This window comes from Conger conger, chromosome 5 (assembly GCF_963514075.1).
Source record: "Conger conger chromosome 5, fConCon1.1, whole genome shotgun sequence".
NCBI classification, from domain to species: Eukaryota; Metazoa; Chordata; class Actinopteri; order Anguilliformes; family Congridae; genus Conger; species Conger conger.
In genome coordinates this window covers 20,016,935-20,305,292 of record NC_083764.1, presented here as the reverse complement: position 1 = coordinate 20,305,292, position 288,358 = coordinate 20,016,935, and the positions used below count along the sequence as shown (strand labels likewise).

Sequence of the window (288,358 nt, the reverse complement as noted above, 5' to 3'; positions counted from 1 at the left end):
CTTTCCAAAGAAGAAATCGTGTGGGGAATTGTTACTTTATCTTTTCAATGCTGAGTTTGCACGTACATTAAAGGCCCATCTGGCTTATTTCTTAACTTAGCTCTCTGCCATAACAAATAAAAAATCCATGCAGCAGTACTCCCATCTCAACCAGCTCTGTAGTGGCTCACTTTGGTCAGACCATGTATACGTAATCATCATTCAGATCCAGCCAAGCTTTGCCAGGTTCGTATCTGTTAAGAAGAGTGATACATGTATTGTATCAGAAGGTAGAAACAGTCTGCTTTCATTTATGACCAGCAATGCTTTGGGTGGCTTTTCATTGCTTCCATCTGAACATGTGAAGCTCATATTACATTACATTACATTACATTATTGGCATTTGGCAGACGCTCTTATCCAGAGCGACGTACAGTTGATTAGACTAAGCAGGAGACAATCCTCCCCTGGAGAAATGCAGGGTTAAGGGCCTTGCTCAAGGGCCCAACAGCTGTGCTTTGGAATTGTGGCTACCCCAGGATTAGAACCACCGACCTTGCGTGTCCCAGTCATTTACCTTAACCACTACGCTACTGGCCGCCCCCACATATAAAAATTTAAGCATGTGTTAAATGGCTCAATTGGGTGATTGGAATAGTTGTAGCAGAAATCAATCCACTCACATTGAATTCATATCACACATGATCTGCAGCATTTCCTCTCCATAGCCAGGACATGGCTGCGGCTTCTTCTTGCTCTGAAGGGGGGTCAGGTGTTAAATTCTTGATGTGGAACATTCTTTGAAATCCCCTATCCCTCTCACCTTTGAGATGACCAAGCTAAGACTTGTTTTGCTGAGATGTGAAGGGATATATATTTTTCTTTAAAGGGGAAAAGCAAAATAAATGTCATATGTACATACATTTCCCAAAATGCACTCTTCTAGTGTGAATGCGGTTTACATTTGTAAACCTGTTGTCTCTGGTCTCATTTCCCTGTGAACTAAAATGAACTTTCTCTATTCCCATGCTGGTCAGTTAGCCCATCATTCCTCCTGCATACAAATGTGCACACACCTCAGACACCCAGGGGCTCATTATTTAGTATTCCCAGCTTTCCAGCAATAAAAATGCCAGTCAGCTGCAGTCAGATTAATTCAGTCTTTCCAATTTGACTTCATCTTTCATTGACTCTCTCTCTCTCTCTCTCTCTCTCTCTCTCTCTCTCTCTCTCTCTCTCTCTCTCTCTCTCTCGCTCGCTCTCTCGCTCTCTATCTCTGTCTGCTGTGACATTTCTGGGGCACTGAATTCTACATTGAGCTAGCACTGATGTGTCATGGAATGACGGGCTGTGAATGAAAAGTGCAGCTGAATGTAAACTGGTTTTTCAAACCTAATTAGAATTATGCAAATGCTTCCCAAGACACTCTAAAAACATGGACTGTATGTCACTGTTTTCTTTTAAATGGCTCCGTAGTTAAATGCAATCTGCAAACAGTTATATTGACAGGTGTGAAAACAAACAATCAGGCAATGAAAGAACAGTAAATATTAAAAAGAAAATACTGCAGCTACTCTGCTGGCTGAAGGTACCTGTATACCTTCGTCCCGGTGCTATTGTGAAGAATGCGCATTAAAACTGTCCATTTGACAGAGTTAGGACTTCGCAGTGGGGAACAACAAGTGACATTACAGCAATGGGTTAGAAACAGGAAGTAAACATGAGAGTCTTTCCCATGCAGCATCCCCAACATGAGGCAGTCTGTGGTACAGACATCTCCAATTGTTATACTACACACCACCTCAGTTGCAGGGGCCGTGTAAGGGTGGGGAATTGGGGGGTAGATAGGGTCAATTCCAAGGGCACCAAGCAGACAGACATTGAAATGTGTTATTGGTTAAGTAATACTTTAAAGAGTACTTTTATAATAATAAAAGCAATTCATCTTGTATTCTGTCAACCCTCCAGTGTACCCCCTACAAGAAAGTATTCAGTGGTTCAGCCCCTTCATGTTCTGTCATGCCTGCTGTCTGAGTTGACGGAAGTGAATTTACAACTGAAACATTCTTGTCTCAGAGCAAAACCACTGATTTTGACTTGATCTATTTTCCATTGACAGGTCATGATCTTAAGAAAAATATTTTTCAGTGATTATTTATATAATGCAGTAAGACAGATATTATTGTACAGATTGTATTTTTATAGGTCACAGAGATTAAAGCAGCATATAATTAGTCAATATTGTCTATACAGCATTAAACTTGTGTATAGCAGCCACATACACTGTAAGGTTGGTCTGTAACATCTGTGAAGTATCTTTTAGTATCTATAATGAAAACAACAGACAGAACTTGGTGATTCACAGCATCTGTCTCACAAAAATCTGATTTCTTTTTCTCCAGCTACAGTATGTGTTGATTAGAAGTACCAGTGTTTTTTAGTACCTTAACTCAGTATACAAGACTCCTCCAGCTCCTTCTCTGCTCTGACTTCCTGTAAGCGACCCATGCTGGCTATGGACCTTTTTCTGCCTGATCGCCATTGCCCTGTCTGCCGGCCTTTGACCATCGCCTGTCCTATCGTTATGAACTGTCTTGTCCTTGTTACTACTGTTTTCTGGTTATTGACCCTGAACTGTACGAGTCTGTCAATAAAGCTACCTGTTCTGGCACAGATTCAAATATAAATAGCGATACTGTAGCGTACAGAATTGAACAGGGTTCTTTACTTAAATTCCTCCAGAGAACAGATATCTGTGTCATAGCACCATTAACAACGGAAATGTCTTGGACTACAGTATCATGAATGAACAAATACTCTGAATAATGTTTATGGATGTATGTGTATCCCTTCAAAACCCCCAAAAGCCATAGCATCAGCATTTTAGATGATAAGCAAAAGGCAGAATATTATACTCATATTTCAATGCTGGCTCTGCTCCTTTCATGCTACTTTAATTCTTAATTCAGCTTAAAAACTTTGGAATGAGTTTATTAAGTCTATCAGTATCAATGGCACTGGCATAAAATTAGCTTGTGAACTGCAGATATCTCTGTCCTTTCATGTGGAGTCTGGTATGCAATAGCATGCATGAGTCTGAATGTGATCTAAATTAGTTTTATTTTATTTCATTTAACACATTTATTAATTAATTTGTTGGTAGCTTGACCCCTCAGACTATATATAATTGAAATACTTTGACTTGCAAATCAGTCCATCATGGCTTATGGAAGCTAGAGACCAGGCTTCTATAATAAATCCCATCCCCTTTCACATTGCCTTCTGTCATAACTTCCCTCGTTAATGACAGCATGTTACACAGTTAATCTTGTCTTCACTGGAATGAGTACTAGAGATTTACATATATTAAAAAACACATTTGACGAAATTACAGTATTAGGCCCATGAAGCCTTTTGAGTGACAGTGACATTCTTGGCTAGCCAGCAAATAATTGAATTAGACTTACTCTGATTGAATCCAGATTAAAGAAGACATTGTCCTCTGATGTCACTGATTATTCACTTGCACCTTTGTCAGCCAGTGTTCACTGTCTGCTGCCTGAACAACAACAATTGCTTCCATTGCCAACATCAAATAAAATAAACACATGACAATATACAGAATGTAAGTATTTGCCAATGGTTTATGTCAAGATGATGGATTATGTACAGGTAGTGGAGAAAAAGGTAAAAACTTCTAAGTGAAAGTGCTTCACACGACTGTAAACAATAGAACAATGAACTAGTCGTTTTATAACAGTAAAACAATGATAAAAGAAAAAAGAAAAAAAGAAATATTTTTAATGTGAGAATCAAAGAAGAAGAACAACTAGGTAAAAGCCATAGTAAAAAGGAATGTCTTAAGATGAGATTTAAAATGACTCAAGGACAGACAGTCTCATGTACTGTGGTAAGGAGTGCTATCATTTTGGTGCATAAAAACTGAAAGCAGCCTCCCCTCTTCATTTGAGATTAACAGTAGGAGTAAATAACTGGGTATTGTTCGCAGAGTGCTCACTGTGGCTGATGCATTACATTACATTATTGGCATTTGGCAGACACTCTTATCCAGAGCGACGCACAGTTGATTAGACTAAGCAGGAGACAACCCCCCCTGGAGCAACGTAGGGCTAAGGGCCTTGCTCAAGGGCCCAACGGCTGTGCGGATCTTATGGTGACTACACCGGGGATTGAACAGGCAACCTTGCGGGTCCCAGTCACGGACCTTAACCACTACACTAAGGGCCCCCCGCCTGTAGCGTAGTGATGCACAGTCAAACTGTCACTGTTTATATTCAAGTGCAAAACCATGAAGTGATTTAAATACTAATAAATGCACCATAAAATCAATTCTAAAAGACACAGGTAGCCAATGCAGAAAGTTGGAACAGCAGTCATATGAGTATGTTCCTTGATACCTTTAAATAGGTGAGCAGCAAAGTTCTTAATCAGTTAATGCTGCTCAAAGCAGTACATACACAATACAGAGATACAATAATACCGTAGCGGTGTTATCGTCTCCCTCCTCACCATCCTTTCCCCCCTTTACCCATTCTTTCACCCTCCCCGGATACCCCTCCCTACACACTGAGCCTGTCATCGGTTACATATTGTAGATACAAATAAATAACAATTTCAATCAGTTCATTAACATGGGAGAAACAGACAAACAAGATTATTATGCAAATCAGCCATGAGAGTAGACTTAAGTACAGATGAAATTATTCTACAAAATCTGAGTCAGTGCATGTTTTTTTAACCTTATCTATTGCCCTTGTGAGTACAGGGGCGGCCTGTAGTGTAATGGTTAAGGTACGTCACTGGGACCCGCAAGGTTGGCAGTTCGATCCCCGGTGTAGCCACAAAAAGATCTGCAGAGCCGTTGGGCCCTTGAGTAGGGCCCTTAACCCTGCATTGCTCCAGGGGGGATTGTCTCCTGCTTAGTTTAATCAACTGTACATTGCTCTGGATAAGAGTGTCTGCCAAATGGCATTAATGTAATGTACATCAATTGTGGTTTTCTTGGTGCCATTTATCCGAGCTAAGGAATGAATGGGAGCATAGTGTACATATGTGGGCGGTGGCTAGAAGTATTTGACATTGTTTCCTTGGAGTCATATGGAACCTAAGAAAGAGTTTGTAGGGTATCAATTGAACATATAGGTTCCTTGAGGATATTGGGATATTGTCCCACACCCTTTTCCAGTTTATGTGAACTTTGTGCTGTTTTTGATCTATGTTTCAAACTGTGACTATACCCATTGGTTTGTGGATGGACATTTTTATACACCTTAGATTTGAAACCTTTAACTTTTCGGTCATTCAATAATTTCATAAAGGTTTTCCATATGTTTTCATAGCGATACAAAGTTGTAAATGTAACAATAAGAAGAACCATATGTATTCCTTAAATCTTGAAAAGACCTGAGCCCCTCATTATCTGTAATGTCAGAGAAAATATAGATTCCATTATCTGACTATTGTGGAAAGGTAATTGGTTTCCCCCCAAACATAGGGAACTATTCTTAAAAGTTGGTGTGTGGATTTGCCATAATACATTCCAATCACACATTTTTTCGATCTGTTGCCAACATAGAATAGAATGAGCAATGATTGGCCCAAATTGAGAATAGAGAACTAAATATTTTCTAATTTAAATGGAGACACCAACTTTACTTCTACTTTACTTTTACTTCTGGAAGCTTTTTTTCTCACTAAAATATTTTCTGGTTTGACTGTATACAAATTGTGGTAACTGTAGCTGGTGCACTTAGAAACACAATGGAGCCAAGTCACAGCACTGGATAAATCCCCTTTCAAATGTGAGGGCAATATCACCAAAAATGAGCATTCTGCACTGTTCTTTCTCATCTCATCTCATCATGAAAAATAAGTACAATAATCACAATAATACCATCTTGTATACTAATATCGTTAGTTTTTGTAAAATACCCAACCCCCATCCACAAGTCAAACACATTCCGTGTTCCGTCACTGAAAATGCCCCCTATTGTGTTGTCAAAGGTGTTACACTGTCTTCCTCATTACATTACATTATTGGCATTTGGCAGACGCTCTTATCCAGAGCGACATACAGTTGATAAGAGCAGGAGACAATCCCCTGGAGCAATGCAGGGTTAAGGGCCTTGCTCAAGGGCCCAATGGCTGTGCGGATCTTATTGTGGCTACACTGGGATTAGAACCACCGACCATGCGTGTCCCTTAACCACTACACTACAGGCCGCCCTAATGTCCTCAGAGACATTAATTGACAGTGAGATTCTTTGTAAGGAAAGGAAGTCCTCTATGTAGATGTAAGCATCGCAAAATACATTTTTGTGGTAAAGCGTCAACCTTTCATGGCATAAAATGTCAAGAACAGTTTTTTTTCTGAAGCACAACAATGATTTTACAAGGATGAATGCACAATTAGGACTCAGCATTCAAACTGTGGGATACATCAACAATTTAATAACAAATAGATACATAAACAAGATCAAATGCATTGATCAAGCATAATATTAAAACCAGCAATGCTTATGGTAAAGTTAATTAAATCACAATATGTTACAAGCACCAAAGGATCACACAGCTGACAAGCCAATACAGATTTGAGTATAATTTAATAAACTTAATGGCCTTAAAATCTAATTATTTTTTAACAGAGCCATTTTTTCTCTGGTTAACAATGAAGTTTGATGAAATGTTCTCTTTTTTATTATTTGTGTGAGACAATCAATAAAAAAAGCACAAATTGCTTTAGAAACATTGATTGAAGTGTAATGCATAGTGAGTGTTCTCAATATGGGCTCAGACACCAGTCACACAGAAAGTCTGGGAGATACGTGAGGCCCTATGCAAAGTTTGTGTCAGTTGCTGTGACATAGCCTGTCCTATGCTGCACTGCTGACAGAATATAGACAAAAACACAACATTGTTCTCAAGCAGTTTTCATTCATATATTTGATTAAGAAGTGTATCAATGATCTGACTGGCAGGTAAACCTTATGTGTTAGGGAGGAAAATCTGTTTAATTTGCTAAGCACACGTAATGGGGAAAATCACTCCGCTTGCGTCAGCTTTCATCACAATCTGGAATAAAAGTTAAAATCCAAAGCTGGAATCTGAAGCCCTATTCGGATGGGACTAGTTTCTCCAGTAATTTTGTGTACCACAGATGTACCCTCTCCAAATCCACAATGTCCATGTTTTTCATGCAGCAAATTACCAACTTTGTACTCAGGGGTTTGAAACCTGTGAGTTGCATACATTTCTTTTTGTACATATGTTTTGACTGGTTTATCATTATCATCCTAAAGTGCGGTGATACAAACTGGTTTGACAGTTTGAGAGATGGAAGTTTTCCTAAATATTTCACTGACTTCACATGCATGAGTAGCATAAATAAAGCTACCAGTTATAATGCCATCTGGAATCCCAAATTAAATCAATGAAGAGACACTTACAACATCACTTAAGTGTCCCCTAACCTTAGCTACATGCTTCAAACCTAGATTATTTGTAAGTTGTCTTGTTTGTCTTAAGCGAGACAAGCTTGCTTGTGGGTTCGTTCAACTTAACCAAGAATAACTATTCTACATTTTGAGCATCATAGGTGTTGTTTCAACTATGACTGTGAAAAATAGTCCACAGTCGGAAATTCTAAGTATTATTACCTGTTATCAACAGATGTGTGTCAGTAAGGCAATGTTAATGCATAACAAGTGGGCAATTGTTGTTTGTTTACAAAGTCAAGTAGCGCCTGATACTGCAGCTGAGCGATCACCAGAGTGATTACACGTGATGGTAAAACTGCAACGAAATAAAAATTATAAACACCACCGTCCAAAAGGGCACTCGTTGAATGAGGGGGTAAACGGGCAGGGGCTCAAGCCCCCCTTGAGGTCTATTTGTGCAGGTGCCAACTGGGAACACTGGCAGGCAAACAAAGTGCAATCAGCTTGGTCTATTGAAAAGGGAGTTATTTTTATGGCTGCTTTCTATTCATGGGAAACAATAACTGCCAAAAAAATAATTTGCAAGGTTATTATTGTTGGTGATATAGTGAAAGTTTTCTTTTTTATTTAGGAAATTATTAGATGAATAAATCTGTTGATGTTTTCATTCTGCAACATGCCAATAAATGGAATTATGTATGATAAAGATTTTAGTTTTTTTCATATAAAATGCAGAAAACCCGCTAGATGCACAGTAGATACAGTAAAGTGAGATGTTTATTTTGGTCCTCTAAAATTGAGGGGACTGTGTATAAAAAAGGGCTGTAATTGTATATGGTTCACTCAATATGAATATAAAACCCTCAAATTAAAGCTGAAAGTTTTCACTTTAACCACATGATGATTGTCAACAATACAGGGCAAAAACAGCCAAAAATGTGTTACAAATACTTACGGACTGCACTTTGAAAACTATTCTGAGATTCTGACAAAAAGAAGCCCCTCCACTGGTGAGAAACAACTGATAACAGCCACATTTTTCACCCAGCTTTCTTCCCTGTGATTTTTGTTCGTTTTCTTTTCTCCTTGGGATAATAAGACTATATAATGCTGAGATGTCAATTGCTGATGTGCCTGTTGAGGATACACCCCACTGGAGACTAAAACTGGAAAACCACAGAAGAGAATAAATGCTGCTGTGTGAAAGTGAGATTATTTTCTTCCTGTTAAATGGGGGCCTGGAGAGTGCTTAAGAGGATAAATTATGTAACATTTCGCAAAAGTAGCAAGCAAGCAGGGGTGGAAGTTTCATCAGCGAACAGCTTAACTTTAAGACTTGGTGGAACTTTAAGTTTATTTGACAAGCAGGAGAGGATTTGTGCATCTGTCCCTTTATTAAATTGTAATTTTGCCTGCTGTGACAATGTCAATGCTGTGCCTGAACCTGTGTTCTGAACCAGTCAAACCTGCACTTTTCTCTGAACTAGAGACATTATTTCCTTTGTTTGATTTATCAAATACAGAATTATTTACTCTCCTTTTTTGTGCAGGATCATAAGACCATACTGAATTACAACAGCTCCACAACTGAGTGCTTTAATCAAATTCTTTTCCGGCTGTGTTTTCTTACCCAGGTAGTGATAGTGACTGGAGCATTAGACAGGATGTATCCCATAAATATGGTTTCCACCCAAGAAATAAATAAATAAATAATTGTCATTATCATACGCAGTGCAAGAGACTTTAACCAGAAGGCCTACCAAGATTTTTGTTTAATTCTAGTTCAATGCTTTTCTTCCTCATTTTTAACGTGTGTATCAATGTACCTTCAGAGATAGTTTCCATTCTATTCCTGCTTGTGCTTGGTATTCACAGGAGGCGAAGAGCTTGAAAGGGGTCCAGCTTGGCAGGGGAAGAGAGTGGCTGTCTTGTGGAGGCACACAGAGATTGTCAAACCCACTGGGCCAAAGAGCCTGATGAAAATGAAAGCAGGGTTCACTTTCTTTGAAAACGTACAGTGGTTTTGTATTTCATTTGAAAAATTTGAAAAAGAGATTAATTTTTTTTCAACAGACATTTTTTTTAAATACAGACAGGGGTATAAGCAGGAAGGGGAATCAGTGTACATGCGAGTGTATGAGTAGACGTGCATCATTTTGTATGATACTGCTTTAAAATACAAACACCATTTGCTTTGTTAATAATTGCTGTTAGAGTATTACTTACTTGAATAATGGTGTCTGTAGAGTGCATATTTTTAAATGATGCATGATGGCTGATTCTTTCCTCAAATTCGAGAGATGAACTGGCCAGATCCCCAGAAGGGTCTCATTCATATCTCTGATAATGACGGTGGTTCCGTAAAATGTCAGCACTTTCAGTATGACTGTGGCTCAGGGACCCAGTCCCACACCAAGCTGGTTGATCATTTCTCATCCTGGGACAGCTTAAATAAGGCAACAGTGTGGCTACTCCAGTTCAGAAAGATCCTCCTGCAGCTAAGTATGAAAAAAATGAGACAGAAGCTGTAGTCTGCACCCAGGATCATGCCCACCAGAGGCAAAGCTAACAGTGGACAGATGAAAAATGTTCAAGCTCAAAATCAGGGCTCTAATCCTCTTAGTGGATGATCTTGCATACAGTGTGGAAATACTAGTATGCTATGAAATAGGATGAAATAGCTGCATTAAAAACGAGAAAGATACTGTGAAAAGAGGCAGCAGCGTCTGTAATATTATATCCAGTATGAGCTGATGGAGTCAAGAGAGTTGGAGGGAGACTTTGTAAAACAGCAATGCTAGTGGAGTTAAAGAATCCAGCCATCCTACTTAAAAACAGGCACCTATCCAAGTTACTTGCTTACTGTTGGAGAAGAAATACTTTCCAAGCTCCAGCAGGAATACCGGACAATTTGCGCAAACTCTACTGCCGGAAAGGTAGTCAGTGACTGTCTCCTGTTATCTCTTTTGGAGAACAGAAAATGGCCAATTACCCAGGAGTGACATCTCTCCTGATTGGCCATCATTCACAAATGGACTGTAGTAAGAAGGTATGGATTGCTGTTTACAGGCCTAGTAAGCCCAGCTGTACACCTAGAACTGGTGTACTCTGGCTGTTGATACTAACTCTTCCATTGCAGCACTATGGCAGTTTATATGCAGAAGGGGCTGAGTTAAAGATGTTTTACCTGATAATGACACAAACATTGTGTCAGCTGAGAGTCTCTTTCCAAGCTGAAAGAAAGCTCGATCCAGCTTACAATGCTAAACAAAAGGATCAAGTGGACTTTATCCCTCCCTTAGATCCACACCTTGAGGGTCATTCGGAGAGATTCATTCAATTCATCAATAAAGTATTTTACTCAGTAATGAGACAGCATACCCTGGATGATAAGGGTTTAGACAATTAGGATGCCATTTGTAAAATGCTTTAAATTCTGTAATCCTGCTCAATGTGTAGCACATTTAGCATTGCCAAACAATTACAACAGCCACTATGGTTTTCAAATGTAACTTTTTTTTTATTTTTTACTTTTAGATATTGACATTGCTTTTACACGATTTTAAAGTTTGTATGATTTTATATGTGGTTGCTCTTATCCCAGCTGTGAACCCTCTTTTAATTACATTGGTTAAATTTGAGGCAGCTGATGCAAATGGTGTTTATGTGTTTTGTTGAGACCACCCTCGTCCACTGAAAATTAGAAAACATTTTCTATATATTTAGTTTTCAATTCCTTCATTTAAATTTAACAGTTACATTAATTTTTACTATTTTTATTTTTGGGAAAGCTTACCCTAGAGTAAACTTTCCCAGGGAGGCTGAGGAGTGTGATACCCCGGTAATTGGAGCACACCCTCCGGTCCCCCTTCTTGAAAATGGGGACCACCACCCCGGTCTGCCACTCTACAGGTACTGTCCCCGACCTCCACGCGACACTGAAGAGGCATGTCAGCCAAGACAGCCCAACAATGTCCAGAGCCTTCAGCATCTCAGGGCGAATCTCATCTACACCCGGCGACTTGCCACTGAGGAGCTTTTTGACTACCTCTGCAACTTCCGCCAGGGATATAGGTGCAGATTCCCCCGAGTCTTCAGGCTCTGTCTCTTCCACAGAGGACGTGTTGTTCGGGTTCAGGAGCTCCTCGAAGTGCTTTTTCCACCGCCCGACAATATCCCCAGTCCGGGTCAGCAGTTCTCCTCCCCTGCTGAAAACAGCCTGAGACAAGCCCTGCTTTCCCTTTCTGAGTCGTCGGATGGTTTGCCAGAACTTCCTCGAGGCCAACCGAAAGTCCTTCTCCATAGCCTCCCCGAACTCCTCCCATACCCGGGTTTTTGCTTCAGCGACTGCCGAAGCCACAGCCCTTCTGGCCACCCGGTACCTGTCTGCTGCTTCAGGGGACCCCCGGGCCAGCCAAGCCCGAAAGGCCTCCTTCTTCAGCTTGACGGCTTCCCTCACCGCTGGTGTCTACCAGCGGGTTCTTGGGTTGCCGCCCCTACAGGCACCGATGACCTTCTGGCCACAGCTCCTGCTTGCTGCCTCTGCAATGGAGAACATGGCCCACTCGGACTCCATGTCCCCAGCTTCCCCCGGGATGCATGAGAAGTTCTTCCGGAGGTGGGAGTTGAAGACCTCGCGAACAGGGGCCTCCGCCAGACGTTCCCAGTTCACCCTCACTACACGTTTGGGTTTACCGGGTCTGTCCGGCAGCCTCCCCGGCCACTTGATCCAACTCACCACCAGGTGGTGATCAGTTGACAGCTCTGCTCCTCTCTTCACCCGAGTGTCCAAGACATACGGCCGCAGGTCTGATGATACGACCACAAAGTCGATCATCGATCTTTGGCCTAAGGTGCTCTGGTACCAAGTACACTTATGAGCTACCCTATGCTCGAACATGATGTTTGTTATCGACAATCCATGACCAGCACAGAAGTCCAATAACAAAACACCGCTTGGGTTCAGATCAGGCAGGCCGTTCCTCCCAATCACCCCCCTCCAGGTTTCTCCGTCATTGCCCACGTGAGTGTTGAAGTCGCCCAGCAGAACTATGGAGTCTCCGGGTGGCACCCTTTCCAGGATGCCGCCCAGTGACTCCAAGAAGGCCGGATACTCTGAACTGCCATTTGGTGCATAAGCACAAATGACAGTCAGAGCCTTCCCCCCAGCGACACGTAGTCGCAGAGAGGCGACCCTCTTGTTCCCCGGGTGGAACTCCAACACAGTGGCGCTCAGCCGGTGGCTTGTGAGTATCCCCACACCCGGCCGGCACCTCTCACCTTGAGCAACTCCAGAAAAGAACAGAGTCCAGCCCCTCTCCAGGAGTTTGGTTCCGGAACCAGTACTGTGCGTGGAGGTGAGCCCAACTATATCTAGTTGGTACCGCTCCGCCTCCCGCTGGAAAGGAGGCTCCGACCGACGGTCGAACCTCGGATTCAGGAGGAGCAATGTGGCTTCCGTCCTGGCTGTGGAACAGTGGACCAGCTCTTTACCTTGGCAGGGTTGCTGGCGGGGTCATGGGAGTTTGCCCATCCAGTCCACATGTGCTTTGTGGACTTGGAGAAGGCTTTCGACCGTGTCCCCCGGGGAACCCTGTGGGGTGTACTGCGGGAGTATGGGGTACTGGGGCCGTTGTTACGAGCCATCAGGTCCCTGTATAACCAAAGTGAGAGCTGTGTCCGCATTTTCGACACAAAGTCAAGCACGTTTCCGGTGGGTGTTGGACTCCGCCAAGGTTGCCCCTTGTCACCGGTCCTGTTTGTGGTATTCATGGACAGGATCTCAAGGCGCAGCCGAGGTGAGGAGAGTGTCCGGTTTGGTGACCTCAGAATCGCATCTCTGCTTTTTGCGGATGATGTGGTTCTGCTGGCTTCATCGGACCGTGACCTTCAGCACGCACTGGAGCGGTTTGCAGCCGAGTGTGAAGCGGCCGGGATGAGAGTCAGCACCTCCAAGTCCGAGGCCATGGTTCCCTGCCGGAAAACGGTGGATTGCTCCCTCCGGGTTGGGAACGAGTCTTTGCCCCAAGTGAAGGAGTTCAAGTATCTCAGGGTCTTGTTCACGAGTGAGGGTAGAAGGGAGCGTGAGATCGACATGCGGATCGGTGCAGCGTCAGCAGTAATGCGGGCGTTGCACCGGACCGTTGTGGTGAAGAAGGAGCTGAGCCGGAAGGCGAAGCTCTCGATTTACTGGTCGATCTACGTCCCAACCCTCACCTATGGTCACAAGCTTTGGGTAGTGACCGAAAGAACGAGATCGCGTATACAAGCGGCCGAAATGAGCTTCCTCCGTAGGGTGGCCGGGCTCAGCCTTAGAGATAGGGTGAGGAGCTCGGACATCCGGAGGGAGCTCGGAGTAGAGCCGCTGCTCCTTCGCGTCGAAAGGAGCCAATTGAGGTGGTTCGGGCATCTGATCAGGATGCCTCCCGGGCGCCTCCCTTTGGAGGTTTTCCGGGCTCGCCCAACTGGGCGGAGACTCCGAGGGAGACCCAGAGCCCGCTGGAGAGATTATATATCTCTCCTGGCCAGGGAACGCCTCAGGATCCCCCAGGAGGGAGGGAGGGAGACCCAGAGCCCGCTGGAGAGATTATATATCTCTCCTGGCCAGGGAACGCCTCGGGATCCCCCAGGAGGGCGGCCTGTAGCGTAGTGGTTAAGGTAAATGACTGGGACACGCAAGGTCGGTGGTTTGATTCCCGGTGTAGCCACAATAACATCCGCACAGCCGTTGGGCCCTTGAGCAAGGCCCTTAACCCTGCATTGCTCCAGGGGAGGATTGTCTCCTGCTTAGTCTAATCAACTGTATGTCGCTCTGGGTAAGAGCGTCTGCCAAATGCCAATAATGTAATGTAATGTAATGTAATGTAGAATGCATTGCTGGGGAGAGGGACGCCTGGAATACCCGGCTTTGCCTACTGCCCCCGCGACCCGACTCCGGATAAGCGGGTGATGATGGATGGATGGATGGATTTATATGTAACATTTACAATTTATTTAACATTCACCTATATTTAACATAAACATTTACAATTTACATTTATATGTGCTCCATGAAAGATTAAACTGGATATTGTGAATGTATTCTACAACATAGAAAAAGTATGTACTGCAGCCTTGCAATCAGGAGCTGATTGCAAAATTTCTCTCCAGACAATAAAGTTAAAGGTAATGAATCGCCAGCCTCCTTATTTTTACAAATATTTTTAATGGTCTTATTAAGAATCAGTACAAGGTTAACTAGAAACCACTGTATTATTATGTGGTATTACATTTTTTTTGGTATCATGAATTGCTCGGGAACTTGCTGTCACAAGGAAAAGGATGGTTAAGAACTGAATGCTTCTGTTCAGATGAAAACAGGCTGTGCTTTTATATTACAAGAGATGGCTTCATGTTCTATATCAGCCTTCACTGAATGCCTTATTTCCGAGCTTGAGCACCTTTGGTTATGGTGGAAATGCTCTCTTCTCAGATGTAATTGGACAGCAGCTGTGTGTGGGAAACGGGCTGGGGATAATGTGGGGGTTCAGAGATTAATGCAGACCAAGGAAAGTGCCTGATTTCTATTTCGGTAATGCTGTATTCCATTCAAGCCGGAGTGTGAGTATTCATACTCTTGACAAGCAATCTCAATGAAATTCTCATACTGTTATCTGCTGAACTTCAGCTTAGACCGGCTTTCCAGAATCATCTACAGTGCACTGAAAACGAAACTGGGAAAGGACTACATTATTTAATGGCTTTATTGCTTAAAATTTAGCATGGATTGTTTTAATTGTATTAAAAGTGAAATTTCAAGCCCTGTACCTTATCCCGGTTTCATGGATTTTTCAGTCTTAAAGTGCTTTGATGTTTCGATTGGATTGAATCCAAAACTTAATTCTGGTTTAATTGAATGTGCATGTGCCCTTAAATGTGCTAAGTGTGTTCAATTGAAGGACTAAATTTCGGAATCTAACTAATCATGTCACAAATTAAATGTAATTCTTACTGTAGATCATCCAACAAGCTTTGCTCACCAACTTCAGATTGGAGCAGTCAACAGATTCTCACACATTTTTGTATGCAAATAGATAAAGGAAGCATTAGCTATAACAGAAAGCATGCACAGCATCATAGAAGGTATACCTGCAATGACAGTTGGAATCAGACTATCTAATGATTCCAGTTAATATATAATATATAAATATATAAAATCTTGGAAATCCGCTTGCACATTTACATGGCATGTAGTTTAGGGATGATTATTATTACTGTCGGCTTCAGCTAAGAATGTATACCAAAAATGAAACACAGCATGAAATTATAAGAACTATCACCAAAGTTTGGAAGTGGAAATGCTGCTTTGAAAAGGGAGATACATTTAGTTTAGACTATTTCATTAAAACGGCAAAATCCATTTGAAATACTGTAGGTTGACATTGATTTCGGTGAGCTGCAATTGACTTCTCAAAACGTACCAGAAATACTTCAGCATTGTCATACATTGTGCTTGGTTAAGAGATGTGCAGGTCTGTCTGCAGCCAGCCTTGTCTTGCCTATCCCTACCTGCCTCAAACTAAGAGACTAGGACAGGCGTAATGCTGCAGTGTTATATTTGTAGTTATTTGAAATGCATTTGCCTATTTAATATTACTAACATTGGCCTGACCTCCTCTCCCGGAGCACTTGAAGAGGATTGAATTTGAAAGTTTGATAGGGTGTGTGTGATTGAAATTCCCAGACACCCTGTCTGATATGGAAATGTCTGGGCCACATGTCATTTTACAATTTCCTATTTAAAATAGGCAATACTCTAATCTCCTCAGTGTGAGCGACCAGTTATTTTTTTCTTCTCATGCATGGACTGCATTGTTATGCTCCGGGCCTAGATAACAAAGAAACCATGTTCTTACAGCATTTTTAGTGTAATTAAAATTGATTAAGATTGGTAGTGACTATTTTGGTAAGAGATATAATTCAAGTAAAATCAACACTTAACATTGTGAGGAAACCACTGAAATATTATTATGACGGACCCATAGATTGTTAATTCACACAACAATGGGCACTAAAATGAAAACCCCAATGAAGTTGATTAGTCCATTTGAAAATATTGACATCAAACTGCACTGGTTACGCTTTCAAACAAAAGCATCATGATTAGTTCATAAGGTACAAAGCCTGTAATGCCGGCTCACTGCCACAAGCAGTTATACTCTTGTAGATGTTTTACACTCAGAATGACAGGATCAATTTGTTGGCACATCAGTCCATTCTTCTTGTGCTTTTCCGAGCTGCTTAGATGGTGCAGACAATGGTTTAGACAAAGATGAAAGAAAAAGATCAGATGTGCCAGATTTGATTACGATCCAAATGTACTTGACCTTGTGATCCAGGTATGTTAACTCTTAGAATTCACATTTTGAAGCAATGTCCTGGAGAGCCAAGGTGTGGACAGGCTGTGTGGTTTATTCAGTACAACTTGAAGATAAATACAATCTCAAGTTGTTCTGTCATTGATTTGAACAATTTTTTTACTTTTATTTAGTGTGACGGATGCATAAATGCTAATTGACCAAATAGGGGATCAATTGCAGGTGTTGTGGTGGAATAGGTAGTTGTTCAAGTCTGGGGAGGGGTCTGAGAGAGGCTTCCTGTTCACACTAATCCAATCAGCTCAGAAGATGATCGATGTGATTCTCGCTCTTTTCTGGCCTGCTACCTGATCTCCTTGGTTCCTGATCCGAAACAATTCATAGGCACCACTTGACCATAGGCCAACTAAATCCTGGCTTCAGTCTTGTGATAAGACATGCATATGATTTGGGGCAATTGACATTTTCCTTAATGATGCCTTAAAATTAAATGCAAGTGCACATTTTTTTCCTAATAAACATTGTTTGGAAAGCAAGTGGCAGAATTAATCTAAACTGTGTTTGTGACAAAAATAAAGAGCATTATTCTGAATACTTTTTAAGTTAAATGTTACGTCCTGGGGGTGTGCTATCAACTGGGATAATGGGGTTAATTACCTAATTTATCCTTTAACTCTGGGTCTTTGTGTTCTGGAAGGGAGGTAGCACATAGCACAACATAGCACACGTATGTAACATTTAAACAGAAGGAATTGCTTTTTTGTTTTGTTTCTCAACCTGTAAATAAAGGTTATTTTTGTTTTTCAATAAGATGGATGTGTGTGGTAACTCATATTCCTCTTGAAGTGACCTTGGACAAGATCACTACAGATGCTATATTTTCATCTAGAAGCTTCGCTATACTATATTCCTATTCAGCACCTTTTCTGTATGCTGCTGTAGCTTGTGCTATCTCTTCCACTGGCAAAAGACACACCGTTTTCTCATTGTCTTCTTTGGATAACTGCGGAGGCAGATAAATCTGTAGTACACAATAATTTCACCCAGACAGAGACAGAATGATCCCCCAGGTTTGACAGAGGTGCACCTTCATTATATCTGATTGGCAGTCTATTAAAAGTATTTTGTAGCAGGGGTAGAATAGCAGAACTGCTATGGCAGCTTAAAGACAGCAAAAAGCTTTGCCAAACAGGCTGATCAATTCTGCAATTTCCGCCAAGTTGACTTTGTAAGCAAATTTATTAATAATTAATAATATTTCAGATGCTATGAAATATATCAGCAGCACATTTGCATACATTTGTGTTGAAGGGGGCTTGAGATGTTGTTTGTGAAAATGGTGCAAACTATAGTTTCAATGATAAGATGATTCAGCCAGCTGAGAGCCATTTAAATGACACATCATGAATAATTAAATAATAAACTTTACATATTTTCATACATCATGTTGCTTTCCAGGTGCAAGGGCACATCTCACCTGGTTAAATTTGGGATTTTTGGCAACTTTTTGTTATGGCATTCAGCGGAGGTAAAGAAGGCAGTGAAGTGGTTAAAACCTGTACGATTCTGGTAGAACTGTCTGTCCAGTTGGAGGAAGACAGAAATGTGATAATGTGGTTTATCTATGGGCTACCAGCTGTGAAAATCCATATTTATTACATCTGAACTCGGCAGAATTCTTCTACCCTTTTTGTTCACAGGCATAAAATACATAAATCAATACAACAGTGAGAGAGAATTCTGGAAATGACAACCTAAAAAGGTAATGAGTACATTAGTACATTTTCATTACCAACTTGGCCAAAATAGCTACTAAAGTACAGTGATTAATTTATAATCCAGGTGATGCCCAATCTGAATGATAATGGAAGTGGGTGGGGTACTGTTATCATTACCTCAAGATCAATCCAGATGACCAGAGATGTTCATTTATTTTTCACCACAGGTGTAGGAGACTGATGCACTTGGCTATTAGGTCAACCAAGATGTTGTGTGATGCATTTTATAGGCATAAACGACCAAGTACCACTGGTTAGGTTAATAGAAAAAGGGCATGGTAAAAACATATACAGTCTGTCCTGTCATGTATTCAAACACATAAAAAGACAAAAATAGCTTCTTTAAATGGCATCATGAACTATGTATGAAAGTGGGTTTTATAAAAGTTCATATCAGAGAATATACATATGTTGCTCATATCTTATATTGACCATTTAAGACAAATAACAAATAAATAAATTACAAGGAAAATGTACCTTGAAGATTCTATTGGCTCTCTTATCTTTGTCTTCTCTGAACATTTGTTCAGAATTGTGCAAACACTTTGTTTTCAGGATTTAGAAAAAGGTATTTTAGTAAGCAAAATACAGTATTTTACACACCATAATAATTTAGTTTCCATGTGTCCTTTTGGAGTCTCCAAATTTCCTTTTTGGAAAAATACCTAGACATAGCCTAGAAACCATTGTCCAGTGTTTTGTGTTTCTAAGCTCCTAGACACCACCAAAATAAACTCAATCTACTCAAAAACAGAAAATCTTTTCAGTGTGAAAAAAATCCTCCACTTCCATTGTGATTGAGCTTCAGTAACTTTATTTTAGGAAAACTATATTAATTATCTTGGATACTCTTGGAAGGCAAACTCCAAAGGGTTACCTTTCAGAAGACAGCAGGATTATGCCTGTTGTGAAAAGGGTTCAAGAGTAGTAATCGTTTAATTTTGGGCATGTCATTTTCAAACTTGTGTTACTTAAGGGGTTAACTGACTGACCTGGCTATCCCTGGAAGACTGAAGACTGTGATTTCCTCTGGGGGAAAGGGAGTGGGCAGAGGACCACAGGAATAATAAAGCCCATCTATCATATTGACAACAAAAGCCCTGACCACGTGAATTATTTTCGGTTTATTTCAGGCTTTACTGTCTTTGCTTTCTATCAACCCACAAAAGCAGAGTGAAAAAATGGAGATAGAGGGAGAGAAAGAGGGAGGGAGAAAGGCAAAAAAAGATGAAGAACTGCTTTTCAGTGAGGGAGAGATACAGAGACAGACAGGATAATGAATATCACATACATTTTTGTGAAGAGAAATATTTTTTCAAAGGCATGAAGTGAAGGGGAGTTCTACAGGTCTACAACTGTCAAATCTTGAATTCCTTTTGGGTTTAGGTCGACGGCTATTCAGCTGTGTGCAAGGGAGCTTTAGGGATTCACCCCCATGGACATACAGACCACAGGAGAGAATGAAAGAAACAATGATATTGTGTAGATGCAAGTCCCCCGTATGACACAATGTGGCATCAGTAATTACAGTAAGTGGTTTAGGTATTTGATCTTATCTCTTGTTCAAACTCTCCCCACTCTTGGGCAAGAATTCCATTCAGTTACATTATACATGTGAGGTTCTCCAGAAAATTGTTCAGAAACATACAATATCTTATTCCAGAAAAAAACTAAACTGTTTTAACACTTTGCATTTAAGAGTTTGCATTTAGAGAAGCCAAGATGCCAATGCATGATCTAGTGTATGTCATGACAGTCCCTTCCAAATGTTTTTGATTGTACTGTGGTTATCTTGACTCGCTCATTTGTGAGTCCAGCCAGCGTTGTCTGTAAAACAGCAGATGTTGCTAGGAAACAACTGGAGACTGTCTGTTTACTGGAATGATGTAAGGTTGAGGAGAACAACTGTCAAAATTCTGAGAAATTGTTGAAAATCCATGGAAGTGAACTGGCAAATGGATTTTGAATGACTAAAAATACATTTCAATGTAAAGTACTTGAAGTTTCACGAAAAGGAAGTAGCCACTCACACTATAAGTAATCTGCTCATGTTTTATCGAATACATTTCCGTAAACCTTTCCAAAAACATATACAAAAAAGGTATCAATTGCTCAGTAGCCTAAAAATAAGAAAAAAGGAGAAAACTGCTGTGTGCACAGTCCATTTCTCCCAGGGAGAGCTGAGAAAATATACCCACTGCTTTCAATTATTCAACTTCACCCAAACTGTGAAGTGTGTCTGTGACATCACTGGACAGAGCTGGTCAGTAGAAATCAAGGCACTGACATTAAAACAACAAGAAGACCGAGGGGCTAAATATCATCTGCTGCTCGGAGGAAGGAGAGTAACAGATCAAATTAGAGTGGTGCAAAACACAAGATGAGACTGAACGTTGCTCTCACTGGGAAAACAGAGCAGGGTGCCACCAACACCACAGTTACACATTTCAAACAGGCTACCCAATAAGATATAAAATAAAAAATAAAGAAAGCCAATTTCTATTTTCTGTCGCTGCTATAGATTTAGCAGTCAAAATCGGACTGCTCAGCTACATTTGACCTCAGTATTCAACAGAGCGTTCCCTCAAATGTACATTTACCCAAGATTGTGAATGCCACACATTTAAAAACAATTAGTATGTAGCTAGGTGGCTTTGATATTAGATTAGTTTTTTTGCCTGCATCTTTCCTATCATAAACATCTCACTTATACATGTATGAATCAGAGATGAGGAGTGCCATTTTGATGATGGGAATGAGTTATTTTCCCCCAGTAACTCCTATCTTGGAACTGACAGTGGACATCCATATCCCTAGAGCTATTCACTCAGAGACAAATTTGTATCATCCGTGGTGCCTGTCGACCTGACATTGGGGGATTAGGTGTGACAGGTGCTATAAAGGATAAACTCTTGCTTGACTCTCAGCTGCCACAGAGACTCACTTCAGTGAGCTGGTGATGATGGACTGCTGAATCTCCAATCCGCACCCACGAAGAAAGAATTGAAGTTCCACTTCCAATTGGTCTGCCCCTTTAAGATGTGGAACCATGTACCTAGTAATGTTAAATATGGGAAATGGTTGGCCTTTCTATAGGGCCTTTATCCAAAGCGCTGGGGACACTTGAGGACATCAGGGTGCAGTTTTGGGAAAACTTGAGAATTTGAATGCCTGTCGACATCTTTGCCATATTGTTCTAAAGTTAGTTCTGGGTTGGTCCTTGACTTTGAAATTGGATTCCAGTGCTAAACTATAAAAAAAGGCCTTTTTTGTTATTTATTTGTATTTTAGTGTATTTTCTGTGTACACTGCATGTACATGGTCTGACCTAATTTAGTTCTGTCTCATTTCTGAATGGTACAAGCCTCTTCTTTCTTGTGTGTGCTTCAAATTGTTTTTAAGATATTGACACTTTTATAGTACATAATAGTACATAATAGATGGAATTGCCCTTTTGGGGGGAAGTGGAAAGGGTTCAACGCTTGTCTAAAAACTGTGTTTATCAGCAGGGGTGGTGCTAAGAGGGGTCCTAGAAATTACAATAGCAGCATGTAGCGCCACAAAGAAATTACCTGAAGTCTGACATACAAAATATTGGCAGCCGTCCTGTCTGTATTGTTTTGAATTTTACTTATTTTTCTCCCATTCTCCAGTTGATTCGGTCCAAGGGTCCCCCCAATCACCCCAAATTGCCACTCTATCAGCACACACAATAAAGCTGTTATCTATGCACTGATCTAAGATCAGATCCACCCTACATTTCTTCTTATTGTATTCAATTGTCAACATTGCACTGTTAATGGCCACAGATCAGTAGAACAGGCTAGTGATGGCATGAGCGAGATTGCGTTACTCACGTGAGATTGATTTATTTTAGTAGGCTATATATCAAGAACTATTTGAGGAATAGCAGAGGTGATGTTCGGAACAGCAACTTGGCCCTGTTAGCCATAAACAGCCGGAGGACCAAGGCTCTTGACATCCAGCACATCATTGATGCTTTCGCCTCGAGCCACAACAACAGACGGATTGTGCTTTTCTGAAAATGTCAATGGTGAGGGCTGACAGTGCTTGCTTGGTGCGTGCCGGGTGGTGATATGTGTTGGATTGTTGCTTGGATGCTTGGTTGGTTTGTTTATATTTATATTGCTCTGATGTGTAGCCTGTTGACGCCTGCTCAGTGTCCACGTCCATATTAGATTTATCGATTGTGTGCGGTAGCCTACATGTGAATCAACAGAAGTGTTTGCAGTAGGCATAACACTTGAAACTAAATACTGCAATTCCGCACCTAGCCTTGAGTATGCATGTATTTACTACAAATTCTGGAGCACTACTACTGAATAATTAAGCCCCCCCGTAGCACCGGCAAGAAAAGATCTCTGGCACCACCCCTGTTTTTCATACTATCCTTAATGAGTGTTACATTGCTGCAGTGGATGGAAATGTCACCTTGTCCCAGGTTTGTAACCGACTAAAGCCTATCTGTGTGTTCACCCTGTGTCCACGTGGGTTTCCTCCCACATCCAAGACATGCTCTCAAACTCTAGTATAATTAAAGGTTAGGATTGTTCCTTGTTGCTGCTGGATCTGTTCTGCGTGTGCCCATCTAGGGGTGGGGGTTGAGCTGCCCTCCCTGCCTTATCCACGCATGCTTGTATGGATGGCAGGGAAGCCTTCCAGGATAGATCCATTCTGCCAAACATACTGCAACTGTATTGTCTTTTAAGATTGTTAATAAAGATTTTAACTTTGATGACAGTGGTCCTGACTGAACTTGGACAGCACTTGAGTTGACACCAAACATACTGCTGAAGCAACCAAGGATTTTCTCAGGCCCAAAAGGTGGAATGTCTTTAACTGATCAAATCAATCACTTATCTTGAATCCAACTGAAAATGCATTTCACTAGCTGAAGACAAGACAGAACACCCCAGAAACAATTGCAGCACTGCCCTGGCAGAGCATCACGAGGGAAGAAGTCAGTGTCTGGGTATGTAGTATATGTACTAAATATGACAATTTCATTTCAGATTATGTTAATTTGTCCATTTACCTTTTCTTCCCTAAAATGGGAGGACTATGTAAGAATAAAAAGCATCCTCCTCAGTTCAGCCAAATGTAAATACCCTGAAATTAAAGCTGCACTATGGATGCTTTTTATACGATGTTTTGGTACAAAGTGTCGGGCCGTCAACTGTATATTTTGAAACCCAAATTTAAGGACTGTAAACATGGGCAGAGGGTGAGTCAACATGTCAGTGATCCGTTTAACACAAAAATCTTACCTATTGTACCTTCAACTTCATTTTCACTGTTTAATTTCAAATCCAATGTGCGGGAGTACAGAGGCAAACATATTAAGAAATTGTGTCACTGTCGCATTACCTTGCATTTAACATTTCACCACCATGGACAGAAATACCCGAGGTTCTGTATTTTCAATCTCCCTGCAGAAAGCTCCCCCAGGAGCTAAATGAGAGGTGAAACTTTTGTGTCTGCTTGATTCCTGGTTTTTCAGATCAGTGACGCTGTCAGTCATAGTGAAGGGCTCCATGCCGCAGCAAATGTCAAGATTAACCCGGGGGATAGAGCACTCCCACTACTTAGAGTTCTGGATCTGAGTCACTGACTCGATGGAAATCTTTCTGCCATGACCCAATGATTAAAATGGTTTTAACACCTGCCAGTTACTGCACATAAAGCTGACACGAGAGTTAAGGCTGGGCAAGTAAAACAAAGTAAATATAACCTGGTTATTTTTGGTCCTTAGTAGAGGGCGTTTTTGGGTGCCCATGCATACAAATTAAATGTGAAACAAAATTCATATGCAGCAATACCAAATTTTGTGTGATAGACTTTTTTTATAGGTTAGATGAGCTTCAGAATTTCACTAACTATGTGCCTCTTTTGTCAGGGTTTTCCTACTCATTTTCCAGGCAGTATCATTTTTTGGGCTCATGCATGAAGATTGCTGCCTTGGTTAATTGGTTTCCAGGTTCAGTATAATTACTGACCAATTATCTCTTATTGGTAGGCGGGCTCTACCGTATTTAAGACTCATTGTCCCTCTGCTCTGTGCTTGAGTGTTACGTTGTGTTTCGGATACTGAGCCAGGTAGAGGTAGCCTTCAAGGCTGGTATTTCATTAGAGACATAAAGGCGTGTTACCCCATATTCGGGTGAACGTATCAGGCATTCTTTATTATTATAATTTTTTGTTCAATTAAGTGAAAACAGACTTGTATACCAGGTTTTTGGTACTATTTTAGTTGCCATTTCGCCGGGGAGTTTCTGTCCTGTTTTCCATTTTCCCCTTTCTCCACTAGTGGTTCCCCTAGATCAGGGGTCGGCAACCCTGGTCCTGGAGAGCCGCAGGGTGTGCTGGCTTTCGTTGTTACTTGGCATTAATTGATCAATGAAAGCCGTTGATCACACAGTTAACTCACCTGGTTTCTTGGGTCTGAATCGGTTGCTTATTTTAAGGTGGAGACGAAAGCCAGCACACCCTGCGGCTCTCCAGGACCAGGGTTGCCGACCCCTGCCCTAGTTTATATTGGGGAGAACCCTAGATTATTTTAGTGGTTATCACACGTTCTGTGGGTAACTTGAAGATTCCCTATTCGGTCGCATCTGGTCCTCCGTCCCTGCTCCCTTACATCTTTTGAGGGAAGAGCAGAGCAGCCAGAGTACACTGACTGCACACTGCATTTTCTGGTCTCCCCAAACTGCTTATTATGTAAAAGTATGACATGGATAAAAATGGATCACAATTTTACACAATATACACTCACTGAGCACTTTATTAGGAACATTTTTTCTTTATTACATTCATACGATTATCTAATCAGCAAATTGTGTGGCAGCAGTGCATACAATCATGTAGATACGGGTCTGGAGCTTCAGTTAATGTTCACATCAACCATCAGAATGGGGAAGAGAAAACATGATCTCAGTGACCGTGTTTGATTGGCAAACAGGGTGGTTTGAGTATCTCGGATCTGCTGATCTCCTGGGATTTACATGCACACTAGTCTTTAGAGTTTGCAAATAATGGTGCAAAAAAACCAGTGAGCAGAAGTTCTGCAGACAGAATCTCCTTGTTAATGAGAGACTTTAGAGGAGAATGGCCAGACTGGTCAAAGCTGACAGGAAGGTGACAGTAACGCAAATACCACACATTACAACAGTGGTATGCAGAAGAGCATCTCTGAACACACAAAACATCATAACTCTGAATATGTGGATAGGCTACAGCAGTGGAATTCTAAAAAATAAGTCTAATAAATACCTAATAAAGTGCTTGTATATATACAGTATCCTAGCCAAAATTGCGATGGAGCAGTGGCGGTATGAAATAACCAAGTCTTACCCATCTCTTGGTTATAAACAACTGCCAATGCTAGCGCTGCTACCTTACCATGCATTGTTATTGTGTAAACTGTTCCTGCAAACAACATTTTCACACGGATGCTAAAAAATCTTCTAATTGGATATTAAATGAATATAAACATTACATTGAAATGAGGGGTATGCAACACATTTGAAGACCCAATGTGTTTATCTTTGTATTTTGGAATTGATTGTTTTACCAGTGTTAACAGGATTTATCATATTTGTGATGTCCTTGTAAATGGACAAAGCAACTGATAATGCCATGGAACCAAATTTGTACTTTGCTGATTTTTTGGAAACTCTGAGAAAGGGATAGCTTAAATATTTATGACAGTAATTACATAGGCAATTCTCCAATGACTCATAAGCTTGTAACTGATTCACAGTTGTTCATTTCAGAGAGTGATTACTCCAGCACATAAATATTAGCTAACTAGAAAAAAAATTGAAAAAAGATTTGTACCATTATTTTTCTTGAAACTTAAATTGTGGAAACTATTATGCCATAATTTCTTTGAGAGCTGGAAACACACTTTGTTGAAAAATGCCTTTCTTATTGTCCTATCTCGGTTAGGTTTTGAAACTGAATTTTATCCTAAAAAAATAACATACATGTCCAAAACGATGAGACTCTCTTGAATCTCAAATGAAAGTTCTGTTTAAAAGCAGGCCCCTCTGCCTTTCCTCTTCCAGAAATGACCAGTCAACCAACCCGTTAATTGTTCCTGACAAAAATAAAGTGCTCACTGAGTGTATGTTTACATTTATGTAGGTTTTTGCAAATACAGTAGAACCATATTTATCTAAACCAACTGGAATGACAGTCATTCACAAAGCTAAAATGTAGTGAAACAATAATGAATATACATGACAAGCAGTTCCTAAATCAATCCAAGCCATTTATTTAAACTTCTTCACAAAGAATCATATGAATATGTAAGGAATAATCCACAACGAGGTGGTCATTACACGGTTTTAACGCACAATGCAGGGGCAAAAAACCTCCTCGGAGTGCGTTAAAACCATGTAATGCCCACCTTGTAGTGGATTATTCCACTTATACCATGGTCTTTTACCAAAGATAAAAATATAAGGAAATACAGTACTGTGTATATATATATATATATAATAAAGTCTAGGGTGCCGAAGACTTCTGCACAGTACTGTATGTTTTTCCAATTCACCCTCAAAATAAAACTTTTTGCTGGCTCTAACTACTTCAAGCTGTTAATGTGGCTACTGTTTCAGCATGTTGCTGTGGTTAAATATGTTAGTTACGTTCTGCTAAAAATAGAGAGACTAACCAGATGGCTAAGTCTGGTTTTGATTATTGTTTACGGTTATTAGCGACATAACATTGCTGTACTTGTAGGGCGGCCTGTAGTGTAGTGGTTAAGGTAAAGGACTGGGACACACAAGGTTGGTGGTTCTAATCCCGGAGTAGCCACAATATGACACGGCTGTTGGCCCCTTGAGCAAGGTCCTTAACCCTGCATTGCTCCAGGGGAGGATTGTCTCCTGCTTAGTCTGATCAACTGTAAGTCGCTCTGGATAAGAGCGTCTGCCAAATGCCAATAATGTAATGTAATGTAATGGCAAAACCATTCACAGTTACAGCAGATGACTAATGTCTACCTACATTTAATTTACGGTAATCAGTTTCACAAAACTTTTAAGTTGACCAGACTAATTTGGTTTTACAGTATTGTTAAATATATGAAGAGTGAAAAAAATTGTCTTTTCAAATCAGGGCATACATCTTTCATGCAGTTTCTTTTCCCCATAAGCCTGCTAAATGATTTACACACTGCACAGGTCATTGTAATGAAATGAGAAAGGGCTATGTGCAGCCTCACCCCAGAGGCTGCTGCACTCACAAACCCTGGAGCGACAAACCTGATCTCCATGCTGTCAGGACAGAACCACACCTTGCAATGCCTTTCATTTTTTTGACAAAATGCAGGTTGTGTTTCAGTATATATAACTCAGCATTTTAGCTTCAAATGGAACCAGCTTTCTGGCTTAGCACATTGGAAGAAGGACGCTTATGTTTAAGAATGTCATACCTACAGTGAAATATGATTGAGTTGTTTTACTGTAAATCTACTCTCTGGCTTTTGTTGGAATCATGAAATTAAGCAAGGAAAACATACACTACGTATTATATTCTAGATTACTGTATATAAAACAAATTGTATTAATTGGTGTATTGTACCAATTGTATAAAAAAGGGGTGTGGACCTTTTCCGGAAGTGTCTTTATTGAAGACAATGAATGAATGAATGAATGAATTAGTTGAACACAGTGCTGGCTAAAACATTTTTTTAAATAAATAAATAAATAAATAACCTTTTTGGATAAGATTAGACACTCCCATTTTCCCATTTTTGGAGTATGCAATATAGTCAATTACCCTTGTGTTTAATTTATATAGCCTTTATTTAGTTTTCTTTGGGTGGCAATAATTCTCGACCTGTGTCAGGCACTTCTGGAGGGATGAGACAAAATGGATCTGTGAGGGCACAAGCCCCTCTGGTGAGCTGCAGGCTGACTGTTGAATTAAACATGGTCTCTGCATTTACAGTACCATTTACCCATGCAATATCCACAGCATACATTATCAGGCATACAGCCCCTTAAAAAGTTCTTTATGCATGTTGCACTTGAAGCTGATGCAATATAACGACAAGAAGTTTTCCTCTTTAATGAAAAAAGTTTGTTCTTTTTTAGTGATTGAATACAGTAAATGAGACTGTTTGATTTAAAGGGATGTTAATTATCTGAATAATCAATTGCCAAGTAATCCCAAAGCTTTCTCTGAAGGTGTTCTGCACAAATCAGCAGCTTTCAGCACAACTGGCAATGAAAGCTAGCAAGAAAACTTCAGTTCGATTTAAGTTTTGGTGCACTAAATCCCTGATCTGTACAGATCAGATTAATATCCCTTAAAATCTGGACTAGTGTGCATTTTCATGCATTTAGCTAACCTGTACTGATAGCAAAATTATATACAATTTTGTTTAAATGTAATTGACCTACCAATGGCTCTGTGGTACAGTAGTTTTGTGTTACATTCGGTGCTTCTGGCTCGGGATATCTGCTGGGTGGTGGCAAATTAGCATAATTTTTTGGTTCTTCCACAGTAACTACTTGTTTTTTTGCACAACCACCACCAGGTGGCATATGTGAGCACTCTCATCCATAGTGGTCTAATTTACTTGCGGATTTCGATAGCTTACACTCACATATAAACAACAACAAAACATATTATGCTTGTTAAAAGGTTGTGTGTTAAAAATACAGTGTTAATGCACAATCTAGTCCTTGTAGGTACCAAATTAATATTTATTTTATTTACAAACTATTGCATTTAATACATTTTACTTGTGATGAATATTGATCATTTGTTCTAGTCTTGCTGTTAAAAATGTGGACTATTTACTAGGGCTGAATGAGAACTGCATTATTCGTATCCTTTTCCGTATCTGTTAAAGCAATGAAATTATCCATATCTATAGGCTACTCGTACTCAGAAGTGGGCGTGACGTAACCCGAAAGTGGTGTTGTTTAAACAGTCCCTGTACTACACTGCGATGTGCAGTACACTGAAACCAAGATTTTGTATTCCTGTATTCCAAACTTTTGAACGTTAGCGTATGTGTAATTACTGCATTAGGGAACTATTTCATAGATATGTACAATGAATTGGGCTGCAAAATGTAGTTTTATAATACTTAACAAGTTTGTTTCATGGTACTTACTGAATTTGTTTCATAGTACCTTCCTCTGAAATCAGCAGTCACCTAATAATAAGTAGCTGATATTTACCCAGTAAATACAAAGTAATTAAAGGCCAAGTAAAATAAATCGCCAAATATTCTTAACTTATCACCATGTAACAATCACTAATGACAATTGAAAGCTCTTGAAGAGAGAGTGTTCTAGAACAAAATAACACATTCTAATATTATTTTGCATGTAGTACCTCATTCTGGTGGATCAAAGATACCATACCATATCATTAAATACATTCAGGGATTCAAAACCTAAATATAATATACATTATCATTTTCTGAGCAATGGCAAAGCCATTCAGAATCAATTTGCACATGGAATTTTCAAATAATTTCCGCTTGAGGGCAGAGGAAAACTAATGACACCATTAAAATGAAATATGTCTGTAATCACAGGTAATGTTAAATACATAAGCATGAAGATATCTATAGGGTGTGTTTTTGAAGAGGTACTTTATTATATTGCTGCAAAGCACTGTAGAAACATCTCTTTTGGACCCATCCAGCTTTTCATAATTTTTCTTTGTGCTTCAAAGTAATCTCTGAATGGACTGAACTGGGCCTTACTTATGAAATTGCTTATTTTTTATATGCTCAACACTTGGTGAAAAGAGCACTATATAAAAATAAACATTATTGACTGAATCCATAATGTTTATACAGTAGGTTAAACGTCAATTGTTATGGGAGTCTCATTCTGGACATTGGACAAAGCTATCCAGTCGAGCAATACACTAGGAACTGCTAAAGGTGAGCAAAACAAAAAGAATCCCTTAGAAATTCATAAAACCTATTCAGAATCTCTGAGGAACATTCATCTTTGGATGAGTGCAGAAGCTGTTACGGTTTGCACAGACAACAAGAGGTTAGAACTCAAAATATCTTAAAGCTAGCTTTGCAACTTCCCCCTGTTCTCCCACTTTCTCATTAATGAGGTTTTTTTTCATTCAGTCTGCCTCACTCCTCTTTCTAACAACTTTCCATAGGACATGGAATAAAATCTACATAAACTGTGTGTGTGTTTGTGTGTGTGTGTGTGTGTGTGTGTGTGTGTGTGTGCGTGCGTTTGCATGTTTTGGAGACAGATTATAAAAGCGAAATGTATTACTTTGCGGCTTTGCCAACTGTTATTTTATCTGTCACTCAGGCCACTGTCTACATAAGTGCATGAGTAAGCATAATCTGTATTCATTAGACAAAAATTTTTCCAAGTCTTTCAACTTATATTGCTACTGATTATCATGGATCACTGTGATTAATTGCATTTCTGTGCATAAAATATTTAATGGAACAAAGAAGACAAATGTAACTCTTTTGCCCTCTAGACTATACTACAGTACATTATACTACCGCTTAGCCCAGGCTTTTGAGAAAGGTAATATTTCTATAATAACAGTGACATCCCTGGGTGGTGGATTTTTAAGATGATTCTAATACAATGATTCTCTTCTGCATGTCCTGGAGTATCTTCTGTGTTTTGTTCATTTCACAACTATTGCTTCTATTCTCATTAATTTAGACAGAATGTAAACAGAATCAGAATCCATCCATTATCTTAACCTGCTTATCCTGAACAGGGTCGCAGGGGGGCTGGAGCCTATCCCAGCATACATTGGGCGAAAGGCAGGAATACACCCTGGACAGGTCGCTAGTCCATCGCAGGGCACACACACTATTCACTCACACACTCATACCTATGGGCAATTTAGACTCTCCAATCAGCCTAACCTGCATGTCTTTGGACTGTGGGAGGAAACCGGAGTACCCGGAGGAAACCCACGCAGACACGGGGATTCGAACACAGGACCTCCTTGCTGTGAGGCGGCAGTGCTACCCACTGCACCATCCGTGCCACCAGAGTAAACCATTAAATACATTTTTATTTTGACATAAACAGATCATCAGTTTAACTTTTTGTATTACTTAACCACATACTTTATTGTTATTCGTTTGTATTTTTTATCTTGATTAATTAACTAATTAACTAATTAACAATCTAATCATCAGTTCATCTTAAAAAAATATTATGAACCATTGAAGACAAATTGTATTAACATTAACATTACCATTATGGACTCTACTGCCACTTAGTGGTTCATATTCATAGCATAATGTTAGCTTTAGGCTCAACTGAGCTGCTGTGCTAAACTAGTCATACCAGTAGGTAGCTAACTAGTTAACTAGCAAGGGATCTTGCTTTCAGTTAGCTAGCTTGCTGGTTAGCTAGCAACGGGGCTTGCTTTCAGTTTGAAAATAAAAATGAAAATAGCCATGATATTTAGCTCATGTTAATTTAGCAAGCCAAAAATGCTGTCAAGAAATTCACTTACCATGCTAAATGTTTCTGTTAGGGTCGCCTGGTGCTAAAAAGCAGTATATCCTTCTGCAATGTTTATAATCTACGCAACGTGCATAATCTGCACATAGGAGGGGTGTGGGTGTTCTCATGGCCTGAGTGAAGCATGACAGATCCATCAGTTGTCACTTAACATCCAGAGCTACTCTGGTTAACACCAGATCAAGAGTATGGTTGCAGCAATGGGTTGGTTGATCTACAAATCGAGAGAATCTAATTGAGTCAATAATAGACAGAAATGCTGACCTGAGAGAATTGTTTATATTCTCCATATGAATGTTAAAATCACCTTCTATCAGAAACTTTTCTGTGTTGACAACCAGGTTAGCTAAGAAATCCAGATAAGACAGATAAGAGGCCCAGGTGGCCTATAAAAGATTACAAGGGTAAACAATTGGCTGTATTTTCAGGATGTGCAAAGCTAAGTACTAGCAATTCATATTAATTAAAGTTAAAGCCAGGTTTGAGGGTAGCTTGCAGTTTAGAGCTGTGTATGGCAGCAGCACCACTACCTCTACCAGTAGATTGATCTGACTATTACAGTAGTAGGGTTGCATTGTTTAAAGGAATACATATATTGTTTTGTTTAAGCCAAGTCTCGGTCAAACATCGGATGTCGGATTGGTGATCAGTGAATATTCTGAATATCTATGGCATTCATAAAATGACACATAGTGGTGACATTTGCCATTTTATGGGGAAAAATTGAATTGTCGAGGACCCGGCCCTAGGCCCCCCTGATGAGAGATTGACGGGGGATGGGTTAGGAAGGAATGCATTGTTAACCCCTCGCACACGCCATCGAGGTGGTAGCAAGAACGCCCGTAAGAGGAAAAATATGTGGTTCAGAGATAAAGAGCAGCCATACTTGTCAGGAGAGGAGTCTGAAGTCGGGGGACTTAGATTTAGGGTTTTAAGGAGCAAGGTTAAAGTTCTGACTGAGAATACCCCAACCGTACAGGGGAGGGGCACAATGCCTGGCTAAAGCAAAAAAAATAAGGAAAACGGAAGGGATGTCAATACCGAAAGAAGATTACGAGGCTTCAAGGGCCTTCCTGATTATAGCACAAATAATTTATCGGATAGATTCAAAGGACTAACAGTGGAGGAGTTAAATGATGAATTACACTCAGCTATTAGCTGGATGTCCTTTGTAGGTCCCTTAAGGCGCCACTGAGAGGGGCACCTGAAGAGTGTGTTGAGATGGTGGAGGGCACTAACTTCTGGCTTGTATGAAGTCAAAGTTTGGAGAGAGTCCAAGGAGAGATTATGACAGGGAGACAAATACCAGTGATGAATAGGTTCATTGAAAAATTACATAAGAGCTAGTGTTTTTCCACTCATATATTGAGATGGTGGAAACTCCCAACCGGAGGGGCACATGAGATAAAGTATTGGGAAAATTTCTTTTGAGGTATGAGAAAATGACAGTGAGACAAACAGAAGTAATGAATATGGTCATTATAAAAGTTGCATAAGAGATAAATGTCTTCCCGCTTGATATATTGGGGACATTTCTTATCAAAAAGGTACACTCTTTTACGCAAAAAGGATATATAAGGAATAAGCTTTTAGACCTTAGGATAGCATCTTAGAATTTTGCCTCACAAAATATCTACGAGCTGTTGAAGAGAGAGCAACGCAAGACAGCTGTAGTCAAGCTGGAGTGGCATGCTCCCCCTGCGCGCCACTCCAGGATATGGATATGGAGAGAGGAGTGACGTACGCGGTGCGGACTCAGCCCAAGAGTTGTGACAGCAGGACTGATGTTGAAGAGGTGTTCATGCGCATCCCTCATCATACAGAAAAGCTGGTGAAAGAGTTAAAGGGCTTTTACGACATGCTTGGAGCCGTGAACTGCACCTGGAGGCCAACAGACGGGACGCGGGGTTCCTCCACGCTACAGAACACCTTCCTGCTGGACCCACGCAAGAACCTGAAGCCTCCCCCCCTAACCTCAGTGTCAGTGAGGAGAGGCATATGCTGCGGCTGCACTGCAAAAACCGCCAACGTGTTCGAAGACATACCAGTGCACATCCCAGACAACAGGCAGGAGAAGTACGAAGTGCAAAGTCACGTCTTTCGAAAGTCTGGGTCCTGATCCTGCCCCAGATTCCCAAACCAATGCAGCTGTTCAAAGAGCTCATCAACAGCAAGGCGGAGGGATCAAATCCCGCAGAAAACGAGATGGCTATATTTAGGGCATGGGTGGTAATTATAATCTATATTACTTGTAAAAGTAGGAAAAGTAGTACATAGAAGCTCAACGTTATAAGTTTCCTTTCATTTTTATGTCTTTTCGTTTTCAGTAAGATGCTATAGAAGGTAGCATTATTAGGTGATTTAAAAGTTATAAGTTTCCTTTCATTTTTATGTCTTATTTTTTAGTAAGATACTATATACGATATAAATAATTAGTAGACTTTAGGGGTGTTCATACCCATTGTATTAATGGAAGTTCAGTAGCTTTTATCTCCGTGAAGGGGGAGCCATAAGATAAGGTAAAGGCCAAAGAGGATGATGGGTATTTGAGGGGTGTACCTTGACTTTTAAACATCATGGTGGAAAGGTAAATTAGAAAGAGCTAAAGGGGTATATGTAACTTGCATGTGATCAGCAAACTGAAAGATGATATTTACACTGTAATCTGTATAACTCTATTCTTTTGATTGATTATAATAAAGTATATCTTACTATAATCATATGTGATAAAGATTCTTTAGAGGAATACATTGAATACAGGACATCGAATACCAGATTTGCATCACACCCTTCACTTCGAGACTGGGCTGGAAGTTCAGTAGAACTTACCAGGGCTCCAGAACGTTCGGAGTACTTGAGTTCGTCCCCGAGACACCTCATGGTGAGGTACTGCTCGTGGGAACGTGAGGTCTGAGCTCGGCAAGGGGTCTGTGGCTCACGACAATGGTAATATAGCTGTCAGAAGAAAAGGTCTGGAAGAGTAGATTAGTCGGGGCAGGGTCTGGAATTTTGGCAGGAACCATACCTCCAGTGAGTTAGGCTAAAAGAGAGGGAATACAAATAGTGGGGCATTGAGTCTGGGAGATGAGAGGATGAGTAACAAATATCTGGATGGGGAAAGTAAGTAGAAAGTACTTCTGAAACACTCCTATCTCAGTTTCCGTGATCTTGTAAACATTTTACAAAAATAGTTTTTCCACATGGTTTTCGTGTATTGTAGATGTTTTGTTCAACAGGGTCACAGCTCCAACTTTCCTTTGGTCACAAAACATAGCCAGAATGCTATTAGTCATTGGTGAGACACTGTAGCTTTGCTTTTGAGCAAGATGCTCAAGCTTCAGCAGATATTTAACTATATTATTGCAATTTAAGTAACGCCTTTAATGAAATTCCCAGTTGACTTCTATTCTTTTTTTTTGCCCGGTAACAGGCTGAGCAGCATTTGTAGCTAAATTACCCATAATCCTTATAGTTGTTTTTGGCACAACCACCACCAGGTGGCAAATGTGAGCACTCTACTCCAGAGCAGTTGTGTGCCCACTCCCCTCAGTGCCAGTGCTAGAAGAAAGTCAACATGACAGAGGGGGTTGAAAAAAACACATTATTTTCCACCATCTGGTGGCAAGCTGAAAAGTCGGCAGTAACTAGCAGCGTGCACCAAGTACTTGCCTATATCTGAAAGCAGCTACGGATTTCCATGTTTAAATATATTTTTTATAGTGAATATTAAATTTGTATTATCACCAAGGCACTCTTTTGGATAGGGTAGTTATTTTAAATGACATCGTAAATTTGTGGGTAAAAATGCAGTCCTATCAATATTTTTTACAATAGCCTATTCATATTAATACATTTTGGCCAACCATTTAATTGTCCCGACCATTAAGTTTTAATAATAGCTGGATTGTGTGTGAAACCATTTTATCGGCTCCCAAAGGCACCATAAGGAGGAGACTTCCACTGGATAAAGTGTTTGCCTCAAACATGTTCAGCTGTTTGCTGAATTTGAACACACATCTGGTCAAATTAGCTAACCTCATGTATAGTGGGTGATATAACTAGAATGACCCAGAGCAGTGACAATTAAAGGCAATTTAACCTACACCTTCCTACATTGTAAAACATGTCTGTTGGTCCAGAATACTGTGCTGGTTCATAACATTCCGATATTCCCATTATTTTCTGGAGTAAGATTTTTCCAGGGAAAAAAGTCCCATAGGAATGAATGGCAGGTCATGGTGGTGACAGTTGGAATTTTAAAACATTTTTGTCACATTGAAATGTTCAGCGTTCATACTGATTCTCACACTTTTAGCTTTTTGGTAGTACTTTTTGAATTATAAGCATTTGTTTGAGAACAGCTTGCTTCTCACTCTAGTCTCACTCTAACAGTATGCAGTTCAGCCAATCCACATTATATATGCAAATGCTCATGGTGATGTCACAATCTCTGCCCACCAACAGCCTCTGCCCTCCAACATTTAAACACCATAGTATTAGCAGTCGTAGCAATATTCCACCGATTTCTGGCAATCACTCACTGCATTTTCTTTAGGAAAAGCACATCTCGTTATTATTGGGTCTCTTTTTTAGTTTAAAGCCACTATCAGGCTCAGAACAGTCACTCACTACTCATGAGTACCATGATACATCAAGATAATGACACTCCTGGCTGTTCTCAGCCGAGTCACTCACCCTGGCCTAGGTGTCTTGAAACACAGCCAAAGTGCATGGAGCTTCACTCTGGATGAAATAAAGATGAAAGGGAATACAAAGATGAAAGGAGGTTTCTCATTAGACTGTATTCGGCAAGAGATAGAGAGGGCTTCACTGGGTGAACTGGAGTGCATTGCAACCTTAACCCAGGGATGGCAGGCACAGAATTCACCTAATTCGATTCACACCTTCTGACTAAAGAGACTGCACTGTCTATGCTCCTGTCAATGATGTTCAGCCACGAAGAAGAGAGCAACAGTGGTATCCAAGAAGAATATGTTCCTGAAGACAGTCACAGTTTTTTTTCTGTGAAAGCAAGTGGAGGCTCACAGTGTGGGTCACTGTATTTGTGAATGTTGATGATTGGTTTGTAGAAGGTAAGGAAATAAATTGGTTGAATGGCACTTGCCAACTGTTCTGTCAGCAGCCATCATTGCTGAAAGCTACATTAAAATATTGGGGGATGACATTTACAATGCCAGTCTTATATCCTCGATGTAAGCATTCCTTTGTTTATGTGGCCATTTTTATTACACAAACTGCATTAGCTGACATTGCGGCTGGCCAGTTATTATGCAGTTTTATCCACTCATGTCTGCTACACACAGCTTAGCTATTAGTGTTATTTTATATTTAGCTATATTTAACTGAATGAAGTAGTCAGATATCCAATGCTGGGGAAATTGAAGATAAAGCTACGCATAGAAATTTCACTTCACTACTGTGTTGGGCTCTGGAAACTGAATAAAGTTTTTACAATATGTTGGCGCTTTACGGATACATTAGAAGGTGCTTACTCCATTATCTGAAAACCCTAAGAAAACGGTTGCTCGGAGCTGTCAACCCTTACCAAAAAGAGGTTTAGAAAAATATGCTGAAAGTACTAAAACCCAGAGAGCAGAGGCTATTTTTTCATAAGACTGAAAATTCTTGCAAATCGCTTTCGGGAATCCAGCCCCAGGTCCACAAGTTAAGCATCACCCAGCCACTGGAAGCAAGGACAAAGGGAAGGGATCTGATGTGGTTTGGTTAAACTTAAGTAATCCAAATCTGTAGCACAAGAACCCTCATTAGCTTTGGAACTATCTGGGGTCTCACTCTGGTCCCCCATCTCAGGCTTCTCTCTTTGCTTCGTGTGAGCACACAACTGAATTACTGAATTTAATTATTCAAAAGCCTTCCCTCTTGTGGTGTTCAGCTTCTTTCCTTTCTTTGCAAGTGTTCTCAGGCTCAGAAGCATATGTCAGCCATTTTGAAAGACATTTGTGAACTCCTGAATTCTTAATTTATAGATTTCTAAGTTATAATCAATGCTTTTGTAGTTACTGTGATTGCATGGAGAATGTTTTGCAGGCTAGCCCCCATACTATATGAAAACTCTGGAAGTGAAGTCAATACAAGTGCTGAAGAAGTACCTTGCTTGAATATCTGGTTAATGTTTTCAAAGATTAGTATATTTACAGTATGTATTTAAGAGCAGTCGTCTGGCAGTCGGAGGGTTGTCGGTTCGATTCCTGCCCTGGGTGAGTCGAAGTGTCCCTGTGCAAGACACCTAACCCCCAAATGCCCCTTGCATGGCAGCCAATCGCCGTTTGTGTGTGAATGCATGTATGAATGGGTGAATGAGAAGCATCAATTGTACAGCGCTTTGCATAAAGGCGTTATCTAAATGCCAACCATTTACCATTTAGTTAATCTAGTATCTTCCTCTCCCTCCCTAAAATATGTAAACATATCTCAAAAAATATCTGTCTCTATTTGACCTGAAGCTTAATCAAACTATTTCTTATGAATGGACCCAGTTGGTTTGTGAAAAGATTTTTCTGTTGCACAATATCCCATCAAAACTCACCCTTACTTGTCATACTAGCAATTGGATTCCATACCATTTGACCATATTAAAAGATTAAGATCAAAAGTTTGAGACCAGATTTTCTCAATAAAATGGAATACTCCATTTCAGGAATGTGTTGGCTTATGTCAAAATTGCTTATCTCCAGAAGGAGGAAGAGATGCTGCATTGATTTCTGGTATATGTTTACAGTGAAAAAAACTGAATGTTTGCTTAAGCAGGGTCATCAGCAAACATTCAGTTCACTGTGAAAAAACTGACCGTTTGCTTAGGCAGGGTCATCTAAACAGATTAGATCACCATGTTTTACATGTTATTTTGCATGCACCTTACATTATATGTTAATGTATGTGCATGCATTGTGAACAGGGTTTTTTAAGTCAGTGATACTCTATGTTGCCATATGTAGCTATACCTCATCCTGAAAAAAGTCAATAGCTGTGAAATATTAAGCAAGGCTAATTTGTACAGGCCATTGTGTAGTTTATCAGAAGTGAATGTTTCTCCCGGGGGACAGAGTAATGGATCTGATTTCATCTTTTGACCTTCATTTCTACATCATTCCTCTCAGCTTCTCAGCAGAGGACTTGCTTTTAGACAGCATGGCAGAGGCACACACAGTGACGAAACTGCTATAATCAATATCTCTTATTTTTATGGTAAATGCACTGGAAGAAGCTGGAATTTCAGTCCTGTCGAACTGTCGAAAATTGAAAAACTTAAACCAGTGCAGTCATCCTCAATCTTCTGAAAAATATAATAATATTATACACTCAGTGAGCACCTTATTAGGTATTTTTTATAAAAGGCTTATTGATTTTCTGCTGCTGTAGCCTATCAACTTAGAGCTTTGACGAGTTGTGTGTTCAGAGATGCTCTTCTGCATTCCACTGTTGTAATTTGAGGTTACTTGCATTATTGTCACCTTCCTGTCAGCTTTGACGAGTCTGGCCCTTGTCCTCTAACAAAATGTTTTTGCCGACAGAACTGCTGCTTGCTGGTTGTTTTTTGTTTTTCGCACCATTTTCTGCAAACTGTAGAGACTGTTGTGAGTGAAAATCCCAGCAGTTACCGCCCTGTCTGCATGCTTTTATGCATTTAGTTGCTGCCACATGATTGAATATTTGACAGAATGTATTAGGCTGTTCTGTGTTTTCTCACTCACTGCATGTGCACGCATATGGAGAGAAAACACAATTCGATGAAAGTAAAGTAGTTTATTTTGGATTGATAGATTTTTATAAACTGTAACTGAGAAGTGTAAGTGGTTAGTCAGATCATCGCATACTACAGAACCCCGGGCGGGGCCGGGACGATGCGGCTTGGAGAAGGATCCATCCGGGTCTCCAAGGCATGGGGTGTAGGCAGTGTATCTCTAGCTAAAACACAGGCAATTTGAACAGATAGGGTACAATTGGCTACCAAATTGGGGGCAAACAGGAAAAAATCTTAAACAAATTTGAAAAAAGAAGCAAGGAATGTGTAATATCTTTTTCAGACTGAATGCTTATATCATTCAGCAACCTTTAACAAAAACCAATTAAATGTAATAAAAATGTAGACTGTAGGCAACTTGCTCAAACATTTTGGAAATCATAACACCTGTTGGTCCTGCCCACAGAGAAGGAGACACACCTCCCACAACCCCCTGCTTATCCACAGGCCACATGGACCAGGGAAGCCTGTAGCCTAGTGCCTAAGGTGCATGACTGGGACCTGGAATGTTGGTGGTTCACCAGTGTAGCCACAATATGATCGGCACAGCTGTTGGGCACTTGAATAAAGCCCTTAACCCCATATTGCTCCAGGGGGGATTGTTCCCTGCTTAGTCTAATCAACTGTAAGGTCTTTGGAATTTGTTATTTGGTATTTGGTCTGATACCAAAGGTGCTATGTTCTAAGTAGTTTAACACATCTAGATGTAAATACCAGGAAAGCTGAAATTCTGAACTCTTCATCTTTTTATCTCAACACATTACATTACATTACATTATTGGCATTTGGCAGACGCTCTTATCCAGAGCGACGTACAACAAAGTGCATACCCATAACCAGGGATAAGTTCGCTGAAAGACCCTAGAGGTAAGTACAATTTCAACTGCTACCTGTACAACAAAGATAAGGACAAGGGCCATTTTTTTTTTTTTTTTTTTTTTTTTTTTTTGAACAAACAAACAAAGAGCAAAAGTCACCAAAGTTAACTATCCGAACACTGCTTACCTAGCCAACTAAAATACTGATACACAAGTCACAGAGACAACAATTAAGGTTCACAGGGAGGTAGGGAGGGATGGGGAGAGGTGCTGTTTGAAGAGGTGTGTCTTCAGCTTGCGCTTGAAGGTGGGGAGGGATTCTATAGTTCTGACCTCAACGGGGAGTTCGTTCCACCACCGTGGAGCCAGAACAGACAGTAGTCGTGAGCGTGAGGTGGAGGTTCTGAGAGGGGGAGGTGCCAAGCGGCCTGTGGAGGCTGAACGAAGAGGTCTGGCAGGGGTGTAGGGTCTGATGATTTTTTGCAGATAAGCTGGGGAAGACCCTTTAACTGCTTGGAAGGCTAGCACCAATGTTTTGAATTTGATGCGAGCCATGACAGGCAGCCAGTGGAGGGAAGTAAGCAGGGGGGTGACGTGTGAGTATTTGGGAAGGTTGAAGACCAGACGAGCTGCTGCATTCTGGATGAGTTGGAGGGGTCTGATGGCAGACGCTGGGAGGCCAGCCAAGAGGGAATTGCAGTAGTCCAGGCGGGACAGAACCATCGCTTGGACCAGGAGCTGGGTCGAGTAGGGGGTGAGAAAGGGGCGGATTCTCCGTATGTTGTATAGGAAGAACCTGCAAGACCGGGTCACCGCCGCAATGTTCTCGGAAAGGGACAGTCTGCTGTCCATCACCACGCCGAGGTTCCTTGCACTGGGTGACGGCGTGAGTGTGGTATCCCCGAGGGAAATGGAGAGATCCAGATGGGGAGAGGTATTAGCAGGGATGAATATCATTTCAGTTTTACCTGGGTTGAGCTTTAGATGGTGGTTGTCCATCCAGCTCTGGATGTCCCTCAGGCAAGCAGAGATACGGGCTGAAACCTGCGTATCAGACGGCGGGAACGAGACGAAGAGTTGGGTATCGTCCGCATAGCAGTGGTAGGATAGCCCATGTGCAGTGATCACAGGGCCAAGGGAGCGAGTGTAGAGAGAAAAAAGAAGCGGGCCAAGGACTGAGCCCTGGGGAACTCCTGTGGCGAGGGGCCGAGGTGTCGATACCGAACCAGCCCAGGCAACCTGGAAGGAGCGACCAGAGAGGTAGGACTCAATCCAGTCCAGGGCTGTGCCACAGATGCCCGTTGCTGACAGGGCAGACAGGAGGATGGAGTGATCCACAGTGTCGAAGGCAGCAGAGAGATCTAGAAGAATGAGGACAGAGGAGAGGGAGGCTGCTCGTGCGGCATGAAGTGACTCACTGACGGAGAGGAGCGCAGTCTCTGTCGAGTGGCCCGATCTGAAGCCAGACTGATGGGGGTCTAGCAGGTTGTTGTTAGAAAAGAAGGAAGAAAGTTGAGTAGAAGCGGCTCGTTCTATAGTTTTAGAAAGGAAAGGAAGAAGAGATACCGGGCGGTAGTTCTGGATGATGGAGGGATCCAGGGTAGGCTTTTTTAGCAGCGGAGTGATGTGGGCCCTCTTGGAGGATGCCGGAAAACAGCCGGAAGACAGGGAGGAGTTGACAAGGGAGGTGACAAATGGGAGAATGTCAGGTGTGATAGTTTGGAGAAGAGAAGAGGGGATAGGGTCAAGGGCACAGGTTGTAGGGCGGTGGGAGAGCAGGAGTTGAGAAACATCAGAGTCTGTAAGGGGGGAGAAAGTGGAAAAGGAAGGGATGGGCCTAGAGGGGGGGAAGGGCACAGTGAGGGGGGCGGCGGTTGTAAAGGATCTGCGGATGACTGCGACCTTCTCATCGAAGAAATCAGCAAAGTCATCAGCAGCGACGGAGGACTGAGGAGGAGGAGGCGGTGCGTTGAGGAGAGAGGAGAAAATGGAGAAAAGTTTCCGGGGGTTAGAAGCAGAGTTCTGAATTTGCACCAAATGTATTCAGTGTATCGCAAAAACAAAAAGGAATTGGCCTTGCTGTTCCAATACTTTTGGAGAGACGTATATCTCCTCAGTACAATGCTGCCCAGTGTCATACTTTCACTGTGTACAATGTTTCACATTGCCCAGAACATAAAAAAAAGAAAATAAATCTATTTTGTTCCCCTTCCTTTCCAGTTTCTCCCCAATTTGGAATAGTCAGATATGCCTCCTGAGTAATCACTGTGCTGCCTGCACCTACGCAAGTACTGCAGTGGAAGCAGGCTGTAATGTACTTACCTGTGAGTCAGCCCCAATTTTACAGTATACAGACAGTGCACAGTATTACAGGAGCAGCAGATAAGTGGAGTACTGAAATTCTAACTGATGAGGACTGGCACCCTGCAGGCACCTGATAGCTTTGAGAGGAGCTAAAGTAGGGGTAGCTGCGAAACCCAAGATTTTACTTCCCACATAAAGGTGCTGGTAAATTAGAAATGAACAATATTGTGGTTAGACTGAACCAGACCTTGTGAAAGATGATAGGATCACTAAAAACTAACACTTCACATCTTGTCCATGGTTTGTAATAAATGAGAGTTTTCCGACCATTAGAAATGGGCACTATAAATGTTCCTATTAAATTGGTTTCTCAAAGTTCAAATGTTTATCTCCATATGTTCAGACTATCATATTTATTCTTCCATGTATCGTTGATTGTTTTAATTTATATTTGAGTCTATATCTTTTGTCATAACTCAACAAGGTCCTGCATTTTCTTGTTAACAGAATCATATTAGCTGATCCCACATTGTATAATTAACAACGTGTATAATTAATACAGTTTTCTTGAGTCAGCACATTCACACTGTATGCACAAAGGGGGGAGACATTATGATCCATGCTGGGGCCTATTGGTTTGGTGTGCTGAGATAAAAATAAGACAAAGCTTTAGGTGGTAATACAAAATTGCAACATAAAAGCATTAACACCTCTAAAGAGATGTCTAGATATTTGGTCCACCATATCTGCAGTGAGCTCCATAATGTTTGGGACAAATGCTTTTTTTTTGGCTCTGTACTCCACAATTTTATATTTGTAATTAAGCAATTCATGTGTGGCTAAAGTGCACATTCTCAGGTTTTATATAATGGTATTTATACACTTTTGTTTCACCGTGTTGAATTTCAGAACTTTTTAAAACATAAACAAACTGAAGAGCTCACAACATCTCATGATTATGAAGGTTCATACAATCCTCACAATTCCATTTGGTTTTTCATGGTTTGTTTGTGTACCTTTATCCTTGTTCCCTGCTGTTCTCTTTTGATAGTTTTGCTGAGAGTGATGACTGTCATGCTAACTACAAATATGCTTTTAAAATTTGTCTGTATGTAATACGAGATGGAGTCACAAGGGAGTTAATTTCTGTAGAGGACTAGAAGATTGGAGTATTGTGCTCCACCAGTGGGACTGTGGGAAAGTTAATTTATTTACAATGTACACAGCCTCTAAGTCTGTCCTGAACAGTCAATTCAGTTATTTCTTCAGGGAACTTATCATCTTAAAAGAAAAAACACACCCATTGAGCATTCACGCACCCACCTCCTCCTGCCACAAATGTCCAGATGCGGAGAAAACAAAGATCTTTCTAGATAGATATGAACTGAGAGGGACCTGGTAATTTTTCTGTAGCTCCAGTGGCATTTTTCCCCCTCTGGTGACAGACCAATTCTAGTATTCAGTTGATATTCACTGTCTAATGGATAATCAGTGAAAGATAACTCTGAATGAGAAACCCAGCTCACATCAGATACGAGTGCAGAAAAAATTGTAAGTATTAAAGTAACAAACAATCTACTGAAAAAAGATCATTGCTGCTTGACTGATCGTAAGAGAGAGGGAGTGATACGATCATGATTGAAGAGGGAGTATCAAAGATTACATGTCATCTTGTCTGATGACATGTTTCTTATGTCTGTGGACCTGCGCTTCAGTTGCAGCTGATGGGTTATATTGGGCACATTGAGAAAGTGCAGTCAACCTCAATCACCAATAGCTTTTAATTCCGAGACACTCTCAGCATGTACAATGTGCTAAATCAGATAAAACAATCTGCCGCCCTTAATGATGGTTCTTTAGACTCCCCAGGGAATCAAACTATTCACCTGTTACCAAATAGATTTCTTCTGGTATTTCTTTTGGTCTTCAGCGGATGTGTTCTCAGGAGGACATAATTGTGCCCGATATATGAATTGGCTGAAAATAATTGACTTTTTTATCAGTTCTTTCTTTCCTCCTAAAATAAACATGATGTGTTATAGCTGTCACATGCTGGGTAAACCAGTTTCCCCATTCCTTCAGGCATTTCTCTAATGAATTTGTGCAAGAATGTATTTTCTACTGTTTTACATCTCATTTGCTAAGTGCATTAGATGCAGAATTATAATGTATTAATCTTCTAATTAGCACACAGATACATGAATAAGCTTGACAGGATTGTAGTTCATGCAATGAGTACACATTGTCCTATCCTAAAACACTGTGTGAATACAAATGGGATTCTGGAATATTCTCAAGATAAAACCTCCAGTTGAGATACTGAACAACCCTTTATGTTACTGTGGCCTTAAGTTCAACTATTGACAATAAACGGGTCATCGGTCCAGAAAGGGCATTTCAGTTGTACATGGACTGTGACATGATACCGTTCTATCTCCGAACTCACAGAAACATGCTTAGAACGCAATTTATTATTTCACTTGCTTCCTAAGAAGTGCTTTGGAATTGAACCACAGTCTGCAATCCACGCTCAGAACTCATAAGCCTGTTCGTGCCTCCCTTTCACTTACAAGTCATTCATCACTAATGGCCAGAGCCTTGTAATGCAGTGGTGTTTCTTCTCCACTTTAATTTCAAGGTGCATTAATTCAAACCTGAGTGTCCAGCTGATGCTGCAGCCAGATGGAGTTCAGCAAAAGGTTAGTGTACGTATTTGTTAAGTGTAACATGTCGTGCTATGTTGGCAAACTCCCCAGAAGATTTCTTTTTTAAAAAGGACCCCCTACCATTAACCATGAAGTCTTTCCACGTCACACCCGCATGTTCAGAAAAACACCGTAGGCGGCTGTTCCATAGCAATCAAAAGAATGACCTCTGGCAGACCAGTTTTGTAAACAAGTTCATTGAAATGGATCAATTAATAAAAACAATGCAACCTGCCTCAAGCCAAGTATATGGAAATACATTAAAGAAAATATGGCCGATTCAATTTCACCTCCATCAGCTGGGAGTGCACTGCTTACCTTCAGCTCCCTCTTAAAAGTAATTAAATGGTAATTGTATTTATATTATTAATCATTTTGTTAGTAATGGAATTTACTGCCAGGCTTAGGTCAGGGAAGGCTCAGGACAGGGGAGAGCAGGGCAGTCTCAGCGCACACTGAAGGTAGGATGTAGAAAACTGCAAGCAGGTCATGGGGGCTCAAAGCACATGTATGACTCTGGTTGTTGTTGCATGTATGCCATTGACCCCATTCCTTTACAGCTTGTTGCTATTCAGAAGACATATTTGAATAGAATGTTTACCTAGCCACACTTTATTGGTGGAGGACAGGGCTGGTAGTGCAGAAACATGTTCCCCGTTGTGACATATAGCTGAAATGTTTCTGTGGTGTTAATGTATGTAATCATCTGCTGGGAATGCACCATTTAGGGGGTGTTACTGGTTGGATCAGATGAAGTAGGTTACACAAAGGTCTTTATCAGAGAAGAGATGATAGAGTAGTTACTCATGAAATGTGTTTGCCGCAGCCATACCACCCTGTAAACTACTCAAGTCAAACTGCTGAAGCTGAAGCTGAGCTGGTTTTGCTATGAGTACCGATTAGATGGGAGACATTGGAAAGCTGGATTTGTTTTAGTAGGCTCAAAAGAAGCTCTTCCCACTGGGCCATATAAGGCCTTAATGCAGCAGTGATGGAGTACTGACGGCAGTCTGAGGTCCTGATTTATAGTGGTCAATAAGCACTTTTCAAAAGCAGGTGTGGTAACCCTGGTGTCCTGATAAAATTCTCATGACTCTCTGTTTGTCTGGCCAAAATAAGTCTCGTCTACTAAACATATAAATTCAGCATTTTACTGTCCTAGGTAGAAAAAGGTAAACGAACATATCAGGTGAATAGAGGATTTTCTCAGAGCTGCAAGCTTACATTTCAGTACAACAAACATGCGAGAATATAGTACATTGCTTTTACTGTAATACTGTATGTCATATGAACATCTTACTTTAATTTCCGTAATAATTATAACATAATTAAAGTGTTATTATTCTAATATATTTATCCACTTTACCTGTTTAATGCTGCATTAATGCTCTTTATTTACTGCTATTCTCCCAGCTATTCTCGTGTTAACTTCCTATGAAAGCAGCCTGACTATTCTGAAACCCCCAGTGGAGAATATTCATAGATCCATAAATAAAAAAAACCTTGCTGCTGCGGGAGGAAACTCAGAAGTGCTGAATCAAATATAATAGGCAACATCACCTCAAGAAAAAGCTGTTAAAAACATTTTAATTAAACTTGTAAAACTGCCATGGCAACCCTGTATTAGTATCGTCGGTAATGATCTAATAAATAATCTTGAAAAGAGGAGTCACTTTAGAGAGGTGTTGTTCCCAAAGTTTTAATCCTCACTATCCTCTGGATAAGCTATGAATCTAGATACTGTAAGTCACAAGGAGGAACGGGAAATGTTGGTTTCAAAATCTAAATGAGCGTAAACTCAACCCTCGTAAATGGGCAAGACACTAATGCACCAACAGGAATGGAAATGGCAATGTTTTTCTCATCTTTTTTGAAGATTAGCTTATGATCCTCTTTGAACATATTTGAATATGTCTTCCAACCATGTACAGAACACTGCAGCTGTGATTTGCGAACCTTTCTTTTATCAAGGTTACAAGAGAATCTCTGATCATGCCGACTGCTACATTCTGAGAAGTACAAGAGCATTCCCGCAAAATAACCCCTTTCCTTCTGCTCTCCTTCACAACAAGGGCTCAGCTATTTCTTTGCAGGCCTTCTCCTTGGGGGGAATTGGTTTTATCAAGATGACAGTGAATTGAACAGAAGCTGTGCACCCTGCCATCAGCTTTTACAGGCAGAAGACAGATATAGGGAAGGGTGTGAATGCTGCATAACGGCGGCCAGTGAGACATAAATCACGCTGCGTAAATCACTTGTTTTTTCAATGTCCGTAGAGTCATGGCGGTATTGGACAGAACAAGCAAGGCTTCAGGTTATCCTACAGCTGAAATTGTCAGAGGTCTGTGAAAGATTTATGGACACATCACATTAGAAATCTGTATTTTTTGTTTTTATGAAAAGCATTTCATGACTTTTTTATTCAAGTGTCGTATCAGTGGATTGGGGCATTTAAGAACGTACGTGGTCCACATTTATATACCGCCTTTGTCCAATGCGCTGTACAATTGATGATTCATTCATACTCACACACATATCAATGGCGATTGGCTGCCATGCAAGGCATCAACCAGCTCATCAGGGGACACTTCGACACACCCAGGGTGGGATCAACCCTCCAAATGCCAGACGATTGCTCTTACCTCCTAGGCCAATGTTGCCTACCTGACAATCCCCCTCAAGACTAACTTTAAGTCTCCACTAAATGACATTTTCAGAACCATATAACTTCAAAGGCAACTAACGTTATGGACTATGTTAGTACTGTATGTTACTGTATTATTACAATTATTAAACAACTTCATTAAAACTCATTAAAAGTATGTCCCTCATGGTAAATAACTCCCACCACATATCTTTTATGTAATTATGCTGGGATTGAATGGCTTGGGATGGTGAGGCCCAGTGTGAGATCTTTTAATAAGGCCCACCTGCCACCAGGTTATGTACTTTAAGCAGAGCTGTGCCCTCCCCCAAAGGGAAAACATGACAGATGAAATGTGATATTGAGAATTACTTCGAACTCAGCTAATGAAGTGCTTTGAAATGGTTTGTGAAAGGAGAGGGGCCCAATCGGATTTCAGCTGGGTGCCGATGGCTCTGTGGCCCTGCTCCTGATTCTGCCCATGAATATCTGCAATGTTTATTCAATTTAGCAAGTGCCCACAAAGTATGTTATGCAATGTATTTTATTACAAAGCAGTGGGAAGTATAGGAAAAAAAAACACATTTTTGTTATGTTTTTTGTCCACAGCTATCACATTTCAGCATAGCTCCTTCTCACTGTTCTACCTTCAGAAGCAATTTTGCAAGTATTGCCAGAGAATTAAAGATTATATCTGCTATTTGGTAAGGTTGGAAGTAATCCAGAATTAATACCATACATTCGCTGAAAAGAATATATTAAAGAATGATAACAGAAAACAAAGGAAAATGATATTTTATCTGTTATCATTATGTTATTATTTTTCTGTTATATAAGCAGAAAATTAAAGGAAATGGAAAAAACAAAAGGACTGAAGAACACATAATTATATGGCTTTTTATTCTCATTCACTCACAGAGATTAGAATAAAACAGCTACAGTGTTACCTTGTGAGATGTGAATTATGCCTCAGGTTCAATGGTTAAAGATTAAATTATGTAATTTGAAATATTATGAGCATATGTCAACCCACTCTTGTCAACAAGTGTACTTATTGTTATGGAAATGGTCTTACTATATAATTTATTCATAGTTTTGGTGTGAGCTGCCAAGTCTTTTAACTTTTAACATTATAATGATTGTAAAAACTTTCCCCTGAATATAGTAAATCTCATCTGCTCTCATAACTGGCTCTTAAAATCACCCATTCCAGAGTGCTCCATAATGAATATCTTCTGTTCTATTTTGAAAAAGAATTGTGAAAGGTGTATGGCTAAGAAGTAATTTCACAGAAAACCTGAATTTGAACATTCATCCAACTTGGCAGAAAATGTATTAAAATGAAACTTCAAAGTGGACTAATGTCAGGTGTTCTGATTCATATAAATTCAGAGGTTTGGCGCAAAGAACCCTCTAACTACTATGAAAACCCCACTGACTTGTACTGTGGTCAGTGTAAATGAAGTTGTTATTTAGGCCTGGATTAAATTAGTCCTTCAGTCCAACTCACAGTTGAATGCTTATGGGTGGCTTACAGAAGTGTGCCCATTATCAGAGCCCCAAAGGAAAATAGACCGTGTTTACTGTGCTGATGGAGAGATAGACAGTGCTTGCTCACATAACACTATTTCCCCCTTCATTCTGCTCCCTCTGTGGATTGCTCCCACAACTATTGGGTTGAAATATCATTATATAAACCGTGGGGTTTCTATATACAGTGTAATCATGTTTGGTGTTGTTGAAAGCAGATGTCATAGGGAATATGTTGCTGTCGTTGATGAGCTGTAATACAATGGTTAACCTGGTTCAATAGACATACAGCGATAACGCAAGCTATCATTCATGCAAAACATCTTTCCTTGTCTTTCCTTGATGATTTGGTGTTTTTCTTTGATCCCTGGGTGTATAGGGGCGAAAGTGGAGTGTAGGGGCCTGACTTACATCACAAATAGGCTTCACAATGGGACATTTAAATATCAGGGGTTGAGTACAGATGGACATTGATGTCTCTCCCAGGTGGGAGGACACATGCTATGCAGCAAGCACAAAGGCTTTTGCTGACACTTTGGAACTGGTCCAGCTGGCAAACAGACCATGAGGACCCTAGCCAGTGCCTCAACATGTTTAATCCAGAATACCTACACCTGGTGCGACTGCTACTTTGGGTGTCTCATTGCCACCCTGCGATGGGCCTTCAACACTTCTGTTGCGCTTGGACCCTTGAACCTCCTAGTGTTCCAGGGGACCAGAGGGAGGAAGCTGTAAGGTGGTTAATAGAAGTGCGCATCTTATCATACCCCCGAAGGAAAACAGACTGTGTTTACAGAGCTGACATAGTCAGCAAGGTTTGATAAAGAGACAGTGCTTGCTCGTATAGCACTATTCCCAGTCTGGTGCCTCTGTGGATTGCCCACACAGCTACTGAGTTGAAATAGCAAACCTTTATACACTGTAATCATGTTTGGTGTTGTTGGAAAGCTGATGTCAGGGGGAATAAGCTGGTGTAATTGATGAGCCATACTACAAAGGTTAACCTGGTCTGATAGGCATACAGAGATAATGCAAGCAGAATCCTTGATGTTTTGAGCAGCAGGTCTGCGGGCAAAAATGTGAAGGAGAAGGGCCAAACTGGTCCAAGCTGACAGGAAGGAGACAGTAACGCAAATAACCACACATTACAACAGTGGTATGCAAAAGAGCATCTCTGAACACACAACCTATCAAACCTCTAAGTGGATAGACTACAGCAGCAGAAGAACAATGAGTCTAATAAATACCTAATAAAGAGCTCACTGAGTGTATATTATATTTGTAAATGTTCTTTTTGCCCAAAATAATAAGTATTTGTTTGGCCATGAAATATTTGAAATACATATTTGACCCAAGTCTGCTTGCAGCACAATAGAATCACAGAAAAAAAATAATAGAGGGCCCTATCCTAGCTTGAAATAAATTAACTTACATTGCAATTACAATTAAACTTAAGTTAAGTGCTTTATTCACTGCATGTGTCCTCGCTTGGGGGACTTATGCATGGATAAAATAGATGCATATTGGGATGGGGCGGCACGGATGGTGCAGTGGGTAGCACTGCCGCCTCACAGCAAGGAGGTCCTGGGTTCGAATCCCCGTCGGCCGGGGCCTCTCTGTGTGGAGTTTGCATGTTCTCCCCGTGTCTGTGTGGGTTTCCTCCGGGTACTCCGGTTTCCTCCCACAGTCCAAAGACATGCAGGTTAGGCCGATTGGAGAGTCTAAATTGCCTGTAGGCATGAGTGTGTGAGTGAATGGTGCGTGTGCCCTGCAATGGACTGGCGACCTGTCCAGGGTGTATTCCTGCCTTTCGCCCAATGTATGCTGGGATAGGCTCCAGCCCCCCTGCGACCCTGATCAGGATAAGCGGGTTCAGATAATGGATGGATGGATGGATGGATATTGGGATGGAGTCTCACTGGAAAGAAGATGTTTCATTTAATTGAGTTAAGTCAATCCAGGCTTGTAACTTTTGTGGTTTCTATCTACCTTAATCTACTCAGCCTTAGTTCACGTGGGAAGGTGGAACAAATAGGGTATGCATATGGACTTTTTGCATTGGACAACAATAGTTTTACATGCAATGCTGATTAAATTGATTTATTCAGCGTCATTGTAAGGCAATTTAAATTTGTTTACAAGTATTTATTTTTATGGACACGGACACCCTTGTGTTTGTGAGCCCCAAGAGTATCAGTGTCAAGTTACTGTGAGTAATGCTCTTCTGTGGCTTTTCCCTCACACCCTTTTTATCACCATCATTTTGTGATCAACAGAATTCAGCAAGCATGTCCTTTTTATACAGATATTGTAATCTAGTAAGGTTGTGGCTTGTTGGTTAATTCTGAAAACATTTAACATGCATGCTGTGAAATCAAAATTTGTTTTTATTTATTTTATTTTCTTTTCTTTACCCCTTCTAATGCGACTATTGAATGTTTAATTTGCCACTATAAGTATGTGGTTACCCGTGCAAGACAGTACTAGCCTCTACACATGCACACCCAGTGCAGTACCTGTATGTACTTCTCTGATTCTCAAGAAGATGTCATGGACACCAGTCTTTTCCTTATTTCATGAAACTGTTTTAAAGTGTGTTTTGTTCTGAACTTTCTGTATGCTCAGTGAAGTGTGGTAATTTGGAATCCACAGAAGCTCAAGCAAGATAGACTTCAAGTTTATATTTTAAATGAAGAAGCCGCTTTCTGGAATGGACCCCAGATCTGAGGAATGCTGTCAAAATACAAAAATAAATAATAATAAATAAATAAATAATACAAAAGAATACAAATGTTAAATTAAATGTCACCTGCAAGTAGGGTTGAGGGGACCAAGCAGTCCAGCAGGGCAGGGTCACCATTGCAATTTGATTGGATCATGTTAAAAGTGTCGCTGTAAGCACTGATAGCAATTTTTATGTCAATTGACCAAAGATTGCGTGTAACTGAGATATGAGCTCATATCCTGTTTAGGTCATTTGCCTTTCATTTGGCTGTAATGGATGAATGTTTTTGAAAATCAAAAATACAAGTTTTGTGAGGGCTCGTCTGAAGATGATCTTTGGCAACTATGGTGAAGATTGGGCAAACAGTGAAAAATCCAATATGGCGGCCGCATCAATTAGGTTGACATGAAAAGTTGCCATGTCTTGGCCTTGGGACCTCTCACGGTATCACCAGTTCCGGTATCACATGAGAATTGCTAACCCATCACCAGTTATTAGCCAAAACACATTTTTGCTTATTACAGTGCCCCACAGTCGTCAAATGACAGAAAATTTGCCACCATTTTTGATTGACTATAATGGATGCATACTTTTGTCTCTGACTTGGGATATCCCAAGATACAACCACATATAAGAATGACTCTCCTAAAAAGGAAACACATCAACAGTTATTGGGCAAAACACATTTTTACTTATTGCAGTGCCTCCCATTTTTTTGCACAAGCCCATATACCAAGTGTGGTGTCAATACATCAAAGTGTTGCTAAAATATGAGCTCACTTCCTGTTTGCCGCCGATTTCAATTGGCTGTGATGAACAAACGCTTTCGAAAATCAAAAATCTATCTGATGACTTTTGTGAGGCTCGGTCTGAACATCATTTGGTGAAGATTAGACAAAATTTGTGGCCTGGAAAATAAAAAAAACTTTTTCAGAAAATCCAATATGGCGGAAATTGACTTCAGTGGTGTCATCAATTGACTTCAATTGATTTCCTTCAATTGAATGGTGTCCGTTGAACTTGGCTTGATATAAGGAATCGAATGGTACCTCATTTTTGGAAATTGGGCAGACGGCTCAAAACTTACATGCATAAACGTACCTCCAACTTTGACCCGTTAGTGGTGCTAAAGCACTCGAGGTGGAAACATGAATCTTGGTGAAACAAATCATGGGACTGTCCCCAATAGGTTTACCAAATTTCTCAACTTTTTACCATATGGTTCTAGGGGCTGCCATAGACAACCGAGGCAGAAATAAAATATGAATAAAAATATGAAGAAATAGTAGAAACTTTGCTGCTTTGCCCCCAATAATAATTTTGCTCATTCTACCAAAATATGCCACAGGCTATATTTTACCTGACCTCCTATAAGTACTTTTTGATGGAAAAAAATGGTACGGGCCATGGGTCAGTGCAGGGATTTTCCAGGGAAATTACATAATTTACAATGAATTTAATTTGAAAAGAGATTTTACCTTGAGGAATACACCAAGTTGCATATATTTGCCTCAGTAATTTTAGTATTATTTGAACAGTTCAGGATCTAGATAACTCATAACTTGATTTAATTTAAAAAAGAATTCTGTGTTATAATGCACCAGCATTATTTATTTATTTATTAGGCTGCTTTTGACAATAAATTATGTGCAGTTAATTCGTGCAAATGTATTCATGAACACTTTTTCAAGCTTGTCTGCATATTGCCAGAGTAGGCTTTCATATTACAGCGTACATGTTGAAAATGCGCAAACACGCCGTGAGAAACATGACCATTGTTTTATGCATGCACTTGTGTATGCATGTGTTTGTGTTTATATGCATAAATCATGCATGTGCATGCCTGTTCGTTTTATGTTATGAACGCCTATGTTCACTCTCAAGAGCCAATCTTCTTCTGTTCTTTCTAAATGGAGCAAGATTTCTGAGCATACTCAAAGACTAAACAGTATTCCATGTGACCTCGATATGTCACTTCCTGAGTAAGCAAAGTTTTTGCTGTAGAGATGATACTCATGAACTATGTCTGTGTGAGCAAAATGTTCCGCCAAAGTACACCAGTATTCTGGGGAAACTGTCAATTGTTTTGTTTTGATCAGTGTTTCTTACTGCTGCAAGTTGAAGCACTGGCCAATGAATTTTGATATATTTGGTTGGATCTGAGCAGATAAGATGGTTATGTACACTTCTTGTTGCATCTTGCTGCTGTCAGTAGTCACCTCATCAAAAAATACAAGTGGCCAGTGGCAGCCATACATTCCCAAACCATAACACTATCTCCGCCATGTTTAACAGATGAGGGGAGTGCTTTGGATGATGAGCATATAATAATAAAACACTATTTCTAGGAATAATGCAGCCAAAGCATGAATTACTATATTCACAGGATGCACAATTTATCTCATGGTCCCTTTTCTTTTCAGAATGATACAATAGATAATAAGAACTCTATCCTTGTTAAACAATTATGTTATTACATTAATAATATTATGTTAATAAAACATTTCTGTAGTTTATGAATATATTTTTGTGGCACAAATTATCATGTTCAATGAATTTTAATGCAGTCATGAATATACTGCTTACGGGTACAAATGCTTACAAACTTGCAAACAAGTTGCAAAGTATATTACAGACATCTCTCAAGGGTCTCAGGTTTGAGTGATATGCCTCTATAATCCTTAATTAGTAACACTCAAATGTGTGATCTTCAGCCAAGGCATTCAAATGATAGACAAGGCACACAAACCCTTTAGTCTTTCTAAATTATATGCGACTGATCTGAAGATATATTTTCTTTGATTTGACCTGCAGTGGAAAAGGGACATACAAATAAGATCTTGCAATGAAAAAAAAAAGCACAATGTTAGAATTAATTTCATTGAGGCAGTTTTTAGTTTTGCAATTCATCTTGTTCAGATCATGTTCTTTCAATTTCCATATACGTAGATGGCTCTGATGAAAGACAGCCCAAGGCTCAATGTTTCAAAATGTGGTTTTATTACTGTGCTCAAGGATAGTGATGGAAAATATTGACTCATCAATTTTCCAGTGTCCTTAGATAGCAGTTACGCTCTTATTACTCAGGAACTGAAACTGGGGGTAGGGTGAAAAGCAGTGTTGCAACAGATATAGTCTGTGTTCCCATATAATTACGTGAACATGCTCCAACAATCCATCTGGAATTACAACCGTTACTGTTATCACCCTCTATTTTCAGGAAAAATGATTAAATCTTGCTCCAGCAGAAATCCTCGAAGCATCAATTGCTATGAGTGCTTTCTGCGCCAGATTTGGAGCCTGGAGGTGTGAAATAGGTGTCAGTCATTCTCTGAGACCTAGACAACATCCATCCATCCATTATCTGAACCCGCTTATCCTGAACAGGGTTGCAGGGGGGCTAGAGCCTATCCCAGCATACATAATACAGGAATACACCCTGGACAGATCTGGCCAAATAGTAACGCTCCCGAGGGGGGGGCCAGACCTGGACCCGCAAGTCATCTGGGCAAATGTGACACATAAGTGTCTCACAAACAAACAAAAAGACATTGCCTGGATGACAGCCCATAGGTGTCTCCCCACCAGAACATTTATGTATCGCCGGCACTTAGCCCTGACTGAATGCTGCCCCCACGGATGCACTGACTCAGAACACATCCACCACCTGTTCTGGGAGTGCTCCGTGGTCAGGCGGGTCTGGGGCCTTGTTTGTTCCTCTGTCTCCCTGAGCAGGTTCCTGCCGAGGTCCTCCCTGATGGCTGAGGGCATCCTCTACGGTCCGCCGGGGGGATGCAAGACCACCGTGCTCCAGCGTCAGTGGAGGATCATAAACACCGTGAAGCAGGTCCTGTGGGAGACGAGGAACATCAAGGTCTACCAGAAAACATCCGTAGACCTGGTCACTCTCCGGAGGAGGATACAAAACCTCCTCCAGGACGGCATTCTTGTGGACATGCACTGCAGCAAAAGCCTGGCTAGAGAGAAGTGGGGGGTGGACCATTGGAAAGAACTCATCATATAGTCCACCCCCCCAAGGGACACAGAAGGGACACAGAAGCCTCTCGGGACAACTAAACCTGAGCGGAATGGACTTTCTTCTTTACAATTTCCTTGTCTTTTAATTCACCTTAGTTTCTTTATTGTAGAAATGGAGTTTGTTATGTTTTGTAAGGTCTTTTTGGAATATTTAGTAATCACTCTTTCTTTAAGTTTGTTTTCATTTTTTTGATGTCTTTGTTTCATTAGTTTAAGTCCTTGATTAAATTATTATTTTGTGTTAATTAGTGTGTTTTAAAAAAAGAAAAAGAATTTTAAAATGTAAAGAAATGTAAAAACCAATAAAACCACTTTGGACTGTGGTAGGAAACCGGAGTACCAGGAGGAAACCCACGCAGACATGCGAACTCCGCACAGAGAGGCCCCGGGCGACGGGGATTCGAACCCAGGACCTCCTTGCTGTGAGGCGGCAGTGCTACCCACTGCAATCTAGACAACATCAAAAAAAAAAATCCATTTACTAACTCAATTTCTTGCTGCACAAAAAAGTGGGCAAAAATGGCTTTAGCAAAATATGCAGCAAAATATCCAGCATAACTCCAGAAAAAGACTTGGAACCCCACCAACCTCTGCTACCCCTCACTGACCCCCTGTGACAACTTCACAGTTGCAGGGGGGCTATGGAACTGCCAATCTGCCACACGGAAGGCTGACTTCATTCCTGGTTATGCCTCCCTCCTGTCCCTACAGTTCCTTGCCCTCACCGAGACCTGGATTACACCAGGGAACACCGCCACCCCCGCTGCCCTCTCATCCTCCTTCTCCTTCTCACACACCCCCCGGCCCTCTGGCCGTGGAGGTGGCACTGGCTTGCTGATCTCCCCTTCTTGGAAATTCTCTGCGTTTTCCCTCACTGACCTATCCCTATCCAGATTTGAATGCCACGCTGTCTCAATTACTCACCCTGTTAAACTTTATATTGTCGTTGTTTATCGTCCTCCTGGTGCCCTGGGAAGTTTCCTCGATGAGCTTGGCACTCTACTACCCCACTTATCCTCCTGGGAGATTTCAACATCCACCTGGAAGCCTCCCAGTCAGCTGCCTTCTTACCACTACTTCACTCCTTTGACCTCTCTCTGCAGCACTCTCCCCCAACTCACAAGGCTGGAAACCTTCTCGACCTGATCTTTCTGAGGAACTGCTCCTATTCTAACCCCACTGTTACCCCTTTACACAAGTCTGATCACCACTTAATTTCATTCTCCATCCCCCTAGCCCCTATGCCTCCCTCCCCTTCTCTCACCCCCACTGTTTCTGTCCGATGTAACCTCCGCTCCCTATCACCCTCCTCCCTTGCCCCCAGAGTCACCGCTTCCCTCCCTCCTCTTGAATCCTTCTCCAAACTACCCACTGATTCCGCATCTTCCGTGCTGCTTTCCTCTCTCTCCTCAGCCATTGACTCTCTCTGTCCTCTTGTCTCCCGGCCTGCTCGATCCTGCCCTCCCAGCCCAGGATTTCTGACCTTCTACGTTCCTCCAGGCCCAGCCTACGTGCACCTGAGAGGAAGTGGAGGAAATCAAAAGACCCATCGGACCTGTCTTCCTACCAGTCTCTCCTGGCGGAATTCTCCTCCGCTATCACCACTGGCAAAATAAATTACTCCCAAACAAAAATCCAGAATTTCACTTCTAACCCTCGTCAACTGTTCTCCATTTTCTCCTCTCTCCTCAGCACACCTCCCCCACCATCTCAGTCCTCGCTCACTGCTGATGACTTTGCGGTTTTTTTTGACAAGAAGGTTGCAGATATCCGCAACACCTTCGCGACCACCACCACTTCTATGCCTGCCTCCCCTTCTGTGTCTGCCCCCTGTTTCTCCTCTTTCTGTCCCCTTACAGATGCTGATATGTCTCACCTCTTGCTCTTCCACCGCCCTACTACTTGTGCCCTGGACCCCATCCCCTCAAACCTCTTTCAGGCAATCACGCCTGACATCCTCTCATTTGTCACCTCCCTTGTTAACTCCTCTCTGTCCTCTGGCTGCTTTCCCTCATCATTCAAGAGGGCCTACATCACCCCGCTCCTAAAGAAACCCACTCTAGACCCCTCCTGCATTCAAAACTACTGTCCGGTATCTCTCCTTCCTTTTCTATCCAAATCCATTGAACGAGCCGCCTCCAACCAACTCTCTTTCTTCTTCTCACAGAAAAACCTGCTGGAACCCCACCAGTCCGGCTTCGGACCTGGCCACTCGACGGAGACTGCACTCCTCTCTGTCAATGAGTCCCTTCAGGCTGCACAAGCAACCTCTCTCTCATCTGTCCTGATCCTTCTTGACCTCTCTGCAGCGTTCGACACGGTCAACCACTCCATCCTCTTAGCCTCCCTGGCATCTACAGGGATCTGTGACACAGCCTTAGAGTGGATCAAATCTTATCTCTCTGGCCGGTCCTCCCAGGTGTCCTGGGCTGGAGGAGTGTCAACCCCTCGCCCCCTTGTTACAGGAGTCCCCCAGGGCTCAGTCCTCGGACCCCTCCTCTTCTCCATCTACACGAGATCCCTTGGCCCTGTTATCTCTGCTCATGGCATCTCCTATCATTGTTATGCCGATGACACCCAACTCTTTCTCTCCTTCCCCCCATCAGTCACACAGGTCTCTACCCGTATCTCCGCCTGCCTGAGAGACATCCAGAGCTGGATGGGCAACCACCATCTAAAGCTCAACCCAGGTAAGACGGAGGTAATCTTCATCCCTGCTTTAACTGCTCCCTTCTCTGATTTCTCCATCTCACTAGGGGATACCACAGTGACCTCATCCCCTATTGTAAGAAACCTTGGAGTGGTGATGGACAACAGGCTATCCTTCTCTGAGAACATCGCTATGGTGACCCGGGCTTGCAGGTTCTTCCTGTACAACATCCGGAGAATCCGACCCTCTCTCACCACCTACTCCACTCAGCTCCTTGTTCAAGCATTGGTCCTGTCCCACCTGGACTATTGCAATTCTCTGCTGGCTGGCCTTCCAGCATCTGCCATCAGACCCCTACAACTGATCCAGAATGTTGCAGCCCATCTGGTACTCAATGTTCCCAGAAATTCACATGTCACCCCCCTGCTCAGCAACCTCCACTGGCTGCCTGTTATGGCTCGCATCAAATTTAAAACTTTGGTGCTCGCATACCAGGCAGTTAAAGGATCAGCCCCTGTATATATTCAATCCCTTATCAAAACCTATACACTAACAAGACCCCTCCGTTCTGCCACTTCGTGCCATCTGGCACCTCCCCCTCGCCACACCTGCACTTCACGCTCACAACTGCTGTCTGTCCTGGTCCCACGGTGGTGGAATGACCTCCCGGTGGATGTCAGAACGGCAGAGCCTGACCTCCTTCAAGCGCAGACTGAAGACCCATCTCTTCAGGCTACACCTTTCCCTCCCCAACTCACCACCATGATTAGCCTTAGACTGTAATGGCACTTATGTATAGATATTGTTACTTGTATAGGTATTGTTGTTTTTATTGGCTGTTGTATTGTTGTATTCTAGCTGCCAACTGTGGTATGCTAGTTTGAAAGTTGATTGTACTCTTCAAGGGTTCTGATTTTCTGTATGTTTACACTAGGACTCGGAACTGTACTGTCCTCTCAGGTCCTCTTTGCACTTGTTCTTGTGTTTGATTTGCACTTTGTTGTACGTCGCTCTGGATAAGAGCGTCTGCTAAATGCCATGTAATGTAATGTAATGTAATGATTATATATTTGGTTTTTGCCACGTGACTATAGTTGAAGAGTGAAAAACCTACATAAAATTAACTACACTTAATCGACAACGCATACCTAGTTGGTATTCATTGAACAAATGCCTCAGGAGCAATACATTTGTAACCAAGCATAAACATTTTTATCCATGTATGAACATGCTTTTTCTGAGTTGTATTTGGAAGGTCTGTGTGACGTATTTCTGTGGAAGACATGCATTTGAGTCTTGACATTTACTGTGAATTATTTCAGTTGACATGGGAAGGTTACTGACTGATGGTTATATCATGTAGTCATATTAGATCAGCCCCAGTTCTAGACTGCTCTGTTTGGCAGGGCAGTCTCAGTTTTAGGGGGGCACTCTTTATTCAGGGCTCAGTTTTCTGCCAATAATGTAATGTAATGTAATGTAATGTGAAGTTTTGCCTCTTTACTCCAGCACATTTAAAAAAATGAAACAATGGATGTGAGGTTACAGTGCAAACTGCTAGCTCTGATTTGAGGGTATTCACATCCATATTGTGTGATCTGTGCAGGGATCAACTTTTATTTTATGTCATGATCCAATCCCGCATTGTTCTTGTAAAAATGCTGGTCTACCGATTTTACTTTTATGCCAATACAGGTGCAATTCTACTTGATTTCTTCTTCATGGAAATAGGCTACTGCAAAGCAGTAGTTAAGCTAGCTAGCAGCTCTGCCCAACACTAGGTTATAATACACCACAATACACAAAAACAAAAGTTGGATGGTGGTTGCCCGCAATATTCTTAAATATACTTTGACTTAAAAAATAGTGAGATTTACTTAATAAAAATATGGACAGTGGTTACAGGCAATTCATTTGCCTGTAAATGATGTCTTGAACATAAAGGTACAAAAGGTAATTTTGGACTCCTAACGGTCAAGAGAGGAATTGCAGCAACAAGCACCCTCAAACCACAACATGCACTGTTAGAAAAGTTGACAGTGACAAACGCGACAGAGCCTGCTGTCTTTTCGTAGTGTTCTAGTAAGAAAATGTTCGCCACACAGGTGACTTGAAATGAAATGTTGTCATGAAATGTTGACTTGCTGCACAACACTATATGTTTTGTCTTTTTAAAGTGTTCACTTTAGCTAACCAACTATATTATGAGCAAGCAACTTATTTGGCTATGGAACTAGCTGGCTATATAACTAAGATATGATGGTGTACCACAAACAATACAGTTTGAAACAAATGAAGGTGTAGTAAAACAATCATGATTCAACACCTAAAGAGATAAAAGGAACATGTAGCAGCCCAAATTGTACTCCACACAAGCTATCACTGAAACTCTGTATACTATTGCTTATTATCGAAGAAGACATATCTAGTTATAAAACAATACCAGTTTGTTATTGGTAGCAACAAGCAAATTAGCTATTAGTTAGCTTGCGGAATTTACAAATATCCACCTGAGACATAATGCGTATGCAACAATGCTCGCAACACTCCCTACTGTTCGTATTGCCTGTGGATATTTGTAAATTGGTCAAGCTAACTATGGCTAATTTGCTTGTTGCTACCAATAGTGAACTGGTATTGTTTTATAACTAGATGTGCAGTCTTCGCTTGCATAATAAGCAATATTATACAGAGTTTCAGTGATAGCTTGTCTGGAGTGCAATTTGGGCAGCTACACGCAAGCAATCTAAATAAGCCCCCACACCACTGCCTGTGGCAATTAGCTTGAATTATTGTACAGCTGTGCAATGTTTTGGTACAGAGTGACGACCCTTCAACTGTATATTTTGAAAACAGAATTTAAGGACTATAAACACAGGCAGAGGGTGAGTCAACATGTCAGTAAGCTTTTTTCAACAATAGTAAGGGATTTACGATGGTCTTGTAACAATGTTTTAACACAAAAATCTTACCTATTGTCCCTTTAATAATAGATAGCATAGTAAAAAGCTACTTCTGCAAAACATTGAGAGGGGGAAGGGCAGAGAGCAACACCTGGAGATATGTTTTAGATCAGGGGTGTCAAACTGAATTCCCAGGAGGCTGCAGTGTCTGCAGGTTTTTGGGGTTTCCTTCCAATCAACTGCCAATGAAGGCCTTGAGAACAAGGTGTGTGGATTCTTTAGACTTGAATGAACCACAGGTGTTGAAAACCAGCAGACACTGCGGCCTTCCAGGACTGGAGTTTGACACCTGTGTTTTAGATGCAATAACCCTTGTAACATAGCAATAACTGAATCTTATGGAAAAGCTATTTATTAGGTTTATAGCTGGCCTACAGTGCATTTAATTTAGTATGATAGATTTCCCAACTGGGATTACTTGGATACGAGTTTGGTAACCAGGGACATAGCAAGTTTGCTGCAGCTAAAAACTGCTTAACCAAGACGAGTTCAAACATATTAACTTAGCCAGCTAATATAATAATCAAAATAAAATCCACCATCTTGACATCGCTGTCCTCAAACACTCATATGATACAGGGGCAATGCAAGGTTAATATGCTCAAGTCTAGACACCCCATCAACATCAACCCCTTGCAAAGCACAAAACTCAGAGTCCAGTTATAGCAGTGATGTAGTATCTCAGCGGCGAGGGTAGACATTAGAGGTGTGTTTAAACCAGGTCCGGAATAACAGCAGTTGAGCAGGGAATGTTACTGATGTTATATCTCGAATCCAAGGTTACAGCTGTAGCCTGCTGTAATGTTAGTTAGTGGTCACAGTCAGTTTTGTCATAGTTGAGTCAAGTTCGGCATAAAAGTCATATCATCTGTGCTTGATAACTTTGCTACCTCTTCTGCTGGTCCGTTTTCTCCAGAGATCCGTTTTTGTGTTCACATTTACTTGCTGTAGCTCACTCCTATACTGTAGCTATCTTAACTAGCAAAATGAGCTAATTACAGCATTCTGCATCATCACACTATTAGTATTAAAAATAGACACTTGACATTGGACCCAGCAATCTTTGCATGTCAGAAAAGAGGACAATGCTGATTTCAAAGAAAGAACATTACCATTGAATTAATAGTGTTTGAAATATAGACTACATTCTCTGCATATGTTTGACATGTTTCGGAGGCTATTATCATTTTTTTTTAAGTTAGTAACCATGAAGCCGAAAGGTTTGTCATATTGATTGTATATATTAGCAAGGACCACTGGTCATTTGATGTAGAAATTTTTATTTTCTTATGTGTTTGGGAAGAAATAATGACTTAGATATGTAATTTTCTTTATCTGTAGTGCTTCAGAAAAACAATAAAAAGTGCCACACTGACATTGTGGCATTATGGTAAAGTTGGAGCCGTACATATCATCCGAGCTGAGAGTGAACCAATTCATTAAAGCTCTTCTGCTTCTGAAAATGGCATGTCTAGCTGTGTTGCCTACCATTATTGTCTAAAATAAAAAACACAAGTAGGTTACAACCAAGCTTCCTGCTTGCAGTAGTGAGGTCTGTTTCATTTGGGAATTTAAAGAAAAATATATTTTCACAGAAATTGCAGCAGCTGCCTCAGCAAAGCTATTTAGCCCTTTCTGTCTGAATCAGCTACTCCAGTGCTTTTGGATAAGGCCTATTTTTCCCCCCTTCAGAATTAATTTTATCACACAGACCGAAATAGGTCCAGTATCACACAGAAAGAATGTGTCTTTAATGCCATCAGCCTTGGTAACAGAGAGCCAGAAGTGAAACACAGGAGTGGCTCAGCAGAATGAGTCATCAGCCTTGCATGGTCTTGGAATGCTTGTTCCAGGAGAAATAATCTCTTCCTCCTGCACGTTTGACCTGATGTAGCAGAAAAGAAAACACAGTAGACTTGTTTTTGCAGCCCAGACTAATCTATATAATAGCTTTGGCAAAAATAATCAGAATGCATAAAATTAATAATTTAAAAAGGTAATAAATAAAAAAAACCCTGCATTTCCCTTCAACTGTTCCTTGATTTTCATCGTGTTTCAGATCAATAAATGATCTGCCATGTGCCCATCATGAATGGAACCAACCGGAATTCACTCATCCTGATTTATCACCTAACTGACAATCTTTTTTGTAGTTGTAAATTGATGAAAATCCTTCCTCAAGAGGTTGGGCTAGTAGGATGGTTAGATACAATACCAGAGGCCACAGAAACAACTTTAACATTTACAAGACAAGTGTCTTTGTGCAGTCAGGAGGACAGCCCAGGCTTATGTCCCATACAGTGACGGACTGGCCACAGGGCAAGGTAGGCAAACGCCACAAGGTGGTCTGTGCTGCCTGGCAGACAGTCCAGTAGAGCTTGTTTTTTGACAGCACGTTTGCTATACAACAGTCCAAACATCCTCAACCCACGGCAAGTAATTTGCTACCCACAACGATGTCTAAAAAGTAGCCCAGGGGCAGGGCTTAGGGAACGGTGGGTTTGAAAATAAGGCTGTTGCAAATGCCTGGGCCGTTTTTGTCACTGGTCCCATAACAATTACTGACTTGAACAGACAACTTGCCTGAACAACTGTGTGCATTGAGGGATTTTACCTGGGTGATATTTTACCTGGATGGTATTCACTGTGTGGAATAGCTTGCCAGGACATGTTGGCAGAAACAGTGGAGGTAGAAACACTGGGGTTTTTTAAGACCAGGCATGACACGGTGCTAGATACTATTTAGCTTTTAGGAAAACTAAGCAGTAGGTACACTTAGTGGTACGAAAAAGTACAATGCTGGCCTGGATGGCCTGTTCTCGCCATTATGTAATGTTATGTTATTAGAAAATAACTGCTGAAGATGGAACTGAAGAGAGAGCATTAGTCAGATTTAAACCTTCATCTCAGTCTGTTATTATCCTAATCTGCTTTGACCCACAAAGGAAGATTAGTACAGAAAGATTGAAAAGGTTAAGGGTTGGGGGACTGTGTCAGACTTTGACTTCCTGAATCCATCTAATCATCTCAATACCTCAAGTAACCGAGGGCTCCACTATAGCTGGCTTGAGTTAGGAAGTAATTGATATTGATATTGATACTCACGTAAATGAGTAGTCACTGGCAGAGTGTAACCGGAATGAGACTGACAATGTATTAGGATCTGTGGACCAGCTTACCGCTATATAAAAAAAATACCGGTACCATTAAAGCAGTCAGTTATTCTTCTGTGCCCAAGCCTGACAACAGTGAGATCAATTAACAAAATAAAGACAAAATGTGAGTGTATCAGCAAGAGTGATTGGAAACCCTAGGGTATCAAGTACATTTAAATGGGTAGAGATGGGGAACCACCAGAAGCTGTGATCTGTTTCCAAACTGCCAAGAAAGTTGAAAGAAATGTTAAATAATGAATTCTAACCACCAATGAGGAAAATATACAATACAATGCAAACCATGAGCATTTGGACAGTGACACAATTTGTGATGTTTTTGCCCTGTAGTCTAGCACAGACTGGCATTAATTTTAGGGCATTTGTATCCATATTGGGTGATTCCTGTGGGAACTATAGCTCTCTTTATACAGTGCAGTTCCATAAGTATTTGGACTGATAATCACTCTGATAATCACAGTCAATGTTAAAGTGCAGACTTTCTGCTTTAATTTGATGGTCATCAATATTGGGTGAACCATGTAGGAATTACAATCCAATTTTATACATCATCATCGCAATTTTAGGGGCCCAAAAGTAATTGGACAAATTAACATAAACTGAAATGAAGTAGGCGGCACGAATGGTGCAGTGGGTAGCACTGCCGCCTCACAGCAAGGAGGTCCTGGGTTCGAATCCCCGTCGGCCGGGGCCTCTCTGTGCGGAGTTTGCATGTTCTCCCCGTGTCTGCGTGGGTTTCCTCCGGGTACTCCGGTTTCCTCCCACAGTCCAAAGACATGCATGTTAGGCTGATTGGAGAGTCTAAATTGCCCGTAGGTATGAGTGTGTGAGTGAATGGTGTGTGTGCCCTGTGATGGACTGGCGACCCGTCCAGGGTGTATTCCTGCCTTTCGCCCAATGTATGCTGGGATAGGCTCCAGCCCCCCTGCGACCCTGTTCAGGATAAGCGGGTTCAGATAATGGATGGATGGATGGATGAAATGAAGTAATCATGTTCAGTATTTAATTGCAAATCCTTTGCAATCAGACTGTCTGAAGTCTACAACCCATTAACATCACCAGATGCTAGGTATCTTCCCTGGTGATGCTCTGCCAGGCCTATACTGCAAATTTGCATTTGGTCTGGTCTTCAGCAAGTGACTTTCTGTTATTTTGTACTCCAGCATTGTTCGAAATTAAACCATGCATATCAGACTACGATGCAGACAGTCTCTTTTAATTTGCGGGTATTTATATCCATATTGGGTGATCCATGTCAGAATTGCAACCCTTTTTATACACCCAATTTAGGGGACTAAAAGTAATTGGACAGGTGGCTTCTCAGCTGTTTCTGATTTGTTAGGTATATTTAAATGTATTTAGTGTTCACAAATTCCAATAACAGACTCCAAAAGAAATCAAAAGCCTAGAATCGGAAGCAGTTGAATATTCCTGACTAATCAGAAATAGCTTAGAAGACAACTGTCCAATTGCTTAATTTTTGTCTCAATTTTCTTTTCAGACATACACACATTATTGCATCACCACATGCTCACATTTTTGTAAAGACTGCATTGACTTGTGCTCTATTACATGCTAATTACAGTACATGTATAAAGTCAGTCAGAGGAGACAGGGAAAGATCTGTTAAAAGGTTGTCTTTTAATCCCTTGTTTCCTCATGGAATGGAACCATTATGCTACTTTCAGTTACATATATCAGTCAGTTGATGGATGAATTTGATTTAGAGGAGACCGAATGCCGGACACTTCGTGTTCATTCAAATTGAATGCTTATGTATTTTATAGAGAGCATTGGAGAGAGCCAGGCTTACTGTCCCACGTATTTGAAGGTGGGCAGATGTGAGGAATATGTGATTTAACTCAGCACCCCAAATTGTCCTAATAGAAAAAGGTAGTCTCATTTGTGTTAATTAGTGCTGGTTACTGCCGTAAGAACCATCTCTGGTGCAGCTTTGGCTCCTGGGTAGCGTTTGCACAACTGAACAGTGTCAGTTTTGTATCATTTTTGGTATGATGATTATGAAATGTGTGCTGCTGTGAAATAAATAGCAGGGCTGCCTGCTATGACATCTCATGTGGTATGAGTCATTCAGGGACGTAACATGGAATGTGGTTATTGACGACAATTGTCTGCTCTGCTCGTCAGTTCTCACTGGGTCACACTGACATTATTTCTGACCCTCCTCACCGGGATCCAGCAGGTGTTTCTCATTACCCTGAACAGGCACCGTAACCCACACTAATCGCAGCTCTCTGTTAATTAATCAAGCTCCTTTCCTGTTTCCTTTGTTTACAGTTTTAAACCTTGCTTATACAGAAGGACTGATGAAATATCAAAGTCAACCACATTGAACAAACACAATGGTAGATCATTTGTGAATTAGACTTCTACCTCCTCCCTTCCTTACATTCGGCCCATTAGGCAGTCTGATGATATGGTTTGTATGGCCTTATAAATCCTTAACGGCAATATCCACTTCAAAGCATGCCTATGTACTGTAATATGGCCCATTTTTAGCTCAGACAGCTTCACCCTGCTTACAATGCAGGAACAGATTACTTTTTATTGGCCTACTGCACTACCTGAGGTGATTATTGCGGCGTATTGTTCACTATGACCTGAAATGAGTGAATCACTGTATCGCATGTGCTCTAATGTATAAAATGTTTCTTCAACAGTGCTATAAAATATTATTTCAGCTTCTTTTTGCCTCAGCTTCACACAACCCCCAACCCATCAACACGACAGAAGTTACCTTTGCTGTGCCAGCCCACGTGACATTGACCGCCATTGCGTTAAATAATAAAAAACAACAAATGAACTGTCAAGTGCAGTTAGTTCTCTCATTCACACACTGTTACCCTCACAGATGAAAATGATTTGAGATTTTGTTTTTAACTTGTTTGTATAATTAAGTCAATTAATCCACCCCTTCTATTGCATGGTATTTAGCAAGCTGAAGTGTTCAAAATTGCTTCCAAAGGGCATGGAAGGAGGTGGCTTGCTTTTGCATTTGCATTAAAAACAAACATAAATTATTTAAATCTGAGAGAGGTGCTTTGATCACAATGAGAAAAAACGCATTGTTTTAATATACAAATTTGCGGCAGAGGGAGAAAGACTGTTCTGCCTTGTTTGATGACGGTGCTAAGACAGCTGGAACTTGCTGCTATTTTGGAAGCATTATTCTGCTGTAAATGGTGACCAAGGGGTAAAGCAGCATTTTTGCAAGCAGGAATTCTTTTTTTTTTAAAGATATTTTTTAGGCCTTTTTCAGCTTTATTGGACAGTATATAGAGATAGGAAGAATAGGGGCGAGAGAGAGGGAAAGACATGCGACAAATTGTCAGACGGTCGGATTCGAACCGTTGACGTCGCGGCTGACAATGAGCAGTGCTCTGCAGGCTGCGCCACCGAGATACCCTGCAAGCTGGAATTTGAATATGTTCAATGTGAAAGAGCATCTTCAAAACATTTTACACCTGTTTTGGATGTCATGTCCTGGAGTGTACGTAAGAGCTGTGTCAGCCTGACAGTTTTTAATAAAGGGAATGCATAATGTGGTGCTGGCACTTTCTGCTTCAGGCGTCTGGTCTGGCTCCAGCTTGGGCCATATTTGCAAGTATGATTCTATTAGTTCTTTCCCATGAATGCATGCATTTGTACTGTAGAAACTGTGTATATCACATACCAGGCTAACAGTTTATAATGATTATACCTATCATAACTAATAATCATAATTCGCAGAAACGCAGCAAGGAATGTAAATGTCAGACAAGCATCAGCTGCTTCATCCCTTCATCTAGCACTGTCGTTTAGGGGTACCAGCCTGCTTTCATTTCCTGCTCTTCCATCTACAGTCACTGCACCTCAGTCCTCTGGGATACTGAGGTGCCTGTGCATGCAAGCACGCCCGGTTGAGTCTGGCGCAGGTGTTGCATTTCAGCTTAAGCTCTCAGGCAGAGGGGATCTCCTGAGGGACAGTGAGAGTTCTGAGCTGATTTCTTGCTTATGTAATTGCAACATAAACCCATTAGACCTGTGCGAAGCCCAATTCAATTATATTTAATTTGTAAAATGGCAGTGCAAAATGTATTTATGTATTTATTTTGCGGTATGCATTTTATTCAAGGCTCCCCGTCAGTCACTCTGTAACCTGGGGGTTTATAGCACTGCTCCTGAAGTGGCACACTACTGATTGTTGTGACTGAGCGCTTAACCGATTGCGCAACTTGCTCATCACATCTGGTTTCTTGGGCACGAATTGGCTTCCGATTTCAAGGTGAAAACAAAAATCAACAGGCTCTGCTGCCCTCCAGGTCCCAGGTTGAGGACGCCTTTATTATCATAGCTGACATCTGGCAGAAAGTGGTGAGTTTGTGTACCTCACTCAGAGTTGCAGTAGGAATACTCAGCCTGGGATCCATTAACAACTACTAGAGTAGTCTAGACTCTGGAGAACAGCGCAATGTTTTAGCAACTGTGAATAAGTGCAGTCAGGAGAATCATCCAGCAGGCCCTTGCTACACCAAAAATTTGCTGCAGCCATGACAACAATTTTCTTATGTTTAGTCTCCTTCACACTCAGAAGCCTGCTGTGAGTACGTACAGCTAACACATAATATGTAAAGTCTACGCCTATAATTAAGGGACAAGGCTTAGAGAATGGTTTGGAGAAGGACCCTGTGAGGACGCACGTTCCTGCTTTCCTCACAGAATAAGCGGCCATGTGCACCTTGCACATCAGATGCATCAAACACAAAAGGAAGTGCTGCCAGTAGATTCACAACAGTGGGAGTTGCGGATATTCATGTGTTGGCATTGCAGAAATGTGTTGGCTGCAAGTTTAAAGGGCTAGTATCTCCCATGAAGAGGCGTATAGGGGAGAAATTAAGTCAGAAGGGGTACTGGTGTTATATTTAGCAACAGTAATGGCGCAGAAAGTGACTAGTTTGCCTTTAATATTTCTGTAGTTTGGGGTAAAAGGGTCAGGGTGCTGTGCATCTGGCCCAGTTTCAATGTAGGTGGAAGGTGAAGAGCTGAGGCGTGGACCCAAATGCAGTGAACTAGACTGAGGCAGAGATGGGGTGGCAAAAAGCAGCAAAGCTTTTCTTGACACAAAAAAATCTGACAAAAGTTAAAAAGTAAAGTAAACAAAAGAACAGGTACACTAATAAACTGCAATCCGGACAAAAAAACTCACGAGATCTAGAAGTCAAAAGAAACTCAAGCATTGAAACATGAAATAAGAGGGCTATATATACAAGGGAAAAAAGACCTCAACTAACAAGACACAGCTGACTAGAAGAAGCAAACTAACAAGACACAGGTGACAAGACTAATAGAATAATTGATAATAAACCAAAGACAGTAGAACCCAGAACAGTCTGGTGCACAGTTTGAGTAGATCCTGGACCAACCATGACAGGACCCCCCCTCCAGGAATGACACATATTGACACATTGTGAGCATATTCCGCCCATATAAGGTGGTCACTCTAGGAGGCAGGGCTGGAGGACACGAGGCACCTCAGTGTGGTCTTCAGGTCCTGATTGATGTGCTCTGTCTGGCCAGAACTGGAATGCAAACTGATGACCTCAGTCCGATGTGGGGCAGGCCAAACACTCGGAAGACATGCTGTACCATTAGCTCTGCTATTTCCAGAGCTAAGGGGAGCTTGGGTAGGGGGACAAAACAACAGGCCTTGAAAAACCGGTCAACAATCACAAGAACCACAGTGTTGCCTCGAGACGGTGGTAGACCGGTGATAAAGTCCAGTGAGAGGTGTGACCAGGCATGACTGGGAGTGGGAAGGGGATGCAAGAAACCCATGGGACGTGACCAGGGGTTCTTATTTGGGGCGCAGATGATGCTGGTGGGTTCTGGAGATGATGAGGATGTCGTCAAGGTAGAAAAACATGGAGTGGTTCAGAAGGTCTTGGAGGATGTCATTAACGAGGGCTTGGAAGACAGCAGGCATTAACCAATCCGAAAGGCATGACCTGATATTCAGAGTGGCTTGTGGGTCTTCCACTCGACACAGAACAGTTATTGCACCGTCTGGTGGACAGTTAAGGTGGCCAGTTCAGGTAGATCACGGTCCAACTATGACAGTAGGGACATAAAGATAGGCTTTCTCAGATAAAAATATAAAATGAAATTTCTAGGTGGGGGGGGGCCACAGAATAGGATCTCGGGGGGGCAAAGCCCCCGCAAGGGTCTAACTACGCCAATGGTTGTAATGCCTACAGAGATCACCCAATATGGATGTATACAGTCAGGTCCATAAATATTGGGACATCGACACAATTCTCATCTTTTTGGCTCTATACACCACCACAATGAATTTGAAATGAAACGAACAAGATGTGCTTTAACTGCAGACTTTCAGCTTTAATTTGAGGGTATTTACATCCAAATCAGGTGAACGGTGTAGGAATTACAACAGTTTGTATATGTGCCTTGTATATACTCTTCTCTTCCCATCATTCTGGTACAAGTTGATCTTTGTCTCATCTGTTCATAGGATGTTGTTCCAGAACTGTTCAATCAAATTAAAGGAGACAGTCTGCACTTTAACCTCATATCCATTGTTTATCCAGTGTGCTGGTGTTGAGTCACAGCAATTGTCCCACTGTCCAAATACTTAGGGACTGCACTGTACATACATACATAGATGCATACACTGAAAGGTTCTGTTGTCTGTGCTCTGCTGACTGCCACTCCCCCAGTCTGGCTTCATCCTGGTCTCATTTGAATTTCAGATGCCTGGTGCTTTGGCACTCGCCCACTCTTGAAACGCAGCTCTGATACACAAACACTTCATGCACTCTCCAGCGCAGAGCAAAAATCAGACAGAGCAGGCCTGGGGTGCAGAGTGCTGGTCCCTTTTATTTTACCGGAAGCTGAGTGGGGTGCTGCTGATCCATGCTAATCAGGTTGCAGATACAGCAGGTCTTGTCACCACGGTAACGTGTCTCGCAGTCCGCTGCTGATCTTTGCAGCACAGACTTTTCAATCATCGCTCCAACAGAGAGCCGGAACAGAACGTACCTGCTCTGCGGGACAGCGTAAGGCTGTCCTTTTTCCTTGGTCGCTGAACTCAGGAATGTTGTCTATTCTCATCTCAGCTTATGAACCTGTCATCTGAGATCTGACCCTTGGAAAAGAATGATGATGTAGATATTCAGCTATATTATCAAGTCTTCATGTCTTTTTACTTGCAGATTTTGTTACTTTTGTAATATACTGTGTATTGTCCGTTGCTAATTCACCTCATCACCTACTTATGTAGGGATATTGCATCCCTAGCTATACATGTTGCTATGATTACCCAGCAATTTGATAGTGTGTAATGGGTTGTATTTGTTTGAATCATTCATGCACAAAATCGGTACTCTCATTTATCACTGGACCTTTTTTCCCATGTCACTGGATCATCACCAGACACCAGAATTAGAGTAGTAATTTCAGGATATTTCCATAAGGCAAATTACACAAATGCACATCTGTGCTCAGCTATGGATTTGTGCACTTTCTTTCTCCTTCAATAACCCCAAAAAGTAGTTAAACATAGATTTTGAGACGGGTGCGTGGGGGTTGGACCCGAAATGCACGACTCAGAAACAATAGTAATATAAAGACCCCTCAGGGCTTTATTCGGGACGAATCCCAGGAGAGTAGTCAACACAAGCAAAGTCCATACACGTAGATCCAGCCAAACAAAAAGTAAACAAACAAAAAGCACGGTGCCGAGGGAAGAGGCAAACTACTAGGCGGTAGACGTGCAGGGAGGTCCGGTAGCAGGAGAGCTGTCAGCGGGGCAGATGAACAGACGGACGGCAGGCAGAGGCGTAGTCGTGGGCGAAGCGGGAGTCGAAACCATGAAACAATCAGCGAAGCAAAAGTACAAAAAAACGGTAGGCGGGGACGTAGTCAAAAAACAAACGATGGTCACAAAACAGAAATCAATAAACGATGGTCGGTAAACAGGCTTGGATCGTAACGTGTAATCAATAATGTAAATGCTCAAGAGTTGCTTTGATAACAAGAGGCAGACAATTTCACGAAGAACAGTTGCGCGACTGGGCTATAAATGCGGGTGTAGACAGGTGTAGACAATTAGTTAGAGCGTAGCAAGGAAATGGAAAACAGGTGCGATGGATGACAAGTTTAACAAGGAGATTAGTAATCGTTAGTAATAAACCTATCCTGCCCTAGCATTAGTAAATTAGTAAATGACATGCACGAGAAACATAAGGTAACATGAACACATGATTAGTCTTGTTAGTTTCTACTCAATCCTGATCTAGCGTTAGTCGTTTTAGTAAATAGACAAATGGAAATAATAGGGGAGTGAATGACAGAAGGAGCGAGAGAGAAAAGGCGGAACGCAAGGTTTGCGGAAAGACATGTAAAAGTGTATGCATAAACAACGACCAGTTAACGTAACAATAAACATAAATCAAAACATAATACAAAACGAAACTAAGACGATAACCATTCAACAGAACAAGGTAATATAATCGTAACGAAACATAACTAGACATGACGAGAAAATAAATCGTAACAAGAAATAAACTAAACAACATGACGAACCTAGACTAACATAATACATGATAAGACACTACGTGACTAAGACAACATGAATAAACATAAAACATGGCGAGACAGACCTGAAACGTGACAGATTTGTCACACATAGAAAGAAAACTGGCCAAAAGTTATACTTAAATCCCCCAACTGTGTATATATATATATATGTATACACACTGAAGACTTGGGAATAATCAGTAGTTCTAAAGTTTAAAAGCCTTCCAAATCCTTCTGTTCCCTGGGCTGTTTTAAAGTTTGACTTTAGATATCTCCTCCATGTTTTATGTCATACAGTATATTGCATGAACCCAGACAAGTGTCCAGAATACGAGTCTAAAATGTTCTTGTCAGCAACAGCCAACTGCCCACTGTTGAGCAGTTCCACCTTCATACTCCTGTCCATAAAAGCTGAAGGGATCATTTGCGGCTGGATATTGATGGATGCCCTTAATTCTTTTGTGATGGAGAAGCTTACATCATTGGTCAGGTGCAGTACCCTTTCTATACTGATCCAGTCATAGATGACCTGCTGATGGGGTGGGCGGACTTTGCATCTAGTTTTCTGAATCATGGCATAGATCATAACCTCAGATAAAGAGAAGAATACGTTGCACTACTTTTTCAGTCCAGAGCTCATAAATTCTTCCTAATGGCCCATCCGAGGAGTCTTGTCAGTGTGTGGTCTGTGGAAACACAAAGCACCGAATTCTCCTTCAAGGCATGTGTGACATCTTACAATTGCTTTACAATTGAAATGGCTGCTGGCGAGCTTGTTGCCTGATTACAGATTAGTGATCTGTCTGCCCATAACAGAACCTATTCAGTGGACCCCGGTGATTAAAAGAGTGGGTACAATGGTCCTGGAAACGAAGGAGACTGGGGACATTGCTTTGGACAGTGCTCCAAACAATGGGAGAACCGCATCCTCCATTTTATCCAATCTGTCCACCCATCCATCTAAGCTGCTGACTAGTCAGGGGGCTGGAGCCTATCCTTTTAGACACCAATCTATTGCCCACACATACCATTCACTCACATTCTTACCCCATGTATGTCTTTAGACTGAGCATGCAAACCCCACACAGAAACACTCTCGGCCAGGATTTAGACTTGGTGCTATAATGTGACAGTGTTACTCACTACACCAGCATGCTGTCATAACTCTTATTTTCACCATATGTATTTGAACAACTGTGCATTATTTCAGAGAGATCTTCTCATTTGGGTTTTAACTGAACTCAATTAGAGAGTAGTTATAATTTGAGTTGTGATGCAGGATGCTTATTTGTGACAAATATTCAGATTATGAATCAATGACAGTTGGGAAGCATAACAAGCCATATGTTGTGTGATTACTTTTTTCTTTTTTTTTTACTCTGTGGCCCAGAAACACAGGAAAATCTGTTTCTATGGAGATTGAATGACTAGATCTGTCTCCTTATTCTAGATGCAGATATGTGGAGATGGGTACATTAAAATATGGTATACAACATATACGGTATGTCTACAGATATGATAGGTACGGTACAATACAACATATGTAATGATAAAGTACTTCTGTATATGTCAAGTGTGATGTGTGGACTGCATAATTAAACATCATCACTTGTCCCCTGCATCAGCATAAGCACATCAGAGAAAATGATAATATATTATTCCATGTCTAAATGTTTTAAGAATATCATATTTCAGATCACTTGCTTTGCCTCCAAGCAGTTTATTAATTCACACATTTAAACCAACAGCACTGATAAACTTTAGTGACAAGTTTTCTAAGTATATCTGTGCAGATGTCCCAAACCTATTCAACAATATATGAATAAATGTTTAACCCCTTAAGTATCTCCCTTTTCTTGACACAAGCTTGAAAATGACATACCCAAAATAAAATGTTTACTATTCTTGAACCCTTTTGACTACAGGCATAACCCTTGTCTCTTTTGAAAGGTAACCCTTTGGGGTTTGTCAGAATTACTCCAAAAGAACACATGGAAACTAAATGATATTGGCCGGGTTTCCCGATAAAGAACGTTCTTAAGAGATAAGAAGGCTCTTAAGAACGCTCCGGACCCTTCTTACAAAGCCTTCTTACGAAAGATAATCTTAGGCTAAGAAGGTGTTTCGGGAAACACGTTTGCTTCTTTCGGGAGGCCTAAGAAGGTCCTTAAGAACTTTCTTAGCTTAAGAACGTTCTTAACGCGTTCGGGAAACGCGGCCATTATGGGTCTTATGCTTACTGCAGTTTGCCTACTAAACTAATCGACACTATTTATCCTGAAAAAAAGTGTTTGCACTTCCCCTCACCAGTCAATCCTCCGACAGCAACAGGTTGAGAAGATCATACAAAATAAGTACAATAATCACAGTAATACCATCTTGTACTAATATATTCATTGCACTCATTGGTTGAAGTTTTTGAAAAATACCCAACCCCCATCAAAATGTTCAAACACATTCCATAATTTCACATGCTATTTGTTATTCAAAAGCAGGCTGGCTCCTTATTTACAAGCATACTGAATAATAATTAAATATTTTGAGAATGTATTTACATGCTCACCGATATAAAATGGGGTCACATCACTGAAAATGCCCTCAAAGGTGTCAAAGGTGTTTTCACTGTCTTCGTCAGAAATATTCACTCAGGCAAAAGATGTCCTCCAAAGGACATTTGTTATTAATTAAATCAGATTGCTGATTTGCCTCATGTCGCTGTAATTTGTCAGTGGATCTTGGAAGTATGAAGCATAAGGAAATTCATTTTAAAGTTCAAGGAACCGAACAGGGGCATCATCCTTTTGAATAACCTGATAAAGTGCAACTGTGTGAAAAACCTGCAACTGTGTTTTAACAGTCCTCCCCTCTAAAGTGGGTACATTTGGATTTGTAGCCTATTGATAGTTGCACAGTTTGTGTTATTGTAACTTTGTAGCGTGTGTGGAGAATAACCATGCAAAGAAAACAGAATCTCTTGCAATCGCAAACATGAACACAGGAAGTAAAAAATGCCTTAACTTCTGATATTGTCAGTTAAAGGTTCAGGCTCTCTAGACGAAGGTGAGTTTAAATATTTTTATCCTTTTGTGTATATTACATAATCCTCCATATCTGCCCTCTAATGCCTCTTGCCATTCATTCTTTTCACTTTGTCCAAGAAACGAATCCTTGCTCACAGGAGTGAAACGTATTAAATGTGTCAAGGGGAGATGATGACATCGTAAGTAATTGTTTTTGTGGAAGCATTTGTATTATGAACTACCAACATCAGGTGTCAAGTAGACTAATTGGTACAACATGTTTACTATGTTCTTGTTTTTCATTATTATATTAACCTTATATAGCCTCCAAGGTTATGACCATTGTTAACTTTATACAAATGTTTATTTTAATATTGCCATTGCTTTGTCTTTCCTTTATAATTATAGAGGTTCGAGGTGAGTACTGGTGTGTGCGTGCGAGCGTGCGTGTGTGCCTGTATACATGCGTGCCTTGCGCTGGGCAGTCTGTAGCGAAGTGGTTAAGGTATATGACTGGAACCCGCAAGGTTGGTGGTTCGAATCCCGGTGTAGCCACAATAATATCCACGCAGCCATTGGGCCCTTGAGCAAGGCCCTTGACCCTGCATTGCTCCAGGGGAGGACTGTCTCCTGCTCAGTCTAATCAACTGTACATCACTCTGGATAAGAGCATCTGCCAAATGCCATTAATGTAATGTAATGTAATGGCCCCCCACCCGGTAAATGGCCACCAGCCACCGCTGGTACAGAGGCAAATCAAGAAAAAAAATGTATTCGCCCCAAACCTTATGGAGCTCACTGCAACTGTAATTCGCAACAATCCACAGATTCAATTTGGGTACAAGCTGCAATCTTTGCATAATTTACTTTACTACTAGTTATATATTCTTAGAAACTGCCCAAATTAAGTTATTTTAAGAAAATATATATATTTTTTAAAGAGTCATATTAAAAATCTGATAAGAAACATTCAGTAACTGTGAAAACAATTACACAGTCATTAAATCTGATAAGAAAGCATAACTGTGCGAACAATTATACAAGTCATTTTGAAATTACATTTTGCTCATTTATGTGAATGAATGGAAAAATTGCTGTGAGCTGAAGATTATGGCCTGTCTATTCACATTTAAAACCTCTATAATCATCACATGGCATACAAACTATTAGTGTTCACCATGCTCAGCGTCTTCGTAATTAATCAAAGTGGCAAATATAGAGAGCTAGGACCATGTTGTCATTTTTCTTTTTGTCACAGCTCAAAGCTCTTTGCATAATAATAAGACAGGCATTACTTATGTAGACTATTCACATACTGTGAACTTCAGTGGATTTGGTGCAGATTGCCCCCCTCCCCCATTTCGACATTCCAGAGCAGTCCTAGTTTTCACCTTGCATTGACCTTACATTAATATTATCTAATTCACTCATATCTTCCTTCTCTAGTAATTTCAACTGACACGATTAAGCGAACACTCCAGTCATAATCTACAATTTGAAATGTTGTGTAATATGTATGACACATTACTTTGATAACTGAGAATGGAGAGCAGATTGCAGTGGGAAATGGTCCTTGGTGACATGGCCAGAGGCAGTTACAGAGATGATTTGCATGCTTTGGTTTGGCACTTCTACTTTGATAAGAGAAAGGAACATCAATGTACATTTTCCAATATGTGGATGAAACATTTGACCCTAAACAATCCTTTGTTGAAAGATCCCATCCATTATCCAAGGTGACTCACAGTTGGTAGGACTAAGCAGGGGCCAATCTCCCTAGAACAATGTGTGGTTAAGGGCCTTTCTGAAGACCCAAGAGCTGCACTGATCATTGTGTCCACACTGGGTCTTCAACCACAAAATATCCGGGATATATATTGGAGAATAGGGGATGGTGGGGAGTTACTGGATTTTAGACTGCCTGAGCAACCCTCATTGCTCCTGACAAGCTGGTTAGTGCCTTTCATGGCAGCCAATCACTGTTGGTTAATGAGAAGCATCAATTGTACAGTGCTTTGTATAAAGGTGCTATGTAATTGCAGACCATTCATAAATAAAATTAAATTAAATACATAAACCATTGAAAGAGATGCAATTAAGACCAGGTAATGGTCTAAACAATATCTTTCTGTGCCCCCCTTTCCTTATTTACTCTACTACATATTTGCCATACTGAATGGTTTCAGATCTTTTGACAAAATGTAATATTAGACAGCAGAATAATCACAAAACACAATTAAAAAATTACCCCTATATTTAAACATTAAAACATTTGATCCACGGTAAGCATTATCATTGTGAGCATAATGTTGTCAAATAAACAATAAACTCCTGATTATAAAAATAGGTTCAACCCTGTCTTAGAGCAATACACATTTTTTTTTACATTATAGGTATTTTTTGCATTACAAGATCAGATACGACAAGCTTCAGAAAAGAGTCAATGTGAAATCTGCAATTCTGTATGAATCACATTGTCAGACCTCTTTTCAGTATTGATGTATTATATTCCTTGATTCATATCAATACATGGAACATAGTACTGTAAATAGTTAACGCTTTGGCAGACCTACTGAATGGCACATATTGTTCTTGTCTTTTTATACAATAGAACTGGAAATAAACAGTATTCCCATGTGTATTACATCGTATTTTTGTCAAAATATTGTCATATTTTCATATAAAGCCAGTCAAACCAACCTCTGACCTAAATAGGCTGTCCTTCAAATCCCAAACACAAAAAAAATGTGCCAGTCAATCCTCTGAGAGAGAATATTTATTCCCTGCAACTGGAATTCACTGTACTGAATGCACACAGAAACAGTCTGCTTCCCAGCAGAATGAACTGGTTACATGCTGTTTTGTTCATCCAAGTAATTGAAATGACAGTGTGGGTTTGAAATGTCACCAGTACCACATTTCGTATGAATGATCTGGATAGACCAATGAATGATACAACTTTGCTTATTTTCCCCCCTGGTTGCCATAGAATTCTTCTTTAAAGTTGCCTTGTTTATTTTCAAAATCAATTAAGTTTTCCAGTGTATTTATTTGAAACAATTAAACCAATATTTTTGAAACAATGCTATAGATGTCATTTTGGTTCTTGAAAAATACATATGCTTGGATACAATATTTTTTCTCATTACAGCTAAAGGCAGAGTAGTGGAATGATAAGATCAAGAAAAATATTTGATTATTGAAATTTTCTTTATGAAATTTCACATGTTTAAAGAACATTGTATGACTTTATTTGATTTGCACCATCATTCTCAAAACAATTGAAGAATATTCAAACAAAAAGTGTTTCATGCAAACTCTAAAATATAAACTAATGATTATATCACCAATCAACAAACAAAATAACTGTCGTTTTCTCAGCAGCAGTGGTAAGCAAAACATTATGTCACAGTGAAGTTGATCTTTGACCTTTTGGATATAACACGTCATGACTTCATAATTATATCTTATTAGACATTTGTGTGAAATGTTGTCATAAGTACCGTATGAATTATGACATTATGGCTTTTGTGAGGTCACAGTGACCTTGACCTTTGATCTCCAACTTCTAATCAGTTCATCCTTGAGTCTTAGTGGATGTTTGTGCCAAATTTGAAGAACTTCCCTTCCTGAGATATTGCGTTCACAAGAATTGGATGGACGGACAACGGACAGATGGACGAACAACCCGATAACTTAATGCCACGGCTGTCGATGGTGCAGAGGCATAAAAATAAAGGCCATATAACCAACACAGTAACATTTTCACAGGATACTTATTTGCCATGAAATTGCATACTGTAGGCCTGGATTGACAGATCAAAGGTTTCCCATATCCTGTTGGCAGGCAGACAAGATGTCTCAATTTGAAATTACACTTTCAAAGGTATTGCAATAAGTAATGGCAGTCTGAGCTGGGACACAGTATGATAAACCTGTATAACTGTATGATTTGTGGACATCAAATACATTAATACATATTGATAACATCAGATACATAACCTCAAAAATGTGAAAACAAAAGCAGAATAATCCAAACACAAAACTGACACTATCCCGTTATGCTTCTGAACATTTGAAATCAAATCCTGTCTCCTAACCCTTGGCCTAATCTAAGGCAATAATAATATTCTTGGCTCCTGTATAGACATATCTTAAATAATTATAATGCCTTGCTATAAGATGTCTGAAATATGTGTACTCCATAGGAAATTCCCAAGCACTGCATAATTTCTCCTTGTAATATATGCACATTTATGCATTTAATGCATGCCTACTGTAAGTGCAAAGTGAGGAAACTTTGCACACTATTGTAAGTGCAAACTTCCCGTGTCATTTTGTTGTGACCTTTATTAAAGAGAGGGACAAATGATCTCTCCATTTGTCTGGCAAGTGTTCGAATCTGCTTTTATATATTGCATTGATTTTGAACATTGTTTTTGCCTCCTTCTTGAGTACTGAAGAGCAATTTAGCTCACGCAATTGAACCATGAGAGCAGCATGCTTTCTGAGTCCCTACAAGCAAGAATGGACAACTCAAAAGCCACGTGCAATTCCCTGCACAAGCTGGGCATCACACTCCAGTTCGGTGCTCCGTGTTTTTGTTCTCGCAGTTTATAAAAATCAATAGAATAGCAAAGAAAAAGAAAAAAACCTTGCAGAAACAGATGTGGTTTTAAGAGAACTTAGGGAATATGCATCAAAAGATTCTCATGACACATACTGCGAAGGTGGCTGCCCTGGAATGTAAGACTATAGATCTAGTTGACTCTCAATATAACAATACTTCCACCATTAGGCTCTGTGAAAGAATTGAATCCAACAGTAATCCTACAGGAATTGTAATGAAATCAATGCTGAAATGGAGAATGAAAGTGCAGGTGTTGCATACTGCATAAGAGTCTGCCTGTATGATGACCCCTCACAGTCCATGTGATTTAATTTCAAGATAAATTCTGCAGTTAAGACTAGGGATGTGTACCGAGAGCCGGTATTTTTTGGTACCGGTTCCTAATTGGTCGGTACCAGAGTATCGCTAAAGATTCTGGACAAACGATACTGTTTTCGGTAGTTTTTCTTACCTCGCGTAATTATGACACTGCTGCCGTCGACAGGTTATGACGCAGCGCCCCGTTGTTTTCTCTAGTAGTCAATATGTCGGCCGTAAGAGCTAAGCGCTCCAAGGTATGGGCTCACTTCATCAAACTCAATGAATCCTCGGCTCAATGCAATATATGCAAGAAAGTAGTTGCGTCTCCTGACTCCGACAGTGCTTCTTCATCAAGTCACGGTGAGTGTATGAATCATTAAAGGGGAAGTGAAATTCTAGATTAAGTTGGCATAATTTACTAGATTGATTCACAATATATACATCCTTAAAGGTTTAAGACTGCCAGTAAAGCTGGATTAAAAATAAGTAATTAAATTACCCTTTTTTAAAACATGCGCAGAGCCATTTTATCCTAGTGTATAGCGTGACGTCACTGTCCAGAGCGATCTCGGCTGCTGCCAGAGAAAGTAAATATGTTGCTTTTCCTTAACAAAAACTGTTAGGGCTAAATGCGTCAGGAGAAGCGCCTCCCCTACACTGTTCTGTTTACATGTATGTGTCTGTTGGGTTGAACATGTAGGCAAGGGCTTTGGTCATCTCCCTTGGTTTTTTTTTTTTTCATCTATTCTGAGAAGCATTTGTAATTTGAAGTTAAGCTTCTGTTCTGTTGAAGCATTATCACATTGACAGTTACCTTTAAGGCTGTATGGAGCTGCCTGCTCATTTTTTAGACATACCTCGCACTGCACATGTTGACTTGCTAAGGGCTTAAAAGGCAGGTGCAGGGAGTTGTTTAATGATGTTGCTGGTGTTACCCCCCTTGTGGCAATAAAAAACGATTGAATCTTTTACCATCTTGTAACGTCTTTATTTAATACACTAAATTACACGCCGTGGTATCGATAAGAGCATCGAGCATAGGGAATATCGGTATTGGTATCGGTATCAATAAAATCCTAACGATACACATCCCTAGTTAAGACAGATATCTACTGCTACAGAAAAAAAACAGGTTGCATTTTTATCTGTTTCCACTGGCTCAACCCTGCATGTCTACATTGAATGCAGGTCAGCTTCCTAGCAGATGAGATTAGCTTTATCTTCATCTCTGAGAGGCAGTGGTTGTATGCCTCCTGATATATGCAGCAACACTGAAAGTCGTGAAAAAGCAGCAATTTCCTCTCTCAGGACGACATGATGAGAAATTAATTTTCTCCAATGATCTCACGAGCAGCAAGGACTCTGTACCTCTGATTTAAAATGCTGCTTACTGCACATTAGCTACAGAATATGTGCTTTTATTCTTAGCCTTGCATAACATTACATTTTTCGATTCAAAAGTAATTGCTTCCAAACTCTTGCTGGAATACTGGAACAGTCATAGAATTCCTCTCTTCCTCTCTTGTTCCTGGACCATGTGTTCATACAAGAAACAGTCGCATCAATAGTGGTACATTACTCCTTTGTAGTTTAGAGTTACTAAAGTGGTGTAGTTTCTGGTACCTTTGCACTCCTAACAGCCTTGGGTTTTATTCTGAAAACCAAAAATGTAATCAGAGAAAAGGCAATGAATAAGGCATGACAGCAATCCAGCATTCAAAACTCCACAGTCTCAGTGACCCAGCTGACAGTATAGTCTCTATCCTGTCTTTTGTTCCTCAGGAAACTTTATGGTGATTGGACCCATAAGGCATTGGGCTTTATGATGATAGCCTGGGGTGTAAAGGAGTGTTTTTAGTCATCCAGGGAAACCCTGCCAGGTAAGGGAGACTGACCAGACAAGCACTGCCAATATAGAAAACAACTCTACAGGTGAGCAGAATGACCTGAATGACCTGTCTCCGTTTGAACCCCTTCCCTGTGACCTTTGGAGAAGGTTGAGGGTTAAGGGCGCTAATCTTAGAGTGAAAGAAGGAAGATTTAGCAAGAGAGACAGAGGAACAAAAGGACAATAGGAGGGCGCAGAAGGAAGCCATGTCACCATAACCCCCATTTTCTCACTGCTGCCTGCAGTTTGGTTCTTTCAGCTTGTAGAGCTTCAGTAAGCTGAGGACTATGGAGGGAGGCTTGCGTTGGTTTGGTTGTGAGGCGACACAGCAAGTAAAAACAATATGAGAGAGAAGACATGATGGGAGTGGCAGCATCACCGGCAGACAGCCGAGAGAAACACTCCCCAGATGGTAAGGAGAGGATTACAGAGGAGAGGGTGGAGGCAGACAGGTGGTGTCGGTGGCGTGGGAGAGGAAAAAGAGATGAAAGAATGGTCAGATACACGGAGGGATGTCATGGAGGTCGGTTGTCATGCAGCACCATGTGAAAACAAGGTCAAGACGTTTGCCTGCCTTGTGTGTGGATGGAGAATGTGTAAGGGTAAGGTCAAAGGAAGACAGGCGGGGGAGGAAGTTGAACTGGTCGAGTTCAGGTTGAAGTCACCCAGGAGGATTAGGGGAGTGCTAGCCTCTGGAGGGGAGCTAAGCAGGATGTCACATCCAAGAAGAGGACCTGGAGGGATAGACAACATTAATGACACAGTTGACACAGGAAAGTAACAGAAACTGCATGAAATTGAAAAGAGGAGAAGGGGAAGGATGAAGAAATGTCACATGGGGCCATATTTTCCAGAATCAAGGTGCATTAGCACAGTCATCTGGTGAGCAGTGTGGCATACTGGGTGTGGCTACTGAATCTTGCCATTTTCCGAAGTCAAGTGAGGGGCGCACCCAGTACACCAAACAGCTCTCAGGTGACTGTGCCAATGCGCCGTGTGAAGTTGATTTGTTGCGCGTGGGCAGGTGGAAATGGGCTGGATTATGCTTAACAGTGAGTGTGGTGCACCTTGATTAATTCATATCCAATCAAAAAAACGATTTTCATTACTATTAAGATCCATGCATATTGCGCAGGTTGGATTGGCATTGTCTACGAATACAATGCAAGACAATGATGAGGCAGATGTCTCTCTCAAAAAGTTATTTTGCAGCAGGTACAGAGAGCTGAATTTGTATTTGTTTTTTTGACAAAAATTGACTTCTTACGAATCTCATTAATAAGAGAAACCCGATTGAAAATCCATCAAATGTATTTTCTTCTATCAGAATTTCAATAAAACATTTATTATGGCCTAGTTTTAATTCCCCATTAAACCTGTAGCTCAATACTTTAAGCACACTATTCTATAACAAAGAAATACTGACAGGTATTTCAAGTATTTCTTACGTTTTACTAAAACCGGGGAAGATCATAACACATAACATCATCAAGCTGTTCACAGCAGCTGGTATGTATAACTGTTGCTCAAAATGACAGAAATAATGTACAATTAAATCATTTATTCATATGAATGATATGGCTTACTAAACTGAACTGAGCAACTTTCTTTCAAACATGCAATACTTCTACTGATTATAGATTATTTACATTAGGCACAAAATGTAATAATCAGTCATTAATTAGTCTCATAAGCTTAATACTTTTTTATATTAATGTACTGTTGCTATCCTGGTATGCTGCTGAAGTGGCCTGGGAAGGGAAAATGGTGTGTACTATGGGTTAGCTGAGTTAGCTATGTCTAGCTAATCCCAGTGAAACCTTTAAACCACAAAAAGACAATGCATCTAATCATGGGTTAGGTTAGTGCAGGAGAGATCGCATGCACAGTTAAAAAGGAAGCTTGATGTAAATTAATGTTGATAGCAGAGTTCATGCAGGACTAAGTTCCTGTAGCTAGATAGCACATGATTTAAAACACTCTAAACAACATTAACCCTTTTGCAAGTTCAAAAATACTTCCATTGGCCACACAGGTTTTATTTTTGTATGTGCTCCTCACCCCCAGTGACAGCCACTCTTACATTATAGTGCATCACTAGAGATGTCAAACCATGCCAACAAAAACAATTTACAGACTTCTGGATGAACACTGTCAAGTTTCTCAAGGAAGGAAGGGCCTGTTTCCATAAAAACAAGCAGGCTGTCACATTCTATTTAAAAAACATGCAGGCTAAAAAACTGTCAAGTTGGCACATATAACAATGCTCTCATGTTCTGAAAAGCCCAGTGTGTGAGACTTTGGAGATTTGAAGGGTTGGTGCTCAAGACTGTTCTTGCAAACTGTCAACCAAAAGGGAAGTAAGATTAACTTTAGAGCTCTGCTGTCATATTTTAAAATGATATAGCAAGATATATACTATATCCATTTCTCTGGAACTTGAACAGTATCTCAAAATTGCCTCATTATTAGTTATTGTTGTGGTTATTATATAGCAGTAAAGCAATATTGTCAATGTTATTGTCAATGGATCCAGTGAGATTACTGTGAGAGCTCAACTAATAAATTCATTAATTAATTCTTTACCCAGTAATATAGCAATGCCGCATACATACTATTACAAGATACCTCAAACAAGGAAAATGTTACTAGACATTCAGTATAAGCCACTGACCTATTCCTGGCCTATCTCTCACCTGGGTGGATGCTCTAAACCAGGGATCAGCAACCCACGGTCCACGAGGGCTAAGAACTCTTGGTTTAACACTCTCACTTTAGCTGGGAATCAGGTGTGAAGACAGTCTGGTCAATGAGTAGCACTAATTACCCAGGAGAAAACAGTGCTCGATTTCGATTCAAGGGCTAGCTCTAAACATCCTATCCTCCTTTGCGTTACAGTACACTAATGTTACAAATGTATAGAAAAACACAATGCACATAATCAACAAGGTAAAAACTCAGAAGGTGACCGTTCACTTTAATGGGGTGCACACCCATTTATTTCTTTCCTTTATTTCTTTTACCCTAATGTTAAACCACAGCTGAACCCTAACCGTCAGGCCACGGCCACGGTCAGTCTCATGACCCTTTTCCCCTACCAGCCTGCGATGAACAGGTGGGCAGGACAAGACCAGACAATGTTGGCAAACATAACCGCTCTGCATCCCTGCCATATGCATCCCTGCCAATATGGACTGAAATTAAATATTATATGTATGTGCATGTAAATTACTGGGGATGATATGATAAATGTGGAGGACTGTAAATAATATCAACAGAAATGCAATGCAACAGACTCCCATAGCAACGTATCCAAATGATTGATAGGGGACAACCACAAGATCACAAGCTCTCATACTGTATAAAGCATCACATTACTATCATTAGATTTTGAAAATGCTTCTTTGGGAGTACCTTTTTTCAGTCCTTGTTTGGGCAAATAAATGGAACCATGGGGTGTGGAAAGCTTGCACAATATTGCATTTATGCAAAATCCAAAGGGCTATTCGGTGAGATTACATAGGGTGCCATACTCAGCAAAGCATGGAGATTCTGCTTGACAGTTTTCCAGGTGCCATAGTCTATACCTTACAGAATCATGTGTTTATGTACTGTGTTGGCAAACCTGTTCATGTTTATTAGCCCAGCATGGTATTTAGCTATAGGTACAAAATGTGTTCAGATTTGCTCTCACTGACCTAACCAATGAGCATGAATGAACCACCATATTTCACCTTATCTCCATCTTCCTTTCCAACTATTTTGCTGCTTTACAAATGTCTAAATCCCAGTTATAAGAACCCACTATAACCTGAGTGTGTATGTTCTAAAGTGAGTTGGCATGGTATGTATACTTACATCTCGGAGTCAGAGCCAATAGATTCCAAATCCTGAAAGGAATCTTCAAGTACTAAGGTAGCAAATATACGATTCGAAGTCCTTATCCCCTTATGTATTGCCCCATTAACACAAGCTTGAAAATGACATACCCAAGATAAAATGGTTATTTTTATTCTTGAACTATTCTTTGGCAACAGGCATAGTCCTGGTCTCTTCTGAAAGGTAACACTTGGGTCAAAATTACTCTATTACAAACATAAAGTTACAGTGGCTCAAACACTACTGTGGAAGTGGAAGCTTTTTTTTCTCACTGAAAATATTTATTTTGTGTGGATACAGATGCATGTGGCTATGCCTGGTGGGGTTAGAAACAGAGTGCAGCTGTAGCCACAAAGGATTTCTGTTCTGTGTAAGTGCACAGAGTGGCCTTTGATTTGACGTCCATATTGGGTGATCCATGTAGGAATTACATCCCTTTTTATACAAAGTCCTTCCATTTTAGGGGACCAAAAGTAATTGGACGGTTGACTTCTCAGCTGTTTCTGATTAGTCAGGTGTATTCAATCATTTCCTTTGTGCACATGGAAGAAAGCTTTCAGTTTCACGATAATGAAGCAGATACCTTTTATAAAATATCATGTTGAATCATCTGCTGGTGACATTCAGCTGTGTTTCTGTATTCAGAGCATGGACTTGGCTTCCTGTTCTATTGTCCCTATTCACAAAGCATAAATACCAATTGAATGTGAATCAGTGCAGTGTTTCTAGGGGTGTACAGAGACAGCACTCTGTATCAGTGTCTGTTCAGCCAACAAAATTATCTGTATTCACATTGAAAACCGGGAGTGGGTGTGGCTTAAAACACAGGTTTTGTAAAACAGAGAGAATGCATCTGAGAGAGCTGGTGACTGCGTCTTCTCACTACAGCTGGGCTCACATATAATAGAGTTGGAGGAAGACCTTTCATAGTTGTCATTTATTTTGGTCTTTATTAACACATTTTATGGAATGAATGTACATAGAAATGAATTAATAACAATATTGACTGAAAAGGTGTAGGCTTAAGCTTTAGCTTATTATAGCTACCTACCCTTTTTTCATAACATATTCTAATAGTTAACCCTTTCAGGACTAGGTTTAGGCTATACAAAAACAAAACAGAAACAAAAACAATAATAATCATACCTCAGTTTTATATTTGTTTTATAAATAGGGATTACTTTTGCTGTTTTAATTTCGCTGGGAAATATTCCTGTTGGAATATTCAGTGGTTTCACTATGCATTCTATTACATGTTTTACTAACGACATATCAGTTTCAGTCCAGTCAGTGGACTTTTTATTCGTAGGTTTTTTTTAACAATTTCAAGAATTTCCTTTTCATCAACACCTCTAATAAAGATGGGAGTAGGGATTTTTATGAACAATATCTTCATCTACACCATCCTTATTTCTTGGCTCCAGAATCTCATTTGCTAAACTGTATCCAAAATGTACAAAATAATCATCAAATTCATGAGCAATTTCTTTTATTTTATTTATAATTGTATTGTTTTGTTTTCCAAAATATTTAGCATTGTCTGATTTTCCAGTACCCTTTTTAATTATGCATGTTGACTTTTCAACATTCTCATGGCTCCTACATCCAAATCAGTTCATTTTGAAAGGGCTCTGTACAATGCATTTGGATAATTTAACTAGCTTGGTAGGTGGCTGTATCAATGGGAAAAGCTGGTTCGGAACTAATTGTTATGTCTGCACACAGGGTTATCAGAGATCCATCCAGTTATAGCACAGTTCTATTGTGCTGCAATCATTGTATTATGTCTGAGTGATGGGCAGAACTCCCTCCTCCAATAATCTACAAATACAAAGGTGCCCACTCACACTAATTCATGACTGCCATCGAAATGTTAGCAGTTAAGAGATAATACAGAAATTAATGGTCTAGATATCTGTGGCCTACACACCTATATATCCATGTATAGAGATGACACAAGCTTCCTTCGCTCTCCATGACCAAACCCACTAAAATTACTATTAGAAGACCTCCCCAGTTGCTACCTGATACCCAATTTGGTAGCCAATTGTACCCTATTTATTCCAATTACCCATGCTAACTACTTAGGATCCACGGCCGACATCCTCATCCCTCGGTGGCCCAGCGAAATCTAGTGATCCGTAGAAGTTCCTCAGAAGGCTAATTTGCATGATGATCAGGGAAGACCAGGGAACAGCATAAAACCTTTAGTTTTTCGCTTAATGAAAAAAAAGAAAGAAAAAAAACATATTAGAGAAAATATTTTCACCCAGAAAAAAGATACATGTCTTTGCTATGATTATCGACCATCTGTAGTTTTTGGCCATTCCTGTCGAAAGTAGCAGGAGTGATTGATTCTACAATTTCAAACCAAACTGCCCAGGAATGCCATGAATGAGAGAATACAACATATTGTCCTGTAATTGTAAAAAAGACAGGCTCCTTATAATTGCAGGTTGTTTGAATCCCAATGGGGAAATACATTCAGGAACTATTTGAAGCCTACATGAACCAGGTGACTGCCAAGTTTTTTGACCTTCCATTGATGCAACTGTCTCTTTCTATGGCTCTGGTCTGAACATAACCAGCCCCGGACCAGGTTAGCCATGCAGCATACGTTTCCCCAGCAATAGAGCCCGATTTAAAGTAACTCAGCTTCATTGTACAGAAAACCCAGGGTTAGCATTTAGGTTAGTTTGCTAACCCTGCAATCTCGCTCTGTCTCTCTATGATGGGTGGTCTTTATTTTTTTTTAATATGAAAAATTCTACTGGTCCTGGGGACATCATCATGAACACCAGTACGTACCAAGATATTTAAATAACAAAACCATGCACCCCCTAATTTAAAATTTCCATTTAAAATTTTTACTTTTGAATCCAATTCACTTATGATTATCTGCTTATATACACATATCATATAATTAAATATTAAGTGTTCATAGAAAGGTTTTTTAAAGTTTAAAGCATTTTTAATCATTAATAAATTGGTTTAAGCAGGTGGTTTTAATGTTGTGGCTGATTGGTGTATGCTGCCTGGTGGTTGTTATGTGAACAACAAGTAGTTACTGTGGAAAAACAAAAAAATATATGAAAATTTGCCACCGTCTGTCAGATCTCCCGAGGCAGAAGCACCAAATGAAACACGACACCACTGTAGTCCTGTTATTTTCTCTGGTATTCCACACCGATCACATTGCACCAAGGGCTCAATGGAGAGAAGAAGGCCTGAAATCCAATGAGCCCATCCATTGAATCATTGCCATAGATTACAGTGCCTTCTCTCTCTCTCTCTCTCTCTCTCTCTCTCTCTCTCTCTCTCTCTCTCACTCAACGATTTGTTTGACACTTGAAATTGTGTGGACATTTAGTTTTTTCCCCACTCAACTCTGTTGTGGAAGAGTACAAATAGAATGAGAGGTCGGGACTCAACCCTTGTCCTAGAGGGGCACAATCAAGCAGGTTTTTCCAGTTCTCTTGAAATCAATGACAAACTCTGAGCTGAGGAAGAGATGTAAAATTGGTTCAATCAAGATGATTACAGCTGTTGAAAGAGATGCTTGACAGAATACAAATATGCAGACAATGCAGACACAGGAGAGGAGGGGAGAGTGCATTCCTGAGTGTATCCCAGAGTAAGGAAAAAATTGTTTTAGACCTCGCTTTGAAAAGAAAATGTTGTTCAATTTGGAGAGGATGATAATACTAGTTCATTTGATTCCCCATGAGCAAACTCGATGGCCTATGGTCTCGATTCAATCAGGAGGTACTTAACTTAATAAAAACAAATTGAAGTGAAATGTTTTTCTCCAGAGTTTGGCAAGATAATTTTGTGAGCTAAAGTCAAGGAAGACTGAATTGACTGGATTGTGGCATGTGTTTGTGAATCTGGTTAAATATAAGTGATGGGGACACCAGATAATGATTTTATTTTCGTAAGTACTGCTACTAGATAATACAAGAGTTTTCAAATTCTACTATTACTTTACTCCTAGTTTAATTTCTCTACTGTAAATCTTTGTGACTTTTTTTTGGTTAAGGTACGTGACTGGGACCCGCAAGGTCAGCGGTTCGATCCTCAGTGTTGCCACACACAGCCGTTGGGCCCTTGAGCAAGGCCCTTAATCCTGCATTGCTAAATCAATTGTAAATCGCTGTGGATAAAAGCATCAGCCAAATGACATGTAATGTAATGTAAAATTAACTTAATTCAGTAAGGCCCGCCCCCCAAAAGACTTCTCGTTCAGAGCTCATTTAGGAGACTGGCAAACTGTCAGCAGCTAATGTGTTTGCATTTTGGGTTTATAATGTACTGCAATATCACGTCATTAAATGCTTTTGCACAATTATTATGTTTAAAAACATGGTTGGAGAGTAGATAATCTCATTCATTGGCACTACGAAACTTGATGTCATTAAAAGGTGCTAATTCCCACTTAATTTGACCCTGAAAGCATACAATACCCCTTGATTAAAACTAAGGGGGAAATAATTTGCTGTGAGAAACTGAAACATGCCCAGATTGTTTACCAGTGTAACAGAAATGAAATAGCAAATTAATTAATGATACAGGGACCTATCATATTCATAGTCAAATCTGTTATGCATGTAAATGAATGTCAGAACATGTCAGCAATGTTGTTCATCAGCTGGTTCAGGCAAATTATCTGTGGAAGTTATCTTCTCTGCACAAAAGGTACTTGACAAAGTTAAAAACACCAAGAAAATGTGAAAACATTCAGAAATATAGCCGACCACAGCTACCGACTTTTCCAGATTAGCTACAGATTCTTAAGAGGTAGACATTAGCACAGTTAACAAGTAATGTTACTGGAATATTTCTGCCATTGGGCCTGCAGAATGCATACAGTTGAAGTGGTTATATGCTTGAATTGTTTGCTTTTTGCGTAGTTAAACTGGAATGCTTGGAGGTCAGAAGTTGGAATTTTCAACTGGGAATGGAGCGCAGCTCATTTGTGATTTTATTTTACAATTGCGCAAAGCTGTGTATAAACATGCAGTTAACACTCTATTCTCATTTCAAGAAGACAAAGTATGTCAAGAAAAGAGTAGAAATGGTATGTCTAGGCAAAGTAGAGTGCTCACATTTGCCACCTGGTGGTGGTTGTGTGAAAAGCAAACCCTAAACCATTATGGATTATGGGCAATCTTGCTACAAATGCCTGCTCCGCCTGTTACAGAAATGCAAGTATTACTGTTGGAACCTCGCAAGTATTTTCTCCCGGCAGGCGACTTTCTTGCAGCATAAACAAACCACAAAATGAAACACGAAACCACTGTAAACTCCAAGCGGGCTGTCATATGCCTTTTACTCAAGAGTGGCTTCTGTCTAGCCACACTACCATAACAGCGCATTATAAATGCTGACCATTTAACATAATTGAAGGGGAGGAGGGCCCTGAGTATAATTTGCCCCTTTGCCTGTGCAAAGGTCTTAATTAGGTCACCGGTGCCAATAATTGTGGAAACACGTTGGAAAATAAAACATGTCAATCACTGTTATTTTTTAGTTCACAGCACTTTTTGCGCATATTTATTTAGGGTGACAATAATTCTGGAGCCAACTTTATCTATGTTTATTGTTACAAGAATATGCAGGTACATTACCTTTATTCCTGGATGAAAAAAAAAACCAGACAAAAATGACACAGTAGAACATGTTCCTTTTGAAAGGGCAGCTTACCCAGTGCTACATACGTAGGAGTATGTTGGAATGCTTTTCATTTGCTGTTATATAATACAGAAAACGTGAGGTTTTTTTTCCTCCGCTGTGTCATTAATGCAAAAATGATCATAATATTACACATTCATTGGATTCCTCTGGGAAAATCAGGTTTTTTGAGACTGGTGCAATATCACACAATTAGTATGCATTGCTGTCTCTCTCATTATCAATAGGTCACAGGAATGTGTCTCATCCACTTTTAATTGGTGTTAAATTCTTTCAGAAAATCCTGCGAAAAATGTTACTGCTTAACAGGAAATGTATGCGTGTCCATGGGAAATGATATGGCTGGTGATGAAAGATTTATTGAATTGGAACTGTGTAACACCGAAGGTTGGATATTTTGCCAAGTGATCGTTCTTAATCATGTGAAGATGATGCGTTGGAGGACAAGTGGCCATAGCAACCCATAGCAATTATTTTTCACAGTAAAACACAGGGGTTAAACTAGGCCTAGATAACATGGCATATTATGAATAGTATGATGGTGCCCAGTCAATATCAATTTGTATATAAAGGCTGGATGGTTGACCTGTAACAGAAGAAAACAAAGATCTACATTCACATTACATTATTGGCATTTGGCAGATGCTCTTATCCACAGCAATGTACAGTTGATTAGACTAAGCAGGAGACAATCCTCCCTTGGAACAATGCGGGGTTAAGGGCCTTGCTCAGGGGCCCAACAGGGCCCAACCAGGGATTGAACCACCAACCTTGCGCATCCCAGTCATTTACCTTAACCACTACGCTACAGGCCGCACTCCTCTCGGGAGCAACCCTCTGTGTGCCCTCTGTAGGACTGGGTTGCACCAGCTGTACTTCAGTTCCAACATAGCCTAGTTAGCTATAACTTATAACTAATCCTACTAATACTCTTGATTTATGCATTACAAACATAAAGCGATGACACAACGGAAATAAGCTAACAAAGTATCTAGCTAACAGTCCTCCACCCGACACCTACACTCAGCAGGTGTAATCACAAAATCACTCACTCACGGTAAAATATTTCACAGTATCATTTTTCTGTAACACCCTGGCATTTTGCAACTCGCTAATAAAGTAGAGGTTTAATTTATGGGTATTAAAACCTCAAGAAAAGAGGGCAAATCCATTGCACAAGCATTGTACAACAACTTGGAATATCCTGAAAAATAAAGAAACTGCTGGCGTACTGAGCAACAGACACTGAACAGGTCGACCAATGAAAAGAACAGCAATTGATAAGAGAAACCTTGTGAGAGCTGTGAAGCAAAACCAAAAACATCAGTCAGTGACATCACAAACAATCTTCATAGGGCAGGAGTGTAGGTATCGCAATCGACCATTTTAAGACAATTTTGAGAGCAGCAATATAGAGGCTATACCAGAAGATGCAAAGCACTCATCATTAGTAAGAATCTGAGGACGAGATTAACATTAGCAAAGAAGTACAGAGATGAGCCACAAAAGTTCTGGAACAAAGTGGACTGATGAGACTAAGACTAACCTCTACTAAAGTGATGGAAAAACCAGTGTGGAGAAAGAAGGGATCTGCTCATGATCCAAAACATACAAGCTGCTCAGTGAAGCACGGTGGAGGAAATGTCCCTGGAGTAGGCTCACTAATCTTAATTGATGACGTAACTCATGATGGTAGCAGCAGAATGAAATCAGAAGTCTACAAAAACATTCTGTCTGTCAACTTACAGAGAGATGTGTTCAAATTAATTGGCAGGAACTTCATCATGCAGCAAGATCCATCCATCCGTCCATTATATGAACCCGCTTATCCTGATCAGGGTCGCAGGGGGGCTGGAGCCTATCCCAGCATACATTGGGCGAAAGGCAGGAATACACCCTGGACAGGTCGCCAGTCTATCTCAGGGCACACACACCATTCACTCACACACTCACACCTACGGGCAATTTAGACTCTCCAATCAGCCTAATGTGCATGTCTTTGGACTGTGGGAGGAAACCGGAGTACCCGGAGGAAACCCACGCAGACACAGGGAGAACATGCAAACTCCGCACAGAGAGGCCCCGGCCGACGGGGATTCGAACCCAGGACCTCCTTGCTGTGAGGCTGCAGTGCTACCCACTGCACCATCCGTGCCGCCATGCAGCAAGATAATGACCCAAAACACACTGCCAACTCAACAAAGGATTTCATTAGGGAGAAGAAGTGGAAGATGTTAGACCGGCCAAACCTCCTGAAGAGGGGATTGAAGAGAAAAAAACTAAAAAAAGCAACAGTTTGGTGATGTCGATGGGTCGCTGGCTTGATGCAGTTATTGCAAACAGGATATGCTACCAAATATTGTTATTGTATTTACTTTCATTTATTTAAATACTCTCGGTTGCAATACTTTTGCTCACCTAAAAATCGGATTGGTCAAATAGCGAAGGTGCTATGTAGTTTAACACTTCTAGGTGTATGTAGAGATATCAGCAGCTGGGTGGAGCAATACTTATGTGTAACATACAATATCGCTATAACATTAGTGTGTGCAGCTTTTTAAAATGAAATTCCCCTTCAGTATTCTACATGAAGCCAAATTAAAATATAATAATGAATTGAGTAAAAGCAAGCAACTTTTTCGTTCACATATAGTATAAAATGAGAATAATAAAAAAACGAAATAAATAAATAAAAGTGTGCACAACCTGTAGGGACCTCACTGTGGACTAGACATCAGTTGAAAGCATTGATGTGATCATTTGTTTGGTCTTACCTAATGAGTGCAATTCTACTATCTCTGGAAGGCAGGTTTAAAATAAACTGTCCAATTAGAGTGTGGGGTTTGAAGTTACAGATCAATTATATTGATCAAAGGAAAACCGACATGGAGGTTTTCCTCAGTGGAAGTGATAATATTGAGCAATAAAATCATTTTTATTTGCATCACAGGTTATTGTAGGTTATGTTCCTGTTCAAATAAAATTGTATGTCCAAACCAATAACATGCATGTGGTTATGTTTTCTAATTCCGTACATTTATTACTTTTTCTTTTAGTTGTTGAAAATGCTTTGGAAAACCACCAGCCACAGTGGCTGGTGAGCCAAAATGCCAAGCCCTAGAAAGTGGTAGCTGCTAAAATAAATATTTATTTTGTGATCATATTTACTGCACTTGAGTAGAATTTATGATGCATTATGATGATTACATGTGCAACTTTATTTTCTTTGTTTTACTTTTGAATGACACACTTACAGTATGTGTAGGTGCATGCTTGTGTGGATGCATTTATCTTTAGTGTGTAAAACTACACTTATTTCATCATTATTGGTTTAATCATAATACTCTTATTCTCATTTGTTTCTTATCTTTGTTTTTGTTTTATCATTTTTTCAACTGAAGATTTCAAGGTTAGTCAAATTATGTGAAAAAGTGAATTTTAAGCAGATAACAGAAAGATGGTTAAAAGCCAAAGGCAAAGGAATAATTATATCATATAATTAATGAATAGATTCATAACAAATGTGCGTGCTGGATAAAAAAATTGTCACTTTAAAATCTAAGGAAGCTATGCTCCAAAAAGGAGATTAGATACAGTAAACATGGTTTATCAGTTGGCACAGTTCCCACCAATTTCAAAACACAGTATCAAAACACCTTTGCAAGAAGGGACACATGAAGAACAATTCAAGCAGATGCACACTTGCCCTTAATGAGTTTTGAATGAGATTAAGCATTTTGCTTCTTCTTTTCTGTAAAATGTTCTGTGATCGGCCCAACCTCTTTCCTGGAGATCTACTGTCTGCAAATATGGCTATCGCTAGCAAGAATAGAAAGTAAACTCGAAAGCAAACTCAATACAAGGGTATGCCCCTCAATATATTAATGCCACTGACATTGAGCAGAGTTAGCCATAAGAAGCAAAAAAGGGAAATAGTTACATACGCAGAGACAAAGACATGCAGTGTTCAGACCCAGATAAGCGACTCCACCAAAAAAGGAAACCAATAAATGAAATCTGAATTTCAATCTGAGACCATTACATTAAATAACAACATTAAATAACAGTTTGGAATAGACCTTTCTGAACCATTTCAGGTTTGCCTCAAACATAAGGTGCATCTGCAACTGCAGCCCTTTGGCAAGATATTTAACCTGAATACCTTCGGTGAATAGTTTTATCCAGATGCACAAATAGATAATGTGAAAATGTAAGCAACACTGAGCAAGAACATCTGTTGAGCAAATAAATAAATGTGCCTGCTGAGTAGTTTGCCCGTTTGCGAACAACTACTGCAAATTATCATCTTTGTCATTTGTGATGTCCCTGACTAAATATGAGGGACTGTTCCAAGTTCTAGGTGTGCGTTATTGCTGCCATTTGCACCGTCTGCTTGCATGTTTTGCAGTTTGTGTTTTCCCGTTTTGTGCCTTTTATTTGTTTTTGGCTGCAAGGCATTGCAATGACAAAGCTTGCATGACATTGTTACAAGGGCAATTATGGAAATGGCTGTAAACATCATTAAACTGCAATTCAATCCTCTGCAATTGGTGTCCCGCAATCAAAGACTAAAGAAGCCATTTCAGTGACTCCTGCCTTGTAGATAATCAGTGGCACTGACTCATTTACACCTCTGAATAGATTACTGTAAAAAGAGGCTGTACAGCTGGTGCCTGTGGCCATGCATGTTGTCCTGGTGAAATTAAAATTAGTTCTGTCAAAGGGTACACTATGACAATTGTTGTTTGGCAGAAGGGGAAAAAACTACTATGCCGGGGTCCAAAATCGTGGGCATGCTTAACGGTGCTGTCTTTGTGCTCTTAACCCTGGTGTTGTCTTAAGGGTCAAAAATTTACTATGTTTAGCAGTAGAGAAAATTCCCTAAATTATCTTTTTTCAACTTGAAATTTGATGACAAAGTTTGTGATGAGTGACAGGTTGTTGAGTGACAGGTTCATGCAAAATAGATTTTGGGTTTAAAATGTTATGGGTTTAGTGAAGGCGGGTCATTCTTCACCCTTAGGGGTAGAGGAGTACACGGAATGTGAAGACAACACAAGGGTTAAATCATTTGTTGTGTCTCAGTAAAGTGAATTTTGACCAACACGGACCAATTTCTTCTGAACAGGGCCATTTACTGCAGGACCACTCTGTTTCCCTGATATATAAAGAATGTGACTAAAATGGGCACTGTTCCTTTGGATTGCTTTTCAGAACCAGTTGAAGGTAGTTCCAGGTGTCAGTTATCTGGCTAAGCAAATGGATGTGGAAGTGCTTACTGCATTGAGAACATTTACGCAGTTCCCAGAAACACTCTGTAGTCTAGTCAGTGAACTGTACTGAGCAGTGTTATTGCATTAAATCATGTACTGTATCTGCCTATTTTTCAACTTAATTTTTACTTAATGCTCCTTCAAATGGTAACATCCCTCACTCATAGACTGAATGATATTCTGGGCTCTATTTTCCAACTGGTGCATGGCATGTTGCAAGCTGTGGCACTGCTCAATTTTCTCATGGAAGGTGCAGCTCGTTGCAATTTTCCCAGCAGACTAGTCTGTCATTTGCATCCTTTGCCACCCACCTGCTCAACACAGGTGTGATGTGGAAGTCGCAGGCCAGTCGATGGGGCATTGCTCATTTCTGCATGCATGATCAGCCTATTCAAAATCCAATCAACGGTTTTCTGGGATCATACGCTGTGCTGTCCAATTTGTCTTTGACTTGACATAAATCCCAAAAGCAAGAAATATGGATATTTTGCATTTTATTGTTCATTGTCTTTTTCTTATATTTTCAATTCCAGTATTTATTTCTGTTTTTAATTTTTTATGGTTGTTCTTATACAGCACTGCACTGTGGTCCCTGGGGTATTGTATTTGTTTGTGTTCTACACCTATCTGTAATGATAAGAATGACTATAAACAGTTGAACCATCGCCATATTAATTATCTGACGGTAGTTAAAAGGATAGCTACAGTATTGGCACAGATTGTGGATAGAAATCTAGACTAGTTATGAAAGACTATTTTCCAATTTTCAAAGTCTGACCACAAATACACATAATTCAACTGAAATACACACGGAAACATTATTGGTGAAGAATAACATGTCCACATTTAAAGTCTGTCACTATGGTGTATTTTTCTTCCTAAAACTTTAAATTGTTGTTAAAATAATGTTCACAGATAATCTCACAACCCATTTGTTGCTATACTATGAAATTCCATGAACTCCAAATTCATAAAATCACAACGAATAACCAGTGCACACATCACGAGACTGTGTGAGACTCCACGTACGAAATAGAAATAATACGAGATCGCTGTGATCACCAGTGAATCAATACAGGCAAGCCAAGGTTGATATTTCATTTCAAACATACATTTATAGAAAAGCTTTCTTATTTCGGAATTGCATTCTAATGCAATATGATGAATCATCCTCTAGCTTTTTCATCGCATTTATTATGACAGATATTTCAATTTTTTTTAGGTATTAGCTACTTACCAGTGGTTTAAGCCAGCTACGCAGCAGCCAAGTAGCCAGCTAGCCACTTAGATCAGTGAGTATTATGATTAATAATATGTTTATCTCGTGAGGTAGCCATCTGTGTATGTTGTTTTCAGTTCTTTTGAAAAGTATAACGCGAGAGATAAATTTAAATAAATAAGAAATCTTCACACTGAACTATCTCCGGAGACCTTTTTTTTTCTGAGCCGCACTGAAGAAGATATAAGATTCTCTTTTCATTCCTATCTATCCCTCCGGGATTAGGTACCCAGTGTGCCTGCTCCCTATAGTCAGCCTCCATTGATGACAATTAACCCAATTGATGTCCCTCCCCCCAACACGCCACTGCCCCGACACACAGGCCAACTCATGCATGCCAACCTGCTTAAACTTAATCTGGCCCAGACTGAGCTGCTCTGCATCCATACCAAGACTAATCTCCTCCAGTGCTTCTCCATCACCTTATTCGCATCATGTTAGGGAGATTAATGATAAATTCAGTGTAGGATTCAATCAGTTTTAACAACTAAATGGAACAGCCTGTAGCCTAGTGGTTAAGTTACGTGATTGGGACCTGGAAGGTTGGTGGTTCAAGCCCCCATGAAATCTGAACTGTTCAGGGATGCGGTTAATGGCCTTGCTCAAGGGCCCAACAGCTGTGCAGATCTCATCATCTGTCCATGTTCCTCCACTGTCTGTCTCTCTTGCTCTCGGAATTCTTCCTCTGTAAATCCCGGTTCAAAACTGTATGGTTGTATTTCTTCGTCAAAATCGAAAAGCTCATCCTCTAGCTCGGCGAAGTCAGAGCTGTCCGTCATATCGCTAAGCTAGCCATGGTAGGTTCCATGATATTTGTATGTTAATGTTACTACATGTTTCCTGGGCAGAATGTGTCATATATGCACCTGAAAATCATCTTAGTACTTCTGGCCCTTGATTCAAAACAACATACTCTACATGGATGTCAAAACCAACAAACAATTAGGAATGCCATTTATTTTTGGTTTTGGCGAGAGATGGTTCTGCATTTTTGTCTCTTGTCCGCATTCTGTGAAAAAGAGACAGAAATTGTGCCCCTTACAAAGGAATCCCTATTTAAAACTATTTATCTGTTTTGTGCATAAACAGAACCAAAACATAACCACGATTCAAATGTCTATGTTGTTACTTTGTTTTACCACAGAACTGTTCTGAGAACTGTATGAGAGTTCTATGTTTAATGAACGCTCCTTCCTCATGAAATTCCCTATGGTGAGTATGGTACTGAGGTATTGTATTTACTTCCTGAAACAAACATTTCTGCTCTATAATGATATGCAAGCTCCTTGTGATGAAAAAAGGCACTGTTGCCCCCCTACTGTCGGAACCTGCAAGTAATTCAGACTGATATGAAATTAATTCAAGTACTCACATTTTTTGTGTGAACAACAAGTAGTTTATGTAAAAAAAAACAACATATATACAAATTGTGAGCTGAGAATTAGACGGTTCTATCTGCATATTGAGTAGTTTTGACATATTGAGCTTCAAATATTGGTCTCCAAGCTGATGCAACTTTGACATTTTTAATAATTGTGAGAAGATTATGGGCATTATGGGAACAGGAATAGCTTTGGTTTGCAAACCGGCTAATTCAGCCCGTAGCTCTACTATATCGCACACATTTTGAGTGATTTCTGCTGGCATGGACCAGGTCCCAAAAGCTGCCTCTCTAAGTATTATTTCTGTTTTTCCAAAGCAGCCTCCCCAAAGTTCACTATAGCATGGTTTTCTTTGTTGTGACTCTTTCTAGGCAAGTCCAGCCCAATCGAAAGCCTGTTCTTCAAAGAAGAACAGTAGTTTATATCCTGAATAGTATTAATAAACTGTGTTGGGAGAGACATGTCAAGTTGGTTATTTATGTGATAATAAACCAATAAAAGAAGTACATCTTTGGTCAACTCAAATGTGAATTCACATATAGCATCAGTTTCCTAATAATTTAACTCTGATCTTCTTTCACACACTCCACACACACAGCAACCAACATGAAAGGACTGGATTGCATAGGATGAATTAAATGCAGAAGACAGATTACCCCATAGGGGTCAATAAAGTATATATTTTCTCTTAAATTGCACCAACAGCGTGTAATGTATACTGTCTTCCCGAGATTAACACTGACTACTATCGGTAGATTGATGGTAATTGCACTATAATGCAGCGTCCCCTGATTCAAAATGAGAAGTGCCGAGCTGGACAGTAGATTTAGCCTACTTGGTCCTGCTACGCTCCGCTGTGTGCTGAAATGAACACGGGTTAATGATTTTGTCCAGTGTATAACAGCAACGTTTTTTTTTCATAGTTTACAAACGATAGGACATTGTTCGCCACCACATATGTATGCTGTCTGTATATCGGTGTAGTGAACCGTGGGTTTCCCCCTCCCTCACACGCGACATACACGGACTAGTCATGCCATCTATAGCTCTTGGTGAGCTTACAGCAGTTGACTAGTGTGCTCGAAATATCGTGCGTATAGCTTTTGCGGTGGATAACACCTGGTTTTCACAGATAAGAATTTGTAAAAGGTTTGTCGCAAATACACATTTAAATGTGTTTTACTTGCCGGACTGCAGTTCCGGATGATGATTTTTTTTTTTTACTGACCAGGAGACGCTTTCCACTTTGATCGGTGCCATTTGACGTGGGGAAACATAACTTCTACTGCACTCTTGGTATTAAGAAAAGAAGAAGAGAACGCGACAGAAGAAGCCCACAGTGTCGCACTTGCTGGATTATATAGCTTTTCTGGTCCATTTGGTGAGCCGGAATATCTGACCGCAGAATACGCAGTGAGACCGGGGATGAAACTAGCAATATTGTGCTGAGAAGGTCCTGCTACCGCTTCTCTCATAGTGCAGGTTACTCTGTTCGCATATCCCTCAAATAGTGGGTGAAGGATGTACCGTGTCAGTTTTCATTGCTCTGGATATTCAGGAGGTAAAATGAAATGTCATGGATTAATCCTGGAATAGTGTTCACTGAGCATATCACACGTGGAAAGCACACAAATGGATGAACGCCTAAAAACCAAGGTAAGGAGAAGGAACTGTAATTCGTGTAGAAAGATGGGGAGATTGTATCTATATTTAGAGTGCGTATTTTTATACTGACCAGCGGGCCAGTACAAGGTCTACAAATTGCTAAAGATGTGTGCTTTAAGTATGTGTGCTCAGATTTTTATTATAGTTGCTTGGGGAATATAGCTACCCACTAAAGTGTTCCAAATTCTTAATCTACTCTAAAACATTAGACATGGGACATGTGACAGATACACTTGTGTGATGGTCATGTTGATTGAGAATCGCTTAGTTCTTAACTGAGACCAGAACGGGATTTGTCTTCCTCAATGTGCAGGCGCGCCTGAGGTACTAAATGGGCTCTGCCTTGCAATCGATTATTTTGATTCACTTGTTTGGGTAGTATACAGTAGGCTATGTCACGCGTTCAAATGTCAAAAGCTGTGCCTGAAGACTACCCTGAATGATGTAATAGGTATGGTTGAAATAAACTTTACACTTTTATTCACTTTATAACAGGCTATATCTTGTTTTTATATGGGTAAAAATGCGTGCATTTTTGGAATCGTTGCTAAGACATAGGCTACTACTTAAAAACGTCTATAATTACACTTCAGTCTTATAAATTAGTGAGACGTTTCGGAATCTGATATTAAAGGTTTGCCAGTACATAAGCAGAGTCTACTTACTGTATTAATGTATCGTGCATCTGCGTACATGCAATAGGTACGCAGTCTAGTAGGCTACCGGTGCAAGGTTTCTGGATATAATCGATTCAGTGGATTAAGCTGGAGCTAGTTTCATGTAATGGACATACAAAAGAAAGGGCCCGCACCTTTCCAACGCACCCAAAGTAGTGATCTGTCGTTCATACATAATTGTAAATAGGAAAATACTATAATACCGTAGCACAGCGCGCGACCTGGTATGGGTGTGTGTATGTTTGTGCAGGCTCGCGCGTTTTTATAAAAGGCACTGGCCAAATCGAAATGCGGTGATGTGGATTTACTTCATCAGTAAACTTCAATGGAAATAGAAATACCCAACGTCTAATTGCTTACACCGTATGCCACTGCAATGTATACAAGCTTATATTTCTCAGAGTAGTGTACAGACAGCTCCTGCGGGTGCATGTTCATGTGTCTGGAATTCATCGGAGTGATTCACTCACGAAACACGCATGGTACAGAAGCAGGCCATATAATGATAATTTGTTCGATTTTCTAAGAAGAGCTTTCTCTCCATAACAGCTGTAGTAGGCCTATGTTGATGTGGGACCGAAGGTGATTGCATGGGCAGTTCAGTCCCACGGACAGCGCCATTATTTGTAATTCAATAAAACAGCAAAATGTAGGAACTAAAATGCTCAGAACAGCGTGCTGACAGCCGTTGTAACTGGATCTATGTTCAAATGTCTCTGTAATTCCTGTGGAGGCTGCAGTCACACAACACATATTGCCTAGACACATTTCATGATGCCATATGTTTGCAATTTCTTGCAACTGAACTGTACTCTCACTAACTTTGCCTCATCGGTGGCCAGAAATGAAAGTGGCGGCTTCGGCTGGTAGGCAACACATATTGCTTGTCTTCGACAAAGACATCAACATGCCTCTATGATGCCTCTATGATGTCAGTCAATTGTTGCCACAAGGACAACTCAGAATGCCTACATTCCCAGTGTCAGTTTGTCCAGATACTCAGCAGATTTGGGCATTGCTACAAAGTATTCAGAATTGTTTCCCCATGTGCCTGGAATGTTTTTCTTATCTTTAACAGCTACATTTCCAACTGAAAGAAATACCTAAGTTGTATCATTTTTGCATTTCAGATGCTTCACATTCATGTGACACTGCAGTGCATAATACTAAGCAATGCAAAAGTTGTCAGTAGCAGTTCCCTTGACATAGGATTTTTTGATAGTGATTTAGGAAGAAAGAAAATGAATAAGTCTTTATGGCACTTGGCTAGTTGGTTGAAATAATTCGTCTGGAATTGTCAATGTACTCTTTTATATGGGATGTAAAATCATGCTCTTAATTAGACATGCACTGGTCTATCACGCATGGTCAGAGAACGATGCATAATGGATAATGCATGTATTAGTATGTATTTCTGCAACATTATCTGTGGTAATATGTCTCTTAAATCTGTTTGTGTCCATGTCCATATAATGTCATGCTGTGATGATTTCCGTCATGGATTTTTCCATCCACTCTCTGGAAAAGATTTTACGTCATTGTGTACCAGCAGGCGTGTATTTATCAAATGTCTGTCAATTTTCCATTCCCCTCCAATCAACATCCTTTCACGCAGTGGCACATATTCTTGCCCCCATAGGCTACGGCTCCCCCTCCTTGTTTAACCCTTGTGTTGTCTTAAGGGTCAAAAATGACTCACCACTATGCAGAGAAACCCCCCTAAATGATCTTTTTTCAGCTTAAATTTGATGACAAAGTTTGTGATGAGTGACAGGTTGTTTCTTCATGCAAAATAGATTTGGGCTTTAAAATTCAATTACGCTGCTTTATTTTAGGGGATAAGTGAAGGCGGGTCATTTTTGACCCTTAGGACAAGGGGAGTATACAGAATGTTAAGACTGCACAAGGGTTAAACTAACAGTTGAGCTAGAAATATCCAGAAATATAAGGCTCTGAAGGAACAGCTGAGGAGGGAATATATTTGTGATAAGGATTATGGCAATGTATATATGTATAAATCCATAATGATCTTATTGTGAGCTCTGCCAATATCATGAAATCATCTTAGGGCAAATTTGGTTCTGTGTGGTTGAAGCGTTAAGTCAAAGTACACCGTGTATATATGTTATTATTGATAATAATCCTCCTACTTTCTGTGAACTATTTTATACTCCCAAGGTGTTTCATTCTCCCCATTTTACAATGCCTGTAACAGAGGGACAGACCTATTGCTATAACATTGTCCATTAATTCAGGAGGGTAGCCTGCCGTGCAAGCATGTGCATCTTCCAAGGTGCATAAAGTCTGCCTCTGCTTTTCATCATTATACAATCCACCAGCTACGCCGTACTGTATCTGAGATCTATGCAACTAGGCACTGATTGAACAGACAAATCATTGTTGAGTCACAAGATGGGGCTTAAACATTTGTAATGTGTACTGAATGTATCCTCCCTGTCTATAAAGTACTCCTTTCTAGATGTAGGTCAATTGATCAATATGGATAGAAAAAGTGTTTGGGTGATATATTCAGCTTTGTACCAGGTTTTCTTTCCCATTTTATTTGTTGAAAAAGAACCAATATACTTGTTGTTTACATTCTTGTTGAATAGAATTTGGATACATAGCTTATAGACTAACCCTGTTTTCCCACACACAGATCCATGCAATCTCTCAAATGGCAGGCACACTAGGCCAAAAAACCTTCCCCACTAATCTTGCTGCCTGCTAGTTAAGCAGATGCCTTTACCTTGATGGATTAGAGGAGTGCCCTGAATAGACTTACAGCTAACCCCATCACCCACTTGATCTATTTGTCCTAAAAAAACACCACAGTTCAAACTAGCATGACATATCAAACCAGTACCATGAAAAATTGTGTGAGAACATTTTCTCGACCATCTGTTTCAGGCTGGTGGGTGAGAGTGTGAAGACAAGGCTGAATTAAATTATTACGAACCCAGTGCTCTTTGTGAATATTTTAAAGCTTGAAGCGCCTGGAAATGCACATTTACGTTCGAGTGATACTCAAATCAGCACCATGACAAATGGTGTGAGAACATTTTCCTCCTTTAACGTTGGTGTGTGTGTGTGTGTGTGGACTGTGTGAAGAAGCCCAGAATTAAATTATCAGAAAACTGATGCTGTACTGTATGCGACTGTTTTACATTTTAGGTGACCAAAAATTTACTTTTGAGTTCAAGCACCTCTCTGATTACATTACGAATTTCAAATGAGAGGGTACAGTGGGATACAGAATTATTGGCACCATTGAAAAATATGCACAAATAATAATAATAATAATACAATAATTTATTTTCCAACATGCGTATAGAAGTGTGCTTTATAAATTATTCAATGGAATCAACAGTACATTCTTACATTTTTTAAATAAAAAATATATTTCCCCAAAAAACAGGTTCCATAATTATTGCCACCCATGGTTTAATACTTTGTGCAAACAGCCCTGGCAATGATGACAGCCATGGGTTTTTTCCTATAATAATAAGGTTAAACACATTTCAAGGGATTTTTGACCATTCCACCATGCATAATTTTTCAGAATCATTGGTATCCTTGGGATACTCCCCTCTTCAGTTCAGACCACATGTTTCTCTTGGGATTTAAGTCTTGAGACTGAGATGGCCACTGCAACGTGGTTGTTTTTACTCAACCGTTTCTGTGTGGATTTTGATGTATGCTTGGAGTTATTGGCCTGCTGGATAATCTCCCTATGTCCAAGCCTTCCTAACACAGGCAACTAGATTTTCTGCCAGGCTTTCCTAGTACTTTGTTGAATTCATTGTATATTCAATAGTGCCCCTGGACCACTGTCAGCTAAACATCGCCAAAACATCAGTGACCCACAGCTATATTTTACATTAGATATGAGGTCTCATCTGACCATATTACTCTCTTCCAGTCATGATTCCAATGAGGTTTGGGTAACTCAAGATGCTTGGTTTTGTTTGTTGTGCACTGTAAGGGCTGTCTTTGTGCCTCCCTTCCAAAGAGCTTGCTGGTATGGAGGTGCCATTTTATGTTGTTTTTAGACTTAGTGACCCCAAGACACAACCAATCGTGTCAATTTTTAAACTGCAATCCGTGGGTTACTAATGGCCTCCATCACTATCTTCCTGACCCTCCGTGGGGATAATGCACTTGCATCCTCTTCCTGGCAAGTTTGCAAACATTCCATATGTTTTATGCCTTTTTATTATTATTATCTTTACAGTGCTAAGTGGTATGTTTAACCATTTATGCATTTTTTCCATGCTGATGGTTGAGAAAGGGATTTTACAAGCTTGTAACCTCATTTTTTATACTCTAGTGCAGGGGTCGGCAACCCTGGTCCTGGAGGGCCGCAGGGTGTGCTGGCTTTCGTTGTTGCTTGGCATTAATTGATCAATGAAAGCCGTTGATTACACAGTTAACTCACCTCACCTGGTTTCTTGGGTCTGAGTCGCTTGCTTATTTGAAGGTGGTGACGAAAGCCAGCACACCCTGCGGCTCTCCAGGACCAGGGTTGCCGACCCCTGCTCTAGTGAAACAGGAAGTCATGGAATAACACAATATAGTTCCTTTAGACTGAGATTAACTAAATGAAAGTAAAATTGTATTTGTTTCGACAAAGAAAAATGGTATATTTTAGAAAAAATGAGATTACTAAATAAAAAACATTGAAACATAAGAGTAAATGTATTGAAATAAACGTAGAGCCAGTGCAGTTCTGGGAAAAGGTTTTGTGAACAGATGAAACCAAGATGAACTTGTATCAGAGTGATGGCAAAAGCAAAATGTGGAGGTTAAAAGGAACTGAGCTCTGAAATATGGTGGCGGGGGTGTTAAAGTTTGGGCATGTGTGGCTGCCACAAGCGCTGGCTCACTTGCCTTTGTTGATATTCGATCTGCTGATAATAGCAGCAGAATGAATTCTAAAGTGTACAGAAGCATTCTATTGCCTCAAGTTCAGTGAAATGCCTCTAAAATCGTTGGACGCTGCTTCAACCCACAGCAAGGCAATAACCCCAACCATACACCAGTGCTCCCTTGCTTCTGAATGATGTTCAAAACAGTTTGTTTTGGTAAGCTGAGTGCTTGACCTATGTCTCTGAACATTTATTTTCTTATTTCTCAGCCTCATAATGGCTTCCTTGACTGTAATTGCCTAATCAGAAGCCAACTGTCCAAGTACTTTGTTGCCCTAAAATGGGAGGACTATGTATAAGAAGGGATGTCATTCCAACATTCAATATGGATGTAGATACTCTCAAATGAAAGGTGACAGTCTGCACTTTAACCTCATAACTATTGTTTGAGTTCAAATCCAATTTGCTAGAGTGCAGAGGTAAAAGAAGAGAAATTGTACTGCTGCCCAAATGCTGACAGACTGCACTGTTTATGTAGTTATTATAAATGCTATGCATCCACAATAGCAACATATATACCTTTTACAGTCTAAGGACTTTCATTAGGTTCATTTTTCTGGGTTTTCCTTCAGTGATTCTCTTGTTATACCAATGCGCTTCCATGGCCATTAGCAATCACTGAAATAATAACCTCCTACAAAGAACATGACTCGAGATTTATGAAGTCTCTGATTCTGCTCTCGGTTTTCAATTCCAAGTCGCACAGTACATGGTCTGCCCTCTTGATCTTTATCCTCAGTGGTCTCAGGCATACTGTATGCAGCTGCTGGGAAGGGTTATGGACAGTGGAAGATAAAGTCATAAGCATCAAGGGATTAATGGATTATGGCATCTGCGAAATAAGTATTGTGAGGCTCCATATAATAGTAATATGGGACTTCAATCCCCTATGGAAGACTATTGTGTTCTTAAAAATACACACTCCTATTGTTTGATAAGTTGTCTGGTCAGCAAACAGTATGCATGCTGAATTGCCATCCCGGTCAATTTCTCCTGCTAAAGGCAGAGGTTTCTCTGGATTGGATGCTACCCAGGCAGCTCTTGGGGGTTTTCGAATAATACCTCCCTAAGCAGACCTTGGGCCTCTCAGCGGATCTATAGGCTATAAATAAAGGCACATATGTCACACGATGCCGAAGTGACGTGTGGTAAGTCCGTTCTGAGCTGCCTGTCAGCTTGCTTTCCAACTGCATGTCACAATGAAAGGGCTGATGTCTTCACCTATACGCCGTGCATCAACGCAGTGCTCCACATGAACACCTTGGGCTTCCCTCCCCCTTTCTTCATCAGTAACTTCACCTTTCACCAAATTGCTTATCATCCATTCTTTCTTTCTCTACTTTTTCTCTTCGGCTTCTGTTCTTCATCCTCTTTCTGCTCCACGTCTTTCTCCTAACTCACTGGCTGGGGCTCACAGCAGTGGACCGCAGAGTTGTCCAGGCATGACATTATTATCTAATGGGTGATGGTGCTGCACAATGTCTCTCTGAATTGTTTATGTGTTTGTTTGTTTGTTTGTTTGTTATGCCGGAATATGATTCCCCAGCATGCCTCTCACTTCAGGCCATGCTTGTGCACTGAAGTGGAATAACATTTCAGGGACAAATGACTACCGCAGTCTGGCAAAACATAAGACAAAACTGTTAATGCGTCATTTTAGCCCAAAATAATCAGATGGTGTAGGCAGTAAACAACAAAGCAGGGAAATATGTATAGTGTTGATGCATACACAGCCTTGAATTAGACAGACCTTGGGAATTCAGAAGCTCTCATTGAAAATTATTTAGCTCACATTAACTATTCTTACAAGGTTCATGATTGTTGTGGCAACACCGCAGTGTGACAGAACCATTGTGAAAAAGCTTAATTCAGAGCCAGGACCTTGAAAAACCATTAGTTTCGTCCGATCCATTCACGCTGGTTTTACGCAAGGCAAATAGCTTGAATTCGCACTATTATATCAACAGCTGGATGTGCAACATCAGATTTGTTTTAAGTGAGAGAATTAGTATCTCCATTCCAAATGTGGTTGAATAATTTGAAAAAAGATGATAGCGTCAGCACTACACAGGAGACAACCATATACAACAGTGGCCATTAGTGAGCTAAGTGTACCATCTACCCTCTTTGATACTTTTCTTTCAATTCAGGGAATTATTATTGTCATTCCAGAGACCAGTTCCAGAGTTCTCTTTGTTCAGTGATTTGCATTTGTGTGTGAGGGAGGGATGATGGTAGTTCTGCAAAATCCTGACCTCAAAAGAACAAAAAATCTGCTACAACTGTGGGTAGATTAAGGCGACCATGTCAGAGTCCCTTCCAGGCTTCAGATCATGTTCTATCCTTGGCGGCACTATTGGGCCAAGCCCTGATGCAATTGGCAAGATACCTTTACATTTGCTCCTTACCACATGCTCTGCTATACATTCCTAATGGGCATTACCCAGCCTAGAACTGTGCAGCCTAATTTCAAAAACGGCTTTCAAAAATAAATTATGGTTTTCAGGCAGCATAGATATGGTAAATAATGCACCTATCAAGCAAACCTCCGCAATATCAGTAAATAAGTTCCACGGAATCTCAGTTTTCCATTTTGACAAAATGGGCCAGATTTACATACACAAAGCTTGCAGCACAAAACACGGCCTGGCGAGAGTATATTGGTATGGTTGCAGTCTGCCTGCAAGTAATGTCTTATTTACGAAGGCAACAGCTCAGCACGCAATCAGCGAATGGGGCTGCCTACAAACCGCATTTTGCGAAAGATACTGATACAGAACAGCGCAGTTAAAACACATGTTTTGGGCATTCCGTAGCTTTACTGCATGTGGTGATATCCATGTATCGGCTGCCATGTAAAAGCATATCCAGTGCAGGACAAAATGTGTAGCAGTTGTGGCGGCTATTTTCATTTGAATTAAATGTAACATTGCAGCGAGCTTCACTATTGCCGAGATAGAACGGGAACGTCGTGTGGGAGGTACCAGTACATTTTATTTCTCCCAGAAGCAGAATTATTCATATGGCAAATGTGCACCAGAAAATCATGGCAAAAGGCTTACTATTCCAGTGTCTATTATTGCTAGATGGATGTTGTATATGACACTTGGGTATACAAACTATTTCTCATCAGCACTGGCATTGTATTATGTCATGAAATAGTTGGGGCTAGAGATCACAGGGCTCATTCAGAGAAATACATTTCTGTCAGCTTAGGTCCTCTGTAGCCCTGAAACACAAAGCACTCTCAGGAATGGATTTATAGCTTCCTGGGATTGGCCTTTGTGTGTTTTTCAAAAGATTCATTTTAGCGCAGTCGTCAGGTCCCAAAAGGCTCGGTGGCCCTCTCTGGCGATGGTGAGGAAAGAACCAAAGCAAAGAGACATAAAGAAAGGAGACAAAGTGAGAGGGAGAGATAGAGAAACAGTAGTGACAGCCTGACCAGGGAAACAAGTTGACGCAAGCAAGCCTTACACCCCAGAGGAAGTGGTTCATGTAATCAAGAAGACACAAGGAGGGTCCGGTCTCAGATGTATGTCGCCTTCAATTTAAGTATACACAAACCATAAATCATTTCTTTGTAACAATGTTTCAACATTTTGTTTCAGACACTGATAAATTGCCAAATTCATAAATACAAAAGATGTTCTTTCCTTGCAACTCATGTAGCCACGTATAAGTTTCTAGATGAAAACTCACTACACATTTGTATAGGTTGACTAGGAAAAAAACGTATATATGTTAACCCTTGTGTAGTCTTAACATTCTGTATACTCCCCTTGTCCTAAGGGTCAAAATTGACCCGCCTTCACTAAACCTCTAAAATAAAGCAGCTTAATTGAATTTTAAACCCCAAATCTATTTTGCGTGAAGAAACAACCTGCCACTCATCACAAACCTTGTCATCAAATTTCAAGTTATAAAAATATCATTTAGGGGGTTTTCTTTGCAGTTAAACATAGTCGTGGGTCATTTTTCACCATTAAGACAACACAAGGGTTAACTATCCTTTATAATGCATGCAACCGTGTTATCACAAATGTCGCTACTCATTATATTGTGTCGAATAGTAATCTTCTCTGGCTTCAGCATAATTGTTGTTAGTTGCTCTCAAATGTTCTTTGCGAACCCTGTCTTGTGTCATGTCAGTAAAACAAATGAAAGAGACAGTGACAACCAAAAAGAGTGAGGAGAAGGTGAAAAGACAAGAGGTAGTCCAAGACAAAGGAAAAAGAAAAAAGGACACTAACAGAAGAAAAATAGGAATGTGTGAAAGAGAAACAGCGAGAGGCTTCTTTCCCAGGAAGTTAAGCGTAAAGCAATATAAATTTTACCCCTCGACCAGCATCCAATCCCACGGGCACTGTGATTCTGTCAGTCTGCTTCCTCTGGACCAGTGCCACACTCATGCCAGCTGAACCAATTAAAGACATGTTTGGTTCTGCTCCTGTTTTCATGCGAGCCCTCTGCGGACTCGCACTGGTAACGAGGAGCTGATTTAGAAATTATGCTCCTTCTATTTTTGTTTACTGAAACAGCATTTTAGGCCTTGCAGTAAAGGATATGAACAACAATGTAACGGATTCGTATTCTGTCTTTAAGAAAACAGGCAAGCTGCTGCAGTGCATGGTTGGGACCCACAGTTCAGGACTGAATCCTGACCATGCCGGTGCCTGTAGCTCCAGAAAGCAGGGTTAGGGACGGTTCAGGTGGCCAAGTTCAGGTTTACCAGGATCTCATTACACTCTTGCAACCCCCACTGGTCGATACACTCTCAGAAATAAAGGTATGAATGGTACCTAAAAAGAGAGAAAAGCTTGTCACTGGGGCGGTACCCTATAGGTACATAAAATTGTCCCCCTGAGCCAGCAATATATAATTAGTTTGTACCTTTTTTTGCTTGGAAAACATACTCATTTGTACCCAAAGAGAACATTACTGTACTTTCAGGGTGCATTTGGGAAATTTGATCCTTGAAGAACAGAAATATCCCTACACTGTAATTTTATTTCTGAGAGTGTATAGCACTTGCGGTCTGCTTGATTACGCTCTACGTGAAGTGTTGTCCTGTAATGCATGTCAATGCAAGCATGCTTTGTGGTCTGTGGTGTGAAAGTAAGCAACTGGACTGCTTAGGATGGGAGTGAGTGAGTGTTTGACTAAACTGTCCCACATTGGCTGTGGAGAGTGTAGCTGTACACGATTGAGCATTCCAAATTGGGGAGAGAATGTGGTTAGCAAGGGGATTATACTCAGTCTTTGGAATAAGGTTTTTAGGCATCCAGTCCTCCTGCCATCCTCTACCTTAATGAGCATCATTATGGCCAATAGTGAAGGAGTTGAGATAGGATTAGGCGGTATGCCACAACCAGCTCACAGAACAGGCGAGATGAGTTTTTCTTTGATTCACCTTTGGTGAGTTTTTGATGATCCAGTTTGCTTCTGCAGGAAGCTTGTGCCCCTAGACCTCAGCATGTGTGTTTCCACCTCTCTGTTGTAAGCGCAAAGATCCACCACTGCCCTGCCAATCCTGACTAGAAGGGCTGCCACGTGAGAAAGATTAGGATGGCTGTCTGCGCACCAGTACAGTCACACCGATACAGTGCTGGTTCTGATGTATGGTCTCTGAAACCTGCTGGAGCTCTGCAGTCACTATAAAGCTGGTCACTGTGTGTGTAGACATTACATTACATTACAATTTTAGACATTCCTATCTTTCAGAAATAAAATGAGATGGTGACATGGTACACGGATATGGCTAGCTAGGAAAGGTAACATGCTGAATATGTTTCAAAGAAAACAGAAAATAGCATATTGGGTAAAGGAAGCTACATTGGTGTCGCTATGCTCTTTTGACAAAAGAACAGGGGAATTGGTTGGAGTGAGAAAACGATCTGATCCAAAATTAGCAAACAAACAATTAACTTCCAGAACTAGGAATGCTTTCTCAAAACAGTCCCTGTCAGAATAGCATATGTGAAGACAGACAAGCCTCACCACTGTAACTCTCCCAACACAAATACACTGTTGTTGTCCCCGTGCAAGAGTCCAGTGTCAGCGCAATTTTGAATTTGTGGAACCCGAAAATGCAACTCCATTAGGACTCCATCTTCTGCTGATGTCAGCTGTTTGACACAGTGTCACTTGCTGAGGTCAAAGCTTTTGAGGACTACTGAAAACTCCTTACTGTGACTTTTGTTTTCTCCTGGTAAATCATGAACTGACATCTGTAACAATTTATGAATTACTGGAGTTACATGACAACTTTTGAAATATTCTTTGCTAAATATGTCTGGATACTGTAGCCACTTGCCAGATAAAATATCTTATGATGCACTTTGTGGTTGCTTGTCAATACTAGCAAAGCATTCTTAATGCGCAGTGATGCCACAAAATTGCACAATGGGCATTTTTGTGATTAAATAATATAACCCATGTCAGCATATATAAACTGGTGCAGGTATGCCTTCATATCAGTACAATGAGCAGTAAAAATTTGAACTTTTGGTTCAATCATTTCAACAGTTACATAGCTAGCTAGCTAAACACATTTAATATTATTCTCTATGTCAGGGAACTAATTCCTATTTCACTATTTCACCATTTGGCCATAGGAACATTCAAAGGGCCAGCTCACAGTGATATGCAGATAAGAAAAGGAGCAGGGCTGGAGGGTCAGCGATCTGAGGTGTAAATGTGCGTGTGTGTGTGTGCATGTGTAGGTGTGTGTGTGTCTGTCTCAACCATGCCAAACCTGGCAGCATAGTTTTTGCTTTTAGTTTTAGTTTTTGAGTTGGAAGTTGGCATCTAAGTCCTGCACCTTGGTTTGGTGTAATACATTTAATCTGTGGTCTTTTGGAATATTTTGTGTTTGGCAATTTTGGGTAGAAACAAGCTGTGGTTTGGTATTGTCTCCCGTTAATTTCCTTTGTGTTTCACTGTTGTTTGCCACATGGAGACAGAGAGAGTGGCAACACCAACACAAAGTAAATAGTAAATAGTCTTAGCCCTTCATCCTCACTGTTTCCGGGCAAAAATGCTAAACTAACACAATAAACTAAAATAAAAAAGGCAAAAGAGACACACACTGATTTCTCCTTTGGGAAGATAAATTCAGCTGGACACAGCTTCTGTGCATGATTTCTTGCACTTTTTATCTACTATATTTTCTCTAGAGATTATAATTTTTTTGTCTTGTGCAGTATCCACATATATCCACTATGTGTATTCTAAAGAATAGTTTCCGGATAGTAAAAGTTAACAAAACATGTTTTTAAGCAGTACAGTGCTTGTGTAGTACTACAATGAAGGACTTGTAGCTAAAACCATGTCCAGTTGTATCTCTCTTGAAGCCCCTGCATGAAGGGACAAGTAAGTGTTAATTCCCCATTGTCAATATATTGTTCACTAAGGCTGTGGAAATGTGAGAAATGCTTATTACTGGTCATTATTATTGATGTATCCTTGAATTAATTTTCCTTGGCCTTCTGATAGTCTTGAGCCTTCCTTCAAGTAGAGGAGCTGAATGGTAAAATATTTTTATATATATTTACACTCAGTGAGCACTTTATTAGATATACCTGTATACCAGCTTGTTAATGCAAATATTTAATCAGCCAATCATGTGGCAGCAACTAAATGCATAAAAGCATGCAGAGATGGTCAAGACAGAGATGGTCAAGAGGTTCAGCTGTTTTTCAGTTTTTCAGACCAAATGTCACAATGGGGAATAAATGTGATCGAAGTGACTTTGACTGTGGAACAATTGTTGGCACCCGAGAGGGTGGTTTGAGTATCTCGGACACTGGTGATCTCCTGCAATTGTCACACACAACAGTGTCTAGAGTTTACAGAGGATGGTGTGAAAAACAAAAAAAACATTGAACAGCAGTTCTGCGGGCAAAACGCATTGTTGATGAGAGAGGTCAGAGGAAAAGGGCCAGACTGGTCAAAGCTGACAGGAAAGTCACAGTAACGCAAATAACCACACATTAGAACAGTGGTATGCAGCAGAGCAACTCTGCAACTCTGAAAACATAACATGTCAAATGCATCGATGTGGATAGGCTACAGCAGCAGGAGTCCAATAAGTAATAAAAAGAAGTCTAATAAATAGCAAATAACTCAACTGAGCGAGTGCAATGTGTTCATAACAGTCAAGAGTGCCCCAGTAATACGTTGTCACTAACACGTTTCTGCTGGAAAATCTTGACTAACTTTAATATTCTGTAGCCAAAACATTCTCCTTCTGTGATATTGGGAATATGTACAGTGACATTGTGCATCTAGCATTATGCCACTGAGTGCTCTCTTAACATTCTACCACTGTACAATACTACTTCTGCTGTGTCCCTAATAATGTACTGTTGCAGCCTAGTTCACTGATATTCTACTAAATCTATAACACTGTATTAGTTTAGCTATGTTCCATCCTTCCACTTTACTGTGCATATGAAGTGTACAGTACTTGTTCCTGTAGCAGCAGCACTGCCAAAACCATTTAGCTAATTTGGGCCTAGGCCATACACATATGTTTGATTTATTATAATAATACAATGAACTTTTATGTGGCCATTATAATACTGCTATTAATCCTACCTTCCAGGGCCACCAGATTGGCTCTGTCCCATCTAGAAACTATGGCCCCCATTTAAAAGATCAGCTTTACAGTCGACAATGGACTTGAAGAATTGAAGTTGCACTTTGGGAGTGTATGCATACATTTTGCTGGTAACTGTAATTCTGAAAAGACTCAGTGGACCTACAGACGCCATGTGACATTCATGACAATATAATGCATTTGCAATGTGGCAATGTGAATATAGCTGTGTCTTTTGTTATACCTGAGTAACAGCATGCAGTTTTTTACTGTGGACCACAAGGCTCGGCGGTGGGGGAAGTGACATCCTCATTACCATACTCATTATTTGGCTGTAAATATGTGGCTTCATTTTAAAGGTACAATAAGTAATTTCAGACTTCTAATGGTCAAGAGAGGAATTGCAACAACAAACATCCTCAAACCCCAACACTGTTTATCCCTCCACCTTCTCTGTGACCCCCCCCCCCCTCCCCCCCATGCCATTGGCTGTGGTAATTCAATTTTCAACCAATGAGCTTGAATTATCGTACAGCTATACAATGTTTTGGTACAGAGTGTTGGTCCGTCAACTGCACCTTTTGAATTTAAGGACTATGAACACCGAGGGTGAGTCAACATGTCAGTGAGCCTCTTTCAATGATAGGAAGGGATTTACAAATACAAATGAAGTTACATGAATACAAAACACAAACGATCTAAATACATTTAGCCACAGACAGTAGGAAAATGAACCCACTTTAGAAAAGCTACCTCTGTAAAGTCTTGCTGTCTACTCACTGCTTTTAGTTTGTGATTAGTTCTTCACATTAGTGGTGTGATTTTCTTTCATTCATATTCTAATACTCTAATCTGTCACAAACAAGGTTTGGGAATGAGAACCGGGTTCAGTCATTCAGTAATGAATTGCCTTTTGCCACCTCAAAGACATTCTGCTCGGGTGTGCTTGCTGTGGATGTTTGCCCAGAGCATAATTTCTTCAGAAACTGTCAAACACAGTGTCAGAATGCTGTATCCCAATGCTAACTCTTTACACTTATCCATAGACCATAGTCCAATGTTTACTCTTGGTCAGCACTTAAAGATGTTGCAAACTTTGTAAATATGCCATTTTTGATTGAACCAGACAGTTTTTGTGTGGATTGAAGGGTATTAATATAAATCACTCTATAGATGTTGAGATGCTTACAGAAGTTTCTGATCTGCTTTATTCTCACACTTCAAGACTGGTGGAACATGCTTTGGGCTTAAAACACGATTTCTTAAAAAACAAAGTTGAAATATGACTGGTGTATGGCTTCTAAAGGAGCATTGTTTCACAGTCTCATAGCTCCTGGCAGGCTAACATTTTTACTTCCGGAACCAGTTCTCTTTGAGCCATGGGTTTTGCAGCATATTTCCCTTTTCTTGTGCTTTTCCCTTTGAAGCATATTCGTCCAATTTAAGTAAAAATTCTAATTGTTCCTGAACTTGCAGGAACTTTTTACTTTTGCTTTGGCATTTTGCAGGATGTTGCTTCTCTTTAAGCACATTTCAGTGTTGCATTTGCTTTATTTTTTGGTTTATGCATTTACATCATTCCTGCTTTTAGTTTTGAAGCAGGATCATCATTATGGCCCACTATACAAAATTCGGTTGTAAAAAGAGTCAAAACAGTTCATTTCAAAATTTCTGAAATAATTTGCAATAAATTACTTAATACACTTAAATGTTATGTTTTCACTATTGTTTTTTTTGTTTTTTTTACCATGCTCAACACAATTCTGTGTAACATTAAGAAAGAAAAGAAAAACAAGACACACAAATCTCAATAAGGTCAATATATTGCACTTTTCAAAATAAAATAAAGATACACTTTGAAAATAATGCACATTATCCATGCCCTTATACTTTTCTCATCCATTTCACATATAATGTTCTCTGACCATGCACCTTGGTGGAAAATGCCTCGTGTGACTGAGGCACTGTTGAAAGGAGCATCTCATTAGAGAGATTATAATGTGCGCTGTTCCTCATCTACCCATTTCACTATCTCTACCGGCTTGACATCCCGCTTGCTCATTCCTGCACTGCACTGATTTCTGACAAAGGACTGCTCACCTGAATCTCTCAATATTCACGCTGAAGGTGAAACAGATTATTGTAATTACGCCATTTGAATTTGCCTGACTGAAGTATGGACGAGTGCTGTTCAAAAGCAAGCAGGGATGAAACCAAGAAACCTTTGCATGAAATTTGTGCTGCAAAGACTTAAATGTGGGTTTTTCCAGAAGAAGTTTTTTTTATTTTTTATTTTTTATAATTTGGGCAAATAGAACCAAGATATGTAGTATTTATTTTTTATAAATAAAAATATTCAGGGCTTTAATGCTTTAAGCATTAAAGAGTTTCTGTTTAAATCTTTGTGATAATTATTTTGTGTCATTTAGATTGAGTTAAATTGTGTGGAAAATTAGTATTCTATGATTAATGAAAGACAGCAATCAGATGTGTTTTATGCTGTCCAACAAATTATTGTTTTCACTAGAAAGTGAACACTGATTACTGCTTAAATGAGCTTGAACAGCAACAACCATCCGCTTTACTGTACACTTTATGCAAATGGAGAAGTTCTTTCCATTAACCCTTTCCACTGCCTCCCAGAGGGCAATTTCCACATATTTTGTACTAGTCCTATAGAAGTGTCAATATCTCAAAAACGATTTACTACTCACACATGGTTAAAGACTTAAATGAAAGAAGAGGCTTGTGCCGTTCAGTAATTTGAGACTTATGTCAGAGCATGCACATACAGTTTACACAAAATATATGCCAAAATACAAAAATAAATATAAAACACCTTATGTGTTTATAGGTTAGCATTGAATATCTCAATTTCTAAGTCAAGGACCAACCCAGGACTACTTCATATTTGTGCATAAAGTGTCCCAAAATCTCTCCAAATACAAAACTGCATATATTTTTGGTCCAAACAGATCAATGACCAAAAACTTGTTTTTATATCAAAACTGATTTTTGGATGCTAAATTAACTGTCCTGAGTGTTTTATTCTCAACATGGTTTTGAGAGTATGTTTTTTATAAAGCATGCCCAGAGTGCAAAAAGCTCTCCAAAAAGGATTACCCACCCTAATGCTTTCTAACCAAACTGCATGACATTTAAAATGACACATTATACCTTGTTTGGAAAGGGTAGGAAACCCTGTACAAGAAGCCTACCGTGTAGTAGTAGTAGGACAACAATAAGAAGTAGTTCAAGATGGCATTTGCTTAGGAATAGTCCCAGCAGAAATAGAGTTTTCTCTAAAATGGTTGAACTTCACCATTAGTCAGAAAACAGTCGTAGCTTCATAACCAGGTGGGATATTTGGTTCCATAAATATGTCTGGATCAAATAATCTGCAAAACCAACTTATATTTCTACCAAACCAGAAATATGTCAGCTGAACGTGGAACAAAGGTGAGCTGAGAAAAAGACGTGTGTGCTTATTCATGCATCTTCTGAATTGTATATTTTTGTGCCTATATTGGAACATGATTTTCTGACGTAGAGAAATGGTATCAAGGATTGTTAGAATATGCCTTTATTTTTATTATACTGCATTGTGTGGTGAATAATGGGTCACTTCACTTAGAGGCTGCATTGGTATCTTGCATTTTTGCTGAATGAAACAGGATCCTAGCAATGCATCTTGGGGGAAAAAAACCCTCCGTGGGTGATAAATCCATGTTGTTCTTGATATTGCATGGCATTGTATTCTTGACATTGCATATCATTAATGGAATTGCATGCTTCACCCATTTGCTGGAGTGTAATGGTGACAAGCTTTCCGTCTCAAGCAAGAATTTCTTGGTGGGGTTTACAAAAGGAGACTGGTGGCAAGTAAATTATTCAGAGCTCCTGGTATACTGCAAAGAGCTGTTGCACCACATGTTCACTGCGGAAGCTCACACATTCTTATAGACAGACAGATTCAGTTGTTCAGCCAAGGTTTTGATGCAGCTCATCCAGAGAAGTAAGCAGAAGAGTGGAGCTGTAGAACCCATGTAACTGCCCCATGGTGGCAAGATTGATTAGCCCTTTCAAAATGTACCAAGTAGATCTCCTTAATTTGTACCTTAAGGCAGTTTAGAACAATCTAGAACAATCATTACCGCCGACCGCACCAGCTACATGCTGCTGTACTGCAGTGATGTGGATTTCTTTCCGTGCCCTAATGACCTCAACAGTTAGCCATGTCCTATTGTTCTGAGAATCTCGTCATGGCTATTTTTCATTTTCAAATACGGACTTTTGTCATCCTCTTAATCACAGTAATTACCCGCCATTATCATATGCTCATAGTAATTACCAGCCTACATTAAATACTGAGTGACATTGTTAAAAACTCTGTATGTTACACTCACAGTGTTCCCCAACTTGCATAATATATCCCTCACAGTTATTAAGAATCCTCATTATTTGTGCTGTTATAGTTCTAACTATTAAACTACATAATTTAATCCTTATTTGTAGTTCTGTAAGGTTTCTGGACCAAAATAATAATGCATTATAGAGTATAGAGTATAAATATTATACTGGACAAATGGGAGGGGGTTGGACCCAATCACATACTAAAATAGTTTTTCTTGAATGTTATCTACCCTCTCATGGTAGCACATTGCAGCATTTAAAACCATTGCATACTCACAGTGATTACCAACCTCCATCATGTACGTGCATACAAACAGTTGCTATGAGTCTACCTAATATACTTGCTCAATAATACATAAGTATACTCACAGTAATTATGTTATCTACCCACAGTAATGACAATTCTGCATCTGCTGCAGAATATAATGAGGTATTCCTTTATTTCATTGCACCAAAATACAAAAACACAGCTTTTCTTAAAGACCTTGCTTTGAAAAAAAACTTTCCCAGCAGCCATACACAACACGAACCAATCAGAACACTAAAAAATATATATATATATATATATATATAATTTATCAGCCATTTCAACTTCTGAAAGTTCATATGCTGACAGGGTTTAATGCACTCTTCTGCACATTGTTCAGAAGTTCATTGTTACAACATTATCTATTATTATTCGAATGACGCATTCTAATCCCATAATTTGATCGTATGTGTTTGATCCAGTTCTGGAGTGATAACATATTTGTGATGGTACGCACGGAAGGGTTAAATTACAAGGGTATAAAAATGATGCAACACCAATGCGAAATGCACCCTTTGTCATCCATTTGCAAGGGAAAAAGGCAAAGAACTGTCAATTCAAAGAGACAGGTAGTAATTGAAACAAATACAGAAAAGTGCACATTGTCCCCATGAATGGTGGGGAAGGTTCAGCATCTTGGGGCCACCAAGTCTGAAAAACAACCATAAGACACCTCCATATCAGCAAACTATGCAGAAGGGTTGCATAAAGACAGCCCTTACTGAGCACTTTAAACAAAACCAAGCATCTTGAGTTTGCCAAACATCATTGGAATTATGACTGAAAGAGAGTGCTATGGTCAGTAGAGACCAAAACATTAACATTTTGGCCATACACATATCAACATGTTTGGCGGCATAAGAGGAATGCATTTAAGGCAAAACATCTCATACCTACAGTTAAATATGGTGGGTCATTGGAGACATTTTGGAGATGTTTTGCTGCCAGTGGTCCAGGAGCACAATTTAAGATCAATGGCACAAATTAATTCAAGAAAGTGCCAGGATATTTGGGATGAAAATCTGACTGTCTCTGCTAGGAAGCTGAGACTTGGTAGTAGGTAAATTGTCCAATAGGACAATGACTCCAAACATACATCAAATTCCACACAAAAATGGTTTGTGAAAACGACACCGATGTTCTGTAATGGATCTCCATCTCAGTCTCCAGATTTAAATCCCATGAAAACCCTGTGGTCTGAACTGAAGACGGTGGTCCATAAGCGCAAACCCAAGGATATACAGTGGTGTGAAAAAGTGTTTGCCCCCTTCCTGATTTCTTATTTCTTTGCATGTTTGTCACACTTAAATGTTTCAGATCATCAAACAAATTTAAATATTAGTCAAAGACAACACAAGTAAACACAAAATGCAGTTTTTAAATGAAGGTTTTTATTATTAAATCACTTAAATAGGACCTGCCTGACAAAGTGAAGTAGACCAAATGATCCTCAAAAGCTAGACATCATGCCGAGATCTAAAGAAATTCAGGAACAAATGAGAAAAAAAGTAATTGAGATCTATCAGTCTGGAAAAGGTTATAAAGCCATTTCTAAAGCTTTGGGACTCCAGCGAACCACAGTGAGAGCCATTATCCACAAATGGCGAAAACATGGAACAGTGGTGAACCTTCCCAGGAGTGGCCGGCCGACCAAAATTACCCCAAGAGTGCAGCGACGACTCATCCAAGAGGTCACAAAAGACCCCACAACAACATCCAAAGTACTGCAGGCCTCACTGCAGGCCTCACAACTCAGTTAAGGTCAGTGTTCATGACTCCACCATAAGAAAGAGAATGGCCTGCATGGCAGAGTTCCAAGACGAAAACCACTGCTGAGCAAAAAGAACATTAAGTCTCAATTTTGCCAGAAAACATCTTGATGATCCCCAAGACTTTTGGGAAAATACTCTGTGGTCTGACGAGACAAAAGTTGAACTTTATGGAAGGTGTCCCATTACATCTGGCGTAAAAGTAACACCGCATTTCAGAAAAAGAACATCATACCAACAGTAAAATATGGTGGTGGTAGTGTGATGGTCTGGGGCTGTTTTGCTGCTTCAGGACCTGGAAGACTTGCTGTGATAAATGGAACCATGAATTCTGCTGTCTACCAAAAAATCCTGAAGGAGAATGTCTGGCCATCTGTTCGTGACCTCAAGCTGAAACAAACTTGGGTTCTGCAGCAGGACAATGATCCAAAACACACCAGCAAGTCCACATCTGAATGGCTGAAGAAAAACAAACTCCAAAAACTTTGGAGTGGCCTAGTCAAAGTCCTGACCTGAATCCTATTGAGATGCTGTGGCATGACCTTAAAAAGGCGGTTCATGCTCGAAAACCCTCCAATGTGGCTGAATTACAACAATTCTGCAAAGATGAGTGGGCCAAAATTCCTCCACAGCGCTGTAAGAGACTGCTAAGGGTGGCCCAACCAGTTATTAGGTTTAGGGGGCAATCACTTTTTCACACAGGGCCATGTAGGTTTGGATTTTTTTTCTCCCTTAATAATAAAAACCTTCATTTAAAAACGGCATTTTGTGTTTACTTGTGTTGTCTTTGACTAATATTTAAATTTGTTTGATGATCTGAAACATTTAAGTGTGACAAACATGCAAAAAAATAAGAAATCAGGAAGGGGGCAAACACTTTTTCACACCACTGTAAATGATTCCCGAAAAGTTCACCCTGGAGGAATGGTCAAACATTCCTCTAAATGTGTTTGCCGTCGGTGGTTGCATTATTATTGCACAAGGGGTGCCAATAATTGCGAAATCTGCCTTTTCGGGAAATACTTTTATTTTATTTAAAAAATGTAAGACTTTCGTTGAATCCATCGGATCATTAACAAAGCATACTACATTACTTTTCAATAAAGGTACAGTTTTTTAGTTTACAGTATTTTTGTGCAAATGTATCAAGGGTGCAAATAATTCCATAGCCCATTCGATCTCACCATGAACTGGCTGTTGGACCATTTACATTATTAAAGTGCTTATCATTATGCTTTTAACCTTGGGTATCATTGCATGCCAAAGCAAGGTAATGAAACATTAAGGGCTGAGGCAGGCCAGCTGTGTCCTGGCTATCCCACCCATGGGAAGAAACTGGCTTTAGCTTTCAGTTTTCTCTGTTTCCTATTTACACTTTTAAAGTGTAATTATCCAGTTGTTGTAAAATAAGAAAACTACAGTATGTGAATTTCAAAATTACCCCTATAGTTAAATAATAAAGTGCCACTTAAATGATGCATTGCTCCTATGCTTATTATTCCACTACTAACTCAATTATTAAACATGAATTAAATATTCATGAGAACTACTGTAAACCTCAGGTCTTTGTCGTAATCTATTTCAATCAAAATCTATGGGCACTGCAAATGTTACTACGTATTGCTGACAAATTTGTCATCTACAACGGATTCAATATTGTCATGTTAACGGTTTAATTTTTAGGAAATATTTCACATTTGCCATTTCAAATCTGATGCTGTTACAATATATTCAGATAAACCTGATGACAGTCCTCAAAATGGTGACTCAGCATTAATGGAGGAAACATGGTTGCTGTCTTTCGTATCTACATTTCTTTATTGCATGAAGGTCCTGATGGTGAAACCAGGAAGCCATGAAGACGCAGGCACTGTGTTATTTGTCAGACAGCTGACATGAAGCAAACAGTGGCACTAATATCAGCAAACACACAAAGGTGACAGTAAAAAGAGAGAGATGCAAGAAAATGAAAATATGTCAATCAGCCTGGTACACTGAGAGCAAGAAGACCCTCAAGGGCTGTCTCTATCAGTTCTTCCTTCATGGTATTTATTCTTAAACCAGCTTGTTGAATGAATGACAAAATAAGAGTTGTCTCTGGTAAAAATGCAATGACTGAATCACTGTACCACAAGTTTTTGTGAATTGTGGATTGTGAATGTCCACCTGATCTAACTGTTCTCCATATGCTCAAGTTTAGTTTAGTCAAGTTTAGTCACACTCAAGAAAATTTCCAGGCCACTGCCATCACCGTTTCCAGCAATGCCTTTTCTGAAGACATAGGCCTACTGTATAGAATTCTCATAACGTTATGCCATCCTTTTCAAACTGAAGACACAGTGCTGGAAACGTCACATCAACATGGAACTGGTTCATATCCAAAAGGCAATGGGCAGGAACATTGGAAGTTCACAATTAATTAAATCAAATTGCGACTGAATAATTCAATCATATTGAATCTGCTGAATCAATTAGTTGAATCAAGTCATTGTTGCTCAGCACTTAATATAAAGTCATCATTGCCTTGCTACCTCCTGTTTTGTCCATTGCTGTCACTGTGCCCCTTACACAGACCATTCCCTGTCACAAACAAAATACAGCATATGTAGACCGACCATGTCTTGCAGATTCTGTTCACCAAGTGTAGCCCATGTAATATTTATGAGATTTATTAGCCTCTGAATTTAGGCCAGCTTAGATGAGTTTAATCTCTAGTTCACATAAATATCAAGGCTGCATGTACTAGGGCCCACCGGGAAATTCAAATTGCTATGCCTCTATGAATAAAGAATTGCTCTCATTTGCAGTGCATCATATTGACCAAAATGTATTTGAAGGTTCAAAATGTAATCTTTCCAGTAATAGTATGTGTGTATGTATAGGGTTCACAATATGAATTTCCACCATATAAATTATTTTGAATGAAGAAAAAATAATCATTCAACTCATGTTTTTCCATTTATAGAATATTCAAATTTAAATATAAATTAAAACCACTTCCACATAAACGAATTTTATAAAGCAAAACTTTACAGTAACAGTGCAAAGATTTCAGTAGTTCATACATCTATATAGTCTATAGGTTTACTCTGTGAACCTAGGTTTACTCTATTATTTTGTGAATTAATACTTGGGTTTCACAACCATCAGAATGTGTAGCTAAATTAAGCTACAAAATCAAGTCAATATTATTTTCAAGTCAATAATGCCAGTCGTGCTGGCAGTCAATGCAAAACAGACCTCAATGGAACCAAAGTGAAAGTGAATACAGTACATTAAAGTTGTTGCTTTCCTATGAGCACCAGGTTTTACTTTATAACCAGATTTATGTGACCCGAGGACTAGTCATTGTAAGCGAAACCAGCTGCAAGTGAAACCATTTTAAGTGAAACATATTGAATTAATATATTAATTTATGTTAATCTTTTGTTGTCTCCCTCCACAAATTCAGAATCCCTCTATTTTTGCTTACCAAGCCGTGGCACAGAAAATTTAACAAATGTTCACAAATGCATAAAGCAGCATCCTCCTACAACCCAGGGCTGTGAACACGGTGTGTACAGTACCGTCAAACATGCTAATGTTGAACAACGCCAATAAATCTAATGCTATGAGAAGATCTTACACACAGAATCACACACACACACAGACACACGTGCACACACTGAACGCAGTGACGCAGTGACACAACATGCTGGCACTTTCCTTCCTAACAGGCAGTGGAAGAGTTGTGGAAAACAGCTGGTGAGAAGCGAGGAACAGGCTGAGGAGTGGGCCGCCATTTGGACCATTAGAAGTTACCATACACTGTACAGTTGGGTTCTACACTGATTGATCTTGATTGCACATTAGCACACTTTTGGTTGAACAGTGGTTTTATTTTACAACCACTGAAGGACAATTTGTTATCCACTTAACCAGAGGGATGTCATTTTCATAAAACTCATTTTCAATGTGCTTTGTGTTTTATTGTCTAACCAAACAAATGAGCTACTCCTTCTAAATGGAGAAAAATTGCATAACACATAACCTGAGGACTGGGCTAGTGATGGTCAAAAGACAGCCTTTCTCACTTTGAGCACCAGCCCCTAAAAATATCTGGTATTATGCTTAATTGTTTTGTTTTTTTTTTACTTCAAAATGTTTTCTCACTGAAAGATTCCTATCGGTTGTGTTACCTGCTGTCAGTGTTGTGGAAACAAATGCCATCTCGCTTGTAAATAGACATCTAATCAGCTAGCTGTGATCAGGCAGGTCACACTTTTGATTCAACACCAGACTTATGGGTGGATTTAATTACAGCTGTTACCCAATCACTAATCAGCATTATAACGGGCTATATTTAGCAGCACAGTGAGAACCAGATATCAGTGCCAGGGCTTCAGGTTTACACAGCATGGGTCAGATCTAATCCCAACTAAAACTGATTACCTGATTGAGAAGTTCCCCAGCACAATTCAATAGGGCATGCTTTTGTTTCGGCAGTAATCAGTAAGATTCTCATGCCATGGCAACATATTGAATAGGAAACACACAATGCTTTAGAAATGTAATTGAGGTATTGCGACTTTAAAGATCTGCATATTGCGTTTCCTGGATTTGAAAAAATCCAATATATAAACATCAGCAGCATTGGCCACATTTCAGGATTGCCCAACCTAGTTCTTTATGGGGTTGGAATGGTTAACACAAATTAGAAGACTGCGGTGCATCAGGAAGTAGGACAACAGGTCTACAGTGAACACAAGAGCCTCTTGTCATTGCTGCTCCTCCAGGATCTAATCTAAGACTGTGATGCTGCAAATGACTGTGAAACTAAATTGCCAGCTGATTCCTTTTACCTTACTAATATTATGTTTTGACATTCAGTCTGTGTGAAACTGTTGGTATATTCCCTCCCAACCCTGAGAGAGTGAGAGCAATTAGTTGAATTAATAGCTGTCATATTCATGGAATATTCCCAAATACGTCCTGAAATGTATTACCTATATGTAGTATTTATAGTACAAGGCTGCAGGCTCATGAGGTGTGGCATGACCTTCCCCCATGCTGGGGATATAGACTGTGTGATGCATTCAGTGAACAGTGCGTGAAAAGGAAGAAGACATTGGTTCTGTACTCACCGGGAGTTATACTGAGCATTAATAGAGGCTTGAATATCATGATCAAAGGGGCTTTTAAGTGTGCCTTCTTTCAGTCACCCACAGATAGGGGAGTGATGATGAAGCCCTTCACTTCATGTGGTATTTTTGCTGATGATGACTTTAAGGCTTTGACGTCTTACTAATAACCATGTTCCTGGACTGAATGATGAGTCATCTAATTGAAAGAAAGATCATGAAAGCTGTCGCCAGCCCTCTACTACAATACTACAAGCTACAAAGCTACTGTATGTGATTACTGAGCCGGAGCAGAGGTGTTGGTATCGGCTCAGCAAAGATAATGAGTCCCTTATCCCTTGCTGTAAGTAAATCAGAGCAAAGTTAAAGTTATACCCGGAAACTGCTTGCCGTGTCATCAAAATTCATGATTCTGTACCCGCAGCTGCTAGCTATCAGCTGAGGGTTTTGGGCACAGTTGAACATTTGAACATTTGCCAAGGTCCAGGCTGAGGTTCTCAATTCTCTGCTCTGCAATCTTTCCTGCTCAACCATGGGATTCCTGCTTTGCCTATGGAACCATGGGTTAGATTTCAGGCATGTTGATATTATCCGGGAGCTTCTAATCACTTGTATTTAAAATAAATTATGTCTTTTCATGCATAAACACTTACCATTGATAACAGCTGTTTTGAAAACATGGGTGAAATTACATACGTAGTGCTGCCATTATTCAGTCCCTCAGCAGTTATTTGGAAGCCTATGAGGGTCTCTTGGAGTTTAACTTTGCAATTTTGCACTCTGCCTCCTGTCTCTTTGTCCACTTCCAGACCTACCATTTACTTAAGTAAAAAAGTAAATGTGATAAGATTGTGATATATTAATCTATTGGCAAAGGCATTGCTCTCTCCCTCTCCACCTCAGCCTGTGTGTGGTGAGTGTTTTGGCACGAAATGGGAGCTGTGCATCACCCAGGTGGGTGCTACACATTGGTGGTGGTTGAGACGAGTTTCCCCCTCATCACTGCAAGCACTTTGAGTGTCTGGAAAAGCGCTATATAAATGCAATGTTCTATCTATCTATCTATCTATCTATCTGTCTATATATCTATCTATCTATCTATTTATTATGCAAGCATTTTTTTAATACCTCCCATCCATTGAACGCTTTTGTATGACCTCAAACCTGTGTCCACATTGATTGCAGATATTAAGGTGGAGGAAGGAGCTTAGTGGAGTTGTCTTGACAATGGACCCGCAAGCACAGAAAGGCTTGGTGGAAGTGGGTTAAGAACAATCTGCGGAGCACGTGTTTGCAGGTCACATGGCAACTGAGTTAAAGTGTCACTCTGCAGCTGGTCCTTCCTGTTCCCTCCCCTGTCGTGTTTTTCTTCCTGTACCATAGAGTTCTAAAAACAGGTAAAATGCACATTGACTAATCAATATACAGTCCAGGATGATTGGCAACCTTGATAAATATACACAATCAATACTGTGACCTAAGACTTTTTTTGGTCAATATTGGATTTTTTTCCATTCTGCGTAAAGTAGGAATCTATGGAATCAAACAAAGTCTGACAGTTTTCAAATTAAAATGTATTTCCCCCAAAACAGGTTTCACAATTATTGGCACCCATGGTTTAATAATTTAATACACCCATGGCAAAGATGACAGCCATGAGTTTTTTCATATAATTTGTGATAAGATTAGAGAACTCTTAGAGTTAGCGAACAGTTAGAGGACATTGGACATTCTTTTTCAAGATTATTGATATCCTTGGGTTTGTGTCTTTGGACTGCCTTCATTTCAGACTGTGAAGAACATGGATGTCGTTTTTACTTAACCATTTTTGTGTGGATTTTGATGTCTGTTTGGCGTCATCTTCCTGCAGGAAAATCCACCAAGTCTCAGCCTCCCAGCAGAGATAACCAGATTGTCCACCAAATCACCTTGTAGTTTGTGGAACTTATTTTGCCACTGATCTTAAGCCCTGGAGCCCTGGCAACAAAACATGCTGAAAACATCAATCACCTAACTCCGTACTTGACAATAGGCAGGAGGTACTTCTCCTTGTATGCATACCTCTTTTGCTGCCAAACATTCCAATGGTGTGTATGGCCAAAGAAGTTCCATTTGGGGTCATCTAACCATAGCACACTCTTCCACTCATTCCAAAGACATTAGGCAAGCTCCAGATGCTTGGTTTTGTTTATTGTGCTCAGTAAGGGCTTTCTTTGTGAGACCGTTCCAAAGAGTTTGGTATGGAGGTGGTGGTTCTTTTTTAGACTTGGTAACCATAAGGTGGATCCAATCTCTGCAATTCTTTAGCTGCGATCCTGGGGTTCTTTATTGACTCCCTCATCATCTTCCTCACCATCTGTCGGGACAATGTGCACTTGCATCCTCTTCCTGGCAAATTCCATACCATTCCTTACCATTCTTAACCCTTATTGTAGTAAGTGGTATGTTTTTTTGTATTACCAGATTACCTGTGATGGCCAGTTACCATCTTTCTCTTTTGAACTGACAATTCAAAAATTCGGCCAATTTAACTTTGTATTTACAATAATTGTTTGGGATGGCAAAAATTTTGACTTTTACCATAAATTCTGCAAAGGTTAATATTTTTAAGATTGCATAATTGTATTTAGCATCAAATTACAAATTATATGCAATATGCAATAATATAGTATGCAATAATTTTTCTTTAAAAATGATGAATAATTATAGACATACTCAAAACGTAATGGCAGATTTAGAAAAAAATCTATTTTGCTGTGAACATGGCAGCAGAAGGTCGATTGGCATGGTCTGTCTGACTGTTTAGAAGAAAAATCGGTGTAGGTCAGGCTCTCGGTTTGAGAACACAGAGCTGGCTGGCTAACACCTGCAGCCTTGGTGTGTGCATGTGTGTGTGTGTGTGCGCGCGTGTGTGTGGTTGAGTGTGCATGCATGCGTGCCTGTGTGTGTACGTGTGTGTGTGTGTGTGCGTGTGTGTATTCATGCTTGCATGTGTTCAGTCTCCAACTCACTGTGGGCTGAGGTACTTTCATTGTCTGTGCACTGTGGGCGTGCGGAGGCCTGGGATTTAGCAGTAATAATCAGATAAACTTTGCATGGAAGACAAATTGCCAGCAGGCATTACAGTACTTAACCTACTTAAGCATTTATTTACAGCAACAGGCTACACCAGTGTGGTGTAAATACCAATTAGCAGCCTGTGTTAGTTCACCAATAGGAAAATAACATCATTTTGTTTGAGTTAAGAGTTTAAGGCCAGGGTTTGATAACACTCAATAATTACTCTGAAACTTTCTTCAAAAAAAGGCCTGGATTCACTTAATATTTAATTGCATGGTGATATTAATTTTCTTTTTCTTCACAAACACTTTAAGCACAAAAACACTGAACAACTTTTTTAAAGAAAGGTTTGTGTAATGAAAAAGTATAAAGCTTATGAAATACATGACTACAGGCATGAACATAAAAGGAAAAATGCAAAAAAAAGTATTTATATAGCAAAATATTAAGCCAGTTTGCTAAATATAACAAAAAAAAGGATGAGCTTTTCAATTTGCTTAGTCCCCCCTTGGACCCCTTGGTTGTGGATACTTCTTCCAATGAATCCTCCTTGCTGCAGAAGTTACACCCTGCATTACTTACCAACTTCTTCTGCAGCAATAGGAGGATTAATTTAGAGTAAGTAAATATCTAGCTAACAAGCTGTATCAAAACGTTGGTTGTGGATTTTTTTCCAATTAATGCTCTCGGTTAGCTTCGGTTGCCTTGTTCTCCGCTGTCTGTCCTGTTCTGTCTGTTCACGCAATTATTCCTCTGTAAATTCGGATTAAAAACTGGAAGGTTGTATTTGTTCGTCAAAATTGAAAAGCTCATCCACTAACTCGGCAATGTCAGAGCTGTCCGTCATATTGCTCAAGCTAGCCAAGTTAGGTTCTGTGATATTTTTATGCTAATGAGCGTTATGTGATCGCCTCGATGGGTGGCCATCCATAAACCAGTCTCTGCATTCAAGGGTGGGGTTTGAGCGCCCATTACCTTCTGGGAAACACAGGCTAGAGATTCACGCCAAAGATATCCATTAACGTCACTGGACATGTTTGTTTTCAGAAGTTTTGCCCCATATTTAGGTAACGGCTACACTGACAGTGAGTTTTAAAATGCCTACACACATAATTTAAGCATTTAATCCAAATAAGATCAACTGAAACAAGCGTGACAGTGCTCCTTTAATATAACTTACTTAGTAATAACCAAGAGCGGGCTGAGCCTTCCTGTATGCAAAATTCATTGTGTGTTCATTAGAAAGAGTGACATAGGTCGTCCTGCAGTACAGAATGCCATATTATGTGACAAATAATGGAATGGAGATACCATTACAGGTGTCCATTATTACATCCTAGTGCAAGTAATGTTTTTTTCCTGGTCAAAAAACACCATTTTACTTATTAGATTAGTGTAATTTAAACTGAATCATCTAAATTCAACAGCTAGGGTGGATTTGCATATATTTCTGAGGCTCATTTACAATTCAGCATCACCTGCGAGGTGCATATAATGCCAGGGAATAAAGTGGGCTTTTTAAGAGGACAAGGGCGTGTGAACACTTGGGATTAAACTGGTATTTGCAACACTAAATACCAATGAGCCACAGAAACAAGGAGATTGATGGGAGCAGAGTCTAAAGAACTACTAATGACACCAAAAATTCTGTACATGAGCGCCTATGCAGCAATGTATCCTCCCTCTATTGTCATGAATCCTCCTGGAGATTGGTTGTCTGTCTGCAGCTGGAACCTGCCTTCCTACTCCTCTCAATACGACAAGCAAAGAACGGTCTCAGATGGGCAGGCTGGCAGTGAGGGGATTGAGGTCTAAGCTCCATCATTGCCTTGTACGTACAGTTGACCAGAGGATTCTTTATGCTTAACATAAATGGAAATGAGAAAAAGATAGATTCAGCACAGACATAGGAAGTATTTTTTCCACACAGAGTGGTCACTGTGGAATAGCTTGCCAGGTCATGTAGTGGAGGCAGAAACACTGGGGGTTTTCAAGGCCAACCTTAATATGGTACGAGATACTATCTAGCTTTTAGGTAAACTAAGCATTAGGTACACATTAGTGGGAGGAAAAAAGCAAGCAGTGCTGGGTTGAATGGGCTGTTCGTTATTATGTTATGTTGTGTTATGTTATGATATGTTTTTATTTTTATAAACAAACAATAGGGCTTGCAGGAGGCCCATCTCTCAGTTTTCGAAATTGAGAGCTGAAACATGATGAAATTATCACATATTTTTCCAGTCTCTTCTGTTCACATCTGCTGTTCACATGAAACCCAAATGAATTCTCTGTTATGTAAAAATGTATGTATGGAGAAGGCCAGGAAAAAAAAAAAGATTATACTGATTCATTCATTGACAGTAAGGCTCTATTTACAGTGATATATTAAATATCCATTCTATCAGTTCCATTTCACTTGGGCCCGCAGGGCTTGCCAGGGGGAGGGAAAGCTATGTCCCACAAATCAGAAAAAGGCAGAGGTTGAGAAGGGTGGTCTCTTTTTTTTCCATGAATGCAAAATATCAATGCGACAAAGATTTCCTTGACGTCTTTGCATTTCCCTAAAGGCTGCTCATCATGCTGGCCTTTCAAACAAAGCTGTATTTATTTGAAGTGTGCACGTTTTTATTCCTCATTATTTTTGCCTGTAATATGTACTGTATATTTATACTTTTTTTTTTTTTTGTCTTCTTCGAGCAGTTCAGTACAGTCTAACTATTAAGTGTAATACATTAGATACAAATTTACTACTAATGCTGCTTTTGAGTTTTTGCATTAGCACCATACAAGTCACCTAATGACACATCAGTGCTGTTTAATGTGTTATTTATGTTCTCGTAGAGAAGTTAAAAAAATTCCTTGGCTCTGCTTCACACTACATTTATTGTAGTCTGGAGAGAAGAGAAACAGCTTTTATCATAGCAAAATGTGACCCCCTTAGACCTCCATTATGATGTTGTTTTAGTGGCAAATCTCCTCAGTGCTGGTTTTCGTAAACGTGTATTTATGCTCAAAGGGAACAAAGAGCAGCTTGATGTTCGCGCATACCCTCAGCTAAAGCCAGGGCATCTCAGGGCCATTAGCCTAATCCATCTCTGAAGATAACTGCCACATGTAAATGCATCTGTCCTTTTTTAAAGCTGTTGTTATTATTCAGTCAGGCACTGCATTCATACTATATATGTAGATTTTATTTAATTTTTTTCTCCTTGTGAAGCATGTTGGAGCACACCATTGTATAATCCTTTTAGGTAGCCTATATTAATCCCATTACACTAGGCACTGCATTCTGATATAAAGAAAGACCAGAAAGAAACTGTTGAAAAATCGAACCAATGATAGCATGTCACTGAAAATTAGTATGTTCACAATGTCAAGTCAAAAACATTTCTGATTATGACAGGTTAGATTATTACTTCATTGAAAGTAATGTCTATGACTACAAAGGACAGTAGCCAATTTAGGCAGGTAACAATTCCACTAAAGGGATTCAATTTTTTATTTTATTTTTAAACCTTCATTCTGTGTTTTTATACTGTATATAAAGACAAATTAAATACTTAATATATAGAGCTTAGACTAGCCATACCTGTAAATATATTTATATATATTTATTTAGCACACATACATATCTGAGACAATTGTACAACTGTCTCAAAATCTGCTGTCTTTACACTGGCTTTACAACAAGCGTGTGGTGTAAAGCAAGAAAGTGCTCTTCAAGTAACTCCAAATGAGTTTGTACAGTGTTGCTATGCTTCCAGAGTTTGTACCTGCATATATATGTATATGTACTGTATATATCTCATTTTTTGTTTGATCGTATGGTGTGCTCAGCCTGAATCCATAAAACTCAAAGAAAGCAGTGACACATCTTCCTGTGTCAACAGTGGCCAATTAAACATGAGAGGAACTTTACACACTTTTACACGTATTGAAGATGGTGCTAGTGGTCCACAAATGGGATGCCAGAGCACCAGATGACCAGATGGCATATTATGCAGGATTTCTTTCCTTGCTTTCCTCCTGTGTTTACTATCAAAAAAAACATCTACGCCCTCATTTTCAACCCCACCTACACAAGATGATGATGCTCACCCACCTATGAAACAACTAGATATTTTATTCTGGCTAGCAGTTGGTAGCTTTGTGCAATCACATCTCTTTCACAAATACAGCTGTGTGTTTCAGTCTGACTTACTGCAAAATTATGTAACATAAGCAGGCACGCTCACAAACGCAGCTATTCATTGTTGCTTTTATTTGTAATGCTTTTTTGCAGCTTTACATAGTCAAGCTTCATACCTATTGCAGCAAATGTCTCTACCACCGCATAGCTACATGCATGACCGCCTTTCCCCTTCAGCAGATTGCCGCAGTAGGCCAAGCAACCTCCTGCCGGCGGCCTACCTGCCAACCCTGTGGCAACAAAATCATAGTAGTGAGGGGATATCATACCTTAAAATTAAATTTGTAAGTACCCTGACTAACTTTACGCATGCAGGAATATGCAGAGAGGCAGGTTATTCCTGTATCTAAACCATTCCTCTTGGGTTCTAAACCTTGGGAGGGTAGAGCTTGTGCCACATATGAACTGAGTGGGCAATTGTAAATATATACTTTAAAAAGAATGTGTTCATATGTACAGTACAGCCTCTGGAAACCCAACATTGCCACAGCAGCTTTGGGGTTATGTGCTAAGCTATATTTTTTTGTTTTAAACTTGTAAATGCCATTCATCCATTATCTTAACCTGCTTATCCTGAACAGGGTCACAGGGGGGCTGGAGCCTATCCCTGCATACATTGGGTGAAAGGCAGGAATACACCCTGGACAGGTTGCCAGTCCATCACAGGGCACGCACACCATTCACTCACACACTCATACCCACGGGCAATTTAGACTCTCCAATCAGCCTAACCTGCATGTCTTTGGACTGTGGGAGGAAACCGGAGTACCCGGAGGAAACTCACGCAATATTAGAGCCTGCATTTACACTATTCAGTTCCCTTGAACGTGCGTTTGGGTAAAATCTCAGTCTCAGTGACACAAAGTGTGATATGGTTTCCCTGTCCAGGAAGTTACAGGGCTGAGAAATGTTTGTGGAGCAAAATTACACTGTACCTCCATTTGCTCTTTGCTTTTGCCTGATTGGTCTTGCTTCCGTTCAGGAGCAAGACCACTGGAGTGACAGTGCTGCGTCCCACACTGGCAGGAATAAAGGCCAGAGCTGCTTTTACTATGGCTCATCTCTCACAGAGATCACAGCTGAGCAAGCCTTCAGCGGCTTAGAGAAAATGTAGCTTTAAAATGCATGCACACTGATGAAAAAGGCCGACATGGGAGGGGAGAAAACAACCGAGTACAGAAATTCTAGGCCAGTGATTCCTGTGGCATAAAATGGGAGTCAGTCATTGCATTTAGGGTGGATGATGGGAGAAAGAAAACGGTCACCTAAATGTAGCGTGCAGCGTAAAAGGCGGCGTTGAGTTGTGATCATGCGGTATAAATACCTACCTTAGTCACACAAGCCTAACCAGCCAGGCACAGATCTCTTGAGCAGCGATGGATGAAGTATCGTGTGATATATCCATCTCCATTCACAGAGGTGATCAAAACACTCTCACCGACATGCAACTCTGCTTTCACGCATACAGATAGTATTCTGATAAATGATTGCCTACTTCAGTTTAATGGACAAAATAATCTATTGTCTTGAAGACATTATCTGGCCAAGCAGCATTTCAGCAAAATAAATACTTTGTGCATGATTAAAAACAAGCTATTTGTTACATTTTACAGGAAGCAGTATGGGCCATACTTTCATACTGTAATATTTTCCTGACATTTGAAGATTGCCAGTGCATGGAAAATCCATTCACAGTTTGTGCTGACCTTCAGAAATATTTGTGAATATGAAATTCAGCAACCTACAACATGGCTGTGTGTGACATTAGTACTGTATATAGCACAGCAATATTGCTGAACTGTTGTGAGAATGAAAAGCAGTAAGCATGAACATTCAGCTCACTGCAAAAAATATCTTCCATTGCCTCTTCGACATATACAGGTATACTCTGGAATGGAAGGAGTTTTACAAATGCTTCCTCTCTTGATGAAACAATGTAGCCTGATACAATTTTTGTTTAGTTAGGCCTATTTTTTCAAAATCATGTTTGGCTATACAGTACACTACTTCACCTCTAAGCGAAATTGTATTGCTGAATTTCATAGGCCTAAACTGTGTAAGATACTAGAGTGCTTTTGTCTGATTCTTAGGTTGCATTGACCCCCGTATTCGGGTGGTACCCTATACGCTTTGCTTTTCCCCTTTCTACTTCGTCTGCTAGCAAGCAAGACATCGCAATACTGCAGAAGGCTTTCTTTATTCTTGAATGTGTGTCTTTTGAACGTGGTGTCCTTAGCCTCTTCATCAAACAGTGCACAAGGGAAACACGCAGGTCACAAGCACGCCCCTGCTGATATTTTTCTGTGTATTGCTCCTACTGCACTCACTAATTTTGAAAGTCTCAATAAAGATTTTTGCAACGATTTGAAATACTGGTCTTATTCCACAGAAAAACAAGATCGAAACAAAGAAAACCCTACCCAGCCCACCCTCATTGCTGCCTGAAAAAAAACTAACAATGGCATCCATTTTAAGCATTTGCTATAAAGCAATAACTGAGAGTAATGGTGTTATCCGACTGAATGGGTTCCAGAAGATAGTTCTATCTGGAGCCTTTTCTATAAGGGAAGGAAAGGAGAAGACAGCCAACTCCTTGGATTACAAGGATCATGATATTGGGTGGTGTAATAAGATACTATGCAGGCTGTGTAATTGTGTTGGGCCTTCCCAGATGAGGGTGGGAGTATGGATTTTGTATCTAAGAAATGAATTATATTTTGAGAGGACTGTGCATCACTGCTTTGTGTGAATATTTCTATAGATAGATGTGCTACAGTATTAATTTCCACTCCTATCTATGACTCTACAGTCATATCAAGTTTCAAGCTCATTATGGAATTCATAGTAAATGCATTTCATATGCATGTTTTTAATTTCTTGCAGGTGAAAGACTGATCCAATGAAGTGTCTCACTGATATATCACATGACAGGAAGAGACATACCCTGGGACCACCCATCAGGAAGAAGGAAGTGAAAGACACTGATTGCCCATAACCTACTTGAAGACAAGAAGGTTTGTATGCACAATTTATAGTTTTGTTTCTCATTGTTATATGATATCTCATTTGAAGTCATAGGTGTCGTAGTTTCACATATGTTTCGCAGAAGGATACAGTTTTACTTTTGATACAAACATCAGTTTATTCTACATTCTTCCTGGTGACTTGTCATTGTATTTGTTTTGTTTATAGATAGTTTGATGTGAAAAGGAAAATAGCTTGCTTGGCCTCATTAGAGTGATCAGTTACACACTGAGATATTAACAAGTAGAGGGGTGTCTCTGGAGAGGTGGGTATCCAGTTCTAGATGATTTTAAGTGATCATATGTCACTGGCTAAAAGTGTCTTCTGTGATCCATTGGCTTCCAGTCAGCTTGAAGATTGACGTTAAGATACTGTGGCTGGTTTTTAAAACATTGAATGTGATGGCCCCTCCTACCTCTCTGAGCTTCTGCTTCCCCTAGATTCCCCCTGCTCACTGCTATGAAACAGCCGTAGCCTATTAGCAGTGGACAGAATTTGGCTCTGTGCTGTGGGGGATCGAACTTTTTGCTCCTTTGCATCACGCCTGTGTGCTCGATCACCAACGTCTGGTCCAGTCACTCAGCTTTCAAGCCAATCAGTGTGCCTCTTTTAGTTGATTCACTGCATGGTACAGATTACTGTTGTCCTGTGATTTTATACTAATGCACTTCGATTGTTTTATAGCACCGCTGCCTTTTGTAAAGCACTTTGAGATCATCATGCGCTATATACATAAAATGTATTGTTATTATTAGTATTATTATGCAGTGCAGGTGAGAGAGAATAATAGCCTGCTCCATATTTCTTGTCAGGAAGATAAGGAATAGACAGTTTTATCTCAATAACCAGTCCAGGAAGATTTGTTTCACTGGTGTATAGCATGTCACAGAAGCTAGTGCTGCTCTATAGCCTGGCCATAGCCTGCCACAGACCAGGTTAGCCGTGCAGCATACGTTACCATGGCAATACGCCCTGATTTAAAGTAAGTCAGCTTTGTGATACTGTATGGAAAAACCCAGGGTTAGAGCTTGGGTTAGCTGGCAGACTGGTAAGGGACAGTAATGTGTTATCAGAGGCAAGGGGATAGCCCCGGGCTGGGGAGACTTTATCTGGAGGAGCATCCAAGACTTTGACGGCTGAGTGTCTTCAGTGGGACGAAGAGATATGGCAATGTTTCACAATAACCTTGCAGAGACGTGCATATTATTTGAGGAAAAGAGGAGAAATTTCATCAGTGTTGTGTTAGAAAGGCGAAATGCCCTGAAGAACTTGGTTAACTGTATTTCTCCCAAGATTAAGAAAAACCGCAATACAGTTAGATTTAATCAGAGTCTAGGTAAGAAATCAAAGTGGGGTTCCCTTTTGCGTCATACTAGTGACCTTAAAAGGATGTTTTGAGTGACATCAGTTATTTGCATTAACTCAACTCAGGACAATCCATGTGTGAAACAAGCATTGTAGTGGCTAGATAAGAGTCTAGAGATCCATGATCCATGACAAACATTAAGTAGATAATATCGTAAATGCCAGATATGGTTTCAGTGATTTAGCAGTATCAAGCTTTGTTAATTTCGAGCTTATGATGTGTGTAGTTTCCAGCATCGATAAGTGAATAATTCGACAATAATTTTCATAACACTGTGCAGGGAAGAGCAGCTGCTTCCAGCTTCTTTCCAACAATGTATTTCTCATTGCTTGACATAGGGATCTCTTGCCTATTAATAGAAGCACACCTGTCTTTGGGTATGAAAATCCCTGTTGCAAATGTTGAAGCAAAAGGGTCAGACAAAGACGAGGTCTGGTTGGGAATCTTCTTTCTTTTAATCAGTAGCATGGGAGGCAGTATTGGGTTGATTGCCTTTAAAGGTGAAACATGCTCGTAAATTCACAGTGGCTGACCTGGAGTGAGGGAATGCAATTCAAAGACAAAAGGAAGTTTTCACAAGGTTGCGTGCAATGCTAATCCCAATATACTCTAGTTTTCAGTGGCTTTGTGCAATACCTGCATGCTATCCATGGATTTCATTCTTCTGAATTCATGTCTTTGCTGGAAGGTGCTGGACCTCTTTGCTGGACCTTATACAGTGGCTTTTGAATTCTCCCATATGGGAGAAGATTTGAGGAAACATTCACAAGACAAGAGATATGGACTTTGATATGGAATTAGCTGTTATGCATATGCTATATTGAGTTATAAAATTTCTCCCAGGACTAACTTTGTTCTTAAACTCGTACAGTGTCATGAAAGGAGATGAAGATTCTAATGGTATTTGTGGAGTTTTATATCCCACTGAAATTAAATGTTAATTTCGGATAGTTAGTTAAATGGGCTGCATGCTTCAAATGGTTGTGCTAATTGTGCCAACGCAGGTTCAAATCCAGTCAAGTAAATCACGTGCATCATCGTTAAATTTTTACCTGCTCTTCTCTGCTGCATACTAAAGCAGCATTAAAAAAATGGTTAGTGATGAATCAGGTTTTTCTTCTTTTTTTTTTGCTTAGCCATTTGTAATTTTGCTGTGTTCTTATGCCCTTTTCCTTACCTGATGCATTCTGATTTTGATATCACCACTATTCTGAATTGGATATCATTAGAAATCTTAACAACATTCTAATCTAATTCTACATTGAAACTGGAATTGTACCCAAAATCAATTCTATCCCAGACAGATTGTCATTCTTTAAGTCAGCTTTTAGCTTTTATAAGAAAAATAAATACATTTTAACTCACATTATAAATTCACAATCTATTTATATTCTCTTAAATATTCAACAAACCATACACTGTAATCACATTTAAGTTATTATTTTTTCAACCAAAAGCAAAGAATATAATGGATGCAATATGATACCCACATCAAGTACAGTACAAGTACATCCTGCGCATAAAACATTTTATGCAATGTCATAAAAACATGCTTTTATTTGCAGGCACCATGTATCTATACACTATACTTGTAAAAATAACAAAAACATGTAATGTTAATGGGAATATGTAATTGAAGCAGTGAGACATAACTACTGTCAGTAGGAAATGCTGACAATACTCACCTCCGCAGGATGCAGCTCCCTGCTTACCCATTTGTCTGTTCTACCTCCTCTTCCCATCCTGTCATTGGCTGGTTACTTGCCAATCATCAACCCACAGACCACATGACACCTGCTAACAGCCAGCAATCCGATGCAGAGAACTGAGAGTGGCAATCTGTTAGCCAGCCATTATGTCCCGCCATCTGGCATTGCATATGGAGTACTTTTGAAGTCTGGACAGCAACCTCAGAGCCTCAAGTATTAGTAATGATCAAGTAAGATACAGTGAACATGATGCTGTCTGTGTGATATACAGGTTATAGTGTTACATTCCATTTCCATTGTCTTTACAAAGAAATTTTGTATTCTGAATATTGAAAAAAAAAATGATGGTGGAATCACACGCACACAAAAACTAGTTTAGAGAACATTGGCCAAGTCCAGTACAATGTACTGTAGATACTGCACATCAAGGAATACTGATTCATTTGTTTGGAAGGATTTAGGTCGCCAACTCTTTTAGGACTAATATGAAAATTACATCCTTATTGTGAGTAAATTGCACTAAATTTATCAGCAGGTGACATTCACGTATATGTTTTAATAGTTCAATGACAATATGTTTGAAATACATTCCTGGATACGGAGGAGGTGCAGAACAAACCTAATTTAAAAAAGCCTGTTGGAATGTCAACCAATGCTTTGACATCACTTCTTGTATTTACACAACAACAGATCTTACAGCTTTGTTGATATATTCAGCTCTTTGGCAACATGAAAATATGAAGCGAAACGCAAAGATATATTTGATAGAGAGATGACCTGCGTCTTTTTTAATCAAAAATCTTCCACTCATTAAAAGAATGAAAAAAAATTACCTTCCCCATGAGGAAGATAATTCATGTCCAAGTGCCTGACTTCACCTGTGGGGATGGGGTGTTCACTAGGAAGAGATGAGGCATGGATCTCCCAGCCAAATGAACCCTCCCTAACCATTTGTCTGAGGCAGCGACCAATTTGGTGGCATCCACAATGGCTACAGGCCTCTACACTGCTAGGATTTGATTTTGGACGGGCCTCTGCACAGCTAGGATTTGATTTAGGACCATGGGGCCTATTCCTGCATTAGAACAGTGCCTTAACTAGATGAGCCACCCAGCATCCTGTTTGTTATTTCACTTCAAAACACAAAACACAGAGTTGCATCCACTCCAAACACCAATTCAGGGAATAATATTGGATAACGTGTTTTCACATTCTGTACGCAGAAGACCATTACTTACACTACTTTTTTCTGAATGAATTAACCATGCTGTTTGAAAAGCCCTTTGAAAGTGTTTACAAAATAATTTTATTAGCCATCACATAGATGCTCAGTATGGTGCTTTGAACTCCAACTGTACAATTTCAACTTCAATAAAGCAGCTTCATTGCTTTCACTGTTTCACAGTATGAAATTATGCTATTATAATATCTGTTATAATTAGCTATTATAATTTTCCAGTTGTGTACAATATGCAAGCAACAGCATTCGAGTTCTGAACTTACATAATGATCTCAGAGACTCAACCTTACATGTAGCGTCACTTGGAAATGCTAATTTGTAATATTGCAATTAAAAACACCTGAACAAGCAGTCTCAGATCTGTCTCAAGACTCTCAAGATCCCACTTGGAAACAGCATTTCTGCAGCAGCAGTAGCCAAACCAGAGATGTAGCAGTGTGGATATCCCTCTGATCCTTTACCCTGATGGGTATAATTAACTGGGCACTGGTCTTCTGAGCTAGTGCCATTGAAGCACAGGAACACTTTCAGGTTGCACACCGGGCAGAAAGATTTTTGTGCCACTGAAACCCATTATAAAATGTCAACTTTTGATCTAAAAAATAAAGTCATTCGGATCGATTTTTGGTTCATTTGGGTCATTTTTGCTACAGAAAGATTGCAGCCGAAAAATGAATACAGTGAATGAACTCATTTGTTATTAAAGCCAGCAGAAAATAACATATCCTCTGTATAAGCCGCATAAGAGGTGATCTTAGGTCAGCTGTTCTGGCTATTGTTCTGCAGAGATCCCTGGAGTAGGCCTGCGAATCAAAACACATTATCAGCACTGATATATCGGCACTGCTTTGAAATAAATAAAAAAACCTAGCTTTAAGCCAGTTTTATTTTTCCTCAATGGCTCAACAACAATTATTTTATCCAGTGATTTAGCTGTAGTGTTACTGTTACCACATTCAAGTGGTTAAATAACATTATTGTAGAGATGGGATTATTATAATTATTACTATTAAGATCAATTAAATTTAAGTTTGTTCTTTAAAAGTTGTGCAGTTCCAGTAAGTACAACCCTGTTTACACCTTCATTGACTTTTTGGTCTGAATCATCACCTCCACCTATAGACCCATCTTAACTGAGTTGTGATTTATGAGAAAGCAGGTCAAAACCTGGGCTGTTCATCTCTCTGAATGCAGTGGATTTCCCTCAGTTTATAGGGGATATGTATGAGCCAACAGTAGTAGTTTAAGCCTTTGCATTAGGACCATAATTCTAACATTATTGTCATATGGTCTTACTCCCCTCATTTAATGACAGGGAGTATCCATCTTGTGAATCAGTTCTGCTTGCAGTTGCATTTGAAATTGTTCTTAGTAGTAGCTAGTAGTAGATTTCCATTGTAGATGGGTTTATATTGCTGCATAATTTAATTCTGAATTGTTTATTAATTTACCCTTTGACTACAACAGAAGCCTATGACCTGCTTTGCCTGCAGTAGATCATGCCTACTACTTTATGAGTTGTGCATTTTTTATTCATTTATCTGTTTGATTTTCAATCTGCATTGACTAAAATATAAATAAATGGAATATAAATAGCATAGTATGGCATTCTCATTGGTGGCACAGAGCCATACCGGCTTTAGTGCTATATTAATGCAAGCACTTATAAATGTAGTTTTCACACTTTATTGGAACATCTTGTTTATGGTGAAGCATCTGCTCAATGTAGCGGTTAATGGAACAGCTATTTACTGATATTTAATGTGTGTTGTCTCACATTTTATGTGGGGAAAAAACGCAACCGAGTCTTTCTTTAAAGACAGTATTGCCTGGGAGAGCAGTGCCTCTGTGAAAATCTGCCCTAAGTAAATCAATTGACAGAGTTTCTGTGATTGATCCTCCCTCTGCACCCCCTGCTCCAGTTTTACTGCGCCATTTGGAGCCAGCTGGGACTGAACCCACCATCTACTATCTTTTGTCCCGTCACTCTGTGAAAGTACCGGTGCTACAAAGGTCTCAACCTGCACATAACACAATAGGATAACCTGCAAAGTAGCTGCTTTGTGACTTACACTCTCAAACGCTAGAGCACTGAGTCATCTCAGTCTCGCAAGCTTACCGCTTTATGTCGTGGCTGTAGAGATGGCAGCAGACGTCACTGGGTCAAGGCCTGGTCAGAAGCTCGAATTCCAAATGCTGTTGATAAACATTTTAGTACTGGCCTCTCTCTGCTTTGACTAGTGAAACATTTCCTTAATTAGTTGGGTTTTTTTTTTTTTTGTTTGTATGCTGTCTCATGTGTATTTATTTTTGTTGTTAATGAATGGACACATGCTGGTTGAACTCGTCATGTTTAATAGATCAAAGGGGACTTGTTTATTTTCCCGCTTCATTTTTGGAGTCACTGGAACTCTAGAGACCGCAAAACCACAGGCCTTCCAGGACCCCTCAGGGGAAGATAATCAGCGAGAAACCAAACAAGTGACTGTAGTGCTGCAGATAATTTGGGTTACAGACAAGTTTCTCTGTGCTTCCAATAAACATAAACTAGACACTTTCATTACTGTGTTTTCCGTGTTTTGCTTAAACTGTGATTCTATATGAAAATGTCATTAAAATGCTTAATTACTTAATGTCATAATACTGTAGATTTATAGTATATTGGTAAAACTGTTATCCTTTTTTATAACAGGTTTGTGATCATCAGCAAGTATGTAATCTAAAGAAGCTACCTATGTCACCCTTTGCACATGCTACCTCTGTAATAATGATTCTAGAGTGTGTTTCAGTAATGTTAATGTACTGTATGTACTTAAGACACATTTTTAGAATTTTGGCTCTTCCACCCTTGTATCTTACAATGTCATCGTCACCACAATAATTTTTTCATACAGCATATTTTACAAATTATTTCCAGGAAAACCTCCCTGGATGGAGGGTCATTGGGGAAAACATGGTCAATTTTCCGATATCTTATCTTAAAATGTTTAGGGTTCTTTATGATACTCTAAGCACTGTTGATTAACCCTTATTTTGGTGGGTTAATGTGCCTTTATCTGCGGGAAACCTGAAAAGATCACTTAATTAAGAATGTTCTGAATGTTTTTAGCTTGATTTTTAAATTCTTCTTTTGTGAGACTTTTCCAGGCTTTGACTGCAGCCTCTTTCATTTTATTTATTTATTTATTTATTTATTTTTTGGGGGGGTTCCCTTTAATCTCCTCTTCAGGAGGTGAAATGCATGCTCAATTGGGTTAAGGTGTGGTGATTGACTTTGCTTTCACTTTTTTATCTTAATGAAGCCCTTTGTTTTGTTGGCAGTGTGTTTGGGGTCACTGTCTTGCTGTATGATGCAGTTTCCTTGTTCGTCCTGTTCGATGTCTGTTGCTCAGCACGCCAGCAGTTGCTTTCTTTTTCCGGACATTCCAAGTTGCTGTACAAGCTATCCCCAATGCTTGTGCAATGTCTCTGATTTTCTAAGCTTCAAAATGGAGACTTATTATTTAACCAGTCATGCTAACAGGACATGCCTGTCAGTCACAAGTTCCCACACTTTTACTCAAAAACCTCAAAAACCTAAAAATTGGGTGGTCTGATGCGTTCTTAGTTATTTAACAAATCTAGATAAATATACCAGGAAATAATACGTCTTTTGACCTCAACCTCAATTGTCTTCAGTGTGTAGCAAAAACAAAGAAATTGACCTGTTCCAATACTTTTGGAGGGGGCTATATTACTTAAGTGGATACACTCCCCCTTTTCTCAAATTGTTTGGCTCCATATAAAGTGTATATATTCAGTGAGCAGTGCAGTTTCATTTGGCACTTCTGCCAGGAGGTGGTACATTTACAGTTTTGTGGCTACAGTTTTGTTACGCAGGCAAAATATGCTGTATTGTTTTATGCAAGCCTTACAAATTATACATCGATGGAAACGTAAATCCATTAGCTAAAATGCTTTTTAGTCAGCACTTCAATATCATTCCCGTAATTGGTTCTTTGATGAGCTGAAGTTATACTGAATTTGCCTACTCATGGATGGGGGTAACGCATTTTCTCTGCAACTACATTGCCATTACTGGTCAGAGATGCTCCTACTTGGGCTCATCGTGTTTGAGAGAGCCTATACAAAACATTGATAAAAACATTTCTATGTACAAGTACTTTTGTAGAAGTATACTACAGCAAAACGCACAATAATGATAATTCCTCCAGAAGAAAACATATTAGAAACAGTGGATGTTCTATCAACGTTTCTCCTAGTTAGCACATTTTTAGAATGATGAACAAGCGTGCCAACAACCTGAGTAATCAATTTGAAATTAACATGCAGCTTCTTCACGTCGTGTTAAATGATTAATACAATTTTGAAAAATATGTGGTGGAGACCCCTGATTATTTGAGTTCAATACAACAAATAATTTGCAATCCTCAGTACCATTAGACATAGCCAGCTCTTCCCAAATGGGCAGTTTATGTGAGCCTTACGTATATGTGCCTTACACCTGGGGTGTTTGCACAAACTATTAAACCAGGGCTGCCAATAACTGTGTAACCTGTTTTGTTTGGAGAAACACATTTTTTACAAACAAATACGTGGTTGATCATTAATAAAGCACACTGCTTTAAAAATATTGGAAAATAAAGCTTACGTCAATAACTGTATTTCAGCTTGTCTTTAAATTGACATAACAACCTCCAAAGCTCATGTTTGTTCCTCAGTCAAGCCGGAACCTTGCATCTGGCACAGTTCCACGTTTTTCAGAACAATCATGACACCTCTCACTCTTCTTTTCAATTCTTCAATTTAGGATGCAGTTCATGCTGGTATATCTGGGTTGTTTCCTGCCTTTCCATGAATTAGAGTCAAAAGTTCATACCAGTGGCTGCTGTTGTTTCATAATGCCCTCCCCCCACCTCAACCCCCATCCCTCCAGATCTGAGCAGGTTCCAGGAAGAAGATTAGAGCAGAATTACAGACTTTCAGTTTATGAAGCCATTTTAAAATGTGTACTTTAGTGGTGGTCGATGTGACCATGATAATGATGGTGTGATCTCTTCCCTGAAATATCATTACACTTTCTAAGCATGTGTCTGGCATTGTATAACACCTTTCTCTTCATATCCAGTCACTGAGCTCTGCAGTACATTTTATCGTCATCAACATCTCTGGTTAAAGGTTATTTTAAATAGAAAAACGACTTACAGTCCAGCTATGAGTCCTGTGGGGGCACTTTGCACTATGCTATCAAACTTGATAGGGATGTTATTCTGTTACAAGTCTAAATCTATGCTGTGGAATGAAGCTCTATTCATTTGACTTTCGCCATACTGTAGTAAATTACATGAGATTGTTACCTCATCAGTACATATTGCCTCATGAAAAGTTACTGCAGTGGATTATTAACTTTTTCGAAATTGAGATTCTGAGCACTGTATTTCCTCAGGACATTCTTTCAAAGCACTTTTGTTGAGTAAATGACCTGCAATGCATTCTGACATTTTTATTTATTTTTCTTAGCCATACAAATGTACTGTATATTACTGCCACCGTAATATACTGTACAATACTGTATATGACTGCCACGGTACTAATTACATACTTTAAATAGCCTTCATAATTCAACTTGTGAATGCATGTAAATACTGTATAAAGATGTGGTTAATTTATTTGACATGAATTCAGTGGCACGAATACTATATTATACTATGCTACTATCGTGTGTGCGTGTGTATGTGAGTGTATGTTTGCGTGTGCGTGTGTGAGCGTGAGGGTACATACTTGATGCTTGAAGGCGACATCAGTGTTGAAATTCTCAAACATGCCCTTTAAGCGCTGGCCATTGATGTAGAAGAAGGCTTGTGTGTGTGCGTGCGTGCATGTGCAGGGGTGTATTTGTATTATCTGTGCTTATGTAATACATCATGCCTACCATGATTAGTAATTTCCTTCCTATCCCCCAATGAGCTTCATTTCTGTGACAGCTAATCCCTGTGCTTTGGGATTCCCCCCTTCAAGAAGAAAAATATGAAAAGCAATCATGAAGAAATTGTGAACAATAGAAAATTTTTAGAAGGAGGTCAATAAGGATATAATTGGTTCATGAAAATAGTTGCAGGCGATGACAAGTGATCCTGTGAGGAATAACCCTGAAATAAATGTGCTGGCTTCCCTGACCTCGACTGATGTTTCTCCCTATAAATCAAATTATATGAAAACTCCACTCACTTCATCTTCTAATGAATTGAACCCAATTTTGCCAAGTAGGCTGCATGAAAAAATAGATACAATATTTATAGTTGCTTCATTTCTTTATTAAGCAATTCATAAATTTGATATAGTGTTGACTCCAAGGTTACCGTCATCCTTTTAGCTCAAAACTATCTGCTGATCACTTACATGCTTACATTTGGCATTACAAAGTGAGCACAGTTTCCACGTTTCACACATTTGCCAGGAACTGTCTTGCCTTTGCCAATAGACTATAGTCCTCTCAAACCTGCCACTGAACAGAGCTCAGACTCATTAATACTTTCTGCCTGTATTGAAGGATGGCAAATACTATTGCGAATAAAAGTTATATGCTAGAGATGGGTGGCATACAGTGAGTAGTAATTATATTTATGAAAGTATTCACATGCGTACTTGTATTGCATTAAATACTTGATAAATATGGTGCACATATTTAAAATTAAAAATACAACATGCACATTGTTTTACTTCCGGTGTTGAGATATGAAGTATAAATGGGCTGATAATTGTGCTGAGAGGATCCCATCTGGTGCCAATGACAGATAAGTTAATTATAACATGTGGCCTTAATGGCAACGGAATGTGCTCGATGGGTGGAGTTATTTAATTGCCTGAGTGTGTGTGTGTGTGTGCGCACGTGTGTGTGTGTATGCATGCGTGTGCGGGGAGGGTGAGTGGGCAGGTGGCCATCAGCGACTCTAGGTGAGAAAGGTCAGAGAAACCCTTGTGGGCTGACCTTTTAAAATGCCATTCACTGCAACTTTAAAAATAATTTCCTTCCATCATGGAATCTGTATCACGACGGAACAGTACGACTACCAGTCCAGTTCATATCAAGTGTCTGCAGGCTAGACATCTCAATCTCAATGGGACTGTATGCGCTGGGGGGAAGAAAATCCATGTGACTTGACGTTGGGAGAAAGCTTCCAAAACATGCAGCAAACACGAAAAACGCATTTGCGCTCAGACAGGATAGAGCTTTCGTACTGTAGCCGGCTGGAAAGGCTGACTTCACGTTCAGTGGAGATGATTTTATTTCACTGATGTTAAATCATGGCCCCTTCTAATCCTCTTTGTTTCACGGCAAGCTCCAAATACCCATCACCACCAGCTGTGAGACAAGCAAGCTTCCATAGGTTTAGTGTGTAAATTGCTGTCAGATTATTTTACATTTTCTGTGCTGTTATCCCTGTCTTCGGTAATACCATATTGGGACTATGTACACTAAGAGTTGGGGGAATTACAGTATTCAGTATTTCGCAGTATGGAACTAATGTCCACACACAATTAGATGAAACTGCAAGAGATTAAAAAAAGAGGATTGGTTTGAAAATGCCAAGAAAATCCCTATCTCTCTTAAAGGATGAAATGGTTCCTCGGTGACCCATTACTTATTTTAGGTCATGTTCACACGTGCATATTTCCTTCGGAGAGAATAATTGGTCTCTCATCTTGGAACATATATGAACAACGCAATAGTTTGCTTAGAAGAGAAAGAAGACGATTTCCTTTGATGCAAAATGCGGTTTGGAATTTAATTAAAACTGTGCTAAGCCCTTGCCATCACCTCCATCATCTGTACTGGGGATTGGGGAAGCATTTGTATGGAGCGAGAAGATAAATCTTTATTTATTTTGAGTTGTATCAGATGGTTTCTCTCTACCATCAAGATTAGTACAGTCTCAGAAAAAACATTAGCTTGAATTTATTGAAGCTTGAGCTTTGAAGTATTGTGGTACACTGTCACAAGCATAAAATACACAGTACAGGTGTGGTCAATAATTTATAAATGTTGAATTATCAAATACTTTAAAAGTAAAAGCAAAAGTATGTGTGCACATTTATAATGAACGGCTATACAGTATGTATTTAAGCTCACCATTGGGTTTACTCTGGCTTTACTTGCGGTCTGTAAGGCATATAGTCATCGTAGCCAAATTGCACTGTCAGCTCCAAGCCACAGTGGAGATTTCATCCACCGCTGCATTTCTAAGCATAGTAATTATAACAGAGCTGCTGGAGCAAAATGTGCTTGCGTTGAGCATAAAATTTCATATGTGGCTACACAGGATCATCATTATCCGTTGAAGGCGTGTAGCCCATTCTGTTCAATGTAGAAGAAACAGGGATTAGCTTTGCTGTGTCTGTTATTGATATCCAACAAAGTCTATCAAAGTTTCCAGCTCATCCCCAAATAATTTTCCGCGACCAACCTTGCACACAGGGAGGGTACATCTAACCACAGGGCAGCATGTGGGTGAATCCGGTGAGTGTGACACAGCTAGATTTCAACAGCACCGAGATTACATTACATTATTGCCATTTGGCAGACACTCTTATCCAGAGCGACATACAGTTGATTAGACTAAGCAGGAGACAATCCTCCCTTTGAGCAATGTTAGGCTAAGGGCCTTGCTCAAGGGCCCAACGGCTGTGCGGATCTTATTGTGGCTACACCGGGATTAGAACCACCGACCTTGCGTGTCCCAGTTATTTACCTTAATCACTACGCTACAGGCCGCCCCAATACAATAGACAATAGACATGAACAAATAAAGAATAGGTTATTATGCATTACGTTTCAATGACTTAGAATTAAAGTGGTGCCATATCCTTCCTTTTGAGTATGATTGTATTTTTTTGATAAATGTATTAATTAGTTTAACAGTTTATCATTTTAGATGAGATTTCACTGCAATATTTTTATGAGAACAGTAGAACTAGTTTCCCACCTGAAAATTAGGGTAAAATTAAATTATTATTATTTTTTTTTTTCGCTGCATTAACCTGGAAATATGCTCAAGGAAGATTTGTTGTTGCACACGTATGACTTTATATATTTAAAAACATTCAGAGAAGGGGCTCCCAAGTGTCATTATTAGCTGAAGCTATAGTCCCTTGCAGCGACAGATAGCTGGCTGTAACCTCTCTGAGGGAGGGACAGTTTCAGTTAGCATGGAAGTTAGCTCCTGCATCCTTGCACAGCATCATAAACAAAAGACCTCGGGTCAGTCGTCTACCTGCTGTCTGCCTGGATTGCAGAGGGCAACCATTTCATTGCATGAGCTGGTGTGCATGCTGAATTGGCAGGGGAAATTTCAGTTGAAGAGTGAATAAGTTGGGATTGGCCATTCCAAAATGGAAGAAGGAATGGACTAAAAGGTAGATCTATAAATGTTACAGATCGATATTGAATCGGGCAAATAAAAAAAAAATTATTCATCGAAAAAACAATTTTTTTGCACATCCCTTTTTACAACCTTCACCTCGCCAAAGACTCAGACAGTAAAAGGCATATTCTAACAATCCTTAACAATGCCATTTCACTATGTCATGTTCCAATATAACAACAAAAATAGACAATTCAGAAGTTGCATGATTAAATGCATTTTTTTTCCTTAGCTTGCTTTTCCATGGTATATTTCCAGTTTGGTAGAAATATATGTTTGTTTTGCCAATTATTCAATACAGACATATTTATGGAACTATAAATATGTATAAAATTGTATAACGTGTAAGTATAAAGTAGTTTTGGGTTGGTCCTGGGAGGGGGGGGAAAGTGGGAAGGGTTAACCAAGACTATTGGCCAGTGGGTCAGGGACTCTCCACTAGCTGGACTATTGATCTTAGTTAGATAGAGTGATAATTTGACAAAGCCGAACATGCTTGGTCAAAAATCTCTGGAGAGTCAATGTGCAGACATAAATTGTTCTAGTTTAACCCCCAGGATACTGTAATACCACTTATGTTCCTCATTGCTAATCTAAATGAGAATGGCTTCAGTGTGGCCTTAATATAACTGAAAGAGGAACTAAAGCAATAGCATAAGATATTAATCCTTTTTTGTGGGTGTGGAAAATTGTGAGGAGTCTCCTATCTCATCCTACAGCTGTACAATTTCTGTGGCAGTTATCTGTCTCTTTTTTTTGTTTGTTTATTACACTGTAGTCCTCGGCCTGATAAAGCTTTTGTTGCATAACCGCCTAATTGAAAGCAAACCCCAAAATGCTATAATTGCTTTTCAGTGCCCTCCGTCTTTTGCAGAAGCCCCATATCCCAAATAAATTATCTTGGTGATGATTTCCATTTTCATAGACTCAGATACTAGGGAGTAATCCTTTGGTGGGTGCTTCAGGCACATTTAGTGAAGTCTATTTCCTCTATTGCTTCTTCTCAAGCACAGGGTTTCAACTGGATGGAATGGATATGCCTCCATCTAATACGGTATGCTGTCAAAACAATCTAGATCAGATCTATTTCATAATTTTACATTTGAAAGGTGTCTTTGACTATTATAATTTAAGCTATTATCTAGCTATGATTATTATTATTATTATTATTATTATTATTATTATTATTATTATTTGTATTATTATTGTTGTTATTATTATTAGTTTGAAGTGGGTATTCACAAACATGCTACATATATTTCCAAGTGTTGAACAAATAATAATGAAATCCTATTTTGTTCAAATAAATGAAAGTTCAAATATAATACTGCTCTTATAATATTTATTAATATTTATTATAATGTAATGATGAAGGCGAGAACTGCCTTTTACTTTCTTCAATGCGTACATTCAGCTCCAGAATTATTGACACCCTTGATAAAATGTAAGAAAAACTTTCATTTTTCTTACATTTAACTTTATTAGGAACACCTGTACACATACTTAATCATGTGGTTATCTAATCAGCCAATCATGTGGCATTTATGCCCGCAGATCAGCAGTTTCAGAAATAATCAAGCCATCTTGTCTGGCACCAACAATCAAAGTCAAAGTCATAAAGATCACATTTCTTTCCCATTCTGCCATTTGGTCTAAAAAACTGTTGAACCTCTTGAACCTCTCTCTTCATGTCTGCATGCTTTTACGCATTTACTTGCTGCCACATGATTGGCAAATTAATTATTTGCATTTCAAATAATTATTACGGTGAACAGGTCTACCTAATGAAGTGAAGAGTGAGTGTATACTGTACATGGACCTTTGCCTTGTTTCTCAAAAGGCAATATAAACCTGGTGGTACAATGAAATACATCCTTTACAATACATATACAATGATCGTAGTGTTTCCCCCAAATCCTTCAAAATTAAGTGGCACTTAAAATCAATTTTCCATTCATGAATGTTCCAAACCTCCCATCAGGCAGAATTGCCATCATTATCTAAAAATGAGACCCGGTCCAATTCTGACACTTAGTCCTTATATTATCAGTTGGATAAAGAATGTTTGACATAATAGAGCTGTCAGTCATTTTCCATCACGATCTGCAGTATATCACATTACTTTGATCTGTACAAGGGTTGTAATTTGTGATAACCTGAAGCCCTCCAGTTGGGTGATCAGATGGCATTTGCAGAGTGCGAGAGCAAGTTTCACATGAAGTGCAGATGGCCTTCCTGTTTGCACGGCAGAAAGGCAGGAGAATATGCGAAGAGGAGACCTTGGACAGACAACCAAGTTGATATATGTGAAGATATCCTGCATGGCAGTTCTGTCAGCAGTTACTTATGTCATACTTGAGCGGTGATTTCGGAGAAGGCATTGTTGCTACTATGTTCAATATTTATTCCTGTTTATATAAGAAAGCCTTGAGGTATTTTTTTAAAATCTGAAACAAATAAAAGGGTATCAAGTAGCGCTTTATTTAAATTGTGTCTTGCGTAACCGTTCACTGAAACGCCACACATTTACATGAATAAATCAATTAACACAAACACTGCCAGACTACAGAATAATGCTGGTTGTCAGCAGTGGTATAAAAAGTTTCCTTAGTGACTTTATGCAGGCTACAGAAAATACTTCACAAAAGGTTTTCCAGAATTTATTACATCTTGGTTCTATTAGCTGTGGCACATACTGATCCTGAGGATGAATGAGAATAGTTTCAGAAAGCACAGAAATCCTTCCAGGTATTTCACAAGCCATTTTTTTTCTCACTTAAGTGAATCACCAGAGAACCAATATCTGTCATATTTAGAGGGATATATCTGCTCTATAAAGAAAATTCCCAGTAGCAATTATTGATATTTAGCCACAGGATGCAGAGGGCAATATCCTAATCTGCAGTAAGTCTCTGGTGGAGTTAATGAGCAGTAAAAGTGATTGATGCGCCCCAGGCAGGCCAGCTCCTTGACAGGCCCTTACCCTGCTGACAAATTCTGTCCCTGAGTGCTCTATCTGCGGTGCATGTCATCCCAGAATTGTCAGTTCTGCTCAGTCGCCAGCCCTGGCGTAAGGTGAGACACGTTTTCAAATCTCAGGTGTTCTGACTGGGTAGTGCTACATCACTTTCACACATATAGTACTGCGCCAACTTAGTGGATTATGGACCTTTAGTCAAAGTGATGCATTTGTGTATTTTTGGTAAAGGTTTCACGAAAGAGCCTAGGTCCACTAGTGCTAATGTTTGCTGTGGTTTCTGATTCCAGCTGATATTCAGTCCGTGACCAGAGCCAGTGGTGTGACATCGTACGACAGCAGTGGGACTGTGTAACAGCCAGCATGACCCCAGCACTGGTGACCTCATCGAAGAGCGAGGATGGAAACCTGACCTAAAGGGATTTCTGTCTCACCACCCTCACCATTACACTGTGAGTGCTACATCAATATCCAAACAGTCAATGATACATTGTACTAACAACCTGGTCAACAACGAACTGGTCAACCAGCATGGTCAAGCTGGTCATAAAGTTGTTATAGCTGCATGTGAGCTATTTCAAAACATAGCTTGACCTAGTCCAACCATCTCAAACTTGGATGTTCTGAACTGGTCAACCAGCTAATCCATGTCAAGCTGTTGGTTGAGCTATTCTTTGCAGCAGGGAAGCTCATGAAATATTTATCAATGGTCCATGGCACAACACTGATTGACCGCTGGCAATCAGGACAGTAGTGGATGATGTACTGTAGCCATCACTCAAATTCTGATTTAGTTCTGTCTAACAGGATAGGAGCATTTGCCATGAGAACCTTTGGGGCAGCTGGCTGTGCAACCAGCTGGATTATTGCCTTTAAAAGGAGTGCTTGGGAAGAAAAGCTATTTAATGTACATGAGTCTGCCAAATTGACACTCTTCTTGCCATTTCTGCTCAGATTAAGATGTTTTCCAGGAAGAAATTTAATATTGGATAAGAGTTTCTGCAATGGGCAACCACTGATCCAATTGGTTTTTGTTATCATGTGATGTAGAGTTTAATATCAGTTTGGATTGAATCTTTCAAGTTTGGAATAAACTTGGTTTAATGCCACTGATCCGTACACTTTGAGGAAAAGATATAAAACCCACTGTGCAATGAACTAACAGAGGTTTTGATTTATGGTGCATCATGCCAGAGATTGAGTTTCAGTCCCAGGAGACAAATCAATGAATTCTCATTTAGCTCTGTTCTGTATTGTTGAATGTGTTTACATCCCTTTCTATCACAGATGTGAGCATCTGCAGTGTGAGTCATTGGGGCAGGTGGCTCTACCTTCCAGTCAGGTAGATTAATGCTACTAAAGCCAGGGAGACAGAATTACATACAGCCAGTCTGCCAAGAGGAAACCACTGTTAAGTGGGTCTGCCAGGAAATAATCATTTGACATCAGGGAAACTGGTCACTGCGCACATTCCTTTTCTATCAGTATTGCTGTGGATGTGAATTCCTGTAAAAACTTTCATAGCAGAGAGACAAATATCAGCATGTACAATGCTTGTCTAGATTATGATATGTGTTTGGCAATTCATTATAACAAAGAAGTGATGAATCAACATTATGGGCCATATTTTCTGGCTGGCGTCTAGTGAGTTGCAGATGATCCAGTCTCTGGTAACTTGGGAGTTGCCACGCACCAAGTGGGAGCAGAGCCACTACTTGGGGTGTGTCTGTCTTAACTTAATCATTTATGTCACAAATACATTAACTTCATAATACATTAACCCCCTCATTAATAACAACCTCTACTCTAATTCAAGTAACTACTGGGCACATTTAATTAAGGATCAAAACAGATTAAGTGACTGGGTAACTGAAATTATACCTGAAAAATAACAATGGTAGTACAGGTCTGCAATTATGATCTACAATTTTGGTCGAAATTTGACATACGCTTATCACAGACTACTGTTCTCCTGTGGCAGAATGATTGTACACCATACTTTTTTGGCAGAATTACGGTTGGATATTTGACTTGGCAATGTGTTTAAGGTCATTGTCCTGTTGAAAAACCCAATTGTGTCCAGGTTTCAACCTTCTAGCTGATGGTTTGAGGTTATGCTGAAGCATTCTGAGGTAATCCTCCTTAATTTTTCTGTCCAGTTCCACTGGCAACAAAACAGCCCCAGAGCATGATGCTACCACCACCCTGCTTAGCAGTTAGTACAGTGTTCCTGGGGTTGAATGCCTCACCCTTTCTCCTCCAAATATACCTCTGGTCATTGTGGCCAAACAACTCAATCTTTGTCTCATCTCGGCCATAAGACTTTCCTCCAGATGGCTTTTTCTTCCTCCATGTTATCAGACGCAAACTTTAGTCGAGCTTGAAGGTGTCGATTTTGGAGCTGGGACTTCTTTCTTGGACAGCAGCCTCTCAGCCCGTGGTGATGTAAATCTTGCTTGAATATGAACAGTGACACTGTTGTTCCAGCAGCTTCCTGTTAATGGCAGACCTGTCTCTTGGTGGTTCTTGGATTGCATCTGACCATCCGGACCAATTTCCTCTCAGCTGAGGGTGACAGTTTTGGTCTACTTCCAGACCAGAAATGTTGTAGAAATCATTGAAAGCCCAATACTGCCACAACATACATGTCCAGTATATTAGTGTATGTAAACTATTGACCACAACTGTATCTATGCTCCATCTATATATCCATACTGTAAGCTTGTTTGGCCAAGCTAGAATATTCCATATTTGTTTCAGAAACAAATGATTTAAATCATCAGATAAGTGAGTCTCTACCTTCATTTTATTAAGTTTACACAAAAATGTATGTTTGCATAATATCACCCAGGGCTGTCTAGGGGGCCTTGTTGGAAGCAGGCAGTGTGAGGTCTTTTTCATGATACATTCCATTCATGCAAGACACTCATGTTTACAGGCCCTGACTGCCCCATTTGCCTTCCCCAGAGAGAAATGTAGAATGTTTAAAGTGTAATGAAAAACCAATGTTTTAGTTAAATCATGTTCAATTGTTAAAGCCGGGAGTAGCAGTTATAACCCTCATATAGGAATTCCAAACTAGTAATTTGCAGTCAAACAGATGCATTTCTGCTTCTATATGTATTTGTCCTTATTTTATTGCTTTACCTCGCTTTCATCTCGTAACAATAGGAGTCTGTACCGGGGTATAAATAACCACTTTCATATAAAGCCCTGTGCTTCCAGCAGTAAATAAAGCCTCATTATCAAATCCCATCAGTTGGTTAGAAAAGGTGTTTAAACCTGGGGGGGGGGAAATCACATCAGTTTCTACATCACATGACAAAGTACTGCAGGTCAATCAGCCTTGAATTTTTTATCAAGCATTTCTGAGGATTTTTCACTGGCTGAAATTAATCGTTTTTTGTCTACCCATTCTAATCACCTTGGTTGACTTGCATCGACTTCAGCGTTATCTGCACTCTAAGGCCTGGGCATATTTCAAGCGGTAATTACAGAATTGAAGGCAGAGTAGACTGAGTAACAATAAAAAATGCTGTTCACATCCATTATGTCCCAAAGCCATTTAGCCTCTCTCCATGGGTCTATGGAGACAGGAACTTTGTGGCAACTTCATCACTATGTGCATCCATCCATTAGTGCGAAGAGTGGCAGTTATACAATTCCATCATTCAGCTTGTGCAAAAACATATTTCAAACAGTATGTACTACATACCACAGTACAAGCTGCCATAGTTGGCGTAACAGGGTCTGTTTCCTGTTTATTGTTGTTCCAGCTAATTAGCCTAATCCAGGGGTGGTTCTGGTGCCCACTCCTGCCTATTAGCAAATTTTGCTAAATTTGACAGGCCTCAATGAATCACAATTAAATCACCTGCAATTCAGGATCTGAATGAGCAGCTTACTAAAAAGGCGCCAATTAAAAACATATCCCCTGAAGGGAATGTATATAATTCCCCGAGTTTTACCTGATCAATGGGTCATCAAATTAATTGGATTCATGGATTTACAAGATGCAGTTTTTCAGAGGAAGGTGCTTAAGCTATTGAACCATAAATACACAGTAAGGGGGGGGGAGGTGGTCTTTTCCAATTTGACCTTTTTCAAATTCATTTGAATGTAATGCTTTAATGCATATTAGCATATTAGCGACCTATTAGCCCATGTCTTGCACATTTTTTTCTTGCACAGACAGAACTGAGAATGCACTCAGATTATAGTCCTGAGAGAGAGACCCTGTGAGAGAAGGACTGAAGTGTTTGGTATTTCAAATAAATGTGTTTATGAAATGAGTCATATGAAGACAAATCCAGAGGAAACGATTTGATGATTCATTTAAGTGTATGGAACATCAAGGGTGAAGGGAATTAGCACAGGACCACAGCAGGGATTTTTAATAAATTGTGGATATTTGGGTTGCTCCAGGGCTGTGGATAAACCACAAGTACCGATTTGTCCTTCTGCCACCCCACTACACCTTAGTCCTGGGGCTCTCTCACAGGTCTACGGCGTCATCACTGGCTCACTGGTCACCGCTGCCTGCTGGTTGTAAGCAATGGGCTCAGTCAGTGAGCTGTTAAAGTGCTGAAGCATGAAGAAATCACGCAGAGAAAAAACAGAAATAATAAATGTATGCCATGAATACCATAACATTTTTATCACAAAAAAGATCAACCAAAGGCTAAGAAGGGGAAACACAATAATAAAGCTTCAGTTCTAAGAGATGACATTACTGAAAAGGATAATGACCTTCTATACAGAGAACATTTGAATATAATTATTGGAAATAAGGTGGACAATACAATAGTGTACAGTACAATGTCCGTAAAAATGACTTAGTATGGTAGAAACTGTTCTTGCCATCAACGATTTAACTGTTTTCGGTATTAAAAGCTTTTTAATACACATTTATGGCATTGTAAAAATCTTTGAAAGCTCAGAACACACACAGTAAAATTCTCAGTGTTAATTAAACTCTAACAGAGCTTTATACAAGTCCAGTAGGGATCACATGTGCTACTAACATTTTTGTCAGAATTAGTTATTACCATGGGGAGTTTCTTTGTCGTGTCTATTTTGACCATCTCTTCACTTTTTTGAATATCCATAGATGCAAAACAAGACAACTCTCTCATACAGAACAGAAGCTCTGTGTCTCAAAAGTGTGCTATCTGCAGATAAAACCCTGCAATTTTAAGCTTTCATCCCATCTATCTGCAACATCAAGCAGTTTTTAAAGAAAGTGCAAGCCAAATTGTTGTCGAAATTCTGTGAACATCTGGAGCTCCGGTGGTTGTGTATGAATTTGCCTTGCGGAAATGGATCCATTGATTAATGGGACGTGCGAAAGAAGAGCTAATTTTCCTCGAAGCGAGTCTGCATAGGATGTTTTAAGGGCGATGTTTTAGGATGATTGGGGATGATGCTGATAGTCTCCCTGTGGGTAATTGTAAGGCAGGTGTTCCTCTGTAACTCTCTGCCTATGGCTTTGGGCCCAAGCTAAGCTGAGCATCCCTGCAAGGCTAGGAGCTGAGCTCTGAGGTAATTACAGTCCCTCAAAATGACACCCGCAATCACAGCAGTCCACACTGCACCTGCTCACGCCGCATCGTCTCCGCTTCCAGAGAAATGCATCTTCCACAAATACACACGTTCTGCAAACTTGAGATTAAGGAAGGACAGTGGCAGTTGCCTTGGTATAATTTCCCATTTAATATTTTTTGCATTGCGTGCTGATACTGATTGACTTGCAGCTGATCGGTACAAATCATATTACTTCAGGGATCATTTATGAGTGCATGCGTAACTTCCGTATAACATCTACTAATAGCCCAACGTGTAGTACGTATTACGTGGTACTGTGGATTTAATACCTGTCACATGTTGGGCCACTATTTTCCGGGAATCATTTTCACATTCCATGTGGGGCGACATTGGCTCATGCTAAGAGCAGTCGTCTGGCAGTTGGAGGGTGGTTGGTTCAATCCTGCCCTGGGTGTGTCAAAGTGTCCCTGAGAAAGACACCTAACCCCTAAATTCTCCTGACGAGCTGGTTGGTGCCTTGCATGTCAGCCAATTGCGGTGTGTGAGTGTGTATGAATGGGTGAATGAGAAGCATCAATTGTACAGCACTTTGGAGGCGCAATATAAATGCCAACCATTTACGTGCCGCAGTCAGTGGTGCAGGGCATGGACACACTAGGTGTGGCTACTGAATGTTGGTATTTTCGGGTGAAGTGCACAGCCCAAAATGCGCGACACAGATGGGGAATGGGTTGGATTATGCTGAATATATTATCAGTGGGTGTTTTGAAACTGAAGCCATGCATAGCCAATCCAATTACCTCTTTCCATTCCCTTTTAGAAATGTACACACTGCGCTGGGCATACTGTGAATTACCATAGTCTATGGCCCAGTTCCAGTGCTCACCCTACGGTGTCTGGACTTCCTTCAAGTCCACACTTTGTCACAAATTCACACCTTGAACCCATTAAAGACTGAAATTCTGCCTTCATGTGGCAGCTTGTGTTGCTTGCAGTAATAAGACCAAAACTAATTCTGTATTCAGTCCTGTACCAGTTTGCCATAGCATTTGCAGAATGCTTTTGTTTCTGCAGAATACCGACCTGTGTGTCTTTTCTTCCATTTATAAAGACAAGGACAACAATGAAAAGCCCATGAGGGATGCCAGGAAATGATTTTCCAAGAAATGTTTTTTAAGCACCACAGAATGTTTAAAATGTCTTTATTTGTGTCCCATTCATGTAGGCTTCAGGCTTTATGGCGGGGGTCGGCAACTAAGTTTTGCCTTGGGCCAATTTCTTTTTAAGTTGATGGGCCAGAACATAACCATTCATTTAAAAAGCGTATCATTACCCCTTCACTACAAATTGTGTTGCGTAGTACACTACTCTACATAGAATAGAATTTGTTAAGAAATTTTTTTTTATTAATGTTCGATCAGGAGTGCTTTATTGCCTGCCAGCGACCCAGTCAGTCTCAGAGGGTACTATGAATAACTTCAGAACCAACTTCATCCCATGGATACACAGAAAGAATAACAAGAGAATGGCTATGGTACTGCAGACTCCACAAACATGACGTGATTTTGTCTAAGGACCATTGACTACTGCTGAGGGAAAAGAATCGGGGCTGGAAGCACTCATGCCAAGTGGCCAGACAGTGCAGACAATAAATGTACCTGCCCATATATAAAGTGGTCGCTGAGTGTTTTGTTGTTGTTTTTTTGGAGAGGGGCAGGGATGGGTTATTTACTGAGACAGATTTTCCCCGTGGCTGACCCAGGTTTTATGGTTTAGCGTAGGGATATCCTGCATGTTTTGTTGGTTTTCTTCCAGTCAAATCCCATGTCTCATCTTGTCCAATTATATAATGAGTCATATATATTTACTGCTTTGCATTTCCGAAAACACACGGCACTAAAGCATTTCTGTTTATTGAAATATATACAGCAAATGAGTCATCAGTGGCACAGTACCATTTGACAAAATGAGACAAATTAAGTAAACAGTTAAATTACTTAGGATTTATCATACAGGACAGAAATCCTGTGAAAAGACACCAGTTTTTGGTGGATTTCCTGTCGCGGGGCAGCACAATATTGTGGCAAGGATTTACCTGGAAGAAGAGCAATAGAAGAGGAACTGCTATGATAAACACTGCACTCACATGAAATCTCTCCATTGATTCTCAAAACCAAAAAAACTGTATAAAGTGTTTACTCAGCCATTGCTGGATACTTACTGATGCTATTCAAGTAAAGTACCGCCCTCATGGGTGCAACTGCGGCATCCCACATATTTCCAAGCTCCCAAAAACGGATTCTCCCCTGCTGTTGGTTTTAATACTCTTCTTTCATCTAATGCAATAGAGAAGAAATAAGGTGCAAATAAGGACATTTTCTGGGGTGATTCTTCTTCTCAGTGTTCTGACGTACAGTGCAGTCCATAAGTATTTTGACTGAGATATAATTTTTGTTGTGCTGGCTCTGTGTGGAGTAGAGTACACTAATATCTGATTTGTAATCAAACAATTCACATGTGGTTCAATATTTTTTCATCTCTCTGCCTCATAATGGCTTGCTATAATTCATGCTGGAGTACTGCAGCTGGCCTGATCTATCTCTAACCTTTGAACAACCACTGAGAGTGGAGACTTCTTGCATTACTTGGATTTGATTATGTTCTGTTTTCTGGTCCTCAGAACATCCCAAGAATGTTAGGAAAGGTAAACATTACTAGGCTTCAAAGTTGAATAAATGACTTTTGTCAAAAGGTCAATGCATAACAAAACACACATGAATACATCCATTAAAAGAAGACTTGGTAGCTTCCCCAATAGAGTTACTTACTCTGTTCCCCTCAAGATACTATATCACTGTCAGTGGTTTCTAATTTCACAGCCATGTTGACAGAATATTGCACAGTGGCAGTAGAAGGCATAATATAAAAAATAATAGTAATGTAGTGCAGTGGTGTGGATATGACTGTCTGTCAAACAAGAGTCAAAGTCCCAGCTTTCCCATATTCTGATGGAAATTACTACCAAAAAATTTCTCTACACTAAGCACAGTTTTTTTCCTCATTTTGTGAATGTTCAACCATTGTCATCAAAATGACAATGCTCTTGTGAGGTTTTGTACAAAATGAAATCTCGCTTGGCTCTATGACCTTGGTTTGCTCTTGCTAGGGTAGAGTGAGTCCTTAGCATTTACATTAAATGTGCTTTGTCCAGACGGAGTATTATCCCATTCTTTCCTTGCAAAAACAGCACGAATTGCACAACTATCCAGCTGTATACAGTGTAAAGCGTAGCGTAGTGGTAAAGATACATGACTGGGACCCGCAAGGTCGGTGGTTCAATCCCCGGTGTAGCAAAAATAAGATCCGCACAGCCCTTGAGCAAGGCCCTTAACCCTCCATTGCTCCAGGGGAGGATTGTCTCCTGCTTAGTCTAATCAACTGTACGTCGCTCTGGATAGAAGCATCTGCCAAATGCCATTAATGTAATGTACTAGAGCACTGCAATGATCTTTATCTTAAAGTAAAAATATTTTGTTGTTACTAATGTGCAATGTAGCACTGGACTTGTGTTATTCGAGTACTGACATGGCTGGCATACATTAGATGTCAACCGGGAAGGAATCGTGTGACCCGCAACCAATGACCCCTACAAAACCATCATCGCTACCCTTCAGCGACGGTGCAAGACACTGAGTGACGCAAGGAAAGGCTTGTCCTCTTTTCTCATTACCTTTACAGCCACGTGGCGACTTGGCAACGGTCTGCGGGTGGAGATTTTGAGCAACGGGAATGTGTTGAGAAGTGATAATCCAGTGCATATGAGTGAATAAATCATTTGAGAATAGGATATCGAGAATCGGTTTATGGGATGCGAGGGAGTGGCCAGGTGGTTTACCGTTTAACAGTCTTCTGTGGTCCTTCAGGAAGCAATTCGATGACATTTTGGGGTTACTGTGTATGAGCACGGCTAAGAGCCTGTCACGCTTCTGTTCCCGCAAAAATTGAGTAAAGCATTCAGGGAACATACACACTGTCTCTCCCATCTCTGCTCTCTCCGTCGGACCGTTTAGTATTCATAACACTGCGTGGGATATCCAACAGTGATATCTCTCCGGCAGAGGACTGTCTTTGCTTGTTGATGTTCAAAATGTTCTATTGACAAATTAAACCACTGGGGGGGCCACCATAAATAGCTGGCTTTTTTATAGGATGTTTTTATAGTCGATCTACCCGACAACACATAAACATGCTCTGAGACAGAGCCTGTGAAAATGAAGCATCAGAATACAATGAAGATCAAGCAGCTCAGAGGATGATATAGACAAGATATTAAAAGTCCCCTTTTCCCATATTCTGCTCGACGGGCGCACGTAAACAAATATGCCAAGTGCCTCTGTGGATATTTGCCGCTGTTCATTTTTTCCCTCTCATGTTTTAGTGAGAACTTCAACTTCAACAGGACACAACTGTCTGCTACTAGATAAAAAAATTTCTGGAATGACAATGAGCCTACATGAAGAATATCTTACACTACATTTGCTGTTGTTACTGGGTAAATACAGTAACTACATCAACTTTCTTCAGTTCAGTCACAGAACATTTACTATGGAGCCTTATTTTTTTGTTCAAGGAGCTGAACTTCCTTTGCAATCACAATAAATAGTGTTAGAGGACATTAGTGTGTAACTGCAGGCATACAGTATACCATGGTTAAAATTGTAATTATATTATATTGCTGCAAATTTGTCATTCCTCCTCTTCTGTAGTTTGAGGGACAATGCTCTTTTTCTGTCAAATGCGAATCAATAGTTCAGTTCAGCAAATATTAATCAAAGATATGAAGCTTAATATTCTTGCATTGGATGACAGAATAGTGCCATAGCCACCTGTAACATGGTGCTCTCTTGAGATTTTGAACCAAAGAGAATCACTGAGTGTGTGTTTGTGTGTGCGTGTGTATGTGTGTGTGTGTGTGTGTGTGTGTGTGTGTGTTTGTGTTTGTGTGTGTGTGCGTGTGTATGTGTGTGTGCGAGTGGGTGTTCGTGTGTGAGCAAGCGTACATGCAAATGTGCTGGTGTGTGTGCATTTGGGATTGTTTCAGATATGTTCCAGGTATTGTATCCTGGTCTTGAATATTTTTAAGTCTATGAGGGTGATCGTTAGTAACCAGTTTTGCCGTGTGAGGGAAACTGAAAAGTTGTCAATAATCAACCTTGGTTTTCTGTTTTTTAAATAATGAAATAGAATTTGACATGATTGTTCATTGAAAGTATTTATGAAGATGGCAGTGTGGCTTGCATATTTTTGCGTATTTTTAACCAGACACTCATCCTAGGTTTTACTTTAGTAGAGATTCACCATAGGTGTCTTTTATCACCATTGGAGAGGGAGACAACCTGTTATTTGAGTCATTTTCACCAAATGTATTTTTTAACATATTGAAAGTCAGCAGGACTTCTTTCAAAAAACCTCAAATCAAATCTTTGACACACCACTAATACAAAACTACAGTTTGGTGGTAAACAAAAAGTTCACGTTTACGGGAGGGCATGTGTTCACTCTGGTCCACTCTGCATGTGCCAGCACTTAAGCCAACAGGCTGTGAAAATTACCGTAAGAAAATGTGGGGCATCACGACACCCCTTTGTAGTTACCGAAGAGAGGATTTAATGTTTCACTATTATACCCTGCCAGCTGAATACATAATTATCCAATGCTAGGTGTGTGAGAATTACAGAGACACCGTATTTTAATTTCATTTTCCTTAATATTTCAAATGGTACTTCTTGTCCCACTTTCCTTGCTTTTACTGGACCGGATATCTACCTTCATTCACCGCCATGAAATAGGAATGCGAAAAGCGAATGATGTCTAGACCAAATTAAGTCTTTGGCCCATCTAATTAAAGTTAAATAGTACAGTGCATGTGCAGCAAGCATCACCAGAGGTCATTGTGTGGGCAATCTAATCACATTTCATTTAGACTGTTAACCCTGACTGGAGAGTTCTTGCTTGGTTTATAAATGCTGTTCACACTCATATTAAGGTCGTACCCTCATTCCACAGTGTTCTGCTCAACAGGGAAATCAAGGAATTGGATCAATGGCAGCCTTTGAGCGAAACCCATCCCCTGTCCTTTCATCCCACCATGCCACTATTAACACGGAGAAGTAGATAAAAAAAAAGAGCTGCTGGCCTCGCATTCATCTTGGTGTGTCGAGGATAAAAGTCCTGGCACAGACTGGCATCAGAACATTTTATTTTTTCACACATATTTTCCACACAGGGATATGTTTGCATCCTTAATGGTAAACCTGACTGTTATTGTTTCCCTCAAAGTGAAATTTGCATAATCGATACTGAATATACCCACTGAAAGCTGCATGGGGTAGGATCTTGAGAATAACTGTTCATTTCAAATATACTGTAAGATCATCTCACTGTACTGGAAAACTGCCATTCATGTAAATTGTGCGGATAATTATTTTTGTGTTTTTTTGTTTACAGATAAAACGTGTGAGATGGCTGCGAATGTGCAAAGAATGCTTAATTTGCCACCCTGTTTAGAAGAAGCATCCTTTTTCTGAAAGGAAAGGGTTTTTTCTGATGCTTTTGGTGAATCCAGTCCAAAACGATATTCGCTCACTCTCTAATTCACTCGTTCACTTGCCAATTCACTCAGTACAGTGAGTGACAATGGGCAAATTATTGGCTCACTCATCCGTTAAACCTCTCACTTTCTTATCGAGCTTCTGCTGCAGTAAGCATCATCAATTTAACATGGCAACCACACATATCATTTAATGTTTATTTGTCAGTAGTACACATTGTTTTTATTTTTATATTTCTTGCATTGCACTTGACATTTCTGCTAACTTATGGCTTCAGCCACACTCACAGAGAGGTACAGAGAATGGTGCTCTTCAGAGGTGGAGACAATGACATTTACCTCTGACCCCACATCAACAGGCCTCCCGGGCAGTCTGCTCCCCCTGGCATGGGGAGGATAAGAATGAAAGGAAGCCCCTAGGTGCACTGCTAGGCAGGGTGGGTGACATTGGGGGTGGCATTGGCTCAGGAGGTTAGAGATGTCGTCTGGCAGTCGGAGGGTTGCCGGTTAGATCCCACTCTGGGTGTGTTGAAGTGTCCCTGAGCAAGACCCCTAACCCCCCCAAATGCTCCTGACAAGCTGGTTGTTGCCTTGCATGGCAGCCAATCGCCATTGGTGTGTGAGTGTATGTATGAATGGGCAAATGAGAATAATTAATTGTACAGCACTTTGGATAAAGGCACTATATATATACCAACCATTTTCTGTTTAGCAGGAAGAGGTAATGTTCGGAAGATTACTCTAAACAGTTGCCCAAGGATTGCAGAATGAAGATGGTTAATTTTCACCAAGAATGAAAAGGCTACAATAGATGGATTGGAATCGCATTATGTACATACTCTGTATTTTCAATAGCAGAGGAAGTGACTAATAGACCAAAGAAAGTAGGCAACACAAAATGTGTTGAAGGTGCTCGCCACGGTGTGTGTAAGCTAACGCTAACATGCCGTGGGCAGTTATTGGAATAGATTGTGTATCACTCATCATGAGGGAGGTACAGTCATTTGGGTACTGTACTTCTGAGACCTGCATGGTCTGTAAAGTGCAAACGTCAAGTTGTAGTTGTATTATCCTGTTGCAACTGCTTCATTGAGCTCCAGTGGACATTTCAGGGAATATTCATAATGTTGATTTTTATCAGAGCCATTATTTCTATTAATCTATTCATTCTACTGGGGGATGATTATCCACTAATAGGAACTTAGTTCATTTGGGGAACTATGTCAGTGTAATTTTTCCTGAAAGTAAAAATGATCAATATAAAAATATTGATGTATTTTTACTTACACTGTATGCTGATGAAGTATTACTATGATGCATCCTATGTTCATACTCTCTTTGTTACACAGGGTTCTTGCCAAAGAATGTAGCTGGTGGCTTGCCACTCCCTGCACCATCACTTGCATCGCTGTGTAATGACAATACTCTCTGTCACCTGTATATGCCTCTCTACCTACTCGCAATCAGAGAATAGACCTGGCTTCCATAAACAGCTTTGTCATATTGGAAAAAAAGGATTTCCTTCAGTACCAGACTTCGGCACATGCTGTAAACCGAACACGGTCTTGCTTTAAAACATGTGCGGCTCATTTCAAGCACCACTCAGTCGAAACATTCTGGGGAGAACGCTGTTACATATCCATGAGATTGAGACAGCGGTGTTATGATGCTGCAACCACACAGCAACATTAAGAAAAGGTCATATTTCTATGAGGAGAGACTCAAACTGCGCATTCAGTTTCTGGTTAAGCTCTCAGAGCACTCACTGTTTGCTGTTTCTGGGCAACACTGACATTAGATACAGTGTGTGTCTATTATAACCGCCTGCTGTACTTACCTGGTGTGAGCTGAGTCACAAGCCCACGCATGCTCCAGGCTGCTTACTGTTATCCTGTTTCCCCAGAGAAAACAGCCTAATTTACCTTCTCTTACAATCTAGCCTGTAGCAACATTAATTAGCATGGGAGTCTGTTGAACTCTCAAACCCCTTCACAATGCAATTTACTATATTGACAAGTTTAATTAAAACCCCTTGTTACTGAAAATCCAATATCTCCCACCGCATACAGGAGATCATTATTGACAACAGGAATTGAGTTGAGTGATTGGGCAAAGGTGCTTGGTGAGCAGCAGTGCTTGGTGTATTCAGTACAGTATATTAGATAAAGTAGTCTTCCCACCCGAAGCTGCTGGGTGGAAAATCCTGTTACATTATGTAGGGCGGCCTGTAGCGTAGTGGCTAAGGTAAATGACTGGGACACACAAGGTCGGTGGTTCTAATCCCAGTGTAGCCACAATAAGATCCGCACAGCCGTTGGGCCCTTGAGCAAGGCCCTTAACCCTGCATTGCTCCAGGGGAGGATTGTCTCCTGCTTAGTCTAAGCAACTGTACGTCGCTCTGGATAAGAGCGTCTGCCAAATGCCAATAATGTATTGTAATGTAATGTAACATTACTGTTCCACCCAGGGAGGGCATGTTTCAAGGAACTGGGGTAACAGAGTCACATCAACTACCGGTAACTGTACCCCACCAACTCCAGGTCAATGGGCCTTTTAGCTGCACATGAAGTGTCTTCCTCTAACTGATTTCTGTATGAGCCTGACTTTTTGTGAAAAGAATACGAAAAGCAGAAAAGGAATAGGAACGAGAGAAGCCCTTCTAGCCTTCTAGATCTTGTCCTTGTTCACCACAGCTTTTCTTGGGAATGGGAATAGCAGGCAACGGTAATTGCGACTGAAGTCCCATCCACAATGTGATATTCCAGATGGTATGCAGTCTCTCATGTAAGCCTAATGCCAACTAACAATATCGCATAACTCACAAGGTGAATTAGCCCGCCAGTTTGCCTTCTTCAATAATATTGCGAAATTAGTATTGAGCAGCTGACAGAAGAACAGTATGAGTATAAATCTTTTCCCATCAGCACCTCAGGCTACTCTCAAGAACAAAATGTTCAATAAGACCAGACTGTGTTTGTTTGGATGCAATAACGTGCTGATGCATGCAGTGAAAATAACAATTCCAATTCATAAAATTAGTATCAAAGTGGCACTCAAAATGAATTATTTAAACAAAAAAAGTTAAAATCGATATCAATGTATTTTCACATTCTTTGATGAGGCAGCACGGATGGTGCAGTGGGTAGCACTGCCGCCTCACAGCAAGGAGGTCCTGGATTCGAATCCCCGTCGGCCGGGGCCTCTCTGTGCGGAGTTTGCATGTTCTCCCTGTGTCTGCGTGGGTTTCCTCCGGGTACTCCGGTTTCCTCCCACAGTCCAAAGACATGCAGGTTAGGCTGATTGGAGAGTCTAAATTGCCCATAGGTATGAGTGTGTGAGTGAATGGTGTGTGTGCCCTGCGATGGACTGGCGACCTGTCCAGGGTGTATTCCTACCTTTCGCCCAATGTATGCTGAAATAGGCTCCAGCCCCCCTGCAACCCTGTTCAGGATAAGTGGGTTAGGATAATGGATGGATGGATGGATGGATTCTTTGATAAAATGATACAAATATGCCTGGATTGTTCTTAACATGAAACAATCTGAATTTTTTTTTCCCCGCATACATCCATAATCCCTCCATCTCTGGCCGACTGCAGGGCTTCACTGTGTCCAGCCAACAAAGGGCTAAGTACAGCAGAGCTGAATGATAAACATCAGCTGTTATGGAAGCAGACTGCAAAGAGATCAGCACCGAGGGCAAAGAGGACTGTCACATGCACACACACACACACACACACACACACACACACACACACACACACACGCACACACACTTTTTGCTTCTTATTTTTATCTGGCTGTTCTGTCTGGTGTTAACAACCATGGGTTCCTCTAAACAGTTATCCAAGGATTGCAGAATGAAATTGGTTAATTTTCAACAAGAATGAGAAGGCTACGCAAAATCTCTCAATGCTTGAATCTACCTATTTCCACATGATTAGAAAATGGAAAATACATGGAACAGCTGAATTCAAGGCAAGGTCTTCAGATAGAAGACCAAGAAAGATTTCAGATAGAATGGCCTGAGACCTGGTGAGAAATTCACAGAAGAATCCACACTGCAAAAGAGCTGCAAACAGAGGCCTAGCTGTTCACAGGACAGAAAAATGTGCTTTGGACTGACACAACCAAAATGAACTTTTTGGCCACCACCAAAGAAGGTATGTTTGGGGAAGAAATGGCGAAGTCTTTGTAAAGAACAACATCTTGCCAATTGTGAAGAATGGAGGTGGATCCATTATACTTTGGGCATAGCTGGGGGCACAGGAAATATTGTGCGAGTGGAAGGAAGAATGGATTTCACCACATATTAAGAAATTAGAGAGGCTAATACCCAACCTCTCTAATGTTAGAGAGGTTGGGTATTCAAGCAAGAGAATGATCCAAAGCACACCTCAAAATCAACCATGAAGTACCTCCAGGAAAGATGGATGAAGGTTTTGAAATGGCCACCACAGTCTCCAGACTTTTTGAAAAGAAATTGTGGTGAGATCTCAAACATGCCATACATCTAAGGAGGCCAAAGAATATTTCTGAGCTAGAGGTGTTCTGCCAGGAAGAATGGGGAAAAATTCCAAAGGCGAGAATTGAAAGACTCTTAGCTGGCTACAGGAAGCGTTTGTTTGCTGTTATATATCCCCGAGGAGGAGTTACAAAGTACTAATTGACAGGGCTCCAAAACATTTGCATTTTCTTGCTAATATGAGGCCTGTGACTACTTCAAATCTATTTGCTTAAAGGTACAATAGGTAATTTCAGACTTTTAATGGTCAAGAGAGAAATTGCAGCAACAAATACGCTCAAACATTGAAACGCCATTGGCTGTGGCAATTTTCAACCAATGAGTTTGAATTATTGTTCAGCTATAGATGTTTTGGTAAAGAGAGCCAGCCCGTCAGTTGTTAAGGATTATAAACACAGGTAGAGGGCGAGTCAACATGTCTGTGAGCCTTTTTCAGTGATAGGAAGGGATTTACAATGGTTTTGTAACAATATTTTAACACAAAAATCTTACCTATTGTACGTTTAAATGATAAAGTGTTCTAAACAGAAACATTCTGCATATGCCTTTTGCGCATATCTCCAAACGCTTGATTTTGATTGTACCAAAGAACAAATTCAGATATGAAAAAAAAGATTAATAAGCACAGTTAAGTATCAGATTTCTTCATACGTGTGTCTAAATGAGGCCCATTGATTTAATCACTTGCCCCTATGTTTCGATTTGCATTTCATTGTACGTCGCTGTGGATAAAAGCATCTGCTAAATGCCTGAAATGTAATGTAATGTAATCCTGGCCAGTGTTATAGATTTCCACATGTTCGAAGCCTTGGTCCAGATCAGGTAATCTTCTGTAGTCTCTCAGTGGAACTCTGATTCCAAGGGCATACACCATTGAGACCCAGCAAGAGCTGCACATATCAGCTTGACAATGCCTATTATTTTCAGCCTCTCTACAAATAAAAAGACGAGATGCACTATGTGGGAGGCTTTCATCTACGGCTGGAAGAAATCCCAGGGCTACTGTAGATGAGGTCTTTAGCAGGACATGCAATGTGATTGCAAAGCATGGCGTTCCGGCACTGCAAATGTCAAAATCTGCATTTAAAACAGATTTTTTACAAAAAAAGTGTTCTGATTTGAATTATATCCTTAAGAGCAGTGTACCACCAGTCAATTTAAATTAGTTTATTTTTTAGGATCAATATTAATTTTTGTATATAATAAATGATTAGTGCCCATTTTCCATTTGGTGACTGTGATTAGGGCCCATTTCCCATTTGGTAATGGTGCTTTTGTGTTTAGTGCCCATGGCTTCTATGCCCTGTATACTGTAGGATCCGTCATTGTCATTTTTCGAAAGGCAGCATTTCAGCTTGTCAGTTTGACTGCACATTGGATGCTTTAAAGAAAATGGCATTTCAGGGAACAATGAAAATACACACCCTTTGTCAGTTATGTCTAGGCTATAAATACAACGCAACACATAATTCATGTTGAGTGTTTATCTCTGATGCACATATTAGCAAGTGCATTTGTGCAAATTAGCATGAATTAAACAATGTTTAAAACATGTTTCACCCAGAATGTATGCAAATGTAGCCAAAATGTCCACCCAGTAAGTTCTAATCAGGTCACTCAGCTATATGATTTTCTTGGGGTTCAGTTCTGCTCACAACATGTGCAGACAAACGCTGTTTCTTTTCAACTGTCAATCAGCCATCCAGTTTGTGCACAACAGGACTGCATTGCTTCTGGTGCAGGGGCAAGTGCTCGATTATACATTTTATTCTTTTCTCTTTTTTGTCTTTGTCTACATTAATCCTTCCCTACCACTCTGTGATATTTGACTATCTTCCACATGCATGCCCCCTCTCTCTCTCTCTCTCTCTCTCTCTCTCACACACACACACACACACACATACACACACCGTTTCTCCATTTTTGCCTATGTTAGTTTCTTTCATGTGGAGGTGGCCCCGGGGCCTCTGTGGGGGAGGTAGTGGGATGCTGTCTGCCGGTTGCTGATAAAAAGATGAGCTGGTCCTTAAAGTCCTGTGTGTACAGAGAAGCGTCACTGGGCAGCACTTTCAAGGAAAAAAGACAAGCTAACTCGACACAGCTGTGATCAGCCCAGGGGAACGGCCAGCCTGCGAATGGAGAAGAGTAGTGGCGAAGGCTTGTAGGATGTTGTTGTTTGAAGTGCAGTCATGAGCAAGCTTTTACCAGAGAATGTGAATCTACAGTAGGAGAAGGAGGAGGAGGAGCAGGAGCACTAGAGGGTCAAAGCCACGACTACTGTAAAAATAAAGCTTTACTGTAACCGGAGCTCTTAAGAACTGCATCAGGAATCACTTCTGAATGATCTGACAAATCTGTGATTTGAGACAAGCAGTTCTCCTAAAATATTGTGTTCAGTTGTGTGCTACCTGTGTGAATCTTTCTCCCTTGCCTTCCCTCAAGCTTATAGATATAGATAAATAGATCATTTCATTTATATAGCGCTTTTCTAGACACTCTAAGCATTTACAGTGATGAAGGGGATACTTGCCTCAACCACCACCAATGTATAGCACCCACCTGGGTGATGCACGGCAGCCATTTTGCACCAGAACGCTCACCACACACCAAAAAATATAATAAAGCTGTCTCTCTCTCTCTTGATCTCTCACATACACACCTTTGTTCCTTTGCTCTCTCTCTATTCATTTATTTGTATTAATTGTTTTTAACAGGAATGCTTATGTTCTGCTCCGACGACCACCATCTGCTTAAATTGCGTCCAGAGGCAAACACTTTTATTTTCACGGAAACTTTAGATGTGTTTTTGTTGCCATTAATTGATAGCCCTGTTAGGATTCTCTTGTTGTATTACCCGTTCATTAATTAACTCTCACATAGACGCAGGGGAGTGCACAAGCATGGAGAGCTGACAGACGGGCTAATTACAGATAATTGCTCTGCCAGGAGAGAGTAGACACACAGCAAGATACTGTAGGTCAGACTGTGCCAGTGGTACCTGCAATACAAAGACTGTCTGTCATCATGTCACTTATAGCTTTGGCCCTGAATGTTGTCACATTGTTGAAATACATTCATCATGCTACTTTGTATAATTGCTCTTTTTGCATGTAATATGGAATGTAGCATTCATACCCTGGTGACAAGTTGCAAGTTCCATTTTTTTATATGCATGTGTAGGTAGGTATAGGCCAAAAAAGCATTCTGATAAATGAAAGCAAATGAGATGCTTCCAGGCATCCATAATCGTATCCTGTACCTTTGGCAGGACCTTCAATGATGAAGCCAGTTCAGGAACAGTGTCGAAAGCCCTATTCGAACAGGATTTGTTTCTTCTGGGGAGGTTAGGTTATTTTGTGTATCACAGACGTACCTTGTGATATTAATTTTGTCCGAATCATCCAGGTCTGTTTTTCACTCACAACCTCAGTGAAAATCACAGGGGAAGTAATTATTATGTCTTCCGAACTGAAACCTTGATTTAACTGTGAGTTCCGTACATTTCTCTTTGTACATACTTTTTGACCGCAATCGGAGAGGAATTCTTTATTATTATCATACTAAAGCGTGGCAACACAAACTGGTCTGCAGGATATCATGGAAATTTTTGAACAATCTTTCACCAACTTCATTGGCATGGATAGCATAAAAAAACCGCTACCAGTTGTAATGCCTGCTGAGATCCCATTGTCATTAGCTGTAAAATAAATAAATACATGAATGAAATTAAATCAATGAAGAGAGTGCTATCCTGCAAACTGCTCCAATTGGCAAGTGTACTGACGGCTTTCTTTGCACGAGTCATCACATGGCATATTCCCGTCATTCGGGAAACTATTTCCAAATAGGGCTTAAGTGTCTGCATCGGAACTCTTAAGCGTCAGTATGGAAACAACATCCTCAGCGAAAAGTTGCTGTGGTCGGAAGTGAATACCCCTCAAGTGATGTAGGACTTGAGGGGTATTAAATAAATAATAATGTGGACATGAAGGACAAAACAGGATGCATGAAACAATACTAAAGCACAGAGGATGTAGATTCAAATTCCAGTGTGGAAAGATGGGTTTCAGGCATCATTTTAAAGTGTTGATAATGGGGGCAGACCTAATATGAAGGGGCGGGGGCATGTCTACCGAGGGCTGGGGTGGGCAACACCCACCCATAGATAAGCCTTGCCCACCCAGAGGAATCATCTGCCCATCCAATTAAAAATCATTATTTATAGCTATTTTTGTGAGTATTTGTCAAAAGATGCACCGCTTTCCTATTGGCCATTTTGAAGGTGTAGGTGTGCTTAGTCATTGCTTCTCATTAATATTGTCACCAAACCGCGACACTTCTTCACCTGCAGTACAGATGTGCAGTGAGTTCCACAAGAGCCAGCCACTGGCTATGTAGCAGACTACTGCGCTGGTAAGGGCCGGCTACTTTTGTGGGAGCAAAATGTGTGCTAGTGGTAGTGGTAGTGGTAATCCCACTCGAAATGTGGTTAAGTAGAGGAACGTCCCCACTTTTCTCCGTTCTGTCTTGCTGTTTTGACCAGTTATGCAGCATAGAAAAAGAATGGCGCTAGGTGCTGACAGCAAAAAAAATGTGTTTGCATGAAGGAAACAATCATAGCTAAGCTACAGCTTTATTGATCCTTGACGTTTGCATTGATATTGGCAATATAGCCTACTGGTAGCACGTGTTTTCCCATTTTCCCTGTTCTAGTGCAACTTTCACTTCGCCTTTTTACAGCTCCAAGAAGCCCAAACAAGTGCTGGGCAGTTACAAAAAACAACAACGTGTTGTTTTACTGCTGAAATTTGTGCGGTTCTCAGAGAACATCTCTTTGGTATCTTATGAAAGATGATGTAGTTGTACCTGCTTATGTAGGCCTATAGTGTATTAAGCTTGATCTCTCCCCAATTTGCACTTCTCAGCATCGCATGCTGTTCTTATCCATCCTTATTTTTATTGGAAGGGAGAGAAGAGAAAATATTTAAACCGATTGTAGACTTCATTGAGCAGTTATTGTGTGAATAAATTATGAAATTGGAATTAGAGGAAATAGAGGTTCCTAGGCAGAACTATCCTAGTTCATCATACAGGTACTGCTGCCTGACCCTGTGAATTATATTCTATTCTAGTCTACTGAAGATCCAAACCAAAATTTGCTCAAAAGTTTCCCTACCTAGTTTTCCTCCATAATTTTCCTCCCTAGTTTTCCTCCCTGGTTTCTTCTCCAGTTTACCCCCATTCTCAAAATTAAGCTACGCCCTTGTTTACACACCTTATTTAGGAAAAGCTACATTTTTGTTGTTGCCCACCCAAATAATCCAAATTCCCACCCAAAGATGACATCCTAGTAACACCTCTGCAAAGGGGTACCCTGCTTGAAAATTAAACTGCTTGAGCTAGTCATAAGCTGGTCTAGCTGGGAATGGGCTGGTCAACCAGGTAGTACTGGTAGCTTGTCTGAGCTGGTCGCAGGTTAAACAGATACCAGCTGTTTCAATACCTTTCATGAGCTGTTTTTTTTCAGCAGGGTAAACTATTCCATGGCCTCAGGGAAGTGACAGCAAAGGCACAATCACCCTTGCACTTTAACCAAGCCCATGGAATATAAAACAATATTTAATGAGAGGATCTACAATAAGTGACAGAGAGGTGGAACGGGGCCAAAAGAAATCAGAAATATAAAAAAGATCCGACCAATTCAGTAAAAAAAAACCTTGAAGTCAACTCTTTACCTTACAGAGAGCCAGAGAAGGGAGGTCAGTACAGCAAAAATGTGACAACAAAGTTTATCTGTTCATATGTAATCATGCAAATGTTTTTGGCATGTGATGTATGAGGACAACAGCCCTAGGTTGACAGAGACACCTATAATAGAGTCAAGGGGGCACAGGAAAAATTAGACCCTCTCGGTTTTGGAGAAAATGATTTGCTATCCAGCATTTGATGTCCTTGAAGCAATCAGAGAAGCTTCAGAGAACCCTTGGCACTAGGCTTCAAAAGGAGGTACAGCTGGGTAACAATGAAAGGAGATGTTGTATTTCTGAATGATAGAACTCTAGGGGAGCACATATAGAGAGAGAAGAATAAGATCTAAAATGGCTCCTCAGGGGACCCCACAGGTGATGGGAGCAGAAAACACTGAGAAAAGGTATTGACAGAAAAGGTTCTGTTCATTTTTTGAAATAAATAAATTTCTATTTTTTTTTCTCAATTAGTATATCATGGTCACCCATGGAAAAAACAGTACTGAGGTCCAACAAAATTAAAATTGCACAATTACCAGTATTCGCAGTCAACAATAAATCATTGAACACTTTCAGAAGAGATATTCTGTGATTCTGTACTATGGGGTGCTCTAAAACCAGATGAAGAAATGTCAAGGATTTTTTAATTAAAAAATACAGGGATCTGGAAAAGACAACTTTTTATATTTTGGAGATGGGTTCAATGTTATTGCAAAATGTGTCAAGGTTGTGTCAAGGTTAAGCAGTTAAGACCAGCTCCCAGCTTGACATGGTTTGACCAGCTCAAGCTATGTTTTGTAACAGCTGAGACAAAGTACCAGCAGTAGTTGGTTGACAAGCGCATACCCAGGTAGACCAGCTCATGACCAGTTTGACCGTCCTGGTTGACCAGCTCATACCCAGCTAGCTTATGAGATGGCATAGCTGGATTTTACAGCAGGGATAGGCATAGGTTTCGTATGACACACACACGTGCCCAAACAGGTATGTACATAGGAGAATCAGAAGGATCAAGGGCAGGAGGTGAGATGAGAGACCTTACAGTACATCATTAATCTTGCCCACATATCATTTCTGAAAATCTTTGCAGGTTGCAGAGAACACATTGAAAGTGTTACTCGCAGAGGGAAATGCTGCATTCGTTGTGCTAATGAAGACTCTATCTATGAGTTTTTGGAAGTAACATCAGAGAAATATTTTGCTCTTTCTGCCTTAACAGTTTCCTGGCATTTCGCCAGACAGTCTCTCAAGATGTCATAGGCCACTTGTAGCTTATCTTTTTCCCATTTCCACTCTGCTTTCTTGCAATCCTGTCGAAGAGCTGGGGTTATATCACTCAAGCCAGGGCTGTGCTTTGAGTCTAGGCCACCTGATTTTAAACATGGCTGCAGAGACAAGAATGTTTGAGCCGATGGAACCAACTTCTCTGCGCTGAAGTGAGGAGGGGGAGCCTCAACAGTGCAGGGGTTGGGAGTAGCTATGTAAGCATCTGACTGGCTGGCAGTAGATTAATAAAGCAATAGCAATGATCAGGGACGTGTGGGTTAGGAACTAGACAAGGCAGGGTGGCATCAAACACAATGGGCCTATGAGCCGACAGGCAAACATCTCATATTATAACATTACAGACTGGAAAGGCTAAGGACAAAGCAAGGTCAGAAGATCAAGTATGTGGCCATACCCATGCATAGGGCCACTGACCAACTGTGTGAGGTTAAACAAGACATAAAAACTTTAACCGAGGGTTTAGAAGGGCAAACAATAAGAATGTTAAAATCACCAACAATCAAGATTCAATCAGATTTATACACGATTGACGACATGAAATCAGAGAATTCCTGAATAAAGTTAGGTTTAGGAGGTGCAAAGCACAGGATTACGTTAATGGAATGGAGATGGCACATGATGGGAAGTGTGGGGTTTGTGATAAGAAGACCAGATGCACTCAAGATGCCTCCCCGTTTGCACTGTTTTCTGTGCTGCTTCTTTCAGTGGAGTGTCAGTGAATGCAACATGGGATGCAGCTAATCACAAAGACACTGATGCCTGGCCTGAGTGTCTATGTGATTAGCTGCATCCCATGTTGCAGTCAGTGTTTAATTACCGGAAATCAAAATGCGTTTTGGGGTCAATACGCCTGATTTTGATAGAGCAGGTCATAAATAAATATCTAATAAAATGTAACATGAACATTAGCCTGCAAATAGCTTGATAAGTGTCCAAGAAGGGAGTAAATAGTTGCAGATAGCCAGTGTTGTTTGTTAATTAACCAGACAGACAATGAGAAAACAATGCGTAGTGCCAATGCCAAAGAATGATTAATTAAAATAATTAAACCAACATGGAAAAAATAAGTTCCTGAACTACATTTTGGAGGGGATAACAACTTTTTTTTTTTATGGGTTGATATTATTAACAAAGGACACAGAGCCATGTGAACAGTCTGTGGCATATGTTTTTTCTCTTTTTTTTTTTCTGTTAACTGAATACACTGGCCTTTATCCATGGTGACTGTTGGGAAAACTCACTGTCACTGTTGATAAATGAGACCACTGGTGCTGAAAAAAGAAACGCACCCATGCGGAGCGAATTAGAATGGCATTGTATCAAATTCTCACATCAATAGCCCTGCGATTCGGAGGTTTATATGAGGATATAACAAGCTAACTGACCCTCAGAGATAGCACGGTACTGTGCCTCCGCTGTACCGTCCCCCCCTGAGAATATTTTTTTCATATCAAGGCAGTAATTTGCTGAATTAGGTTTTAGAAGTGTTGACTCGGAACAAAACGTTGCAGACACTGCAAGCCTCCATGACCAGGACTAGGCACTTATATGTACTCACAGAATAACTACTGCTGCTACTACTACTATGACTACTACATCCACTACTGTGACTAGGACTATGACAACTACTACTACTGATATGACAATTAAGAAGATGAAGGGACAGCTGCTTCTGAGAGTAATATTGAACTGGCTTGTTTCAATTTCTGGACAAAACAGGTACAATGAGCAAACAACTATTAAATTCTGTAAACATATCTCCCAGGCTCCCCATCATGAATCAAACTCTCAAATGAGGAGGTCTCAGAATGAGATGTGCAGAACAGTGTGGGCACTGAGCAACAGAGGTAGAGGTCAGTAAATAGATCAGATGTATTATTAACTTGAAAGTAGCTGCCCTACTAGGTATTCATTTTCTCTTGGTTAACAACTGTATTTACACAGATCACACGTTCCATAAAAGCCAACATGAGGGATCAAGCGGAATCAAGTATGAGATGCGCAATGTCTGTTGAGAGACTGGAGTCAGGTGAAAGGTTGTGTCCCTCACATTTTCCATCAAAATTGCAGAACGGTCAGCGCGGTTGATTCGATTCGAATGTGTACAATTATGAAAGCACGAGAGGGGTCCTTAATTCCTTAATGCATCAGTCCCACACCTGATGCGTGAGGCCTGAGGTCTCTCTGATTAGTTGAGCTGGTGAAGTGCTTGGCAAAGCCTGCTCACACTGTGAACATCCAGCATCCGGGCTGTGTGGCCCTCCTCTCTCTGCCTCACCTATTTTGAATAACAGTTTGCGTACGGTCTTCAAATCTGGGTTTCTCAGCAACCAGCCCAGACGAAGGTCAGCCTTCCTTGCTGTAGACAGCAGTGCTGCCGACAGCATCAGGGTTTAAACACTCATCTAGAAAGCTTCTTTTTTCTTTTCTTTTTTCAATTTGCGATGAGGAATTGGCTCTGTGGCACCGAGCGGCGAGAGTCTGCCCTCCTGTGAAAATGTCCCACATTCCTGTCCTGTGAAAACGGTCATGTGACAGCCTGCCAGAAAGCAGACAAGTTCGCATTCTTCTGGATGCCTCTTGCTGCCAAACTGATGACATTTCCTACAGTAATTCTCCCATTCTGTGATTGAAAATGGGTAGGCTAAGTTTACCTCTTAAAACTTTTGATTAGCTGCCTTAGTCTCTCCTGCTCCTGGGTGACATACTGTATAAGGTCAGACTGACTTTTCTCTGTTCCTTTCACCTAAGAGATGTTTGCACTGTGATATTACAAGTTTCAGTTCATAATGGCTGCTGTAGCACAGACTTCACCTTGGCAAATATAAAAACGATTGTGTCCCATCTTTTAAAATAGCACCTGGGGCTTTTATTCAATCGATGACTGGCTTTAGTGTGTCATCACTCCTTCAGGAGGCATTTGTGTGTCTTCCTTCCCTTGTCTTCTTGCTAGGTAGTCTCTTTGAATTTAAATTTAAATTGAAGTTAATAAGAGTGCGTAAAGTACATCTTCTGACGCACCCCATTGACACTGATTTGTTTGAATTGGCTCTATCTGTGGCACAATTTGTTTGTTCAAATTGTGGTCAACCACCAAGAAGCAGGTTATTTCACGTTCTACACATTTGAACAGCTAGATATTAGGTTGAAGATGCAAACACTGTATTCCAGAGAATTCCCTGGAAAGTCTGGTGCCAAAAGTCTATACCTGATCATTATAGCAAGTGCCTTGTTACTGATCCTTAAAGGGATATTTCACTTTGGTATAACATAAGTACTTTTGTGGAGCTTACCCGATTGGATTTGCATTGCCTGAATACTTGCAAAGTCAGCTGTCCCTGCTGACCGTTAACAGCATAGGCATTCCTTCTGGTTGTCAGGCTACCAATTTGCTCCCATTAATTTTCATTCAATGTAAATACAATAGAGTAGGTTTTACAAAATTATGTGTAATACCAAAGGGAAATATCCCACAGGAAATGAGAGCTAGCTTGGTTGACAATGCTACTAAAACCAAAGATTAATGAAGCATTTCATAGAGCCAAGTCAGAAACTGGCAAGGCATACGGAATTGGATTATATTAAATGTGACTACCTGGTTCACAGAAATAGGGACATGAAAGAGCAAGTTAATTATTTGGAAATAGACTTCTCTTTTTCCCTCCGGCTCCCAATATTGAAATATGATGCAATGGTCTGGTGAATACTGTTTCATTTTCCATCCTAATTGCAATGCAAAATCTTTGAGGTAAAATCATCTTTACTGTCTGTGTTGTCACTTGGGCTTCTAAGACTGCCTAGCCTTAATCATGTGGTGTGTGGCTCACAGAGAACTAAGAACAGTGACAATTAATAAGCAAGTACTCAAACCTAATGAGTTAAAAATACTACAATAAAGAAGTGGGATCAGTGACATTGACTTGTTGTGGGTTCAGCTCACAGGTGTCATTATAACATAAAATAATATAACATAACATATACGCATGCTATATTATAACATAATAGCAAAAATTGAAATCTGTGGGTGACTGTGGATGAAATATCTTTTTAATTTAAATTACTATGTAAGAGCCTTTCTACAATCTGGAATTACACTCATTTTTTCCTGAATACCATTATTTGCTTTCCAGAAAAACCAGGAAAAGAAGCTAATTAACGGAAATGTTTTGCTTAAACAGCCTTCCACAGTTTCTCCAGTATGAGTATACCTGATGTACTGGATATGGGAACGTTATTCAAAATGTGATACAGCATTTATCACATCAATCTATCCATTTAATTTGATTTGGTATTGCACTCCATGAAGGAATTGTTAGAGATTGTCTCAAAGTGAATCTGTCAGTATCTTACTCCGTTTGACATTTTAAATCATTCAAGTCATGGCAGACACAAGATTGGTTATCATATTATGGTACCAAAAGGTAAAATCCTTGAGAGGGATAGTAATAGAATGGATGAGATGTGATCAATGCATACTAGATTTGTCCCCTCACAAGTGTATACAGTTAAATGAAAATGTCTATTGGGAGAATGAGAAACCAGAAAAAAGTTACAGTATATAGAGGAAACGCGGCAGTGTCCTCAGTCCCTTGCAAGATAAACTGTAGCAACCAATGCACTTTGTTTTGGGAGATAATTGCTTTGAGCTGACGCGACTTGAGCGGAAATTGCAAAACAATTAGCACAGTTAGCAGCATGAACAGGTTAATGGGAGGAAAACAAACAATGTGTTTGAGAATAAAACCGGGCTGCTGATGTGATTGAGGTTTGCTTTATGTTGCACAGTCATTGACAGATGTTGCGTATGTATATGACAGAGGGTCATAACCTGTGGGATAAAGAGAAGGAAGAATCTAGAGAGAGGAAATGGAAACAATAATCCCCCATGGAGCAGGTGGTTGCCAGTAGGGGAGTGATACCATTACAGTACAATAATTCAGCACCCACCGCCTTCGGAGAAAACCTGTAGCAGTTGAACACAGGAAATGTGTGAAATTTAAAAGGAAGCAAAGTTAGTTGATCATGTCATCCAACATCAATGCGTCTTGGCAGGTGGCTGTTGTGCTGTTTCCCTTGACAGATTTAGCCCGGGGTTCAAAGGCAGGGCAGGGAACCTGTGAAAACACGCTCTCATAAAGGAGCGTGCCTGTGACTGTGCCATGTCCAACATAGAGCAGAGCGAACATGCTGAGCTGACAGACGTTTCTGTTTCCTCTCTTCTCCTCTCCGCAGGTTCCAGCGTGTGAGTTGACCATGGACAAAGTGCTCCGTGGCCTGCTGCTCCTGGGAACCGTCGTGACCATGGTCCATGCATGCCCCAAATACTGTGCCTGCCAGAACCTGTCAGAGTCTCTGGGCACCCTCTGCCCCTCGAAAGGCTTGCTGTTCGTGCCCCCGGATATCGACCGACGAACGGTGGAGCTGCGGCTGGGTGGAAACTTCATCCTTCGCATCACCCAGCAAGACTTCGCCAACATGACGGGCCTGGTGGACTTGACCCTGTCCCGAAACACCATCGGGTTCATCCAGCCCTTCTCCTTCTCCGACCTGGAGACCCTGCGCTCGCTGCACCTGGACAACAACCGCCTGACGGAGATCGGGCCGGACGACCTACGAGGGCTCATCAACCTGCAGCACCTCATCCTCAACAACAACCAAATGGAGCACATTTCAGAGCGGGCCTTCGAAGACCTGGCGCTGACGCTGGAAGACCTGGACCTGTCCTACAACAACCTGCGAGGGCTGCCCTGGGGCTCTGTGCGGCAAATGGTCAACCTGCACCAGCTCAGCCTGGACCACAACCTCATCGACTACATCCCCGAGGGCACCTTCACCGACCTGGAACGGCTGGCCCGGCTGGACCTCACTTCCAACCAGCTGCAGAAGCTGCCTCCTGACCCCATCTTCGCCCGCGCCCAGGACACGGTGGTGCTCACCACGCCCTACGCGCCCCAGCTGTCCCTCAGCTTCGGTGGGAACCCTCTGCACTGCAACTGCGAGGTCCTCTGGCTGCGACGGCTGGAGAGGGACGACGACCTGGAGACCTGCGCCTCCCCTCCCAACCTGAAGGGCCGCTATTTCTGGCACATCGCGGAAGAGGAGTTCCTCTGCGAGCAGCCCCTCATCACTCAACACACCCACAAGCTGCTGGTCCTGGAGGGACAGACCGCCAGCATGAAGTGCAAGGCCATCGGAGACCCCGTGCCCACCATCCACTGGATCACCCCCGACGACCGCCTGATAGGCAACTCGTCTCGGACCGTGGTGTACGGGAACGGCACGCTGGATATCCTCATCACCACGTCGCAGGACTACGGTACCTTCACCTGCATCGCGGCTAATCTGGCCGGAGAGTCCACCGCCACCGTGGAGCTGTCTATCGTCCAGCTCCCGCACCTCACCAACGACACGGGCCGCCCCTCGCAGCCAAAGTCCCGGCTCTCCGACATCACCAGCTCCACCAAGACCACCAAGGGAGAGCCTAAGGCTCAGCCGGAGAGGGCCGTGTCGGTGACGGAGGTGACCGCGGTCTCAGCCCTGGTCGGGTGGACGGTCAGCAAGGCGGCGCCCAAAGTCAAAATGTACCAGCTTCAGTACAACTGCTCTGATGATGAAGTATTGATCTACAGGTAAAGTGGGAAACAGGGCTACAATGAATGGCAAATAGGATAGAAAACACTTATTGTCCCCATGGGGCAAATTTGTCTCACCGCATTTGCGGGATATAGGCCGGTGGTGACAAACAGGGCAGCAAAACACAAATTACAATGCACTATTATGCCCACGGTTCAATAACATTGTACACAATGAATAACAATGTACACAATTTACTATGGTGATGGATGACTTCTCCGTCAGCGAGTAGTTCTGCATATCCAGTGAGGTGCTGAATAGAAAACAACAGTTTTTTATTGTTTTTATGTTCATCATTTGACATCTTATTAACTGAAAGGTCTCCCATATTCCCTTGCTCAGTAAACCTTAGGAAAGTGGAAATTCCTCAATTCACTGAGTTAAATAGTCTGTCAACCTGGTTACAGTCCATAAGGCATATATTATAGATAACCATGCAGAACATTTTGAAATTAATATGAAACCAGCCAGGATGGAAATCCAGGCACTAAATAGGATTTCATTTATCATTTTAAAATCGGGTGAAAAGTGTGGTGTTAAATTTTAATCCTCACCATATTAGATGTAACGCTTTGTCACACTCCCTTTAAACCTGATCTCACACCTTTTTTAGTGATTTGTTCAAGCCATCAAAGCGAGCAGCAGTCCACTACTTCTCCGCGTATTGCTTTTCAAATTTGTGAAAGTATTGTCAAATTAATTTTGGCAACAACAGTATATGGAAAATAAACGTAGGAAATTGCCAGGGTATCGTATTTGGCCCACACAGGCTGAGTAAAATGTTCGTACAGCCTTGTCTTTATGATAGAAAGGCACTATTTTCTGGTAAACCTATTCAGGTTCCAGAGAAACGCACACATAAGTTGAGTGCTTGCTGTCATGGTACACCTGATTATAGCATAGTGGCATATGGCATTACCATTTTTATTATGATCTTCTGAGGGAAGTTAGGGCGGACATGAAGTGAACAATTTTTATTTATTTATTATTATTGTGTGTTGAATTCAGCTGCCTAACATTGAACATTTAAGAATACTATGCACAGCATTTGCTTAAGGGTAAACATGCCTTGATTAATTCCCCATAAAACTGAGCCAAGTGGCAACTTACATGTATAGAGACTAAAAAATGCTAATAATTAACACCAAATAACGCTCAACAACTACGAGTAATTTAATTGCTCCTTTTCTCAGCACAAGTAAACTAACAGTAATTGCAAGCTGGTTTTGCCCCTGAAGTGACAGTACAACAAAACCTCCTGAAACATGTTTCTGAAACGATTTGTGATCAGAGTGAAGATATTCACATATCACTCACATGAAATGAGCCCCAGACCCATATAAAACATACAGTGCCCATACAAAATCAATTTGAAGGGCATTGGCATCACCAAGGTGTTAAGGGTCAAATATAACATGGGGGCTTCACAGCTGAACACATATATCTCTCCGATACTGTAATGTGCTGATACAGTCGAGCAAGATGAAGTGGCACAAAAGATTTGCAACTGGAACACAGTAATGATGCCATTCATATGAATAGTAAATGCCTGTGGTAAAGCACGGATGCAGTTATGGAGAATTATGCATCTATTTCATACATATTGTAATATTTTACCCTGTACTGCAATGAAGCCTCTGAGCCACACTTTACCTCGTGATGACCCAAGTGTCTCGCAGTTGATAATGGCATGGCCACACGTCTTGTGGACGCGGTCCATTCTGTGCTATATTTAAAAGCAGCGTGTTCAGGGGAGCTCCGGTGTTGGTTGTTATTGGCTCACACCCAGACGAGACTGTGACAACAGAACAGTGTTTAAAGACAATGGCGTGGGACTCCCGTTTGTTTATGGAACTGAACTCTTGGCCTGAAGGCACTGCTGTTGAATGCTTAAAGCAGTGGTTTGTTTGTCTGGGTGCAAAGCAAGGCAATGTCCTTAGAAAGAAGGTAAGAAAATATAAATGGATACAATGGGAGCTATGAGTGTCACACTGGGCCAACCATCTGCTGAGCAAAAAGCTGACAGAGAAGCTTCCTATTTTGCAAACCCTGAAGAAGTTTGTTGTTTTTTAAATGAAATATCTGTGCATATTTTATTTAAATCAAGAAAGGGGCCCAACAAATCCATTAGTACGTACTATACTTTGGCAGCTCCTACAGAATATATAGTAGTTGCAAAATTGGTTATGTTCCCCAAATGAAACAGCATTTGCCATTTCAAGTATTCCCAGTGAGAAAATATATTTTATGTTTTTTTTCTAATTGGCATTGCATTAATATTAAAAGGAAAATACCAATCTTGGCCAGTTCCTATCCAGAGGCAGTTTTTTTTGGACTTGCTCTAATTATTGTTGTTGCCCCATGCTGTCTGGTGAGAAGAAACCTAAATTGCATTTGCTGCCCGAAGTCATTTTTATGATAAGCATTGCCTTGTATTTTCCTGAATTCTGCCTTGTTCCAATGTATTTGAATGGAACTAGTTTAACCCATTAATGCTGACAGTCTGAAATCAATCAAAATGAACCGAAAGGAACGACAGCCCTCTGGGAATAGGTCAGCAAGCTTGTTCTCTGCACAAGACACTTAAAATGGAAATATGAAAATATTCAATATTCAGATTCTGCATTGTGGTGTGGGGTGAAAGTTATGTTTGATTAATGCTTAGTTACAGCACTGTGAGTTGGAATCCCAGGAGTGCCAGAACAACAGCTGACTGCTGAATATGAGTAAAACATTTAAGAGCCAAGCTGTGTGGAACTGCACATTGGGTGTAAACGGAGTGGAACAGAGGAAAGGCAGTGACCATACTAAAGCGTATGCTGAAGACATTCTATTATTTTTGCATATGATAATTTAATAGGTACATAATTGTTTGAAGTTTTCTAAAAGTTAGTTATTGGAGGTATTACTATTTAAAGGACCCCAGATGGTGTTTTTCTACTTGTGCAAAATAATGAATTGCCCTTACTGGTTTATAAATCTTGGGTTATTATCTCTCAAAACAGCACTAGTGATTTCCAAATTGTGTACTTGTACTTGATGTATGTCACTAGGGAGTACTTATGTTAAATTATGAAATGTGACACTTTTCTGTCATTTGTATATCAGTGAATGATGTTTGAAACACTGAAGAACAATGGACACTTCCAAATGTAAAACTTCTGCTAGGTTTGTTTAAAATGTTCATTAGAATACAGGGTAGAACCATCAATTTCAACACCTTGCAACCAATATTGAGTGTATTGCCAAACTATTTTCATCATTCACTGTACATTGACTATTTATCTTGAAATAGCGAGTATTAGGAAGGAACCCCCTGTGCTAGTACATACAATATATGAGCACTGTCGTCACATTTCTGAAATATATTAATGTGATTTGTATGGAATGTGTGGAGTGGAGTGGAATGGAGTGGAAACTTAAAAAATCCTGTATAGTGAGCTTTCTACATCCACATCTGAGTCTGATATCCAGGTTTGACGCCAATGTCAGGAAAATAATAATTTGGTGAAAGTGTACAGGTAGAGAGGTACATAGATAACCAGTTGTGATAGACTAAGACAGGGGTGTCAAACTCCAGTCCTGGAGAGCCACAGTATTTGTGGTTTCCTTTCAATCAGCAGCCAATTAAGGCCTTGAGAACAAGGTGTGTGGACTCTTTAACCAATGAAAGACTTGAAATGTATCTGTCGTGCTGAAACACACCAAAAACCAGCAGACACTGCGGCCTTCCAGGACTGGAGTTTGACACCCCTGGACAAAGAAGAAAAACATCTTTTTTGTCAAATGCAAAAGCTATTAAATGCATTATGTAACCTCTCAAACAAAGTGGACAGATAGCCGTATTTGTCCTGTTTTATGGGCAGATATGACAAGGGATATTTCAAAGCTGGCATTTACAGGCTCTTGGAGAGCCCACTATTGGTATTATGCCAATTGAAGTCTCAAAATGGATGTTCATGGAAGGTGTTTCCATTACAATTGTGCAAAGCTCATTGAACATTTGTTCACTAGCATTCGGGCTATTTGCTATTTTAAATCTTCTCTTGTTACTTTCTTTTCTTCTTTTTTAAATGTCTTTCTGACCTCCTGTACTTGGTGGTAAATATTATAACAGATGGCTTGCAGACCAACCAATGCCGCTTCTTAGAATCTAGAATATATTAAGACCCATGGACATGAATGCTGTAATTCTGTTTCATGTGAGAATAACTGGCAGGAGTTAAAACAGCACCAGTTTTATAGCACCTTTTTTTAACACCTTTTATATAGGAAATGTGTCAGAAGGTATTTTTTCTACAATTGCACAGTGATTAAGTGCGCATGCCAAACTTTTAGGCCATTGAAAAATTATAAAATTGATTTTACTGTTCCCTGGTTTTGTATTTACTGCAAAGCAGACATGGAATTCAAGAAATATTTAATCGCTTTGCCATTCATCATATTTCTATTTATCTATCTATTCTATTCACCCGATTGTTTAGTTCGGTGATTTTTATATTCTCCTTCCTACTTATGTATGAATAGTTCATGGTAAATGGTCGGTATTTATATAGCGCCTTTATCGAAAGCGCTGTACAATTCTTGATGCTTCTCATGCACCCATACACACACTCACACACCAACGGCGATTGGCTGCCATGCCAGGCACCAACCAGCTTTTGTCAGGAGCATTTGGGGGTTAAGTGTCTTGCTCAGGGACAGTTCAACACACCCAGGGCGGGGGATCGAACCAGCAGCCCTCCGACTGCCAGACGACTACTATTACCGCCTGAGCCAATGTCGCCCCTAATGGTGTGCTCTCTTTTTTTTCTCCCTTTTCTTAAAGGATGATCCCAGCATCGAGTAAAGCCTTCCTGGTGACAAACCTGGTGTCGGGAACTCAGTATGACCTGTGCGTACTGGCGGCCTGGGAGGACACTGCCACCACCCTGACTGCCACCAACGTGGTGGGATGCGTGCAGTTCTACACCGGGGACGAGTACCCGCAGTGCCAGTCTCTCCGTAGCCACTTCCTGGGTGGCACCATGATACTGGTGGTGGGCGGGGTGATAGTCGCCACCCTGCTGGTCTTCATCGTCATCCTGATGGTGCGCTACAAAGCCGGCGAGGACGAGCCTCCATCCAGCAAGCTGCCCAGCGTCAGTGACACCTACTCGCAGACCAACGGCGGACGCATCCTGCGGAACGGCCTCCTTCCGGCCAAGACCAAGCCCAAGGTGACCATGAGGAACGAGGTGGTGGAGTTCAGGTGCGGCTCTCTGCAGAGCAGCATCTCCTCCTCCTCTTCCTCTTCATCCTCGGACGGGCGCGGCGGTGGCGGCGATGATTGCAGCCGGGAGGGGACGCCGTCCGGCAAATGGAGGACCTCCTCCTCCGCCAAGGGCTGCCCCAACCTCGACCACTTGCTGGGGGCCTTCACCTCTCTGGAGCTGCGGGGCCAGAGCAGGGACCCGGTGCCCGCCGGGGCTGGCCTGGCCGCATCGACGGCGCCGCCGACCGACAAGGAGCCCCTGCTGGGCCGGACGATGGACTCCACGCTCAGCAGGCTGCTCATGCTGCCCCTGGACAGCAAGCCCAAGAGGAGCCACTCTTTCGACATGGGCGACGTGGTCACCTGCGCTGAGGCCCCCTCGCAGTTCTCTAGCTACCCCCGGAGGATTAGCCGCATCTGGACTAAGAGGAGCCTCTCGGTGAACGGCATGCTCCTGCAGTATGACGAGGAGGGAGAGGCGGAGGGGAGCAAGGGGACTCCCGACAGCTCCGAGTGGGTCATGGAGAGCACGGTCTGAGAGGGAAAAGCAAGGTTCGGCGTCGTGAGGAGGACAGGGAGAGGCGCGACGGGAAGACTCGGCCTTCTTAAGACGGGGTCGGGGAGGAGCCGCGTTTGACGTAAAACCCTGCTGGAGCAGTACTGTCGCCCTCTCCCGCCCCCCCCCTGTCCCTCGTCCCCATCCCCCACTGCATGAAGTTCATCCATGTTAATCCTGTCAGCCTTCCATCGCCATGTGACAAAGATTAAGTCCGAGGTCAGCCTTGCCCTATCGCGCTGGTTGCATCGCTGACAAAGGCCAGCTAGGAAAACTCACTGGCCTGGTGGGTGTGCGTATATGGGGCAGGGAGAGAGGTGGTTGAGAGAAATGGGAGAGAACTGAAACACGCCAGGGTCAAGCTGGCACGACTGCAGGCATTCCGGTGGAAAAACATGTTACGCTGACGGACGTCCCCCTATCACAGTGCTTCAGACTCTTGATGCAACTTAAAAGCAAATGTAATTAAGTAATTTTATATTTATATTTAAGTTTTCGATTTTATAGGAAAAAACGCACATCAAGACAGACTGCTTATTCCTTCTTTTGAGATTGTTTTTCTTCACAAAAGTTGGATTTTGTTGGCTTTCGTTATTTTCCTGTTGGTTTCCTTTTAATCCATAAAGAGTTATCGCATGTCAATATGGGTCCCATTGAAAATTTCCCCCGGACGATTTGTGATTGCAAGCCCCTTTGATGACTCCAGTGTGTGAGTGATGAGTCATGATAATTTTACTTCAGTGACAGAAGCACAGCTTTTCACTTTTCCCAATGCTGTTTTTGTAATACAATGTGAAAACATTAAGAAAGTGTCATCAAATGTATGTCTACAATATGGATTAAGGACTGGGATATATTAACAGATTTTAAAACAAACTCAATCATGGGAAATTACAAAATTGTAACATCTGGATTTTATTTTTCCTAAAATTATCATATTTAAGATCACACATATTCAAGGCATTATACTAGCTTCTCATGGACTACTGACTACACCTGAAGACTACACAGACACAAAATACAATTATAAGAATTATGATTGGTGATCACTGGTGATTTTTGATCATGGCACTTTATACAAAATGTCATATGTAAGAAATGATAATTTATATTTTCTAATCAAAAGAATTTCTTTTTTGAAATCTAATGATTTTTTTTTTATTTTGTACAAAACTTTTATGAACACAATTCTATCAGATACAATACAAATAAATCCCAGATGTCAGTTGCTGAAAATATATAAACATAAGATTGTATTACTTACATTATGCATTCATACATAGGCACGTACATACATTCTGTACACATATACATCGATATTTATTTAGTGATGTACAAGACTTATTCATGGACACAAAGCATATTTAAGCAAATATTAAATATGTTTTGTTTGTATATTTGCCAATTTGTTGCAAGTGGGAGCAACATCTGATTTGTGGCAATATTAAGTGACCCAGTCCGTTTGCCACTTTCTGTGGTTTCTCTGTGGTCTCTCTGTTTATTATTTTTCTTGTACAGTTCTGTATATTCACATTTTTGTATGATAATTGAATGGGAGTGTATGATGGGGAAACTAGTCGTATTTTAATTTTCTTGTTCAGCAAAAAGTAAAAAAGTGCTTAAACTGTATTGTTACAGTACAGCCTGTCGGTGTGTGTGTTCTCATCTGGAGTTGTAGAAAATGTTTGTGGTCATACCTTTTGTTTTGCTACAAAAAGATAAATATCAAGAATTCCTAACTCTGGCTTGTCATTGTCAATCTTTCATGGCTTGGAACAAGTGTATGTCATGCTTTTAAGCCAGCCGTGTTCATTCAATGCTTTACTGTCCAAACCATCTATTCATTCTGACTGTATTATAATACCGTGTTCTATTATGTCTGTGGAATTCCCGAAAAGGGCATAATATTCAACAATGCATTGAAAATGGCAAGAACAATGCCTGGGTGTCATTGGTTTAGAATCTATTCACTGCACACATTCCAAGCATCTACTTTAATTTGCTAGAGTATCCATCTATATCTATACAAAGTCCACCTTATTCACAATACCATCCCTGTGTAATAAGGTTACTTATACCATTGTGGGGGCAGGGTATAAATTAATCTATAAAAATATACATAATTTAAGGTATAAAATTAATCTCTTTTTTAGGAATAAAAACATGGCAGAGTGAGGACCCCATAGATAGTGGATGGGGCCTATTCAGGAGGGCAGCCTTGTGGGGTGCCCTATAAAATGTGGAGACTGTTGGGGAGACTGGTGTTGGTGAGAACAGTAGTACGTAGAAGAAAGTAGCCCTGCAAGTTTTTGTCTGCACCGTGCAGCTGGCCTGTGTCACACACTCAGAAAAAAATACTCTTTGGCTTATCTCCATAGAGGAACCCTTTATAGTTCCTTATGGAACCCTCTATCTTAGGTGTGAAGTGTGAAAGTTTCCAGACAAAGAGCCATTTTGTCTGACAAAGAACACTTTAACTAGACAGGAATCACAGGGTTCCTTTTGGAGCCATTATTTTAGCGTGCATACACCAGCCTAAGCACTGTCCTCTTTAGAAAGCTAGGGGACAGGAGGTTGGCCACAGCCAAGAATAAGACCTTAATTCACATAATCTGTCAGAAAAGGTACTTAAAGCGGCACTGCGTAAACAGGGCCTGTGTTTGGCAGCTGCAGGAAAGCTCAGTGACAACCGTGCCTCCAGACCTTCTGCATGGCCTAACATACACTTACTGAGCACTTTATTAGGAACATTTTTACTTTATTTACTTATTCATTTGATTATCTAATCGGCCAATTGTGTGGCAGCAGTGCAATGCATACAATCATGTAGATACGGGTCAGGAGCTTCAGGTAAAGTGACATTGACCGTGAAATGATTGTTGGTGGCAGACAGGGTGATTTGAGTGTCTCACAAACTGCTGATCTCCTGGGATTTTCACACACACACTAGTCTCTAGAGTTTGCAAAGAATGGTGCAAAATACCAAAAGAATGCAGTGAGCAGGAGTTCTGCAGACAGGAACGCATTGTTAATGAGATGGAAGGTGACAGGAAGGTGACAGTAATGCAAATAACCATGCACTACAACAGTGGTATGCAGAATAGCATCTCTGAACACACAACGGATCATAACTCCAAGTCGATAGACTACAGCAGTTGAAGTCTAATAAATACCTAATAATGTGCTCTGTGAGTGTATATGATAGCTTGACCTTTTCACTGCTGAATTCCATGAGTATGAACTTTGTTAACAATTCAGAACTGCAAGCTATTCAAAAGAGAAAGTAATCAAACGTCCCTTCAGAAATCACCTCCCACGCAACTGTCCTTCTTGCTTTGACAAGCTTGGACTGCTCTCCCACACACACACTACTCCCCAGAAGGTAAACTTGACTCAACAAAACGGATATAAGAGAGGAGCACGTCTCTTTACATGTCAGACAGCTGCAGAGCTTTTGCAATGAACTCATACCTAGCGCTTCTCATAAGCAATCTTCTGCAATGTTGGATTTGTTATCTGCAATACTTGATCCGGAACCCATCTCTTCATAAACGTACCTCCAAGAATATAGGTATCATATTGTAAGGCATTTGTAGCAAATCCTCACTGCCAGCCTTTCACAGAAGTAGCCTAGGATAGTGGCCTTGGCCAGCATCTGGCCAGCAACAATGGCAAAACAAACAATACCGTGCAGCCTGTGACCATTTAACGTGCTGCATTATCGACACATACACAATTAAATGCCGCATATGCAAGTGAATCTATCGTAAGGCAGATTAGTCAGTGGGTGTTTGTTAACTTCCGGGGTTTTTTTCTTCTGGTTGAAATTATAAGGCTGCGATTAAGCATTAAATGTTGATGGGCTGCTGTTTACAATGCCAAGATTCTATTTGATGAATGTGAATATGGCCTTCTTCTTATTCGTGGTGTTGGGTGTTGGGGAGAGATCATACAGTTGAGCAGGAGATAGGTAAATGGCTATTATGAAGGACAATAAGTGATGTTTGGCTGTCTCTTGGCATTATGCATTCATGCATTGGCTAAGGTATATGACTGGGACCCAGAAGGTTGGTGGTTCAAGCCTGGGTGTAGTTGGTGTAGCCACGATAAAATCCGCACAGCTGTTGGGTTCTCAAGCAAGGCTTTAAACCTCACATTGATCCAGGTCTAATCAATTGTAAATCACTTTGAATAAAAGCATCATCTAAATAACAAATTATTATAATTATTACTATTACTGTTATTATTATTATTATTATTGTTATTGTTATTGTTATGACTATTATTATTATCATGTAAGAGAGCAGTGCTGGTGGCATAAAGCAGAGAACCTCATTCCTCATGTCTACAATCCTCTGCAAACTCCTCCTCATGCCTGTTTACCACAGGTTTTGACATGAGGCAGTATAATCATTACATACATTTACACAAGGAAATAAGAACCTTGTCTCATGAAATAATTTAGTTTTTCAATGATGTGTCAGAAGATGATACAATACAGCCTCTGCTCTCATTTCTCCACCATTTATAATCCATAGCATTAGTTAATTAGCTTGACACAACATTATAAATAGACAGAAAATCGGAAAAGCTTTCAGAATGTGAAAATGGTGCTGTTGTCCTACAGTGGACCTACAACAGGGTTGAAAGCGTAGTTGGGAAAAGTAAGTTAGCTAGAGCACACAATAGCTTACATTTTTTATGCATAAAACCTCACTTGCTCTTTCATAATGTATTTCTGTGGGAGAAGTGATGTGTTCTTATGCCTTCTTGCAAAGAATACATTAAACCCACGATATATGGTTATAACTACTGTAATGCACAATCTTGACTGTATTCTTCTTTAAGGAAACATATTGATCTCTGTTGGGAAAGCAGTGCAATGCTTGAATATTGTTGAAAAAATTGTTTTAAAAAACTCAGGCTCATTGTGTTCATCCTGTTCCAGTGCATGGAGGTGCCCAAGTGCTGACCAGGCCGGTATACGCATATGGTGACACATGGCATTGCAAAGGGTTAGGGATGGTACGGTTGGCCGGGATCCACTTCTCATCACTCTCTAGTGACCCCTGCTGGATGAATGGGCACCAATAGTCTGCTTTCCAAAGCTGCAGATAAGTCTTCCTCCAGCTCATGTCTGAGTAAGCTTGGCTTGGGAAATATGAAGCTGTAAGATCACATGCTGGTCTACACTCTCCTGCATTAGCTGTGGGGACTGAAGCAAAAGCACCACTGTGTATTATTGGGCATTCAAAAGGAGGAAAAGCATTAAAAAAACTTTAGCTCACTAGAAAATGAACAATGAAATATAAAATCCTCTGACAGGCGCTAAAGAAAACAAGTTTAATATGACGTTAAGCTCCCTTGGAAGCATTTTCAGCTTATTCGACAGAGTGGTCTTCTTTTAACTTGCGTCAACTGTTTAATTGACAGAAGCTGTGGAAAATGCTTAATGAGAGTATTTGCCCTTACAATTTTTCACGTCCTCTCACTGTCAAAGGCTTTGTTTTGGTTCGGCAAATAATTGACATGATGCAATGGTGCCACCCAGTCAATCATTGTGGCATTATAGTTGCCATTTTAGGTGTGGTATTCTTTTTTCAGGTTTAACCGGCTAACTGGCTAAGATTTAGCATCTTCTCTTTAGGAGTGAGTGGCAGTCAATTCGATTTTTTGAAGGGATTCAGATTTAGGTAGGATATTGCCGGCTGATTAGTAATGAATATGAATAGGCAATTGTCTTCACAGGAACTCTCAGTTTCACCAGAAGGGGAAGTCCATTCATTTTAACATGCGTTAAAAGCTGCAGCTTGTAGTACAGAATATCTTTGTTAGAAGTCCAGTGCCATCTCAGCCCAAAGGGAGATATGCCAGTGACTGCTTGTAACAAATGGAATCTAGGAGTCTTGCCTGTGGAATTTGAATTTTAATAGAATTTATTCAGAAGATTTCCAGAAGTGCTCCCATATTCCCTCGCTGAATTATTTTTTTAATGGCTCAGAAGACCCTGCATTATTTACAAGGTCAATAAGAATTTTTCAGTAGTTTTTTGAAAAACTGAACTGAAATATTTTTTAAATATGCATATAAACAAAGAACATAATTGCAATAAATGTCACCCAGTACATGCTGTTTAAGTCCACCTATATAACATTACTTTGCAGTACTTCCCAAGAATTAATAATTTGTTTCTTCATAAATACTTCTTCGAGAGGTTAAGGGCATCTGACAATTTATTTGATAGAATTGAATTTACTCCACCATAAAAAAGAAGGTTAGCTTGAAATGTATTTCCTAAAACCTACTTCAGACTGATTTAAGTTTTTTTCATTCATATACATACATTAATGATGTATGGGGAGTAGATGGTGGAATAATGAGATGCTGTAATACAATTTCAGCTTTTGTGAATGTTCACAATATATTGGTACTAGGAAGGGTATTTGAGAGTACTATCTAGCATCACTATGCTCAAATCTAAAAAAATATGCAATCTATTATTATTATTATTATTATTATTATTATTACAACACCTATTAAGTTATCATTCAAACACAGCTATGAAGTCACCATTGCTAAATGGTCAGATATTACAGCAAAGTGTTCTCCATACTTTAGCTCACATTGCCCTCTGGCTGTTACACATTGGCATTTAAGCCTGCAGAAACCTCTAAACATTTCAAGGCTGTTGTCAAGAAAAACATGGCACTTGAATACCCCCTAGAGGTGGTAATGTATACTGCAGGAAAAGAGCTCCCATCACATGACTACAGCTCTCCTGTCTCAAGTGCAGTCTGGGGGTGAATGTGGCAGTTGATTCTTAGGTCTTCTATTTTGTGAATTACATTATCTCAGGGTTATCCATAGGCCAAACATATTTACAAAGTAATACACATGGAATAATACATATTACATTACATTAATGGCATTTGGCAGACGCTCTTATCCAGAGCGATGTACAGTTGATTAGATTAAGCAGGAGACAATCCTCCCCTGGAGCAGTGCAGGGTTAAGGGCCTTGCTCAAGGGTGCAACGGCTGTGCGGATTTGATTGTGGCTACACCAGGATTAGGAACCACCAACCTTGTGTGTCCCAGTCATTTACCTTAACCACTACGCTACATGCTGCCCCATAAAAAATCCAGTGGCCTGTTGGATTGCTCTAGGTCAGGGCTACTCACCTCTAGGTCCTGAGGGCCGCAGTATAATAGTGAGGATTTTTTTTGCAGGGTGCAATTTTCAATCACTGTGTTAACAGGATATACTGTTAGAAAGTGTTAAAACTCTCGGTTCTAACTGTATAACCTATTTTAAGATGGCATTGCTTTAGTTCCTTGTTTTGTAACATTTTGGTGGTAAGGGGGGGGACCTCACCTTCTCTGCATTTTGGAAATCCACATCCTCCGTCTTTATTTTTCTTCTTCTCTCTACATACGTGTACATAACTCTACCGTGCCCTCTAGCGCCCTCAGGCTATCTTTCTCTGCAACAACATGACACAACATTTCCCCTTTTTTCGAAGGAATTACTTCGAACCAGTAAAATGAAGCATTTTTGTTTGAAACCACATCCTGTATATATATTGTCCCACTTTTCTGCATGAATTGCATGTCACTCTATCAACCGGGCATGAAAGCTGATTAGCTAAGTGGTTGGTGGATCTGCATCGATCAATGAACTGGAATATAACAGTATTCATAGATTGTCAACAGGATCTGAATTCAGGGAACTGTCTGATAAGGCATTCAGAGTACTAATTCCCTTCTCTTCAATGAAGTTTTCCCTCTGAATTTCCACACCCAAACCTTACTTATGGTTATGGTTATAGAATTGCTTTCAGACTTAAATGTGTTTCTGAGTTTCTGGCAGCCTCTGACTTAGTGCTGTGAGTATAGGCATGAGTAAAGTGGTGTGAGTGTGGCAAAACAAGGGGTGCAACACCAATGAAAGATAATTGTGCCTGATACCCCACAGGACATGAACACGGGGTCAAGGCACTGCTGTCGACTCACAGCATGTCAGAAAAACACTGTGTCCTCACTGTGGTTTTAATTATGTTTAAAATGCCAAATGGGACAAGTGCACATCACACAACCCAGCGAAGAATGAAGTTTGGTTTTGGTAGGCTGTCAACTTTCTAATCCATTTTGGCCTTCAGCCAAGAAAAGAATGCTCCTCAAGAAATAGTAAATATAGGTTTCCTATATTCTTAACTCAGGAATGGGCAATTTCCAAAAGTAAAATTGTAAGTATTTACAAAAAAATTCAATAATGTGGTCTTTTTTTTGCCTTAATGCAAGTATTTGACAAGCACAATGACTGCACATAGCCAAGTCTAGCAGAAGTATTGGGGTAGAGTGCAGTTTGTTTGTACGTTTTGTATCACATTACATTACATTACATTAATGGCATTTGGCAGACGCTCTTATCCAGAGTGACATACAACAAAGTGCATACCCATAACCAGGGATAAGTGCGCTGAAAGACCCGAGAGGGAAGTACAATTTCAACTGCTACCTGCACAACAAAGATAAGGACCAGGGCCTATTTGATTATTATTATTTATTTATTTATTTTATACCGCAACACGCAAATGTATGAACAAACCCCTTAACTAGCCAAACACTGCTTACCTAGCCAAACTAGAAATACTGATACACAGAAAGTAAATCACAGAAAGACAACAATTAAGGTTCACAGGGAGGTAGGGAGGGACGGGGGGAGGTGCTGCTTGAAGAGGTGCGTCTTCAGTTTGCACTTGAAGGTGGCGAGAGATTCTACAGTTCTGACCTCAACGGGGAGTTTGTTCCATCACCGTGGAGCCAGAACAGAGAGTAGTCGTGAGCGTGAGGTGGAAGTTCGGAGAGGGGGAGGTGCCAAGTGGCTTGTGGAGGCTGAACGAAGAGGTCTGGCAGGGGTGTAGGGTCTGATGATTTTTTGTAGGTAAGCTGGGGAAGACCCCTTAACTGCTTGGAAGGCTAGCACTAATGTTTTGAATTTGATGCGAGCCATGACAGGCAGCCAGTGGAGGGAAGTAAGCAGGGGGTGACATGTGAGTATTTGGGAAGGTTGAAGACCAGACGAGCTGCTGCATTCTGGATAAGTTGGAGGGGTCTGATGGCGGATGCTGGGAGGCCAGCCAAGAGGGAATTGCAGTAGCCCAGGCGGGACAAAACCATCACTTGGACCAGGAGCTGGGTCAAGTAGGGGGTGAAAAAGGGGCGGATTCTCCGTATGTTGTATAGGAAGAACCTGCATGACTGGGTCACCCCCACAATGTTCTCAGAGAGGGACAGTCTGCTGTCCATCATCACGCCGAGGTTCCATGCACTAGGTGATGGCGTATGTGTGGTATCCCCTAGGGAAACGGAGATCCAGATGGGGAGAGGTAATGGCAGGGATGAATATCATTTCAGTCTTACCTGGGTTGAGCTTTAGATGGTGGCTCTGGATGTCACTCAGGCAAGCAGAGATACGGGCGGAAACCTGTGTATCAGATGGTGGGAATGAGATGAAGAGTTGGGTATTGTCCGCATAGCAGTGGTAGGATAGACCATGTGCAGTGATAACAGGGCCAAGGGAATGAGTGTAAAGAGAAAAAAGAAGTGGGCCTAGGACTGAGCCCTGGGGAACTCCTGTGGCAAGGGGCCAAGGTGTCAATACCGTACCAGCCCAGGCAACCTGGAAGGAGCGACCAGAGAGGTAGGACTCAATCCAGTCCAGGGCTGTGCCACAGATCCCCGTTGCTGACGGGGAGGACAGGAGGATGGAGTGATCCACAGTGTCAAAGGCAGCAGAGAGATCTAGAAGAATGAGGACAGAGGGGAGGGAGGCTGCTTGTGCGGCATGGAGTGAATCACTGACGGAGAGGAGCGCGGTCTCTGTCGAGTGGCCACATCTGAAGCTAGACTGATGGGGGTCTAGCAGGTTGTTGTTAGAAAAGAAAGAAGAAAGTTGAGTAGAAGCAGCTCGTTCTTTTAGATAGAAAAGGAAGGAGAGATACTGGGCGGTAGTTCTGGATGATGGAGTGATCCAGAGTAGGTTTTTTGAGCAGCAGGGTGATGTGGGCCCTCTTGGTGGATGCTGGAAAACAGCCAGAAGACAGGGAGGAGTTGACAAGGGAGGTGACAAATGGGAGAATGTCAGGTGTGATAGTCTGGAGAAGAGAAGAGGGGATAGGGTCAAGGGCACAGGTTGTAGGGCGGTGGGAGAGCCGGAGTTGAGAAGCATCAGAGTCTGTAAGGGGAGAGAAAGTGGAAAAGGAAGGGATTGGCCTAGAGGGGGGGAAGGGCACAGAGAGAGGGGCGGAGGATCTGCGGATGTCTGTGACCAGAGATCACAGAAAGACAACAATTATGTCACAGAGATCGAAGAATTTAAAACACAAAAATAGAAATTAACTCATCTTTCAAAATCCAATTCAGTTAGCTTGACACCAAAGGTCAAGAGCAATTTCTTGTGACAGACAAACTCTGTCTGCTTAGCTGGGGCAATTAGGGTACAAAATTGTTGCTGCTTAAAATTTCTTGATGCAAATTGCTGATAATACAGATTCCTACAATGTCCGGTTGTCAGTATAATGTTCAATAAGAGAATTATAAACGTGTTTTATCCTCAAATACATTCAGCGCAAGTGAACCAACAGGTTTATGCTAATTTCAGCATATTCTCTCTGTTTTTTCTAGAATTGAATCTCTGTATTGCAATATGACTATTGGGAATGCTTGTGCAAAAGCAATGGAAAGGGTCAAAGGTTGGGAAAGTAGTTTGTACAAAAGAAGACTGCTTTTCCAGTGGTAATGTCATTTGATATCCACAAGGACAGATCACCTGCTGGCTACATGAAGAACTGTTTTATTTCGGCTTTACTACGAACATTCAATGCATTCTGTACGTCCCTGTTTGCCGGTGGAAAATGACAGACTGAGCAAGAAATTGCATACAGTATTAAGTAATAACCTTTGTACTTTCTGTAGATGTCACTCTTGTATGCTTGCTATTAATTGACAATAAAAAGGGCTTATGCTTTGTCGATATTTGTGGATTACCAGAATAGCACATTTTTAATATTTCCGAGGACACAGGTGGCTTTGGGGACAAAAAGGCTGAGAACCATTTGACCAGCCTCAAGACAGATCGGCAGAACACATGAAAACCTGCAATAATTCATCCCCTGAAATGAACTAAAGCACTTTGCGTCTTATTGAACAAGACTTCACAAATTGAATCACATCAGAATCATTTATTATGAATAAGCATGTGAATTCATGCAACGCAGCAAAAATCCTGACACAGACAGGTTCAACAAGCAACTTCAGGTAAATGTGCCCCTCTTTGTAAGGAGGACACATGGGTGGGAGAGGGTATTCCAACCCCGTCAATTTTAAAGTAATTTTGTCCCTTCACTGTTTCTATGTGTGAAAATTATGTGTGAAAATTACCTGGTGCTTTGTCAGTCCTGTGCCTATCATCACTAGAGAGATCCCACAGTAAATGTGATCTGGTTAACAGTTGACAACTCTGGTGAGATGATTAATTGAGAAGCATTTTGGGGAGGGGTCTTTGTTTTCACTGTTTTGGGAATCTTGCGAGTGTTTCCAAGTCACTATATTGCACCTCAGTCTCATTGTTATGGTTCATTAGCATTATTTTCTGGCTCATTAGCTGTATATTTTGGAATAAATTGTTGAATGTTTTGTATTTTGCACTGGGGACCGATATGGAGTATTTTAAATCATCTCTTATCCAGTCCATTAGAAAAAGACTTGATGAGCCCATTATGATAATCTTGATTATAAAAGCTTTGACTTCCGATCTATTATTCTCAACACTTAAGCAACCAGTTCTAGTCTGGACATTTGCAGCTTAGAATTTTCAAGGAATTAATAGTTAATTAATGAATAATACAGAAGACAAGGTTCTTCTTTTCTGAAGAGCTGGGTGGCACAGAGTTTAATAACTCTCAGGGTTAATACGATGACAGTCACAGAATCTGAAATAACTTATTTTCGATATTGAACTGAATTAAGTGTTGCATGTGTTCCTAATCTGCTCAAGTCAGATGCCTTCTTAGGAAGACAGGCACTCTTGAAAATATACTATAAATATATAATGCTACTTTGTTTCCAGGGTCTGTTATCCCTCTGTCCTCAAGCAAATGGAGAAACCAAAATGTGTAAATATACCCTTTAATAAAAGCTAAGAATCAGCCAGTTAAGCATATATGTGCACTGTTAGATTACAAATCTAAAACTGTGGAGTACAGAGCCAAATCAAGAAAAAATATGTTTTTGCCCAAGACATTATGGGGTATACTGTATGTATGGAATGACAATAAACTGAGTTGACTTGAAATGTCACACAGATTAATAATATAGGCTTAATGGCTTAAGTGTTACTGATGAAAAAAATGCAAGATGAAAACATATTAGACAATGTGTTGCTTGGCAAATGTAGAAAGATTATACAAATAAATATTTTACTATTTATGCTCTGTTCTATGTGACCAAAACTCTGTGTCTATTTTCAAGTGATGTCGAAGAGAGGCAGGAGGATTTTGCCACACTCACTGCCTTGCATGGGCTTGATACTATCCCTGAAAACAGAATCTAAGCAGCTCCTGTTCTCAATTATTCATCTTAAATGTGAACTGATCCCACTTCACTGAGTTGGTGTACACATCTCAGCACTCTCTTCTTCGCATGTTTAAGATCCCAGTCCACTGGTTGAGCTGGGTACACAGTAGGCCTACCGTAGGAACTGTTACGTTTACAAACCCCAAAACACCAAAGTCAGCTGGTGAGATCCCAGTCACCTGGCAGAGCAGGGAATGGTTAAAGATAATTCTGTAATTAATGCATTTAAATGCTAATATCCGAAAAATGAAGTGTTTGTGTTTTGCCATTGTCATTATTATTTAACATTTGTGGCAATTTTTACGGTGTGTAGCTTACATGTTTAAGTATCTATTTATGAATGTTAAGTTCGATATGGAACACTTTCATTCATATCAATGTGTCCTTTTTAAGTCGAAAATATATTGTGACGAACCTATGACGGCAGAGCTGTCAGTGATGTGTTAGCAATAAAAACGCCCAATGAGAGTGTCACCCAAATAAATGATTCTCGGCAGAGCACAAAAGGTTAAATATCTACTCGTGGCGCCTGCGTAGTCAGACTACACTGCAGAGAGATTTCAGGGGAACGCTGTCAGATTCGCTTGTCCATGTAGGTGTGTGTGTGAGAGTATGTGCGTGTGAATGTGTGTTGTATGTACATATCTGAGCGGGCACGTGTAAAGCTACATGGAGTGTTTAATTTCGATACTTTGATGAGAAAGACGCTGCGGGGTACCACACGTGAATTTTGTGCGAACGATTTTGGCTAGCCTACGAATGAGTTTTGGCTCCTAGCATCCTTTCAAGAAAGACATTTATCCACGACCTTTCTCAGATCACCGCGTCATGTCTGTGAATGGCACTAGCAAATCTGGCAGGCTCCAGACGGAAGATAAAAGCAGACAGCGAAAATTCCTCTCTTTTCTCTTTTACCAAGCGGTGCGGGATCACAAGCCAGTGTGGACGTTAGAGGACATGCGGACCATGGAAACATTTTATTGGGAAGAAAATGCTAGCCAAAGATCATACACTCCATCCGAAGCTCTGTTATACGCTATAGTACACGACCATCAACCTTATGCACAGTACTTGCTTAGTCACTATTCGGAGGAGGCGTTGGCTATGCCAGGTGAACGTTTTTGTTGCTGTCCATGCTCGGCACCGCACCTGGCAATGGCTGTCAGATATGATAGAAGGGACATACTGGGTCTTATTCTCCAGGTGGCACATCGGCTGCCTACACTCCGTTCTTACTTGAACCGCAGCGGATGTTTTCATCGAGAGGACGGTAAGACCCCATTACATCTGGCCTGTGAGCTCTTACGCTCAGAGGCGGTCATTCTGTTACTGGGCAGCGGCGCCTCGCCCCAAGCCGAGGATAACAATGGCATGACGCCTTTGGACGTCATTTTAGAGCAGCTGTGGGATTCCAAAGTTAATGTGGGAGCCAAAAAGCTATGTCTTGACAATTTGTTGTTGTTCATGCCCGAGATACGCTTTAAGATGAAGGGGTCGCTCGAAAAAAACCCTGTGTGCTGGTCCAAGGTTCTTGGAGAGGACAAATTCAACCATCTCGTCGGGAAGAATCCGGCTTCACTGTTTCTCATAGCTATGCAAAAAACTCTTCGGATGTTGCCCCCGGAGCAGTTTACGAAAAGCCTGCATGACCTCCCTATTCCGACCTCACTGAAGCCGCTCCCTGTGCCCTGCAAACAGCGGCTGCAAGTACAAGTGTTGTAGACAATTTTATCATTTAAATATTGAATAGGCTATGTAGCCTACGGATGTATTTTAATGTATGTATTGGACAAGTCTTGCATGGTATAGGATTGTCTCAAGCACGTCATATTGCCTAATTTGGACAGTGATTCTGAAGTAAAAGCGGAAATCTAAATTAAGACTACGCCATGAAATGTAAACCGTATCATCTGTTTGACGGAAAAGCAATATAGTATTACTGTATGCCTGTACACCGATTATGGTTCTATCAGTATTACAAGCCCAAAGTGTATGTTTCCCCCTTTGGAGCAGGATGTAATTTAGGGTTTTTCCAAACCGAAGAAATATTCACTGATACTACGTCTTAACTGTTTTCTATTTTAAAAATATATGAATATTTTGAGATCCGCTATAATGAATACAACGGGAGTTATTTTTTATATATGAAGTATCAACTTTATATATGCAATTTCAGATATTTAAAAATATGTATTTTGTTATTTTTTTCCTAACGAATGATTATCCATCATATAAGATTACTTTTAATTTGTTCTGAAATAAATCATTTAAAAATTATGTACTATTAAAACAGCTGCATAATGCGTTTGTTGATGATAATGCACATGCAGTTCTGCTTTTTAATAAATTGATATCCTGCGTAGCAGTCACTGAGTTATATTTTCTTGGCGTTGTAATTATTACTTTTGTCTGATATATAGGTTACCTTTCAGTACTTAGTTGCAAAGGTTGATGTAACTGTTGTTATCATCAGAATGTAAATGGTGATCAGTAATCTTTAAACAGGTTTGTTTACCCTGAAAGCGATCATTGTTTGTCTTTGTAACTGAGATCTGCCTGTTGTTTGCCCCCTCCTTGTGGGACAGCTGCTGGAAACAGGTGATCAAAACCAGTTTGGGTGCTGCTAAGTGCTGACCATTATTCTCCAACCGTTTTTTCCCAGAGAATGCCTTTTGGCAAATGGCAAAGAAGTTCTCAGCTGTCAGCCAGTCACAAAGGAATAGTGACTGCAATCATCAGATTTTGCATGTTGCCACTAATTTGTTTCTGTATTATAAGAATAAGAACAATAACATAGCTTCAAACAATTAATGAAAATCAAAACATTAAAGATGGGCAAAGTTAAAATAATATAGGCTGGGATTCAATCAATATTTGCCCATTGACTTTAAAATATTTCATTTTAAGTTTTAATTTATCTTGGAAACAACTGCTTAATACATTAATTCTGGTTATTGCTGAAATCATCAATGTATGTTTGTTAGGGAGAAAGAACTTATTTGGACAAATTAGAATTTTTAAATTCAGGAAATTTCATGAAAAAAATAGAGAAAAATGAAAAAACATTTCGAAAAATATTTAGAAACAAATGTAAAATTGAAAAGTAAGTTTTAATGAGCAAACTTTAGCAGACAAGATTGGAAAGCGACTGTGGGTTGGTGATTATTTAATTGGTGATTGATTGACCTTTTTCACGCTTTAAGATCTCATTCAATAGAATACCATAACAATGTAGCTAGGGCCATGCATTGCTTTAAATATATTAAACACTAGCTTAAAATCTGTTCTAAGAGCTACTGATAGACAATGTATTCTGTATATGTGTGTAATATGTGTATATCCTAACAATAAACCCTAGGTTAAAACATAATTAAAGGTGCCTCTTGATAAGTAAAAATATGACCTTCTGTTAGTGGTACTGTTGTGGCACTCTTTACATCTGTGCGGTAAAATCACCCACTTCTGAACTTCCAAGAGTTTTACGGAAAATGGCTGGTGTTCCCTTTACCTAAGATCTCCTAAGGATATGAATAACTTCTGAACAGTTACCGTCACTTCATTTATGATGAAATGCTTTGAGAAGATAAAATCCTGCAGAATTGTTGCATCAAAAAATAAATAAAACTGCACAATTGCTGGATCCACTTCAGTTCCCATATATTGCAGGAGCACGAAAAGTGTTGAAGATGCTATCATACTTTATTAAATGTCTAGAAACATATCTTTAAACTTGGATAAAAGAAGGCCCATGTCCAACCATTAGTCATCAACTTTTCTGACACATTCAAAGCCGGCTCATCTGCTAGCTGGTAAACGGTGGATTCAATTAAATTCCCTTTTTCGTTCACATTTTTACAAAACACTATACAAGCAAAAGGCAATAATATGCATGGTATTATTTGGCATCAAAGTCACTATTTGAGTCACAGGCTCATTATGAGTATTTTTACCAGAACAAATGTGTCTTTTGTAATATGTGTGTATTTGTGTGAGAATGCATAGTAAGAGTAAGAGATAACCTTAAAAACTTAAATTAATGTGTTACAGATATTATAAATTAAGCATTAAATCAATAATTAAAACATGATATTATTATCTTCCTATCACATAGCTTTCAGTGAGCTAACTTGCAGTTCAGTTTTGCTTTTCTGCCAGATGGTGGCAATATCGACAAGGATTTACTCTTTGAAGTCCTGGAAAAAAGTTTTAATTCAATGTTTTTGTTGATACTATGTAGCAGTAATATAAAAAATGTAATCCATTACCTTATTTAGCCTTTATGCTGTGATGGTGTCCCTTCTATATATATATATATTTTAATCTGCTTCTGTTTTTAGCTTCTATGTTTTCACTCACTGACAAGCATCTATCATAGTAATTGGATTTCCCCTGAAACATCAGGAACCTTAAATGTGACTTTTCAGGTTTTCAGGCATTGAGGCCATCGTCCACATGCAGGGGTATTTTGTCTTCTCTGATTTGCAGGTAACACGGAAATTCCGCATGTAAATCATTGTCACATTCCAAGATAAATCACGCAGATAAACTGACAGTCAATCATCACACACTTTGGCTGGGTGAAACCTAAAAATAAAGCTGAGGATGTAATATGTCATATCTATGTTTATGAGATGTAGGTGAGTGCTGTGGAATTTGTACGATTGTGTGATGTAGAGGCGAATGAGACTGAAGCAGTTGTAGAGACTGGCAATTAGGGGTGGATTGGAGTAGAATATTTTGGTGACTGGGGCATTGCAATACAAAAGCATCATTGTGACGAATTTCAAAGACTGCAGTGCTGTTGTAGGGGAGACCGGAGATGGTTGTCACATGGGTTGGTTGTCACACTGCTTATATCTCGCTCCCTAGAAGGCGCTGTGCAAAGATTTTGGTAACAAAATATTCAGTTTTGCTGTCAGCGTTCATAAATTTAATTAATAAGCCACATATCATTGAAGTGAGGGGGGGATTAATCTTTTTCATGTCAAAAAGTAAAATTTCAACTCATTGATTTTTTTATTTTCTTCAAACAATTATCAGCATTGAAAACTGTGAAGGGAGGGCTATCATTTATTGAGGTTTTTATTTTGTTAGGCTACATGTGGTCACCAATTACAATTCTAGCAAAAATGCACTATTGGGTTGCTTGTCACATTTCATTTTTCATGTCAAATCTATAGCCTAAAACAAATGTCTGTCCCTACATATTTGATCTGATGTTATCTGGTTATGTCCATCAAAGAAATGTGCTTTCTACCTAAGCTGTACCTTACCTCATTGAGAATTTTGTTAAGCAAGGTTGCTGATAAAACTGTTTAATTTAAATGGTCAGTGTGTTCTAAATAAACATCTGTGTAATAGATATTTCAAATTTCTACAAATTTAGAACTTATTTGGTGACTACAATATTTATGAATGTTGAAAAAAAATTTTTTTTTCTTTTACTGAAAACCATATTGGGGTTGGTTGTGACAAAGTGACAGGTCATCTTTGTGAATTTATTACTTTTTCTTATACTAATGCAAGAGAATAAAAGGTATACATACTATTACCAAAGACTTAAAGGGTGGCACTAGTGTTGCATCAAATTACTTTTATATGACATGCTGAAATTGAGTCAAAGTGTGGCAACCATCTTCGGTCTCCCCTACTCCTCAGAGATAATCATCCAATCCAATTCAAGCTACTTATCAAGAATTGTGAAAATATTTATGTATTTATACAGGGTAAGTTGATCATTCCATGCTAACTCAAGCTCAAACTTACTGTAAAAATGCACCTAGATACACAGAAATGCCCTCAATGTATATTTCAATTTCTGCTTTGACCAATGATCAGTCAACCTAATGTGAGATATGCATCTTGAATGAAAAAAATGTTCTGCCTAAAAAAGAGGAAGTTTTAGAGCATGCCTCTGCTTCATTTAGCATGAACTCACTTTGATACGCACGTGAGCATGAGCATAAGGATACCAGTATTCTCATATTTCTAATCTCAATCAAAACTATGCAAATATGCATTGGGAATACAGTGAATGCTGTGGGAAATGTCATTTCAGTCTACCCTGTAACTTGTACTGAAGCTAGGATGACTAATAAAATTAGTCAGCAATCATCAATCGATTTTTATATAGTGGGATATTTTCAAGTACATACATACGGAACAGGCAGTATATTTACACTTTCCATGCAACACAACAGCAAACAATAACACATCACAAATCCTATTAATGTAAGCTTCACAAATCTCTTAAAAGTCTATATTGGATATAACACATTAATTATTGTGGCTATAAACCATACGCATTGCATTAGAATACTGTATGTAAAATAAAAATACCCAAATTTAGGCAAAATAAAATTTATTGTATGAATTTTACTGCTGTGCAGATTGAAAGACCTCCTGTGCTGGGTGCCAATAATACTGGAGCCCACTGTAATTGCACTGCGCCTGCATCACCCCTACACCCATGTTCACTTCCTCAACTACAAATATTTACCGTTACAGTCAAAACAGGCAGAATTCAGTGAAGTCATGTTTCACGTTTGAGACCTTATCCCATCATTTGACCATAATTTTTATCTGCTTTAGCACCTGTACATTCTTGTCAGGCCTGTTTCTCCGGTAGTTTTTGGGAAGTGGAGGAGGGACTATAAATTATTATCATTTTCTGTTGGGAATTTTATGCTGTGCCTCAATCTCCCCCATCTCTACATTGGTTTCTGCGATAGAATGCGGAAAAGTGTCATTCTCTGAAGCACCCTCATTGTTTTTCAATACATATTAAAAAAAAAACTTTAACACCTCCCTCTTGCTCTGTACTTTTCCTCTCGATATAAAAATCGAAGCAACATATACTTCCCCTGTGTATATGGTGCTTCACACCTGCGCGCAAGATGCTGTCCCACCTTTTTCAATGCGTCTTCGGTGTGAGTCTGCTGCTTAGTCTCGGGGGATGCTGTGATTTTTCCCTGTCTACCTGTGGGGCTGAAGCACCAGGGGACGTGCTGATAGGGGTGCTGAACCCATATCATGTCACAGCTTTGCTTAATAGAACATGGCCGGATAGGTTCAAGTGCACTGGGTGAGTATTGTGTGTGTGTATCCTGCTACTGCACTCTCAGAGAAAGGGTTCCAAAAGAGTCCTCTGCTTCTCTATAGGGGAAACCTGTTTAGTTCAAGGACTCTTTGTGAGGCAGAATGGTTCAAACTGTATTTACACCTACCGTAGATGGTTACAAAAATAACAAAAAAGTCAAAGAAACCCTTTTCTGAGAGTGACAAGTTCTTCATAATGTATTTTCTGTAGTAGACACAGAATGTTTTTTGTGTTGATCATGTCAAATGATTTTATTTCTAATTTATTGAAAATATTGATGAAAAAAGTACATGACTATGTATTGAAAAATTAATTGCTGGGAAATAATATTTATTCCAGTACCAATACAACTGAAACAAATCAGACATTGGTTATTTTTAATCTATTGTTTATAAAATTCCTTTTATTATACCTGTTACTTTTTAAAGGTTATCCAATCACTGAAATAATTAACAGGGTCAATCTTTACAACATCAGTGGCAATATATTACAGTATAACAGTTAATTAAGGTAGGTTAAGGCAGTGTAAAGGTATATTCATATTCATGAATTTCTTCATTTGTTGTTCTTCAGTTTTGATATGGAGGCATTTGTGCGGACCTTGGCTGTGATCCACAATATTGAACAGATCAATGACTCTGGCTTTCTGCCTGGAGTTCGGCTGGGATATATTGCTTGCGATACCTGCTCTGATGCCACCAAAGCAATCCACATCACTGAACGGCTGCTGTCTACCAATGGCTCACTGCCCATCCAATGTGATTACACTGACTATCGGCCACCGGTTAAAGTCATCCTTGGAGCTCGATACTCAGAACAGTCGATCCCTATTGCCAGGCTACTGGGTTATTACATGGTCCCCCAGGTGTGCAAAAATAACTAAATCTAGCTTAATCATTTAAGAATCAAAGAGCACATTAAGGTTGAAAAAGGGCAACCAGATTGATTCCATGTATAAAAAGAAAGACTTTAGATGCTTAATCTCTTTAAGATTACTAAAAGGAGAATTAGGGGTGATTTAATTGATTTTAAATTCATTAAAGGGATTACTATTGGATTAATATTAGATTCTATTTAGCTTTTATTCAAACTAAGCAGTAGGTACAAAAGCTGAGCATTGCTGGGCTGTATGTCCTGTTCTCATCAAAATGTCATGTCATGTTAAGTTATTATGTTATCATGGACAGATAATTTAACTCAGCTGCTGTATTAAATATTAAACATTTATACAACATTATCAATGATACTTATGCTCCGTTTACATTCAATATATCAAACTTGTTTAGAAACCTGTTTTTAACCATGAAATGGAAATTCTGGAAAATGTATTCTTGTAAAATTAATATCAGTGTTTCATTCATAATCGAATCATCTAGTTGAATTTGTGTTTTTGTGCATACTTTTCCCCCCTAAAACCTGTCTTTGTCTACTGTGCCTTATCAGATCAGCTGCACATCCTCTGCACCAACGTTGAGCGACAAGGATCGCCACCCATCCTTCCTGAGTCCCATACCCAGTGACGAGCACCAGACATTGGCCCTGGTCAAGCTCATATCCCGCTTCAGTTGGGATTGGATCGGTGTGGTGTATGGGGACGATGACTACGGCAATGCAGTCTTCAGGGAATTCTTGTTCCATGCAGAGAAGGCAGGGGTATGCATGGCCTTTCATGCGGTTGTGCCACATAATTTGGGCCACAGCAATGGTCAGATCCAAGAGGTGGCTGAGCATATTCGCTCCTCCAGTGCCCAGGTGGTGCTGCTCATCCTTAAGTCACAGCTGGTGAAGGAGCTCTTCCAGGAAATGATCCGCACCAACACTTCCCGAACATGGATCGCCAGTGACACCTGGTCTTTTTCCCGAAATCTTGCTAGCATGGAAGAAATCAACAAAGTGGGCGACATCTTTGGCTTCACCTTTGTCACTGGAGAGAACCCAGGATTGAAACAGTACCTGCAGAAGCTGCAGCCTGGCCCGGGGGCAGTGAACCACTTCATCCAAGAGTACAAGCAGCTGAGGTTCAGCTGCACCCCAGAGCTTCTTCAGCACAGAGACTGCATCAACAAAAATCCTGCAGAATTATGTCCCCTCTCTGACTCTCTGAAGTTAAAATCCCCAAAAGCTTGCAGCCAACCTGATGCTGACCCACAGCAGATGGATGATGACTTCCTGATTGATAATGTTGACCTGACCGAGACCTACAATGAGAGACTGGCTTTGTTGACCATAGCTCATGCCCTAAAGAAACTCTTGAAGTGTAATAACACTACTTGTGAAGGGGAAAAGAACTTCCAACCATGGAAGGTACATAAAAAGGGTATTCTAAACACCAGGACTGCTAGATTCTAAACACTGCTAGAAAGTTGCTCTATGAATACAATCATGTGCAAATTAAACCAGTAGAAAAAGCATCAGTGGTTTACAATACTGTTATTATCCACTTACTTTCAAATATAAATTTTAGTTGCTGTTATTGTAATGATTTGACCATTTGTTGTGGATTTGTCTGGTTTCTCTTCACAGCTTCTGGAAGAACTCAAAAAGGTCCATTTTGAATTAGATGGTCGGCAGCTCTTCTTTGATGAGACTTTAAACTTCATGAATGGCTATGACCTGATCATGTGGGTAAAGGCTGGAGACAAGAGAGAACTCAATGTGGTAGGAAGATATCGGCAGAGTGATGGAGAAGTGGAGCTGATTAAAGAACTCCAGTGGATAAACACCGACAACAACACAGTTAGTTGAACTTGATTGGATACCTGAAGTATAAATGACTTTCAAAGGCTGTCTATGACATAGTTGACTATTAAAACCAGGCCATTATAGCTTTGAAAGATGAAAGACTTCTAAAACCATTTTGCCTTCACTCAGACTGAATCGTTTTTTGACAGAGCAAATTATGTATTTGTTATGAAAACAATTGAGAGACGCAGCTCAGACAAATGTTGAAGTCTCTCATGTGGATTGTCTTTTTGTCCCCAAGGTCCCACAGTCCAGGTGCTCTAAGCCATGTGCACCAGGTACAATAAAGAAGGTTTTCAACATTTCCTGCTGTTATGACTGTACACAGTGCGAGGAAGGGACCTACACAGACAAATGGAGTGAGTAACAAATCAATCAGGGTGTATACATGTGCACCGTGTATTCATGCTTGGAATATATACATAGTGTAACATTTTCTCCTTTATTTCACTTTGCATTTTTTTCTGATTGTTTTTTAACTTCCTGAATGCCACATATCAGAGAAGCAGAGACACAATTTCCCATTGTAATAACATCAGCCTGACCCTCTTCCATGCTGTCTGTACCTTTTCTGCAGATCAGATTACCTGTCAAAAATGTCCCAATGGTACTTGGTCTCTGAGGGGGTGGAGCCATTGTGATGAAAGAACAGAGATGTTTTATAAGTGGGAGGAGCCTTATGCCATTGCCCTGGTAACTGCAGCAGGGGTGGGCATTCTACTCCTGCTGGCCATTCTAATTGTCTTCCTGCTGCACCGAAAAACGCCTGCTGTGAAGATAGCTGGTGGAAAACTGTGTTATGTCATGATTGTTGGGCTGTCCATAAGTTTTGGAAGTGTGGTGATATTTGTGGGCAAGCCTAATGACCATCTCTGCCGGAGCCGTCAGGCTATGTATGCCCTAGGCTTTACCCTCTGTGTCTCTTGTATCCTGGTCCGGGCATTCCGCACTTTCCTGGCCTTCCTGCTGGACCTGGACAGACAGTACCAACTCAAGAAGCTCTATAAGCCCCTTGCTATTGTCATCCTAGTTACTGTAGGCCAAGGGCTCATTTGCACCTTCTGGCTGATTTTTGACTCCCCGCAGGTGATAACATTTGAACAAGGCTTGGAAGAGTGGCTACAGTGCACGGAGGGAATGGGTGTTGGCTTTGCCATCATGCATGGTTACATTGGCCTCCTGGCCTTTGTCTGTTTCTTGCTGGCCTTCAAGGGCCGGAAGGTCCCGCAAGATTTCAATGAGACAGGCAACATCATTTTCAGCATGCTCATTTACCTGTTTGTGTGGGTGTGCTTCATCCCAATTTACATCAGCAGGGACAAACTCAATGAGCGCTCAATCGTCCAGGCTTCTGCTGTCCTGGCCTCAAGCTATGGCATTATCTTCTGTCACTTTGTGCCCAAGTGCTACATTGCACTCTGTAGAAGGAAAAAGAATGACAGAGCTGCGCTAGAGCGCAGATTGCGAATTTTTTCAATTCAATCTACAGTTTCTGTGTTTGACATGTTATCCCAGGAGTCTGGGCTAGGCACCATGGATGCTGTGAGCATTGATGACACCATAGATGCTGTGAACACAGAAGGCACCATAGAGGCTGTGGGCATTGATGACACCATAGATGCTGTGAACACAGAAGGCACCATAGAGGCTGTGGGCATTGATGACACCATAGATGCTGTTAACACAGAAGGCACCATAGAGGCTGTGGGCATTGAAGGCCCCGTAGATGCTGAGAGCACTGAAGGTATGACAGAGGCTCTGAGCACTGAAGACTTACACAGGGCTGGTCCAGGCTTTGTGGGACAAGCAGCCCTTCTTGGGAGCCGCGGTGGTGCAACAGGCTAAGATGCAGCAGACTTGCGTTGCAGTTCACTGCAGTTGCACACCAAGGACCGGGGTTTCGATTCCGTGGAGCGGCACAATTGGCTCGCTGCTCCAGAGGGAGGGTGAGCGGATCGCTGCTCACAACAGCACCCCGGGCACCTCGGAATCACGGTCACGAGCTAGAGACGAGACGGCTTGAAGAAGGCATGTAGATCTCGGATTGCGGCCGTGGGGTGGGGTATCCCCCAGCTAACACTACTTGGATTAGATAGGGTACAATTGGCTGCCAAAAAAAAAAAAAAAAAAAAAAATCTGAAATAAAAAAAGAAGCCCTTCTTGAAATGAGTGCAACCCCTACAGATCTATTCCTGTTCCTCAGAGGACCATCTCTCCAATCTCACAGAATTGGAGGTCAAAATGCTTACCTGAAGGAGAGAAGCTGAGGTGGCAGAAGGACCAGAAGTCAAGGGAAGACTCCTTTGCATGCTCTACTCTAGACACATTGTCTAGAACAAAATGTTGACCCAGTCCATTCTGACTGTGGCTGGTACTGGGTGGCACAGAAGCGAAAACATCACCAACTAGCACAATGGCTACATGCATTTTGTAGGAAGTGCTTGTTAGTCAGAATTTTCCAGAATTAATGGACGCTGTTGCAGCTGTGGGGATGGGCCAGAAATTACATTCGTCATTATGAACTGAAAAATAAACCCTTTTTTAAAATTAATTTTAGTACAGGTGACTTTTATGTGCTTATATATGTGCTGTTGTAGAGGTTTTTGTAACGATACATTTAACCTTATACCCACAAAATTAAACAGCGAGAAGTTGTAATATCTATTTCCGTATTAAACATGTATATTTATGTAATCTCACATTAATAGTGCTGCATGAATGCACAAAGCTGTCTGTCCGACTTCAGGACCACTGTCAGGACAGCAGAATCCCCCCCCTATTTCGACGCAGATTCAAAACACACCTTTTCGAACTCTACCTTAGTCCTCCCTCCTGATTTCCCCCGCCTCCCCTTTCTGATATCACTCCTTGTCTAACCCAAAAAGAATTGCACTTATGATGACGACTATATGTTTAGAACAGCATTCCATGTGTATTTTCCTAGTTATGTATGTGATGCTTTGACTTTGACCTATGCACTTGTAAATCGCTTTGGATTAAAAGCGCCTGCCAAATGACAAAAATGTAAATGTAAATGTAATGAACGTTTTAAAGTTATACTCCACAAAATGTATGTGTAAACTGAATGTGTTGCCCTTCACAAGGTGCTTTAACTCTTGGATACAGTGTATCCTACCCTTTGTTACATAGTGTTCAGTTTTCTTTCATCCCTGAAATATAAACATTACATTAATGCAAAATAATTTCTACAGATCACATTATTTGTTCAAATTAAGTCAACTGTCATAAATACATATTTGTATATGTGGTAGGCACTGAAATATTCAACTGATTTAGATTTCCTTATCCTGGACAACTGTATATACTTTGGTACATATCACCAGCAGTCTTTGTTAGACACCGCAGCAAATGCTTCACTGTAATTCAATCCCTGTATTTTTCAATGTGGATGGCATCTGTATTTTGTCATCTATGATGTACATGCTAAAACTTTTAATTAATAAACTGCACTGCATAAATTGTTGTATTATGTGTGTATACTAGGTTCCAGTGGTCAGTGTTATATTTTAATTCTGACAGCCAACCCATTGAAACAGTAAATATTTTATATGGTACAGAATATAGCAGACATAAAACACATCTGGCCAAAGTATTCTATACTTCATTGGTGCCTATCATGCCAAGTTGGATTAAGGACAGCCAATAGATTCAAGTTAGTCCTTCACAACCCTCCAGCTCTTCTCATTTTTTGGTCATTAACAAGGACAAATTATGACTGACATACACATTTACCGAGCACTTTATTAGATATTTATTAGACAATTTCTTTTTTTACTTCTACTGCTGTATCCTGTCCACTTCGAGTCACGATGCATTATGTGTTTAGAGATGCTCTTCCGCATACCACTGTTGTGGTAATGAGTGGTAATTTGCGTTACTGTCACCTTCCTGTCAGCTTTGACCAGTCTGGCCATCCTCGTCTGATGTCTCACACAAGGCATTTCTGTCTGCAGAACTGCTTCTCACTGGATTTTATTTCGTGTTTTACACCATTCTTTGCCAACTCTAGAGACTAGTGTGCATGAAAATCCAAGGGGATCAGCAGTTTTTGAGATACTCAAACAGTCATTCCACAGTCAAAGTTATTTAGATCACATTTTTCACCATTCTTATGGTTGATGTGAACATTAACTGAAGCTCCTGACCCGTATCTACATGATTATATGATTGCACTGCTGCCACACAATTGGCTGATTAGATAATTGCATGAATAAGTAGGTGTAAGAAAGTAAAAATGTTCCTAATAAAGTGCTCGATGAGAGTATTTGAAACTTTTCCTAGGGAGTTTTGAAATTTTGTTGATAGCCATTGCAAATGTGCAGCTTTATGCTAAACCCAAAAAATGTTTTATTGTGAATCTTCAACATTCTTTTTTCCCAAAAAAATGTTTAAAAGACAAGAAACAAATACGAGAATGCATTTGTATTCGCAAAGAAAGTAAGCGGGTAGACAGGTTTCAATCGTTCTGTCAGATGGGGACTTCCAACCATTACCAACATGGCAACTGTACATGAAGTCCTGCAGCAGTAAAGGAAAGCCTTAAACTAAAGATGATACTGGTGGTGTCTGATCAAGCACTCTATGCAAAAGCCGCATAGATCAAATGGAAGCAGACTGGTGTTATTGCTGAGGGCTCTGTAAGGAACCAGAAAATGACTGAAGAATCATTCAACCAGAAAATGACAAGTCCAGCTTTTTCAGAACTCGAGTTTTTGAGAGGTACATTTGGGTACATTTGGATATTTGCGCGGTGACAGAGGCAAATTATCCAAATTCTGAATTTCTTATATTGAGATGGTGGAGATTTTACTGGGCCTGTTAAGTGCATCAAGAGAAGGAAACTGGGATCTTTATCTGACATGTGTCAGGAAAATGATTCCCTGGTGTTTTGCTCACAACAATCTAAACTATGCTAGCTATTTGTCTGCATACATATCTGAAATGGCTCACCTTGACAAAAGATAACCCAGAAATCTTGGAATATTTCAGATGCATGTGAAGAAACTGTCAACAAAGACACACAGAGGCAAGGTCGGACAAGGGGATTCCATTTAAAGCATAAAACAGCATCCAAAAAATACCTTACTGCAGAATATCGTAGCATATTCTTGAGACAACTTAAGGACATGCTTTAGCTGACCATGTCTGGATCTCAACATACTGACCTCCAAGAGAGTAGATTTGTGAGAGATGAAGCAAATGTAAAGTCTTTGTAGTCAATGTTGGATAGCAACTGGATTAAACCATTTCTAAGTGACCAACAAGATGTAGCATATCTGTCAACTGGTAAAATAGCCCCTGCGACTTACTTGAAAAAGACTTACTACATGCAAAAGAAATTGCCGAGAAACTGTACAAGACATTCAGCGAACAAAGACTCGAAACTCTCAAACCCACCAAAGATCTTATTTTAAGACACTATGAACAAGGCACAGCTTAAGACTTTTATTGAGCTGAAAAGTAGATGAAAATACAAGGGACTACCAAAGAGGTGATCCTAAAGGCTGACTGTACTCTCTTTGCCCAGATGATCATTATTGCAGAGAGCAGGGATTGTGCCAACCTTGTACCACCCAGACACAAACCAATTATGTAGACGTCTCCACCGTAGCGTGTCTCTTATGGGTGGGGTGGATCATTACAATCATCAAACAGAGTAAACCACTTCAGGAAATGGTTCAGCAGCTGGGAATGCAGTGGGAGCTGACAGACAAATTGTTCATGAATTTTCAGGCATTCACTTGTATAATTTATAGTGGCAACCCAGGAGCCAATGATGTCAACACACTAAAATACAGATTGTTTTGCGCAAAGTGGGGCGATCTTGATTCCAACAGTGTACCCCCTTGTGCCAACACTCTTCTGAAACACTGTGCTCACGCCAACTACCAAGCAGCAATCTGGGGACAGAGCCTACAGCAGGTCTTGACTTGCTGTCCTGTCAGTGTACTAGGTTTTGCTAGATTCCAAGCTGTAGTTGCCTTGCTCATAATTTAAAATGTACGGGCAAATTACAGGACTGTGCCAACCAACAAGTAGAGTATCTTGACATTATAGCAGATAACGCGGAAGATGCTTAGAAGATATCAAGCCTCGATAAATGACAATTAAAGATAGCAATTCAACTAGAACAGTGACATGATTTTATGATAACCAGTTAAACAAGTTAATAAAACAATGATACGGTTGTCTTAACGTAGTAGATGTAAAATCGGACTTTGAAATTGAAATGCTGGGATTAAAAAAATGCATAATAGATTGTGTCCCTCGGAGTGGTAAGAAAATCCTAATTTTTCGGGGTCTTGGCCCATGGACTAAGTAGTACAACAATGCAATGACGCTTTGGCCATCGCTAAAACCTTTTTTGTTGCTAATGTTGATATTCTTAGATTTACTCTTTATTATCAACACTGAGATACCCACCTACAGTCACAAAGTGAAAGAATAGGATCTAACCACAGTCACAAACACGGGGGGTGGAGGAAATTCAGACATATAAACAATAACCAATAGCAATCAGTGGAGACCACACAGACAGAAATGACACATTAGAGCTGGGGAACTGGCAGCCTCTGGTGGGTTGAAACAGGAACTGGGACACCAATTGTTTATTTCATCCATCCTTGTCTTCTTGGCCCTCAACTCACCTGAAATCAAGGTCCACCAACTTTAAGGTCATTCCAAACTGTTAAATGCTCCTTGAAGGAGCTAGGAGGATTCTTGAGCAAGGAAACACAAGCCCATCCTTTGCTGAAGTATTTTTTTAGAATGTGTGACACATATGCAGTACATGATCTATTTGTCCTGTGGATCCACCTCTCCCCATGTGCCATGTTGGTAATTGATGTGGCTTCAAACCTGGGTATGTCCCAATACTTGAAAAATGGATCCTGCTTTCCTCCGTCCATCTCCTCCCCCCATACTTCCAGATAGGAAAAGAAGATGATTGGAGGAAAGGAGTATTGGAACGCATCCCCTAATAAACATTTTCTTGTTTCCTCCATCCTCAGGCCCTTTCCTCACTTCCTTTCCTTGCCTTCTCTGATGGGTTGAGCTAGGAATGAGGAAAGGTAACAAGGAAAGGAAACTGTAAAAATAAGCAATTGGTGTCAGGGTTGGAGGTAGTACTGATGGTGGCCACCAGGGGGGCTTATTACTTTCACCTGGTGGTCGTTAGTGCCTACTTGATGTCTACCTCCTGAAGGTATTTAAAGCCCTCATTTCCCCTCAGTCTCCGCTTCGGTGTCACTGTTCGCTCTGCCACCTAGCCGGTATTAGCACATGGTAAGACTCAGCATTCGAGTTCGGTATTGTGCTGGTTCAGTGTTCAGAAAAGGTAAGGAAGGGGTCTGCACGTTAGTGTGTGTACACTGCAGCCGCCTTCCTGTAGGTTCTTTGGTTCTTTGTTTCGTTTTGTTTTCGGCTCGTGTGAGTCCGTGGGTGAGGGACGTTGTCCCCGGTATTTTGTATTTTGGTTTGTGTGTTTTTTCGGAGCTGCGACTCCTGAGTCTTTATTTTCGTTAGCCCAGTCTTTTATACTGGGTTGTACTTTTATTTTGGGTTTTCCCCGGTCCGGGCAGTAGTGCTAGCCTTTACGCACTCATTTTTCGTTTGTGATTTTCGCCCTGGTTTTGGAGGGTAGTTTTTATTTCCTGAGCCGTTATTTGGGGCTCGTTCTTTTATTTGTGCGGAGTTGTCTCCGTGTACAGTGCTGTCTCCTCTACCCCCCCGGGGTCTTAGTGGCGGGCTCGTTTGTGGGTCCGCTTACAAGGGGTCACCCCCTTAGTCGCACCTGGCTCTCCGCACCTCCTCAACCTCACAATTGGAGCCTCTCGTCTAGGATCAATGTTAAGAAGGACAGATACAGTGGGAGCAATAATTATTTGATCCCTTGCTGATTTTGTAGGTTTGCCCACTTACAAAGAATGGAACTGTGTAGAATTGTAATCATACATTTTAACATTGAGAGACAGAATATCACAAAATAATCCACAATAACAACATCATATAAATTTTATTAATTTATTATCGTATTTTTGCATGAAATAAGTATTTGATCCCCTACCAATCAGCAATAATTCTGGCTCCCACAGACCAGTTAGTTTTCCATTAAGAAGCACTCCTAATCTCAACTCATTACCCAAAACACCTGTGTCAACTTGTTACATTGTTATGTAGCTGTATAAAAGACACCTGTCCACACAATCAATCAGATTCCACCATGGCCAAGACAAAGCTGTCTAAGGACATCAGGGACAAAATTGTAGACCTGCACAAGGCTGGGATGGGCTACAAGAAAATAAGCAAGCAGCTTGGTGAGAAGTTAAGAACTGTTGGAGCAAGTATTAGAAAATGGAAGAAACACAAAGTCACTGCCAATCTCCCTCGGTCTGGGGCTCCACGCAAGATCTTGCCTCGTGGGATATCAATGGTCATGAGAAAGGTCAGGGATCAGCCCAGTACTACACAGGAGGAGCTTGTTAATGACCTGAAGGCAGTTGGGACCACAGTCATGAAGAGAACCATCAGTAACACACTACACCGTGAAGGATTAAAATCTTGCTGTGCGCGCAAGGTTCCTCTGCTGAAGAAGGCACATGTACAGGCCCGTCTGAAGTTTGCCAAAGAACACCTGGATGATCCAGAGGAGGCTTGGGAGAAGGTGATGTGGTCAGATGAGACCAAAATAGAGCTATTTGGCATCAACTCGACTCGCCCAAGAACACCATCCCCACTATGAAGCATGGAGGTGGAAACCTTATGCTTTGGGGGTGTTTCTCAGCTAAGGGGACAGGACGACTTCACCGTATCGAGGGGAGGATGAATGGGGCCATGTACCAGGAAATTTTGGGCGACAACCTCCTTCCCTCAGTGAGAGCACTGAAAATGGGTCGTGGATGGGTCTTCCAACATGACAGTGACCCAAAACATACGGCCAAGGCAACAAAGGAGTGGCTCAAAAAGAAGCATATTAAGGTCCTGGAGTGACCTAGCCAGTCTTCCGACCTAAATCCCATCGGAAATCTGTGGAGGGAGCTAAAGCTTCGAGTTGCCAAGCGACAGCCTCGGAACCTTAAGGATTTGGAGAGGATCTGCAAAGAGGAGTGGACCAAAATCCCTCCCAAGATCTGTGCAAACCTGATGAAAAACTACAACAAACGTCTGACCTCTGTGCTTGCCAACAAAGGTTTCTCCACCAAGTATGAAGTCCTATTGTTCTATGGATCAATGCTTATTTCATGTGAAAATATGATATTCAATTTATAAAATTTATATGATGTTGTTATGGTGGATTATTTTGTGATATTATTTCTCTCAATGTTAGAATGTACCTATGATTAAAATTCTACACAGTTCCATTCTTTGTAAGTGGGCAAACCTACAAAATCAGCAAGGGATCAAATAATGATTGCTCCTACTGTACATAAATGTTTAAATGAGGGGCTCCAGTCAAATCATTACAAGTTCAACTCCCCTTGCTTAATTTCTGCATAATTACAAATAAAATACAAACAACAAATAATAACAGAAATGAAATAATGACACCTTGTTGGGCATATTACACAAGGCAACATATGAAACTTGGATATTATGGTGTTGGTAACATAGGGGAAATTAGGTTGAGTCCTGTATCTCTTCTTTTCATTATAAAAATATTCCATGTTATTTCTCATTTTATTGTTCGGTTTATTTGTTTTTTATAAACAGACCAGTGAAAACTAGTGTAGTCATGTTTCTTTATTTGAACACAACTATAATCAGTGTTGACATTACATGTTAGGTCACATTAATGAGAAACTGAGTGAAGAAGAGGGTAGTGAAAGCATGTGTACAAATCCCAGATAGTATGTTGTATCCAATTAAAAATAGGCTCCCTCTTTGAAATAGGCAGTGTTTGTGAGCTAAAGTGTGTGATTAATTGTTAATTATTTTCAGAACGATGCCACATAATCTCAGTCATCTTAATCTCAGAGTACAAATTCTTTCTTCCAGTTCAGTATAAACCATATTCAACTCTGATTGGAAACTGCAGAATGATGGCCCGGTAGACACATTCCAGTAATGGCATGCTATAAATGGCAACTGACAAACAAGGCAGCTGATTACCATGATGAGCTTAAGGTATTACGTATGCAAGGTCTTAAGTATTTTCTTTAACATGGCCATCTGTGCACACAGGAGTGGACTATGCACAAATCCCACTTCATCCTTTCAGCTGCGCTTTCTCTTGGAAGGACACTGCACCAACTGTGAAACTAGTATCTTATTGTGGGAAAAACAGACCTGTGAACATGCAAGATGGACTGAATATATAGAAGAGGCGGATGATCTGGATGAACTGGTATCATTCGGTGTACTTTTTTGTGCTTTGACCGATTCTCTCAAAAGATGAAGGCACCCAGTCAAACGCAATGACTTCTTCAGCAACTGGATGGATGAAACAATAACAGGTGCAGCTGAATTCTTTCCTACTTTGTTGTACATTTAGTCATTCCTGTTCTACACAGTGTACTATCATTCAATTTTAGTTAATTTTCTACTACTATTTTCAAAGAAGAAATCCAAGGACTCATAAATATGGGCTGCTCTCCATCCAAAGGCCATCATTGGAATGATGCGACAAGTCCCATCAGTGAAAGTGGGGTTCTGGTGGCAGGTCCAGTGGAGCTTGACAGTAATCTGCAGTCAGATGATAGAGGATGTGGTGTCTCTGTAAGCCAGATAGAGGCTGATGGTGGTGAAAGGACATCAATGGTCCAAAAAGATGCCTCTATAGTGCCCCAAGAGGAGAGTGAAGTAGCCTCTGGCATAGGCACAGAATTGGGTAAGGTGAGCACCCACGAGGTAGAAGTCAATGTGATGCCGCAGGAAACACAGAATCTCTTCATTGAGGAAAATCAAGGTAAAATAGTCGGAAAGAGGCAAAGGAGGAGTAAAGGGGCCAGACAGAACAGACAAAAAGACAAGGCCTTCATTAGCGGGCAGAAAGTGGACTTCCCAGAATCCATGGTGAAAGCTCATCAGGCAGCTTATGCCTACCTGAATCCCAACGTCTCCAAATATGAGGTCCTGCTTGGGCTGCTAGACCAGGCTGCCCACACGCAGCTCTCTCTGCAGCCTATGATAGCCTTCATGGTCTTGCGCTACGAGGAGTTCACCTATAGCCTGGAGGAAATGGCCACTGAGGGTGAGAAAATGCTGAAAGATCACAGAGACCACCTGTCTTGGCCCTGCTCCATGATGGCCCATTGCTCCACCACATCAGCCAAGCCAGAGAACCATCCTCCAGACCTAATGCAGCAGCTACTTCAATACTCCACTGAGAGGATGCGGCTAGTGGGGGACTCTGTGAGTGGGCTGGGGGATTCTGCTCTGGAAGAGGCCTCTGACTACTTTTTCGCCCTCTCTGAGCTGCTTGACGAGAAGCTGAAGGCCAAAAAGGTGGCAGAGGGGCGACTGTCAGAAGTTATAGCACACATTGAGGCAGCTGCCTACCGAAAGTCCAACCCTGAGGACCTGGCTCTGCAGAGTGAGGACAGTGGCATTGGAGCAGACAATGAATCACTGGCTGGATCTGAGAAGCATCGGTACAGGCGCGAGAGCTGTGAATCTGCTGGCACCACTGGTGCAAAGTCCAGCAGCCACCCCTTCAATACATCCAGCTCAATCCAGCAAGTGGAGGCCAGAAGTAGCCAGGTTGGAAAAGTGAGTACCAACTTTTCGCTGAATTCCCTGGACAAAGAACTAGCATACATAGACTCACAAGGTTCAGAAGATGACGAGGACAAAAATGAGGATGATGAAGATGAAGATGAAGGTGAAGGTGAAGGTGAGAAAAAGAGTAGGCTGAGGTCAAACTCTTCTCCACCTGATCCTAGTCAGCTTACACGTCACCTGGCGACTACACGTATTGAGAACCCGCAAAATGTGGAGTTGACATTTAAAATGAAAGATGCCATCAGTGGCCGCATCTGCTTCAACCCCTCTCAGAATTCTAATGTGAGATCCAGCAGGGGAAATGATATAGGGGAGGGTTCCCCCCCGTGGACAGAGGATGAGGACTGGCAAGCCAGGCGGCCCCAGACAGCGAGTGCCGCCTTCAATGTCACAAGGAAAAAGCCATCAACAGGCAGCCAGCAACGCTCACGTTCTGCAGAATCCCTGCACAGCCAGGCCGAGGATCCCACACTTCTGCAGCTGGAGAGGACACAGAGGGATCTGAGTCGACGAATTGAAAGGATGAGCAAAGGTAAGGCAGGGGGAGGGGCTAAAAGAACAGCAAGTCTTGGAAGGGGAAGACCAGAAGAATTAAGGAAATTCCTGAATCCTCAGCCCCCCCTTACCAACCGTTTACGGTCTTCTTTGGACAGAAACTTCAAGATCTTACCTAATCATGATAGAATGGGGTGTAGAGCACATCCATCAAGGGATGAAAGGGTGGGAAAAGGAGAGAAAAGGGAAGAGAAACAGAAAGAAGTGATAGGGAGGGGGCAACTGAGGGCCACTATTCAGCCTAATCCCCCTGCTCTATCAAAATCAGAGCTCACTAAATTGCACAGGGGAAGGAATTCTGTCAAAACGCTAATTGACACCTTCAGTCAGCAGAATGACAACCAACACGCAGGGCCTTCAAATAATCCAATCATCATCAATGGCAATAACAACAATAGCTGTCCGGTGGAACCCAGGGCCACCAACAGACCAGAAGACCTTGACGTTGATAATCTTCCACCCCCTCCTCCTGAGGTCTTGATGGATAATTCCTTTGAGTGTGCACCAGGGCTCCCTGTTAGTGGACATTTTCCTGTATCCCAGAGAGGTGTGGAATCTCAACGGCTGCGTGCCTCCCTACCATTAGTGACTACACTGCCCACCTATAGTGGCCCAAGGCGCAGCTCCCTAAACTTGTCCCCTCCCAGCTCTGTCAGACAGGATGCTGTCATGGGGTACCAGAGCGGGGATGATGTCTGTCAGCCTGAAGCACACCCCAAGAGTATTGAAACTGCAAATCTATACCAGCAGGCTAGAAAGATTATCCACCTGCGTCATGCCTCTGACTCACCGGTGAAGAAGACCCTGGTGGATGTAGGGCCCAAAACAGCCTCAGTTTCCATTTCAAACTATTTATCTTGTGAGATCAAGTCCGCAAGTCCATACCCTAACATCAAACCGCCCACCACCCCGCCTGTTTCAAGAGCCCGCATGCCACCCTGTACCCCCTCCAACTGGAAATTCCCTAATCCTCCTCCTTTTAGATGCCAGCCCACTCCACCATCCCCTGAAAAACTGCCAACCTCTCCGCCAGGCCAACAGAGATACCTCCGCCACTTCAAACTAAGGCAAGAAGAGACACTAGGTTCAACCTTAGACTCATGTTCTCTGAAGGGCAACTCGCCTTCACCCTCTCCCCTAGTCGAGCGGTGGACACGCCCATCCTCTCCCTCTCAGTCCTTTAATGATGCTCGATCTGTTTTCTCTCACACCTTGCCCTCAATCTCTGAGCCCCCAACCTGGGCCACCTCTGGCAGCTGTGCACTCCCGCAGCCCTGGGGCATGCCTGCCTGCCGTAAGCTGTCTGTTTCAGTGCGAGGCCCACAGCCTTTTGTCAAACAAAATCCGTCTGATCGTCACACCAGCATCACCCTGCCATCCCAACAGCCTGAAAAACCCATCAGCACAGTAAATCAGAGCTGTCCCAAGGACCCTCATCACTTGCCCGAAGTAAGTATAACCATTCTATAATAAAGTTTGCAGTATGAAATCATGCCTTTAAGGTTTATTTTTGTTCATACTGTGTACAGACTTTTTTCAATTTTCATTAATTGTATGCCAATGCAGTAGTCCATAATAATTACAATGACTAATATAATATGCGTTATAAAATATACTATAATATGTAACTTATAGTTCATGCATGAATTTATGTAATTCTGCAGGTAGTATTGTTTCAATTACCATTTTAAGACAGGTTGGAAGAGAATCTACTTGTACTTTGTGATTGAAGTATTTTGTACAATTCATTTCATCATTGACCTGCCTGGTGTCCACAGGCCAATATGTGTCCTTAGGACAATATTTCCACAGCAATTTGGCTCTGTTTATGTGTCCTATGTGCTTTTTATACCATCTGTTGGCCCTATGTTTAAGGTGTGGCCCAGCTGCCTACCTTGCTAGTGGTTGTGGCCTAGCTGTCTACCTTATACTAGTGGGTGTGGCCAAGCTTTAATTGCTTTAAGTGATCAATATGCTTGCAAACCTTAAAGCTCTAGTTCTGTACCAGGGTCAGCAACCCTGTAACACAGCCTCATTAGTAACAGATTTTGAAGGCAGTCAAAACATGAGCAAGCTTACATGATAGCTGTTTTGAATCGCTTCAGGTGACCTGAATCACTGAATCACTTTGTTATCTCAGGTTTTCTGCAGCTGTGAGCAAAACAAGTGAGCCTACATTCCTCCCAAATAATGGAGGCATCACTTGAGCAATAGTTTACTGGTTGTATGAATGAGGTAAAAAGTGAATTCATTAATAAATGAATTAAGTCTTTTAAGGTGTCCCTTCTCAATGCACAAATACAGGGTAAAATGTTTTAGTTTATTCATTAATAAAATTATTCATATCTGAGCAGAATCACATTAAAGTAAACAACATGGCATATAACCTGACATTAAATGATTAACATGAAATTATATGCAGCTCGCAAAAATGCACATTAGTTGATAAAAACGTGTAGAGGATAACTCAGGTAGAGTTATGAGATGCCTGTTAAAACACAAAAAATCACAATACATAAAAACAGTAAGCATTACAGAATACATAAAGTGGCAGGTTCTGGCACAATGGTTAATTTCCTGCTTGTCTACTAAAATCATGCAGTTTATTACTATAACCCAAGATATTAAAATTGTCAAAATGATTAAATAAATAGGGGAATAATTCCAGAACAAATTTTGTCATAAAATTTACAGTTGAATTATACACGAGCATAGGAGAAAGGCTAATCCAGTTTATGTGAGTCATATCACTGCAACCCAGTCATGGGTCTTGCAGCCATGGAAACAAGTGAAACGTGTCAGTGCACATTGCCACTACTGACTGTGAATGATATGAACTGATTCCCTAAAGGAGGCATGTAAAGGAAGACAAAAGTAGGTTATAGGATCACGTAGGTACAGTTGATCAAGAGATAGAAAAAGAATAACAGATAACTGTGTAATTGTGACTTGCAGTGTCTCCCTGTCACTGTTAAAACATATTCATGAATGAAGTGTTACAGCGACATAGTAAGGACAAAATAAGCTGATCTTCACAAGTACTTCAATCTTCTGGTTAGACTTATTTAGTTATTATTTCTATTACTTTTTTGTTCAAAAAGGGGGCCAATCAGGTCACAGTTTTCAAGACTAATTTCCAGATTTGCCAATGGGGTAAGACAATTTTTTTAAAGAGCAGTGGTGGGGACACCTTAAGCAACATCCTTTCTACTGAATTAAAATTTGGACATTACTGGTGCTTGCTTAGGGCGGCACGGATGGTGCAGTGGGTAGCACTGCCGCCTCACAGCAAGGAGGTCCTGGGTTCGAATCCCCGTCGGCCGGGGCCTCTCTGTGTGGAGTTTGCATGTTCTCCCCGTGTCTGCGTGGGTTTCCTCCCACAGTCCAAAGACATGCGCGTTAGGTTGATTGGAGAGTCTAAATTGCCCGTAGGTATGAGTGTGTGAGTGAATGGTGTGTGTGCCCTGTGATAGACTGGCGACCTGTCCAGGGTGTATTCCTGCCTTTCGCCCAATGTATGCTGGGATAGGCTCCAGCCCCCCTGCGACCCTGATCAGGATAAGCGGGTTCAGATAATGGATGGATGGATGGATGGATGGTGCTTGCTTATCAGCACACTGAAGTGGAAACATCAAGATGCACAACTGCCATATCTCCATGTTTCCACATTAAACACTGAAGGGAAAAAGAATGGAACAATGCTGAAACAGCAATTTGTGCTGTTCAAAGAAATTATCTTTTTGGGAATTTTGAATGAATGACTTGAAGTGATTGATGACAGGAAGGGTTAAACAGCTATTTGGATCTGGGCAGATACCAACATTCCCTGTGGAATTTTGTTACACTTTGCACTCATGCAATGCTAATGCTGTTATAGGATAGTGGGTCAATCCGCCTTAGCTTCAGCTTGCACTGGCTTTATTCCAGTTCTTTAATCTCAATTCTTCTTTGCAATCACAGTAGTATTGAATAGTGCAGTGTTATTTATCTGATCTCATAATTGTTATGCAATGCATTACCTGAACCAGCTCCTCATAGTAATCCCCTAGATTATATCCCCCTATCAGTGAAAACCTTACCTCATGCAAACCACTGCTAGCCAATTTGTACTATTCTTGTAATCCAACTCTTCCCCATTTATAATCTGTTTTCTGCTGTCCCATAGGCTGAAGTTTAGGCCAACCAGTGAGGATGATCCTTTAGACACCCAATCAGATCTCACTGCTGCAAATCATTCTGCCTCACACACCCAGAATTGTGCCCCATAGGCCAGGCCTTGTAAAGAAAATTAGGCCAATGAAGCTCTCACAGGATTACGGATTATCTGGACTCTCCAATTAGATTTTTTTTTTTAACCACTTGATCTGGAATGCCAAGAATGTCTCTTCCACTGTGATACAATCTTTGCTTTAAACAGGAGATTTTGGATTACTATGTTCACAGAAGAAATAAAAATAGAACAAGATGTTATTTAACAGGATTTTACCATGATTCTATGTATGTATTTATTCATTTGTCATTTGTGGTGGTGTTTCTTTACTTTCTTTTTTATTGTTCCTGCATGAATGAGTTACAAGAGTATTTGTTTTCAAATGCAACAAATAGGTTGTGATTGAAATTCTTCACATTTTATTGAAAGAGAAATTGCATAGAAGTCAAGTCATACACCTTTAAATGTACACATGAATGTACGTGTATAACATACTGATTTATATTCATTGGTAACATGTTGTAGAATCAAATGTACATTCATTGGTTACGTTCATGTCATACAGCACGTATATTTTTACAAAATGGATTTTGAATTTTAAGTTGAGCAGTGTTAGAATGTTTGTAGGTGGACGTGTCATCAACTTTAAGTTTATTATTCAGACTACCCTGTATTCCTACATGATTTTAAATTTGTGTTATGCGTTTTGGAAAAAGAAACCAATTTACAGATAAGCATATAATTAATTTGTAAATGTGAAAGTGTCTGACGCTATTCTGTGTTTGTTAGGGTTTTGTTGAAAATGCCATATTACAATATACCACACATATTCAGTACTATTTCAACATGTGTACATTTGCCCTGATGCCTTGCTCCAGAAGCTGCCATCCGACTCTTTGCTATAGGAAGTGGTCTGGCAATGGCATATCCAGGTGTCTTTGGGGCAGTTCGGAGTGAAAGAATATGCTGATCTTGAAGATGCCTCAGTTGGATAAATTGGTTTTGTGAGGAGTTGTGCACGAAACACACACATGCTCATATAAATTGTACCACATTTGTGGCATTAATAAGACAAACTGCTTACTGTTTTTCTTTTATTAATCTCATTGTTCATGTTTGCTTATCAACAAGGTTATTTTTTATCAATTTCCTTTTCATCTGTACCTTCTGTTTTTGTTGTGAATTTTTGTGTGATGTGTATTTGTTTTTTACATCCAATAAAAGCGCATATTGTTGACATAATGACAGTCATTTTTAAGATGATCCCAAATCCCTAAAAGAAATGTTAATTTTAGCTCAGTCTAACCCTTCTGTATCTTTGTCACCTATTTGAAAAGCAAATTCCAAACCAGGTGGGTTTACTTAAAAAACACACACATCCTGATTTTAACTAAAAATAGCAACATTTAACGAGTTCATATCTCCAATATGCTATTCGACATGTATTTATTAATTTATTAATCAATTAATTGTGTATGATGGCTGCAGGTTTATAAACACAGGTTAAACCAGAATTACTCAATACTGGGACATGCAGTACCGTACCATATACAGAACGTAGGATGAATATTAATCATATTTCCCTTCAGCGATATGTCACATGATACTGACTTTCTGAGAAGCATGCTTCCCTTTCTGTAACCTGAGCAAAACAATATTTATGCACGCCCCACTGAGGCATAGTAAAACACACGCAGGGGTTTAAAGATGCTCCAAGATGGCTGCCAAAGGGTTAACACTTTTATCTGATTGTACGTAGGGATATGAATGAAATAAATGAAAAAATGTATAGTAATTACAGAAAGAATGAGATTTGTATGAAAATTAAATCAACAAAAATCTTTGAAAAGTCATTGGCAATGGGGGCATTATTATACATTCTTAACATTTTCACACAAAAAAAGCATAGTGATATTATGTTGATATGTCCACCAGGCCATCATCCTTGGAATTCCTTCATGTTTAAAGTTAATGTATTCTTAAGCATGATTAAAGACCATATCTTGATGCAATACCCTCCTTGCCAAGGGGGGCAACATTTCACTATAAGCCATAGGACATGTAATCTTGCCCACTGATATTCAGTCACAAAACAATCATATTTTAAAAAGCTTTGTTTTCTGGTTCTGGTGGAGCACTGAACCAAACTCTTGTGGCCAAAGCAGGGTTGCCGACTCCCTGTGACATTTTTATGACATGGGCTGTATATTTGGCATGTGCACAGCAACTACAGTGGACTTTTATGCACCCTTGATAAGAAATGAAGAAGCAAGTAAACAAAATACTAATATATGTTATGTTCAAACGTATAGGAAAACTACACTCACCAATCACTTTATTTTACTTTATTATACCTACTTATTCATGCGATTATTTAATCAGCCAATTGTGTGGCAGCAGTGCAATGCATACAATCATGTAGTATGGGTCAGGAGCTTCGGTTAATGTTCACATCAACCATCAAAATTGGGAAAAAATGTGATCTAAGTGACTTTGACTGTGGAATGATTGTTGGTGGCAGACAGGGTGGTTTGAGTATCACAGAAACTGCTGATCTCCTGGGATTGTCACGTACAGCAGTCTCTAGAGTTTGCAAAGAATGGTGTAAAAAAGAAAATCCAGTGAGCAGCAGTTCTGCAGACAGAAACGCCTTTTTAATGGCCAGAATGTGGCCGGAATGTGACAGTAACGCACATAACCACGCATTACAACAGCGGTATGCAGAGAGCATCTCTGCACACACAACGCATTATAACTCTAAGTGGATAGGCTACAGCAGTAAAAGTCTAATAAATACCTTATAAGTTCTCGGTGAGTGTAAACACTTCCATGTCAATTAATTTACTCTTATGTTTTAATGTATTTTATTAGGCAAGGAAATCAAAATATTTTTTTTCTGAAAACCAAAATTATTGCCATCCCTGGTTTAAAACTTTGTGCAAATACCCCAGGCAAAGATGACAGCCAGCAGTATTTTCCTATAATTTCTGATAAAATTTGATAACACATTTGGAGGGATTTTAGACCATTCCTCCAAGCAGAACTTTTCAGAATCACTAACATTCCTGGTTTACATGTATGTTTTCCCCTCTTCAGTTCAGACTACAGGTATTTGATGCGATTTAAATCTGGAGACTGAGATCGGCATTGCAGAATATGAATGTTGTTTTCACCAAACAATTTCTGTGTGGATTTTGATGTATGTTTGGAATCATTGTCCTGCTGGAAAATACACCTACAACCTCCTAGTAGAGACATTAAGATTAATCAGTGAGATAGAATAAGAAAAATAGTATTGCCAATTTTACTTAGTTTGATTGCATTTACAGTAATTGTTAGAGGTGGCAATCATTTTGGCTCCCAAAGTTTTCTGAAAAAAAAAAAATGACTTAATAAAATAATTTATTATAATTTATAATTATAATTTAAATAATAAGTTAAGTATTTCATTACTAGATATTACTGAGTTGAAAATAAATGTCTAAAAGCCCTGCTGTAGCACTATTTGTCCCTGGTGGGAAGAGACAAAGCTTGTGTCACATTCATGGCCCTTTTCCGATTGGTTTTTCCTTTCTCTGTGCTTTAACTCCTGTCTCGCCCCATTATGTGTCTCCGCCCTCCACTCCTGAGATGAATTTCCTTCCAGTCTTGTCCCAGCTGTTTCTCATTGTCCTTGGTCATCTGTTCCCCAGCAGCCACACCCGTTAATTGTTTAGTTAATTTTGTTCTTTGGTTGCAAGTTTGTCAGTTCTGTTTTAGATTTTTTCTGTGTGGCCTTGCCGAGTATATTCTGTCTGTGATGTTTTGTTTGGTTCTCTGGATTATCAAGCCAACAAGACAAAACAGACGGACCAATGTTCAGGAACAGACATTAATGGCAGAGGATTTATCTCAAAAGCAAATAATTTAATTATTAGATCTTACTGAGTATAAAAAAGTATGTCTAAAGGCCCATGTAGCTCTATGAGTCACGGGTGTGGAGAGCCACACCTTGAGCTGATGACTCATGAAAGCTTGAGCATTCTCTCTTACTTTTCCAAAATCTCTAGGATCTCAAAAGAATGTCAAAAGAATGTTGCTAGGTTGTTGGTCGAGATCGCTGATCTGCAGTGTCCACAAGTGAGTGATGAAGAACTAGTGGTCACTTTTGAGGGAGATGACGGGGCACCTAGAAGGCAGAGAAACACACATACCGACCCTCAGAGGCACATATTATAGTCAGCGAATCAAAGTCAAATGCAAAGTGTTTCATCATTAGATATTACTGATTAGAGAAAATATATGTCTAAAAGCCCTGATGAAGCACTAAGAGAATCTGCTGTGGGGAGCGACACTGTCAGCTGACTGATGTCTACATGAGCATTCTCTCCTCCTTTTCCAAAATCCCCAGGATCTCTGATCGATGAAGAAAAGGAGACCACTTTTTTGAGGGTGATGACTGGCCACCTAGAAGCCAAAAAGACAAAACACACAGACCTACCCTCAGAGAGAGAGTCTAATGAATGAGTATCTCATATAAAGCTAAGTATTTCAGAATTAGATATTACTGAATAGAGAATATATATGTCTAAATGCCCTGATGTAGCACTATGAGTCTCTGGTGTGTAGAGCCGCACCTTGAGCTGATGACTGATGTTTGCTGGAGCATTCTCTCTTCCTTTTCCAAAATCTCCAGGCTCTAGTTCAGTTCATCTCAAAAGATTGTCCCTGGCTAGTTGGTTGACGTCACTGATTTACAGTGTACAAACTTGAATGATGAAAAACCACTGGTCACTCTTTACAAGGTGATGACTGGCCACCGAGAAGCCAGAAAGACAAAACACACAGACCGACCCTCAGAGATAGATACTAATGAATGAGTATCTCATTAAAAGCTAAGTATTTCAGTATTAGATATTACTGAATAGAGAATATACATGTCTAAATGCGACATGGGGGTGACATGGCGCAGGCAGTAAGAGCAGTCGTCTGGCACTCGGGGGGTTGCCGGTTCGATCCCCTGCCCGGGCTGTGTCGAAGTGTCCCTGAGCAAGACACCTAACCCCCAAAATGCTCCTGACGAACTGGTTGGTGCCTTGCACGGCAGCCCATCGCCGTTGGTGTGTGAGTGTGTGTATGAATGGGTGAATGAGAAGCATCAATTGTACAGTGCTTTGGATTAAGGCGCTATATGAATGCCAACCATAAATGCCAACCATGAATGCCATGATGTAGCACTAGGAGTCTCTGGTGTGGAGAACCACACCTTGAGCTGATGACTGAGGTTTGCTGGAGCATTCTCTCTTCCTTTTCCAAAATCTCCAGGTTCTCTGCTCAATGAACAACCAGAGGTCACTTTCTTCGGGGTGATGGCTGGCCAACGAGACGCCAAAGAGACAAAACACACAGACCTACACTCAGAGACAGACACTAATGGATGAGCATCTCAATTAAAGCTAAGTATTTCAGTATTAGACACTACTGAATAGAGAATATATATGTCTAAATGCCCTGATGTAGCACTATGAGTCTCTGGTGTGGAGAACCACACCTTGAGCAAATGACTGATGTTTGCTGGAGCATTCTCTCTTCCTTTTCCAAAATCTCCAGGCTCTAGTTCAGTTGATCTCAAGAGATTGTCGCTGGCTAGTTGGTTGACGTCACTGATTTACAGTGTACCAACTTGATTGATGAAAAACCACTGATCACTCTTTACAAGGTGATGGCTGGCCACCTAGAAGCCAAAAAGACAAAACACACAGACCTACCCTCAGAGACAGACACTAATGGATGAGTATCTCATTAAAAGCTAAGTATTTCAGTCTTAGATATTACTGAATAGAGAATATACATGTCTAAATGCGACATAGGGGCGACATGGCTTAGGCAGTAAGAGCAGTCGTCTGGCAGTCGGAGGCTTGCCGGTTCGATCCCCTGCCCGGGCTGTGTCGAAGTGTCCCTGAGCAAGGCACCTAACCCCCAAAATGCACCTGATGAGCTGGTTGGTGCCTTGCACGGCAGCCCATCGCCGTTGGAGTGTGAGTGTGTGTATGAATGGGTGAATGAGAAGCATCAATTGTATAGCGCTGTGGATAAAGGCGCTATATAAATGCCAACCATGAATGCCCTGATATAGCACTATGAGTCTCTGGTGTGGAGAACCACACCTTGAGCTGATGACTGGTGTATGCTGGAGCATTCTCTCTTCCTTTTCCAAAATCTCCAGGTTCTCTACTCAATGAAGAACCAGAGGTCACTTTCTTCGGGGTGATAGCTGGCCACCTAGACGCCAAAGAGACAAAACACACACACCTACCCTCAGAGACAGACACTAATGGATGAGTATCTTATTAAAAGCTAAGTATTTCAGTCTTAGATATTACTGAATAGAGAATATATATGTCTAAATGCCGTGATGTAGCACTAGGAGTCTCTGGTGTGGAGAACCACACCTTGAGCTGATGACTGATGTTTGCTGGAGCATTCTCTCTTCCTTTTCCAAAATTTCCAGGCTCTATTTCATTTGATCTCAAAAGATTGTCGCTGGCTAGTTGGTTGACGTCACTGGTTTACAGTGTACAAACTTGACTGATGAAAAACCACTGGTCACTCTTTACAAGGTGATGGCTGGCCACCTAGACGCCAAAGAGACAAAACACACAGACCTACCCTCAGAGACAGACACTAATGGATGAGTATTTCATTAAAAGCTAAGTATTTCAGTCTTAGATATTACTGAATAGAGAATATACATGTCTAAATGCGACATAGGGGCGACATGGCTTAGGCAGTAAGAGCAGTCGTCTGGCAGTCGGAGGCTTGCCGGTTCGATCCCCCGCCCGGGCTGTGTCGAAGTGTCGCTGAGCAAGACACCTAACCCCCAAAATGCACCTGATGAGCTGGTTGGTGCCTTGCACGGCAGCCCATCGCCGTTGGAGTGTGAGTGTGTGTATGAATGGGTGAATGAGAAGCATCAATTGTATAGCGCTGTGGATAAAGGCGCTATATAAATGCCAACCATGAATGCCCTGATGTAGCACTATGAGTCTCTGGTGTGGAGAACCACACCTTGAGCTGATGACTGGTGTATGCTGGAGCATTCTCTCTTCCTTTTCCAAAATCTCCAGGTTCTCTGCTCAATGAAGAACCAGAGGTCACTTTCTTCGGGGTGATAGCTGGCCACCTAGACGCCAAAGAGACAAAACACACACACCTACCCTCAGAGACAGACACTAATGGATGAGTATCTTATTAAAAGCTAAGTATTTCAGTCTTAGATATTACTGAATAGAGAATATATATGTCTAAATGCCCTGATGTAGCACTATGAGTCTCTGGTGTGGAGAACCACACCTTGAGCTGATGACTGATGTTTGCTGGAGCATTCTCTCTTCCTTTTCCAAAATTTCCAGGCTCTATTTCATTTGATCTCAAAAGATTGTTGCTGGCTAGTTGGTTGACGTCACTGGTTTACAGTGTACAAACTTGACTGATGAAAAACCACTGGTCACTCTTTACAAGGTGATGACTGGCCACCTAGACGCCAAAAAGACAAAACACACAGACCTACCCTCAGAGACAGACACTAATGGATGGGTATCTCATTAAAAGTGAAGTATTTCAGTATTAGATATTACTGAATAGAGAATATACATATCTAAATGCGACATGGGGGTGACATGGTTCAGGCAGTAGTCGGAGGGTTGCTGGTTCGATCCCCCGCGCGGGCTGTGTCGAAGTGTCCCTGAGGAAGACACGTAACGCCCAAAATGCTCCTGGCGAGCGGGTTGGTGCCTTGCACGTCAGCCCATCGCCGTTGGAGTGTGAGTGTGTGTATGAATGGGTGAATGAGAAGCATCAATTGTATAGCGCTGTGGATAAAGGCGCTATATAAATGCCAACCATGAATGCCCTGATGTAGCACTATGAGTCTCTGGTGTGGAGAACCACACCTTGAGCTGATGACTGGTGTATGCTGGAGCATTCTCTCTTCCTTTTCCAAAATCTCCAGGTTCTCTGCTCAATGAAGAACCAGAGGTCACTTTCTTCGTGGAGATAGCTGGCCACCTAGTTCAGTTGATCTCAAAAGATTGTCCCTGGCTAGTTGGTTGACGTCACTGATTTACAGTGTACCAACTTGGTTGATGAAAAACCACTGGTCACTCTTTACAAGGTGATGGCTGGCCACCTAGAAGCCAAAAAGACAAAACACACAGACCTACCCTCAGAGACAGACACTAATGGATGGGTATCTCATTAAAAGTGAAGTATTTCAGTATTAGATATTACTGAATAGAGAATATACATATCTAAATGCGACATGGGGGCGACATGGTTCAGGCAGTAGTCGGAGGGTTGCTGGTTCGATCCCCCGCGCGGGCTGTGTCGAAGTGTCCCTGAGGAAGACACCTAACGCCCAAAATGCTCCTGACGAGCGGGTTGGTGCCTTGCACGGCAGCCCATCGCCGTTAGTGTGTGAGTGTGTGTATGAATGGGTGAATGAGAAGCATCAATTGTATAGCGCTGTGGATAAAGGCGCTATATAAATGCCAACCATGAATGCCCTGATGTAGCACTATGAGTCTCTGGTGTGGAGAACCACACCTTGAGCTGATGACTGGTGTATGCTGGAGCATTCTCTCTTCCTTTTCCAAAATCTCCAGGTTCTCTGCTCAATGAAGAACCAGAGGTCACTTTCTTCGTGGAGATAGCTGGCCACCTAGACGCCAAAGAGACAAAACACACACACCTACACTCAGAGACAGACACTAATGGATGAGTATCTCAATTAAAGCTAAGTATTTCAGTATTAGACATTACTGAATAGAGAATATATATATGTCTGAATGCCCTGATGTAGCACTAGGAGTCTCTGGTGTGGAGAACCACACCTTGAGCTGATGACTGATGTTTCCTGGAGCATTCTCTCTTCCTTTTCCAAAATTTCCAGGCTCTATTTCATTTGATCTCAAAAGATTGTCACTGGCTAGTTGGTTGACGTCACTGGTTTACAGTGTACAAACTTGACTGATGAAAAACCACTGGTCACTCTTTACAAGGTGATGGCTGGCCACCTAGACGCCAAAAAGACAAAACACACAGACCTACCCTCAGAGACAGACACTAATGGATGAGTATCTCATTAAAAGTGAAGTATTTCAGTATTAGATATTACTGAATAGAGAATATACATATCTAAATGCGACATGGGGGCGACATGGCTTAGGCAGTAAGAGCAGTCGTCTGGCAGTCGGAGGCTTGCCGGTTCGATCCCCCGCCCGGGCTGTGTCGAAGTGTCGCTGAGCAAGACACCTAACCCCCAAAATGCACCTGATGAGCTGGTTGGTGCCTTGCACGGCAGCCCATCGCCGTTGGAGTGTGAGTGTGTGTATGAATGGGTGAATGAGAAGCATCAATTGTATAGCGCTGTGGATAAAGGCGCTATATAAATGCCAACCATGAATGCCCTGATGTAGCACTATGAGTCTCTGGTGTGGAGAACCACACCTTGAGCTGATGACTGGTGTATGCTGGAGCATTCTCTCTTCCTTTTCCAAAATCTCCAGGTTCTCTGCTCAATGAAGAACCAGAGGTCACTTTCTTCGGGGTGATAGCTGGCCACCTAGACGCCAAAGAGACAAAACACACACACCTACCCTCAGAGACAGACACTAATGGATGAGTATCTTATTAAAAGCTAAGTATTTCAGTCTTAGATATTACTGAATAGAGAATATATATGTCTAAATGCCCTGATGTAGCACTATGAGTCTCTGGTGTGGAGAACCACACCTTGAGCTGATGACTGATGTTTGCTGGAGCATTCTCTCTTCCTTTTCCAAAATTTCCAGGCTCTATTTCATTTGATCTCAAAAGATTGTTGCTGGCTAGTTGGTTGACGTCACTGGTTTACAGTGTACAAACTTGACTGATGAAAAACCACTGGTCATTCTTTACAAGGTGATGACTGGCCACCTAGACGCCAAAAAGACAAAACACACAGACCTACCCTCAGAGACAGACACTAATGGATGGGTATCTCATTAAAAGTGAAGTATTTCAGTATTAGATATTACTGAATAGAGAATATACGTATCTAAATGCGACATGGGGGCGACATGGTTCAGGCAGTAGTCGGAGGGTTGCCGGTTCGATCCCCCGCGCGGGCTGTGTCGAAGTGTCCCTGAGGAAGACACCTAACGCCCAAAATGCTCCTGGCGAGCGGGTTGGTGCCTTGCACGGCAGCCCATCGCCGTTGGAGTGTGAGTGTGTGTATGAATGGGTGAATGAGAAGCATCAATTGTATAGCGCTTTGGATAAAGGCGCTATATAAATGCCAACCATGAATGCCCTGATGTAGCACTATGAGTCTCTGGTGTGGAGAACCACACCTTGAGCTGATGCCTGGTGTATGCTGGAGCATTCTCTCTTCCTTTTCCAAAATCTCCAGGTTCTCTGCTCAATGAAGAACCAGAGGTCACTTTCTTCGGGGTGATGGCTGGCCACCTAGTTCAGTTGATCTCAAAAGATTGTCCCTGGCTAGTTGGTTGACGTCACTGATTTACAGTGTACCAACTTGGTTGATGAAAAACCACTGGTCACTCTTTACAAGGTGATGGCTGGCCACCTAGAAGCCAAAAAGACAAAACACACAGACCTACCCTCAGAGACAGACACTAATGGATGAATATCTCATTAATAGCTAAGTATTTCAGTCTTAGATATTACTGAATAGAGAATATACATGTCTAAATGCGACATAGAGGCGACATGGCTTAGGCAGTAAGAGCAGTCGTCTGGCAGTCGGAGGCTTGCCGGTTCGATCCCCCGCCCGGGCTGTGTCGAAGTGTCGCTGAGCAAGACACCTAACCCCCAAAATGCACCTGATGAGCTGGTTGGTGCCTTGCACGGCAGCCCATCGCCGTTGGAGTGTGAGTGTGTGTATGAATGGGTGAATGAGAAGCATCAATTGTATAGCGCTGTGGATAAAGGCGCTATATAAATGCCAACCATGAATGCCCTGATGTAGCACTATGAGTCTCTGGTGTGGAGAACCACACCTTGAGCTGATGACTGGTGTATGCTGGAGCATTCTCTCTTCCTTTTCCAAAATCTCCAGGTTCTCTACTCAATGAAGAACCAGAGGTCACTTTCTTCGGGGTGATAGCTGGCCACCTAGACGCCAAAGAGACAAAACACACACACCTACCCTCAGAGACAGACACTAATGGATGAGTATCTTATTAAAAGCTAAGTATTTCAGTCTTAGATATTACTGAATAGAGAATATATATGTCTAAATGCCGTGATGTAGCACTAGGAGTCTCTGGTGTGGAGAACCACACCTTGAGCTGATGACTGATGTTTGCTGGAGCATTGTCTCTTCCTTTTCCAAAATTTCCAGGCTCTATTTCATTTGATCTCAAAAGATTGTCGCTGGCTAGTTGGTTGACGTCACTGGTTTACAGTGTACAAACTTGACTGATGAAAAACCACTGGTCACTCTTTACAAGGTGATGGCTGGCCACCTAGACGCCAAAGAGACAAAACACACAGACCTACCCTCAGAGACAGACACTAATGGATGAGTATTTCATTAAAAGCTAAGTATTTCAGTCTTAGATATTACTGAATAGAGAATATACATGTCTAAATGCGACATAGGGGCGACATGGCTTAGGCAGTAAGAGCAGTCGTCTGGCAGTCGGAGGCTTGCCGGTTCGATCCCCCGCCCGGGCTGTGTCGAAGTGTCGCTGAGCAAGACACCTAACCCCCAAAATGCACCTGATGAGCTGGTTGGTGCCTTGCACGGCAGCCCATCGCCGTTGGAGTGTGAGTGTGTGTATGAATGGGTGAATGAGAAGCATCAATTGTATAGCGCTGTGGATAAAGGCGCTATATAAATGCCAACCATGAATGCCCTGATGTAGCACTATGAGTCTCTGGTGTGGAGAACCACACCTTGAGCTGATGACTGGTGTATGCTGGAGCATTCTCTTTTCCTTTTCCAAAATCTCCAGGTTCTCTGCTCAATGAAGAACCAGAGGTCACTTTCTTCGGGGTGATAGCTGGCCACCTAGACGCCAAAGAGACAAAACACACACACCTACCCTCAGAGACAGACACTAATGGATGAGTATCTTATTAAAAGCTAAGTATTTCAGTCTTAGATATTACTGAATAGAGAATATATATGTCTAAATGCCCTGATGTAGCACTATGAGTCTCTGGTGTGGAGAACCACACCTTGAGCTGATGACTGATGTTTGCTGGAACATTCTCTCTTCCTTTTCCAAAATTTCCAGGCTCTATTTCATTTGATCTCAAAAGATTGTCGCTGGCTAGTTGGTTGACGTCACTGGTTTACAGTGTACAAACTTGACTGATGAAAAACCACTGGTCACTCTTTACAAGGTGATGACTGGCCACCTAGACGCCAAAAAGACAAAACACACAGACCTACCCTCAGAGACAGACACTAATGGATGGGTATCTCATTAAAAGTGAAGTATTTCAGTATTAGATATTACTGAATAGAGAATATACATATCTAAATGCGACATGGGGGTGACATGGTTCAGGCAGTAGTCGGAGGGTTGCTGGTTCGATCCCCCGCGCGGGCTGTGTCGAAGTGTCCCTGAGGAAGACACCTAACGCCCAAAATGCTCCTGGCGAGCGGGTTGGTGCCTTGCACGGCAGCCCATCGCCGTTGGAGTGTGAGTGTGTGTATGAATGGGTGAATGAGAAGCATCAATTGTATAGCGCTTTGGATAAAGGCGCTATATAAATGCCAACCATGAATGCCCTGATGTAGCACTATGAGTCTCTGGTGTGGAGAACCACACCTTGAGCTGATGACTGGTGTATGCTGGAGCATTCTCTCTTCCTTTTCCAAAATCTCCAGGTTCTCTGCTCAATGAAGAACCAGAGGTCACTTTCTTCGGGGTGATGGCTGGCCACCTAGTTCAGTTGATCTCAAAAGATTGTCCCTGGCTAGTTGGTTGACGTCACTGATTTACAGTGTACCAACTTGGTTGATGAAAAACCACTGGTCACTCTTTACAAGGTGATGGCTGGCCACCTAGAAGCCAAAAAGACAAAACACACAGACCTACCCTCAGAGACAGACACTAATGGATGGGTATCTCATTAAAAGTGAAGTATTTCAGTATTAGATATTACTGAATAGAGAATATACATATCTAAATGCGACATGGGGGCGACATGGTTCAGGCAGTAGTCGGAGGGTTGCTGGTTCGATCCCCCGCGCGGGCTGTGTCGAAGTGTCCCTGAGGAAGACACCTAACGCCCAAAATGCTCCTGACGAGCGGGTTGGTGCCTTGCACGGCAGCCCATCGCCGTTAGTGTGTGAGTGTGTGTATGAATGGGTGAATGAGAAGCATCAATTGTATAGCGCTGTGGATAAAGGCGCTATATAAATGCCAACCATGAATGCCCTGATGTAGCACTATGAGTCTCTGGTGTGGAGAACCACACCTTGAGCTGATGACTGGTGTATGCTGGAGCATTCTCTCTTCCTTTTCCAAAATCTCCAGGTTCTCTGCTCAATGAAGAACCAGAGGTCACTTTCTTCGGGGTGATAGCTGGCCACCTAGACGCCAAAGAGACAAAACACACACACCTACCCTCAGAGACAGACACTAATGGATGAGTATCTTATTAAAAGCTAAGTATTTCAGTCTTAGATATTACTGAATAGAGAATATATATGTCTAAATGCCCTGATGTAGCACTATGAGTCTCTGGTGTGGAGAACCACACCTTGAGCTGATGACTGATGTTTGCTGGAGCATTCTCTCTTCCTTTTCCAAAATTTCCAGGCTCTATTTCATTTGATCTCAAAAGATTGTCGCTGGCTAGTTGGTTGACGTCACTGGTTTACAGTGTACAAACTTGACTGATGAAAAACCACTGGTCACTCTTTACAAGGTGATGGCTGGCCACCTAGACGCCAAAGAGACAAAACACACAGACCTACCCTCAGAGACAGACACTAATGGATGAGTATTTCATTAAAAGCTAAGTATTTCAGTCTTAGATATTACTGAATAGAGAATATACATGTCTAAATGCGACATAGGGGCGACATGGCTTAGGCAGTAAGAGCAGTCGTCTGGCAGTCGGAGGCTTGCCGGTTCGATCCCCCGCCCGGGCTGTGTCGAAGTGTCGCTGAGCAAGACACCTAACCCCCAAAATGCACCTGATGAGCTGGTTGGTGCCTTGCACGGCAGCCCATCGCCGTTGGAGTGTGAGTGTGTGTATGAATGGGTGAATGAGAAGCATCAATTGTATAGCGCTGTGGATAAAGGTGCTATATAAATGCCAACCATGAATGCCCTGATGTAGCACTATGAGTCTCTGGTGTGGAGAACCACACCTTGAGCTGATGACTGGTGTATGCTGGAGCATTCTCTCTTCCTTTTCCAAAATCTCCAGGTTCTCTGCTCAATGAAGGACCAGAGGTCACTTTCTTCGGGGTGATAGCTGGCCACCTAGACGCCAAAGAGACAAAACACACACACCTACCCTCAGAGACAGACACTAATGGATGAGTATCTTATTAAAAGCTAAGTATTTCAGTCTTAGATATTACTGAATAGAGAATATATATGTCTAAATGCCCTGATGTAGCACTATGAGTCTCTGGTGTGGAGAACCACACCTTGAGCTGATGACTGATGTTTGCTGGAGCATTCTCTCTTCCTTTTCCAAAATTTCCAGGCTCTATTTCATTTGATCTCAAAAGATTGTCGCTGGCTAGTTGGTTGACGTCACTGGTTTACAGTGTACAAACTTGACTGATGAAAAACCACTGGTCACTCTTTACAAGGTGATGACTGGCCACCTAGACGCCAAAAAGACAAAACACACAGACCTACCCTCAGAGACAGACACTAATGGATGGGTATCTCATTAAAAGTGAAGTATTTCAGTATTAGATATTACTGAATAGAGAATATACATATCTAAATGCGACATGGGGGTGACATGGTTCAGGCAGTAGTCGGAGGGTTGCTGGTTCGATCCCCCGCGCGGGCTGTGTCGAAGTGTCCCTGAGGAAGACACCTAACGCCCAAAATGCTCCTGGCGAGCGGGTTGGTGCCTTGCACGGCAGCCCATCGCCGTTGGAGTGTGAGTGTGTGTATGAATGGGTGAATGAGAAGCATCAATTGTATAGCGCTTTGGATAAAGGCGCTATATAAATGCCAACCATGAATGCCCTGATGTAGCACTATGAGTCTCTGGTGTGGAGAACCACACCTTGAGCTGATGACTGGTGTATGCTGGAGCATTCTCTCTTCCTTTTCCAAAATCTCCAGGTTCTCTGCTCAATGAAGAACCAGAGGTCACTTTCTTCGGGGTGATGGCTGGCCACCTAGTTCAGTTGATCTCAAAAGATTGTCCCTGGCTAGTTGGTTGACGTCACTGATTTACAGTGTACCAACTTGGTTGATGAAAAACCACTGATCACTCTTTACAAGGTGATGGCTGGCCACCTAGAAGCCAAAAAGACAAAACACACAGACCTACCCTCAGAGACAGACACTAATGGATGGGTATCTCATTAAAAGTGAAGTATTTCAGTATTAGATATTACTGAATAGAGAATATACATATCTAAATGCGACATGGGGGCGACATGGTTCAGGCAGTAGTCGGAGGGTTGCTGGTTCGATCCCCCGCGCGGGCTGTGTCGAAGTGTCCCTGAGGAAGACACCTAACGCCCAAAATGCTCCTGACGAGCGGGTTGGTGCCTTGCACGGCAGCCCATCGCCGTTAGTGTGTGAGTGTGTGTATGAATGGGTGAATGAGAAGCATCAATTGTATAGCGCTGTGGATAAAGGCGCTATATAAATGCCAACCATGAATGCCCTGATGTAGCACTATGAGTCTCTGGTGTGGAGAACCACACCTTGAGCTGATGACTGGTGTATGCTGGAGCATTCTCTCTTCCTTTTCCAAAATCTCCAGGTTCTCTGCTCAATGAAGAACCAGAGGTCACTTTCTTCGTGGAGATAGCTGGCCACCTAGACGCCAAAGAGACAAAACACACACACCTACACTCAGAGACAGACACTAATGGATGAGTATCTCAATTAAAGCTAAGTATTTCAGTATTAGACATTACTGAATAGAGAATATATATATGTCTGAATGCCCTGATGTAGCACTAGGAGTCTCTGGTGTGGAGAACCACACCTTGAGCTGATGACTGATGTTTCCTGGAGCATTCTCTCTTCCTTTTCCAAAATTTCCAGGCTCTATTTCATTTGATCTCAAAAGATTGTCACTGGCTAGTTGGTTGACGTCACTGGTTTACAGTGTACAAACTTGACTGATGAAAAACCACTGGTCACTCTTTACAAGGTGATGGCTGGCCACCTAGACGCCAAAAAGACAAAACACACAGACCTACCCTCAGAGACAGACACTAATGGATGAGTATCTCATTAAAAGTGAAGTATTTCAGTATTAGATATTACTGAATAGAGAATATACATATCTAAATGCGACATGGGGGCGACATGGCTTAGGCAGTAAGAGCAGTCGTCTGGCAGTCGGAGGCTTGCCGGTTCGATCCCCCGCGCGGGCTGTGTCGAAGTGTCCCTGAGGAAGACACCTAACGCCCAAAATGCTCCTGGCGAGCGGGTTGGTGCCTTGCACGGCAGCCCATCGCCGTTGGAGTGTGAGTGTGTGTATGAATGGGTGAATGAGAAGCATCAATTGTATAGCACTTTGGATAAAGGCGCTATATAAATGCCAACCATGAATGCCCTGATGTAGCACTATGAGTCTCTGGTGTGGAGAACCACACCTTGAGCTGATGCCTGGTGTATGCTGGAGCATTCTCTCTTCCTTTTCCAAAATCTCCAGGTTCTCTGCTCAATGAAGAACCAGAGGTCACTTTCTTCGGGGTGATAGCTGGCCACCTAGACGCCAAAGAGACAAAACACACACCTACCCTCAGAGACAGACACTAATGGATGAGTATCTTATTAAAAGCTAAGTATTTCAGTCTTAGATATTACTGAATAGAGAATATATATGTCTAAATGCCCTGATGTAGCACTATGAGTCTCTGGTGTGGAGAACCACACCTTGAGCTGATGACTGATGTTTGCTGGAGCATTCTCTCTTCCTTTTCCAAAATTTCCAGGCTCTATTTCATTTGATCTCAAAAGATTGTCGCTGGCTAGTTGGTTGACGTCACTGGTTTACAGTGTACAAACTTGACTGATGAAAAACCACTGGTCACTCTTTACAAGGTGATGGCTGGCCACCTAGACGCCAAAAAGACAAAACACACAGACCTACCCTCAGAGACAGACACTAATGGATGAGTATCTCATTAAAAGTGAAGTATTTCAGTATTAGATATTACTGAATAGAGAATATACATATCTAAATGCGACATGGGGGCGACATGGCTTAGGCAGTAAGAGCAGTCGTCTGGCAGTCGGAGGCTTGCCGGTTCGATCCCCCGCGCGGGCTGTGTCGAAGTGTCCCTGAGGAAGACACCTAACGCCCAAAATGCTCCTGGCGAGCGGGTTGGTGCCTTGCACGGCAGCCCATCGCCGTTGGAGTGTGAGTGTGTGTATGAATGGGTGAATGAGAAGCATCAATTGTATAGCACTTTGGATAAAGGCGCTATATAAATGCCAACCATGAATGCCCTGATGTAGCACTATGAGTCTCTGGTGTGGAGAACCACACCTTGAGCTGATGCCTGGTGTATGCTGGAGCATTCTCTCTTCCTTTTCCAAAATCTCCAGGTTCTCTGCTCAATGAAGAACCAGAGGTCACTTTCTTCGGGGTGATAGCTGGCCACCTAGACGCCAAAGAGACAAAACACACACCTACCCTCAGAGACAGACACTAATGGATGAGTATCTTATTAAAAGCTAAGTATTTCAGTCTTAGATATTACTGAATAGAGAATATATATGTCTAAATGCCCTGATGTAGCACTATGAGTCTCTGGTGTGGAGAACCACACCTTGAGCTGATGACTGATGTTTGCTGGAGCATTCTCTCTTCCTTTTCCAAAATTTCCAGGCTCTATTTCATTTGATCTCAAAAGATTGTCGCTGGCTAGTTGGTTGACGTCACTGGTTTACAGTGTACAAACTTGACTGATGAAAAACCACTGGTCACTCTTTACAAGGTGATGACTGGCCACCTAGACGCCAAAAAGACAAAACACACAGACCTACCCTCAGAGACAGACACTAATGGATGGGTATCTCATTAAAAGTGAAGTATTTCAGTATTAGATATTACTGAATAGAGAATATACATATCTAAATGCGACATGGGGGCGACATGGTTCAGGCAGTAGTCGGAGGGTTGCTGGTTCGATCCCCCGCGCGGGCTGTGTCGAAGTGTCCCTGAGGAAGACACCTAACGCCCAAAATGCTCCTGGCGAGCGGGTTGGTGCCTTGCACGGCAGCCCATCGCCGTTGGAGTGTGAGTGTGTGTATGAATGGGTGAATGAGAAGCATCAATTGTATAGCGCTTTGGATAAAGGCGCTATATAAATGCCAACCATGAATGCCCTGATGTAGCACTATGAGTCTCTGGTGTGGAGAACCACACCTTGAGCTGATGCCTGGTGTATGCTGGAGCATTCTCTCTTCCTTTTCCAAAATCTCCAGGTTCTCTGCTCAATGAAGAACCAGAGGTCACTTTCTTCGGGGTGATGGCTGGCCACCTAGTTCAGTTGATCTCAAAAGATTGTCCCTGGCTAGTTGGTTGACGTCACTGATTTACAGTGTACCAACTTGGTTGATGAAAAACCACTGGTCACTCTTTACAAGGTGATGGCTGGCCACCTAGAAGCCAAAAAGACAAAACACACAGACCTACCCTCAGAGACAGACACTAATGGATGAGTATCTCATTAATAGCTAAGTATTTCAGTCTTAGATATTACTGAATAGAGAATATATAAATGCCAACCATGAATGCCCTGATGTAGCACTATGAGTCTCTGGTGTGGAGAACCACACCTTGAGTTGATGACTGATGTTTGCTGGAGCATTCTCTCTTCCTTTTCCAAAATCTCCAGGTTCTCTGCTCAATGAACAACCAGAGGTCACTTTCTTTGGGGTGATGGCTGGCCACCTAGACGCCAAAGAGACAAAACACACAGACCTACACTCAGAGACAGACACTAATGGATGAGTATCTCAATTAAAGCTAAGTATTTCAGTATTAGATATTACCGAATAGAGAATATATATGCCAAAATGCCCTGATGTAGCACTATGAGTCTCTGGTGTGGAGAGCCACACCTTAACCACTTCAGCATTCTCTCCTTTTCCAAATTCTCCCAGATCTCTAGTTCTCAGAAAGCTAGAAATCTCACTTATCATCTGTCTTTCATACATCATCTATGTGTGTTCAAGAAGCTCAATAGCTAAAACGTTGTATCACAAGATCTCATACCTTGATGCTAGATGGTCGATATTCTTTGACAACGTGTATTCTTTTCTTGTTGCTTGATCTCTGTCATCTTCATGACCATCTTCAAACTGTTATTCCTATCTTCAGCCTAGTCCTGTATCTACAATGGAAGCGGCATACATGCATACATCCCCCCCCCCCCCCCCCCCCCCCCCCAGATGCTACCGCTCCTGTTCCTTGGTAAAAAAAAACAGCTTGAACAACTTAGCCAGGCGGATGTTAAAATTTAGACGCCTTATAAACGTCCACAGTTAATGGAGGTTTCTAAATCCCCATTGTCTACCACCTGGAGGAAGCAGAGGAAAACTAATACTGCAAATTGAAGTTAAACAGGAGAAATATAATTAATGAAATTTACCAATTAAGCCATTTTGATGATTTTGGGAGCCAGGCAGCAATTCAGCACTTACAATGTAGCAACACAGATTCAATAATTCAAAGACTTATGACATTTTATGGAATTTTATTTTCTTTTATGTTAATTGCTTGACATTGCTTCAGATTCAGCTGGCGTGAGTCTCGTGCACTCCACACCAGATGCACAAATAACCGCAGCCCACAGAGAGCATGATGAGAGAAAATGACACTCGTTTTTGGGACCCGTGCTCTGGTCCGTCTGCCATGTTGATAGCTAGGCTATAACGTTTTGCAATTGAAGTGAACGGGATTAACAGTCGGACCGCTATTTAAAATAAAATGAAAAACCCGACCGGTAACCTTGGGGATTAGGAAATTCGCAGCCTACAGTCAATGATTCAGCATACCGCATTAATATTTATAACAGCTAATTTAACTAATTAGCTGAAGCATACGCGGTGTTTTCGTGTTTTATCAACGAGCCATATGGTAACTGGGAAGCAGTTCAACTCGCTTGCGTTAGCTGCAGTGAAATAGACTTTCAGCCAACCCAAATTCCTATTAGCCTACCTCAGGTGATTTCCCGCTGACCAAGGTGCATCGGCTTTGCTGGAACGAATCGGCTCGGTTAATCATGGAGGAAAAAAAGAAATGAATAAGTTTCGATACACTGTTCCGTTGTTCGTTGTGGCAGACAACAAAACATACCGCGTTATATATGTTTTGGCCAAAGATCCTATAGTGTTCCTATGACATCACAGAAGAACAGTAATGTTATGTTTGTACCCATGGTGATCGTTTGTATTTAAATGTTCTTTAGTGTTCTTTTTGTGAGATAAGGTAATGCAGGATTCCTGTTTCATTGGTAACCACACGACCGAATAGGCCTAGACTAGCCTACAGCGCAGATATTGCCGAATAGGACATGTGAAAGTGACAAACACACCAAAGGCGGCACTGTAGTTTAACAGTCACATCATCACATCTTTATGGGATTGTATTTATCTAGCATAAGCATGATAGGTATTGACCTACCGCTGGCTGTTTTAATCACCGTTTGTTTTTGTTTTTGTTTTTTGTTTTATCTCTAGGGAAGAGAGCAGCTTAATTGTTACGATTTATTTCTCCTTGTGCAATTACAATTAGAGCTGGAAATAATTACACCACGCCTCTCCAAAACCAGGATTGGGAGCTCCTACTAAATTTTTCCCTCAAAATGAGTACCGGTATTTGTCACGATATGTCCTGAAAATATTGCACCCCTAAAACACTCGGTACTGCTACTTAGCTTTTATAACTTAGCATTATAAAGACATTTATAATTAAATATATGCTTTCTAAGTTATATTCAGTTGTATATCGTGGCCATTATATTTTACATTATACTGCTGACTATACTATAAGAGTAAATATTTAATTATAAATGCTTTTATAATGCTGTTTTAAAATGTATGAGTATTTGATTTAAATTACATTTGCATTACATGAAATGACTTACACCTTGTCACCTTGAACTTCTCACCATTAATTATAATGTACATTTACTCTGCATTGACTACTATCCTGCATGTTTCCAAAGTAAATTTATATTATAATAGAAAAAGAGACCAAAGCAGTCCTTGATAATGAACTGATGGAAGCTGATCTGTCAGTTAACTGAAATGAAGACCAGTTGTTGCTATTCTTCTTCAGCTTTGAAGAAGCACTCCTAGCAGAGAGCTGATGACTGATGTCTGCTTGAGCATTCTCTCTTCCTTTTCCAAAATCTCCAGGATCTCTGGTTCAGTTGATTCAAAAATATGTTGCAGGCTTGTTGGTCAACATCGCTGATCTGAGTGATGAAGAAACAGTGGTCACTGATTTGAGGGTGATGGCTGGCCTCCAAGAAGTCAACAAGACAAAACTCAAAGAACTACCCTCAGAGACAGACATTGATGGCAGAGTATCTCATTTAAAAGTGAAGTCTTTGATTAAGCCTCCTTCATAGGGGGTGAGTTGTACCAGTTATTTGGCTTTTTTTCTTAAATTTCAACTATATCGGTCAAAGGTCAAGGTCATGTGGCCAATTGAAAAAGAGGTGTGAAATGTTTTTGGCAACATCTATTTGTTTTGTGACCTTAATCTACTTCTTGTCCAATAGGGTGGCCATCTTAGAAAACATATCCGATTAGGACAAACAATGTCAAGGTTATATGGATACATTAAAAAAAACACTTTTTTGGGCTAAAATTGTCTATATATATTCATTCATTGCATGACATCTATGCCATAGCATAAATAGGTCAAATGCGTATAGCCCGGTTATTCAATCTATACATGAACATACATGAACAAAGATGGATTTCAACTGAACAGCCAAGCATAATTTACCCATCTGAGTGTCCCAACATATCTACATATTTACAAGGCGTATTTCTCCTGTGGTGAGTCATGGTCTGCAATATAAAAAGGGACGATATTAAAATTGGGATCGCAGTGCATTGGGAAGAAAAACAAACAAAGGCAGTGGAAGGGCAGGTGGTGGGACACTTTTTTCCTGATCACTCAGTGATTGGAATGTCTAGTTAATATTGTATTTGGTATTGCCATATACAATATACATATCTTTTTAGCTGTAGGCTATTCATGTCATATCATGACGACCAAATAGATTGATTATAAATGAAGATAGCAATTTTTCTCCTCTCTTTGGACTTTGCTACTTTATAGAATATAACTATGTTGTAGTACGTCGCTTAGGATAAACGCATCTGCCAGCCAGCCAAAATGATATATTCTTGAGTAATTTCCAGCTTGCAACTTCTCAGATTGTATTAGTCCCAGAGGTCAGGATAATGGCAACATTATATTTCAGAAAGGTTGTCTGCCATTATTTATTCTTGTGTAAATAATGAAAACGACCCAATATTGAATTTAGGTAACAATCGCTTATTTTATTACTAAACATTGTTTATATAAAAATAGTGACTTTCAAAAATTAAGTCACTATTGATGAAATATTTTGCCTTCTTTCATGCACCGCACACAGGCTTTCAAGATGTAGATCAATCCAAGTGAATTACCTATATTAGCTGTTACTGTCTGCAACCATAGCTTTTCAATGATACATTATCATCTTAAAGAACAGCACCTATATAGCCAGCTATATCACATAATGAGCAACTACACAGCAGTCCATGGCTAGGATTTCAATCAGACGTTGTGGATAGCCTGCTATAATTAACATTATTATCTTAGTCTAATGTCACAGAATGTGACATTATTGTTCGGAAGTTCATCAGAAATAACTGTTCTACTGTGGTACAACTTGAGGGCTAGCTTGTCAAACACTGCATTTATTTTGTTGGCTAGCTAACCACAACTTCTGAATAATTCAGTCTTGTTAACTGGTTTACAGCTAATAGTTAGCTTTTCTTGTAATGTTATAGTTAGTGCCGCAAAATGCTTCTTTTAAAACATCTAGAGACTTATTTATTAATTCAACTGACAGAAACATAGGAGCTACGTTACATTAAAAATGTCCTTGTCATGATGAGTCACTTGTTTTCTCCCAAAACATTATGGAGCTTCTCAAATGTCAGTTCGTCAGACAGCTTACGGTGGACCTCTTAAGAAAACAATCATCAGTTCATGGGCCTCAGACAACATTTCAGTAAAACAACCGTGGGTGTATGGAAAACGGCCCTCGGTTCGTGGAAAACGGCTCTCGGTTGAAGGAAAACTGCCCTCAGTTGAAGGAAAACATCCCTCTGTCTATGGGAAAATCCCTTGGTCTATGAAAAATGGCCCTCGGTTGAAGGTAAACAGCTCTCAGTTGAAGGAAAATGGCCCTCAATTTATGGAAAATGTCATTTGATCGCAGATGTACTTTGTTAGCTGTAGCATGCTAACTGTTGAAAATAATGAAAATCACTGAATTTAATCAGCCAGTGATGACAACAGTAGCCATGTTGGCAAGCTCACAAGCTAACATTATCCACGTTAACGTTATTGCAGAGGTGGCTATTGGGTGCATGTTCCACAGTATAGCTGTTGCTATTTCGAAGCTAGTTAAGCTTGCCACCATTATCTTCGTGGGCTTGTTTACAATTCAGAGACATTCCCTCTAGCATGACCGAGAATCGGAAGTAACCAATGTTACATTCAGTAAACATGGACAATCCTGAGAGATGTATCGTTTTGTTGAGTAGGCAATGTTAATGTTGCATGTTTTGCTAAAGCAAATGTATGTTTTTTGGCTTGAGACATTTAAGCATACTTTTGAAAAAACAACAGCTCAAGCTAGGTTTTTAAGGGCCATTTTCCATAAACCAAGGGACTTTTTCCATTGATCGAGGGATGTCTTACTTCAACTGAGGGCCGTTTTCCTTCAACTGAGAGCTTTTTACCTTAAACCGAGAGCCGTTTTCCATAAACTGATTACTCAAGTGGTAAGCCTCTGGTAACAAAAATAGAATTTCCCATTTTCCCATTCCCTAAGTCCATTCAAAACTACGAATTTACCCTGGCCAAATCATATTTTTTTGGACCGTACTTTTGAACTCTTGAATTGCTTCACACTGAACTAATTACTCCCCTTTTTTTTTTTTATTGAGCCCCACACATTTTTTTCTTTTCTTTTTTGAGATCTGATTTTCCCCCCAGCAAACAAACAAAAATATAGATGTTTTTATTTCCCAAGAAATGCTCTGATGTAAAATATAATGCACCCTCATTTGACAACTGCTCAAGCCTTTATCATTGGTTCATCCGCAGTATTTATAGTATTTATCTGCAAGTATTTATATGCGCTGTAGCTGACCCGAGATTTAAACAATATTTTTTGGTGTAAACACGCATGGAGTTATATGGATGGCTTGTCCTCTAGCACAGTAGACATGGTCACGACTGTATTAAGGACATAACACTGTTGGCTGTTTTTGTGTTCTTGAAAGACTGTTTTGGTGAAGAACACATCGTGAGAATGTTATTCCCAAGAACACAAGAATGTTGTAGTGTTCTTGGTATTGAGAAACAACCCGTTTCTAATTGATACGAGATGTGTTTGGGTAGCGCAACAGTGTGAAACAGATCATAATGACTATGTAATATTACAGAATAAAGCAGCGTTATGCAAGGGTGATATCCATTTCCACAAATTATGTGTACATATGTCCATGAAATAAATGTATTAGGCTGAAAAGATTATGCCTATTATCTTCTTCTGCTGAAGTTGTGTACATTTACAACCATTATTTTCCATAGATTCATTGTTTTTACAGTATGAATAACTTGGTTACCTTTGCAATCTTACAAAAAAGATCATTACAGACATCTGAAAATGATGCCTCGGCCATTTTGGGTGATCGAATTGGTAGATACTCATAACAAACAATTCAGCTCATGAGGACGCTCAGAAAAAACAGGGTCCTTCGTGGTGCGAAATGTGTGTAAAGCTCCCAGGCAGAACCATTTCGGAATTATAAATGGCCAGTACTTTGTGAAGTACAACAAAGTAACAACAAAAAAACGCACTTGTCAGAATAATTATGAAGGTCTACGTTCGTGTTTTGGTCATCCTAACCAAAAGAGGCGCTCACAAACCATTTAAGACATATTTCTACCTAGTGCTAGGAATACCATCCGGGGTTGTACAGGATGTTTTGAGTATATATTTTTTTTTCACTTCATCAGGCCCACATACCAATTTATGGTCAAATTTTCATGACCACAACACGGTTATTTCCGCTATTGTTATTTAAAAAATAATCAGAAGAAACGAGAGGGGAGAGAGCGCTATAGAACGTAACGCAGGTAGCTTAGCGTTAAGGTTGAAAACTGATCTCATCGTTGGTAAGTAACTAACTTAGCTCTTAGTCTTAGTTATCTTAAGAGGTGTGTGTGTGTGTGTGTGTGTGTGCGTGCGTGCGTGCGTGCGTGCGTGCGCTTGTGCGCTTTAGGTTCTGTTATGGTGTCAGTTGGTTATCTTACCAACTTGCTAGCTTTTACTGGTCATTAAAACCTGAATGGAGCGTTAATTACAGATTGCTACTTGACATGCTACTAGGTCGACATCTAGCCTGAAAGCTGCATAACCGAAGTAAGCCAACCACCTGTCTTAGCTAGCTAGCGGGCTTGTATAGTTAAGCTAAGTCATGCAAAATATGTAATTGTGTTAGTAATGTTTGACTTCAGATCAAATTAGCTCGCGAAATATATAGATGTTATAATGAACTAATCGGTGAAAAAATTGTGAAATTACTTCTAACCATTCAGGGTGCCAACTCTTACGCTTTCAGTCTCACACTCTCAGGCGACCCAAACACATCTCACGCCAATGAAAACACAGAACTAAGAAACAAACAATAGACATGCATTTAACTCGCAGGGCAAAATGTTTTTTTTTCCAGCATAGCGAACTGAGGTTTATAAACACTACAGTGAGGCTGTCGATATGCTACGTATGTTTGACAGCAACGACCTTTTTAATTTTACACCGAACACATTTCTACCTGCATTTAACAGGGTGACTGGTGACAGTGGAATCTTGATGCGAGCTCAATGCGAGGCTGAGACAATGAAGTTGGTGATCGTAGGTATCACCCCCAAAAGTATTAGCCATGTATTTTTTCTACAGACTGTGTAGGACTGAGATGTATGTAGTAATTTCATTAGTTATTTAATTAAGTTTAGACGATGGCAGTGAGGGCTTGCATAATTTAGGGTTGCAGCTCATGTTCACAAAGTGTCAGTAGCAGAATAAAACGGTACAGGAATAGATCTACAAAGAGATGTAGCAAATTTGCCAGCTAGCTGATAACTAACTCAGTCAAGAAAAAGTGAAGTGAAGTGGAGGCACAAATGAGCGATTGGTCAGAGGAGGAGAGGGTGGACAGGAGAACATCTCCGTATCCAACACAGCGGCAGAAGATTGCTTAAAGTGATATTACATGGGACAACATATTGATGTTATTAGTACTGAGTACTGAGTTTTCCCACTGTAGGGAAGAGGACCATTTCGATAGTGAAGCTTATTTTTGAAGGTTAACCTCTGTACAACTATGATTGCTCATGTGAGGCATGTCTATTTCCCCCGCAATCTAGATGTGAGAGCCCCTGCTTAGTCATGAGCAACAGCCACCCCTTACGGCCACTGGCATCTGTGTCAGAGATAGACCATGTTCACTTGCTATCAGAGCAGCTTGGTGCGCTGGTTCCAGGAGAGGACTACAGCGATGTTACATTCATCGTGGAGGAAAAGCGCTTCCCTGCACATAGAGTCATTCTGGCAGCACGCTGCCACTATTTCAGGTGGGTGTTCCCAGTGGGATCTGGATTTTCATTGTAAAACGACCATACAACAATGCTGAAGTGTGCAGAAATATATTGCCAATGTCACCAGGCTGGTGAGCTATGAAAATGTCTTGTATGGTTTGTAAAAAGCAACAGATGAATCGCCAAAGTTGCAAATAAATAGGTTTTGATCTTAAAAAATATATTCACACACCATTTAAAGCTCAGGGCATAGTAAAACACCATCATGTCACTTGTGCTTTAAATTTTGTGAATAAAAAATATTACAGCATTAAACATTCATTTTTTTAATGTAAATGTAAACCAGCATACACAGGGGCGCCCCAGGACCGAACTTGAGAACCACTGATCAGGCCTACTTGCAATGCTGAAGCACACAAGATTGGATTCACTGTGAACTTGACCACATTAGAACTTATACATGCCTCAATGCCAGTTATTTACAGTCAGAGTCTCATATTACATGATTAGTATCAGTGTGACAAAATGTATGCATCCTCTCTTTTAGAGCGCTGCTGTATGGTGGGATGAAGGAGTCCCAGCCCCAGGTGGAGGTGTGCTTGGAGGAGACTCGGCCCGAAGCCTTCTCCATGCTGCTACATTACCTGTACACCGGCCGTGCAAGCCTCAGTTCTGCCCGTGAAGAAGTGTTACTGGACTTCTTGGGCCTGGCCCATCGCTATGGCCTCCAGCCACTAGAGGACTCCACCTGTGAATTCTTGCGCACTGTGCTGCACACCCACAACGTGTGTCTGGTGTTCGACGTGGCCAGCCTGTATAGCCTCAGCACACTCAGCGCTGCCTGCTGTGCGTATATGGACTGCCATGCGCCTGAGGTTCTGGCTTCTGATGGCTTCCTCGCTCTCTCAACGGTAGGGATAGGATTCGAGGGAGGGTGAAACAACAGGGCAATTGTATGGGAGGGGTTGCTGGTTGAGCAAGAGGATACAGGGTGAAAAGCTAATTATAAGTATAAAGGAAATGGAAAGAGGACGCAAGAAGAGAGGATGGAGAAAGTAGGTAGCACCAGCAACCACCAGGGGCAGTTCAATGTGTGCATGGCAGGAGCTGGAATGGAATTAACTAAATTGGGTGGAAGAGAAGAATGATGGAATGATGGGAAAGAGGAAAAATAGAGTTACAGATATAGAGACTTGCAGGGTGTGCCTTCTGGGACTTTTTTTTACCCCCTTAGCATGTCATTCCTCTGGTTCTCTCTCTGGTCCCTCCAGACTGCTCTGCTGACAGTGGTGAGGAGGGACTCATTTGCAGCGAGCGAGAAAGAGATATTCCAAGCGCTGTGCCGTTGGTGCCGGCAGAACGGCGAGGGGACGGCAACGCAGGAAGTGATGTCAGCAGTGCGACTTCCTCTCATGAGCTTGACGGAGATGCTGAACGTGGTGAGGCCCTCCGGTCTGGTGAGCCCTGACGACCTGCTAGACGCCATCAAGACCCGCTCTGAGAGCCGAGACATGGACCTCAGCTACCGCGGCATGCTGAGTGAGTTTTCATCCGGCACGTGTCCATTGAGTCTGAACCCAATGGCTTGGCCCATTGACATGCTCATTCGTCCAGAATGCTGCATGCGTTCATTGTGTACCGCTTACAAATTCAGCGTGTCCAGGTCACGCACATGCTCAGTGGGTCTGCATCACTGTGTGCCTAGTACTCCAGTTTTGGGATTTTATCAACACCGAAACGGTTGCAGTTTTTGAGGGAAGAGGCTTGTTAGGCGTATCTTTTTTGGCCCGGCCCTGGGTGATAGAACAAAAAAACTGAGTGTTTGTTTAAAGAAGAATAATAATAATAAAAAATTAGAATTTGTTAACAAAAAAAAAAGGTATATTTACAAAAAGGCAAAAGGCAGAAACACAGGCTGTGTGGAACCCAGATGGTTGCTGCTGCAGAGTGCACTTCCTCTCAGCTGTTACTGAGCTCCTTACAAAGGGTTTCCAACAGGTGCTGCCAGTCCTGCAATTAAAGAAAAGAAAACGCGAAACAAACGAGACACCAGCCACATGCCACTAGGGACACCAGTGAGAAGACTGGGCATGTAACTTATCCCGTTGCAAACAGAAACCAATGGGAATGAGTAGGAAAGGTCTCAACTTCTCTGTGGCTGCTTCAGTCCCAGAGGAGAACATAGCTACGATGAAGCATGGCGCCCAGGTAGTCAAGGGCGAGCTGAAGTCTGCGCTGCTGGACGGAGACACGCAGAACTACGACCTGGACCACGGCTTCTCCCGACACCCCATCGAGGACGACGGCCACGCCGGGATCCAGGTCAAACTGGGCCAGCCCTCCATCATCAACCACGTCCGCATCCTTCTGTGGGACAGGGACAGCCGGTACGCTTTCTCCTGTGCGGAGTATCTCACGCAAGAGCTTGTTGAAATCATCGTTTGAAAAAGAAAGCTTTCATGCATGCTTTGTGTTCGGCAATTCCTTTCCCAAAGCAAGAATCTCCTTCTCCCATTTTTCCCCCCATTTCTTGTTTGTTTCTGTCATTATTTTTCATCCCCTACAGGTCGTACTCCTACTATATTGAGGTGTCCATGGATGAACTGGACTGGGTGCGTGTCGCGGATCACGCCAAGTACCTGTGCCGCTCCTGGCAGAATCTCTACTTCCCAGCCCGAGTGTGTCGGTACTGTCATATTGCACTCCCTCCATCTCTCTCCCAAGTACAGAACTATTGGGACCACTTTCACAGGCCGGGTTCACACAAACATAGTACTTGAAAATCCTAAATGACTAACTACATGAATTTGAGAAGATGCATTAATTCACATGACACAGATGTGAAGTTTTCATTGTGATTGTGCTCAGCTGTGCTGCATTTCAGGTATGTGCGCATCGTGGGAACGCACAACACCGTTAACAAGGTCTTTCACCTGGTTGCCTTTGAGTGTATGTTCACCCATCGCTCATTCATTCTGGAGAAAGGACTTCTGGGTATGTAAGGTGCTCAGGAACATGGTTGTGATCATAAACTGTGTCAGATGGTTATTTAACAGCATGTGCTAAATGAATATTTTGTATCTTTGTTTAGAATTTTTATGCATTCATAATTACTCTCCCTCTTGTGAATTTATTTCCACTGGTTCTTCATTGGCATGCCAAATATAGGGTTGCCAAAGCAAATAATTTTGGCTGAGAAAGTACTATTAAATACAAAAAGTGACATTCAAGTTATCACTCCAGGAAAGAGCTCGCTGTCACTTCCTCTGTTTCTGCTGAACAGTGCCCAGTGAGAACGTAGCCACCATCTCCGCTTGTGCCAGTGTCATTGAGGGGGTGAGCCGAAGCCGAAATGCCCTGCTCAATGGGGATACGAGGAATTATGACTGGGATTCGGGCTACACCTGTCACCAGCTGGGGTCCGGGGCCATTGTAATCCAGCTGGCTCAGCCCTACATGGTGGGCTCCCTAAGGTAGGAGAGCAGACGCTGTTTCTGAGTGTCTTTCCATGTGATGGAGGAGAACCTGGTTGAGTAATGCATATATCTGGACAGATTGTTGCTTTGGGACTGTGACACGCGCAGCTACAGTTACTACGTCGAGCTCTCTACCAATCAGCAGCAGTGGACCAAGGTGGTTGACCGAACAAAGGTGGCCTGCCGGTGAGCTTCTCTTCCTGTCTCCCCTGTCTCTCCCTCTGTCCCTGTGCCAGAATACCTCACAATGAAAGAAAACGCAAAACGAACGAGCCACCAGCCACATGCCACTAGGGACACCAGTGAGAGGACTGGGCGTGTAACGTTTCCCTCTCTCCGTTTCCCTCTCTCCGTTTCCCTCTCTCCGTTTCCCTCTCCATCTTGCAGAATCTTTCTCATTGTAACTTGTAACTTGCCGCCTTCATCATTATCCTCTCCATCTGTCTGCCTCTCACGGGCTCTCTCTATGCCCGCAGGTCCTGGCAGACGCTGAGGTTTGAAAAACAGCCAGCCTCCTTCATCCGCATCGTGGGGACCCACAACACTGCCAATGAGGTTAGAGGGGAATGTCAGTTGTCCAGAAATGTATGACCCCGCCCAGTAGCGGCCTGTAGCGTAGCGGTTGTGGTTAAGGTCAAGGACTGGGACACGCAAGGCACGCAAGGTCGATGGTTCTAATCCCGGTGTAGCCGCAATACGATCTGCACGGCCGTTGGGCCCTTGAGCAAGGCCCTTAACCCTGCATTGCTCCAGGGGAGGATTGTCTCTTGCTTAGTCTAATCAACTGTACGTCGCTCTTGATAAGAGCGTCTGCCAAATGCCAATAATGTAATGTAATATATAAGCTGTCATTGTCACCAAATCTGATAATGTCTCCCCGTTTTTTCTTTGTGTGACCAGGTGTTCCACTGTGTCCATTTTGAGTGTCCGGCACAGCTGGATACGGAGGTGAAGGAGGGAAGCCCCGGGCAGGACTCTTCTGAATCAAGCTCAGCCTCCCAGCAGGCCCGGCCCCCACGACCCGCCCGGTCCCACAGCCTGCTCCCCTCTCAGCCTTCCTCCTCATCATCACCATCCTCACACACCCATCACTGAGGAGCATGCAGCTACAGACTCTAGGGGCTTAATGAATATCCAAAAGTATGTTTGCACAAGCTCGTATCTCCAGGGTGCACTCTGCTCTATGCTGCTACGCAAATTTTAATGATGATGAATAATGTTAATATTCACGATGTAGATAATAATCTGTGATTAATTTATAGAGGAGTTATAGATCTTTTACCCAAGAAAATCTCTCCTCACTTGGCACTTAAGTTTTAAACAGTTTTTTGTTATGCCCTCATTTTTAAAAGCTGTCGATCAGTGTTATCCGTTTGTGTATTTATGTGTTTAAATGTGCCTTGTCACTTTAGTTCTGATTGGTTGAAATAGATATTGCAGTAATTGAATTTCATGAAGGAAAGCATAGGGTTATTTTAAATAAGTTTAAAATATATTGAGGAAATGTAACTGCACCATTTTTGCAACATAAACCCAGTGACATTTTTCTCAAGAACATAAAGCTTTAAGGAGCTTGCCGTTGTGCTCTGAGAGAACGTCTACAGAGGATAAACCATGACCCTGACATTCTGTGGGTCCACCCACCACTAACATGATCTGCAGTGCAAATATGATATTGGTGTCTAATTGCTTGCATTTTTTGTCTTATCTGTGACTGAAAGCTTTTGTATGACTAAATTGTACTGTATTATAACTGACTGAACAAACACAGCTAGTAAAATTATATATTGTACATTGTGGGAGTTGACCCATAGGTTTTGTAATTTGAGGTAAAGCAGACCTGGTCCCCAAAACGATCTGCATCTACTAAATGTCCATAGCTTTATTTCTATTGTAGGTTTTGCTGGTTTAATTCCATGTATAATTAAATTTTTTTACTTGGGGTGCTGAAGTTGCTCTCCTTCCATCTGTTATTTCTTGTTCGTGGTCTGATATCTCTATGCTTCAGTTTTTTCTGTATCTCCCTCTTCCCCTTCTTCTCAGTTTTGTGTGAGTGTCCCTCTTCAATCTTCTTTATTTGACCTTGTACAACTGCCATGTCCACAAAAGTCTTTCTCAACCAGAAGCCAAAATGTAGAATGGCTGTAGATTAAACTTTGACATTTATAGACTGCTGCATTTTTTTATTTTTGGAGCAGAAGTACTTTTTTGCTGGGCTGCATTTTAATTTGTTCTGTTTGTGTGTGGACTAACATAGTGAATGAATGATCAGTCATTTAGGTATGACTGTTTCTGATATCACTGTCATTACCAGAGATCCTTATGTGATAAAAGGCTTGCGATATGACCTGTGTTTTGTATCATAATTGCATTTACCTACCGTAGCCTGACCTTGTGGGTCAGGTTGGTTGTTGTGTATACTGCTTTAGGCCACTATATGCTGCTGGAGGACAGGAAGTAAAACCCTGGGGTACAGCATGGCTTCTGGATAACTACTGTTGCAAGGAAGGGGCATAGATATTTCCCTGCACATAGCTTCAGTTCCTCTGGGTTTCTACTTGGCTAGGAGATTAAAGACTATTCCTCCTCATCGTCCTGTGTCTGTTCATACTGGCTAGCTGCACCTTCTATGAGCCATGATCTTGTAAACATTTATTTCATTAAAAATAAGGACACTGAACAAAATTTTTGTTTGGATATTTTTTTTTGCCAAACGGTTTTACATTTTAGCTTAACACTCCATCGGGGATGGTAATTAACCAGTTACATAAAACAACCATAAATTCCAGACCACTTTATTTCTTCATTCGTTTCATACTACATAAACGTACAGTGCCTTTGTGACTACTAAGCTCACCAGTGTTTACTTTCTTTTTCGTGATGTTCCAAACGGTTGATTTTGGTAAGCTTAAGATTTGTATGCTTCTGATACACCCATCAACCTCAACAAATGAATTTGGCCTGGTTCATGCTGGGGTGTCAGGGAGGAACTACCCTGTCATAAATGGGGTGAATAAAGAAGCACATTTCGACACAGCATTCGCCAAGGCTCTGGATAAATATCTCGATTAACATCCCTTTAATATTTTAGATATGTATCGTTCATTATTAATGTGTCGTCGTTTAGCTATATTAAAGTCTGAAATGTAGCACATAAAAGCACCCATATGCTTTTGATTAGTGAGCCTCGCTCTACAACTGATATTTCTGTTTTGGTATGGTCCGGGTTCGGAAATGCCAGGACCAGGTACGGTACACCGTTATATTCAAGCGAAGGAGTTATTTGAAGAGTTTGTTCCAAAAACTGAAAAAAGAATGTTCATTTTATATCTATAGTGTCTGTGATTTTTACAGTTACCAGATGTGGTTGAAATTTTAGTTGTATCATTTTAGCACTAACGCAATGCACTCGTGTATATGACTGACGATCAACTATATGATTCAGGGTTTTTTTTTTTTCAATTCTTTTGTCTGAAAAAAATAAAAACGTTACACGACTGGAACCATTTTGATTCTTCTCACAGAATACCAGCGGTATCAGGGTTATTGTGAAATTGGATCCATTATGAAGGACTATGCACACGCAGTTTCCTGACCTGCTTCGTTTTGTAAAGCTTGGGCCCCCAACAGGCAAAACCATTTGGATGCTTCCATTTCACACACGGCACGCGACCCGGGTATGTAGAGGAAAAATAAAGTGGCTGAATGGCAGGCGTGGGGAGAACCTGTACGTAAACGTGCATTGACGAAACGCATGTTTGCACTTTTTGTAGTTAGTTTATTTTTCTATTGTAGGTTGGACAGAGCCACTCAACTCCCCTCCTCTGTTTTTGGTACAAACCTAACTCCAGCTGATCGGCCTTGGTTACCTGTGCGGACTATCGGACTAACAGCGCCGCGTTCACCCAGAATTTGTTCTGTATAGCCTTACAGATTCAAGCGGCCGCTCGTGTCGGCACGGACCCCTGTTCTTTTATTAAATTTGGACCGCAGACCATCCATTGAAGCGGATTTTTGGAAATACAGCTGGCCGAGGAACCTCCCACAACGAATAGGCCTCCTTCTCATCTCCGCTCTCGCCTGGCTTGATCTACCGATTGGAGCCATGGGTGACACAGGCAGTGAACGCAGCAAGCCACCCAGTTTACCTCCCCGGTGTCCCTGTGGATTCTGGGGGTAAGATGTATTCTTATGTATTTTTGTTGATGTGTTGGTAATCAACAAAGACAATGTCTGATATCACCATACTATTGTACAGTAAAAATCCATTGTTGTTGAGCTGGTTGGGTGGGGGTGGGGAATTGTAGGGAGCTAGCTAATGATATTTGACTGGATGTTAGCTAGCTAAGTTAGATAACGTTAGCTAGCTAGATGGAAGAGCTCAAATTTTTAAGTTTGAGTGCTATCGCCTGGTTTTTACTGTGGGGATTAGAAGCGTTAAACCAAGTATTAATCCTCGTTTCGGTTTATATGTTTGTTCCTTGTAAACATCAGTATGCGTGAAGCTCGTTTGTTTCGAGAAACGACAGTCACACAGCTAGTTAACTAGTTTCCTGGCTACATGACGCTACGTTGTTTTTAGTTGCTTACGTTGACATGCATCGTTTAGCTTAGCTACCACATTTAGCTAACTAAGCTAACTAGTTGTTTGCAGGCATTTGTTGTAACTCAGTTACTAGCGTGCTATCGGCTAGCATCGCTAGCTAAGTATAGCAACCGAAGTAAATCACTCCATTTTGTGTAGCTAACGTTTATCAAGTTGCTTTGCTAGCTGTAGCGAAGTAGCTACGTGTAGCTATAGTTGTGCTAGCTTTAGCTATAACATGGAGATAACTGGAAGTAACGTTAACGTTAGCTACCTGTCTTGCGGTTGTAACGTTTGCTATAAATCACAAGTGAAGCGTTCGTTCCATGTGATGATTGCTGGCTAATCTAGCTATGTTAGCTAGGTAACATGCTAAAGATTTGTATTTCATTTTAATTTAATGAGGACGTAATACATGGATGGATACCATGGCTCTAACTTAGCTTGTTCGGTGAATAGCAAGATCAGTTACATTTGACGAACAGATGATGCTCCAAGTTACTCTGTATCCAACTTCTGAAATGACTAGATGCTAGCTGATGTTAGCCCAAGTTATTTATTTACCCAGCTAGCTAACATCGAAGCTACGGGGTTTCATCTCTGGGGTCCCCCAAGGACACAAGTATCAAGTATTAAGCAAGGGAATAATGTTAACGTATACCTGTTAAGCTGTGCATAACTTACATGTGTATTCTGTCACAATTTCGACTGAAATTGTTGTATTTATGTTGTATTATCACCACAACAACATTGATGGTTAGTTAAATTATAATACGCTATTACACACTTATTAAAAACCGACGGAGAATTTAATCCTGGGGATATTATTTTCCTTGTAAACGACATCTGCTTTTCTTCGATCTGCTTCAGGTTTCAACAACGTGTTTCTTCAGTTTCGCCCTTAAGTTACTGACTGTAATCACGCAAAGTGTTGCTGTAGTTTACTTTCTATTGGTAACATACAGCTCCGTGGTTTATCAACTTTCTGCTGCCTAACTACTTTGAATATTTTCTTTTGACAAAATAGTTACTGACATTATGCAGAGTCACTTGGGCAGGAAGGACAGAGGGTCGTAAGAATCATCTGGGGGAAGAAACTGCCAATCACTGTTCGGTCAAGTCACTGACTGGCAATTGGAGCCTCAGAAGACTGCAGTTTCCTACTCAACCGCCTTTATGCTGTGCCAGATCTTGTGCAATGACATTATTTTGAAAGAGATTCTGTTGCTTGATGAAGATAAGAGTGTATTACTTGGTATTGGGTATCTGATATTGATCAGCATGTCAGGGTCATCATCATCATCATAATCATTATTGTCATGCTTCAGAATGCAGGTCAACTAATTTTAAATGGTGAACTAAACTGATTGAGCCTGACAGGTGTAAGAGCCATTTTGCAGCCTTTCAACCATTTATGGTTGCAGAAAGAGGTGTTTCTTGTGTTACTGCTGACACCTGGCAGGGGTCATCTTGGCCTTGTGTCAGTCTTGGAAAAGCCATAAGGCATCCTTCAATCTGGCTTCTTTTGTTTCTGTCTGGTCCAAGTGTTCTGTAGAGAGAAATCCGACACCGTTTATCAGTGCGTTAATTTAATCAGGCTTGTTTTCCCTAGCATTTGAGGAGGCTCATTTTTACACAAGCAAATAAATGTAGGCCAAACCTGGGTGCGGCTTTGTAGTGGCTTCAGTAGGTGTCCTGTGGCTTTTTATCATTGTGAATGTATTAGTGAGCTGTTAGCCCCCGGTTATATTTATGTTGTCGGTTCTTAATCTGCACTGGAGTTTCCTGTGGGGTTATCCAGGTACATTAATAGTAGCTGGAGGGAGAAATGTAAGCAAATCACTGGTCTCAAGGGTGCAACAGCTGTGTCGCCCTGCTTTTCCTGAAACCTGAGTCAAAACTGTAGGCCTATATGAACTATGTGGTTCAGGGGAGAAAAGTCTGCTGTTAATGGCAGAATTCTGGGTTTTGGTCCTAACAGCAACAATTTACAACATTCCAGTGGAAGGCATGTCTCGCAGCAGGTGTTTATTACAGTGCTAGGATGATTTCATGATCCAGGGGCTTTAGTATATTACAGCATTCCAACCACATGATTATATGTTGAGCCACTGACTAGAATATGAACATGATGTATAAGCCATTAAACATGGTTTCCTCTCCTGTGGTTGGATTATGAAAAGGTGCACCTCACTCAGAGGTGAATGGCGGTTAGCACACGGCTTTCCAGGATTGTCCGCCCGCTTGCACAATGGGATGAATACCCACCGAGTTTCAGCCATTCGTGTGCCATTTAGGGCTCAACTGAAATATCACAGGTTTAGCCTTCGTTTCTCCACCCTATTTAAGGAAGGCATAACAATAACTGAAACATGGGACAACGGGAGTATTTGGCGAGACAATATCACTGAAAGAAAAGCATTTGTGGGTAATTCATTGAAAATAGATACTTTTTCTCAATGGTGTTTGTTTGTATACAGCATTGCATTATTGTGTGCTGGAAAGAGAAAGATCTATTTGTGTACTCGTGTGTCTGCTTAAGAGCGACCTCACTTTGTGTATTCGCCTATGGTGGTAGCAGCAATATTGGTGTGTATTTCTGCATTTGGGGTCTTGTGTTTGGTGGTAGAAGGATTTGTGGTGACATTTGTTAGCAACAACATTGACTGTATTGAGTATCACATGTTGGACACCCACTACCTACATTTGATTATGTGCATAAAGCATTTCTTTTTTATACTAAGAAGAATGCATTGCAAAGGAAATGGTCCAAATAAGATTTTTTGATGTTTGATTCAGTTCAGGAGTAGCCCTTTCCCTGAACAACTTCCCTGTCTTAATTGGCTATCATGGTTTATTTGTCGCATACTTTTAAGATGCACTTTATTAGGTATTTATTACACTTGCTGTTTAGACTTCTACTGCTGTGGCCTATCCACTTAGAGTTACGTTGTGTGTTCAGAGATGCTCTTCTGCATACCACTGTTGTAATGTGTGGTTATATGCGTTACTGTCACCTTCCTGTCAGCTTTGACCTCTGACATCTCTCATTAACAAGGTGTTTCTGTCTGCAGAACTGCTGCTCACTGGATTTTTTGTTTTTTCTTTGCATACTCTAGAGACTAGGGTGCATGAAAATCCCAGGTGATCAGTTTTTTCTGAGATACTCAAACCGGGTGACTGTATATGAAATTGACTGCATATTCTGCAGTGGAGGTCAAGTGTCATAGTTAATTGTATTAAAAAGTTCTTAACTTAATGATTGCATTCATAGAGCAGAGCCTTCAGTGGCAGGAATAAATCCTGTTCCACCTCTATTGCGGAAACAGGCTTGGTTTGCTTGGAAGGATGAGCAAGATCGGCATCTCCTTATCTTATCTCTGTGCTGACAGGGGTGGGTTGAGTCAATCAAATTGTTTGTGTAATGGAGACGGAGCCATCTTCCCGCCTGTTTTGGTTAAAGAAAGCGTGTCATCTCCTGGCATTGAAGTAGAATGGTGTTTGCAGTGAACACGACATTACTAATACCACTGAAGCTGCTTCAAGAAAGGCATGCTCACATATCCTGTTTTCTAGTGCCAGGACCAACTCGGCCAGTCAAGTTGCAGGTGTCTCTGAGTTTGTTTCACAGCAGTGTTGATGTCTACGAAGCAGCGTCTCTTTATGTTGACAAATTGCCCAACTTGTTTTGTGCGGAATGGCTGTGCCAAAACAAGCTCTTGCATAGGTGAGGGACTTTTGACCCGTCGGAACCTGAGACGGGGGCTCTAGAACCTCGAGTAGGGAGAATCCCTGTTCACATTTCCAGTGCATATCTTTACATTAGGATGTTTCTTTCTTCACAGCACCAGACCCAGCCAATCAGTGTAGATTGAGCAGAATCTTGGGGAAACAGAAATCAAAAGAGAAAATTCTTTGAGAAGTGGCTCTGAGGTTTCAAACAATATGATATAGACTATTTCTATGACATGGCCTAAGCGTTTCCATAAAAGCAAAATGTTTATATTAAAGTAACCTTTTTACGCAATATGTTTGCGATTGTTTCTTTGTTTTGTTTTATTCAAATTAAATAGCATCGCACTGAATTTGGTGTGCTCTGCTAGCCTGCAAAATTCTGATTTCCCACTGATAATTGTATTTTCTTGGTTGGTTGACCAGATTTTATGATTTAATTTAGGGATGCAAGTTAAAGGTACACTAGGTAAGATTTTGTGTTAAAACATTGTTACAAGATCATTGTAAATCCCTTCCTATCATTGAAAAAGGCTCACTGACATGTTGACTCACCCTCTCCCTGTGTTTATAGACCTTAAATTCGGGTTTCAAAATATACAGTTGACAGCCCGACACTTTACCAAAAAATTGTACTGTACAATAAATCAAGCTCATTGATTGAAAATTGGTTATATGTATAACATACAACCACCACAGCCAATGGCATTTCAACGTCAGTGCATTTACAGAGAAGGGGGAGGGATATACAGTGTTGTGGTTTGAAGATGTTTGTTGCTGCTATTCCCCTTTTAGCTGTTCGAAGTCACCACTGTTATGAAATTACCTATTGCACCTTTAATGTTGTGATTGTTACGATAATATGGCATTTAGTTTTGGCCCTTTTGTTTTTATGCTTGCAAATTAATTATGCTAACTATCGGAGCTAAGTTGCCAGCCGGTTGTGAGGGCTTAGCTAGTTAATTTAATGTGATGTTTCGCCAATGAAAACAAACATTTAAAGAAATTACTCTGACAAAGCCTCAATAGATTATCATTAATATAGACAGCTAGTGGCTAGAATGAATCACTAGGAAAGTTCATTTTATATACGATTGTCAGTGCTGTAAGTTGTTTCAGCCTGATTATGATGATGATAATATTAATGCAGGTGAATACATGTATGATTGTAAATATAATTTTTTTTTCACAGTAGGAACTGAGAAAAGAACCAGTTTGGAATAGTGTTGCAAGCTATATTGTCCTCTTAAATAAAGGCTAAATGTTATACAATGAAGAAGTGAAATCTACCAAACTGAAATCACCTCTTTCTAAACGGTCTATATTGCCCCCGTTTGCCTCAGCATTCATAGTTTCTGTAAATCCTGGTTCTAGAAATATTGTGTTTTAATTGAATGTAGGGTGATAAAGCCATTGCATTATTGCTTTTGCTTAACATCCCAAATGAGAATGCTGATTCAACGATCATGTATCACTTGGCCTGCATTCAGCTAAGCTACTGATCCTGAAATATTACATGAAGAGAGTAGATTGATCTCTGAATGTACAGATCAACAAAATTTAGACTTGGGCTGCTGGAGCCTAATTTGGCAGTACTGCGTTGCACCAAAAAGCTGCATTACAATTATTTTAATTGCATCAAATTTATGGGCCATCCCCATTAGCCTGTTAAGTAAAGGCTCATTTTTAATATGCACCATTCTGAAAATATCACACTACTCCTGTTTTTCTAATCTAAAATGATAACAAAATAGCGTTTTCAATAGATAAAACGCCAGGTTTGTTTTCTGTACGGATTCTCACCATTAAACATTTACTAGTAAATTCTGTCTCTGGATTTCCTTGGAACAAAATACAAGTTCTTACTATGCATCCAAATCAGTGCAACCATTTATTCTCTCTCTTCCCTAGGTCCAGCAAAACCATGAACCTCTGCTCCAAGTGTTTTGCTGGTAAGTCTCCTACTCTTTCACTTGCCACTCTTGTGAATGCACTAAAGCCCAGGTCAGAAGATTGAATTCCTCAGCTTGGGCAATGTTCCCAAGTTTTCCCTGTGGGCTTCAGATAGAGGTGTGCTGGCTGGCTAATGCTCTGTGTGATTTTTCTCATTTTCTTATTGTGGTGGGATTAAAATGTAAACATGAATTAAATGCAACGCTGTTTTCAGAGGTCCTGTACCAACTTTGCTTAGAAAAGTGCCGTGTGATCTGACACCAGGCTCTGAAGCTGTATAAAATGTATGACATTTTTTTATTTTTTATCTCTGATTATTTGTGGGTGGTTCTAGTGGCAGTTTCCCCATTCCCCGGGTTTCAAACCTTCACTTACATCAGGCTCTGCAATTAGAAGTTTCTCACGGATTTTAAATATTTAGAGATAAAACGCTATTTTTTTCTATTCCACTAAGTTTCTGTATTTCAACTGAATTTGACCCCAAACATAAAAAGTGGTCATAATATAGAGTAAATCACAATATTACTGTTGGGTAATTTGTAGCATGTTCAGTTTATCCCCAGGCCACAGTCAGTAATTGAAGCCATGGAGAAGCATCTGTGAGCACTGTGCCTCTGAAGGGTGGGATAGCGCTCCACATCATTCCCCTCCTCTGGTCTTATTTTCTGCAGACATCCAGAAGAAGCAGCCCGACGAGGACTGCGCCCCTGACACAGCCCCCAGCACCAGCAGTAGCCAATCAGCAGTCTTCTGTAGCGAGAGCAGCAGCAGCAGTAGCCAATCCCTGTCGTTGGTGCCTGTCAGCTGTGATCAGCCGTCAGCTGAAGACACGGGACCCGCACTTCCCAGCACACAGGAGGGTGAGTGGGCCGTACTGGAAACCTTACACGGGACCAAATCATCCGTATCCTCTGCCATATCTTTACATCTGGTCACAGGAAGTGTCTTTCGAGCTGATTAAAGGCTCCCAATGTACGTTCTGACAGGCTGTCCTAGATCATGGTTTATTTGCGTCTGTGAAATGGCCACTCCAAGCTCTGTTGTCCTAGTTCTCGTTCGTCGCGATAAATTTAGATTCCTGTTTTTGTGATCTGCTCTACTGGCATGTAAGCACACCCTAGCTCCTCACCAGGTGTCTAGGAGTCTACTGTTAGATGTGCCTCTTATCCTATTGGGCTTACGTCTTTTGATGTGTGCTGTATGGAGTTGCAATGTCCCCTCAGTGGACAACAGTGCTATAGGAGTAAGAGCCAAGTGCAATTACCAGCCCCAACTGGGAGAAAAGGGAATATGTTGAAAGGAAAATAACTCATTGATAGTGTTTCAAAGGCATCAGCTCAGACAACCCACTTTATGTGGTAGCATTAGTTGTGCCAGGACGATGGGTGGTGTCAGGATGACATACTCACAGGGTCATATTGACTGCTGTATGCAGCTAAGGTAAACCGTAGTTATCTAATGCCGTGCTAAAAATGCTGCTTTTCGGATTACAAAAAACTGGGTGCATGAAGCGACTGGGTGTGAGTGAGAACCATTCCACCAACCAGTTCACTTCATGAACAGTAACAATAGAAACTGCTACTGCAATTATTTAATTTCTTTGCCCACTTCTGAAATGGTTTCTGTACTTCAATTTCAATTCAATCATCCTCTTGCCTGCTGCTTGACTGCTCCCCTCTAACCCCAGCCTCTTTTGTGTCCTTCAGGGGTCTCCTGTACAGACACAGCCCACGGTACACTCTCCACGCCCACAAAGAGGCCCTGCGACCCAGGTATGGTTGAGTGGAGGCCTGAAGAGCACAGAGATCCCTGACATTAACCCCGGCTCTGATATCTTATGAAGATTTAGAATTGTCTGTGTACAGCGGCCATTTTGTTTTATCCGCTGCAAGTAATCAGGGCATTTATCCGGACACTTGGCAGACGTACTGTCCCGAAAGTCCCTAGCTCACGTGTTTAGCGGGATTATTCGTGTGAAAATCCCGGCACAGAGGCCCAGCTTGCAAAGCTTGCTGTAGAAAGCCCCGAGAGCACCTGTGAATGAGTAGGACTTAGAGAACTGTTCTTCCACACCAATGGTCCTTGTTTACATGGGGACTGACTTGACCTCTCCACTATGCTTACTGCTACTGGGCTCAGCTACTGTGCTGTAGTGGAAAAGCCACCAGGGGCAAAGCAATTTGTTCTCCAGCATGGTGTTCATTAGATGCTTGCGAGATTTCCAGAAGCCTGTCCAAGGCTCCAGTGGTTTACAGTGTGGAAAAACTCCTTTTGAAGATTCTGCCTTCTTAAAGGATTCGTTGTTAAATAGTATTTCCCCAACCAGCAGTAACCCGCGAATGTAATTTTCGATTTTCTCAAACAGGCTGTTACACCTATTTGTTGTTGCACATAGCGTTTACGAGACCCCGTCTCCGGTTATGTTTCAGCCTCTGAGTCGGAGAGCGAGGCGTCGCCACAGAAACGGGCGCGGCCAGACGGCGAGGGGACGGGCGGGGGGCCGAAGCAGAGGAGCCGCCGGCGTTGCCATCGCTGCCAAACCAAACTGGAGCTGGTCCAACAGGAGCTGGGGTCCTGCCGCTGCGGTGAGTGGGAGGGCTGCCGGCTCACGTGGAGCTCTGTAATTGGGAGTACTCGGCCGGGGGGGGAGGTTCGCCCCGATCGCCTCGGAGTCGCTCTCCGGATCATTCCATCCATTCCTGCTGCCGGGGGATTTAGCCGTATGTATGCGGTGTGTCCTAGATAACATGCCTAATTGGTATAGATAGGGTATAACTGTGACAACCAAATTTGGAGAAAAATGGAAACATCTGAAATTATTACAAAATAATGATAATAAATGACCTCTCAGGGCCACAAGCTAGCTTTACAGGACAGTGTTAGGTGTGTGTTATTTCATAAAACCAGCACATTTCATACATATTACTTGTATATACTTGTATATACATCACTGAAGGCAGTTTTTATCTAAATGTACTTTTTCATAGCCTGTGACTTTATTCTGGCCATCGTTTTTCTTGCCACCTCTGCATTAGTGTACACACGAGAGACGGTTCGACAAGGGATTTGTCTGCCCAAGGTTATGGATTTTTCAGTGAACTGGCACGGTTTTTAATAATGCAAAGCAAGCAATCAGTGTGACAGCAATGATTATTTTCATACTTGCAAACTACACAAATGTTCCCGTGACATTGGAAGGGGACTTCAGTGAAAATTGGAAGGGAATGATAGTGGCTCTTCATCAGTGTCCTCGTACAGTACGTAAGTATTTGGACAGTGATACCGTGGTAGGTCTCTGCCTGTTTTCTTTTCATTTCTCAGCCTCGTTTCCTTGACTGGCATTGGCCCAGCTCTGATCCTCGTTGATATTGACACACGTCCATAACCAACTCCAAACGCAGTCATGAGCCTAGAATCAAAACTAAATGCGGAAAGTTTTTACACCTGCACTAAGGAAGTGATTGAATACACCTGACTAATCTGAAACGGCAGAAGTGAACTGTCCAATTACTTTTGGCCTCTAAAATGGAGGTACTATGTATAAAAAAAAAAAAGGGATGCAATTACCTGATATGGATATAAATACCTGCAAATTAAAGGTGACAGTTTGCATTTTATCCTCCATTATTCATTGCTTCATTTCAAAAGAAAAGAGATTGCACCACTGTCCCAAATCTTAGGGACTGCACTGTATATAGACGCCACCTCAGCAGTTGTGTAATTTGTGGTGTTCCTCTCTCCGTTTCCCAGGTTACGTGTTCTGCATGCTGCACCGCCTCCCTGAGCAGCACGACTGCCTGTTCGACCACCTGGGGCGCGGCCGGGAGGAGGCCGTCCTCAAGATGGTGAAGCTGGACCGCAAGGTGGGACGGTCATGCCAGCGCATCGGAGAGGAGTGCTCCTGAACCACCGCCCAGTCCTGAGAGAGATAGAAAGAGAGCGAGAGAAGGACAGGAGATGTTTGGAATTCATACCCCCCCCCCCCCCCCCCCCTTGATCCTAAACCTCACCCACCTCTGTACAATTATAGCCCTGACCCCTCCAGCAAGCGAAGCCCAGATCCCGCTCAGGGTACGGCCACCTGGAACCCAGATCCCAGCCCCCCTGGTCCCAGCTCTACGCCGGGCCTGGTCTCCAGCTTTTCCCAGTTTCCCCTCACTACCCCACAGCCTTAAGCCTCCAAGTGTTTAGCATGGATCCAGAAACCAGAATGTGTTTGTCTTGTCACCCAGCTTTGGAGACCAAGTCAGGGGAAGGGTCTGTATGCAAATGACATCACCCTGCCAGTCAGACTTTCAGACAAATATGACCACTCATCAGAGGAATCATGGTTTGGCCTTTTTAACTTTGGTCACATGGCACCCCACTCTCATTCTTCTTTGGGTCCTTTGGGAATAGCACACATTCTTTGTAATCTATTCCTAGTCAGTTGGAGTAGGGTAGAGACTTGAGGCTCTTTCCACCCCTGGTTTTTTTCTAACCCCCTTTGTCTGTGGCACTCCCCTAGCATGTCAGTAGGTGTTTCTGAGTGGGCCTAATGGAGTCCACTGCAGTCATACCCTCTCCCCGTTTGCAGACAGTCTCAGACCACAACTGGCAGCTGACTGAGAACTGCCTGTCTCAGACGGAGATATAAAAGCGGCCTGCTCTCTGTCTCCAATCTTTTGAGGTCTCTTTCCACTAGCTGGCTGTTTCGCAGTGTGGCTCCTGAGCTGCGGGTGGCTTAGCGCTTGGATAAGGACAGATAATAGACAGTAAATAGGCAGGACATCTTTTTTTTTTCTTTCTTTTTTTTTTTTTTTTTTCTCTCCAGTGTGACAGTGCATGTTTCTGGAATCACATTGCTGACCTCATTCTGGTAGAGATGGTATCCGTGGCACAGCACTGGACTGAATGTGCATGCATGCCGCAACCACCAGAGGGAGCCAGTCAGCCAGCACTGTATTGCAGCCGGCCCAGGAGCTAGCCGGAACAGAGCTCCCGGCACCACACAACAGCCAGGCCAGAACTGCTGACGCAACGCGGCGGCCATCTTCACTACATTCGAGATGGGTCAGGGGCTGAGCAAATGGGGTCGCTGTCACACTGGTGATTCCGCTTTTAAACAAATGGCCAATCTGAGCAGTTTGTTTCTCGACTCAAGCTCGGTTCTCCGTGAGGGCAATGCTGCCCCCTTTGAGTGTGGGAGTGCAGGAGGCCACAACAAAAACAACATGATCATTTGCCAGCGCCTGGTGCCTGACCTCCGAACAGTCCGCCTGCGTGGAAAGGATGAGCACAACTGTGAGACTGCGAAAGGAAAGGGGAAAGGCCAGGCAGCTGGAGACTGTCACGTGCTGAAGAGAGGACTGCCTCTCTCTTTCTGTCTCCGTCTCTCACTCTCTGCTTTCTTTCTCTCTCCTGCCCACTGTCACACACTTGTCCTCTCACCCCAGACTGCACCCTCCCTGTCATCTGTCCCTCTGCTTTGTCAACCATAATCCTTCCATCTCCTAATTCCTCCACTGTAAACAACTTCTGTGCTCTCACTTCTCCACTCCACTCCTCTTCCTTCCATCCAGTCCTGAGCCACCCACCCCCCCCCCCCCCCTCCCCCATGCCCTATTGAACATGTGAGGATGAGGAAAGGGTGGAGGGAGGGGTGGGTGCTGAAGATGTGCGTGCTCTTATTTTGATATTTTGAGAGCTTTGTTGAGTTGTGATTAAAAAAAAAACATGGCAAAAAGCAAAATGAATATCCTGTATCTTAAAGAAACTCTTATTTAACCCAATTGTGTTTCAGATTTACTTACACATTAGAATAGTGCTGCATTTTTAGTTTAACATTGTTAAAATTAAATAATTCTGTAATTATTCATTTTTTCCTTTGATCTTTTTCTTTTTATTATTTTTCCCTTTTCGCTGAAGAATAAACTGGATTAGAGGATGTCTTGTGTGTGTCGTTTATTCTGTGTCCGGTCACAAATCATTGATACCATAAGCCTGTGACCATAGCCAGAATAAGATGGGTGTTTTAATTATGGTGCAAATTCTTTGGTCATCAACTGTGGAGGTCTTCCATAGCCTAGTAGGCCCTTTGTCATACTGAAAGCTCTTATACCTGCACTAAGAACGCGACTGAACACCTGACTAATGAGAAACACCTGAGACGCCATTTTACCTGCACATTATGGTGCCCTGAAATGGAGAGAGGGCATGTATATATAAAAATTTAAAAAGAATTGATAAAGCTGGGAATATGCAGTTTAACCACATCTGAAGTGCTTCATAGAAAATCAGAAATTTGACAGAGCCAGCCCAATTTATTTGGAGGAGGAGAGAGATTGTTGAGTTCACCTCTCACCTCTAGACAAGGATAGGGATATCAGAAAGGAGGGGCAGGGGAAATCAGGAGGGAGGACTAAGGTAGAGTTTGAAAAGGTGGGTTTGAGTCTGCGTCGAAATAGGGGGAGGGATTCTGCTGACAGTATCTGACAGTGGTAGGCAAGTCATTCCACCACTGAGGAACCAGAACGGAAAACAGGCGTGAACGTGCAGCTCGACCGCCAGGTGCACGTAGAGAGGGAACCATAAGGCGACCAGAGCTGGCAGACCGGAGTGGTCTAGCTGGGGAGTAGGGAGTGATCAGGGATTGTATGTAAGGTGGGGCAGTCCCCTTAACAGCCTGAAATGCCAACACTAGGGCCTTGAAACGGATGCGTGCGGCAATAGGAAGCCAGTGGAGGCCAATGAGAAGCGGGGTGACATGAGCCGACCTGGGCTGACTGGTGATCAGGCTGCAGCATTCTGGACCAGCTGGAGGGGCGTGATGGCACACGCTGGGAGACCGGCTAGGAAGGAGGGGACTAATCAAGCCATTGACAAGCCTGTGGTGGCTAGATGATGCCAGATAACCCCCGCTCTCCAGAAGTGACTGAAGAAGGAGGCGGGTCTCTGCCCTTGGATTGGCACTAACAGAACCTGCCCCAGCAACCAGCATAGAGCATGCAAGTAGAGGGGGCCCTGGCTGCCTGTAGAGTTGTCATAAGCACTGGGCCAAGAACATTGGATGCCCCCCGTCCAGGGGCCAACATGCAGTCTGAATAACCCCAGGTTCGGTTTGCCGCCACAGCCCCCGCACCCGAGATAGCGTGGTCTGGCTGGGTGAGGCCAGGGGGATCCCCACTGCATGCTACCAGCTCAGCCATCCAGGACTGATGGGACCAGTCTAGGCCACAAGCAGTACCCTGGCCCACAACCCCTTCACTTGGCCAGAACCACTATCTACCAACATCCCTCTGGGGTCCACCTGAGCCATAAGAGGCGCTGTTTGACAGCTGTAGCTGAGACTGCCACCTTCACCCTGATAGGGGAAGCCAGACCTCTCCGTTTCGCTACCTCAGGGCACCTGGATCCCCCTCGTTGCACCTACACTTCCTGGTCATGACTGCTGTCTAATCTGGCCCCACGGTGGTGGAATGACATTCCTGTGGCAGTCAGAACAGCAGAGACTTTGACCACCTTCAAGCGCAGACTGGGATCAGGCTTACTGGGATCTCCTGAAGGAGGACGTGGCATACAGGGAGGGGCTTTTAGGCACCTGACTGAGACAGAGCTCAGTAGCTCTTGTCTCAAAGAAGGGGGACCTGAATGCCCTCCGTTACTGGTGGCCAATCATCCTCCTCTCAGTTGACTATAAGATCAGGGTGAAGGCACTGATGAGGAGGTTCCAAGGCCTGATAACATCGGTGATCGGATCGGACCGGACCAGACCTGCAGTGTGCAGGTCCATAAATGACAACCTGCTCCTCATGAGGGATTTAATTATCCACTCCGGGGAGCAGAGGTCCCCCTTGCGCCTTCTCAGTCTCGACCAAGAGAAGGCATTTGACAGGGTGGGTCATGTGTGCTTGGAGAGGGTGCTAGAGAAAATGAACATTCCTGGCCTCCTACTGCGCTGGACAAAAATTTGTCTGACAGGAATAACAGGCAGAGTGGTTGTCAATCAGCGGCCCTCTACCCCGTTTGCAGCCAGGTCAGGCGTCAGGCAGGGGTTCCCTCCTGCATCTCTCATCTACCTAGAACTGTTCCTCCAGGTGCGGTGGGCTATCCACTACCTGGAGCTGGGGGGGAACGGCTAAAGGGTGATGGCATACATGGACGACATTGCCATCAACCTCCTCCAGGACGGCATTATTGTGGACATGCACAGAGACAAAAATCTGGCTAGAGAGAAGTGGGAATTTGTCATATAGTCCACCCCCCACTCAAGGAACACAGAAGGCTCTTGGGACAGCAAACCTGAGCAAAATTAACTTTTTTCTTTACTATCTGCCCTTTTGGGATTTCTTAATCCATTTTCTGTTCCTGATTTCGTTAAGTTTAAAGTTTAAAGTTTAGTTTATTTTGTAATAATTTGTTACAACACCTTTTCTTAAAGTTTGTCTAGTTTTCATTATTTAAACTATATGATGTTTTCATCCCTTGGTTTATGTTCAGTAATAGTGTTTGTGTCTGTTAAAATGATTATGTTGAGTTAACGTTCTTAAACTGTAAAGAAATTGCTAAAAGCCAATAAAACCAACCTTCAAGCGCAGACTGAAGATGAACCTTTTTCTGCAGCTTTGCTCTCCTACTAGGTGTTGACAGCAGCCAATCAGACTCCATAGCTTCACCTGATACGGGCTATTCTTCGTGCGGCTCAGAAAAGAATCGATCCCTTGTGAGCATTTAGTTCAGTTTGGTGAAATTTTAGAGTTTACACCAGGGGCGTCACCAAGGTTTGCAAGTCATTTGAGGCTGAGCTGGCAAGGGGTGTTTTACCCTTATAGGTTAAATTGCTGTAATGTTTACCAGCCTGTATGTATAAATACAATAAACAAGTATCCTGTTGAGAGTAGATTGGATTGAAATACGTATTTGTATAATCATTTAAGCGGTAGGTATTTTGTTCATCTCACTCCCAAATAATCATATATCCTCATGCCATCTATGCGTACATCAAGTAATAACATGTAGTGGTTCCATTTACACTTTTCTCATATTCACGAAACAATCTTATAAATTCTGCTGTTTGAAAAAATGTATGTGATATTTCTAAGTTAAAGAATGATAGCTTTGTTTTTGCCAGATGAAGATTTTAAGGAGGGTGCTTTTTTGGCACCTGAGGCTTAATGAACTGCAACACCTTTGGTAACCACTGGAGGTGCGAGCTTCAGTGTTAATACACCTGTGGGAACGGGGCGTAATGAAAAGAAACTGTAAGCAAAAAAAAGACAGGCTTACATTGGGTGCAAACAAGTAAAACAAGGGTAACAACAAAATAAAAGACGGTCTGCAATGGATGCGGAAGGAACGAAAGGTAAGTCACCCCAGATCTGTGGAAGTCTTCATTTTCGTTTCAGTAAAATGCGAAGTTAATATAGGCTAACAGTTTGACAATTGAGATATTTGTTATGGCGAAGGACCACTGCAGTACGAAAACAAAATGAACAGATTGTATAGGCTAGGCTAAAAACCAGCAGGAGCTTGGCGGGAAGTTTTTAACATTGCTACTACTGAAGTGGTAGGTTAACGTGAGCTGCAGGTAGCCTACTATAACAAAAGTTACTAGTACCCCTTTTCCATTAGGATGGGTGATGTAACTCTTTAATAGAAAAGCGGCTACAGCCTGTTAACACCAGTGGCCGACAACTATAAAACATTTTAGGTTCAGGGTGATTTATTAAAATTAGGTGATCATTTTGATGCAAATTACTGTATTTCACAGTGTGACATTAATTTATTTAACGGATTTATCTTGGTCTAAATTTAGGTGAGGTGATTACTCATATAGTCCAGCATAAACGAGTCAAATCGTCATAGATTGTTGCTATAGCCTTGGACAGTACTCTCATTTGCTAATGCGTGTTGCAATAAAGGACGTAGCCTACTGTAAGGACAGTCCCAAGAGAGCTCACCTAAAATAAAAAATACCAAACAAAACAACAAAAAAACGTGACCCAAGGCGAGTAATTTTCTATTTGCAACTAAGTAGGCATACATGTATTTTGGCTGAATTATTCCTTTCTTTCTGCCAAACAGGTGAAGCTAACATTTATTTACTCTTCTTTAGTTGCAGAATTTATCTTACAGCACATGAGTGACATCATCGAGGGGCTCTCAGAAGCAGGCACCATGCAGGCAGCAGACAAGTTGCTTGGGAAGAAGCTTATTGAGAGTCAAACTTATGACAGGATTCGGAATGAATCGATTCCGGCAGAGAAAGTGAGAGCGCTGTATTCTGCCATGAGACCTGGGGATCAGCAGTCATATCTTGTCTTTTATGAGTACCTGAAACAAAAACAGCAATTCCTCATGAATCAACTGGGTAATATCATCTTTTTTGTTTTACTGTGGGACAAAATGTATCATGCTACAGATATTGTTAACATTAACCTAGATATCATGTATTACTGCCGAATGTGTATGAAAATAAGTGACAGTTCTGGTAAATATTGCCGAGTAGAGGCTGCAGAATGATTTAGTATTTTGGGTTTGTGCTTAACTGAAATCTGGTCTTAATCTGAATTTTACATTTTGCATATTATGTTGAGAAAGTTAAGTGACTGTAGTGATCTTACAAGATTATTTTATTTCACTAAGGTCTCTGATGGTTTTAATACAAATATTCCCTGAGAAAGTGGATAAGTAAGAAGTACATTTTCTAAGATAGGTAAATTTATGTACAGTGGTGAAATGGGGATTAAGGAGCGTTAGCATGAAAAGTCCAATGAAATCTAAAACTAAACCACAACCACTTCTCAGAGTCAGTACGTTTTTGATCAGAACGTGGAAAAAAGCTATTTTCTCAAGATACGGAAATATAGCAGGGAACCTATTAATCTTTGTTCCATTTACAGAAGATTTGAATGGTTGCCTAATGCAAGAAAAAAGGTTATTTCTCTATCAACCAAAAAGGTTTGAAATACCACAAAACAAAACTGCCTCTGAAATTAACTGTGAACACACCAATTCAACAGCTAATTTGGACAAGCTGTAGACACTTGACATTTTGGAGAATAGCTCTAAAATACAAAATATTTTGATTTTAAAATTCAGGCTAACCACAAATTATGACGTATTTTGTTACAGAAGAAAAAGCCAGGAATGAAACTGACTCTGGGCCTCCAGGTGAGTAGACCCGATTTTTGTAAGCATTTGCTTTAAAAAGAAACTTAAAGTTTTGAAGTTGCAAATGTCTTTTTTCCTTTGAGTTCTCTGTTTCCCAATTCTGCTTTAGGAAAGAAGCCAAGGTTCGAGGAACCTGTTCAGATGCAAGTCCAAGAGGCCAGGCATGAAACAGACTCTGGGTCCTCTCTGAGTGAGTATTCTGAATGCAATTAAAGGAGCACGGTCACACTTTTTTCACTTATGCTTATTTGGATTAAATACTTAAATGTAGGCATTTTTAAAATCACCGTCAGTGTAGATGTTTCCTAGATATGAGGAAAAAAAAACACATGCTGTGACTTTTGGCTTGAATTTCCAGCCTATGTTACCCAGAAGGTAATGTGCGCTTAAACTCCACCCTTGAACACAAAGACTGGTGTGATATCATGAGAGGCCGTGTTGCCCCGGGCAGGGTGTGGCAGTGCAGGTAAGGACACGAATCAGGGATTCAAACGAAAACAGAAGGATTTGAATAAGTCAATTTCAAACAAAGGTTCTTCCCAAAAATGGGGTATTTCAAAGAATACAATATTACTTCAAGTCAAAATATTAGCTGTCAACAAAACAGTTTGACCTTCCTCCAGGTTTCAAAGTGTCCTTTTCATTTCATCAAAGTTTTCACACACAAAGTACTCTCCCTCCTTGATTTGTTTGGCCGTTGACCTTTTTTCGCCTGCCGCAATCAGGTGACTCAAGCTCCGGCACCTGTCTTCTGCCCCGTGTTGGTTGCTGGGATGTTGAGTCTTTGGCCCGGCGGCCATTTTGTGTTGTTGTCCCTCAGGTTGCCAGCAGATGGGGACATAGTGACCATCAATCACCTGTCCCCTGGTGATGCCACACTGGTTTATGGACGGCCACCAATCCCGGCGAGCATATAAATATCACGGAACCTGACTTCGCTAGCCTGAGCGATATGACAGACAGCTCTGACTTCCCCAAGTTAGAGAATTATCTTTTAGATTTTGACGGAGAAATACAACATTACAGTTTTGAACCGGAACTCACAGAGGAAGAATTGCTTTTGTGAGAGAGACAGACAGCGAAGGATGAGGCAGCCGAAACTTACAGTTTTCTAGGAGCTTATTATTGGCTATTTGAATGAGTACTCCATGGCGAACGACTGGGGAGAGGTGTAAGAGTTGTGCTGCCATCATGTGTAGTCTCTGCAGCACGTCAAAGATACTCTTCTCCCAGGTCAATGGTCAATATTTTGGATTTCTGGACATAACGATAAGCTGTCAAACACCTGTATGATTCATGTGATAAAGTAATTGTCCCCTTAGTTACTCAATCAATTTAACCAAATTTAACTGATAATTTGATTGAGTTGATTGAACAGAGCCAGGCCTGATTGCAGCCAACCCTGTTGAATCTGAACTTCACTCATATTGATCTTTACCATCAGTGTGAAGTAGTCACCACAAAGTTTCTACAAGCGCACCATGATATCAAATTATAGGGAGCATTTGGGTGCAGTTATTGCTGGTGAAGGTGATGCAACCAGTTAAGGCAATTACTTTTTCACATGGGAGCTATGGGTATTTGACAGCTCGTTCAGTAAAATGATAATGAAATGATAATTTAAAAACGTGCTTTGTGTTTTTTTGGGTACCCTTATCTGATATTGCATTTTGTCTGAAGATCTGAATCCATTCAGTGTGCGAAATATGCAAAAATAGAGGTAATCAGGAAGGGGACAAAAAGCATTGTACTTAATAGCTACCAAACAACCAAATCTGGCAGGCTAGCCCAAGTTTTCACAGCCCTTTCTACTGTATATATCTACAGTAACAGTCAGTATCCCTTATTTTATGTAAAGTTAGAGGACATTTTTATATGAACGTAAAAAAAGGAGAAATTAAAGTGGCTCAATGGTAAAGAATAGATGACCCTTGCACTGCACTGGAGGCCTTGCATTGTCCACGACACACAGCATTAGCACCATATAGGAAGGGTTTGTTTTGCATTCATTCCTTTTTTCACTGTGCAATTTTCTCTTCCACTGTGTTTGAGCATCTGCGACTTTGTTTTAATAATATGTAGAGTAATTTGGGGTTTTAGCAAATAAAGCCCAAGGGTTTCCTTCAAGAAGAGACCCAGATTGTGCCTGTTGTCAAAAGGGTTCAAGAATAGTCACCATTTTATTTGGGTATGTTTGTGTTCAGAAAATGGATGGTACATATGGGGTTAATACATCACTATTTCATTTATTTGCACTTTATTTGATGCAATATTTTATTTGATTGCCTTTTTTCCAACATTTAATTTTGCAATTTAATCAATTCAGCATATAATAACTGTTCTTAGCCCTCATACTGTTCTGCCCTCCATACTGTTTATCAATAAGACCAATGTTTTTTGTCATGCCACCTTTCAATCTATCTTATAAAAATGCTCATAAAACAATGTTTATTTTCTAGATTTCGCAGGCTATACTCTCACCAAATTGTTGGAGCATGTTGAGGACCAAAAGAAAATGGAAAGTCTGGCTAAGTCATTGGAACTAAGACTTAAAGACGGAGAGATGAAAAAAATTGAAAGCTTGCTAAAGACTCGTGGGCTTAGAAATGATGTTCATTTTAAGCATGATGACTTCAACACAATCTGTGTCAACACGGAGTTGAGGGCATTTTTGCAAACCAATGAAGGCTATTGATCCATTTTTTATGGGGAAGAATGATCCAAGAAAAAAGTCGACGGAGTCTTCTACAACACAGGAAGAGAGTTTGCACAAATCACCGATTGGGTCTTGTGACAGTGGTTATGATAGTTTAACCCAGCAGTCTTCACTGAGCTTCCCCGACCCACCACAAGAGGCCCAAAGAGAATTGGGGACTGGCATAGGGACGCTGATCCCACCATCAGAACGGAAACAGTCAGACCCTGATGAGGCTGCTAATGGAGCAACAGACATGGCAGTTAAATCTGCAGCTGCTACCTCAGTAGCTACACCTAGAGCTACAGCATCAGCAGCTACAACTGCAGTTACAGCCTCAGCAGCTACAGTGTCAGCAGATACAACTGCAGCTATACCTGCAGCTACAGCCTCAGCAGCTACAGCATCAGCAGACACAACTGCAGCTACACCTGCAGCTACAGCCTCAGCAGCTAAACCTGCAGATATAGTGTCAGCAACTACAACTGCAGCTACATCCTCAGCAGCTACATCTGCCACTTCAGCAGCTACAGCTGAAGCTACAAACTCTGCAGCTTCAAGGGCAGCTACAGCATCAGCAGATACATCTGCCACTTCAGCAGCTAAACCTGCAGAAACTGTAGCTGCAAATGGAGGCAGACCCAACTATGGCAATCCTAAGAAACAACAAAGTGGACAAGTATGTAAAAAGTCAATACTGACGAATGAACAAAAGGCAATTTTACGCAAGTTCTTGATTAAACAAATCCCCTCTGAGAAATTAGGAACCGAGGAGGAACTAAAGGAAATTATAGCTTGCATCACAATTATGGACTTCCATGATCACCCGCGTTACCCTTTACTGAGGGCTTACGACTGCATTGTGTTTCGTGACCCCAAAACAAACCAAAGGAAACTTGTCGAAATTTTGAATGACAAGGCCTACACACCGAATGGCAATTTGAAGAAGGACTTAAATTTTAAAGTGCAGTTTCACATGTGGTTGTTGGAACTTTCTGAAGCACTGCTTCTCTCAGAAAAAGAGGAGACAGAGGTTACACAGTCTTTTCAACCAGAGGAGAAGACATTTCGGCAGTACCTCCATGACCTTGTTGTTCCTGTTCTGGCTGTCTATAAGAAAGCTCGACTGGAAAATGAACTTTCAACCTTTAAATCAACCTGATGCTAAGGAGGAGGATTGTAACCAGACAACTAATATCTCCCCTGTTTTGCCTAACTAAATAAGGTAGGAGAAGTACATTGTCTGAAAACCAGAGCAAGTGGAGCAAACGTTAGACTTCATAGGTTCAGTCTGTGATGGGTAAGAATTATTATGGAGCCATGGAGGGGAATACACTGCCACTGTCAATCAAGCAGGTGCAGAACCCATTTGCTTTGAAGACAACAATCAAGCAGCGTTGCTAAATAAAGATGTGAATCATGCCATGTTTATATAAAAAAATTAACTGATGCAATGTTTAAAAAGGCGGCACGGATGGTGCAGTGGGTAGCACTGCCGCCTCACAGCAAGGAGGTCCTGGGTTCAAATCCCTGTCGGCCAGGGCCTCTCTGTGTGGAGTTTGCATGTTTTCCCTGTGTTTGCGTGGGTTTCCTCCGGGTAATCCGGTTTCCTCCCACAGTCCAAAGACATGCAGGTTAGGCTGATTGGAGAGTCTAAATTGCCCATTGGTATGAGTGTGTGAGTGAATGGTGTGTGTGCCCTGCGATGGACTGGCGACCTGTCCAGGGTGTATTCCTGCCTTTCGCCCCATGTATGCTGGGATAGGCTCCAGCCCCCTTGCGACCATGTTCAGGATAAGCAGGTTAGGATAATGAATGAATGTTTAAAAATCTCTTGTATTTAATTATGCGATATGTTTATTCATTGCTCAGATCTATGTTGCCTGCCATCATTTTGTTTTAGTCTTAATCTTATGAAATTTGTCAAACTAAATGAAACTGTTTATTAACGATGTGTTGATTGTAAATCAGATATAAATGTGATTTGTCTTGACATTTGTTATTTTAATAATGTATAAGCATGATTTATGTACTTGTAGACAAATGGATTACCTTTCTATTGTCCCCTATGTTGTAATATCTTCATGCTTTATGATGAACAGTTCATGGGCCCTTTTCATTGTCTTTGTTATTTGTTGTGTTATTATGTGATGTGTGTTTAACTATGAGATATACAATGTGTCAAACAGAAAGCGTAGTTTATTTGCTTTCCACTGGGTGGCAGCACTGTAAATCTACCCTCAGGTGTGACTTCATGTCTGTATATTGTACAATTTCAACGGTAAGTCCGTGTTTATGTTTTGTTACTTACTTCCGTGCGTTTTAGAATATTTTATGAATGGAGTGTTTAAATGGAAATTAAATTTGATGTCAAATAAAATATACTTTGTTCATAAAACACCTATAGGTTGCAATTTACCTGTTACAAATAATTTGTTGAATGGATAGTCAGTATGGTGATTTTGCTGATTGTCCCCAAAATTACGTTGTCTTACACAATATAGGCTACCGACCATGCTAGAGATGGTGTCACATTTTGTGATGGTCTTCTTATTTTTGTAAACCATAGCCTATTAAAGAGCATGTTTTCAGATGGCTTATTTGAAATTAACCCTACACCTACACATGATTATGGATACCATGGCTATTGGTCTGATAAACTTACACAAAGACCTTCCGTTTATTGGTGTCTAGTCGGTCGAGGAAGATGTAGGCTGATCTC

The 288,358-nt window shown here is 41.0% G+C and overlaps 7 protein-coding genes across 14 annotated transcripts; all 7 read left to right on the top strand.

The window, feature by feature from the left end:
* Positions 1 to 102,804: 102,804 nt before the first annotated feature.
* LOC133129084 (leucine-rich repeat and fibronectin type-III domain-containing protein 2-like) lies at positions 102,805 to 193,671 on the top strand. Its single transcript, XM_061242907.1, has 5 exons — positions 102,805 to 103,022; positions 138,977 to 139,107; positions 156,122 to 156,283; positions 184,776 to 186,172; positions 191,005 to 193,671. Exons 4-5 carry the CDS (start codon positions 184,797 to 184,799, stop codon positions 191,966 to 191,968), a joined length of 2,340 nt encoding a protein of 779 aa, XP_061098891.1. The 5' UTR covers positions 102,805 to 103,022; positions 138,977 to 139,107; positions 156,122 to 156,283; positions 184,776 to 184,796; the 3' UTR covers positions 191,969 to 193,671.
* An 11,508-nt stretch (positions 193,672 to 205,179) lies between these two features.
* Positions 205,180 to 206,983, top strand: zgc:112001 (uncharacterized protein LOC550384 homolog). Its single transcript, XM_061243944.1, has one exon. The coding sequence runs from the start codon at positions 205,450 to 205,452 to the stop codon at positions 206,341 to 206,343; it is 894 nt and encodes a 297-aa protein (XP_061099928.1). The 5' UTR covers positions 205,180 to 205,449; the 3' UTR covers positions 206,344 to 206,983.
* Positions 206,984 to 211,608: 4,625 nt separating this feature from the next.
* Positions 211,609 to 217,901, top strand: LOC133129652 (G-protein coupled receptor family C group 6 member A-like). Its single transcript, XM_061243884.1, has 7 exons — positions 211,609 to 211,705; positions 212,294 to 212,585; positions 213,164 to 213,738; positions 213,850 to 214,024; positions 214,244 to 214,456; positions 214,704 to 214,821; positions 215,040 to 217,901. The coding sequence occupies exons 2-7, from the start codon at positions 212,301 to 212,303 to the stop codon at positions 216,305 to 216,307; spliced, it is 2,634 nt and encodes an 877-aa protein (XP_061099868.1). The 5' UTR covers positions 211,609 to 211,705; positions 212,294 to 212,300; the 3' UTR covers positions 216,308 to 217,901.
* A 7,334-nt stretch (positions 217,902 to 225,235) lies between these two features.
* On the top strand, positions 225,236 to 228,054 carry LOC133128813 (photoreceptor cilium actin regulator-like). The gene is made up of 3 exons (XM_061242620.1): positions 225,236 to 226,733; positions 227,343 to 227,569; positions 228,013 to 228,054. The coding sequence occupies exons 1-3, from the start codon at positions 225,236 to 225,238 to the stop codon at positions 228,052 to 228,054; spliced, it is 1,767 nt and encodes a 588-aa protein (XP_061098604.1).
* Positions 228,055 to 256,460: 28,406 nt separating this feature from the next.
* Positions 256,461 to 264,205, top strand: LOC133128513 (BTB/POZ domain-containing protein 9-like). 4 transcript variants are annotated; one of them, XM_061242105.1, is made up of 12 exons: positions 256,461 to 256,622; positions 257,295 to 257,361; positions 257,874 to 258,080; positions 258,592 to 258,955; positions 259,316 to 259,583; positions 260,212 to 260,431; positions 260,611 to 260,730; positions 260,929 to 261,038; positions 261,328 to 261,517; positions 261,599 to 261,706; positions 261,997 to 262,075; positions 262,421 to 264,205. In XM_061242105.1, the coding sequence occupies exons 3-12, from the start codon at positions 257,896 to 257,898 to the stop codon at positions 262,613 to 262,615; spliced, it is 1,839 nt and encodes a 612-aa protein (XP_061098089.1). In that variant the 5' UTR covers positions 256,461 to 256,622; positions 257,295 to 257,361; positions 257,874 to 257,895; the 3' UTR covers positions 262,616 to 264,205. The 4 variants fall into 4 exon arrangements, with proteins under 4 accessions (XP_061098089.1, XP_061098091.1, XP_061098092.1 ...); XM_061242107.1 differs by having other exon boundaries at positions 257,295 to 257,365; XM_061242106.1 differs by lacking the exon at positions 256,461 to 256,622 and adding an exon at positions 256,727 to 256,869.
* A 553-nt stretch (positions 264,206 to 264,758) lies between these two features.
* On the top strand, positions 264,759 to 277,716 carry LOC133129626 (AN1-type zinc finger protein 3-like). Of its 4 annotated transcripts, none has more exons than XR_009708832.1 (7): positions 264,759 to 265,696; positions 271,749 to 271,789; positions 272,462 to 272,650; positions 273,497 to 273,562; positions 274,220 to 274,375; positions 274,826 to 275,051; positions 275,541 to 275,663. XR_009708832.1 is itself a non-coding variant. In XM_061243841.1 (7 exons), the coding sequence occupies exons 2-7, from the start codon at positions 265,626 to 265,628 to the stop codon at positions 275,693 to 275,695; spliced, it is 678 nt and encodes a 225-aa protein (XP_061099825.1). In that variant the 5' UTR covers positions 264,759 to 265,197; positions 265,316 to 265,625; the 3' UTR covers positions 275,696 to 277,716. The 4 variants fall into 4 exon arrangements, 3 of the variants coding, with proteins under 3 accessions (XP_061099825.1, XP_061099826.1, XP_061099824.1); XM_061243841.1 differs by lacking the exon at positions 274,826 to 275,051 and having other exon boundaries at positions 264,759 to 265,197; positions 265,316 to 265,696; positions 275,541 to 277,716; XM_061243842.1 differs by having other exon boundaries at positions 274,826 to 274,869; positions 275,541 to 277,716.
* A 3,294-nt stretch (positions 277,717 to 281,010) lies between these two features.
* On the top strand, positions 281,011 to 288,036 carry LOC133129359 (uncharacterized). 2 transcript variants are annotated; one of them, XM_061243394.1, is made up of 5 exons: positions 281,011 to 281,130; positions 281,884 to 282,138; positions 282,903 to 282,941; positions 283,051 to 283,131; positions 285,401 to 288,036. In XM_061243394.1, the coding sequence occupies exons 1-5, from the start codon at positions 281,109 to 281,111 to the stop codon at positions 285,634 to 285,636; spliced, it is 633 nt and encodes a 210-aa protein (XP_061099378.1). In that variant the 5' UTR covers positions 281,011 to 281,108; the 3' UTR covers positions 285,637 to 288,036. The 2 variants fall into 2 exon arrangements, with proteins under 2 accessions (XP_061099378.1, XP_061099377.1); XM_061243393.1 differs by having other exon boundaries at positions 283,051 to 288,036.
* The last annotated feature ends 322 nt before the right edge of the window (positions 288,037 to 288,358 follow it).

Excerpts from the sequence above, each read along its gene's own strand:
- zgc:112001 (XM_061243944.1), top strand. The coding sequence starts at position 205,450 with ATGTCTGTGAATGGCACTAGCAAATCTGGCAGGCTCCAGACGGAAGAT.
- LOC133129084 (XM_061242907.1), top strand. The coding sequence starts at position 184,797 with ATGGACAAAGTGCTCCGTGGCCTGCTGCTCCTGGGAACCGTCGTGACC. Across the intron at positions 186,173-191,004 it reads GATGAAGTATTGATCTACAG|GATGATCCCAGCATCGAGTA; the intron begins GTAAAGTGGGAA and ends CTTTTCTTAAAG.
- LOC133129626 (XM_061243841.1), top strand. The coding sequence starts at position 265,626 with ATGGGTGACACAGGCAGTGAACGCAGCAAGCCACCCAGTTTACCTCCC. Across the intron at positions 265,697-271,748 it reads TGTCCCTGTGGATTCTGGGG|GTCCAGCAAAACCATGAACC; the intron begins GTAAGATGTATT and ends TCTCTTCCCTAG. Across the intron at positions 273,563-274,219 it reads AAAGAGGCCCTGCGACCCAG|CCTCTGAGTCGGAGAGCGAG; the intron begins GTATGGTTGAGT and ends GTTATGTTTCAG.
- LOC133128513 (XM_061242108.1), top strand. The coding sequence starts at position 257,896 with ATGAGCAACAGCCACCCCTTACGGCCACTGGCATCTGTGTCAGAGATA. Across the intron at positions 258,081-258,591 it reads GCACGCTGCCACTATTTCAG|AGCGCTGCTGTATGGTGGGA; the intron begins GTGGGTGTTCCC and ends CCTCTCTTTTAG. Across the intron at positions 261,518-261,598 it reads TACATGGTGGGCTCCCTAAG|ATTGTTGCTTTGGGACTGTG; the intron begins GTAGGAGAGCAG and ends ATATCTGGACAG.
- LOC133129652 (XM_061243884.1), top strand. The coding sequence starts at position 212,301 with ATGGAGGCATTTGTGCGGACCTTGGCTGTGATCCACAATATTGAACAG. Across the intron at positions 213,739-213,849 it reads CAAGAGTACAAGCAGCTGAG|CCAACCTGATGCTGACCCAC; the intron begins GTTCAGCTGCAC and ends AAAAGCTTGCAG. Across the intron at positions 214,025-214,243 it reads AGAACTTCCAACCATGGAAG|CTTCTGGAAGAACTCAAAAA; the intron begins GTACATAAAAAG and ends TTCTCTTCACAG.
- LOC133129359 (XM_061243393.1), top strand. The coding sequence starts at position 285,623 with ATGAAGGCTATTGATCCATTTTTTATGGGGAAGAATGATCCAAGAAAA.
- LOC133128813 (XM_061242620.1), top strand. The coding sequence starts at position 225,236 with ATGGTCCAAAAAGATGCCTCTATAGTGCCCCAAGAGGAGAGTGAAGTA. Across the intron at positions 226,734-227,342 it reads AATTGAAAGGATGAGCAAAG|TGACTACACTGCCCACCTAT; the intron begins GTAAGGCAGGGG and ends CCCTACCATTAG. Across the intron at positions 227,570-228,012 it reads TGAAGAAGACCCTGGTGGAT|CTGTGCACTCCCGCAGCCCT; the intron begins GTAGGGCCCAAA and ends CACCTCTGGCAG.